At 43.8% G+C, this 288,358-nt stretch overlaps 1 protein-coding gene across 2 annotated transcripts; it reads right to left on the bottom strand.

Moving 5' to 3' along the window:
• Nucleotides 1-48,333: 48,333 nt before the first annotated feature.
• Nucleotides 48,334-286,582, bottom strand: ROR2 (receptor tyrosine kinase like orphan receptor 2). Of its 2 annotated transcripts, none has more exons than XM_040245952.1 (9): nt 286,264-286,556; nt 103,032-103,109; nt 84,745-85,032; nt 83,929-83,959; nt 60,846-60,973; nt 56,773-57,087; nt 55,379-55,624; nt 52,161-52,363; nt 48,334-50,787 (listed from the first exon to the last, which is right to left on the bottom strand). In XM_040245952.1, exons 1-9 carry the CDS (start codon nt 286,349-286,351, stop codon nt 49,342-49,344), a joined length of 2,823 nt encoding a protein of 940 aa, XP_040101886.1. In that variant the 5' UTR covers nt 286,352-286,556; the 3' UTR covers nt 48,334-49,341. The 2 variants fall into 2 exon arrangements, 1 of the variants encoding a protein (XP_040101886.1); XR_005721955.1 differs by having other exon boundaries at nt 50,702-50,787; nt 55,413-55,624; nt 286,264-286,582.
• Between the last annotated feature and the right edge of the window lie 1,776 nt (nt 286,583-288,358).

The raw sequence follows: 288,358 nt of genomic DNA, 5'->3' as shown, positions 1-288,358 counted from the left end.
GTTTCTTGAAGTGAAGCTCAAATTGTTAATCTGTGAATTTTCAGTATATTTGGGAAAATTTATAGCACTAAAGACCTCGATTTCCCCCCTTTCCGTCGTCAGTTTACCCCTTTTTATTTTTGATTTCCTCTTTGCAACATCAACTGCCCATTTCCATCTCAATTTCCAATTCCCCATCATCAATCTAACCAGCATCAATTTTCCTCTTTCAGGCATCAGTTTCTCTTTTTCCAATATCCAGTTCCTCTTCCCATCATCAGTTTTCTCTCCCTCACATCAGCATCCATCCCCCTTTCCAATATCAACTTTTCCTTCTTCCTGCCTGACAGAGACTCAGTTCTGGGTAGGAGTACTTTTCTCTCCCACATTCATGCTCTTTAGGGAACCTGGTACTGTTCCCAGCCACAAACCATTTGTCCCTGGAATCAGGGTCCTGTTCCACTTTTGTATACAGGGTCACTTCAGCCCTGTTTCAACTACCCTTCTCCTAAGGTTCCCAGTCAGATACTGTTTTAGTCACATTAACTTCCACAGTCCAGTAGTATGGGCTTGAGAACATCCTAAATGGACAGCTTCTGACTTACTTCTCTCAACTCATTCTCCTCTCTGAAATTTTGGTCCCAGGGCCCCCTTCTCTCCTCCATCTCTGTCTCTTTCTACAATCCTCCACCCTGGAAGGACTGGTTTTACCTCTTTCCTGTGATAACCCTCTGAGGTTTAGCTGCTATTGGCTTGTTTGGTTACCTGTCTTCTAGTGAATCTGGTATCATGGACAAGTCTGTGCATCAAAGCAGACTCGCACACCCAGGTTTAAATTCTTGTCTTCCCACTTATTTTGTACCTTGGGGACAACCTCTAATTTCTTTTCTCAATAAAAAACTGGGTTCAGTAATAATCAGTATTTCTTTAAGGAGTAAATGAATTACTAGACTGTGTAGACAGCTGTGAGTATTTCACAAATCTAGCTCCTTCACCTACTCCTTTGAATGCAAAACTTTTGAGATGATCAAAAGTTTCCCCATCCCAGGAGGGAACGTAATGTTGGAGTGTCAGGAACTACTGCACACTTATGGATGGGTGCACAGTTTTTGGTTGTCTTCATGTCTTAACATACACACATTCACTTGCTCAAACTCACTCTGAAGATTGTCTATCAGCAGGTAACTGTAAGTTGTGAAGTTCCAATGGGAAGCCTTTGAGAGTAGAAGAGAGCACTGTTAGTTATTACTCTAGGGTATCAGGCTCGAACTGGGACTGTGTAGATGACCATTCTAACAAAGTCTGTCAGCTTCAGCCTGCCTCTCATCTTGGGAAAAGCTGACTCGTGTTTCAGCTTTGGGAGACTAGGGCTGTGTTCTCCACACAAGAGATACACGCATCTGCACTGCTGCAGCTGTCAGCACCTGTGGAAAGAAGAGTAGTTTCCAATCCACCAAATCAATAAACAAACAGTGCCCACTGGATATGAAAGCAAAGTGAGACCACAGGGCCAACAGGTTGGATCACTCCACGAGCTGCTATCCTGGGCCACCTCCAGGTGGAGAGGCCTCCCTCCCTCCTTACATCACAGCAGAATGAGTATAATGAGCGTTTGGGAATAATTAGCAGATGACACACTGCCCTTGAGGGATGATGGGTTAACAGCAGCACAACAAAGCTCAAGAGAATTTCGAAACGTCAGTGACTTTATAAGACTCAAAAGGTAGGCAAGCCGTGCCAGAACCGATGTGCGAGGCTGATGCCCCAACCTGTGCCAGCTGCCAATGCTGTGAGAGAACACAGCAGGGACTTAGCTCTTTTTTCAGTGAGAGCCTGGTGCTGCCTGATTTGGAGGAAAATTAATTAGTAATAGAAAGAAAAGCCTCTAGATAATTAGGGAATCCTCCTTCTCTGTCTGTTTTGTCCTGACTCTCAACTATCAACAGTGCCCAGTCCACCCACTGGTCAGGCTCCATGCATGACTTCATTTCACCATCTTCCCCACCCCCACTTCCTCAGATGGACTGGTAAGAATGCAGGTGCCCATTTCCCAGAGGGTATCCAATGGCAGCAGCTCTCAACCACAGCACTGTCAACACTGGTTGGAAATAAGGATGTATTAGAAATGTAATAAGGATGTAACTAGATTTTCACAGCTAAAATTAAGATAGCATTGCCTCACAAGAGGCTAACACATTCCCTCCTTATGTTGATCGTATATATTATGGTCCAGCTGCAAAAAACCTGAGAGGGGCATTTTGGAAAACACTGTCTAAGGCATACCAAGGTGGAGTGGGAATGGTTCTTCCTGCCGGGGATGTTCTGTCAAGAAAAGCAAGGTGCCCAGATAAACATTTCCCAATGAAAGTTTTCTGACCCTGCATCTCTGTTAATAGGCAAATCTCTCATGCCACCATTGCATCACTAACCCAGTATGAATTCATGCCCTAAAATCAGCAGGTTTGTAAGGCGGGGGAGAGAAGGTAAGGAAGGGAGGTGAGTGAGTGAATAGGGACCGAAGGGAAATATCACCAATTTCTGTGATGGTGGTGGTCAGAGAGAGTGTGTGTAGACTGCCAGCCAAGCCTACCTGCATATTGAAGTAAAGTGAAGCAAAGTGAATTGAAGTGAAGTGCAGTGAAGTGAAGTGAAAGTTCTTCAGTCGTGTCCAACTCTTTGTGACCCCATGGACTATACAGTCCATGGAATTCTCCAGGCCAGAATACTGAAGTGGGTAGCCATTCCCCTCTCCAGGGAATCTTCCCAACCTAGGGATCAAATTGCAGTCTCCCTCATTGCAGTTGGATTCTTTACCAGCTGAGCCACCAGAGAAGCCCAAGAATACTGGAGTGGGTAGCCTATCCTTCTCCAGTGAATCTCCCCAACCTGGGAATCAAACCAGGGTCTCCTGCATTGCAGGCAGATTCTCTACCAGCTGAGTTAACAGGGTTTTAAGTTCCACTACCTGCACGCTAGTGCAACATAATCACTTCAGTTTAGCAGAGGTACACTAAGAAGTTTATTGTCTTTTTCAGATGAATGTTTCTTTGTGGACAATCCAAATAATAAATAAGAAGTGCTCAGTGTAGCAGATAAGTCCCTTATGGGGTAACAGATGCCTTTATAATTTAATTCCTGGGTATTCAATGAATATTCATATGCATCAGATGAGAATTGTTTGGCTCCAGTAAAACTATGCAACGTCTCTTTGTCAACAAACAGAAAGAGGTGTGCAGTTCTGCCAAGTTTATGTACTCTGTTCACGCATGTTAACCAAGGCTCTGCCTCAACCGCTTAGGTTAGAGCAAAACAGCCTTGTGAGACTTAGAAACAGCCAAGGCACACCTGTCCACTATAGTCTGAGGGTTAAAAAATAAAACCTATGCATGCAAGGAGGGTGCTACACAGGTAAATAACTCCATTTTATATGCCACCTTGTGGGATAAAATGTGCTTAATATCAACTCTACCCCAATACTTTGCAGTAAAGATGGCCAAAGAGCAAAACATAGACAACTTAAATGGGTCTGAGAAATGCACACAGTGAAAAAGCTCATACATCTGTTCAACACATTTGGACTTTTATACCATTTCCCTCAAAATTAGCTTTTGAATGCTCTAGACCCCAAAGCTGTTTTTCCGTCTGGGCCACAAAATTCAAATCTCCTGATTTCATGCCAATGTGTATGTTCTCTGAAAGGCTCCGAAAATCAATCATTCAACCCCAATTTGAACCATTGTCTTTGATGAGGCCCAGCCTCAGAAGTAACTCCATCTGTTAACGATTTATTTGGAAAACAGGAAAAAACCTCAACTAGAATTGTGTTTGTTAATTGCTGTATCAATCATTATTTTTGTGGAACAGTTTCTATATATTTTAACCAGTCCCAAGGGACAATTTCAGATTTTTCTAGCATGACAAACATTCGAAATTAGAAAAAGGCTTTAATGGTTTAATTGTGCAAACCACCAAATACCTTATTCTCAAATTTTAGACAAATATAATGATTACATATGACTTATGATCATATATATTGGCATGTATTGAATATTATATTAATATATACTATATGTGACATAGTCTATATTAGTACATCTTGTTATATATATTATATATTACTGGCTTGGGCAATATTTATCTTAAAGGGATAAAAAGTAAATATTTGGGGCTTGCAAGATGTAAGTTATGTTGTCATTACTTATCTCTGCTATTGTAGCAAAAGCAGCCATAAGCGATATATATATATAAAATGAATGTGGCTATGTTCAAATAAAACTTTACAAAAACAGGTGGCCAGCCCTTAAGTCATGTTTGCAGTCCTTGATATATTACATGTCATATATCACACTTTATTATATACTATATGTTATAAAATATGATTGTATATTAACTACTAGAAATAGTTTATATATGTGGATTGAATGATGGGGAAAATATATTCACCCCATATACAGTAGGGACTTCCAGGAAGCACTTGGTGAAGGTAATGATAATGATACAGGGATAAAATACATCCATGAAATGCCCCAACATCAACATTAAGTTTAAATCTATTTTAAAATGAATGTTGAAATGCTTATTAAGCTGCGTCACTGTTACATTGGAAGCTAGCAGGCATTTTATCCTGGGTCTTGGGTAAGCCACATTGTTTTCCTGGGATCCTTTATGGCAAGAGCTGCTATTCCCCATTAAAAGTAACAAATTCAAACAGAATTTGTCATATCATATATTGCCTCTTTGATTAGATTTCTCAGCAATGCAAATGATAAATGTTTTGCTAAATCTCACATCTAGCATCTTTGCCATTCAGTAGAAACTTTTCACTCTACATCTTTCTTGTCATATTCATGATATATTGACTTGGAACAGCCTTCCTTGATTTTGAGTTGCATTTTCACAGGATGGAGTCCCCAGGGCTTCCCTACTCTTGAGAGATTTGCCACAAGACTGGGTGTTAGAGGTCTGTGAACCTTGTTGGCTCTCCAGTGGGGCTCCATAATTTTCATCTAATAGCTGAATTTCTTGGTGAAACTTGACCAGGGCTAGTTACTCATGGTTCTCCTTTAGCATTGACTTATAAACCCCCAATAAATAAAATGTGTGTATATGTGTATCTGTATGCATGTAAGAGAAGTAAAATGTCACCATACATACTCTCATGATTATGTGAACAAGGGGAGGGGGAAATAAAAACTGATTTCAAAAAAGTTAAAGAGAAGAAGAAAGAAAGGATTGTGGTTAAATTTTAAAGTTAAATCCAGCTTAAGAAATGATTGGAAGTTTTGAAAAAAGTGAGCATTAAGGATGACAGGATTAGGGTGCAAGAATACCTTAAGCTGTAGGATGAAGAGTATACATTACAAAGGAAAATGCAGCAGGAGTAAATGTGCAGTCCTGTACTTGAATCCAAGAAATTAATAGCACAATACAAAACTGAATATGTGAAGGAAGACTGGGAGATGGGCTTAGTAGACAGTAAAAATTAACATCAATATCAACATCTCTTCAATAAAACTAACATGGTCATAGAGTATAATAAAGTTAGCATATCTGGAATAAAGAAGTCCATAGTTTCTCCATGGGTGCATTCTCCAGTTATCACTCCCTGGGATAGTCCTGTCTGCATTAAGGAGATGGTGGTGATGCTCAAACCCACTTACCAAGCAGAGGGAAAACAGATGGCCAAATATTAAGACAGAAAGTATAGGGTTTAGTGGACACTGAACCAAGAGTCAAAATTAATGAAAGCGATGGAGGTTGAGCAAAACTTAAGTAATGAGAGGAAGTGGAGATGATGTGACTGCCCCTACACACACAAGCTGGTATTGCTCAACATCTTCATTTTTCAGATCACTAGAGCCTGGGCGGAGGGTTCCAAAGACCACACATGTTCTACTCTGAAGATTAAGTCCCTTCCAGAACACTGTGGCTGTTGGCAGGATGCAGTCTACTAAGGAATTACTGAGGGGTGTCTCAAGCAAAGAAACTAGAATATGAGGGGTCAAAAACCCTTGGCAAGTGTGGGGGCACATAGAATTGAGGGTTGAATCCTGGAAAAGAGGAGTAGAAAGGAGAGCAAGCAGGTCATGTGGGAGCTGGCTTTAAATTTGCAAAGAGACATTCCTTGTTCCCAGTACAGGATTTAGTCCTGTTTTATGAGTTGCCAACAGAAGTTATACAAAGATATATTGATATTTCAAAGAAAAATTTACAGTCAGTGAAGAGAAATGAGTGAAACCAATGTCAACACAAGGGGATTTCTGTTATAATTTCTATATGAAATGTAGGTGTTCCCCACCCTGCCTCAGGAGGTTTGGAGGAGCTAGAAAGTTGAGCCTGTGTCCTAGCTCTTCTCTAAATAGTGGAAAGACCTTGAGCAAGTCACTTACACACCCCTGCTGTGATGTGTGTCCTGGTCTTTCCGAACACTATATCTGAAAATGGTTAACAAATTTCAAAACACAGTAATGTCAGGTATTGTATGTGGTTACAGAATTAAGCATGGTTGCCCTGGATTAACATCAAGATCTTTTTCAGTCCCCAGATTCTATGGTTAAGGAGACAGTACAAAGTTAGACTGCAGTCCCACACAAGTAGAATTATCAGAAATTCTAAGATATAGACTCGAAATACTCCTGTATCTCTTCCAATTTCCAGAAGTTTGCCACTCACAGACACTGAGTAATGTCAGTGCTCCCACTGCTAGTATGAAGAGGATTTACCATGTTCAGTAACCAGCTCTCAGATTCAGTCACAAAAACATTGGTGAGGAGAATTAAAGAGTTCTTCAACTACCTCACTAACTCTGCTCCCCCATTCCTCAAAGAATTTTGTGATTCAGACAGCAAAGAATCCGCCTGCAATGCAGGAGACCCAGGTTCGATCTCTGGGTCAGTTCCCTGAAGGAGGGTGTGGCCACCCACCCCAGTATTCTTGCCTGGAGGATTCCATGGACAGAGGAGCGTGGTGGGTTACAGTCCATGGGGTTGCGAAGAGTCGAACACGACTGAGTGACTAGCACTTTCAGAGTCTGAAGCACTCCACATCTGCTGCTGGCTTGGTGTGTGTGCCACTTTCCTACCCTCTTACTGACACTCCTAGTCTTTATATGCTTTGCTATGCACCTGCCCCATCCCAGCCCAAAGGCACAGGATTGGTATGTACTAGAAAACCCTGGCCAAGTAGTACAACTGACTGATGGCTTGATCTCCTCCTCTCTAGGAGCAGGTGAATAGCTCTGCCCCACCTATTTCCTCAGATTGTTAAGAAAGTCAAATGATCCAATGATCATGTATGATGATCCAATGATGTAAAACATTTTTTTATTTTGGCAGCCATTTATTAAGGACTTTCTAATCTCCATATTTCCATGTCCCTGTATTAAAGCATTTACCAAGCATTGACTTCTAGTTTTCAAAAGTCTCTGTGATTGTTAATTTTATGTGTTAAACTGACTAGATCACAGAGGCTCAGATATCTAGTCAAACATTATTCTGAGTGTGTCTGTGAGGCTGTTTTTGGATGAGTATAACATTTAAATTGGTAAACTGAGTAAAGTTGACTGCCCTTCTAGATGTGGGTGGGCCTCATCCAATCATTTGAAGGACTGAATAGAACAAAATAGAACCCTATCTAAGCTTTTCTGGTGGCTCAGATGGTAACGAATCCACCTGCAATGCAATGCAGCAGACCTGTGCTTGATCCTTGGGTCAGGAAGATCCCCTGGAGCAGGAAATGGCAACCCACTCCAGTATTCTTGTCTGGAGAATCCCACAGACAGAAGAATCTGATGGGCCACAGACCATGAGGTTGCAGGAGTTTTACACAATTGAACTGTAAGTGAAAGCTAACTCTCCTGCCTGACTGTCTTTGAACCAAGACATTGGCTTTCTCCTGCTTCGTGGGTCTTAAGACTGGCAGCCTTAATACTAGGACAAAACTATCAGTATCCAGGGTCTCCAGTTTGCTGACTCATTCTGCAGCTCATGGGACTTACCAACTTCCAAAATCAAGTGAGCCAATTTCTTTTATTAAATCTCTTTCTATATATCTACCTATACACATCATACTGGTTCTGTTTCTCTAGAGAACTCTTCTATCATTGTCTCCTGTTAAAATAATGTTTTACATACATATATATATATAAAGTATCACCTATTAAACACAGGAGGAAGCTGAGATCTATCACAGAACTTGTAAACAGCAGTTATTGTTTAGTTGCTAAGTCGTGTCCAACTCTCTTGCGACCCCATAGACTGTAGCCTCCCAGGCTCCTCAGTCCATGGGATTTCCCAGGTGAGAATACTGGGGAGGCTTGCCATTTCTCTCTCCAGGGGATCTTCCCAAGCCAGGAATCAAACTGGCACCTTCTACATTGGCAGGTAGATTCTTTACCACTGAGCCATCAGGGAAGCCGATAAATAGCAGTACCAGAATTTAAATGTGGCTCTAACTCCAAATACCGTGCCCTTCCCTTCTACTTCTTACACTACTACTTATTATGCCTACTATTTTCACCTTCACACAAAGCAGAGAAGAATTTTGGGGAAAGGAAGATGAAAAGAATAAACCCTGTATCCCTCAGAAATGAGGTTTCTGTATCTTTGTTGGGGAACCAAAAATACTGGGTATAGAGGGCTGAGTGTGAACATAGCACTTGAACTGCTGCAACACACACACACACACACACACACACACACACACACACACCTTCAAGCTAAAACAGACTAGGTGTCAGAATGGTAAAACATCACCCCCTGACAGTTGTAAAATGCTGGAAGAATTTAATTACACTGATGTGTATCTGCTGGAAGACTTCCCAGAGATTCACGCACTCCATCAGCATTCTGCAGCCAAATTAATCAACAGATTGTTATCAAGACACAAATCTGCTTGCAAAGATATTTTTGTGGAGTCTAATTCCACAAAGAAAACACTGATGCTTGTTAATGTAAAAGCAAGTTGTAAAACACTAAGTGAAAACTGTATGCTTGGACGTTCCCAGAACCATTTGAAAAGAAGATTAATAATTTGAACTCAGCAGAAAATCTTGAAGTTAGGGGATATGATCTATTCAGTATAAGCCTAGGAAATAGAGTCTATCTCACCATGTTGTTTTGGGGACCAAACATTCCACGTGCCACCAATTTGTATGGCAGGTTAGTGAAACCACAGAAACCAGAGGGAAGGTCTAGAGAGCCCTTGCTATCTTGGGGAAACTTTGGTGACTTCACAATCATACACTAAACTGTCCCCATCCAAGGAAGGGAGGATGAGTTACTCCTATTTACCAGAAGAGCTGAGAGAATGTACAGTCTGCTGCTGATTTCCTTTGTCCAACCAACTAAGGCCATTTATACACCAAGGGGATGATCTTGCCCGCTGTCATTTTTTGGCCTTGATACCTCTTAAATCAGTGCAGATGGTCAATTACTTTAGAAATATCAGTGAAGATTCTACAGAGTTGTGTTCATGAAAACCACAAAGTAGAAAAGTCTATCTATACATATATCTACACTTATGAGTGGGTTTATGAGTTGGTCTAATTCATGTTTTCTTCTCTTTAATTTTCAGTGTCATCTCTTTTCTCTCTTCATGATGATTCTTCCTTTACAAATTATTTTTATCAGAATCCTTTAATCCACACCTAAGATTGGTTTCATTATAAACCCTTTAGTAGTGCTTGACATTGTAAACAACATATCTATAGCACTTTGATATAAATTACAAGTACATTAAAAAAAAAAAAAGAATCCTTCCCAAATTCCTTACCCCATAGTTCTCTCTAGAAAGTTTTATCAATTTCCTGGGTATCCTTTTATAACTATTCTGTGAATATATAAATACATACATAATTGCCAATATTTTTGGTAGAAACTTAATTACTCCTCATTCGCTAAAATTCAAGTTTTGATTAAACTACAAGTTTTCTACATTTTAAGTATTTTTATTACAGATCATTCTGAGTCACCATTTAAAAAATTTGCTCAGTATCCTAGCATATGGATATACCACTTCTTATTTAATCAATTGACTATTGAACAAAAGATATTAAAGTGATTCTAACTTTGGACATCTGGAAGTTCACAGTTCACGTATTGCTGAAGCCTGGCTTGGAGAATTTTGAGCATTGCTTTACTACTGTGTGAGATGAGTGCAATTGTGTGGTAGTTTGAGCATTCTTTGGCATTGCCTTTCTTTGGGACTGGAATGAAAACTGACGTTTTCCAGTCCTGTGGCCACTGCTGACTTTTCCAAATTTGCTGGCATATTAAGGGCAGCACTTTCACAGCATCATCTTTCAGGATTTGAAATAGCTCAACTGGAATTCCATCACCTCCACTAGCTTTGTTTGCAGTGATACTTCCTAAGGCCCACCTGACTTCACATTCCAGGATGTCTGGCTCTAGGTGAGTGATCACACCATTGTGATTATCTGGGTCATGAAGATCTGTTTTGTACAGTTCTCCTGTGTATTCTTGCCACCTCTTCTTAATATCTTCTGCTTCTGTTAGGTCCATTTCTGTCCTTTATCGAGCCCATCTTTGCATGAAATGTTCCCTTGGTATCTCTAATTTTCTTGAGGAGATCTCTAGTCTTTCCCATTCTGTTGTTTTCCTCTATTTCTTTGCATTGATCGCTGAGGAAGGCTTTCTTATCTCTTCTTGCTATTCTTTGGAACTCTGCATTCAGATGCTTATATCTTTCCTTTTCTCCTTTGCTTTTCACTTCTCTTCTTTTCACAGCTATTTGTAAGGCCTCATCAGACAGCCATTTTGCTTTTCTGTGTTTCTTTTCCATGGGGATGGTCTTGATCCCTGTCTCCTGTACAATGTCAGGAACCTCCGTCCATAGTTCATCAGGCAGTCTGTCTATCAGATCTAGTCCCTTAAATCTATTTCTCACTTCCACTCTATAATCATAAGGGATTTGATTTAGATCATACCTGAATGGTCTAATGGTTTTCCCCACTTTCTTCAATTTCAGTCTGAATTTGAAAATAAGGGGTTCATGATCTGAGCCACAGTCAGCTCCCTGTCTTGTTTTTGCTGGCTGTATGCAGCTTCTCCATCTTTGGCTGCAAAGAATATAATCTATCTGATTTTGGTGTTGACCATCTGGTGATGTCCATGTGTAGAGTCTTCTCCTGTGTTGTTGGAAGAGGGTGTTTGCTATGACTAGTGTGTTTTCTTGGCAAAACTCTATTAGTCTTTGCCCTGCTTCAATTTGTACTCCAAGGCAAAATTTGCCTGTTACTCCAGGTGTTTCTTGACTTCCTACTTTTGCATTCCAGTCCCCTATAATGAAAAGGACATCTTTTTTGGGTTAGGTGAACTTCCAGATGTTCAAGCTGGTTTTAGAAAAGGCAGAGGAACCAGAGATCAAATTGCCAACATCTGCTGGGTCATGGAAAAAGCAAGAGAGTTCCAGAAAAACATCTATTTCTGCTTTATTGACTATGGCAAAGCCTTTGACTGTGTGGATCACAATAAACTGTGGAAAATTCTGAAAGAGATGGGAATACCAGACCACTTGGCCTGCCTCTTGAGAAACCTATATGCAGGTCAGGAAGCAACAGTTAGAACTGGACTTGGAACAACAGACTGGTTCCAAATAGGAAAAGGTGTACATCAAGGCTGTATATTGTCACCCTGCTTATTTAACTTATATACAGAGTACATCATGAGAAACGCTGGGCTGGAAGAAACACAAGCTGGGATCAAGACTGCCGGGAGAAATATCAATAACCTCAGACATGCAGATGATACCACCCTTATGGCAGAAATTGAAGAGGAACTAAAAAGCCTCTTGATGGAAGTGAAAGAGGAAAGTGAAAAAGTTGGCTTAAAGCTCAACATTCAGAAAACGAAGATCATGGCATCTAGTCCCATCACCTGGGATTTCTTTGGAATGACTGATGCTAAAGCTGAAACTCCAATACTTTGGCCACCTGATGTGAAGAGTTGACTCATTGAAACAGACCCTGATGCTGGGAGGGAATGGGGCAGGAGGAGAAGGAGATGACAGAGGAGATGGCTGGATGGCATCACCGACTCGATGGACATGAGTTTGAGTGAACTCCGGGAGTTGGTTGTGGACAGGGAGGCCTGGCGTGCTGTGATTCATGGGTTGCAAAAAGTCAGACACGACTGAGCAACTGAACTGAACTGAACTGATCTTTGGACAATTTCAAACAATGCTGCAAATAGCTTCCTCTTCATATACAGTAATACTACTGCCCAAGTAATTCTATAACATAAATGTCAGACATTTAAAGTGCTGAATCCAAGAGTCATCATAATAAGTTTTTATAGCTGTTGCCAAGTTGTAACCCAAATAATGACACTATCCAGGAACTTTCTGTGAGTGTTCATTTCCTCAGTCACATTTCCATATTTATTTATTTAAGTTTTTAGACTCTTTTCTGGTCCTTTGATCCTTTATCTTCTACAACACTGTTTTAATTAGTGTAACCTTATGTTTTGTTATTTTTAAATCTTTTAAAATATATAATTATAGATCATAAGAAGTAGCAAAGATAGTAGAAAGAAGGCACAGAAGCCTTCTCACTTCTCCCAGTTGTTACATCTTACATAATTATAGCACAATATCAGGAGAAGGAAGTTGATATTGTACAGTATGTGTATATATAGTTTGATGTCATTTTATCCGATGTGCAAATCTGTATAACTAAAACCACAATTAAGATACAAAAGTATTTCATCATCACAAAAATCTTCCTTGTGCAACCCTTTATAGTCACACCCATCTCGCACTCTTACCCCATCATCGCTAATCCTTGGCAACCACTAATCTGATTTCTACCTCTATAATTTTGTTATTTCAAGAATGCTATATAAATGGAATCATGTTACCTTCTGATAGTATTTTTTTGCTCAGCATAATGCCCTTGAGACCCATCCAAGCTGCCATGTGTATCAATAATCCACTCTATGTATGATGGATCACAGTTTGCTTAACCATACATCTGTTAAGGGACATTGTGGTTCTTTCCACATTTTGTTGTTGTTCTTCAGTTGCTCAGTCATGTCCCACTCTTTGTGACCCCATGGACTTCAGCATGCCAGGCTTCTCTGTACTTCACTGTTCATTAGATAGACTGATGCTGAAGCTGAAGCTCTAATACTTTGGCCACCTAATGCGAAGAGTCAACTCATTGGAAAAGATCCTAGTGCTGGGAAAGATAAAAGGCAGGAGGTGAAGGGGGTGACAAGGATGAGATGGTTGGATGGCATCACTGACTCAATGGACATGAGTTTGAACAAGCTCCAGGAGATGATGAAGGACAGGGAAGCCTGGTATGCTGCAGTCCATGGGGTTGCAAAGAGTCAGACAGGACTGAACAACATGAACAACAACAGCAACTGTGGGCTTAAGTTTTCATCAATCTGAGGTCAATGTTCAACAGTGCAACTGCTGGATTGTTTGGTGAGTATATGTCTAGTTTCTTAAGAAACTGCAAAACTATTTTCCAGAGTGGCTGTGGCATTTTACATTCCCACCAACAATGCATGAGAAATCCAGTTTCTCTGCTTCCTTACCAGAATTTATAGGTATCACTATTTTTCTGTTTTAGCTGGGGTAATGGATGCATAGTGATATCTCATTGAGGTCTTAATTTGTATTTCTTTAAAGAAAACTTTTTCCAAGTGCTGAATATCTTTTCAAGTGTTTGTTTGCCATCCACACATCCTCAAGTCTTTTGCTCACTTTCTAATCAGATTATTTTTTAAAGATTGATTTCTGATGATTCTTTATTATTCTAGATGAATTCTTTGTCAGAGAATTGGTTTGCCAATATTTCATCCAATTATCTTTTCACACTTTTAGCAGGGTCTTTTGCAAAACAAAAGTTTTAATTTTGATGAAGTCTAATTTATTCATTTTTTTCTTTTATAGAACATGCTTTTGATGTCATAACAAACTTCACCAAATCCTAGGTCTCAAAGGTTTTTTTTCATATTTTTTTTTCTGAAGGTGTTATGTTTTACTTTTTAAATCTATGATCCATTTTCAGTGAATTTTTGCATGAGATATGAGGGTTAGGCTCTCTTTTTAACTTTTTGTCTGTGGGTATACAATTGTTCCATACTGTCTGTTGAAAAGACCATCCTGCCATCAAATTGCTTTTGCAACTCTGTCAAAAATCAGTTGGCCATTTTTGTGGGACTGTTTATTGAAGAGTCCACTATTTTGTTCCACTGATTCATATGTTTATCCTTTGCCTTTCCATATAGATTTTAGAATAATCTTGTCTCCACAAAAATTTCTTTTTGGGATTTGGTATTAAATCTGTTTATCAATCTGGGGAGAATTAACCTCCTTACTATGTTGAGTCTTCCATTTGTTTATATATTCTATAAGCCCTTTGTCATTTTCAACATATAATTCCTATACATGTTTTCTCAGATTTACCCTCAAATGTTTCATTGTTCTTTAAGTGACTGCAAATTGTATAGTTTCTACATGTTCATTGCTAGTATGCAGAAATAAATCTGATTTTTTATGTTGATTTTCTACCCTGCAAATTTGCTGAGATCTCTAGTCTTTTGCATTCTACTGTTTTCCTCTGTTTCTTTACATTTTTCACATAAGAAGGCTTTTTTATTTCTCCTTGCTATTCTCTGGAACTCTGCATTCAGTTGGGTATATCTTTCCGTTTCTCCTTTGCCTCTTGCTTCTCTTTTTCCTCAGCTATTTGTAAGCCCTCATCAGATAACCACTTTGCTTTCTTGCATTTCTTTTTCTTTGGAATGGTTTTGGTCACCGCCTTCTGTACAGTGCTATATATCTCCATCCATAGTTCTTCAGGCACTCTATCTCTCAGATCTAACCAGTTGAATCTATGTCACTTCCACTGTACAACCATAAGGGATTTGATTTAGGTCATATCTGAATGGCCTAGGGGGTTTCCCTACTTTCTTCAATTTAAGCCTGAATTTTGCAATAAGGAGTTCATGATCTGAGTCACAGTCAGCTCCAGAAGAGCTGAGTCATTGGAAAAGATACTGATACTGGCAATAACAAAGGGCAGGAGAAGGGGCCAACAGAGAATAAGATAGCTGGATGGCGTCAATACAATGGACATGAGTTTGAACATACTCCAGGAATTAGTGAAAGACAGGCAAGACTGGTGTGCTGTAGTCCATGGGATAGCAAACAGGTGGACACCATTCAGCCACTGAACAACACAACCTTCCTGAACTCAATTATTAGTTCTAAAACTTGGGGACTTTGCTTCTTTGTATTTCCTCTGGGACTTTCTGCACAGATCATCAGATTATCTGCAAATAGAAATAGTTTTATATCTTTCTTTCTTGTCTTTAAGAATTTTATTTCTTTTTCTTGCCTTATTTCATTGCCTAGAACTTTCAGTACTACATTGAACAGAAGCAGTGAGATTGAATATCCTTGTCTTGTTCCTGGTCATAAAGGGAAAACATTCAGCTTTTCCTTGCTAGTTATGATTTTCAGCTAATTATACTGTTAGGTATAATTTTTATAATTCTTATACATGTTCCTTGTCAAGTTGAGAAAGTTTCCCTCTATTCTTAATTTTCTGAGAGTTTTTTTTCCATGAATGAGTGCCAAATTATTCAAATGCTTTTTTCTTCATTAATTGATCATGAATGACCATGTAGTTTTCTTTGCTTTAACCTGCAAATACAATAGATTATATTGATTGACTTTTGATTATTGAACCAGCCCTGTATACCTTGCACATGCCGTGTAATTCTTTTTATACATTGAATTCTATTTGCTAATATTTCATTAAAAATTTCAGCATCTTAATAAAACAAACTAGTGCATATAGCAAAAAAAAGAAAGAGATTTATAGATATGGAGAACAAACTAGTGGTTATCAGTTTAGAGAGGGAAAGGGGGAAGGGCAAGACATGGGTGGGAATTAAGAGGTACAAATTACTATGCACAAAATAAACTGTAAGGATACATTGTACAACACAGGGAAGAGAGCCAAATTTTTTATAATAATTATAAATGGAATATAATATTTAAAATTGTGAATCACTATGTGGTACACCTGAAACATAAGATACTGTACATCAACTATCAGTTCAGTCGCTCAGTCGTGTCCAACTCTTTGCGACCCCATGAATTGCAGCACGCCAGGCCTCCCTGTCCATCACCATCTCCTGGAGTTCACCCAGACTCATGTCCATTGAGTCCATGATGCCATCCAGCCATCTCATCCTCGGTCATCCCCTTCTTCTACTGCCCCCATTCCCTCCCAGCATCAGGGTCTTTTCCAATGAGTCAACTCTTTGCATGAGGCGGCCAAAGTATGGAGTTTCAGCTTCAGCATCATTCCCTCCAAAGAAATCCCAGGGCTGATCTCCTTCAGAATGGACGGGTTGGATCTCCTTGCAGTCCAAGGGACTCTCAAGAATCTTCTCCAACATCACAGTTCAAAAGCATCAATTCTTTGCCGCTCAGCCTTCTTCACAGTCCAACTCTCACATCCATACATGACCACTGGGAAAACCATAGCCTTGACTAGACGGACCTTAGTTGGCAAAGTAACATCCCTGCTTTTTAATATGCTGTCTAGGTTGGTCATCACTTTTCTTCCAAGGAGTAAGCGTCTTTTAATTTCATGGCTGCAGTCACCATCTGCAGTGATTTTGGAGCCCAAAAAAATAAAGTCTGCCACTGTTTCCACTGTTTCCCCATCTATTTCCCATGAAGTGATGGGACCGGATGCCATGATCTTCGTTTTCTGAATGTTGAGCTTTAAGCCAACTTTTTCACTCTCCTCTTTCACTTTCATCAAGAGGCTTTTTAGTTCCTCTTCACTTTCTGCCATAAGGGTGGTGTCATCTGCATATCTGAGGTGATTGATATTTCTCCCGGCAATCTTGATTCCAGCTTGTGTTTCTTCCAGTCCAGCGTTTCTCATGATGTACTCTGCATCTAAGTTAAATAAGCAGGATGACAATATACAGCCTTGACATACACCTTTTCCTATTTGGAACCAGTCTGTTGTTCCAAGTCCAGTTCTAACTGTTGCTTCCTGACCTGCATACAGATTTCTCAAGAGGCAGGTTAGTTGGTCTGGTGTTCCCATCTCTTTCAGAATTTTCCACAGTTTATTGTGATCCACACAGTCAAAGGCTTTGGCATAGTCAATAAAGCAGAAATAGATGTTTTTCTGGAACTCTCTTGCTTTTTCGATGATCCAGCAGATGTTGGCAATTTCATCTGTGGTTCCTCTGCCTTTTCTAAAACCAGCTTGAACATCAGGAAGTTCACGGTTCACGTATTGCTGAAGTCTGGCTTGGAGAATTTTGAGCATTACTTTACTAGCATGTGAGATGAGTGCAACTGTGCAGTAGTTTGAGCCTTCTTTGGCATTGCCTTTCTTTGGGATTGGAATGAAAACTGACCTTTTCCAGTCCTGTGGCCACTGCTGAGTTTTCCAAATTTGTTGTACATCAACTATACCTCAATAAAAAATAAATAAAAATAAAAGGTTAAATATATAAAAGAAAAAGAATTTCTGAATTCTTTTTTTTTGTGTGTGTGTACTATTCCTAATTTTGCCATTAAGATAATATTATTGGATGAGATGGAAGTGTTTCCTTCTTTTCTATCTTCTGGAAGATAATGTATAGCATTGCTGATAGTACATCTTGGTGAAATTTTCAGGGAAATCACCTAAGCCTGGATATTTGTTTCTCAGGAGCTTTCTAATTACAAACTCAGTTATCAACTGTTAACTGGCTATTCGATGATCTATTTCGTATTAGGTGAATTGTAGCACTTCACTTTTGGAGGAACTGGTCCATTGTTACATTTACATGTGTGCCCTTGTTCATGGGCTTCCCTGGCTGCTCAGACAGTACAGGATCTGCCTGCAGTGCAAGAGAGCCGGGTTCAGACCCTGGAGTGGGACGACCCCCTGGAGAAGGGAACCTGCTCCAGATTCCTGCCTGGAGAGTTTCATGGACAGAGAAGCCTGGCAGGCGGTTGCTCATAGTATTTCCGTGATCACTATCCGTCTAATGTCTGTAGGGTTTGTCATGAAACCCTGTTTTATCCCTGATAGCAATAATTTGTGTCTTTGTCAGCTTTGCTAGAGAATTGTCAATCTGATTATCTTTTCAAGGAACTAGTCTTTTGTTTCATTGATTTTCTCTATTGTTTTTTGTTCACAATTTTATTCCTTTCTGATCTTATCTTTATTGTTGCTTTCCTTCTGCTGGCTTTGGGTTTATTTTGCTTTCTTTTTTAGTTTCTTAAGGTAACAGCTTACATTATTCATCGGAGGATTTTACTCATTTCTTACATAAACATTCAGTGTTATAAGTTTCCCTTTCAGCATCATTCTAGTTATGTCCAACAAAAGTTGAGCTGTAACTTCAAATGCCTTCGGTGTATTTTTAAATTTCTCTGAGACTCCCTCTTTGATGCATGAATTATTTATAAGTGTATTGTTTATGTTTCAAATGTCTCTCCACACACTTGGAGAAAAGTACTTCCAAAAGATAATTTCCAGTTATCTGTCTGTTGCTTTTTCTACTTTAATCCTACAATGCTCAGAGAACACACTCTGCATGATTTCAATTCTTTTAAGTATGTTGAGTTTACTTTTTAGCCCAGGATGGGATCTATCTTGGTATATATTCTGTGGGATCTTGAAAAGAATATATGTATATCCTGCTGCTGTTCAGTGGAAGATTCTATAAATGTTGATTAGATCCTATTCATGGATGTTCTATATCTTTGCTGTTTTTATATCTATTTTTTTAGCTGTTGAGAGGGAAGTATTGAAGCCCTCAGCACTAAATATGAATTTGTGTTTCTCCTTTCAATTTTATCTGGTTTTGCTTTGTATGTTTTACAGCCCTTTTGTTTGGGTTATTCACACTTGAAATTGTTATGTTTCTATGTGGACTGACTCTTTTATCATATGTAAAATTTCTTTCTAGGTTCAGTAATTTTCTTGTTCTAAAATTCATTTTTATCTGATGTTAATATAGCCACTTCTGCTTTCTTTGACTGATATTTTATTGTATATTGTTTCTATCCTTTTACTTTCAACCTATGTATATCAATACTATGGATAGTATATAATTGGAACATCTTTTTTTAATCCTTTTTGTCAATCTACCTCTTTTAATTGGTGTTTAATTTAGAACATTTACATTTAATTTAATTATTGCCAGGTTAAGGCTTCAGTCTGCCATTTTGTTTTCCTACTTTTTTCTTTCTTTTTTGCATTCTCTGTTTTCCCATTTTTCTTGAGTTACTTGGCCATTTTTAGAATTTTATTTTTATTTATAGTAATTTTATATAACTTATAGTAAATAATAGTAATTTATCTGTGTCTCTTTTGTTGTTTGCTATTTTTTTCTTAAGTGTTTGTTCTTGGAGTTATATTTCATTTTCATGACTAATCAAAGTCTATCATTGACATTTTGCCAGTTCAGACAAAGTGAAGAAAAATTATTTCCCTTTATACCCCTTTAGCCCACAAGTTAGAATATAATTGCTTTCAATATTTTCTCAAAGGACTTCCCTAGTGGTCCAGTGGTTAAGAATCCACCTTGCAAGCAGGGGACATGGGTTCTATCCTTGATCAGGGAAGTAAGATCCTACATACTCCAGAGCAACTAAGCCTGCTCACCACAACTGAACCCATGTACTCTGGAGCTTATGTGCCAGAATTAGAGAGTCTGTGCAACACACCAAAAGATCCCTCATGACGCAATGAAGATCCTGCATGCTGCAACTAAGATTTGACACAGCCAAGTAAATAAATAAATATTTTAAAAATTTCCTCTCTATATATTGAGAACCACATACCTATTGCTTCAGCCATCAAACATAATTTAGAAAACTTAAGAAGAGAAGGAAAGTCTATTGTTTTTCCCTCTCCTCCCTGATTTTCCAAGATTCTTTTCTTTATTATTTCTTTTTAAATAACTTCCTTTATTGTTTTTCAGGTGACAGCAAATTCTCTCCATTTTCCTTCATCTAATAATATTTTTATTTCACCTTCATTCTTAAAGTATATTTTTGTTGGATATAGAATTCTTGGGTTGCAAAGGTTTTTTTCAGCATATTAAAAATGTTATACTATTTCCTTCTGGCCTCTCTGGTTCCTGATGAGAAATCCACTGTCATTTAAATCATTTTCCCACTATAGGTAATGTCATTTTTCCCTGGATACTTTTAAGACTTTTCCTTTGTTTTCAAGTTTTGTAAGTTTGACTGTGGTGTGTCCTTAAGTTAATTTCTTTGAGTTTATATGACTAGAGTTTACTTAATTTCATTAACCTGTAGCTTAATGGGTTTATTTATTTATTTTTTGGGTCAAATATGAGTGCTTTTTAGTCATTTAAAAATTCATTTATTTATTTATTTTTGGCTGCACTGGGTCTTTGTTGTCCCTTGACTGCTAGTGGGTAGTGAAAGTCTTGATTCTCCACTAGATCTCTTCCAACATCACCCCTGCAATATGAGGAGGTACACCTTGAGCGGGGTGCAGGTCCAACCTCCCATGTTATCTCCAGGAACACACAGAATATGGAAGAAAGGCTTGTTATGAATGAAGGTCCCAATTCCTCACTCTGCCTTCTTGGACACCACCGAAGTGGGAAGTTGGGGCACCTTGTTAGCCTGTCAGGAGTGGAAATCTAGGCTTCCCACTCAGCCAGCTTTGAGTGTGGACGGGGGGGCCACAGCTTTTTCTGTGGTGTTTGGATGAATCAGAGCAGTCATTATCTAAAAGCTTCCTGTCTTGTGAGACTGCTCCTTTCCTCAACCTGTGTCTGAAGGGAGCAGTCTTTGAGGGGAAGTTTTTTGTCCTGTGCATATTGGTATTTACAGATCACAGGTTGCTGGCCTCTCCAATGGACTTCACTGGTAGCTCAGTGGTAAAGAATCCACCTGCCAATGCAGGAGATGGGAGTTCAACCCCTGGGTCAGGAAGGCCCCCTGAAAAGGAAATGGCAACCCATGCCTGTATTCTTGCCTGGGAAATCCCATGGACAGAGAATCCTGGCAAGCTACAGTCCATGGGGTCACAAAAGAGTCAGACATGACTTAGTAACCAAACAACAACAACAAGGGCTTCTTCAATATTCAGTCTGAGCATATATGAGGCAAAAGGAAAACCCAGAAAACTCACTCTTGTGTCAATCCTTGGGTCAAAAGATCCCTATACAGTCTGCTATCTTCCCTCTGCCAATAGAATATTTTTATGTTTGTTTTACTTATAGTTTCTAGGGGTTTTAGTTGTACTAATAATGAAGAGTAAGAAAATGTACATCTACTCCATTTCACTAGGGGTCTCTCTATAGCATGTTTTGCTTATGGTAAATACAAGAAATCTCCATTTTTTTCCCTTATTTTTCAAAATTATATTGGCTATTATGCTTTGTTCTTTCAGAAAATATTTGGGATAAACATTGAATTCCTTCTCAAAATTCCTATTGGGGTTACATTAAATGAAAGGTGATTCTATGACCCAATCATTTATAATATTCAGTAACTAAAGCCTTTGACTGTGTGGATCACAATAAACTGTGGAAAATTCTGAAAGAGATGGGAATACCAGACCACCTAACCTGCCTCTTGAGAAATCTGTATGCAGGTCAGGAAGCAATAGTTAGAACTGGACATGGAACAACAGACTGGTTCCAAATAGGAAAAGGTGTATGTCAAGGCTGTATATTGTCACCCTGCTTATTTAACTTATATGCAGAGTACATCATGAGAAACGCTGGACTGGAAGAAACACAAGCTGGAATCAAGATTGCCGGGAGAAATCTCAGTCACCTCAGATATGCAGATGACACCACCCTTATGGCAGAAAGTGAAGAGGAGCTAAAAAGCCTCTTGATGAAAGTGAGTAAAGAGGAGAGTGAAAAAGTTGGCTTAAAGCTCAACATTCAGGAAACAAAGATCACGGCATCCGGTCCCATCACTTCATGGGAAATAGATGGGGAAACAGTGGAAACAGTGTCAGACTTTATTTTGGGGGGCTCCAAAATCACTGCAGATGGTGACTGCAGTCATGAAATTAAAAGACACTTACTCCTTGGAAGAAAAGTTATGACCAACCTAGATAGTATATTCAAAAGCAGAGACATTACTTTGCCGACTAAGGTCCGTCTAGTCAAGGCTATGGTTTTTCCTGTGGTCATGTGTGGATGTGAGAGTTGGACTGTGAAGAAGGCTGAGCACCGAAGAATTGATGCTTTTGAACTGTGGTGTTGGAGAAGACTCTTGAGAGTCCCTTGGACTGCAAGGAGATCCAACCAATCCATTCTGAAGGAGATCAGCCCTGGGATTTCTTTGGAAGGAATGATGCTAAAGCTGAAGCTTCAGTACTTTGGCCACCTTATGTGAAGAGTTGACTCACTGGAAAAGACTCTGATGCTGGGAGGGATTGAGGGCAGGAGAAGAAGGGGATGACCGAGGATGAGGTGGTTGGATGGCATCACGGACTTGATGGACGTGAGTCTGAGTGAACTCTGGGAGATGGTGATGGATAGGGAGGCCTGGCATGCTGCGATTCATGAGGTCGCAAAGAGTCGGACATGACTGAGCGACTGAACTGAATTGAACTGAACTGAACGTGTAAATAATCCATGGTCTCATTAAAACTATCAAAAATCTTAGGTTAACATATCAGTCTTGGATATTTAATATTCCAAGATCAGAAGCCTTCTACTTTGTACCTAACAGGTTAATCATTCCTCCTCAGTATCCTTCCTCATCATTGATTTTTTTTCCTACCACAACACACTATGATAGAAAATTCATTTTTTTCCCCCAATTTTCCACCATAGTGGTAGGGCTATGAACTTTAAAAGTATGTATTATGCTAACTGAGTAATTTGTTCTAATCTTCCTCATCCTGCATGGGATGTCTCTGTTGGTAACAAATCTATAAACTCTGGCCATAGCTATCTCTCCTTGAGAAAGCAGACCAAGATTCTAAAAACTAGAACGAACTGGAGTTTCTTGATTGTAGGACATGTCTTGTGTTTGTTTTCCATTGGTTACATAAATATAACAAATCACTCGACAGAGAATTCTACTGCATTTCCTGGGCTCCCAGGAGGAATGTTTTCTTTTCACTTGCCTTTTCTGAAGGAATGTGACAGCAGGAGGAAGGACATGGTGGTATTAAAACAAGTTGTATGACTGCAAGTTGCAGAAGAAACAGTTTTGGACAGATGTCAGAATGAAGAATTTCTGGTTTGGGGAGTAATTTTTATGTAAGAGCGTATGATGTAAATCAGAGTAAAATTGGAAAGAGGAGAAGTATTTAAGGCAAAGTGGAACTTTTAGATTCAACTATAAGCACTGAATGTTTCTAAAGTAAGGACAGGTTTATCATCACAAATATGTCATGATGTTAATGGGTCTCTCTTTTTCTTCTCTCACCATGCATTCTATCTCCGGGACATGGAGAATGCTGGGGATATGGGTACAGGTGGAGCAAAGTCTAGCCAGAGAAACTCTTCATTTCATGTTGATATGTAACACGGCCAGACTTTACAATGCTTAATTCCATTCCTTTTTGTTTAAAGGTAAAATGTAAACATGCCCAAAAAAGTTCTCTTTTTTCCTTACTGGAAAAGGATAAAAGAATTTGATGGGGAGGGTGAGGTGCTGGGGCAGGAGGAAGGAACCTTTTGTGATTCAGTTACACAGATTTGGTGATAATAGGCTTTCTTCTAGAGGAGTCTACTGTGTACAGATGCACTTACTTTACTGGTAAATGGATTTAATTGAATTTGACTGGTTACATTCCCAAAGTCTCAAGAGAAAATTTGTTGGCCACTTTGCTTAAAATTCTTTTGCAGTAATATCTTGGGGAAAGTGTTTTATTTAAGTGGGCATTATGAGCCGAGCTATGCACGCCCCTCCACCAACCCAATTCTTAGGTTGAAAATCCTTAGAGTGTGACTGACCAAAACTGCCAGACCTGGCCAGGTCACTTTCATGAATTATCTTAACAACAGGAGGTCCTGGTAAGGAATGCAGAACTAACAAGCTACCACCAACCAGAATAATTTGGGAAAGATCAAAAGGAGAGAGATGTGAAGCCAGAGGTCCTACCAACCTTCCAGAATCCTTCTCTTGGCTGGGTGATGCACACAACACCAGGAAGAACCCTAAGTCAGAACGATTGGCCAGAGACAACCCAGAAACTAAGCCCATCACCATAAAATCAGAAACTGCAGTCCTCCTGGGTTCCCTTACCCTTCTGCTGTCTACCTCTACTCTTCCTAATAAAGTCTCTTGCTTTGTCAGCACTTGTGTCTCCTTGGACAATTCATTTCTTTTTTTTTTTTTTAATTTTAAATTTAAGAATAATTACAGAATTTTGTTGGTTTCTGCCAAACATTGACATAAATCAGCCATAGGTGTACATATATCTCCTCCCTCTTGAACCTCCCTCTCATCTCCCTCCCCATCCCACCCATCTAGGTTGTTACAGAGCCCCAGTTTGAGTTCTTTGAGTCATACAGAAAATTCTCACTGGCTCTCTATTTTACATATGGTAAAGTAAGTTTCCATGTTACTCTCTCCAATCATCCCATTCTCTCCTTCCTCTCCCACCTCCTATGTTCATAAGTCTGTTCTCTACGTCTGTTTCCCCATTGCTGCCCCACAAATAATTTCATCAATACCATCTTTCTAGAGTCCATATATATGCATTAGTATATAATATTTGCTTTTCTCTTTCTGACTTACTTCACTATGTATAATGGACTCTAGGTTCATCCACCTCATTAGAACTCAGTGAAATGTGTTCCTTTTTATGGCTGAGTAATATGCCATTGTATATATATACCATAGTTTCTTTATTCATTCACCTGTTGATGGACAACTAGGTTGTTTCCATGTTCAAAAAACTAGGAATAAAACCACCATATGACCCAGCAATCCCACTTCTAGGCATATAGTCCAAGGAAATCAAAACTGAAAAAGACACATGTACTCCAATGTTCAGTTCTGTTCAGTTCAGTCACTCAGTCATGTCTGACTCTTTGCGACCCCATGAACCACAGCATGCCAGGCCTCCCTGTCCATCACCAACTCCCAGAGTCCACCCAAAGCCATGTCCATTGAGTCTGTGATGCCATCCAATGATCTCATGCTCTGTCGTCCCCTTCTCCTCCTGCCCTCAATCTTTCCCAGCATCAGGGTCTTTTCAAATGAGTCAGCTCCTCACATAAGGGGGCCAAAGTACCAGAGTTTCAGCTTCAACATCAGTCTTACCAATGAACACTCAGGACTGATTTCTTTTAGGATGGACTGGTTGGATCTCCTTGCAGTCCAAGGGACTCTCAAAGGTCTTCTCCAACACCACAGTTCAAAAGCATCTATTCTTCAGGGCTCAGCTTTCTTTATAGTGTCCAACTCTCACATATATACATGACTACTGGAAAAACCATAGCCTTGACTAGATGGACCTTTGTTGGCAAAGTAATGTTTCTGGTTTTCAATATGCTATCTAGGTTGGTCATACCTTTTCTTCCAAGGAGTAAGTGTCTTTTAATTTCATTGCTGCAGTCACCATCTGCAGTGATTTTGGAGCCCCACAAAATAAAGTCTGACACTGTTTCCACTGTTTCCCCATCTATTTCCCATGAAGTGATGGGACCAGATGCCATGATCTTCGTTTTCTGAATGTTGAGCTTTACGTCAACTTTTTCACTCTCCTCTTTCACTTTCATCAAGAGGCTCTTTAGTTCTTCACTTTCTGCCATAAGGGTGGTGTCATCTGCATATCTGAAGTGATTGATATTTCTCCCGGCAATCTTGATTCCAGCTTGTGCTTCCTCCAGCCCAGCGTTTCTCATGATGTACTCTGCATCTAAGTTAAATAAGCAGGGTGACAACATACAGCCTTGACATACTCCTATTCCTGTTGTTCCATGTCCAGTTCTAACTGTTGCTTCCTGACCTGCATACAGGTTTCTCAAGAGGCAGGTCAGGTGGTCTGGTATTCCCATCTCTTTCAGAATTTTCCACAGTTTACTGTGATCCACACAGTCAAAGACTTTGGCATAGTCAATAAAGCAGAGATAGATGTTTTTCTGGAACTCTCTTGTTTTTTCGATGATCCAGTGGATGTTGGCAATTTAATCTCTGATTCCTCTGCCTTTTCTAAAACCAGCTTGAACATCAGGAAGTTCACGGTTCATGTATTGCTGAAGCCTGGCTTGGAGAATTTTGAGCATTACTTTACTAACGTGTGAGATGAGTGCAATTGTGCGGTAGTTTGAGCATTCTTTGGCATTGCCATTCTTTGGGATTGGAATGAAAACTGACCTTTTCCAGTCCTGTGGCCACTGCTGTGAAAGTGAAAGTGAAGTTGCTCAGTCGTGTCTGACTCTTTGCGACCCCATGGACTGTAGCCTACTAGGCTCCTCCCTCCATGGGATTTTCCAGGCAAGAGTACTGGAGTGGGTTGCCATTTCCTTCTCCAGGGGATCTTCCAAACCCAGGGATCAAAACTGGGTCTCCCACATTCCAGGCAGACGCTTTAAGCTCTGAGCCACCAGGGAAGCCCGTGGCCACTGCTGAGTTTTCCAAATTTGCTGGAATATTGAGTGCAGCACTTTCCCAGCATCATCTTTCACAGTTTGAAATAGCTCAACTGGAATTCCATCACCTCCACTAGCATTGTTCATAGTGATCCTTCCTAAGGCTCACTTGACTTCACATTCCAGGATGTCTGGCTCTAGGTGAGTGATCACACAATTGTGATTATCTGGGTTGTGAAGATCTTTTTTGTACAGTGCTTCTGTGTATTCTTGCCACCTCTTCTTAATATCTTCTGCTTCTGTTAGGTCCATACCATTTCTGTCCTTTATCGAGCCCATCTTTGCATGAAATGTTCCCTGGGTATCTCTAATTTTCTTGAAGAGATCTCTAGTCTTCCTGTTCTGTTGTTTTCCTCTATTTCTTTGCATTGATTGCTGAGGAAGGCTTTCTTATCTCTCCTTGCTATTCTTTGGAACTCTGCATTCAGATGCTTATATCTTTCCTTTTCTCCTTTGCTTTTTGCTTCCCTTCTTTTCACAGCTATTTGCAAGGCCTTGTCAGACAGCCATTTTGCTTTTTTGTATTTCTTTTTCTCCAATATTCATTGCAGCTCTATTGACAATTTATTTCTGAGTGTTGGACAAGAGCCCACTCTCAGGCCGTAGAATGGGCGTCTCTTCCTGCAATAGAGACAGGGTCTTTTCTGAAATAATTAAGTTAAAATGAGGTCCTATGGATGGGCCCCTAATCCAGTATGACAGGTGTCCCTATAAGGAGAGGAAATTAGGACCCAAATAGGTACAGAGGGAAGACCATGAGAGACAGGAATAAAACATCCTCTACAAGCCAAGGAGATACCAGCCCTGCCCTAACACCTGAATCTCAGGTTCCCAGCCTCCAGGACTGTAAGAAATAAATGTCTGTTGTGTGAGCCAGCAGTCTGTTGCACTTTGTTATGACAACCTCAGTTGACCGACACATGGAGCTATACCACCTTAGTGATGATGAGGTAAATATTTTTTTCTATGAATTTAAGTTATAGTCAAAGAGCAAAATGTAAAGCAAGAGATAAAATATACCTGAGACATAGCAAGTATATATATATAGAAAATATACCTGGAGAATATATTCAGGAAAACCTCCTGGTTCCTCTTGGCGTAAGTGTGACCGGGTCATTCCTGTGCTTAAGAAGCCTCAGGGACTCTTTCCACTGCTGAGGGTCATGTCCAGCCACTGGCTCTCCTCTCTTGGCTGTGGTTTCCTTACCCACTTCTCCAGACTTGCCTTCTTGGCTGCTGCTTCCCAGCTGTGTTCACCTTCTTTCCCCCTCACACTTTGCAGTTTGCCTGGGCTGAACCAAAGCAGCAGCAGACTCTGTCACTCTTTCTGGATAATTCCTCCTCTTTCTGAGAAGCCCAATTCGAACTCTGGACTGTGTTTATTCAGTTGCTCAGTCATGTCTGACTCTTTGCAACCTTACAGACTGTAGCCCACCAGGCTCCTCCATCCGTGGGATTCTCCAGGCAAGTATACTGGAGTGGGTTGTCATGCCTCCTCCAGGGGATCTTCCTGACCCAGGGACTGAACCTGTACCTCCTACTTCTCTTGCATTTACAGGCAGATTTTTTTTTTTAACCACTGAGCCTCCTGGGAAGCCCCAGTTCTGGACTGCTGGTCTCTTTTTGTCCCTCAGACACCCAGAGTAGCTTCCATCATTAACTTTCCCCACCCTGTGCTTGCTGATGGACTGTCTCCTTGCAAGGCTGCAAGCTCCAGAAAATATGGTCCCTGTTTGGTTGCTGCATTCTAAGTATCTAGCAGAGATATCTGGCTCATTGTTAAATATACACCTACAAAATATCTGATGAGTTATTTAAAAAAATAGTTTGTACATCTCTGTATGCTTCCAGAAAATCAGTGGAATAAAGGGTTTTAAAACTTTTCCAGGTGGCACTAGTGGTAAAGAATGCAGGAGATGTAAGAGACGTGGGTTTGATCCCTGGGTTGGGAAGATCCCCTGGAGAAGGAAATGCAGAAGGTAATGGAGTAAGGAAATGCATTCCAGTATTCTTGCCTGGGAAACTCCATGAACAGGGAAACCTGGCGGGCTACAATTCATGGGGTCATAAAGAGTCGGACACGACTGAGCACACACACACACACACACACACACACACACACAGGGTTTTAAATTTCAACTATATTCCCACTGCCCCATTTGTGCATTTTAATAAGTCATTTCCTTTTATACCCCAATAAGCAAATAGGAAAGATCTCTTGAGGCAAAAGAATAGAAGGACATGAGGTCTCCTTACCTACCCTTTGGGCTATCTTATTAAACTGTCTCAAATTTTAATCCATCAGTATGGACTGGGCACTTTCTAAATTTGAACTAAATGCTGGTAACACAGTCCTTACCTTTAATATGCTACATAGAGATAGGTATTGTCACCCAATCAAATATCATTGAGACAAAATCATCTGGATAGTTTCCATGAGAAAGTGTACCAAGCCACTGATTCTGGAAAAGAAGTGGTTAAAAATCCATAAGTGATCAAATCCAGGAGCTGAAAAAGTGTTCTGAAGAAGTCATTCAGCTAAACAAGGGTTTAAAACTAACTCAACAACATCACTTAAACTCTTTAGTAACTGAAGTAACTACTCAGTTCACAGCCTCATACGAGACTGATTAAGAATCTGAGGGCAATATATCAGGCCCAGACACTTGATGAAGAGCTCATGGTCAGAGGCCTCTCACTTTACACCGAACAAATTAATTCTAAGGTTCTTCTTCCCCAATCCGAAGGACAACTTGTGGTTTTATTACAACTAAAATTAAAGTGTAGTTCGATTTGTACTGTTTGTCTCATCATTTTATTATGACCTCTGCTCGCTCTGGCAAGCATATGGATTTAATGAAAAAGAGATTCCATCTCCTGGTAAATTTCTAAATGTCCTAGAACTGACTAATTGTAGTTATGTGATGCCAAAAGAGGGAGTGGCTGGCTTTAGCCTTCCCGGCAGCCTGAAAAACTTACTGAGTTGGACGAATTAGGAAAGCCTCTCTCTTTAGCTTTGTAAGAAAGGTCTGTCTTTGGCGTTTCCCCCTACTAATTGCCCCTTGCTGGGAACCCTACAGAAACCAGAGTTCGGATCTATTTTGTCTAGATTGCTGTAAACTATAGAAACTTACATTTCAAATCCTATTGGCTTAAGCTGGATCCCAATTCATCTAATATTTCTAGGGTTGGTTCTTTAAAATGGCATAGAAATTATTTATGACTGCAGGAACCCCCATGACACCCTCTACCACCTAACTGCCTCATGTCCATCTAACTGACCAGGTAGTCGCCCAAAGGCACTGGCATCCACCTCTGGGGTGCCCCACTACTGCTCCCCGCCCATCTTCCTTCCACAGTAGGGGGAGATCTGACCACAGGGTGGACATCTGTGCCACAGAGGTCACAGGTCACATGGTTCCTTAGATCGTGCTGTCCAAAGTGAGCTTTGAGTTCATCTCTGTTGCTTTGTGGGTTTCCCTGGTGGCTCAGATGGTAAAGAATCTGCCTGCAATACAGAACACCTGGGTTTGATCCCTGGGTCAGGAAGATCCCCTGGAGGAGGGCATGGCAACCCCCTCTAGTATTCTTGCCTGGAGAATCCCTATGGACAGAGGAGCCTGGCGGGCAACAGTCCATGGGGTCACAAAGAGTTGTACACGACTGAGCAAGTAAGCACAAGACAAAACTGTTGCTTTGTGGTTCACTCTTGTTGACCTTTGTATAAAGGAAACAAGCTATAACAACAAAAGTTCTCCAAAGAGGTCTCTGCCCCCTTCTCTTCTTCCTAAGCTTATGTGGGGGACAAGGCTAGTCTAGGACTCTGGTGGGAGCAGCCTCTGGTGTTAATCTCCCCCAAGTACTTCCCTTTCTTTAGAATATTTTTACTCTTTGCATCTGTTACCCCTTCTTTGTGACAGTTATCAAAAAGTACCTCCCTCATAAGGATGTTATGAGATTAATGAAGCAAACTAAGTCATTTAAAGTCACAGAGTAAGCACTCCATAATGAGAAATCCCATCCCTGGTTACCTTCATTCACCAGAAAAATCTCAGATTCGTAAAAAGTCTATCAGTGTCTCCTATTTCTCGCCTAGTGGTTGGCACAGAGGTTTCTAAATTGCTATTAGAAGTTAAGCATGTGTGAGCACTTCACTTTACACTAGATAATTCACAGATAAAGAATTGGCCATAATGAGACCGCCCATCTGCATTAAGTGTGAGAAAATAAGCTCTCCAAAGAGCCCAGGGTGCCAGGAGTAAACACAGACATTTATTTCTAAGCAGCAGAGGAAAACCAGTTGATAAGAACTCAAGTGCCACCTACAGCTCACGGAGGGAGGTGCAGGGGAAGCAGGAAACGCGATAAACTGAAATTCCTGTTCAGTTCAGTCGCTCAGTCGTGTCTGACTCTTTGCGACCCCATGAATTGCAGCACGCCAGGCCTCCCTGTCCATCACCAACTCCCGGAGTTTACTCAGACTCACGTCCATCGAGTCAGTGATGCCATCCAGCCATCTCATCCTCTGTTGTCCCCTTCTCCTCCTGCCCCCAATCCCTCCCAGCATCAGAGTCTTTTCCAATGAGTCAACTCTTCACATGAGGTGGCCAAAGTACTGGAATTTCAGCTTTAGCATCATTCCTTCCAAAGAACATCCAGGGCTGATCTCCTTCAGAATGGACTGGTTGGATCTCCTTGCAGTCCAAGGGACTCTCAAGAGTCTTCTCCAACACCACAGTTCAAAAGCATCAATTCTTCGGTGCTCAGCCTTCTTCACAGTCCAACTCTCACATCCATACATGACCACAGGAAAAACCATAGCCTTGACTAGATGGACCTTTGTTGGCAAAGTAATGTTTCTGGTTTTCAATATGCTATCTAGGTTGGTCATAACTTTTCTTCCAAGGAGTAAGTGTCTTTTAATTTCATGGCTGCAATCACCATCTGCAGTGATTTTGGAGCCCAAAAAAATAAAGTCTGCCACTGTTTCCACTGTTTCCCCATCTATTTCCCATGAAGTGATGGGACCAGATGCCATGATCTTGTTTTCTGAATGTTGAGCTTTAAGTCAGCTTTTTCACTCTCCTCTTTCACTTTCATCCAGAGGCTTTTTAGTTCCTCTTCACTTTCTGCCATAAGGGTGGTGTCATCTGCATATCTGAGGTTATTGATATTTCCCCCAGCAATCTTGATTCCAGCTTGTGTTTCTTCCAGTCCAGCATTTCTCATGATGTACTCTGCATCTAAGTTAAATAAGCAGGGTGACAATATACAGCCTTGACGTACTCCTTTTCCTATTTGGAACCAGTCTGTTGTTCCATGTCCAGTTCTAACTGTTGCTTCCTGACCTGCATATAGGTTTCTCAAGAGGCAGGTCAGGTGGTCTGGTATTCCCATCTCTTTCAGAATTTTCCACAGTTTATTGTGATCCACACAGTCAAAGGCTTTGGCATAGTCATTAAAGCAGAGATAGATGTTTTTCTGGAACTCTCTTGCTTTTTCGATGATCCAGAGGATGTTGGCAATTTGATCTCTGGTTCCTCTGCCTTTTCTAAAACCAGCTTGAACATCAGGAAGTTCACGGTTCACGTATTGCTGAAGCCTGGCTTGGAGAATTTTGAGCATTACTTTACTAACGTGTGAGATGAGTGCAATTGTGCGGTAGTTTGAGCATTCTTTGGCACTGCCTTTCTTTGGGATTGGAGTGAAAACTGACCTTTTCCAGTCCTGTGGCTACTGCTGTGTTTTCCAAATTTGCTGGAAATTCCTGTAGAGGGAAGTGATTAGTATAGATAAAGGAAAACTTCAGTCGTTTTACTAAAAATTTACATCGATGATAAATAGATAGGGTGTGTGTGTCTTTGTTATTGTTCATTCGTTCAGTCATGTCCAACTCTCTGTGACCCCATGGACTGCAGCATGCCAGGCTTCCCTGTCCATTAGCATTTCCCGGAGCCTGCTCAAACTCATGTCCATTGAGTCGGTGATGCCATCCAACCATCTCGTCTTCTGTCATCCCCTTCTCCTCCTGCCTTCAATCTCTCCCAGCATCAGGGTCTTTTCCAAAAAGTTGGTTTTTGCATCAGATGGCCAAAGTATTAGAGCTTTAGCTTCAGCATCAGTCTTTCTAGTGAGTATTCAGGATTGATTTCCTTTAGGATTGATTTCCTTTAGGATTGACTTTGTGTGTATGCATTTAAAAATATGTTTCCAGTAGAGAAAACCTGTCCCCAGCACTGCCTTTCAGTCTTCCTCTGATCTTGGGCAATCACTAAATTCTCAGAACCTCAGCTTCCCCACTTGTAAAACACAAATGACACGACTTGCTTAACAAGGCTGTTTTAATGATTCAGGGAGATGACATAGATAAAATGCTTACCACAGAGCCCAAGACAGAGAGTGAGGTAACAGTAAGAAGAATACGATGACAAACATTTAGTCATTTGTTATTCATTTATTCAACAAATATGTATTGAGCCTGTCGTATGACAGACCCTCACTGGAAGCTGGGGACACAGCAATAATCTGGAAAGACCTGGCCCCTCCCTTCTCCAGCTGTTGGCTTGGCTCGGCTCAACTGTTCTGACTTTGAGAGCATGTAGAAAGCAGGCAGGAAAACTAGAAATGCTATATATTTTAGAACCACTTCTAAGCTGAGAGAGTGTTACTATAAACATTCTCATACCTGTTATCTGAAGAAATACAAACTCAATGGAATTGGTTGGAATATTCCAACCAACTTATGCATCAGCCAGAGAAGCAACTTTCAGAGAGAATTTGTAAGTTGATGCATTACTTTCTTACATTACGAAACATACCATATGGTGGTTGAAGACAACACACATTTATCTTTCACAGTTTTTTCTGGGTTAAGCGTCCAGGCACTCTGAGTTGAGTCTTTGCCTAGAGTCACAGGCTATAGTTAGGATAGTGACCTGGGATGAATTCTCATCAGATGCTTGCTTGGGGAAGCTTCCTTGCAGTTGTAGGACTCACAGCAGATCACTTCTTCAAAGCCAGCAATGGCGAGAGAGATTAGAGCAAGTCTTCAAGCAACAGGGTCTGGAACAATGTATCTCATCACAGAGCGGCATCTCACCACTTTGGCCAGACTGGATCAGCTGCAGCAAGCCTGAGGTCATGCCTACCCCCAGGTGGAGAATAGCATCAGGCTCCTCCACCCATGGGATTTTCCAGGCAAGAGTACTGGAGTGGGTCGCTATTGCCTTCTCCAATACAGAGGTGATTCCACCGGTAAATGGGATCATGGCGGGGGAGGGGAGTAGGGGGGTGGGCACGGGGAGAAGAGGGGAGAACTTAGACCTGTCTGTCACCGTGGTCATCATATCTCATTTCCAAGCTTAAAAAAAGGAAAAATGGTAATTATTTCTTCGTTCAGTTCAGTCACTCAGTCGTGTCCGACTCTTTGTGACCCCATGAATTGCAGCACGCCATTAAATACACCTTATTTCAGAAAATAAAGCTAGAACTAATTCAAGATGTCTCATCTACCTGATCACAGTGATTCCCCCACGACAGTTCTGAAGACTGGGTACACGGCGCACCAATTAAGAAGTTTGGGACGCTGCATTTCGTAACAAAGTTAAGAACTGTTGGGGAGTTCTGAAAGAATAAAAGATAAATGAATGACAGTATCCATGACACAGTTCCTTAAGATTGCATTACCCTGCCTTATGTATTAAGAAAAACAGACTCATTTTGTAGATAAAAGTAAGCTTCTTAGGAATTGAATATTTGCTGATGGATTGCCTAGGACTGTAACCCCCTGAGGGTCTAAATTCCTTTTGATATCTCTATCAGGAGTGAGGGAAAAGAGCACTGGTCGTGTGGCCTTACAAGCAACGCAGAGGTATTAACACAACAAAAAGATGGCATTCTTCTGTTTTATGCATGACAAGGAAGACAGTACTCTAGAAACTTCTTCAGATGTTGTCCGCACATATACATGTTACCCATACATATGTGTGTTATGAGTCTGGACATTAAAATACGGATCTGAACTTAATAATGCCATCAAGAACTTGTGTCTTTGGAGCTTTCAGCTCTGTTTTCATACTGCTGATTCAACCTAAAATGGCTTCTATCATGATCTCAAAATTCTTGCCAACAGTTCCTGGGGCTCCACATATTTTTGATCACATTCATTGGGGAGGGTGAGAGGAGAGTCTTTGTCCCAAGATTTCTGGCAAGCTGGTTGGTGTAGTTTAGAATATTTGTCCATTCCTGGACTAATCCCACTGTGACTGCTTAACCCAGGTCACTCACTCCACTCCTAAATCCAACGGTGGAGCCAGCTTCTCTAGAACCACATGGATTTCCCTTCTAGAACCACTGATGCTCTGGGATAGTGGGAAGGAGAGGTGGGTAATGGATGCTAGGGAGACTGTCAACAATTTTTCCCTAAAGTGTGGAAGCAGGGTGATAGGAAGCTGGCAGGTTGTGCTTGTATATCTGACATCTTCCTCCTAATTGCCTGTACAGTGGACATAAAAGAACAAAGAGTTAGTAGAATCTGAAGCCACAGGTTGGAGCAGGGTCTCCACAAGGAAATACAAAGTGGGATGGTTGCTGAAGAAGCAAGAGTGGAGGCATCTTTGCCTTGCCTTGAGAACTAGAGCAGAGACCAAGCATCCACCCTCCCTTGACTGATCAGCCAGCAGGGACCCACAAACCACTGTGGGAGAGGTCACTTCTTAGAAGCTGCCTAGTTTCAGAGGATCTCTGTGGGGTGCCCATCCAGCTGGGCAGTTGCCTGGAGACCCACATTGATCCTGTCTCTGTTTTGGGGATAGAGTTACTCTTTCCCCTGGGAAGAAAGGAGAGCTCAGTGGTTTGTCCCTGTGCATGACAGTTGGTTGACTGCCACTCAGAGAGACTAAAAACTTGTTTGCCTTTTACCTCACACAGGTTTGCTGTTGCTTAAGAGTTTCTTGCAGCTTTTCCTGATGGCCAGTGAGATGGAGTCACGAGGCATAGAAGAGGGAAGACAGAAGATACTCACTGCCAAGGTCTCAGTCACCAGAGAGAAGAAACCAAGGCAGCAGACACATTAAACTCGTGCCTCCCACTTGGGCAGACAGAACTGGAAGAGTCGGGTGAGAATGTTATCCACACACTGGTAAGAATTCTCAAGGAGCTTCACCAAAAGCATGAAATGAATTTGTAAAGACATGATTTTCAAAATTCAATACATGAGTGTTCATGTATTTGTTCAGATCTTCCATAAAAGACCAAGTGGAATGACTATCTCAGAACATAAAGCAAAAATACAAAGAGGGAAATCAGGAGGAGAAAGAGGAGACTTGGAGGATGGGACCAAGGAGATGGAACGTGTGACAAGAAAGTAATTTGACAAGAAACAGGCAATGTGGAGAAGAGCTATTGCAGCAAACAGGAAAGAATCCTCTCATCTGAATGAAGAGTCAGACCAGAAACTGGCAGGGCTGATTTGTCTTAAGCGATATTAATACTCTGCCATGTGCCCTACTTTTTAAAAGGCACGTGCTCAGTGTTATGGGCTAAGTTGGGTCCCCTCCAAGTTTGTATGTTAAAGTCCTGTCTCCAAGGACCTCAGAATGTGACTTTACTTGGAAATAGATTTGCTGCTTTTCTAATTAGTTAAGACGAGGTCACAGGGAGTAGGGTGGGCCAGTATGACTTGTGTCCTCACAAAACAGGAATATATGGACACAGATACAGACATGAATAGCGGGAAGATGGTGTGAACACACAGGAGGAAGGTGGCCACCTACAAGCCAAGGAGGCAGGCCTGGAACACACCCTTCCCTTGCATCCCTCAGAATGAACCAACCCTGTCATCATCACCATCTCAGACTTCCAGCCTCCAGAACTGTGAGGGAATGAATTCTTGGTGAAAACCAGCCCAGACTGTGGTTCTTTGTGTTGGCAGCTATAGCAAACCAATACATGTGGCTCTAGCCCGAGGAAATTGGTAAATTAGAAGAAAAAAAAATCTTAGAAGCATACAGAAAGAAAAAATAGATTATTAAAAGAAAAAAAATCAGAGTAGCATACAGCTTGTTTCCATCAACAGTCCTTTTTAAAGGATTAATTAATCACACCCGTGGCCCTTTACTCCTTCCAGTTTGTTCTGCCTCTCCACCCACGCATCCCTGGAGACCTCCTCTGGCAGCAGCCTCCTGGACTGCACGCAGTGAGAGATCTGGTGCGTGCGTGCTCAGGCGCTCAGGCGCATTCGCCTCCTTGACCCTATGGACTGTAGCCTGCCAGGCTCCTCTGTCCATGGGGATTCTCCAGGCAAGAATACTGGAACGGGTTGCCATCCCTTCTCCAGAGGATCTTCCCAACCCAGGGATCTAATCCAAGTCTCCTATGTTTCCTGCATTGCAGGCAGATTCTTTACCCACTGAACCACGTGGGAAACTGGGGAGATTGGGTAGGCTTCAGTAAAAAGTCTTGCATCTAATCCTTCTCCCACTTTCACAACAATCCTCCTCCTCTCTGGGACCCTTAACCAACACATCAGCCTCTTGCATTTTTGATCTACACTCACTCCTTTGGTGACATCTCCAGTGTCATAGCTTGGGGTGCATCTATGTGTTACTGGCTCCCAAATATATATTTTTAACCTAGACTCCTATTCTGAATTCCTTCCATGTTGTGGAAATGCCAATAAACAGTGAAATGGTGGTGCCAACGGACAAGGCAGGTATGGGCATTCTACCCACAGGACACATCAGTGATGTGTGGATGGTGGGATTCCAGGCCTCCATGAGTCTGATTTTCTCACCAGGGAAGAAACGAAGGAAGTCAGTTCTTAATGTCTGTGATATCAGAAGAAGATGGCCATCTTCAGTTTTCTGAGATGGTGATCAGATTGTCAGAGAATAGAGTCTGTCAGTCTCTACTTTGGGAACTGTATTCAGGTTGACTTTGTTCTGAATTACATTGATCATTGGAATGTGCCCTAAGATTACACCCCACATAAGGAACAAATTTTCAAGTCTGTTAGCTCAAGTTGGGATTGTGTTCCTAAGGTGCCTTGTGTTTGCTTATGTTTTTGACTTACTCTTTTAGGTTCTAAAAGATACATGTACTTTTCCCACAATGGCTATTTATTCCTGGAATTTGTTGCTCTGAGTATTTATCTGCCATGCTTGGTGTGTAAACATCTGTGGCTTTCCTGACTTTTTCATGAATCCTCACGTCTCTCTGAGTTCTTTTGCCTTAAATCCCACAGTGGCTCAGCGGTAAAGAATCTGCCCACAATATGCCAGATGCAGGAGATGCAGGTTCAGTTCTTGGGTTGGGAAGATCTTCTGGAGGAAGGCATGGCAACCCACTCCGGCATTCTTGCCTGGAGAATCCCATGGACAGAGAAGCCTGACAAGTTACAGTTCATGGGGTCGCAAAGAGTTGGACACAACTGAAGCGACTGAGCACATTTTGCATTCACAGTGACCTCCATCTATTTTTATTTTTAATCAATCTTTTTGACCTTGGACAAATCACTCCACCTTCCTGTGGGGAGGACTGAGTGGGCTGAGGATCCCTGCCCGAGGAGCAGAGCGGACACTCCTGGCTGTGTTTGGACAATCATCTGCCTTTTAGCAACATAAGTCACTGAGGAGTTAACCTCTCAAGGAATGCCAGTAATCAATAAGCACCCCATGTCTAGTGTCAATATAAACTTTTTATATCTATATATACTTTTTAACCAGAATGAAAACTAATACAGAGATTCTCCCTTAATGTGGGGAGGCCACCTTGAAAATTTTCTATACTTTAATTCCATGGCATTTATCCTAGGTTTGGTTCAATTTATGTGCATTTGAATTCACACAGACCTTGACCAAGACCCCTGGCCACAGAGCCTTGTGACACCTTTATTATTTGGCAGCACTTCAAGTCAAGAGGAGAGGGGCTTTTGGTGAAACTCTGTTCCCCCCAGTTTCCATCCAAGGGCATAGATATTGTGAGAAGTTAATCACTATGGGGTAGAGGAAAGTGGAAGGATATCAGAATAGACCAGATTGGAGAGGCTAACAAAAGTGGACCCTGAGAAAAGCGGGAGAGCAGACAGATGTGTAGCTCAGCAAGAGCCCTGTGGGGGATGGCGAGGCAGCCAATCACATAGGAGAGGTGGTCGGTCACAGTTTAATGCATGAGAGTGTTTACCGAAACATTTACACTTGCATTTGGGCTTTCCTGTAGGTCAGTTGGTAAAAAATCTGCCTGCAATGCAGGAGACACAGGTTTGATTCCTGGGTTGGGAAGATACCCCGGAGAAGGGAATGGGAACCCACTCCAGTATTCTTGCCTGGAGAATCCCATGGATAGAGGAGCCTGGCAGGCTAGTGTCCATGGGGTCGCAGGAGTCAGACACAACTTAGGCACTAAACCACCACTATACTTTCATTTAGAAAGAACTTAGTACTAGAAAAGTCTAGCGGTGGACAATCTCACTAGAAATTTGCCAGGAGGACTTTAAGAAAGAAAATCAGTTGCAAAGCAAAGAACTGCATTCCCAGAAGTGAACAGCGATGCATGTGAGTGTGTGTGCACACCCATGTGTGGTATCAAGCCATCCCCGAGACTCAAAGCTAATGGGAAGGGGAAAGAAGGGAGGGAGGACGCAGAGAGACAACAGCCTCTTTGAATTATGAAACTCGGGAAAGGAATTTTAGGAGGCCTTCCTACTACCTTCCCGGATCCCACATCATCTTTTCTCTTGATTTCCTCCTCCTTCTCTTGATTTCACATCCTTAAGTGACTTCTCAGCAAAGGTTAGAAATGAGATTAACACTCTGGATCCTCACTCCAGTCTGTCCTGACACGATGGGAATAGAAGTCCTTCAGTGCCTTACCAAGGACCACGCTGGGCATTGCAGGGGAAGTGTCATCTTCACCCCATTGTACGTAGCGATTCCCTTCTAGCACCAGATTTAATGATCCTGCCTAGCAAAGCCTAAAAGTCACCTAGTCCCCACCCCACTGTTGGGGACACAACAGTGAATAAAACGGGAGAAAACCCTGCCCTGGGTCTTTACCTCTTGTGATCCTACCTTTGCAGGTTTGGAATGAGGGCCCCTGGGGCACACTTCTCTCCATTGATTTATGTTTCTATTTATATCCTCGCTTTTTAAAATTGGGCTTCCCTGGTGGCTCAGACAGTAAAGAATCTGCCTGCAATGCAGGAGGCCAGGGTTCAATCCCTGAGTTGGGAAGATACCCTGGAGAAGGGAATGGCAACCCACTCCAGTATTCTTGCCTGGAGAATGCCATGGACAGAGGAGCCTGGGTGGGCTACAGTCCACGGGGTCACAAAGAATCAGACACGACCGAGTGACTGACTGAGTTTAAATTGGTGCATCAAACAGCAGTCCTGGCCTTTTTCTCTGTGAATTAAAATTAGAAAAAGAGAGACCTATATAAAGATCTCAATGGATTAACTAATTAGAATTCATTTTCTAGTGGCCCCTAGTGGCATTTGTTGGAGTTGCACCACTTCTGTTTTGGGGGCTGAGGTCTGAGAAACGCTGCGTGTTCCCGCAGCCTGGAACCTGCTCCCAGCTCAGCTGCCCTGGCCAGCGGCAGCAGCGGTGGTGGTGGTGTTATAGCTCTGCTTCAAGATCGTCAGGTCCCTGCACTAATCACGTTCCTAGCTAATCGCGTGGGGACTATGGCCTTCTTGTCCCCATAAAAATCAGAAGACTCGCCTCCAGGTTCTTTCTCCCACTCTCCATGATCCTGAGATCCTAACCTTGTGAACTGAAAATTCACACTGTTTATAGGGATGCAGTTTTTAATAGTGAGACAGGATTTCTCCAAGTTCTGTTATTTTCTCTTGCGTAAGGGGACTGTATGTGGCTCTGCTTGCGTGGTTTTGTTTCTAGTTAGTGAAAAAGCCATCACTGGCTACAAGAAAAGGAACTCTGAAGACAAACATTTTTAGATGATTCTTGGTCACAGTTTTCAGAGGCACAATTGGTGAGTAAAGACCGGATTACTTAAACTGCCCGCTCCTGCGGAGGAACCTTTACCCTGCTGCGTTTTCATCAGAGAACCGAGCATCGCAGACATTAGAGAATGTACTTTGTTGGCTGGGTTTGTACACCGGGTTCTCTGCAGCAGGCACACCGCAGGCTTCCATCAGCATTTGTCAATAAATTAATCCAATGATCTTGCCTTGGATCGGTTTGGAGAGTATCTCCTTGTGGCTCAATCAGTAACTTTGCATGCTTGCATTTGGAACAGAGCGTTTCGCCCACAATTAAATCCGTAACTGCTATTCTAAATAATTGTGTTAATTGCAGTATAGCAAAGGCAGAGCTTCTCTAATAAGCACTCTAGTTTTCTTGCGCATATCAGGTTTTTATGCTAGGTTATTTCAGCAAAAAATGCCCCAAGGTATAATCAAGTTAATAAAATATACTAAGAAAACACAACCTGTGCAATGAATATGCATATTTATAGGACCTACATAATCAATCCAGCTCTTATAAGATCACTGTACCTCGGATAAAGTGAACATGGTAGATTGTATTTTGTGGGGAATGCTGAGTATAAATTGGTACTTGCCATCTACCTTGACAAGGATTAAATCATGAGCCACTGCAGCTGCTAAACTTTATCACTCCCTGAAAGGAATTCAGAGTGGAGATCAGGAATGAAGCACTCTGTGCTCTGGGGAAAAAGAGAACAGGTCTTTCAATAGATGTTTTCAGGAGTCTTTATGAGCAGTTTTATGGCGCAGTTCTTGCATCGCCTTGTATCTAGAAAAGCACTAAAATCGTTAATGGTAACATCTGCCCCTCCTGACAAGCAGCAAGCCTCTGCCAAACTGTGTGCTCACTGCATGTACCCCTCTTTACTAAAATCGCATGTAACATTGACCTCCCCCCTACCCATTGGGAGCAGTTTCTTAGGGCTATCTGAGATGCTGCCTCCCAGGCTATAATCCTCATTTTGCCCCAAACAATAGTTAACTCCTAACTCTCATATGTTCTGCTCTTTTTTTCAGTTGATGGAAAGAAATGTGACATTTATTTATGCTAAGAAAATCCATACTGAAAAAACTGTTTTAAGGAACTAGAATTTTACCTTTATGGGATAATAATTAACTATTTTTCTGAAAGAAAAAGGGAACAGATAGGTTGTTCTCCCTGATGAGACCCTAGCCTGGCAGATGGATCCTGCAGGAGCCCAAGTCCCCTCTGTCCCCCCTGACGTGTGGGCACAGAGAGAACAGTTATTATGTGGCAGGAGCCTGTGAGCCCCTGTAGACTTGAAAAAGCAATAATATTGGTATTTACTCTGGAAAAAAAAAAAAAGTAAAACCAGTTTGTGCTCCTATTGGGCTAGTGAGACATTGTTTCTGCTTCTCTGCCTTGCTGTCTTCTCAATGTGCAGCTTTGACACAGATTGAGAAAGTAGGTTGGTGGCATAGCATCCGTCCACCTGCCACTCTATCTCATCTGGACCAAAGCAGACAGAGGGGCCCGGCTGCAGGTGTGAAAGACAGGTGTTGGTGAGTGAGTGTGGGTACCAAGGCCCAGTCTCCTGGCAGCATCCCTCCCCCGCCCGACCCCTGTGACTCCTGGGAAGAAGTGCATCCTGGGAGGAGTAGGGCACTGGTCCACGTGTGGGTGGTCTCAGAAGAGAAGCCACAAAGATGGGCTCCTTTCTGCACCATGGAAGGGACCTTTGCACTTCCGTCCCTCCTTCAAATGTAGGGTTTTAACACAGAAAATAAGGCACTCAAATTACAAAGAAAACATCTATATTGAAATTATCAAAATATTTTAAAAAAAACAAAATTGTAATATATGGGCTTCTCTATTAACTCAGTAGCAAGGTTTTGCAACAGGGTCCCATAATGGGTGTCACTTTGGAGTAGTGATGTGGCATTTGCAATGTGATGTGAAAAGAACCAGTTGGGTTTTTTTCCCTTACATTTACAATGAGAGGAAATGCTAGATTTCAGTTAGAGATGAGTGAAAATGAACATGTAGTTTTTCCCATCCACATTCACAAGCAGGACCAGGGAGTCTTGAGCACTAGGGTACAGTCCTGCCAACCTGTTTTGAGATCTAGGAAATGCAGTCTCCAAAGAAACACTCCAGTCACCCGTAGTCACAAGCTCTAGAAGACTGTGGGTAGCACCCCTGCCAGTGTGCCCATAACGGAGGGATTTCTGTCCACTGTCAGTTGCAAACCCTGGGACCCAATCTAATGATGCTTGTTTGATGCTCATCAGTTGGCTGTGACCAAGACATTGTACGAGTCTGCCTGGTAAGTCACTTCAGTCGTGTCTGACTCTAGGGACTGAAACCCGCCATGCTCCTCTGTCCATGGGATTCTTTAGGCAAGAATAAGGGAGTGGGTTGCCATGCCCTCCTTCATCATTGCACAGCAAATACTGCTACCCAAGGAATACTTTGCCTGTTATTACAGTTTTTCTTGTTTAATAAACTTTCTCCTGAAAAAGTGGGGACAGTGTTTCCTATCTTATTCAGTGCTGAATTCAGCTGACAGTACATGTTCCAGAAATACTTGTTGAATGACAATAAGAACAATGAAGTGAAGGGCATTTGTTGAGATTTGATGAACAACTCACAGAACTTGTCTGCAACCTTGATCTTTTCATGTAAGTAATGTTTTCTTCTGATAGTCTTGAAAGTGGATGGCTCCAATGAAAACAAATCAATGATAACAAGTGTTGGAGAGTATGTAGAGAAACTGGAGTCCTCACTCATTGCAGGAGGGAGTGTAAACCACTTTGGAAATTTCTTTAAAATATCAGTGACTTTTCCATATGACTCAGCAATTCCACTGCTAGGAGTCTACCCAAGAGAAATGAAAAAGCAGGGTATGTCCACATACAAACATACACAATGTTCATAGCAACATTATTCATAACAGCCCCAAACTAAAAAAATCCAAATATCCATCAATGGATGAGTGGATAAACAAAACATACCATGGAATACTATTCAGCAATAACATGCGCTTTGATGCATATATAACTTGGTTGAACCTTGAAAACATTCTGCTAAGTGAAAGAAGCCAGAAACAAAATGCTACATATTGTTTAATTCCACTTATATGAAATGTCCAGAAAAGGCAAATCCATTCAGACAGAAAACAGGCCAGACTGCCTGGGGCTGAGGAAGTGATGAAAATGTTCTAAGATTAGATTGGGGTGAAGGCTGCAATATTTACACATTTACTACAAATCACTGAATTGTATACTTTGGGTGAGTGAATTTCATGGAAGTAAGTTCCAAGATCTCTATCTTCCCAGGTTAGGAGCATGAGGGTGCAGCCTATAAGAGTCTGGAAACAAGATAATGGCCAGATGTGGAAGCACCCGTGGCTGGCCCTTCAGGTGGTCCATCTACAGGTTGGAAATTCCAGCTATTCCCATCCCCCATCCTGTAAGTCATTCAAACACCGGCTAACGTCTACCTTTGTGCCATGGCTGAAGTAGACCTTTGCATTATTTGTGGGAAAAGCTGTGTAGCAAATTGAGACTGGAAGTCATCTAGCAGGAGGATGCTTCTTGAACATGAAAACCACCTTGCAGGCAATCTGCCTGTTAGTCTCTTCAGTCTTTTCCTTGGGCTCCTGTAGCATAATTTGGATTATTCTGTGTATTTCAAGGGTTTCCCAGGTGGCACTAAAGAATCTGCCTGCCAATGCAGGCAATGCAAGAGACTCAGGTTTGATCCCTGGGTTAGGAAGACCCCCCCTGGAGGCAACCCACTCCAGTGTTCTTGCCTGGAAAATTCCATGGACAGAGGAGCCTGGCAGGCTACACTTCATGGGGCCACATATTTCAAAGTAATGGTGAATTTCCTTAACAAAATTCCATGATTCCACATTCTTATTAGTTTAGTTTTCCCTCAAAGAGATGGCTTTAGTTTTTCAGTAAGCCCCATGGTGAAGAGACAAGCAAAATATAAAATTCAGAAAAAAAACCTGATAAGATGATTATTTAAAACTGTTAAACATGGAATTGACATGAATGGGGGTGGCAGGAGCACAGAGAGGGGTGTGGCTGCCTCTCACCTGAATTCTCCTTTACCTGTTCGGACACTGTCTCCCTTCTCACTTTCCATCTAGATCTGAGAAATACCGTTAATATCACCTCAACTTAGCCATCTGGTGGATGTAGTCATGACCTGGGGGTGGGGGTGGGTGGGAGGGGTGTGCTGTCATCCCAGGGTGGGCAGTTTTCATTGCTATGGAGAGAAGTATTGTTGCCATCCTGAGCAGGGGTGTGTGTGTGTGTGTGTGTGTGTGTGTGTGTGTGTGTGTGTGTGTGTAAGTTGCCATCCTGGAACAGTGAGGATGAGGGAGTGTTGCCTTCTAGAGTTCCAAAAAAGTGGTCATTGTCCCCGTCTCTCCCTTGGTACTGGCATACTTCCCTGAGGCCTTCCAAAGCACAAAAGATGGTCTTGAGTCTATGTCTTTATGCCTGGGCAACATTTTTCACTAAAACCTCAGCACTTCAAACTGGGACAGAACAAATTAGTGAAAAAGCAATACTATTGAATTAAAAATGTTAACTTGTCCTGTCTTTTTAAAAAAACACACATTAGAGCTGAGCCAAGTGTGTCTGTCACAGTCCTTCTCTGTTCGCTCCACCCACACGCGCTCCAGAGCCTGTGTATGTATGTGGGGTGGGGGGCAGGGCGGGCGGTTGGTGGGGGGAACTGCAGTGACATCTGCCTCCTTATAACCCCTGCCCTTAGGGCCTCAGGGCAGGACAACTGCTAGGAACTCCTCCAGCAGACCAGCCACCATCCACTGACAAGCCAAGACCCCCGAGATGCAGTTACGCGAAAAAAGTAAACAGAAAACCATTTGTAGAGAAGGTACCTCTTATGTTTAAAAAATGGTATAAATATGAGAACACATTGTATACATTCTTATATATGCATTAAAAAACGGACAGAATTCACAATGAACCAACAGTAGTCATTACTTGGTGAGGGGGTAGCTGGGGATGGGAAAGGAAATTTCCACTGTGACTCTGAACTACAGGAACTAGCTGTGGCTACAATATTAGCTATTTGTTTTTGCTATTGAATAACTAAATGAATGAAATAAAACTGAGAAAGAAATAGATCTGACAGTCAGGCTCATGTTCTTCTCAGTGAGGGTGTCAGGTAGTCTAAATTCAGGTGTCCTCCATGAAAATAAAGCATTACTCTTATTTCAGAAGCTAATTTCTGAGCACCCATTAAGTCCCGGGCCAAGAAACACTTATAGTCTCTACTACTTTAGGGACTAAAGTCTCCACTCAAGTCTCTATTCTACTAAAGTCTCCACTCCACTAAAGTCTCCACTCAAGTCTTTACTACTACAGACTCCAGTAGTAGTGTCTACTACGATTTTAAGGACTGATGAAGGAAAAACAGGAGATGAGGGTGGAAACAGTTCTGACCTGGAAAGGCCACACTGATTTCCAGTGGCTAGGTATCAAGCTAGTCGTCTGATGCAAGTTTACTTTGATACAGCCTTCTCCTGAAAAGTTCATCTTAAAAAAGATTTTCAAAGTTCCCGTCAGAAAGTCATAAACTGTCTGAAAATAGCTATCAATACTGAACTGAGAGGTGGAATTCTTCCAAAGCAAACACTTTTAAACAAGTGCTTCCCTGTTGAGAGACCCAAGAGGTTTGTCTTGATTTAGTGGGAAGAGTTATATAACTGTAACATTGAGTAAAACACCCTAAAAGTAGCACAGAAAAGTTAGCCATTGCTCTGACAAACTGTTTCAATAAGTACTGTATACCAAAAAAAAAAAAGCATGTACAAAGTAATTGTTCCTTTGTAGGGCTTGGTGTTGGAGAACACTCTTGAGTCCCTTGGACTGCAAGGAGATCCAACCAGTCCATCCTAAAAGAGATCAGTCCTGGGTGTTCATTGGAAGGACTGATGCTGAAGCTGAAACTCCAATACTTTGGCCACCTCATGCGAAGAGTTGACTCACTGGAAAACACCCTGATGCTGGGAGGGATTGGGGGCAGGAGGAGAAGGGTACGACAGGATGAGATGGCTGGATGGCATCACTGACTTGATGGACATGAGTTTGAGTGAACTCCGGGAGTTGGTGATGGACAGGGAGGCCTGGCGTGCTGCAATTCATGGGGTCGCAAAGAGTCAGACACGACTGAGCGACTGAACTGAACACTTATGTAACCTTACTCAGTTGGTGTGGAAATCTCCCTCTTGTGGGTGTAAACAGGCATGGGGCTAGGTGGGCCAATACGAGTGACATATATCTGAATTATGCAGCTTAGCTCTAAACTCTGTTCTGGAACATCCCAATTAAGTCACTTTCGTTCAGCTGCACCAACTGTAAAAGCTCAGTAACCTTCCTAAAGATGCAGTAACAAACAAATTTTATTTCGAGCCAAAAATCCCCCAGATCAAAACCTCCCCGAATCTGCCAAAAAATCCTCCAAGTGTCTTTCTGCAGAATCTTGGCTGCTCGCTCTGTGGTCCCGGCCACGGCCCCGAGCACTGCCTTTACGTCTGGGTGCTGAGTGACGGGAAACTGAAGCAGCCGCTTGCCTCCCTGGCTAGGTCTGCGGACAGGGCAGCCAAAGGGCTATTTCCCATTTTTCACTCTTAGGTCTCAACGGAACAGTTAAACCATCAGGTGTACCAAATTAGAGACAAACTGAAGTTCCTCTTTCAGATCAGTGGAAATGAGAAGTAGCCCCCTGTAGCCTTGAGTTCTTTTAATATGCAATCCAGACCACACTGGCCAGGAGAGTGGCTCCAGGGGGCTCCCAGACAGTCACAGGATGTACACTCAGACATGTTATTTGTTTGTGTGCATGGCTATATTCCTCAGCAGCATCATGCTAACAGAGAGGAGCAAGGGGTGTACACGATGGCCTGAGGTGCCAGAGAGCCAGGGAGACCCAAGGTGCTGTACTTAAGGGGCTTTCAGCCTCAGGATCCTTTGGGCCCTTGTTAGAAATGCACTTTCTTGGTCCCACCCAGACTTGCCTGGGAGCAAGTAGGCCAGTGCTTGTTTTGTAACAAGCTCCATCAGATGTCCTGATGTATGATAAAGGGCCACTTTATCGGATGTGAAGTGAATTCCTATCTGAGCCTTGCTTAACCCAGGGTTGTGGACCCACTCCATTAAACATGGAAAACCACCCAGGCCGTGCCAGGGTAAAGGGGAGAGGGGCAGCAGGGGCCATTAGCTGGCCAGCAGAAGCATCTCCAGGCCTCATCCAACCCCTCCCCTGACTGGAGCCACTGACCCCACAGGTGTACCCTGGTCCAGGTATACCGGAACTCGGCTGGCTGCACTGCTGACCAACGACGGAATGCAGGCAGCTTCGGGCAGGTGGTGAAGGAGGCCTAGTCTCTTTCACTGTCTCTCCCTCCAGCCCTGCTCCAGGCCTTGGGAAGCGCCAGACTCCAGGTCTAAAAATGGCAGGGGCTTTGGGACCTCAGGAAGAGAAAGGTTTAAAACCCAAAACCATCTTCACCTCATCTGCAGTTACTCCCTGCTACAGACTTTACCAAGAAAAGCAATGTAACCTATTCCCATCATTTATCTGCCAATGTATAATATATTCACGTTCAAATGAAGTTGTTGCTCCTGGACAAGCCCCAACCACGGCCCAAATCATTACCATTCGGCGTCTCCATCATCCAGCAACCCCCACTGCCTCACATCCTCATGACCTGCAGAGCCGACTGAACCTTCTCTTTCGTTTTATTGGGTACACCAGGTGTGGGAGTTACAAGTGAACTCTATCCCGTGTGTCAGATGCAATGTACTTGTGGGCCTTCTGTCACAGGAGCTCTGAAATGAACGGACCTCGCTTACATATACAAACACAAGCAAACCAGAATACAATCAGGTGGTATCCCAACGTGGGTAACGTAAACAGTTAAATTACGAAGTCATTATTTTAAGCTCAAAATACTTCAATGAAAACGGCATACAAAAACCATATAAATTACATTTAAGGTCTGTACAGGATTCTAAAAAAAAATAATAATAACAATAATGTGCTCTGTACAATGTTGCCTCCTTTGTAACATTCCAAGGCCCCAAAACATTTTCCCTTGAATTCCAGTAAACTGGGCAAAATACACATGCAGGATAATTAAAAAATTATTTCACAAGAATACAAAATCATGTGGGCTTCTTTTAAGGCACATAACGTTTCAATACAGAACTCCCATGCCAGGAGCCCCTTCCTCATCAGACCCTGACAGGTGGCCACTTCTTGTTCCCATTCATCTTTGGTGGGTGAGGGGAGACTGTTACTGGCAGGTGAGGGGCAGCAGAGAGAAAAGCAGCCTCCTCCATCCTCAGCCTGCAGCCCAGCCACTGGGCATCACAAATCCCAAGGTCCCAACTTGTCACAGGCCGCTTTTCCCCAATGTTTGGACATACTCAATCCATAGGCAATACGGAGAGAAGATGTTACCTAATTTCCTTCAAAGCACAAACACTGCTCACTGATGTCGACCTCCGGGGAAATGTAGGTGGCCCTGGGAGTCACCACGTGTCCTGCTGGGTTACTACCCTAACCTGGTCAGGAGCCATTGGCCAAAAGACCCTCCTCCAACCAAACAAGTGGGCACAGCACGGCTCTGTGCACAAGAGGACTGCAGAGGAGGACTTGGCACAGGGAGGCTGCCCTCCACCCGAGGCTCGTGTCCATCCACTCAGTGCCCGATGGCCCCATGGCCCTCAGGCTTCCAGCTGGACCTCGGCCTCGCCCATCTGCAGAGTGTCGTTGTCTCCCAGCAGCTCGGTCTCAGGGACGGAGCCATCCTCCTCCTCCTCCGCTTCCTGCACGGGGCTCTGGGCCACGTCTTCCGGGACATTCTGCGCATCCTCAGTGCCCTCCGAGAGCAGGGCTGCCCTGTCTGCCACCGAGGTATTGGAAGGCGCGGTGGTGACATACCCCGTGCTGGTGGAGCCGCTGCCGCTGTGATGGGAGCCAGGCTTGGGGACCATCTGGGCGGGCACCTGCTGCGGGGCCATCTGCATTGGGATCTGGACCGGGTAAAAGTTGGGCAGGTATGCCCCATAGGCTGGCACCGGCTGGTACCCATTGACCGGGATGTAGAGCTGGGGAGGGGGCACCATGGGTCTGATCTGGCCTTTCATGGGGATAAACTGGGGCTGCGGGAAGGGCTGGGCCTTCTGCTTGGGTCCCCCGTAGCGCGCGTTGCTGACGTTGCTGACCGGGCTGGTGCTCAGCGAGCTGGTTTGCGTGGCGTTGCTGGCGCCCGAGGTCTGGGCTGAACTGTTGTAGGTGGACAGGTTGCCCCAGGCGCGCAGGCGACTGTGGATGTCCTTGAAGCGGGGCCGGCGGCTAGGGAACTCGTGCCAGCACTCGATCATCAGCGCGTACACCCAGGCAGGGCAGTCGTCCGGGCAGGGCAGCACCTGCCGGCTCCGGACCATCTCCACCACGTCCTGGTTGGAGTGGCCGCAGTACGGCTGCAGGCCGTAGCTGAACACCTCCCACAGGACCACGCCATAGGACCAGATGTCCGAGTCCACTGAAAACTTGCCGTACATGATGGCCTCGGGGGACATCCAGCGGATGGGGAGCAGTGCGCTGCCCGTCAGCTTGTAGTAGTCTGCCGAGTACACTTCGCGGAAGAGCCCCAAGTCCGAGATCTTCACGGTCAGCTTGTCATACACCAGGACGTTGCGGGTAGCCAGGTCTTTGTGGACCACGTGGTGGCTGGACAGGTACTCCATGCCTGCGGCGATCTGCGCCACCACATGCACGAAGTCTGGGGGCTCCAGGGCGGACTTCACCGTGCGGTCGTCGTCCGTGCTGCCCACGTCTGAATGCGGCGAGCGCATGACCAGGAACTCGTGCAGGTCACCGTGTGGGCAATAGCTGAAGATCATGCTCAGGGGTTGGTCCTTGGTCACCACACCCAGCAGGCAGACGATGTTGGGGTGCTGCAGCCGTGCCCGGAGCAGGGCCTCATGCCGGAACTCCTCCCGGAGCGGACCCTCCGCTTTGTCCTTCAGCGTCTTGATGGCCACGGCCTGGGTCTGCTCACCCGGCGCCGGGCCAAACAGATGGCCTTTGTAGACCTTCCCGAACCGGCCCTCCCCAAGCTCCTCCATGAACCTCACAGTGGACAAGCTGATCTCCTTGAGTTTGGCCTGCCAAGAAGAAAAACCCCAGTGAAACATTTCTGCCAAGACACCAGAAGGCAGAGCCAGACAGCTGGAGAAGGGGTTGGGTGGGGGCTCCTAAAGCCACTCCCTAGCCCCACCAGGCTCAGTTTTAGTCTGCACCACACACTGCTCTCTGCTCTTAAATGTGCTTCAATGCCATGGGACTGCCTGAAACCTTCAAATGGTCCCAACCAGGCTGCAAACAATGCCGCCACCCCAAGAAAGCATTGCAAAGTGTGTGGGTGAGGGTGGGTGTGTGCACACTGAGCTCCAGCTGTCCCAGGACACCACCCTCCCAGCCGTGTCCCCCACTGAGGGCCTCTGCTGCTGCTCCCTGCTATGTGCCCACCAACAGGCCCAGCCGCTTCTGCTCGTCAGCAAGGCCCTAATGTCTATTTCTCTTGAACCCTGAGGTGTGCTTCCCACGATCTGAGTCATTTTTAGAGTCCAGGCCAGCTGCTCTCCAGATGAACCTCAAAGGGCCTGTCTTGCTGCTTCCTCTTGACTAGACTTTTCATTAGATACCACGTGAGAGAGGCACCACACTGGTGAAATTGATTCGAGTCTTGCATCTCTCAGCCTCTACAACTTCCTGCCCCTTCTGTGTGCCCAGCCCTGTCCTCAGAGGCTATCTGAACCCAGGGGAATCTGTGTCCTCACCTGCTAAACCCCCTTCCACCCTGCCACCCCTTGCAAAAATTCAGTGATGCCTGGCTACAGAACCAAGTTCAGCCTCCTCCACTTCAAAGCCCAGATTGAAATGATTTTCCCCCAAAACCTGCAAGTAATGTAAATGCCCCTTCACTGAGGCTGGGTGAGCTTGGGGAGACCTTCTCCTGTGCTACACATTTCAGTTCGTTCTCACCATCCTAGGAACTCAGGTTAGGGGTGACCTGCCCCTACTACCACCTCTATAAGACTGTTGCTCTGTCCTTCCCTGAAAAACAAAACAAAGTCAGCCCAACCCCAAACTGACCAGAAAACAGGCCCTCATTCCTTAAAAATGCCATATTCGACCCTCGAGTTGTGGGGGCAATCTGAGCCCCTCTTTTGTGTGTCCTCCTGAGGGGACAGCTGAAGCACTGCTGAATGAGGAAAGCTCATTCCCAGCCCGTGATAATAGAGCAGGTTTCTGTCGAGGCAAAACAGTGAATTCCAAACTCACCTGCCATATATCCCCTAAGGAAGCAAATGTCCTAGTATATTTTAGAGAAGAAAGGGCAAAAAGAAAGCCAGTTTAAAAGAATCATGTGTTGTGAATCAAGCAAATTAAGAAAGTGAGTACTGGGGTAACCAATCTCCAGGTAAAGGTTAAGCCTGGGGGAGCAGCCTCTTTAAATAAATACTGGCACAGAGACCTGCTTGTGCTGGTTGATAAGAGGCATTTCCACATCCTGGCTAGGCGAGGCCATCAGCTGCCGCCGCTGTGGTGTAGAGGCAGAAGCCTTCTGTTTATTCCGGCACATGCAGACCAAGAAGAAAAGGCACGCGATGACAAGGGGAATGGCGATGCTTGGAACCAAGATGTACAGAATTCCCATCCTGCTGCTGTCTTGGGGACCTGTGAACAGCAAGGCATCCATGGTTTTTCTGAAAATACCCCCCTTTTCAACTCGGAGTTCTCCACCAGCCCACTCCCACCTCCAACTAAAATATTTAAGCACTAGTAGGTAGTTACGTAAGCTGCATGAAGGGACAAAATTACAACCGAAACCTCAAAAAACATTATGTACCCCAAAATGCACACCATGTGAGGCATGACCTAGAACTCCCTGCCAGGGGAGCAATTCAGAATATAGAGCACAAACAACAGACTCTAAAGGTCTTACAGTAGCAATCACCACCAACATGTTGCTTCCTAACCTGAATCCTGTTGGACATAGTGCTCTGACCTTTTCGTGTTGACTAAACTTGATGAGTTCACTAAACTTGATGAAACACAAGTTTCATGCTGATCCTCAGTGAAAGGAACTGGATATTGGGATTAGAAATGATCCTTGACTTCATCCAACATTTTAGGGTTTTCCTCATGTTTGTACAATGAACGTATTTTCTTAAAAGGCGATCATTAAAAAAGCACATGATTTAAGAGAGCACTGGCAGCCAACGGGTTTAACCCAACAATATGCAGCAGGGGCACACAAATTCTTGAAAAACAATGGTTAAGATGTATAAACACTGAGGCTTCAGGATGTTTTTCTTTCTTTCTTTCTTTTTCTCTTTCTCTCTTTTTTTTCTTCCCTCTCTCTTTTTTTCCCTCTATAGTGAGGAGGAACGCACTGTCTACCCCTACAGGATTCACAGGAAAGCACAGAGGGCGTTGGGCAGCAAGGTTGAAGCGCCTCGGTGCTGCCCTCTGAGGGAGAGTTAAGGCTTCTTCTCTGTGATGTGGAAAGCATGTTTTCCAAAGTCCCGCCCCCGACTGCCCCCAGCAGTTTTCATCTTAACCTTGTGAATAATTACACGGGAACTTGGGCTTCCCTATAACCAGTGGTAATGAGCTTTCCATCAGAAAGCAAACAAGTGATTTCTGGTCCATGTGGTCCCTTAAAGAGCTAATTCAGTTCTAAAAATTACCACTATCACCAGCATTGTCCCAAACCCAGTCTTGTTCCCTAGTCTCCAAAAGAAGATAAAAATCAAATACAACCACACACAAAACCCTCCTGGTCCCACTCTGGAGGCAGATGTTCTCAAAGCCTCAGGGGGAGTGGAGATTCTGGGTCATTTTTCCTGATTAAGGGCTAGGAGGGAAATTTCATGATTCTCAAGCCAAGATGAGATGTGGGCACTGTCCATAGTTTCGTATATCCATTTATTTTATCATATCTTTTAAAAATCATGAACAGAATAATGGTTATTAATAATTATAGTATTAGAGAAAATTGAATATTCTTCATAGGTAATTTGGAAATGGCAATCCACTCTAATATTCTTGACTGGAAAATTCCATGGGTAGCAGAGCCTGGCACTATGGTCCATTGGGTCATGTCAGACACAACTGGGCATGCACACTGTTCACTTTATACCATTGTTAACAGGTTGGTATTCACTTATTTTTTTGATGTATATATTTAAGTTGAACATGAAATAACCAATATTCAACTAATTTGACATGGAAGAAGCAGCTCATACAGTTTTTAAGAATAGAATTTAAAAAGAACTCATTTAAAATAGAATCATATCATCCATATTTTCCTGCTCCTGGTTTTGTGGCAGAATAATATACTAGACTATAAGGGCTTCCTGGGGGCTCAGTGGTAAAGAATCTGCCTGCCAATGCAGGAGATGCAAGTTTGTTCCCTGGGTTGGGAAGATACCCTGGAGGAGGAAATGGCAGCCCATTCCAGTATTTTTGCCTGGGAAATATCATGGACAGAGGAACATGGTGGGCTACAGTCCTGGGGTCACAAAAGAGTTGAACACAAATTAGCAACTAAACAACAACAACACAATATATCAGATTATGTTTGTTGAGGAACACACAGTGCCAGCCATTCATCAAGAACTGCACACTGTCCCACAGCACAGATGAACTTCCGTCTAATCCCTTGTTGGTAAACAACTGCCTGTTAATTTAGCTATCAGAAGTGACTCCGCAATAAATATCCTTGCATTTCTGCCCTTTTAAGTGCAAGTATTTCTGCAAAGTAAAATTCCTGTGGCATTGCCAGAGGAAAGAACCTACGTATTTATCTCTTGATTAAATTTTAATTACAAAAATAATAACTGCTCATTGTAAAAACACCTTGCAAGTGTGCTAAGTCACTTCAGTCATGTCCAACTCTTTGAGACTGTGGCCCGCCAGGCTCCTCTGTCCATGGGATTCTCCAGGCAAGGATACTGGAGTGGGTTGCCATTTCCTTCTCCAGGGGATCTTCCCAAACCAGAAACTGAACCCACATCCCCTGTGGCTCCTGAGTTGGCAGGCGGATTCTTTACCACTGAACCACCTGGAAAGTCCAGAGATAACGATGTCTGTAAAATTTGCAACCATGAACTACACACTTTTCTTCTAGTTATAATTTAAGAGAGAAACTTTAGGGAAAACAATTAAGAGATTGAAGTTCTATTTTCTCCTTTCTCTGCTAAGTCTACGTGTAACAGTTGAGCAGAGTGGGAGGTGAGGGAGGAGGAACAGGAGGCCTGCGCCCCAACCACAGACGCTGGTCTGAGAAGCTGGTTGTAATTGTAATGGGAAGCAGTTTCACTAATAGTGGGAAATGCTTGACAATGTTCACTGAGAAACAAGATGCAAATTGAATATCCCAGGACCACACATGGAAAGAGGGCTGGCAGAAGGGCCCCCAAATGTATACAACAGTCTCTGCTGAGTGATGAGATTAGAGGTGATTTGCACATTCTTCTTTAGTTTTTTTTTTTCCTTCTATAATTTAAATAGGCCTGTAATGACCAGGTATTACTTTTATAACCAGCCACGACTTTACATAAACCAAATAATCATGGTGGTGAAACACGGTGGGTGGGGGATCCCAGAGCTACCAGCCTCCTGGTACACTGTCATCACAAAGTACACCCCCCAGTCAACATTTTAAAAAAAAGAGAGAATACATACTACAAGAGGGTACGTCACACAGTTCCATGCGTACGTTTTTATTCTGCGTGAAGCACCAGGGGCCTTCCATCTGCCCTCCAGGGTTCCGGCAGTAGGCATGCCCCCCTCCGAGCTCCGGGAAGTCAGTGCTTGTCAGGTGGTGGCTGTGGGGGTGCTGCAGGGCCCACGGCTGGCACTGGTGCCCCGACTTGGTGGTGCTCGCCGTCCCTCTGTAATCCGTGCCTGAGCCATTGTAGCACTGATGGTCTGCGAGAGAAGGTTTGTCAGGAGGCCCGAAAATTAAGAGGAAGCAGCCCTCCTCTGTGGGTCCAGGGAGCACCTGTCTTCAACTGTTCCAAAAAGGAATAACCAAACCACCTCGCCAAATTAGAATTTCCAAAATACCAAGGGATTGGAGGTAACTTCCAAGAAAAGAAGTCCCCAAGCCCACAAATTAAATGGATGGGTGCACCAGGGACACATGTGGGGAAGAACCTGGTCAGAAGCTTACGACCCTGAAACAGCAGACGCCCCCACTCTATAATGACGATGTCAGCCCTAACCTCACGTTCACTTGCATTAGAAACAAAACCGAACTATACAGGAGGGATTAGAAACTTCCAGACCTGGCCCCCAAACTCAGTGAGGGCAGGGCTCAGCCTGCTGTGAGCAGAGCCCCAGGCTCACTCCACCCCCAGGGGCCTCTTTGAGCCACACCTGGGGTGCGTGTTTGTTGAGTACCAGTTACACTGTGCTTGTGTGCAGGCACTGTGTTAAGAACTTTCTAAATACTAACTCACTTAATCTGCATTCCAGCTCCGGAGGTTAGTAGTTATTATCATGGTGTAATATGAGGAAACTGATATTTAAGCAACTTGCCAGAAGTTCATGATGTCAGCTGAGTTGCCAGGCTTTGGATGGTGCAGTGGGTCTGGAGACCAGGCTCTGGCTACCCTGGTGAGGAGCCCTGCTGCTCTAGGGAACTCTGGCCTCACCAAGGAAGTGAATATTTCCCAAGCCTGGGAGGAAGTCGACCTCTTTTCTGGGTCGGCTCCCCTCAAGGAGCACCACCATCCTCAGTCAGCTGCTGAGAGATGCTTGTGCACCACAGGGAAGGCTTGGAAGGGGGCTCTGTCTTCCCCTAAGCTCCTTTCTTGGCGGTAGGCCCAGAGTCCTCCCGTCTTGGAGAAGCCAAGTGTGCGGCTCACTGGGGGTAGAGTGACTTATTGGGGATCCACAGACAGGCAGCGTCAGGAAGGCTATGCGCCCGGAACTAGATGACAGGGAGTCCGCACCCCGGGGCTGCCCTACCGGAATGGGGCGGGTCTGTGAGACTTTCCTGGACGGCTGGAATGGGGTCCCCAGGTTCTGAGAGGCAGGACCCAGGTCCTGGGGGAGGACGCGTGGGGACTCACAGCGGCCCAGCCTCTCGGCTGGGATGCCGATGCGCATGCAGTTGGCGGCGTCGGGGCTCTCGGGCATGGGCAGCGCCTCGCACTTGGGCAGCTGCAGCCGCATGAGGATGAGCGGGTTGGAGCGCGCGATCGTGTACTCCTGGCGGCACAGGTCGCTCTCCAGCACCTCGCACTCGTCCCGGCACAGTTCGCGCGGCTTGGGCGCCCGGGAGCGCGCGTCGCACAGCGGGAACACGAAGTGGCAGAAGGACGGGATGGCGAACTGCGAGCACTGGTCCGATAGGTGCGTGGAGGTGCCGATCATGGTGAAGGCGGCTGCAGAGGAGGCGAGGCCAGAGTTAGGGTGGGGTGGGCCCTGCTTTGGGGCAAACACCCTGCACGGCCACCCCTGCCCAGCGCCCCTGGTCCCATCTTCGGCCCAGGAGCAGTGCTCTGCCCGAGGCCCCTGGTCCCACCTCCTGTCCAGGCCCTCGACCCTGCCGGGCACCCTGGCCTCCATCTCTCGTCTGTGCCCACCCCCAGCCCGCTGGCTTGTCTTCTGCTGGCCCAGAGCGGCTCTCGGGAGAACAGCACCCTAGGGAGCACATGGGCCGCCCAGATTTGCATGTGACACAGAAAGGCCCTGGTCCTAGGGCTTCCCTAACGAACATCAAAAATGAAACAAGAAAGGAGGAAAACCAGGCCCCAGATCTCATCCACCTAGATACCACTTCCAAGGCAGAAAGACTCTGGTACCAGACCCAGAAGCACTTCCTGAGGTCCTGTTATGAACCGGCTCTGCCAGTTGGTGGTAGGTGAAGCCGCGGCTGAGTGGCTTCTAGAAGGAGAGGTTGGAGAAGAGGCACAAGGCTGGAGCTTTGGTCTTTCTGACATCTTGGAGCCTGTGTGCAGAAGGGAGGCCTGGCCAGGGAGTGGACGACCCAGGGTATGAACACAGTGAGCCAGAAAGATCAGCCCTGTGACCTGCGGCCCAAGGAGTCCATGACAATGGGAGTGGACGGTCCGGATTCCTTCCGGTGGAGTCTGGGGAGAGCCCAGAAACAACTAGAGGAGGTTCAAAGTGGGGAGAGGGGCAGGGCTTTGTGAAGGAGAGCAGAGAAGCAAGCCATCACAGGGGCGTCTGGAGCCCGGGTCGGCTGGCTTGCTTTTAGGGGCGAGACATCACAGGATGGGGCTTGATGGGAAGAACTGACACCTGCGTGGACAAAGGAAAGGGGTGGGAGCTGCAGAGACCAAGTCCGGGCAGGTGGATGGGAGCAGAGTTGCCAGTGGCAGGAGGGAAGGTGTGCACTCCAGGGCCCTCTCCTCCAGGTTGTGGCAGTCAGCGTTCAAAGGAAAGCATCAGCTGCCCCATCTATGCCCACCCCACTTTGACCTGTGGAGGACCTGACTATAAGGATCTGATCCTGGCCAGCTAGAGAAAGAGAGGTCCCTGTGCCTACCCTCCCTGCTGAGAGGAGGAGAGAGCACCTAGAAAGAGTGGAATTTAGTCCTCGGGACACTTCAGCTCCACCTATCACCTGTAGTGCCATGCCTAGTGTGGCCAGCAGGTGGCACTGCTGGCACCCATTTCCCTCCAAAGACCCAGCAAGGTACCCATGGCTGGCACTGGGTTAAGTGAGCTGGCATGGGAGCCTGGTTCTGGCCAGCCTTGTCATTTACCACAGGACTGGCAGTCACTCAGTCCTTTCTGTGCCTGGGTCTCTATCTGTCAAGTGATTTGTTGAGGCCACACTTTGGGAAATGGAAACCCACGTGGAGCCTATAAAATAGTGCAGGAGGTAAGCAGCCCCTTTGGTCCCCGGGGCTCTGGTAATAGGCTGTCTCCATGCGCTGCACACAGCACTGGGTGCTGGGAACTCTGCAGTGTGTTCGCCATGTCATCCTTAGCCTTCGGGCCCTTCTGGCCAATATGAAAATTGCAGAACAGAAAAGGAAGAGGTTGAGGTGCAGGGTCTCTTAGGGTTGGCTGGTGAACTGGGTGTGAATCCAGTTCAGTCTCATCATGTGAGCTGACAACTGTCTACCGGAAGACCTGTCACCAGTTTTGGCCTCTACCCCCCAGCAGCAAAAGGCCTAAGAAAGCCAGAGGTCGCATCGCTTTGGGGATATCAACTAAGAGGATGTGAAGGCCGCCCCTTACAGGATTGCCCCTCTCTCCCATCCCAGAACCTACCACGTGAGGACTTATTTCTGAAAGATGGTTCTAGGCATCACAGAGATCCAACAACTCATGTCCTTGTTTTCGTTTACATCACTTTGATGGTTCTGGGGCTCATTCCTGGGAAGCTTCCAGTGTCCCTGGAACTCGTTCTGACAAGCATTCTCTTCAAACAGACTGTCTCCACAACCAACACAGTTTCTAAACCATCAGTCAGTCAGTCTAGAGCAACTTCACACTTACATTTTCAAAAATACACAAATCTAGAGAACCCTCATTCTAAACTTTTATCTTTAAAAAATGCTATAACATGAGTCTGCTTAGATATCTGAGTTGTTATCCTATAAACTTCCTGAAGAAACAACTGAGAGACAGCACTGTGCCTTGAATCAGTGTTTGCCAATTAGTGGGACACACAATTAATTCTGGAGTCTGTGGCCAGTATTTTAAACGATGATTAGAATGGAACAGAGGATGTCAGAGTGCATGGTTTATATTAAGGCTGGAAACAAGTTTTCTCTCTAATGAAATAAAACTGAAGGGGAAAATTAGCTTGCACTGCCTTCCTTAAAGTGAATGCTGTTTCCTGTAACCCATTTCAGTTCTATGAAGCAGATATATATGTATACTAAGTCACGATGTAAAGTATACTTTATACTATGGGTTGTGATCAGAAAGTTCAAGAAGTTATGCTTTAAATGGCATAGGGAGCTTTTCCAGTGAGAGCTACAAACAAGTTCAAAACATGTGCCCACTGGACCATTACAGCACCTTCCAGGATCTCAGAGTCCCATTGCTGGCCTTCCAGGATCTCGGAGTCCCATTACTGCCCTTCCATTTCTCACTGGACACCTGACTGTGTCCTCAGGGGTCTCTGTAGCCATGGGCCAGGCAGGTTAGACCTTAGACCTTAGACCTTAGACCCTCCAGACTGAGGGTGAAAGACAAAGCCAGGGTCAAACTGGACTTAGAAGAACATTCAGTGACACCTGCGTGAGTTTCTACCTGGGGTCCTCTTTGAACTCTTACAGGGGAGTGCTTTGCCAGCCCCTCTGCAAATCCCTCCAGAATCTCCAGGGAGCCCACATCAGGGATCAGCCTGGGTCAAGAATCACTGTGCAGAGAACCTAGTTCAACTGGGACACCTGCCATCTTCATCCGATTCTCCTTGTTCCTTAAAGAGTCTAAGGAGAAAATGTGGGGGTTTGTGAGGAGAGCAGAGACAGGAGGCGGAGGGTTTTCAGGGCCTTGGTTTAATTCATTTTCTCACTTCTCAAGGGGTTTCCCCCAGGAAGTTCTTAACATCAACTTCTAAAATGACAGAAAACGAGCACATTCATGCCTAAAGGATCTGAACCACTTCTCATACAGTGGAGCAGGTAACCGAAAACCTGACTGCCCAGAAACCAAGGGCTGATGGGGGTCTGAGTTCACTGCAGTGTCCCTAGGGTACAGCTGTTGGCCTGGAACCTCTGTCCCCAGTAGCTGAAATCCGGCCCAGGTACTTTGTACCCAAGCCAGGTTCCTTGTAACTCTGTGAAGTCACAAGAGCTAGGAAAGGCAGAACCCAAGACTGAACATCACAGGTGCGGGCCTGGCCATGTCGGTAGTGGAGGGAAACAAGACAACGCAGAGCTTGGGAGCTGTTCAACCGACTGCAGTCAGTGTGTTGGTTACACTCCAAGCAGACTGCGCTTGCTAATTTGCATATACAAATAGGAATATTTTAGGATAAACTTCAACCACTTCTGATAAAGGCCTCTGATTTTCTCTTGCAGCAGACATGACACAAGGATTCACTGGCCATGGTTGTAAGGGACAGAATACACAAATGGGATTGAAAACACACCAGCGGGGTGACAGGTACCTGCATGCATGCTCAATGTCTCAGAACAAAAGACTGCACTCCTACCTGTGATTCGGTTTTCAATCTCCCCCTGCATCTGGAGAGAGTCCACGTAAATGGTCCGGTTCCCAATGAAACGTGCACAGGCAATTCCCCGGTAAGGCTGGCAGAATCCATCCTCATGGTAGTCGTCTCTGGGAAAAACACACGATCTGTGAGCACACTGAAATTACCCCCAATGATTTTTTTTCTCTTTTTAAATCCAGCATCTGGTGAGCTAGCCATCTTGTCCCTTGGCATCTACCTGAATAAACTGGAAACTTCTGTCCACACAAAAACCTATGTGTGCGAGCTCAGTCATGTCTGACTCTTTGCAACTCCATGGACTGTAGCCTGCCAGGCTCCTCTGTCCATGGGATTTCCAAGACTATTGGAATGGGCTGCCTTTCCTACTTCAGGGGAGCTTTCCAACCCAAGGAGTGAACCCATATCTCTTGTGTCTCCTGCATTGGCAGGTGGATTCTTTACCACTGCACCATCTGGGAAGCCCACAGAAACACACACACAGAGACATTTATAGCAGCTTAATCCATAATTGCCCAAACTTGGAAGCAACCAAAATGTCCGTAGTGAACAAAAAAACCGTGGCACATCCAGGCAATAGAATATTACTCAGCACTGAAAAGAAAAGAGCGATCAAGAAAAGATATGGGGAAAAAAAAACACGTGGAAGCAACTTAAATGCTTACTAAGTGAATGAAATCAATCTGAAATGGCTGCATGCATACTGTGTGATCCCAATTCTATGACATTCTAGAAGAAGCAAAATTATGGGGCAGTAAGAACATAGATGAATGCCAAAGGGTTGGTGCTGGGGGTTGGTGAATAGGAAAACAGGAGATTTTTAGGGCAGTGGATCTACTCTGTATGATACTTTAATGGTGGATACATGTTATTATACATTCGTGCAAACCAGAGAATATGCAACACCAAGAGTGAACGAGCCTTATCGTAAATCATGCTGCTATTGCTCAGCCACTTCAGCCATGTCCGACTCTTTGTGACCCCATGGACTATAGCCTGGCCAGGCTCCTCTGTCCATGGGATTCTCCAGGCAAGAATACTGGAGTGGGTTGCCATGCCCTCCTCCAGGGGATCCTCCTGACTTCAGCTAATAATAATGTATCAATACTGACTGGCTTATTGTTGTGGTGTTGGAGAAGACTCTTGAGAGTCCCTTGGACTGCAAGGAGATCCAACCAGTCCATCCTAAAGGAAATCAGTCCTGAATATTCACTGGATGGACTGATGTTGAAGCTGAAACTCCAATACTTTGGCCACCCGATGCGAAGAACTGATTCATTTGAAAAGACCCTGATGTGGGGAAAGATTGAAGGTGGGGGGAGAAGGGGACGACAGAGGATGAGATGGGTGGATGGCATCACTGTCTCAATGGACGTGAGTTTGAGTAAACTCCGGGAGGTGGTGATGGACAGGGAGGCTTTGGCATGCTGCAGTCCATGGGGTCGCAAAGAGCCAGACATGACTGAGCAACTGAAGTGAACTGAACTGGCTTCTAAACTGTAACAAATGCACCATACAAACACACATACAATAGCGAAAACTGTATGTGGAGATGGGGGAACGAGTACCTGAGCTTCCTCTATACTTTCTGTTCAATTTTTCTGTAAACTTAAAATTGACCTAAACTATAGAGCTTATCGGAGAAGGCAATGGCATCCCACTCCAGTACTCCTGCCTGGAGAATCCCAGGGTCGGGGGAGCCTGGTGGGCTGCCGTCTCTGGGGTCACACAGAGTCGGACACAACTGAAGCGATCAAGCAGCAGCAGCAGCATAGAGCCTATTAATTAAAAAAAAAATTCAGCATCTCTAAGGCAGAGTCGGGGGGTTGGGGGTGGGAATGGAACTAGTTGAGTATGAAAGATGGATTGAAAAACACGAAGCATACACATAGGTGTGTACATGTTCATGCCTATGTTCAAATACACACAGAATATTAACAGTCGATGTGTTCCATCTTGGTCTTAAACTACATTGGAAACATGGCACCTCTGTTAACTTCCATTGTTTGCAAGCAAGGCTTCTATGAAGATGATGATCATTTGGAAACTGTGTTCTACCATTAAGCGATAGGAGAGAATTCTTTCAAATGGAGAAAGGCAATGGAGAGGATGCCAAAGAGTCAGGCAGGACCTCAAAGAGTTTGTACAGTCAGAAGTGCTCATTACATGACAGAGGAGTGACCTCATCATTGCTCCACAGCACAGACCATGTGTACAAATATGGGGGGGCAGAGAAGGAGACTCTCACAAGCACAGCCCTCCCTCTTGCCCCCTAGTCCAACCTTCCCAGCCTGGAGGGAATAACCTACACACGCCCCTTTGGAGTCTGTGCTAAATTATTTTCAGTAAAACCTGTTAGTCCTGCCTTCGGCTGATGAGGTCAGTCATTCTAAGCAGATAGATGCTTTTTAAAGTGGCCCTGAGGATGCTCCAAGGAGACAGTAAAAGTGGGCTAAAGCACATATATCAGGGCTGCCATCCACTGTGGGGCAAATGGGGTATTGTGCTCCCACAACAAGCTTCAGCAAGTGCCTCAGGCCTGCAATCTGCTTGCTTTCCAGCAAATCTGCAACCTGCCATAAGCCCACCACCTGTCATCCACCCTACATTGATTTAAACCATCCCCCAGTGAACTCTGGGTTGTGTCCAAATTAACCAAATGGACTTAAGAATGCCTATCTTAGCTTTCTCACAAATGGAAATCGGGACGCTTGTGACAGTGGAGACAGTGGTCTGGCAGGACACAGTCTCTTCAGCCGCCTCTGGCTCTCTCCCTTGTTTGCTGTCTTCCTGGCCCCTGAAGAAAATCTCTTTTTCAAAGAAAAGAACCTGGAGCCATAAATAATCTGAAACAGGCAATTCTGGTGTCAGCGTGAGCCGGGTGCCCTTTCTCTCAAGCTCACGGGCCATTATTTCTTTGGGTCAAGAATTCCTTAAACATCGTTTAAATAGGCAAGCACATGTGCTAACAAAACACACCCAACCCACCTCTCTCTCTCTCTTTGTGAGCTGGTGTTAACTGCTGATTAAACTAAAACGAATGCCTACACTTGCCAAATACAGAAACACGAGTACAAGTCAACTTTGCCCTGGTGTTAGAGTTCCACATCACCGTTTGCAGAATGGGTTTAGGGTGCTTGCCTGCGATGCCAGGAGAAGCATAAGATATGCATTTTCTTACTATCGTCAGCTCCACAGAGGATACGAGATTTGATCCAGTTGGTCCCTTGGGCGACCCCACAAGGACGAGTCACTTCCTTTCTCTGCCTCAAGAGTCAGGGACTAGAAAGCCTGGTCTATCACTGTGGGCTTCTCTTTGGCTTCACGTGCCCACAGGATTGGGGAAGCAACAAGGATACAGGCAAGACACCCTGAGAAGGGGCTTAAGGGCATCACACTGTGTCCATAGCCCACTTATTTCCATGGGCTTCTAATCTGAATTTTAGAGAAGTGTCCAGAAACACAAACAGAAACGTCTGGACAATGACATCCTCCAGGCTTCTGAATTTTGAGAGAACAAGTGAGAATTACTTGTCAGTCTCAAACAGTTACGTCTTATCTTCACCTGGCATTGTTTGGGTCCTCTGAAGAGTGACAGTGCTGCAGAAAGTCTGTACAACCAGTCATTCAGAGACCAAAGAAAAATGCTGACACAGAAGCTGTCTTCTACAAAATCCCTTAAACCATACCAGTGAAACAAGCATGCTCATGAAATCTCAGAACATCAACGTGACAGAAACTCAGTTTTGGAAATCTCCTTCATTCCTGATGCCACCAGGCACTAATAGCACAGATAAAGTGGAAACCTTTATAGCAACAAGTTCATAGTAGAGGAGGAGAGAGACAGAAATAACTACAATCTTAGGTTAAAAAAAAAAAAAAGCTACGAGAAGAACGTTGGAGATTGGGAAGAAAAAGAAAAAGGAATCATTATACTGTGATAGAAAAATGTTTCCTCACAAAGGGGTTAGGAGATAGTGGGCCACATCAGCACCATCCCTGTAATGGTACCTGCTAGAAACAAAAACTGCTTTGAAGAAAAGCTTAGAAAAATTCCTTGTTATAAACAATGACTAATCTTTAAAGGAAAGCAGGCTCCTTTGAGGTTGAAAAGTAATCAATACCAAAACTCAAAGATAGTTACAAATTATGTAGGAAGGTAAATTTTTCCCCCAATGTTTTTGTTGAAACTGGTAAAATAATTTCATAATTGTTACTGTTATGGGAAGGTCTGTTTGTCTGTGATAAATAGGCTTCCTGCTTCCTGCTTCCAGAGGAAGCAGCATCCTTAACAAAAATGGATCCTAAACTCAGTAAGCTTCAGATGAGCTGCTAGTAATCTAGTGAGCTGATGTAACATAACACTTTTCAGAAGGAGATGACAAAATCTAGAGTATAAACCACAATGTCTGGGGTACAAAAAAAATCACCTGTGAACGCATGTGAAGAGACAAGAAAATATAACCTATGGTCAAGAGAAACAAACCCAGATGTTAGACTTAGAAAGACCAGGACTTTAAGGAACCATAAGTATGGGAAACAATGTACAAAAGAAAGTATAATGAAGATATTGGTAATCTCAGGAGAGACAGAAACTGTAAAAGAATCAACTAGAAGAACTAAAACATATAATCTCCAATAAAACATTTATGATATGATACTAACAACAGATTAGATAAAATTAGAAAAAAAATTGGTCTACTTGACAGGTCAATGGAAAATTTCCAAACTCAAACAAAGAGAGACCTAAAGATCTACAAAAAATTAAATAGAGCTTTAGTAAGTTATAAGGAAGTACAGGAGATCTAACACATACAGTCAAATTCCAGGAGGAAAAGGGAGATACTCAGAGTTGGGGGGAAAGGTTTGAAGAAATGATAGCCAAAATTTCTCCAAATTTGATTAAAATACAGTAATACCAATTAACGAATGTAAGTGAAAAGTGAGCAGAATAAATACAAAAGAAACCATGCCTGCTGATATCACAGTCAACTTGCTAAAAACTTAGGATAAACAGAAAAGGGAGGAAATAAAAAATAATGGCTGATTGCTCATCAGAAACAATGCAGAACAGAAGATGGGAGAATGGCGGCTTCAGTGCACTAGCAGAGAAAAATGAGATGTGAATCTGGAACTCTATACTCGGCAAAAATATCTTTCAAATAAAAGGGCCTATTAACCAAGAGACATAACATGAATGAATCTAATTATCAGAGTTTCAGAATATATGAACAAGAATTAACAGAACTAGAGGACAAAACAGAAAAATCCATAATTATAGTTGGAAATTTTAATACCTGTCTCTCAGCAATTAACTGAACTAGACACAATTTAGTGAAGAAACAACAGAAACACTAACCACACCCTTGACCCTTGGATAGCTGTAGAACAATATACCCAATAAGACAGCATGTATGTGTCAGCGTACATGGCAGTTCACCCAGACAGGCCATATGCTTTTCATAAAATAACTCACAATAAATTTTAAAAAGTGAAACCATAAATTTCTGATTACACAGAATTAAGTTAGAAACCAATAACAAAAATACATTTAGAACTTCTCCAACTGTTTGGAAATTAAGTAGCACACTTCTAAATAACCTTTGTGCTCAAAAAAGAAAATGTAAGAAAAATTAAATAGTATTTTAAGTGGAATGAGAAAACATAAAATATGAGAAATGAAAACAGGATACCCCAAATTGTGGAATGTAGCTAAAAGAATAATTAAGAGAGAACTTTATAGCTTTGAATGCTTAAATTAGATAAGATTTTACACCTTAAGAAGTTGGGAAAAGAATGTCAAGTTGAAGTAATTAGAAGCAAATACTAACGGTGAGAGAGGAAATCAATAAAATAGAAAACAAACAATAAAAAAATCAATAAAGCCAAAAGTTGATTCTTCAAAAATTAACAAAATTGCTGCTGCTGCTGCTGCTAAGTCACTTCAGTCATGTTCGATTCTGTGTGACCCCATAGACAGTAGCCCACCAGGCTCCCCCGTCCCTGGAATTCTCCAGGCAAGAACACTGGAGTGGGTTGCCATTTCCTTCTCCAATGCATGAAAGTGAAAAGTGAAAAGGCTAACACTGAGAAAAAACTGATTAAAAGAAAGCACACATTACCAACACCAAGAATGCACAAGGGGACTCACCAAAGACTTTGAAGATGTTAATGATAATAAGAAATTTATGAACAAATAAATGAACATACCCAACAACTTAGAAAAAAATGATAAATGACAATATACCAAAATAAGTACAAATAGGAATAAAAACTCAGATTAGCCCCAAATCTCTTGGAGAACTTGGAGTTGTAATCAGAAACGTTCCCATGATTAAAACTCCAGGCCAAAATAAAAGAAACTGGTGAATTCTATCTAGTATTTAAAGAAGAAACTTCAGGAATTTTAAATAAACTCTTTCAGAAGATAAAGAGTAAGATGTACTTTCTAGTTCATCTCACAAGGCAAACGTACCTAGATACAAACAGCTGACAAGTATGTTCTAAGGACATTATAGGCCAGTAGACCTCCTGATCAAAAGGGCAACAGGATCCTCTAAACACTAGCAAACTAGACTGAGTGACATAAAAAGACAATATAGAAATGGGTAGTGAGCCAAAATGGGTTAACCCAGGAGCACAAAGTTACTTCATTTAAAAAACATTTAAAAAACAATTACTGGAAACACAGACTCAAAGAGAGAAACCATGTATTAATTTCAGTTAATATAAAAAGTCTTAGTCGCTCAGTCCTGTCCGACTCTTTGTGACCCCATGGACTGTAGCCCGCCAGGCTCCTCCATCCATGGGATTTTCCAAGCAAGAATACTGGAGTGGGTTGCCATTTCCTTCTCCAGGGGATCTTCCCAACACAAGGATCGAACTCAGGGATCAAACCCCGGTCTCTCGCATTGCAGGCAGACTCTTTTCCATATGAGCCACCAGACAAGCCCTAATATAAAAAAGGCAGTTGACAAAACCAATATTCATTCATTTTCAAAACTTTCAACAAAGAAAATAACTTTGTCATTCTAATAAAAAGGCATCTATGAGAAAGCCGTAATGAATTTCTTACTTAATGGTGAAATAAGGAATATTTTCCCCATAGATATAAGACAAAGATACCTGCTCTTATATTTTCTACCCAACATCACCTTGAAAGTCCTAATCATTACAAAAAGGAGATAGATAGAAGAGAGATGGTAGATAGATAGATAAATAGCTGACAGATTAGAAATGAAGAAATAAAACTGTCTTCAGTCATAGATGACACAACAACATACATAGAAAATTCTAATGAATATACTTAAAAACTATAAAAATTAATACGGATTTCATAAAGTCACATGATAAGGTCAATATAATCAATTATATTTTTACATTTGAGCAACAATTAGCAAATGAAATTTTTTAAAACATCATTTACAATAACATTAAAAATATATGGAGGAGTAGTCAAACTATAGAAAGAAAACAGAATGGTGAGTGTAAAGGTCTGGGGAGGGTGGAAATGGGGGTGGTTATTGTTGAATGGATACAGAGTTTTAATTTGGAAAGATGAAAATGTTCAAGAGGGATGTGATGATGGTTGTATAACAATGCCTATGTGCTTAATGCCTCTGAATTATGCACTTAAAATGTTTAAATACTTAGAAATAAACCTAACAAAATATGTACAAAACTTCCACACATAAAACTTCAAAATATTGCAGAGAGAAAGGAAAGAAAATCTAAATAAATAGAAATACATACCATGTTCATAGACTGGAACACTCAGTAGTTTACAGAAATCAAGTCTCACAAAGTGCAATATCACTCCATGAAAATGCTAGCAGGCTTTCCTCACACATTTTCTTTTATTACAAAATAAAAACTAACTATATAATGAGAAAATGTATCTTAACCAAGCAAGAAAAATTAACATCACCAATAAGGGGAAAACTGATGTAATATACCTTTAGATATGATACCCTGAGAAGAAAACATCACTTAATTACATTCTTATAAATAGAATGTAATTGTGAGTAAACATCAGTCAAACTGAAATTTAGAGATATTCTACACAATAAGAGCTCTTCACTTAGCAAAAATCTTAGTGCCATGAAAGGTCTAGGAACTATTGCAAAGTAAACAGGACTAAGGGAACATGGTGAGGAGCCTGTATCCAGGAGTAGGGGATCTAAAGAGCATTACTGGGACAATGAAAGATATTGGAGGATGAATGGTAATCCAGACACCCTTAAGATGAAGCTGTTGTTCTGTAAGGAAACATTGTTGGTTTTAGGGAGTATCCACTGAATTGTTAAAGGGCAAAGCGGTATAATGAATGCAACCTACTCTCAGATGTTTCAAAAAACAATAGTGGCAGCTACAGAGGGTATGATAAGCCTACAGCAAAATGACAAAAATTGGTCAACCTGGGTAAAGACATATGGGATTACTTATTACTATTCTTGTAATGTTTTCATCAGTCTGCAGTTATTTCAAAATCAAAAGTTAAAAACATCCTAGTAGGCACTTCGGTAGAAATTGACAAACTAAATCTAGAATTTAAATGGAAATGTGAATTTACTAGGGCAGCCGAAAAAACAATCATGAAAGAGAGTAGGAATAATGGAAGATTTCACATATTAATTTTAAGACTTATATTTATCAAGACAATATAGTGTTAGAATATAAGGATAGATCAATAGACCATAACAGAGAATTCCAAATGTATCTTCATATGTAGTCAAGTGATTTTCAATAAATATACTAAGGTATTTGAAGAAGACAGGATAGTCTTTTCAAAAATGATGTCAGAACAACTGGATTTTTGTATGGAAAAAAACAAACTGAAATCCATTAACTCACACCATACACAAAAATTGCTTTGGAGATGGATCACAGACTTAAACATAAAAGCTAAAATTAAAAGCTAGTAGAAGGATACACAGGAAAGTATCTTTATCGTATTTAGGCAAAAGCAAAGATTTCTTAGACATGACACTTAAATGAAAAAATGATAAATTAGACTTACCAAAATTAAAATTTCCTGCTCATCAAAAGAAAGCATTAAGAAAATAAAAAAGATAAACCACAAGCTGGGAGAAAACACTTTATATATCTGACAAAAGAACTTCCATAACTCAATAGGCAGACATACAGCACAGTAAAAATTGGACAAAAGAACTAACAGATACTCCACAAGTATGTCCTTAGAAGATGGTCCCATTTTCAGTGATTGAGGAAATGTAACTGAACCATGATAAATGATTGCAACAAAAGGTACTAGAATGGCTACAATCAAATGACAGTATCAAACTTTGGTAAGGATGTGGAGCAACTGGAACTCTCATATACTGCTGATGGCAGTGTAAAATAGAATGATCACTTTGAGGAAGAGTTTGGTTACTTCTTATACAGTTTATATATACACATACCATCTGACTGAGCAATCTCATACCTTGGATTTATCCTAGAAAAATGAAAACATGTTCCCTAAAATTAAACATCCATAGCAGTTTATTTATATAACTGCTCCAAACTGGAAGCCCAAATGTCGATCAACAGGTAAGGAACATATTGTAATATCTCATACAATAGATACTTATGAATAAAAAAGAGTAAACCACAGAAAGTATCTTTCAGATGCTATATTTTGTGAAAAAAGCCAAACATAAGAGTCTCCCAGGAAAATGTAAGCAGAAGAAGGCAGGATATTTTAGTTTTTTGTCTGTTTTTTTTTAAATTCATTGGTGGGCCCCCAATAGCTTAAACAGGGCCTGGCACATAGCTGATCCTTAATATAAAATTGTTTAAAAAAAATGAATAAATGAATTAATGATTTTCTTGAAAATTAGGCATCATAACTTATTCCTCTCTACTTCTGAGATGAAACACTTACAGCATCCAATTATACTGATATCATGTTTGATATCAGTAAATGTGAACTGAGCACATTCATTCATAAAATCAATACCAACATTCATGTCATGAAATCAAAGTCAGCAGAACCTTTCAGAAACACTGGATTTTGCAATGTCTGTCCTTAACACTGGGATCACAGCAGGCAGGGACACAGTGGCTCTGACGCTAATAGTTCACTGGCAAGTAAACACTCTCTCCTACCATGACTTTCGGGTGAATCTAGAGGTTAGTATATAAAAAGTTCTCATCCATGCATAACAGGACATATTAGCTTATGTGCTGAGTTGCTGTGTCCAATTCTTTGTGACCCCATGAACTGTAGCCCACCAGGCTCCTATCAAGAATACTGGAGTGGGTTGCCATGTCCTCTTCCAGGGGATCTTCCTAACCCCGGGATCAAACCAGGTCTCCCACATTGCAGGCGGATTCTTTACCATCTGAGCCACCAGGAAAGCCCAAGAATACTGGAGTGGGTAGCCTATCCTTTCTCCAGGGGATCTTCCCAACCCAGAAGTTGAACCAAGGTCTTCTGCATTGCAGGCAGATTCTTTACCAGCTGAGCTACCAGAGAAGCTCATACATGGGTTCAAATGAAAACAAAGAGTTGCTGGGAACGTTCAATGTGCTGCTACCGTCAACTGCTAATATTATCATTACTGCTAAGGCACAAACACTTTCATTTGTGTCACTATGAGATCTGAATTAAGGAGAGTGTGTGTGTATTCTCTGATTACTTTACCTGTGATTGGGTTTAGCCACTTACCACTAACCTCAAAATGAATTGTTTCTAACTTTTATTTAAGTTCTGCACTATGGGATTGAAGGGGAGTTATATTTTCCAGAAAAAAAGAACCTATCACAAGAAGTCACAGAGAAAAAAATTAGGTTGCCTTCTCTCCTCCTTCCAGCTCAATTTGATTGCATGCTAAGTCACTTCAGTCATGTCCGACTCATGGACTATAGTGAGCCAGGCTGCTCTGTCCATAGAATTCTTTAGGCAAGAATACTGGAGTGGGTAGCCATTACCTTCTCCAGGGGATCTTGACCCAGGGATTGAACCCAGACCTCCTGCATTGCAGGCAAATTTTTTTTACCGTCTGAGCCACCAGGGAAGCCCTCAATTTGATTAGTTGGTGGTTTATGAATTTAACATCAAATGCTAAACATTAACCTTTTGTCTGAGTTAGTTTACTTTTACCAACTTGTTAGTAAGGCAGCTTGGTTTCTCCTCAAGTCATTTTTAAATTACTGGCTAGTCAGTTGGCAGTTTCAGGTTTTTTTAAATTACTGGCTAGTCAGTTGGCAGTTTCAGAGTTTTATTTGTTTTTTTTTTAATAGTGCTATTTTCCTGTAATTAGGATAAAGTTTGAACTAGGCTTATGACAACTTCCCCAAAATAGCAATGGAAGGACTCTGAGGTACAAAATGGCTGAGTTCTGTTTAGACAGGCAAATTGTGAGGTGCCTGTGAATCATCCCCCTGGAGATGCCCACGATGGGGCCAAACTGGGGAGCCTGAGATAAAGAGACAAATCAGATTTGGAAATGGAGACGCCAGGGTCATGAGCATATGAGCGGAGAATGGCTGAAGCCTTGGAATTATCTGCAGGTTATGAAGCAATAAGTGCTCAGGACATGGCCTCAAGGAGAATGATTTCCCAGCGGCCAGTAATTAACATAACATTTAATTGTTCAAAAAAAAACAACACACTTTCCTTTAAGCAGATGTTTAGTGAAGCACATTATGCATGCACATACTTGTGGGCCATCATCAGGGTGGCCCAGGACAACCAACACAGGAAACACGAAAGCCCCGGAGCTCAGGCTTTGGGGAGCACCCCTGGACCACTGTCCTGCTAGCCCATCAGCTGACTTCAGTATCACTAGGCTACCCCAGCACTGCATGTGTGCGTCTATCATCATGAAAACAAAGCACTTTTAAAAGAGCAGAGAGAACTGAAACCCACACATGAAATGTGAGACACGCAGCCTCACATTAATCCCCTTGCATTACCAAAACTGCTACCTGAGTAAGCTATAATCACCCGGTCTTTGAACCTACATCTGTGGAGAAACAGCCTGTTCTTAAAGCCTTTGTTCTCCATATACACACCCGCCTCACCCTCCCTTCAAATGGAATGGAAGGAAAACAATGTTTTGATGGTAATAAATCCCTTAACCTCTGAGGATTTCCACCTCACCCCGCACCTCCTTCAACACACACAGACTGATGTCCAGTCAATTGCTGGTGTCTGTGTGTGTGGATGTGTGAGGGCAGTGGCCCAGGGAAGAGAGTGTTGAGCCCGGAGGGGATCATCCTTGTTCACAGTTCAGAACCAGCGTGCCCCAATGGCGACATGCTATACACAGGGATCAACCAGGGCTATCTGATTATTCACCATCTCAGTTCTCCATTTGTTGGTACAGGATATGCCAGCCGACCAACAGCAGAAGAGCTCGAACTACTGTGCGTTTTCTCAGGAAAGGGCCCAAGAGAACAGTCACAGAAAAGCTACAGATATTCCAGAGACAAAAATGGAGAACATGGATAATTCTGTTTTAAGCCTACTGATGCTCCCTCTTTTTTGTCTTTGTTTTGGTTAAGTTGCAGAGATATTATAAAGAAGGTTAAACACAATCACAGTCAATGGGAAGAAAAGAATAGTGGCCACAAAAAGACAACTGCCTTCGACCATGACATATCCAAATAGAGGGTCATATGCCAGTACAAAGTGAGCAGATCAACTCAGTAGCATATTAAAAGAATATGTCATTCTGACCGAATGGATTTCAGTCTAGAACTGTAGTTACTCAATAATAGGAACTCTGTTATATAACATCATATTAATACGTTGAAAGCAGAAAACTACACGATCACCTCTGTATCTGTAAAAGTAACTGCCAAAATCAAACCGCCAAGCAATTCTGATAAAAATACAAACTGGTAAAATTGAGATGGAAGAATAAAAGTTAACAGTCAAGATAATTTAGAAGAATTGGTGTAGTAATAGTGGAAGTCACTCAGTCATGTCTGACTCTTTGCAACCCCATGTCACATGTCCATGGAATTCTCCAGGCCAGAATACTGGAGTGGGTAGCCATTCCCTTCTCCGGGGGAATCTTCCCAACCCAGGGATCGAACCCAGGTCTCCAGCATTGCAGGTGGATTCTTTACCAGCTGAGCCGAGGTAGCTAGATTAGCCAGCTCAGGCTGCCGTAACAAAATAGCACAGACTGGGACGCTTAAACAATACACACTGATTTCTCACAGTTCTAGAGACTGAGAAGTTCAATATCGGAGTGTCACCCTATTTACTTCCCAACTTTCAGATGGCTACCTTCTCACTGTGTCCCCACATGGCAGAGAAAAGAGACAGAGATCTCTAACGCTTCTTCCTCTTCCTGTAAGGACACAGGTCCTGTTAGGTCAGAGCCTCACCCTTATGACCTCATTTAACCTTAATAACATCCTTTAAGATGCTGTCTCCATTACAGTCACATGAAAGAGGATTAATGCTTCAATATCTGAATTTGGTAGAGGCGAGCACAATTTAATCCACAGCAATTAGTGAGAATATTTCTCTACATACGGAATGAAGATATAATGTTAGAATATTGTGGTATTTATTCCAGGCACAAAAGCTACTAGAACAGAATCTAGAAGCAGATCTACACGTATAGAAATTTCACAGATGACAGAAGTGATATTAAATTTAATGATTACAGATAGGGCTATTCATTATATGGTCCCAAGGCAGTAGATCATTAAGACAGGAAAACATTATGGTAGAACCCTGGCTTATACCAGCATAAAAATCAATTCTAGATGAAGTAGGAACTATGTAAAATTATAACTTTAAACTCTTACAAAGCAATAAGGAAAAACAAATATCCCAATGAAAATGGACAAAATACAGTTGATTCTGGTTATGGGGTTGCTAGGAGTCACACACAACTGAGAAACTTCACTTTCCCTTTTCCCTTTCATGCATTGGAGAAGGAAATGGCAGCCCACTCCAGTGTTCTTGCCTGGAGGATCCCAGGGACGGGGGAGCCTAGTGGGCTGCCGTCTATGGGGTCGCACAGAGTCGGACACGACTGAAGTGACTTAGCAGCAGCAGCTGGTTATCTATGATGGTTATTTCCTATAAAGTCACCACAAACACTGAACTAGTAAATACTGAGCCATTGTCCCTAAGGCAAATAGAGAGAGAGTTTTCCATAAGTCTGTGATCATAACATTTTCATCAACCAATCAATACATAATCTTGTTTTATGAGTGTTTCTGTTTAAAGACATCTTATTTAATGTGGTTAATGATTCAATAATAATGAGCTCTCAGCCAACAGCACTTAACTCATGCGTAAATGACGCTTATCTAATGTATTTCCTCCATAAGGCACATCACAGCCTTCTGGTGCTTAGGAAAACAAGAAAGCACTTCATGCTGCATTGGGGCCACTCTAAACAGCAAAATCATCAATAAAAAGCACAAAATGTAAACAGACTCAAAAAAGGACGTGTGTGCACAGTAGGACAGCTGAAACAAGATGGCAGGCCTCAGCTGCGAATACATGCATTGGGCAACTCAAAGTTTTCACTGCTCTGTACATATCCATGAGTGACCATGAAAACATCCTGATTATTAATTTAGGGGTTACAAAGAAATTTTACTGAGTAAGAAAATTTACTAGTATTGAATCCATAAATAAGGTAAATGGACTGTATTTAAATTGGCAATCCAGTGATTATTAAACCAATACAAATATGATCAACTTCAATATTTACTGGTGAAATCTAATGTAAAACTACTATAAATTACCACTGTGGCCCAAGACATTGGCACAGTTTTGAGTGATGATAATACCATGTGCTGGGAAACATAAGGAAATAAGAAAATAAAAGCTTATGCTTTGCCAGTGGGACTATGAAATTCTTTATTACTTTTGAAGACAATCTTGTCATACCTTGGAGAAGGAACTGGCAACCCACTCCAGTATGCTTGCCTGGAGAATCCTATGGACCGAGGAGCCTGGCAGGCTACAGTTCATGGGATTGCAAGAATCAGATACAACTTACCGAATAGAGAACAATCAGTTCAGTTGAGTTCAGTTCAGTCGCTCAGTCGTGTCCGACTCTTTGTGACCTCATGAATTGCAGCACACCAGGCCTCCCTGTCCATCACCAACTCCAGGAGTTCACCCAAACTCATGTCCATCAAGACGGTGATGCCATCCAGCCATCTCATCTCTCTCGTCCCCTTCTCCTCCTGCCCCCAATCCCTCCCAGCATCAGAATCTTTTCAAATGAGTCAACTCTTAGCATCAGGTGGCCAAAGTATGGGAGTTTCAGCTTTAGCACCAGTCTTTCCAAGAATACCCAGGACTGATCTCCTTTAGAAAGGACTGGTTGGATCTCCTTGAAGTCTAAGGGGCTCTCAAGAGTCTTCTCCAACACCACAGTTCAAAAGCATCAGTTCTTCGGTGCTCAGCTTTCTTTATAGTCCAACTCTCACATCCATACACGACTACTGTAAAAACCATAGCCTTGACTAGACGGACCTTTGTTCTCAAAGTAATGTCTCTGCTTTTTAGTATGCTATCTAGGTTGGTCATAACTTTTTTTCCACAGTGTAAGCATTTTTAATTTCATGGCTGCAATCACCTTCTGCAGTGATTTTGGAGCCCCCCAAAATAAAGTCTGACACTGTCTGCACTGAAGTGATGGGACCAGATGCCGTGATTTTCGATTTCTGAATGTTGAGCTTTAAGCCAGCTTTTTCACTCTCCTCTTTCATCAAGAGGCTTTTTAGTTCCTCTTCACTTTCTGCCATAAGGGTGGTGTCATCTGCATATCTAAGGTTATTGATATTTCTCCCAGCAATCTTGATTCCAGCTTGTGCTTCCTTCAGCCCAGCATTTCTCATGATGTACTCTGCATAGGAGTTAAATAAGCAGGGTGACAATATACAGCTGTGATGTACTCCTTTTCCTATTTGGAACCAGACTGTTGTTCCATGTCCAGTTCTAACTGTTGCTTCCTGACCTGCATACAGGCTTCTCAAGAGGCAGGTCACGTGGTCTGGTATCCCCATCTCTTTCAGAATTTTCCACAGTTTCTTGTGATCCACATAGTCAAAGGCTTTGGCATAGTGAATAAAGCAGAAATAGATGTTTTTCTGGAACTCTCTTGCTTTTTCCATGATCCAGTGGATGTTGGCAATTTGATCTCTGGTTCCTCTGCCTTTACCGGCTTGAACATCTGGAAGTTCATGGTTCACATATTGCTGAAGCCTGGCTCGGAGAATTTTGAGCATTACTTTACTAGCAATAGTTTACTACAAAGAAAGTCTTCACCAATACCAACTGTAAAATACATTGCAAATTCACTGATAATAATACAACAAAAATCAGAAGACAACAAAAAACAAAAGCTCATATACCTGGTGGGGAAAAAGACAGAGCCAAAATGATATTTAGAGGAAACTTCATTGTTTTAAATGCATTTGTTTGAAAATTTAAAATGACTAATAAAGAAATTACTTTTTCAAGAAGTCAGAATGACACAAAGATCACTGGAACCACTACATACACATAAAAATGGCTCAATTTATTACAGAAAGACCAACCAAATCAAATGCTGGCAAACATTGCAGCAAACAGAATTCTTCTACCTGGTGGTTTGAGTACAAAGTGGTACAACTACCTTAGGAATAGGTCTAGTATTTCTTACAAAGCTTAGCATATACATATCTAATAAGTCAGCACTTTGACTTCTGGAAATGTATCTAACAGAAATGAAAATACTCATCAACTTGACCTCTGGAAATTTATCTAAAATAAATTAAAATATTCATCAACATGAAAAGATGCAATCTTCTCAAGTGTCCATCAACAGGAAAATGGATAAATCAAATGAAATAGTCACACAAGGGAATGCCTTTCAGCAATAAAAAGCAGCTGTCTACCAAAACATGTACCGCATAGACAATTTTGAGAATATTACGTCAAGTGAAGGAGACCACTTGACATTTAACTCAGGTGACCATTATACCCACTAATGTGGGCAGGAATCCCTTAGAAGAAATGGAGTAGCCATCATAGTCAACAAAAGAGTCCAAAATGCAGTACTTAGATGCAATCTCCAAAATGACAGAATGATCTCTGTTCATTTCCAAGGCAAACCACTCAATATCACGGTAATCCAAGTCTATGCCCCAACCAGAAACACTGAAGAAGCTAAGGTTGAATGGTTCTATGAAGACCTACAAGACCTTTTAGAACTAACACCAAAAAAGATGTCATTTCACTATAGGGGACTGGAATACAAAAGTAGGAAGTCAAGAAACACGTGGAGGAACAGGCAAATTTTGCCTTGGAGTACAAATTGAAGCATGACAAAGGCTAATAGAGTTTGGCCAAGAGAACACACTGGTCATAGCAAACACCCTCTTCCAACAACACAAGAGAAGACTCTACACATGGACATCACCAGATGGTCAACACCAAAATCAGATTGATTATATTTTTTGCAGCCAAAGATGGAGAAGCTCTATACAGTCAGCAAAAACAAGACCAGGAGCTGACTGTGGCTCAGATGATGAACTCCTTATTGCCAAATTCAGACTGAAATTGAAGAAAGTGTGGACAACCACTGGACCATTCAGGTATGACCTAAATCAAATCCCTTATGATTATAGAGTGGAAGTGAGAAATAGATTTAAGGGACTAGATCTGATAGAGAGAGTGCCTGATGAACTATGGACGGAGGTTCATGACATTGTACAGGAAACAGGGAGCAAGACCATCCCCAAGAAAAAGAAATGCAAAAAAGCAAAATGGCTGTCTGAGGAGGCCTTACAAATCGCTGTGAAAAGAAAAGAAGCAAAAAAGCAAAGGAGAAAAGGAAAGGTATACCCATTTGAATGCAGAGTTCCAAAGAATAGCAAGAAGAGATAAGAAAGCCTTCCTCAGCGATCAATGCAAAGAAATAGAGGAAAACAACAGAATGGGAAAGACTAGAGATGTCTTCAAGAAAAATAGAGATACCAAGGGAACATTTCATGCAAAGATGGGCTTAATAAAGGACAGATGGTATAGACCTAACAGAAGCAGAAGATATTAAGAAGAAGTGGCAAGAATACACAGAAAAATTATACAAAAATGATCTTCACAACCCAGATAATCACAATGGTGTGATCACTCACCTAGAGTCAGACATCCTGGAATGTGAAGTCAAGTGGGCCTTAGGAAGCATCACTACGAACAAAGCTAGTGGAGGTGATGGAATTCCAGTTGAGCTATTTCAAATTCTGAAAGATGATGCTGTGAAAGTGCTGCACTCAATATGCCAGCAAATTTGAAAAACTCAGCAGTGGCCACAGGACTGGAAAAGGTCAGTTTTCATTCCAATCCCAAAGAAAGGCAATGCCAAAGAAGGCTCAAACTACCCCACAATGGCACTAGTCTCACAAGCTAGTAAAGTAATGCTCAACATTCTCCAAGCCAGGCTTCAGCAATATGTCAACTGTGAACTTCCAGATGTTCAAGCTGGTTTTAGAAAAGGCAGAGGAACCAGAGATCAAATTGCCAACATTCGCTGGATCATCAAAAAAGCAAGAGAGTTCCAGAAAAACATCTGCTTCTGCTTTATTGATTATGTCAAAGCCTTTGACTGTGTGGATCACAAGAAACTGTGGAAAATTCTGAAGGAGATGGGGATACCAGACCACCTGACCTGTCTCTTGAGAAACCTATATGCAGGTCAGGAAGCAACAGTTAGAACTGGACATGGAACAACACACTGCTTCCAAATAGGAGAAGGAGTCCATCAAGGCTGTATATTGTCACCCTGCTGATTTAACTCATATACAGAGTACATCATGAGAAACGCTGGACTGGAAGAAGCACAAGCTGGACTCAAGATTGCCGGGAGGAATATCAATCACCTCAGATATGCAGATGACACCACCCTTATGGCAGAAAGTGAAGAGGAACTAAAAAGCCTCTTGATGAAAGGGAAAGAGGAGAGTGAAAAAGTTGGCTTAAAGCTCAACATTCAGAAAATGAAGATCATGTCATCTAGTCCCATCACTTCATGGGAAATAGATGGGAAAACAGTGGAAACAGTGTCAGACTTTATTTTGGGGGCTCCAAAATCAATGCAGATGGTGACTGCAGTCATGAAATTAAAAGACGCTTACTCCTTGGAAGGAAAGTTATGACCAACCTAGATAGCATATTAAAAAGCAGAGATATTACTTTGCCAACAAAGGTTCATCTAGTCACAGCCATGGTTTTTCCGGTAGTCATGTATGGATGTGAGAGTTGGACTATAAAGAAAGCTGAGCGCCGAAGAATTGATGCTTTTGAACTGTGGTGTTGGAGAAGACTCCTGAGAGTCCCTTGGACTTCAAGGAGATCGAACCAGTCCATTCTAAAGGAGATCAGTCCTGGTTGTTCACTGGAAGGACTGAATTTGAACCTGAAATTCCAATATTTTGGCCACCTGATGCGAAGAGTTGACTCATTTGAAAAGACCCTGTTGTTGGGAAAGATTGAGGGCAGGAGGAGAAGGGGACGACAGAGGATGAGATGGCTGGATGGCATCACCGACTCGATGGACATGGGTTTGGGTGGACCCCGGGAGTTGGTGATGGACAGGGAGGCCTGGGGTGCTACAGTTCATGGGGTCGCAAAGAGTCAGACACTGCTGAGAGACTGAACTGAACTGAACTGAAGGAAATCAGGTTCAAGTGTCTATGTGCTATAGGATTTCATTTTTATGCAGTTCTAAAATATGTAAACTTAGCTCATGGTAGAAAAAAAGTCAGGACAATCATTGCCTGGGCTGGTTGAGTAGTGATTAAGACGTTGCATCATGGACTTTCTAGAATTATAGGAATGTTCTGTGCCTGCATAAGGGTTTAGAGTGCAGAGGTTTTCGCATTTTTGGAGCTTATTAATAGAATACATAAGATCTGTGCATTTCATTGTATGCAAGTTTAACTCAAAAAGAAGAGATGAGAATAGTAAGTACACAGATGTTGAACTCTTGTTAGTGATTCCCATAATATTTCTAAGTGATATCATAATCCATAATAGTATGTAAAATATTTCAGGATAAGTGTACAAATATCTGCAACTTATTGAAATGAATAAAAAAATTAGATGACTGATGAATGGAAACGTATGTAAAAATAGCCTAGCACAGTAAAATGTAAATGGCAGGATCTCATTGGCAGGTATATGGATTGGATGTCCACCATAAAATTCTTTCTACTTTTTCATGTGGTGAAGTTTTCATAATAAAATGTCTTGGAAAAGAATATCTTAAAACACAAAGAAAGTGGTCCTTGATAGGACAATTTGATTTAGATATTAATTTTCAACCAAATTTATCTAAAAATTCATTGCAATTCTAATCAAAATAACATTGGAATTCTTCAAGGAAATTAGTGTGTTCTTTAACAAGATAACATAAACACCCATATAATGACTGGCAATTATTAATAAATGACAAAAATATTAACTTCTACGTAATCAAGAAATAAGATATTAATTTTTGTCATCAATTTCTGTGATTTTTATTTTTTCAATGTTTTAATCACTTCTTTTTTATTGAAATATACTTAATTTACAATTTGTGTAAGTTTCAAGTGTACAGCAAAGCAATTCAGTTACACATATATATTATTTTTTCAGATTCTTTTCCCTTACAGGTTATTACAAAATATTGAGTATAGTTCCCTGTGCTATACATTAGGGCCTTGTTTACCTATTTTATATATAGTAGTGTATATCTTGGAGAAGGCAATTGCACCCCACTCCAGTACTCTTGCCTGGAAAATCCCATGGACAGAGGAGCCTGGTAGGCTGCAGTCCATGGGGTCGCTAAGCGTCGGACATGACTGAGCGACTTCACTTTCATGCATTGGAGAAGGAAATGACAACCCACTCCAGTGTTCTTGCCTGGAGAATCCCAGGGACAGGGGAGCTTGGTGGGATGCCATCTATGGGGTCGCAGAGAGTCGGACACGACTGAAGCGACTTAGCAGCAGCAGCAGCAGCAATGTATATCTGTTAATCTGAAACTCCTAATTTATCTCTCCCCTTTCTACCCCATTATCCACGTTGATAATCATAAGTCTATTCTTTATGTAAATAAGTTCATGTGTATCATCTTTTTAGGTCTCACATATAAATGATATCATTTGGTATTTGTCTTTTTCAGAATTACTTCACTGAATATGATAATCTCTAGGTTCATCCATGTTGCTGGAAATGACACTGTTTCACTTATTTTTACAGCCGAGTAATCCCATTGTAGATATACCACACATCTTCTTATCCATTCATCTATCAGTGGACATTTAGGCTCCTTCCATGTCTCGGCTATTGCAAATAGTGCTGCTATGAACACAGGGGTGCAGGTGTCTTTTTTAAATTATGGTTTTCTCTGAATACACATCCAGGAGTGGGATTGCAAAATGATATGGTAATTGTTCTTAGCTTTTTAAGGAACCTCCACACTGTTCTCCATAGTGGCTGTACCAATTTACATTCCCACCAGCAGTGTAGGAGGATTCCTTTTCCTCTACATCCTCTCCAGCAAGAAATAAGACATAATTATTAAAAATAATTAAGAAACAAACAATGTGAGGGTCATGGGCAAAGACTATGAAGAACTAGCTGAGAAAGAAGCACCATAAGCTAGGAAATGTCTATCACGGCCTCACTGGTGACAGAAAGGGAGAACAAAGCAGTCAGTGTGTTTTCCACCTTCCGAGCAGCAGAAATGAATGGATGTGAGAATCATCTTGGAAGATAAGAGACATGGGTCCTCACACTGTGGCAGGGACGTGACCTTTGTGCCCCCCCCAGCCACCCGCCACTCGCAGGTCTTCTCTTATGAGAGGTGCACCCTGTGTCCCTGCCTGTCCTACTCCCCAGACTCTCCCCTAGAGAAAGTGTCCCCCAGCGTAACAAAGTGGCCACTGTGGATGTGGGAAACAACAGGAATTCCCACAGACAGAGAGCAGGAGAAAGACCATCAGGGAAATGTCAAACACACTGACACTGTTAATTAAACATGTCAAGTTCAATATTAATTTATGTGAAAGAGTGAACAGAAGTGAGATGGTGTGTTTCCCTACCTCAGCGCAATGGCCAGTGTTTATGAGGCTGCAGGGGGACACGGATAAGCAGACACTGCTTGGCTGCCCAACAGTGTCTGTGCCACTGCTCAGAACTTTGGCAGATGAAGCAACGGCCTGTCCAGGAAATGAGGAATCCACAGCCACTGCCAACCTCAAACACAGGGGCTGAAAAGAGTGATTCTCATGGACCTGTGAGGTCCAGAGGAGAAAAGATGCTGCATCAGCAAAAGAGAGGCCTGAGTTCACAGCCAGAACTTGCCCACAGCTAGGTGAAGACCAGTGAGCCAGGTTCTGAGCCTCAGTCTCCTCATCTCTGAAGTGGGTCTGAGAACCCCCCCCACCCCCACCCTCCCAAGGCTCCCTGAGCATACATTTCATAGACTGTAGCTGGTGATGCAGTTATAGGTGGTGCTGAGATTTCAGGGTAACTACCTCCCTGTTTGGGCTTCCCAGGTGGCACTAGGTGGTAAAGAACCCACCTGTCAATGCAGGAGACATAGGAGACATGGGTTCGATCCCTGGGTTGGGAAGATCCCCTGGAGGAGGGCATGGCAATCCACTCCAGTAGTCTTGCCTGGAGAATCCCATGGAGAGAGGAGCCTGGCAGGCTATAGTCCATGGGGTTGCAAAGAGTTGGACATGACTGAAGTGACTTAGCATGCACGCACTCACTTCCGGGTTTCAAATGTTCTTGGGACATCAGGGTCCTGGCAGCCCCGGCAGAATGGTCTGTACACTTACTCTGCCTCCTGTTGTCCTGTAATGTCATAATCTCTGAAAGCAACTATCAATGTTTTTATGGCTTTTTCCCTCACATTCAACATGGAAAATACAACCATTTTCCAGCCCAAAGCAAGCACATTGCCATCCCTGTGTGAAGTCTAGCCAACTTCTAGCAAATTCAGCAAAGACATATGTTTGCCCAATTTATAGCCTGGATTCTTACATAACGGAAGCCCACAAAGAATGAGAAAATGGTTTGAGGAAAGCAGATACTTACTGAAAGTTATGATTTGGGCTGTGTGTTGGACCTAAAAGGGAAAAAAAAAAAGACAAGTTATTAATACTTCATGATTTGGAATAATTTTTTTTTCCAATCTGGCCCGTGGTAAAGGCAACCGCAGCCCAGGGTGCTCATTTGTGGTGAGCCATCTTCAGCCTCCAGCTCTGCCCCTGCCCAAGATTATATGCCAGGGATAGCAAAAACCACTGAGGATGGAAGGGGTGCTCTCTGTTGATGCAGAAACATCGGGAGATATTTTGGGGATTTTTGCTGTCTTTTCTTTCTTCTCATCCAACCTTGACTCACAAGATCTTACTCACTGGTGACAAAATGACTGGGGCATTGTAGGGACCTCCTCATAACTAGGATGAAAGGGATACATTTCTGTCTTCCAGTTGATTGCTTTGTGCCACCTGTGATAAGCACAAGAGTACAGAATCATCCTCACCTTCTGTTCCCCACCCATCCTCTGGGCTGGGTCGGGTTTCCGTGGGTGGGTGGGTGCCTGTCTGGATTGCCTGGGCCTCCCCCGTGGGGGTGACCTCCTGACACACAACATGTCTGGCATTATTTTCTGCACTCCAGGTTTATAGACCCCTCCATCTGTGTCTATTTTCTTTTATTACTAGTAAATGAGTAACAGGTTAAGCTGGGGACCTCATGCACAATGGGAAAGGCCTCAGGGAAGGGTTTTATTGATTTCCTCTCTGTTGCCTGTGTGTGTTCAGTTTCAAACTGCAAATTAATCTGTGCTCAGTGGCTGGGGACCTTCCTATTTGATAAGCAATGTGCCGGGGGGCCGTGCCCACTCACCGAGTCGCACAAACAGGACGCCGGTGGCAGTGATGGTCTTCACCCCGTTGGTGGCCACGCACTGGTAGTAGCCGGTGTCCGTCGTGTCCAGGTCCTGGATCCGCAGCCGGGACCCGTATTCCGTCTTGCGGATGATGACGCGCCGCGGCTCCTGCACCACTGGGGCATCGTTCTTCAGCCACCGCACACTGGGTGGCGGGTTTCCGGCCACCTTGCAGTGCAGAATCGCTGTCTGGCCTTGGACTATGGTGATATTGTTAACTGGCTCCAGAAAATTCAGAAAGTACCCTGCAAAGGAGAAGAATCAGAGAAGAGCAAATGTCAGTGAGAACAGGGAGAAATGGCTCCCTGGGGCACCTTCTAGGAACTGCTTGGGGGAGGTTCTAACTGTCACATACAAACTTTCCACTCTCCTTATTGGCTTAATGGGGGTAATTATATTCTAGAGTGTTGCCTCCAACACTGAAGGAGCAAATAGGGAAAGGACTGCTCCTGAAGAAACACACGGTAGGTTCCTGATGGCCTCTGCTCACAGCATTCTCACCAACTGATCAATAAAGAACCTGGTTTTAGTGCGCTTCAGTTAAAAGACACTTTATTTAATAAGTACTGTTGATTCATTAACATTGGGCTCACGACCAACAGCCCTATAACTTGGTCTGAAAGAAGCTTATCTAACACACATGCTTTCACCCTAAGGCACATCTTGTGTTTATGGCACCAGACAGCACCTCAGCACCATTATTGGGAGCATTTTAAATGGCCAATCACCAACACAAAGCACAACAATGCGAATACATGGGACTAAACAGACCATGGAAAGGACATTTGTTTACAGTATGAGCTGGGGCATTAGACAGAGTGTTGCTTTGTACAAGCTCATCAGGGAACGTGTGCATCAGCAATTCAAAATTTTGACTGTCTATGGATGCTGTGAGAATCGGTTTTGGGGTTACAAACACATTTTAGGTTATAAGTAAACTTGAAACTACAGAATCTGCAAATAATGAGGATCACATTCTCTCTGCAAGCATTCAATCTAATCTAACCTCACTAATTTACTAAGCAAATTCATGCTCAGAAAGTCCATCCTCTTTCCTACCATACCATCAAGCACAAACCACAATAAGGAAATAAGAAGAAGAAAGTGTGTGACAAAACAGAGATATCCTCACAAACAAGCGAGTCATTGGTCTGAACGGAACAAAAATAACAAGGCTGTTATTTTGAAGGCTCTGTCCCACTGCACCCAGGGCAGAAGCAGGAAGAACACATCCCAGGTTCGAATTCAAAAGGGAAAACAGACCCTAAAGATACCCGAAATACAGAGCAAGTGGGGCTGGAAATGCTGCCCTGGAATGTGGGGCCCCATTCAATCACAGTCAGGAGCTCTCAGCTAGTGACACAAACCATGGGGAACAAGAGGAAGTGAAACAGACAGCAGTTGGGAGGGATTTGTGCATGTGTGTGTGTGTGCACATGCTGTTAGTCAGGGGCTGGAGGGATACTCTCTGTTAAGATAAACATGCACACTAAAATTCCATAACACCAAAAAACCCACTAAGGCTAGAGAGACAAGACAATCAATCATCAGGAGATGAGATCACTGTGGACAAACTAAGACATCAGAGGAATCTGAAAAAGACTATAAAGGGTAGTGCTGTTCTAAATCTTTTCTCCTGATTTCTGGTTGGTCTCTTGTTTGTTTTATTTAATGAAGTAAAAGATGGAAAGATGGCACATATCTATATTACTAATTTAACTGGATGAAAAATTATAGGATTTCTAGTGGACCCTGGGGATAAGTTTCACAAGCTGGGTGAAGAAGATAGGAAGAAGCTGTAAGAGGCAGAGGCTGTGAATTTCAAGATGAAGACAGTTTTCCTTCACAAGAGAGAGTGGGTAGATATCTGTGTAGAGAGGTGTCACTAACTAGTGCTGATTCAGTTCAGTTCAGTTCACTCGCTCAGTTGTGTCCCACTCTTTGTGACCCCCATGAATTGCAGCACGCCAGGCCTCCCTGTCCATCACCAACTCCCGGAGTTCGCTCAAACTCATGTCCATTGAGTCCATGATGCCATCCAGCCATCTCATCCTCTGTCGTCCCCTTCTCCTCCTGCCCCCAATCCCTCCCAGCATCAGAGTCTTTGCCAATGAGTCAACTCTTCACATCAGGTGGCCAAAGTATTGGAGTTTCAGCTTTAGCATCAGTCCTTCCAGTGAATACCCAGGACTGATCTCCTTTAGAATGAACTGGTTGGATCTCCTTGCAGTCCAAGGGACTCTCAAGAGTCTTCTCCAACACCACAGTTCAAAAGCATCAATTCTTTGGCACTCAACTTTCTTCACAGTCCAACTGTCCCACATCCATATATGACTACTGGAAAAACCATAGCCTTGACTAGACGGACCTTTGTTCGCAAAGTAATGTCTCTGGTTTTGAATATGCTATCTAGGTTGGTCATAACTTTCCTTCCAAGGAGTAAGCGTCTTTTGGCTGCAATCACCATCTGCAGTGATTTTGGAGCCCCCCAAAATAAAGTTTGACACTGTTTCCATTGTTTCCCCATCTATTTGCCATGAAGTGATGGGACCAGACGCCATGATCTTAGTTTTCTGAATGTTGATTACTATTTGTGGTTATTACTGACAACATTATTAGGTTCAACCTTTATCTTCTGCTAGCCAACCCCCTTTTAATGCAATGAATTAAGTTGTACAAGAGAATTCTTGATGATGACACAAAGCCGGAAGGTAACTGAAATGTTAATGACAAAACCCTGGGAAGAGGCTAAATCAAGCAGGTAACATTCTGGATGTCATGGTTGTTCACTAACCACACAGGCTCAACTTGGGGAGACTTGCATTCCTGCTGAGCTCCTGCACTAGATCCTGCATTTTTGAAAACAAAATGAGATCTGACCTGACAGTCCGAAGCAGTTGCTATGGTATAATCTGGGCTGCCCAGATTATAGCAAACATGTTGTTTCACTGCATTCTGGCCAGAACCCAAGTAGTTACAAGTTGTTTAAGATTCAAATGTTTCATTAAGGTCTCATAACACTAAAAAGCACAGTAGGGCATATAAAATAGTCATCAAATCATAACTTAAAATAGCAAAAGACATATTAGATTAAAATCACCATGATCTCTTCTTTCTGGTACAAGTTTAATTATAATTCTCATCTCTACACTGATGACAGTTTTTCCAAAGGCCTTTGACACTTCATGGCCTCCTGGGAGACACAGACACAGGAGTGTAAGGATCTGTGTGTCCAAGCTGACTAGCAAAAATCTAAAAGGAGCAGGCCTAGGGTTCTGAGGGCTAAGACTGAGTCATCTATTTGGAGGACTGGCTTAAAAGCAATTTTGCCACCACCTTCCTCCATGTTTAGGGTATTTGCATACACCAACTCGCGACACCTCCACTGACCATCTAAATATCTTGAAAGATATAGGAGGATCTTCTTCAATGTGGAAAAAAAAATATTAGTCAAGAAAGAGAAGGAAGGGAGAGAACCACTCAGAGGAGAAAGTTAAGGAGAGGGTTCCTTTTGTACAACTTATAGAAGGAAACCTGGGGAGAGTTTGAGAGTATCCAGTTACTCTATATACAGACTCTCATGGTCTTCTTTTCAAGAATATCTTGTTTTTTCACATTGAAGGAGTACAAAAACCTGAAATCCTTCTCCGCTCCAGTGAACAGCTTCTCCTACACCCCTGATTGATAATTGATGGTGGTTTAGACCTAGTCTTTCTTCCAGGAAGGCTGTTTTTCTGAGAAATGCAGAATAGGGAAAATGACCTCCTTCCTGGTTTGCCTCTCATGTGGGCACAGAGAGTGTGATGTTAACCCTGACCCACCTGGTTGGGGCACTGTGAAACCATCTACAGTAAGTCCCCTACGTTGGAACCTTCAAGTTTCAAACTTTCAAAGATTTGAACGTGCATTCGCATGTCTAATCATGCAAGTTAGTTCACGTATCTGGCATACACTGTCACATGTGTGCATCCTCTACAAGTGGTTGCACTTTTGTGTACCTTACTGTGTAGAACTGTATAGAGTACAGTAGTATTATCTTTATTTTAAGTCCAGGATGTCTGGAAGCAAGTGCAAAAACAGTGGTGATGTAGCTGGTACTACTGTACTTTTCCAGGTACTGTACTGTAAGGTTGAAAATGTTTTCTTTATTTTTTGTGCTTATTTGTTTTTATGTATTATTTATATAGAAAATATTATAAACCTATTACAGTACAGTATTATACAGTATTATATAGCCGATTGTATTAGTTGGGTACCTAGGCTAACTTTTTTGGACTCATGAATGAATTGGACTTATGAGCATGCTCTAGGAACATAACTCATCTGTATGTAGGGGACTTACTGTACACGAGTCAGATGGCTTAACCAGGGATGGTGCCAGTATTTCCCTTTTTGATGTTTAATCAACTAGCTAACAAGGACTGGAGAAATCCATTTGTGCTGGAATCAAGCACCTTAGACAGTTGATTTAATCTTTAAAGCACTCTTGATTATTTCTGTTTAACTTATCAGTTTATAATTGATAAATTATATCAATTTATCTTGATTATATCTGTTATGAAATATCTATAATAGGTAAATCCAGAGATAGAAAACAGATTAGTAGTTGCCAGCAGCTGGGGAAGGGGAATTTAAGGAGTATAGGGTCTTCCTTTGGGGGTGATGAAAATGTCTGGAACTAGAAAGTAATGATGGCTGCATAACATTAAAAATGTAATCCCGTGAGACCAGGTGAACAAACCAGGTAAAAGCAGGTAGAGGGGAGGTGGAGATGTTAGGCATAGGGGAAGAGGGCCACACTCCTGGAAGCATCCTTTCAAAAGTACTAGCCATCACCCTCACCTTTGCTCAGACCTAGGGTAAGACTTCCTCTGACTTTCTTCCACCCTGAGGTGCCAAATTTATATGGATCCTCTTCACTCTCGACCACACGAACACTCACTCCTGAAGTCACAGCTTCCTCAATTTACAGAAAATGAAGGGGAAGCTAGCGAAGTGATGTAGTCCACATGTGGAGTTCTTAACAACTCTTCTCCATTCTATACCATCTAAACCAGTGGGGTTCAATGATGACTTCACATTGGGGTCACCTGGAAGCTGATAAAAATATCCACCTGTGCCTCATGCAACTAAGTGCCTAGGAATTTGTCTAAAGCTCTAAGTGTGCAGCCTAGACCAAGAATCCTGGTTTGAAGGACTGAGGGAAGTGAAAAACAAAACCCATCCAAGAACGAACTTAAAGCTGACCAGAAACAACACTGAAAGCGTCATTGGAAGGGACGCTAGGACTGGAAAGAATGCTCCTAAGTGACCAGCACCTACATCTGGGGAGTTCCGAGTACAACAGCATTTAAAAGGCCTGTCCAGCTGGGAGTGGACAAAAGGAAGGATCTCCACAGATATCATCCATGTCCCAACCCAGGCCTGAAATCAGCCTCCTTTATGCTCTATGGGAAACTCAGAGACCAAAACCATGGGTGGATAACACGGCAACTTCATACATTCATAGCTCCCTCCCTAGGCAGATGAATAATAATGAGCCCTCAGGAAGAAATCACAAAAACAAATAATGAAGAAAATCTAATTTATACCCATGGTATCAAGGCTTCTGGTTCTTGATTCTGGTTCAAGGTTCTCTCCCTACCTATACTTTCTCCTACTTTGAAGGGGGGTGTCCCTTGCTTTTCCTAAAACACATCCATCCAACTGATCCCTCATTGTGCAATCAGCCAAGAACCTCTTGTCCTCGGATCTTTTCTATTTCTCATGGGTCAATTCTGTGCCAGAAAGTTACCTCTGCAAAGGGTATTTCTCCCATCAAAACAGCCTCTATTCATTGCTAACCTTACCCCTAACACCACTGATCTTGGCATGCTGCTATGGCAACATCTTTTTGTTTTTACATTAAGATGATTGAAATACATTTTGACATCAAGAATAACAAATGTTACTTTGGGGGGCATATTTCTTAATTTCAAGGCTACTTCTCTTTCAGATTCAATTTAGAATCATCCTGATAACGTCCACTTAAAAATTGGGATGTTGATGGAGAGATAAGTGCATTTATTATGGGAAAACTATTATATTTCTGCATATTGTACAAATTTCCTACTTTTGCTGTAACACATTAGCACAAATTTAGTAGTGTAACATAACACAAATACACTGTCACACAGTTCTGCAGGTCAGAAGTCCAAAAATCAAGGTGTTGGCAGGATACTATTTCTTCTGCAGGCTCTGGGAGAGTCTTCTCCTTGCCTTTCCCAGCTTTTGGAGGCCACCTGCATGCCCTGGCTCATGGTGCCTTCCTTATATCACTCTAACTTCTGTTTCCATTATCAACATCTCCAACAAGTGGCTTTGACCTTCCTGTCTTTCTCTTACAAGGACCTCTGTGATTACATTGGGCCATATGGATCATCCAGGATCATTTCCATATCAAAATCCTGAACTGAGTTCCATCTGCACAGTCCCTGTCTTATGAAATAAGGTGACATATTTCCAGGTTCAGGGATTAGGACATGGACATCACGGATAGGCCATTATTCTGTCCCTCGTGTGTATTTTTCTTTTACCTTGCCACTTTACTGAACTACTTTAGTTATGATAGTTTCTGAGTTGATTGTCTTAGATTTTCTTTACAGATATCATTTTCTTCAAATCACAATAATACAGCCTTTTAGCTTCCAAAATTCATACTGCCCATATCTCCTCTTGCTTCCTATTCAATGTTAATGATTTCTGAGCTAACAGTTTTTAACACTGAAATGTTGCAGAGAAAAATACAGCTTTCAACACGCTAGCATGCATGTATACAACATCAAGATTTTATGCAAACATTTTACCATATTTGACTCTGTTGTTGTTGTTGTTCAGTCACTAAGTCGTGTCCGACTCTTTACAACCCATGAACTGCAGCATGCCAGGCTTCTCTGTTCACCACTATCTCCTGGAGTTTGCTCAAACTCATGTTCACTGAGTCAGTGATGCCATCCAACCACCTCATCCTCTGTCACCCCCTTCTCCTCTTGCCCTCAATTTTTCTCAGCATCGGGGTCTTTTCCAATGAGTCAGTTCTTCTCATCAGGTGGCCAAAGTATTGGAGCTTCAGCTTCAGCATCAGTCCTTCCAATGAATATTCAGGACTGATTTCCTTTAGGATTGACTGGCTTGATCTCTTTGCAGTCCAAGGGACTCTCAAGAGTCTTCTCCAGCATCACAGTTCAAAAGCATCAATTCTTCGGCGTTCAGCCTTCTTTATAGTCCAATTCCCACATCTATACATGACTACTGGAAAAACCATAGCTTTGACTATATGGACCTTTGTCAAAGTGATGTCTCTCCTTTTTGATACACTGTCTCGGTTTATCATAGCCATTCTTCCAAGGAGCAAGTGTCTTTTAATTTCATGGCTGCAGTCACCATCCGCATTGATTTTGGAGGCCAAGAAAATGAAATCTAACACTGTTTCCATATTTTCCCTCTCTATTTGCCATGAAGTGATACGACTGGATGCCATGATCTTAGTTTTTTTAATGTTGACTCACAGTAATTAAGAAAATAAGACATTCTGAAGTGTAACTAAAGCACACCCTTCCCTTATTTCTCCAGAGAATGAGTATGCACTATTCCAATGCATATTTATATCATTTTATATTTATAGAATTTCCCCTGAAAGACCTTCTTTGCTATTTTTTTTTTTCACTCAAAGTCAGCTTGCAAGTCAGCTTGGGGTTCCTCTGCTGATGCAGTTCATTTGTTTAATTACTTCATAATATTCTACTGTACAAAGAAACCACAATTTCTTTATCCATTTCCCAATTCAGGGGCAAGAATTTGTTTCTACATTTTTGCTAGTACAGACAGTGTATAATGACGACCTGTATATATCTCATTCTGTACATGTATGGGAGTAACCTTGCAAGCACCCAACTGCACGCATTAGTGATAAGACATAGGCCTTGAAATCTTTCATTTATCTATGTCTTAAAAGTGCTTGAGACCATTTGTACTTCACTAAAAGTGAGTTAAAGTGTTTCCCCTATAACTTTGCCAGCATTTGGTGTCTGCCAGGGTGGGGGCGGGACTTTAAAATGTTTGCCAATATGATGGACATGAAATAGTACTATTATTTTAGGTTGCACCTTAAGAATTCCTCATGAGCTCAAGAGTCCTTAGGAAGGTTTACTGGCCCTTGAGCCTCTCCTACTGTAATTATCTATTCAAATCTTTATATTTCTAACTTCTGCAGTTGATTAATTTTCTATCTTTTTCTTTTCTAATGTATGCATTAAATCAGAAATTTCCCAAGGGTTAGCAATCAAATAAGTTAATTTATTTAATCTCCATATGGTTGGTCAGATTCCACTTCTCTTATAATTTATAAATTTTGGCTATGAGTTATTAAAGCTATGCTTTAATTGCACTGCTGTCACAAAATATAGTCTAGTGTGATGATAATTCTTTGATACCACTGTGATTTGCTTTACAGCCTAGTACAGTCAGCTCCTGAAATGCTCCACACTGAATGGCAAGAATGTATTTTCTCTAATTGTTCAGTGCAGGGGTTTATATATGCCCAAAAGATTAAACTTGTCAATTTGTTGCTCAAATTTTTTAAAATACTTAGTTCCAATCAGAGTGTGACCATGCGTTTGTGTGTGGTCTGTCATGTTCGACTCTTTGTGACCCTAAGGACTGTAGCCCAGCAGTCTCTCTGTCTATTGGATTTCCCAGGCAAGAATACTGGAGTGTGTTGCTATTTCCTTCTCCAGCGGATCTGCCTAACCCAGGGATCCACCCTGTGTCTCTTGCATTTCCTGCATTGCAGGCAGATTCTTTGCTTGCTATGTCATCGGGAAACCTTCAGTTTCAATGAGATACATGCTAACTGATACTATATATGTCAAATAGCCATTATTAATTCTGTGAGGTTAAGTTTGTATATTGGAACCTAAGTTCCTGGGTACAATAAACTTCAAGTTTATTACATCATCTAGTCTTTATATCACTATTTAAGGCTTTTGTGTCTAAAAAACCATTTTGTCGGATGTTAATATAGTTACCTCAGAGTATTTTTGGTTAATGTAGTTCTACTCTGTATTTTTAACTTTTAATGATTTTTATGATTATATACTAGACATGAGGGCTTCCCAGGTGGCTCAATGGGTAAAGAATCCACCTGCAATGCAGGAGATGCTGGTTCAATCCCTGAGCCGGGAAGATCCTCTGGAGGAAGGCATGCGAACCCACCCGTCTTCTTGCCTGGAGAATCCCATGGACAAAGGAGTCTGGCGGGGTACAGTCTACAGGATTGCAGAGTCGGACATGACTGAGGCAACTGGGCATGCACTAGACAAGAATTTTGTAAATAACATATAATTTAACATGCTAATTTAAAAGTCTATATGTGTTAACCTACGAGATTGTTAACTGAGAGATTTTATTTTAAAAGTGTTAATTTTGCTTTTTAATTCTTCCTTCCTGTTTTCTTCTGTTTTTCTCCCTTTATTCTCCCTTTACTTATTCAAAAGTTACACTTAAGTAGTTAGCTTTATTACTTTTTATAAGCATACCTAATTTGGCAAAGTTTCCCATATACAACGAAATACAAGCACCTTGAAATGCTGTGAGCTGCAAACACCACCCCAACCACCAGAGCTTTGAATTATTGCTTCCCAGTGTTTAGTTACACTCCATTTGTAAGCTCCTAGTGGTCCTTATTACAGATGATTTTCAACTACAAAATTTATTTAGATTTGCCAACTTGGTTAACAAGTTCTTTCCTTGCCAACACTGCCTGCTTCTCATTCCTTTCTCCCCAGGTTCAACTGAGCTCTTCCTGATTCACATTTGCTTTTTGTGTTAAAAAAAAGGTTGTAAACACTCTTGGTCATGGTCTAAAATTATCTGTTGCTTTCAGACTTGAATGCCAGTTTAGCTGGGTACAGAATTCTAGACAATTACACCACTGTCCTCTGTTTTTTGTGGTTTTGTTACAAGTCTTACCATTCCTTTGTGGATAATCTGACCTCTCCCCTCTTTGGCTGCTTTTACTATTTCCCTTGTCTTTGCCAAAGTATCACTAGCTATGAACTTATTTTTATTTTAGCCTCAACAGGCCTCAGTGTTATACCCAACATCTGAAGATTGATGCCTTCCATGAATTCTGTAAAATCCTCCATCAGTATCTCATGAAATACTGTTTCTCCCTTCCCCCTTTATTTCTCCTTTGAAATCTCCTTCCAGATATATGCTGAACTTCCTTATAAGAGCCTTCCCTGCTCTTTTACTTTTACATTTCCTATCTTTTTATAATTGTTATCTCTGTGCCATCTACTATCCATCAAGTTTCTCATTTTATCTACTACACTTTTTGTTTCTAGAAGGTCTCTTTGGTTCCATTTCAAACCCACCACTGCTTTTTCTTCCTTTATCTTAATCCTTTCAGCTTCATTGTTTACTAACTCATCACTCATCTTGGGCCTCTCTGAGTGTACTTCGTAATTTTTCACTGCAGGACTGGTTTTTCTGTGGGAATCCCTTGAGGACTGGGTTCCTGAAATAGGCAGTGCCAAGTTTTTATGTTAATTCTTGGGCTCTTGATTCTTCTACAACATTCTGGTAATGTAAATTTAGTTTCCTGAGGTGCAGGTCCAAGTCTGATTTCTCATGGGAAAGCCTTCTGTTTGTCCCATCTGGAGCCAGGCTTGAGGCAAGCCCTCTCCTTGCCTTCCTGGGCTAATGAGTGAAAATCTCCTCTGTCCATGGAATTCTCCAGGCAAGAATACTGGAGTGGGTAGCCATTCCTTTCTCCAGGGGATCTTCCCAACCCAGGGACTGGGCCTGGGTCTCCCACATTGCAGCAGATTCTTTATCATCTGAGCCATCAAGGAAGCCCGTATTAAGATATAAGAAATGCAAATTCCTTCATTTCCTAAAACCAAACTTGATTTTTGTCTCGACCCCTTACTTTTCCTGATTGCAGGAAATGTAATCCATCCAATTCCAGTGAAATCAGTAACTTTAGCATATTTATTTCATGTAATCTCAAAATCAGGATTTTCTACTTCTGCGTATTTGCTCTAGTGTAAGCTCTTTCAGTATCAAAGCATGGAAGGATTTGATGTGTCTGCAGTTGTCCTTCGCCTGTACCAGCTTTTGCTAAGGTGTCCTCGTCATACTGGTACCCCTCTACTCCAGAGTCCATGGATGCATCCACATCTGCCCCACGGCCACATGGTGACTCTGCCTTTCATTACTGGAAAGCTCATGTCATAACAGCATGACGTCTGCAGAATCCAACTCTTTATCTCAGATAAACCTTTTCCCATGAAAAGTGGGCCATTCTCTAAGGCTGCAAACAGAATGGAACACCTCATTGGTTCCTTCCTCAGCAGCCCAGGACTGTCACAATTCTGTTTCCTTCCTAATGCTGGCTCCTGGGTGTTTCTCCAACTCTCTTGCAAATTCATCTAATCATTTACATCTTTGATGAATATTTTATTGAGCACTCATATGTAATGTAAGTGGGAGGGTGGCCAAATAAATTTGGTCCACCATTACAACCATCATTCATTCACTGCAGGCCAAAATGAAAATAGAATGAAAGTTCTCAGAAGACTAAGCACAATACTACTTTTTCTCTTGGTGGTTAACTCCTGGCCAGCCACTTCATCGCTCGGCTTCATTTCCTTCATGTGTGAAATACGGCATTGTCCTGGCCATTGCTAAGCTCTCCTCTAGTTCACAAAGGCTTCCTCAAGAGCTGCTCCAAACCTCTCCAGCTGCCACTGAACAGGCCGGGAGGAGCTAGGCACCTGTGGCTGAGAATCCAGCTAAGTTGGATCTGGTCAGTCCTCCACAGCATTAAGAGAGAAGTCTTCCCTTTTGATTATCCAAAAGGGTTTCCCCTTCCTCACAGTGGGGTCACTTCAACAACTGATGCTAGTGAATTCCATCTCCCTGGCGCCCCGGTCAGCTCTCTGCTCACCCCTAAACTCTGCACAGTGAGCTCAATCCAAGCATGAAAACACACTAAAGGCAGAGGTAACAGGAGAACTCATTTCTAGAGGACACCACTCCTGACCTCACAGTCAGATCAGTGATGAATGATTTTTTTACCCCAACTGACCATCCACATATTCACTAATGTGGTTAAATGACTAAAGTGTCTGAGGATCTGCCTGTTTACCAGGTCACACTGGCTGGCCTGGGGAGGAGATAAGGAAAGCCATGTGTACCAGGGTCACAAGGTCACAGGGCTTTGACTGGTGGGAAATAAAACAACCTGCTTAGAAGGGCAGGTGACGAGGGGACCCTAAGAGCTGCACAGAGAATATAAAGCTGCTTTTCCCAGAAGGAAGTATTTATAGGCCAATAAATCAGTCAGGGGCAGTGGCAGGGGCCACTCCCACTGAGTTGTCTAGTGGTCTACACAGAACCAGTTGCAGAAAGGGTGGGAGGAGGAGCTTACCAGGGTCAGAGGAGGGTGTGAGATTAGAAAGAATGAGAATCAGAGACAGTGAGAAAAATGGAGAAATGAAGTTTAAAGGATCTGAGAGATGGAGAAAAGTATGTAAGAGTCTTTGGAGGAGAAGAGAGTATCGTGGTGTGAACTGTGTTCCTCCAGTGAGATAGTAGGAACCTGTGAATGTGACCTTACTTGGAAATTGAGTCACTGCAGATATAATCAAATTGAGATGAGGACATAGGGATGGGCCTTAATCAAATGTCTAGCATTCTTTAAAGAGGGACATTTGAATACAGACCCAGAAAAGATCACATGAAAACAGGCAGATACTGGAATGCTGTGGCCCCAAGCCTGGGAACTGTATGGACTGCCAGCAAAACAGAAGCTCAGAGAGATGTGGATGGTTTCTCCCACAGAGCCGCCCGAAGGCACGAACCCTGCCAAAACCTTGACTTTGGACTTCTGGCCTCCATAACCATGAGGACAAATTTCTGTTGTTTACGGAACTCAGTTTGTGGTACTTTGTAATGACAGTCCTTGGAAACTGCTATCGTGGGTTTGAAGAAGAAAAGTAGGAGAGAGAAGGAGGGAGGCCATTGGACAAACAGGGTCATACTGGGTTGCTGTAGTCCATGGGGTCGCAAAGAGTCAGACACACTGAGCAGCTGAACAATAAACAGTAGCACATCCTTTTAAAAAGACAGGGACACAGACGCACGCGCACACACACACACACACACATACAGAGATGGTCGGGCACAAGAAGACAGACCTAGACCCAGAAAACCAGATGACATGGGCAGACTCGGAGAGAGAAGCATGCACAAAACAACAGGCAACTGGGAGTACACAAGAGCTGCTGAATTCTCGGTGGGGGGGCGTCATACAGACAGAAACACACAGATGCACACACCTGGGACAGACGTTAGACAAGCACACAAGGATAAGCCAGTGCAGTTTGGTGTTCAAACCCAGTGGGTTGAGAAAGGACGACTGCCTGTCTGTCACCTTCAGTAGGGACAACAATGGACAGTCCAGCCAGGCACTGGCCACCAGTTACCATGACTCCATCCCAGCTGAGGGGCAGGTTGCGGCAGTTATCCTGAAAGAGTGAGAGGGGGACACTGAGAAGGAGAAGGAGAAGAAAAGAGGAAGGCTTAGAGGCCCACACTGGCCTCACCACTCCGAGAAGCAGGCTGCATCCCTGCCCTCCCACAGAGAGGGCTCTTATATGTGTATATGAGGTCCTATGACCCGCAGTCCACCTTGCATAGGACTTGTTCACTTTGAAATCTCTCATCTGTAGGTTTGGGCTTTCTCCCAACAATGTTCAGTTTGTTCAGATATTGGGCAGCCCAATGGGCTCAGAAAATTCTGGCTGCAGGAGGATCAAGGGAGCTCAATGATCAGCCTTCACCTCAAGAGTGGCCAGGGCTCAGAACCCAGAAACTCACATTAGATTTGTCCAAGGAAGTGGTGCAACATTGGACACTCTCTGCTTACCATCTAGGGGGGCCCCAGATTTCCATGACCAGCCAGGGGCACTCAGAGGGGAGGTGCAGGGGCCCAGACTCACAGCTTGAGCTTGGCCCCAAGTTCCCAGCCACAGACCTAAGCTAACTGTGTGTGCAAGTAGAGTGCGCTTTTCAAGTTAACCCATCGGCCTTGGAGACCCTCACTCTCCATAAACTCCAGGAAACAATCACACACTTGCTCACACACACTCACACATACACCAAGAGTCCCAGAATAAACCAGAAATGCACCAATCACATATGCTAATCAATCCCTGCATCCTAGGTGGATCAGGCACCCAGGAAACAGACATCAGGCATGGTCTCCGTGCCAACAGGGTGAACTCTGCTGATGGCTTTGTTTTCTCTGTCCCAGGAAGTTTCAGTTCAGCACCACAACATAATATGTCACAAATAGCAGCGGGCAGCCTGGTGAGAAAGGCACCAACTCCTGCCTTGTGATTTAGAATGCCCTTGAGATCACCTCTAATTGTAACACAGCTTCAAGTGCAGAGAGTCAGGAATTCCCCTTCTGGTTTCAGCCAGGATGATGAGCACCCTTCTGCTAAGGCAGGAGACACAAGCAAGCGGGTCTATTTTTGGAGGATGCAAGACGAACAAGACGAGCACCACCAGCCCAGGCTCTCAGAAATGATCCACTGCCCACACACATTCCAAAGTACTGATTTTACAAAACTGGTTACATATGCATTTAAAATACAGCCTTGGAACAAAAGAGCAAATGGTTTCTAGGCCAAATGAACACTTTTGTAAGTATAATAATAGTAAATAGTGTATCTAATATAGCAAAGAATATAAAACTCCTGTGAAATGCTATTACCAGAGTCCTAAGGCCAGCTCCAGTCCTAACGATGACAGTACTCTGGCATACAGAAATTTCAGGCAAACGTTTCAGCCGCAAATCACAATGCCTTTTGCATTCTGTTTTTCCTTCTGTATCGGCTCTGGGATCTCCCTCTCTGAATACCAACCACTAATTATATGTTAAGTGCTCAATCCTGGCCCAGTACCTCTGAACTCAAATGCTTTTTACGCTTGTAACTAATTCTTAGATTCTGTTTGCTCAACGACAGACTGCCCGCTAGCCATTTTCACCTGCCTGCCGTTTTACAGATGCATGGGCATCATAAATGGTAACTGGATTAAAGAAATAGCTCATACAGTCCATTCAACTATTATTACTTTTTATATGTGATTTAAGCCAAATGTGGCCAAGTAGTAATGCTCCCTGAAGCTCTTTAAACAAAAAAAAAGTGCATGGATTAATAAGTCTGGCATTGCCAGGCCAGTTCCTTCCATCACTGAGGGTGTGAGGAGGAGGCCAGGGGAGCACAAAGGAAGAGTGGGGCAAGTCCCTTTTTGGGCAAGAGCCATAACCCATGAGGGTGGGAACCCCATGATGGATCTGAGTCTCTATAACACTAGATTGTGGGCTCAATCACCCTTGTGCAAAATGACTTCAGAATCTAGCCACCAAAAACTACCCTTCTTCCTAAGAAATCTATCCTAAGGCCCAGCATGGTACACAAATTTCCAGAGTCCAGACCTTGGTCGCCATGGAGATACATCCCTATCTAGCCAAAAGAGGCCCTCTCCTCCAAACATCCTGACTCTGTGCAAGGTCACAGTGACCACAGTAGGACTGCAAGGGGGTCAATGTGAGGAAACTAACCTATATATTTACTGCATAAGATATAAAAGGGGAAAATCATTATCAAGGAGCCTCCACACCCAAGGCACCACCAAGAGCAAGTAGATCCACACACCCTGTTTGTTCATTTGCTTTACAATTTTTCTTGGACCATAGTTGACTTACAATGTTGTGTTAGATTCTGCTATACAGCAAAGTGAATCAGTTATACATCTATTTGTATCCATTCTTTTTTAGATTCTTTCCTCATATAGGTCATTACAGAATATTGAGTGGAATTCCCTGTGCTATACAGTAGGCCCTTATTAGTTATCTATTTTACATTTAGTAGTGTGCATATATCAATCCCATTCTCCCAATGTATCCCTCCCGCCCTCTTCCTTCCTGAGAACCATACATTTGCTTTCTACATCTACGACTCTATTTCTGTGAATTTAAACAACTATTCTGAGGCCAGAATGCAGAAGTTTGTTGTGTGATCCCAGGAGGTTCTTTCAGGACACAGAGCAACATTTATTCCACTCAGCTGAGACTGGTGGACTTGAGTCATTTCTGCTCAGTCTCCAGGAGACCCAGCCTTGGACACGTGGAGGTGAACACATTCCTGAGAGGACACAGGGACCCTCAACATGCAGAGGGCTGAGAAATTTATGGATGTCTGGGCTCTGAATAATGCTTACAAAAAGCAGCTAAACAGAAATAAAGAAGCTGTTTTAACCGTTAATTATTATACACTGAACTGCGTGCCCACAAATTTACATGTTGAAGCCTTAAGCACTTGTGTAGTAGTGGTGCCTCATCTGAAGGTGAGGCCTTTGAGAAGTAATTAGGGTTAGATGAGGTCATGAGGGTGGGATCCCTATAATGGGATTCGAGTCTTTATAAGACAAGAAGAAACCAGAGCCCACTCTCTCGCTCCCTGAGAAGACACAGTAAAACTGCACTGTCTACTGTCTAGCATGCCACTAGGACCCAGCAAGGCCAGCGCCTTGACTTCAGACTTCCAGTCTTCAGGGCTGTGAGAAGTAAATGTCTCCTGATTAAGCCACCCAGCCTGCGGTGTTCTCTTGAGGCAGCCTGAGCTGACTGAGGCAATTCAGTGACAGGGGATAAAGGAAGCAAAGCACCGCTTCTTCAAGTGACTGGGCTGCATCACAAGAAATGGTGTCTACTGATTTTCAAATCTAAGATGCCTACAAAGTATGCCAAGTGAGCAGTGATCTTGGAAGTGACCTCTGGGAAAGACTGGAGCAATAAGACAAATAACCTGCTCTTTGGTGACCTGTGGAGGAGGGCCACTTGCCCACCTGAGGTGCTCCCTAGTCTGGACAATTACATCTGGAGAAGAGCCCAAGAAGACCTTGTCAGCAGGAGACTTCATGGCCAAGCCAGGAATCCAGGTCCTAAGGCTCTGTTCGGGCCCATAGGGCTCCCTTCAATTTACTTCTCCCTTCAGTGGCCATCTGTCTACCCCTGCCCTCTCATCTCCCACCCACCCACCAGCTTCTGACAAGCTCCACTCAGCTTTCAAAACTGCTTCAAGAGGCATGCCACTGCACCTGATACCAAGCAGGACCCTGTGGGACTCCTGGGCACAAAAGCCTTTCTGTATCCCCCCATTTCTTGATTACAGGAAACAGGTTTCATTTAGCCTTCATGATGGGGCTTCCCTTGTGGCTCAGCGGTAAAGAATCTGCCTGCCAATGCAAGAAACACAGGTTCAACCCCTGGGTTGGGAAGATCCTCTGGAGAAGGAAATGGCAACCCAGTCTAGTATTCTTGCCTGGGAAATCCCATGGACAGAGGAGCATGGTGGCTACAGTCCACGGGGTCACAAAACAGGTGGACGTGACTTAGCGACTAAACATCAACAGCAGCCTTCATAACCTTGCCTGAGTTCTAATGCGAAGGTTCAACCAGTTGCTAATCAGGGAAGTGAGGTGATGCAGAGACAAAGGAGGAGCTGTCAAAAAAAAAATAGTGCAACTTTGGAGTAGGGTCATTGTTCCTCCTCAAGTGGTACACATAATAATATCTTTGAGCTGTTATGCAGATACTGAAATCCTACCAGGTAGAAGTTGACAGAATGCTGCTCGCAATCATATAGATCTTGCTGCTCGCAATCATATAGATCTTAGATCAATTGGAACCAGATTGGTGGTGCTGACTCCTACTTACCTCACCACCAATCAATCAGAACAATGTCCACAAGCTGATCACTCCCTCTTTGAACCATGAAGTTCTTTGAACCAGAAATTCCTATAGAACTTCCCACTTCACACTCCAGGTTGGGACATGTAATCTGGAGGACATTAGCCTGCTGTGGCCCCCTTTGCCTGGCAAAGTGATAAAGTTATTCTTATCTACTTCACCCCAAATCCTGTCTCTGAGATACGATTCAGTGTTTGGGGTACAGAGGTGGAATTCAGCTTTATACCCACCCATGGGGCAGCAGTGGGTCACGGGAGACCCTGGCCATCCATTTCAGCAGCCAAGCCTTGAGTAGAGTGGCACAGTGAGTCACTCTGCATGCTACTTTGAATACACGTTCAAATGCTTGCATTCAAAGAACACTTCACAGTTTACCTTTCAGAGTTGGAACAGGGCTGTCATGTCCATCCAGTTGTCCCAAAGGGTCATTCGAGTCAGGAACTTCCACTTGCCCTGGGCAAAAGAGCACAGCATACGCATTAGTGAGATTTCCCTTCAGGGCCTTTATTCCATTTTTCATGCAAAGACAGTAGTGTTTTAGCAAAACTGCCCAGTGTTTAAGGAACACCTAGAGGGATAAGGTGTTTTGGTAACATTCACAGGGCTTTTGTAGCATCAGATTTGATCCAAAAGCAAAAGTGATTCCTGCAATTTTGCAATCCCAGGCAAAATGCAAATGCTTTACAGCAGGTATGGAGGAAGCAAACATGTGGCCCAAATTTCATTTTGGGAAAGAGAGAGAGATTAAAACACCAGCTGGCAAAATTAAACACTTCTGGAGCCAGAGTCAGCAGGTGGTCCTTCAGATATAGGCCCGTTATCATTCTGAATAAATTCAGAATTGGAGAGTTTCTTCAGCAGCTCGTTCCCCCTTGCCCACCCTAGCCCCCAGACTCATTAGCAGCCAACAGCCTAGAACTGATCTACCCAATAAGCATAAAGACAGAAGTTTCTCATCTTTATGGCAATAGTAACCTCAATCCCTCAGAGACTGTATCAGCGGAAGCAATCACCCCCAGAGTCATAAACACCAAGGGCAAGAGCAGGGCTGGTCTGCTCAAGTGAGCGTACGGCACAAAGTCATGGGTCCCCTTTCCTGAAATGCCAGGAGGGATGGGTAGGTGTGACTGATGACCTACAAACCGTTTGGGGCCTCATATAGTCCTTTCTCCATATCCCAGTGCAGTTTTCTTTGAAGACTTTCACCCCATACCTTGGCCTTGACTGGGGTCCCATTGGTTGGAGGTGGGGGGTGAGGGTAGAAATGGCAAAGCCATGTGTAGTCAGGGTGACTCTGACAACACATCTGGATGAATCTGGGTATCAAAGAGCGGGACACACATGTGATGGCAAATGACGCGGCTTAGAAAGAAGGAAACCCCGATACATACTGCAACATGGGTGGGTTATTCTGAGTGAAATAGACACAGAAAAACAAATACTGTGAATACTAGAGTAGTCAAATTCATAGACAGAACGTAGAATCGTGGGTGACAGGTTTCTGGAGGAGGCAGAATGGGCAGTTAAGTGTTTGATATGGACAGTTTCATTTTGGTAAGATGAGAAAATTTAAAGATGGATATTGGTGATGGTTATACAACAAGGTGAATGTACTTGATGCCACTGAATTGTGCATTTAATAATGGTTAAGATGATAAATTTTGTGTATTTACCGCAAAAAATTCAAAAAAATTATTATAAAAAAGGTAGTTTATAATTCAACATTGGGTCACCCTTAAATGAGAGGTGAGAATTAACAGAGCACCCAGACACTTCAGGAATCACTCCCAACCCTTACGATGAGGCCTTCCTCAAAAAACTGGAGAGCTAACAGTGGAGTACAAGTGATTTTCAGACAGAATTCAGGTACACAAGATGCTTTAAGTTATTTAGCTCAACAAACACTGGCCGGTTTACACTCAAGGTACCCATGTGTTTAAGTTGATCTTCTCTGCCCACTTGTTCCTAAATCCCAGGACATGCAAGGTGACAACATCAGCTTGCAACGCCCTTAGAATTCAGGCCCAATTCCAAGCAACCAAAAGAGGAGATTATTTCTGAAATGGGCCCATGGCTTTTCACATTCAGTTATGGAAGATTCTTTCTTTCTATCACTGCTAGTCCAAATTTACCCATGGGTCAGAAGTCACACATTCACACCATCTTTCTTTCATAAAACATCCTTGATCAACCTTTCAGAAGTAACAACTTTATTCTCTAAAACTATCCCCTGAACCATACACCTCTCCTATGGCAATCATATCATCCCCTGAATCAATAGCTGCATACATTTTAATTCTCAAGGGACTGTAAACAGCTGGAGGATATCAGCTGCTGCATCTCTAGTGAAGACTAAAACCTAGACAGAATTCGGGGCTGCTACAGGACAGAGACAAGCATAAGCTGTACAGGCCAATCAATGTGGTTCAGTTTGAGTTTGAAATTTTAAATTGGCATGTTACACATACCATCACTCAGTACTGTTTAAATGTAGAGAGACCACAGGAAATCAAACACACTTGTACTATATACACACATCTGAAAGAGGAATAAAAATTATTAACTGCTTAGAAATTGACAAATGGTGTGAAACAGTCAAATAAATACATACTCTGTAGAAAAATAAGCACATTAGCCCAATTCCACTGTGCAAAAGAGCCCCAGCTCTTCCAAGGCAGCTTTCAATTCGGAAGCATAAGTATTTCCATGTTCATCTGAGCTGGGGGTGTGGACATGCACACTCTTCTTGGGAGAAGAGCCGGAGGTGATACAAACAGTTCTGTTGACTCATGAGCAGATGTCACCCCCCCCCACCACCACCCACATACGCAGAGAGACATGCAAAGTCCCTTTTGACATTAGAAATGCTGAGATTCTCCCTGAATATGTTGCACTGATCAGTACCTCCCCTGGGAATTGATTTTTAGTTTCTTTCAGCCGTAAGCTTTACTCTAGGTAAAATTTAGTTTGGATATTTAAGCAAAAGAGTATCATCTACATATCTGGAAAAACAGGTAAGATTCACTAATTTTCAAGGCTAATATCAGGGACCCCAATCTTTGGGACTTAGATGTGAAAGTGTGCAGAGCCTGAGCTCTAGCACATTTCCTCTGCAAGTCAACTGTGTGAATAAATTCACAAAATCCAGTCATTGCAGTCCTTGGAATTGAAGCCTTAAGTTCCAGCAAAACTAGGCCCTGTTGTCACTTCCTAACTGAGACATAAGGGCACCATTTACAGTCTGAAGTAGACCTAGTTTATACATATATAAAAAAATCATCATTCTCCTACACTGTAGAATGGCTATCCTTATTCGAGATGCTGCACTTCCAACAAGTGAGAACAGGGTCTAGTGTCTCAGCAGATTCCAACAGGATTTTTCCTGGCCCTTTAGGGTGAAGAACAACTAAAGGGGAAAAAAAATGAGACAACACAAAAACGGAAACAACAAGAACTGTCACCCACTATTAGTTATATGAAATTATATAGGTAAAGTCCTCTTTTATTTTCTTTTTCAACATCTGTACAATGAACAAGCGCCACGTTTTTAATTGAAATAATTCACATATCACAAAATTTAGCATTTTAAAATCTGTAATAGAGTGGTTTTTAATATTGGGTTGTTCAACAATCTCCTCTATGTAATTCTGCAATATTTTATTACCTCCAAAAGAAAGCTTATTTCCATTAGCAGTCTCCCCCACCAATCTCACCTCTGCCAGACCCTGTAACCACTAACCTGCTTTTTTGTCTTTATGGATTTATGTATTTGGGCCATTTCATATAAATGGAATGATAGCATATGTGGCTCTTTGAACAAACATCAATTTTATTAGATTTTTTTAAAATGTCATGCCCGAAAAGAAAAAAAAAGAAGGCTGGAGAGAAGCACATTGCACTAGGTGATTAGCAAAGGCCTTTAAATGCTACATCAGCACATCAGACCAGTGCCCAGACCCTGTGGGGAAGTTTTGGCTGCCCAAGTAGACAGGATGTGGAGGATACATGGAGACACAGCAATGACTAATGGATAAAAGAGAACTAATGAAAAGCTAGAGAACCAGGACTACTGGTCCACAGATGTGATGGTTTAGGAGCTGAGAGTCTCACTGAGAAGCCAGCACACGTTCACATTCTTGCTGCAGAGACACGGCTCAGGACAAGGACAAAGGAAGCATTTCACCACCTTGCGTTTAGGGCCGCTGCTTCTCCCCAACTAGCACATTCTTCTCCAGGTCACCAAGACCGGACGAAGGACTTCTATTCTCCTTCTTCATCCCATGACCCACCTTGTGCTTGGCAATCACTGCCAGTCCAGTTCAGGCAGCGACTGGTCCAAGGTGGTGTGAGTCAAGTCACGCCTCCCACGTGGCTGTCCTGACAGCTTCATTATACAAAGTGCCCCTTGGATTTACCTGGTGCTGGTATGCTTTCCCCCAACTGGCTGACTGAAGACGGGGAAGACCTAAAGAGAGCAAAAGTTCTGGGAGGACTTGGCTGCCCTAACTCCTCAGGACTTAATTATTGTTTTCTGAAATGACTCCTCAAGGCAAATTACAGGTCCTTCGTTTTGGTAAATACTAAAAGCCACGCTATGAATGCCACACATGTCCATTAAGAATGTGGATGCTCTAACTTTTTCCACTGGACACGAGTGAACTTCATCTAAAAAAAATAAACAGCAAAACAATGTAAAGCTACTGGAAAACTCAAATCTTTGATCGCATCAATCAGGCAGTGGTGATTTATTAGCTCCTTATCGGTTTTTTGATGTTTGAAGAAAGGAGAATACTTAATATAAAAAAAAATTAACTGTGACTCATTGCCTTGCAATGATACATTAAGTGTATAGTTTGATCCAGGTCAAAATTATACTTTAGGGACTTCCTTGGTGGTCCAGTGGTTAAGACTCTGTGCTCCCAATACAGGAAGCACGGGTTCAGTCCCTGGTTGGGGAACTAAGATCCCACATGCCACAGAGCACAGCCTAAAAAAAGACAATTCATAAATAAATAAAATGTTTTTTAAAATTACACTTTGAAGCCTAGAGTAAAGACTAACTACAATGTGGTAACCAGGGTGGGATCCTAGAATAGAAAAAGGATTCCAGGTAAAGTTCAAAGAAAGATGAATAGTATGGATGTTAGTAAAGAATAATGTATGGACAGAGGAGCCTGGCAGGCTAAGTCTACGCTGTCACAAAAGAGTCAGACACGACTTAGTGACTAAAGGACAACAGTAACAGTGTGTTGATCTTGGCACATCTGCTGTGACAAATGTACCACACTGATATAAGATTTAATATTAAGAGGAGACAGAGTATGAGGAATATGTAAACTCTTGGTCTTTATCTTCACACAGTAAAAAGTTTTTTGAAGAACAATTACACATCCTATCCCATTGGTCAAGCTCTTAACTAAGGCTCACAAGTAAAGAAGAGCTGTGAGGGGGGGCTCTTCCCTGGTGGCTCAGTAGTTAAGGATCGACCTGCCAATGCAGGAGACACGAGTTCAATCCCTGATCCGGGAAGACCCCATACACCAAGGAGCAACTAAGCCCACGTGCCACAACTACCGAGCCTGTGCTCTCGAGCCCAGGAGCCACGACTACTGAAGGCTGTATGCCCTAGAGAACATCCTACACAACAAGAGAGGCCCACATTCGGCAACTAGAGGGTATCTCCCGCTCACTGCAACTGGAGAAAAGCCTGAGCAGCAATAAAGACCCAGCAAAAATAAAACAAAATAAATAAATAAATAAAATCATTAAAAACATTTTTTAAAAAGAAGAGCTGTAAGAAAGATCCTATTTCCAAGTGGCCTTAATGGTGCACGCCAGGCATAAGCACTAACCATGTGAACAAAATACAACACAGATTCATAGGATCTGATACAGGTTGTTCAAAGATTCAGCAGCATGCCAGGGAATGCTCAGCAATTAAATCACTTTTGAGAATGTAGGGTTTTGAGCTAAACTGTACGTAAATTGTCATGGCATGGTGATATCGGCTCCTAACCTAGTACTTCACCTGTGTTCTTAACAGCACTTATCAATGTCCGATATGTTCAGGGCTGAACCAACTGGTTTCCTCAGAAGGACCATATGAAAGGATGCATTGTTGATGTTGCTGGGCTTGTTAAGAAGTCAAGGTTTCCCACAGGCCTTCGACAGCTGGATATGCATACTAAGCCTCAAACATGTACAAATTCTGAGTAATCAGAAACTGCCCCAGACAAACAGGATCTTCTGCAGACCTCTCAACATGGTCCACAGAAATGACATCTTGATTTAAGGCATCAGTAAGATAAAAGAAATTCAGATCCACAAAGTACAAGTGGGTCTGTCCTGATTTCCAGGCTCCTTTCTGGTATTGTACCATGGCTACCTCATTAAGAGCAGACACACGATTAAGGGAGAATTTACTAACGACATTCAACTCACACTCTTGGATTTGAGTCCATGTGCTACTCTGCTTTTGATTTGTCTTTCTCTTTTAAAAAATGTTTTGTTATTCAGATTATTCATTCATTAATCTCTAACCTGTTCATCTGAATCAGACACTCATGATTTAATTAGACGCAGTCTCTGGCCTATTTGGATAACTTCAAAGCAGTCTCCTTTTAATTAGTGAGGGTATTTCATTCACCAAAGCTTGGCATTCTTGGATTTGGTCATCCTAAATGAAGGTATAATTCCCAGAATATGAGAACGAACAGCAGTCAAGGGCACATGGGCAAAGGACCACAGCCTGGAAGGGAGACTGTGGCATGCCGGGTGCCTCCGGAAGGGCAAGCATGCATTCTATGATGAGTTGTGCTGCGTGAGAAGTCAGTGTATCCACTGGCAACTGGAAATGTCCATCGTGTGTTCCAGAACAATCACTTAGCTCAGCAACACGTCAAATCAAAAACATCCGTGATGCTGGAAATGCAACAGTTAAGGAAAAAGAAGTAATAACTGGAACGGAGCAGAGTATAAAATCCTAAAAGGTGAGTCCATTAGCCTGGGAACTGGGCCAGAGAAAGTATGTCCATAGTAAAGAGACTCGATAATGTTTCTGGGAATGTGCTCAATAAAATCTTATACTGTGTGTCTCAACTGCCAGCTAGAAAACCACACAGCATTCAAGGTGAGCTGCCAGTACCTAATCGGCAATCATCTTAACAGTTTGTAATTTTTCATTTCATTATTTTGAACTTCAAATTGAATAAATATTAGCCTCTGTGTCTACATTCCTTAAAGGGCAGACCTAACTCTGCTGTGGAAATACAAACTTAAATCCAACAGCCTGAAAATGGAGTAAGCAGTGCCTCTCACCAATTTAACCTTTGCTGTGATTCTACTTCTACAGCAAAAATATCAACCCCCGCCAAATGATCCAGGCACAGACCCAATTCCCTCCAATATTGCTGTCATAATGCTTTTTCTACCTCTGTCACAGACAGCCCCCCAGAACCCTCAACAAAGGTCCCACTGTCAAGGGCCAAGTGAATAGCTGGTTGAAGTGGGGATGAAGCTGCTCAGGAGGCTGAATTGGGTCCTTTCATCGATCTTCTCTCTTTCCCAACACCTGCAACCCCTGGCCGTGGTGACACGGGGCTGGAGAGCCAGGAGCCTCCACCCACAACATATGTGACTGGGAGGGTGAGACCCCAACACCCTTCACTATGACACAAGCCCCTAATCCAGTGATATTCCCGCTTGTTACTGCAGCAAAACTTGCACAAAGGGAGCAAACAGAAATGCCAGGTAAGTACTCCAAGCTCATTGTTTCCATTTGGTTTTACAGAAGACTGTTTGGAGTATCAGTTATTCCCATGCACACAGGAATCTTTTTTTTTTTTTTTTTTTTTCATCTCGAACCTCTGCTGCTGCTGCTGAGTCACTTCAGTCGTGTCCGACTCTGTGCGACCCCATAGACAGCAGCCACCAGGCTCCCCCGTCCCTGGGATTCTCCAGGCAAGAACACTGGAGTGGGTTGCCATTTCCTTCTCCAATGCATGAAAGTGAAAAGTGAAAGTGAAGTCGCTCAGTCATGTTTGACTCTTAGCAACCCCATGGACCACAGCCTACCAGACTCCTCCATCCATGGGATTTTCCAGGCAAGAGTACTGGAGTGGGTTGCCATTGCCTTCTCAAACCTCTAGATGGTGTTTAATTAAAGGTAAGGAGGGAAAAGTTTTTTTAAAAAAAAAACACTTATAGAAAAAGAGACGGTGTATTATCCCATGATAATACTGGAGGTTACTTTCTGTTTGCTTCAGGGAGAGTTAAACTCCTGTGCTGCAGGTCTAGCAGCCTTGGAACCCATTGGATAAATCTCATGGTGCAGTGAATGAGACCCACAGGGAAAAGGTTCCAAAGGTTTGCAGCACCCTCTTTCAGCCAGGAATTTGTGTCCAGCATGTGTCCAGCATGTGTCCAGAGGGGCTTCCCTGGTGGCTCAGATGGTAAAGAATCTGCCTGTAATGAAGGAGGCCTAGGTTTGATCCCAGGATCAGGAAGATCCCCTGGAGAAAGCAACCCACTCCTATATTCTTGCCTGGAGAATTCCATGGAGAGAGGAGCCTGGTGGGCTACAGTCCATGGGGTTGCAAACAGGTGGACACTAACTAAGCACAAGCAAGCACAAGCAACTAACACTTCAATACCTTCAATACCTATGTGGCCAGAGGCTGTTCTCATCCCCAGAGCAAGTCGACCAGTTGGCATAATTGAAAGCAGAGGTTTTGTTGGCAGTGAACACTTTGAGATCATAGAAACAAACAAGGATACACATCTGTTATAATCAAAGATGACAGCAGTGAATTTTTTTAAAGGTAGCCCCTATATGAGTTTGTTAGGGCTACCCCAACAAAGTGTCACAGCTTGGGTGGCTCAGACAACCATTCTGGAGGCCAGAAGTCCAGGATCAAAGTGTTGGCAGGGTTGCTTCTCCTGCAGCCTCTCTCTTTGGCTTGTAGATGCCAGCTTCTCCCTGTTTCCTCACGTGGGCTTCCCTCTGTGTGCATACCCCAGTCACAGTGGGTGTGGGCCCACTCTAGTGACCTCATTTTAAATTGAATACCTCCATAAAGAACTATTTCCAAATAAGGTCACATTTTGAGATACTGGGAGTTAAGATTTCATTATATCTATTTTGAGGGGGATACAATTCAATCCATAACAGGCAGTGCTATTTATCTTCAATAATTAATAATATCTTTATAATTAAAGTTGACTTAAAGTGGTTTTTGCAATTGCATGGAGCAGAGAAAGCCTCAACAAGAAAGAATAAACAGGGGACCTGGACTAAGTACAGAGGGGCCGGGTGTGGGCTTACCCACACGCTGGAGGGACCTGCCAACAATCTGCTAATGATTCTAGCACCCCAACTCTTTCCTTTTGAAGGTGTCTCCCTGTGGCTGCCCTCAGACATCAGCTGAAGACACTGCTGTCCTCTGAGCTTCATCTCCCCAAGGTTTCCAGCAGCAGCTGTGGCATCTTACCAGACCCCTCCCTCTCAGGCTGGCATTCCTTCTTTCTCATAATATTTATACCACCATCACTCTTCCCAAAGAGTGGCATGGCAGGCCCAGAGGGAATGCCGTGGTAGGATGCAGAGCGGTTGTCTGACCATTTTTGGTAAGGACGCTGCACAGCTTTTACACAGGGCTGCCCACTTAACATGATGCACAGCATACTCACAACTCCCTTCACTTGACCTTCCACGTTTGGATCCTCGCCTGTCTCAGTCCCTCTGGCCCTGTAAATGCTGGAGTGCCCCCAGAGCTGGACCTGCAAAAGCTTCCCCCTCTTTCTGTATCTGTCCCCTTAGTGACCTGACTTCAAATGACAGCCAAATGCCCACAACTCCCCAGGGCACCTTTCCTGGCTGGACCTCTCCACGGAAAGCCAGCCTCAGAAACGGGATGGCTTGCTTGCATCTCCACTTACACATCTAATAGACACATCATGCTTAGCTTGTCAAAACACAAATGTGGCTTTCCTCCACAGACCACTCCCCTGCAGTCACCAGCCTCCCTAAACTCTGGCTCCACCCTTTCATGGGCTAAGGGCACACATCTTGGTTATCTCTGACTCCTTTCCCTCTCACTCCCTACATGCAATCCATCAAGAAACGCTGTTTATGCTCTGTCTTCAAAATGCATCAAATGTGATGCTCTCACCCTCCCTGGTCACACACAGTCCCAGCAGCTCTGATCCTGCTGAATCACAGACTGCCCTCCCCCAGACCTCCGTGGGTCCATTCTCCCCTCCCACTGCTGTCCATGCAGCAGAAACACTTGACCTCTAAATAGAGCATCCAACACCATTGCCTGCGATAGCAGGGGTGAATTTTAAAAGCAAAAGGGTAAATAGAAGAAGATACATATTCAAAATATCTTGCATTGTGAGACCCCCCTTATTCCACATTCATCAATGGGCAGACAGGCATCTGTAATGATGGAAGTGAGAAGACTGGTTACATTGGGGGTGATGGTCAGGAAGAAAGGGGACCTTATTCAACATGCCAACACTTCCTCCCACATTTATGCACACAATCCTGCTACTTAACCTGCTTCCCATTTTTCGTTCCCCCTTAGCACTTCCAAGGGATGATGATCTGTTCATTAGTTTGATTCCATTTCCTCATCCTGAGAGCAGGAGGTTCTGCCTGTCTGCTCACTGCTCTCTCCCCAGCGCCTGGAGCACACCCTAGTGGTTGGTCACGTGGTGACTGAATGAACACTTCCATGCTCAACAACTCCAGCACCTTCCACCTCCCCCAGAGGAGCAACCAGAGCCCCTTCTCCAGTCCCTCCACAGGGCACGTGTGTGCATGCACGCACGCATGCACACACACACACACACACACACACACACACACACTCTTGACCTCACCTCAACTCCTTTCCCCTTCACTCTCTCGCCAACAGTGCCAGCCCCTTCTCCCTCTGAGGTTTGTATTTATTTTTCCCTCTGCCTGGAAAACTCTTCCTCGGGCCTCTCTCTAACTCACCGATTACTTCCTCTGCTCCAAGGTTTGCTCCTAAACAAGGCCTCCCCTGGAAGCTCTTATTGAAAACATCTAGAGCCTCTATGTGGCCTGCCCTGTCCATGCATGTCTCATACCAGAAGAGGGTGGCCTCCACGATGGGAGGCTCTGGGTGACTGTCTGGTGTCCACCATCTGGAACTCTGGCCTGCACGAGGCTCTTGAGAAGTAAACAAACACTGCAGTGTCCTGGGACCATCATGCTCATGTGTGAGGAGAAGTCCTGAGTTTTACCTCACATTTTGAAGAATGGGGCTCATAGCTGCTCTGGCTGTGGGCAGTGCACACTGCACCAGAGCCTCTTCCTGCATCCTGTCAGCTCCTTTTCCCAGAGGCAGACAACGGTGCTGTAACTCTGCTCCCCCGGGACAGGCTGTAGGGTCTGGTCCTCCAAATCACTAATGAACACTGCCTTGTTCGGTGGACCCCAAGCCTGAGATTGCTGGCAATGCCCCAAGGAGCTCCACCAGGCCCATATTCCATCATCTCTCTGATGACACACTCTTTTGAATGTGCATATACATCTTTACGGAGAAGGCAATGGCAGCCCACTCCAGCACTCTTGCCTGGAAAACCCAAAGGATGGAGGAGCCTGGTGGGCTGCAGTCCATGGGGTCACAAAGAGTCGGACACAACTGAGCAACTTCACTCTCACTTTTCACTTTCATGCATTGAAGAAGGAATGGCAACCCACTCCAGTGTTCTTGCCTGGAGAATCCCAGGGACGGTGGAGCCTGGTGGGCTGCCGCTTATGGGGTTGCACAGAGTCAGACACGACTGAAGCGACTGAGCAGCAGCAGTAGGGTACATCTTTACATTCCAGATGAATTGAAAAGAATCTTTTACAATTTTAAAACCATACCAGGTGCTACTCAACCATAGAAAGGATCAACTGCTGATACACACCTCACAATGGCTACATCTCACATACATCCAGCTAAGTGAAGAGGCCAGACTCATGGGGGACATGCTAGAGAATAAACTTTCAGGATGGTGGTGTGAGGATATGGACAAACTCACCTTCCCTCTCAAAGAACAAAAATATAGGCAAACTGACTAAATCAACCATTTAAGAACTCAAGTAATGCACCAGAGTCACAGAACAAGCTGAAAAATCATCTATTCAAGAGAAATGGCAGATCCTTGCCAAGACAGCAGGGTTGTGCTGGTTTAATGTGGGATGTGACCATCTTCCTTCCCTCCCCAGCAGCCCTGCAGGTGGCCGGCAGATCTGAAGCTTTTGAAGCTCTGTTAAAAGTGCCATCCCATAGTCACTAATTTGTCTAGACTTGCAGCACCCTGGGAAATCTCTAGGTTTGACTCAGAGCTGGGCTGGGCTGGGGTCGTGGGGAGGGTGGCAGGTGGTGCTATCCCTGGGGCATTACCCAAACAACAACAAACTGCTGGCAACACCTTGGCTGCCTAGTGCTGTGACTACAACTGCAGTAAACTTTAGCCCAGCCCAGAATTTAAATGGAAATCCAGAAGTAGAGGGCCTCAGGGAACTTCAAACGTGCCAATGTACTTCCAGGATTGAAAAGGTCGTGCACGTATGGAAGGCTATGCACGTGCCCAAGGAAGACCTGGGAATGGAGAAGACACCAGTCTCTAGTCGCTGATGCAATCAAGAAGTGACAGCTAAGGCTGATGTTAGATGGCATGCCTTCTCACAGGACCCCCTTGGCAAAAGGTGCAAGAAAATCTTATGATCAATGAGTGGCTGATCACACAAATATACTTACTCAGATGTCATCCCTAGGAGTCAGGCCTTAAAGATGTAGGAGACCTTATGTTAAGTATTCTTACCACACACACAAAATAACAATAATTATAACCACAACAATAATAACAACAATATATAAAGAGAAAGAGAGGAAGCCTGTGGAGAAGATGGACATGTTTATGGCACGGATTGTGGTTATGGCACGGATTGTGGTTATGGTTTCATGGGCATATACTTATCTTCAAATTTATCAAGTCATACACATTAAATATCCACAGCTTTTTGAATGCCAATCATATCTCAATAAAATGGTTTTAAAAGTAACAAGGATGATAGATAATTCAGTGTATATACATCAAAGGAAATACAGAAACCTCAGAATCAAAGGAAAACCACTAAATAAAATGAATAGTAATAAAAAAAAACACTAAAAACATCCAATATGAAACCAAAACAAAATGACAGCAGCAACAAAAAAACTTTGACAGATTTGAGGAACTTGCTAACAGAGCTGTTGAAATATTATCTAAAATGACAAATTTAAAACAAAGAACTACAAAGACATGTGAGGAAATAGGAAAATATGCCACATACTTAGGAAAGAAAAAAAAACAGAAAATGGGGTCCCTGAGGGGTTAAGACAATTATAAATATATTCAAAGAAGTAAAGAAAAGAATAACTAAAGAATTAACAGAAATTACAACAACTTTATCTCAGTAAACAGAGAATATCAATAAAATGATGGAAATTAAAAGACTCAAAAATTAACTCTATAGCTTAACATACAATAACTGAAATTCACCAGGTGGGCTCAACAACAGATTTGAGCTGATAGAAGCAAAAAATCAGTGAACTGAAAGACAGTTTATTAGGAGAGAGACTATACAGTCTAAGAGGAATATAAAGCAAATGAACAAAAATAACAGTGGCTAAGAGACCTGTGGGACACTATCAAAAGTACCAACACATACATAATGAGAGTCCAGAAGGAGAAAAGAAAGTCAGAAAAAATATCTGAAGTAATAATAACCAAAAACCTACCAAATTTGATTAAAGGTATTAATTTAAACACTTAAAAAACTCAAGGAACTGTAGGTAGGTCTGCAATATCCACAACTAGACATATGATGACCAAACTGTTGAAAAAGAATATTGAAAACAGCAAGAGAAGTGTCTGATCATGTACATGGAATTCTCAAGAAGATTAACAGCTGATTTCTCATCAGAAATCCAGTGTGATAACATACTTAAAGTGACAGGGGAAAAAACCCAATCAACCAAGAATTCTATGTCTAGCTAAACTCTTCTTCAAAAATGAAGAAGTTAGGTGACTTCCAAATAATAACAACAAAAGAAAAAATCTGTTACAAGCAGACTGCTCTATAAGAAATACTAAAGGGAGTCATGGAAATGAAATAAAACAACATTGGAAGGAATTCTAATTTATACAAGGAAATAAAATAGTACCAGAAAGGTAACTACACAGATACTGTGAAAGACAATATAAACATGTCTTTTGTTTATAACTCTTCTTCTATTTGTTTTAAAAGATTACTGTATAAAACTATAATCATAAATCTATGTCAATGAACTTAAAACACATAAAGATGTAATTTGTATGAAATAATAGTTCAAAGAAGAGAGGCAAGAAGACTAATATGCTGGAGCAAAGTATTTACTTTTGAATTCAGTTCAGTCGCTCAGTCGTGTCCGACTCTTTGCAACCCCATGAACCACAGTATGCCAGGCCTCCCTGTCCATCACCAACTCCCAGAGTCTACACAAACCCATGTCCATCGAGTTGGTGATGCCATCCAACCACCTCATCCTCTGTTATCCCCTTCTCCTCCAGCCCTCAATCTTTCCCAGCATCAGGGTCTTTTCAAATGAGTCAGCCCTTCTCATCAGGTGGCCAAAGTATTGGAGTTTCAGCTTCAACATCAATCCTTCCAATGAACACCCAGGACTGATCTCCTTTAGGATGGACTGGTTGGATCTCTTTAGAGTCCAAGAGACACTTAAGAGTCTTCTCCAACACCACAGTTCAAAAGCATCAATTCTTCAGTGCTCAGCTTTCTTTATAGTCCAACTCTCACATCCATACATGATCACTGGAAAAACCATAGCCTTGACTAGATGGACCTTTGTTGGCAAAGTAATGTCTCTGCTTTTAAATATGCTGTCTAGGTTGGTCATAACTTTCCTTCCAAGGAGTAAGTGTCTTTTAATTTCATGGCTGCTGTCACCATCTGCAGTGATTTTGGAGCCCAGAAAAATAAACTCAGCCATTGTTTCCACTGTTTCCCCATTTATTTGCCATGAAGTGATGGGACCAGATGCCATGATCTTCGTTTTCTGAATGTTGAGCTTTCAGCCAACTTTTTCACAAGCAAAGCAAGATTAGGACTCTACACGGCCACTCCTGATCACACACAAGTCGGGCTATTTAGAATTGCTAAAGCTACATAAGAAACAGATCACTTTTAGTGGGGGACAAAGTAAACCTGTGTCTGAATTGTTTTAGAACATTCAGCTTTTTCCTTTTTGAAAAAAATAAAACCTAAAATTTTGTGTGTGTATGCTCAGTCACTCAGTCATGTCCAACTCTTTGCGACCCCATGGATTTGTGGTCCACCAGGCTCCTCTGTCCATGGGATTTTCCAGGCAAGAATATTGGAGTGGGTTACCATTTCCTCCTCCAGGGGATCTTCCTGACCCAGGGATTGAACTCATGTCTCCTGCATTGGCAGGAATGGTCTTTACCATTGAGCCACCTGGGGTTCCCTTGATTTTTTTCTTTAGAGTAAAACAAAATAATTCACTCTGGAAATTCTTTTTTTTTTTTTAAAGAATGTTAACAATTTAACAATGTATATAACAAAATACCTACTGCACAGAAAGAGATGAAGCTGTGTTTAGAATTTCCCTGCATGCCCTTCTCCCATGCATTTGAAACAATTTTAAGATAAGAGTCTTTATATTCTATTTCCTGAATATCTTCCACTGCAGTAGATACAACTGTATGATGTCTGATGTCTTCAATGAAAAAGCAAGGATTCTGCAACATCAACATAAACATTTATATTTTATAGTCACAGTATTGTATATTAATATTGAACAGATGAAAGCAATATAAACCATTGTGAGTAGTTATCATAAAAATGCACATAATTGCCAACTGTGATTCTTTTCAATAAATTAAAGTCCTTGTCTTTTCTAAGCTTCTCTTCTAAAGAAAGAAATTTACTGAAAGAATTAAGTTACAATCATATCACCAGACACTAGTTACTTCCCCTGCCCCTATAAAAAGGGACATTTTTCAATACTTTGCTTTACCTAATTGAGACTCTTAAACTCATAAATCATGGTTGTTTCAGGCTTTCCTTTGAGACTTTTTTATTTTCACAGCCAGAAGCCCTAAACTAATCAATCATGGAATACTGTCATGGGTAATTACCATGGGGGTGACTTGCCTTTTCTGTCTCTTGAGGCTGCAGGTGTGCCCTCAGTTTGGTATTTTAAAGCACTTTTGCTTTAACAACCAAACAACACCCGGGAACCTCTCTCTCTGTCAATTATCACAAAAACACATTTGAAAGTACACACACAGGACACCAAGGAAACAGACACACACAAGTGACTCTGGGGCTCAGGCGATCCCCGTGGCTCCGTCCTGACCTTGTTTACACTCTCAGTAATCTTAACCCATTGGATTCGGAGGAAAATGTGACCTGATGAAGAGTACAGTGTGGGCTGACACATCCCCAGCACATGGACAGGGGTTGACGTGCCTGGCTCTCATTCCTTGTCCAGGAAATGGTAGCGCAATATGCCTCCAATCAAATCTTCTAGTCCTATGTTCTACTTTCCTCTAGCATAACTCAGAGGAAATCCTATTTCTGCCTATAAAGTATCAAAGGTGGACTTTGGGATGCAGGAACGAGAGGTGACCCCCCAAAGAAAATAAAATCCCCTCCCTGCTTACCCACAGGTACACATGAACAAAACACCTTTTTTTTGTGGGAAATCTGCTTATGAAGAATTTTTCAAACACAACAACCAAGTTAAAAGGTTAATTCCACTCTCTCTCTTTCTCACATGCACACACACACACATTCTTCCCATCCTTCTTCTCCTTTCCCTGCTCTCACATTAATTTTGTATTTTTCCTTTTTGTTTGGTTCCAACATGTGAAGGTTACAGGAAGTTATAATGAACCCCTTTTCTGTTTCTTATCCCAATTCCCTTTCTACCCTTTCAAAGGGTATCTTTCATTTACTCTCTTTCTGCTCTGCTCAGGTGCTCAGTCATGTCCGACTCTTTGTGACCACATGGACTATAGCTGGCCAGGCTCCTTTGTCCACGGGATTCCCAGGCAAGAACACTGCAGTGGGCTGCTATTTCCTTCAGGGGATCTTCCCAACCCAGGGATCAAACCTGTATCTCTTTTACCTCAGGCACTGGTGGATTCTTTGCCACTAGAGCCACCTGGGAAGACGTTTCCTTTACTTTAATGGTTCTCAATGGATAAAAAGAATTTTTCCCCCAGGGGACATCTGGCAACAAGTGGAATCATTTTAGCCTGTCAGACTCCAGGTGGGGGCCACTCTTGGCATCTAGGGGATCAAGGTCAGGGTTCTGCTGAACATCTTCAATGCATAAAGTGACCCTCACGATGAAGAATTATTGAGCCCCAAATACCAACTGGGAGGAGAAGGGGACGACAGAGGACAAGATGGTTGGACAGCATCACCAACTCAATGGACATTAGTTTGAGCAAGGTCCAGGAGATGGTAAAGGACAGGGAAGCCTGGCGTGCTGCAGTCCATGGGCTCTCAAACACTCAGACAGGTCTGAGTGGCTGAACAATAACAACAACAAATACCACCTGTGTGATGTTGAGAAACTCTGCTTGACTCTAGACTACCTACCTTTCCTGCAGGTTCTCAGTTTCAAGTCAGCAAGCCTGAGAGTTGAAATAAAATTTAGATAAAACCTCATTCAGCCATGCTCATCCTTGTCCCAATTCCAGTATAGAAACTGAGCCCTCAAAAGGTGGTGCTGATTCAGAAAAGCCTGACCTTACAGTCAGATGCTCATGCAAATTCTTATGAACTCTGTACTGGGGGCATGAGACATGGCCCACAGGCATCTCCATCTCCCCAGATACAGGATGGCAGTAAGGAATCTTCACATCATGGGCTGATTTGATTTGATGAGATCCATGCCTTTCTTCTCTTTGCACGTCTTACACAGAGTTAATAAATGCTTTTTCTTTTTTTCCAACTGTCCCCTCTTTGCTAGTCCTTCCTCCTCTTCCAACTCAGTTGGGACATGCTCCTGATGCCAGCAAGGCCTGTGGGCCATTATGAATGCCTTCTAGGCCAAGGTCACAGCCCCCTCCTATGTGGAATGGCCCCATGGCCACTAGGGCCCACACAGGCACCAGTACCTAGCACCAACACCCAGTATCAGTATCCAGCACTAGCACTCAGCATCAGCACTCAGCACCAGCACTCAGTATAAGTAACCAGCACCCAGTACTTAGCATCAGCACCCAACACCAGCATCCAGTACACAGCACCAGTACCCAGCCCCAGGTGTTCCTGACTTGGGATCCATCAGGAGAAAGAGGTGGCAACTGAGAAGGGAAGGAGTGGGCAGGACGAGTCTTGGGCCCTCACTCTCCTTCTCAGTGACAGTAGCATATTTCTATTTGTTTCTCGTAACAATTTGGCTTCTCAGAGTGATATCATGGCAGACATTGTCATCATCAATGTGTTGTTCAGCACCCACAGGCCATCCCCCTCTTGGCACCCCAGCTAGATTTACAAAGAAAGGTGGGGAGAGTGTTGCTGGCTGGAGGGAGACAGAATTGAGTTACCTAGATATTTGAACTATTGGAGGAAACACATGCCCTGCCACAAGGGCAGGAGAAACTTCACAGTCTCACCTTCCTGTGTCTCCCCACTGTAGTAAAAATGCAACATGAAATAGAAGGAAGATCAGTGAGAATAAAACAAAGGCTGGACCCTGAAGCAGATGTGGAAGGAGGTCAAGGGCCAGAGGTCACAGTGTGGACACACCAACTCCAACACACACCCTCAAACCGGCAAACCTTTCCCAGCTGGTTTCACATTTAGTTACTAGGCCACAGTAAAGTTCACAGCTATATTTCCAAAGAGACTCATTATTTATGCAAACAAGCCTTTCTTCTATGTGCACTGGCTTGCCAACAGCAAGGAGCTCATAATGGGCCACAGCCCCATTTAAAATATGCACCAAAACAGACGCCAAATCTAACACCACATAAAAGTCAATGGGAGTAAGGCCTGGAAACTCTCCCTCCTGGAGGGTAAAGATTGGCAAAAATGGAAATGTCAGACCAGGGCATCCAATGAAGTGGCTCCTGGAACTCTGCACACCAGTAGCATAGGTGACTCTCACACAGAAAACTGCAAATTTAACCCCACCTGCCTCACCATTCCTCCCACCATTGCTTTCATGCATAAAGAATGTGAAGCATGGAAGAGTTTAGATAAACTGGGCCCTGGAATCTATGACAAGTCTACTGAGCACAGACGCATCCCATAGAGGAGGTCAGGGAGTCATGCGGTCCCCACGCAACCCTTCCCCCCAGTGTATGTTCCCTGAAGACGCTGAGGATGATTTGAACACAGAAACCAACCCACAGGTAAGATTCACAGGGCAGGGGGCTGGACGTGGCCTGAAAAGGTTTCAGGTTATCTTCTTTCCAAGCTCCTTTTGGACCTGACTGTCCCCACGGCCTCGTGCTAAAAGGGGAAGTGAAATAGGAGAGACCCTGAGAAAGTCTAGAAGGTAGTTTGCATGAGGGAAAACAAGAGCAACTCTCCTGGAGTGGATTCATTCTCCTTGTTGAGGACAGAAACAGTGCTTTCCCAAGCCACACTGCTCCCTCACACAGGGAAAAGAGGCCTTATCTGCTGGGGAAGGCACTGGAGGGGCAAACAGGCCAACCTAAAAACTGTCAGAGGTGAGGCCCCCTGTGAGATGCAGGAGGGTTAGAAAGATGAACTCGAAAGAGAAGGCTGAACTCCAAGCCTGCTGTGATTGGTCTAAAATCCCTGAAGCCATCTTACCTGTTGACAGGTAGACTATGGCCAAGCCCTAAGGGGCAGGGCCTTGGGACTCCACCACCAAGTCCTGAATGACAAGTACATGAGGAGGACAAAACTATGGCTGCTGAAGGGAGTTCTTTCTGGTGATATGAAGGTCGAGCGGAAAACACCCTTGCCATAGACACCATCCCAGCATATGACGGCCCACTTCTGTGTCACTGGCCTGCAAACACCTCACAAAACAAAGGTCACCTGACATTTAAAAACTATAGTTGTTTCTCCCATCATGGCAAAGACCATGAGGCTGGATCACACAATGACCAGGCCTGGCTCTGGGAGGGTGGAAATATGGTGGCAGGTGTGTAACTGTGACAAGCTCCACACAGGACCATGAGCTGGATCCATCCCACCTCTATGAAATGTGTCCTACAAAATGAACTCAGATATGCGTGAAATGATACGTGGACAGTTATTCACTGAAGCACTGGGTTTTCATGTTTTTGCATTGTCATTGACTTTTGTTTTATCTTTTGGTGTACAGACCTATGCGTTTTAACACAGGAAATAGACTAATTTCACCACAGTCATAACTAGTTTCACCATAATCCTAATCAACATATAGAAGAGTTTCATCACTCAAAAAATTCTTTTCATGCTCTCCTTCTACAGTCACACCCACACCACACACACACACACACACACACACACACACATGCAGATGCACCACTACACACACCACATACTGGCTTTTTTCTTCTTAACTGTAGCTTTATCTTTTTGAGATAAAATGGAATCACACAGTATGTCACTGGGGATTAGCACCTGTCACTCCCAAATGCACCACTCTGGCATAATTATTTTGAGCTGAAGATAATTGAGAAACAGCAGAGACAGGAATAGCTCTCTGCCCTCCTCCATCTGCCTAAAAGCAGGACATAAATTTTGCTTCGTAAAGGTGTCCCCATCTCTTAGACCAGGAAGGGAAGAACCCTTATTACCATAGATATAGGTAGCACCAAGATGAATCTGCATAAACAAAGCTTACTAAATAACCCTTACCTACCATTATTTTCCCACAACATATTTCCTAGTCACTTTCTCACAGTCTACTATCCTTATAAAGCCCCAACCTTCTTTCTTTGTCTAATCACGTATCCACAATTTATTGCTCTTTGTTTATATGGTACATAAGCACCCAAGCCAAATTACATCTTTCGATTTTCACTTTTCTTCTGTGATGCTGTCATGCATATAAAAATATCAACATCAATAAAGTCAGTATGACTTTTCTCTTGTTTCCTTTTGTCAGTTTGATTCCCAGGCCCCAGTCACAGAACCTAAGAGAGTATATATTTTTTTTCTTTCCTACATAACTTTTTGATACTGGCTCTTTCAGTCAACAGGATCCCTGTTAGAGTTATCTAATTTGATGCCTATAGAGAGTTGCTGATGGACAGGGAGGCCTGGCATGCTGCGATTCATGGGGTCACAAAGAGTCGGATACGACTGAGGGACTGAAGTGAACTGAACTGAATTGAGAGCTAATTATTTCTTCTTTATTGCAAAACAGTATTACATGGTATGCAGCTTACCAGATGGCGCAGTGGTAAAGAATTCACCTGCCAATGCAGGAGACTCAAAAGACATGGGTTTGATTTCTGGGTCAGAAAGATCCCCTAGAGTAGGAAATGGCAACCCTCTCCAGTACTCTTGCCTGGAAAAATGAACAGAGGAGCTTGGTGGGCTACAGTCCATGGGATCGCAAAGAGTCAGACACGACTGAGCACACATTCCATGGTATAAATGGACCACAGTTGGTTTATCCATTCATTCACTGAAGAACATCCGCTATTACCAATTCTGAACTATTTCAAATAATGCTGTGAAGAACAATTGTAGACAGGTTTTTGTGTGAACATAAGTTTCCATTCTCTGGGTAGCAGCCAGGAGCCGTGAGTGTCTACTCTAAGGTAATCCCTTTGGACCAGCCCTCTCACACTTTAACAAGCACACAAACCACCCAAAGAGCTTGTTAAGTGTAGATTCTGACTCTATGGGGTGGGGCCCACGATTCTGCATTCCTAACAGCTTCCAGGCAAAGTGATACTGCTGGTGTGTGGGCCACTGTGAGCAATGAGGTCTTGGCTTCCAGGCAGACAGGCTGTGGCCCAGGGCGCCCTTTTAGGTAAGCGAGGTTAAGACTAACAGCTGTCACCAGGTCCTTTGATTGGTCAGTGATGCCCATCACAAATACACCTTCCCTTAATTTGGAAGGTTTTAGGTGGAGCACCCAATTGGCATTTACATTATACTGGAGCCCCACAGACATTTTGAGTTTGAGACCCCTGCCTAGTCTCACTGGTGGGCAGAAGAAACCACTTTGAGAGGCACCACTGTTTTTAGCCTAAGGATTAGCCCAAGGGTGTGAGGGCAGCACTTTGGGCAGTAGAGCTTCTTCAATAGGCCATTAAAATAGAGTCAACTTCAACTACAGGGCTTGGCAAAGAAAGAGAAGGGAGAGGGGCCATAGAGACGGACGGGCACAGAACATTAAATAGCACCAGAAACACCTCTCCTTTTGCCCATGGGAAATGGGACTGAATCCAGCCCGAGTGGGCGATATGGGCCAGAAGAGCCCAGGTGGAAAGAATGTGAGGTTTTCTTGGTTTCCATGACCACCGGGGAGGCGAAGGAACCACCAGGAGCAATCACTCCAGGAAGAACGCACAGGGCATTCCAGGGCCATGTAGCGATGCTGACTCATGAAGTATTAAAGGAACTTACCAGAAAATCACAAAGAACAAAAATAGGCATTTCTCCAAAGAAGATATACACGTGGCCAACAAGCACATTCAAAGATCACTAATCATTACAGAAATGCAAGCAAAAACCATGAGAATACAGCAATATTATATTCTTAATAGAATATAACAATTTTTGGTAAGGATGTAAGAAATAGGCACTCTTGTGCACTGTTGGTGGGAATGTACAATGGTATTGCTGCTATGGAAAACAATAAGGTAGTTCCTCAAAAAACTGCCATACAACATTAAGATTGCCATACAAACCAGCAATTCCACTGCTGAAAGCAGGGTCTTGAAGAGACATTTGTACACTTGTGTTCACAGGAGCATTATTCACAATAGCCAAAGGTGGACATAACCCAAGTATCCACCAATGGATGAATGAATAAACAAAATGTAGTACACACAACATAATATCATTCAGCTTTAAAAATGAAATTCTGACACATGCTACTACATGGATAAACCTGAGGACACAGTGTTAAGTGAAATTAATCAGTCACAAAAAGACAAATACATGATTCATGTGAAGTATCTACAACAATCATCAAATCCATAGAAACAGAAAGCAGAAATGTGGTTCCCAGGGGCCAGGGAAGGGAGAAATGGAGAGATGTTGTTTAAGTGGTACAGAGTTTCAGTTTTGCAAAATGAGAAAGTTTTGGAAGTTGGTGGTACAACAATAATGTGAATATACTTAACACAACTGAATTGTACACTCAGAAATGGTTAAGATACTAAATTTTATGTTGTTGTTGTTTTTTTTAATCACAAGTAAAAAAGAAAAATCCACACAAGCCAGATGTGAACTCCAGAGAAGGACCCCGTGTGCTTCAGGAAGGACATCCATGTAGAAGGCTTCAGGTGGAGAAGTGCCCTACAGGCATGTCCTCCTAGGCCCACACACCACACCTGGGTGAATACGGATGTGCATCCACTCAGGACCGCCTGGAGCCCTGCACATCAGGCTAAGAACTCTGTACTCTCCATGGAGCCTCAGTGCTTTCAAGAATTCTGACTACAAAAGTTTAGCTTCACAATGGCCTTTAGAATCTTACTGAATCAGGAAGTGGGTTTCAAGGCCCAGGTCACTATCTAGGATCATTCCTTCTTTAAGTGAAAGCATTTTAGATTTTATTTCTAATTGACTGTGACCCCACAAAGGCTATTACCACCAGAAGCACACCTGTTTCTAAAGGTCTGACATCAGGAGAGCTCCTTGTGGCTAGTTTGCACATCTAGAAATGGGAACAACAGCAATAGCACCCACCTCTGACAGCATGAAGTGCAGCACTGGACACCAAGCCTTGCCTGATTCAGTGGCCACGGCGGAAGGCACTTAGTACCACCTTTGTCCTCTGAAAGAATTTCAACCTAAAATGGAGCTGCAGGATATAAACCGGAAAATCTCACACTTTGGCGCTCAGGAAAACAAAACTGAAGGACTGACTTCTTGGAAATCCCTGATTTATTTCTATATTTATATTCTGATACATAATTATTATATACATATATGTTGATATAGCCTATCTGTTTTCTAAATGATAGGGAGTTGGTCAGAGATTGCCTCCTATCATTAACCTTGGGAAGTTTCCAGAGGCATCAATAAGCAAATGACCCAGGTCAGGTTGGTCTTGAAAAATCAGCTGAACTGAGCCCTGTTTGTATGTTGGGACTGGTTTTATCTGCTCAAGGAACTTCCAAGTAGGTCTTGGTTTGTCTTTTATTTTAACTGACCCTACCTGAACTCTCCCCTCTTTACACTCCCTGCACTTAAATATGGCCTACCCCAAACCCTGGTCCATAGCTTGCTGCAGTTTCTGTCCCGAACTGCATTTCCTCTGCTGTTCCCAAATAAACTCGTCTTTTGGACAATTTGGAGCTGGTCTCAGTTTACCTCTTTGTTTAGGTCAACATTCCCTTTGCCCACTCTCTTCTCTGTCTTCCTACAGTCCCCTGAGTTGAAACACTGAGCCATCTTACACATCATTAGGACCCAGGAGCTGTTTTAGCAAAGCCCTGCCCCTCCAGCTGCAGAGTCCCCTAGCGGCGCTTGGAGGGGCCTGTTCTTAACCTGTGGCCCAACTGGGGACCTCCCAGGGTCCAGGGCCCCTACCCTGGTGGCTGGTCTTCAGGAGGTAACAGGCACAGAATACCAAGGCTCTGTCCTGTCCTGGCCTGGCACAGGGACGGAAAGGCCACCCACGAATTTCCAGTGCCTGTGCTCCTGGGCCTGCCTTTGAACTGCTGCTTTGCATTTTGGTTGGCTCTTGCCCAGGGCTGATTCCTGGAGACACCTCCAAAGTTCCCAGGCCATCTCATGGTCCTGGAATCTACCACCAAGAGCAAAAGAGTGATGAAACTGCAGCAGTGGGTTAAGAGTGGGGTTGCAGGCCTGAGCTCTGGAGATGAGACACATGAGTGAAAACAGCTGTTAAATTCCTTCAGCCCTTGACTTCTGAGTTGTTTTCCTCTATTTTAATGAACTGGATCACTTGAAAGCTTCATTTGTATTATCCAGCCCTCTCTATTAGTATTTTACCCACCTTGGGAAAATTCCTTTTTCTTTCTTTTATGATTTAAAAGCTTAAACGAAATGCTCTGCAGGAATAAGGTATGCGCCCTTAATCCTCCTTCTCCTCACAAAAGAGCTCTTACTTATCCAGAGTACTTCATGGTAATACTCGAATAGTGTTTAATCACTGCAACCTACTAAACAGCTTCTGGTCTTCAAAAGCCACATGACTGTTCTCCAGTGCCCTCAGAATCCTCCTCTCGGTATCCCTGGAGCACATGGTCACACACAGGCCCACTGCCACACACACAGTCACACAGCACAAACAGAGGACTCCCACACTCGACTGTGTAACATCCATGCTTGGCTGACAACAGTCATGGGATGACATGCTTTTGATCCACCTACTTCCCAGGCACTGAGCTGGGGAAGGAGGGGGGAGCCAAGCTGAGAGGCCCCTCATCTAGCATTAGTCCTCAGACCTGGGACCTAAGTTCACAGGTGAGGATCCAAAGACAGCCCAAGGCACATCTGAGGTCAGAGGAGCCCCTGAGGTCCACCTACTCCCATCTGCTCCTTCTCTTTCATCAGATTTAGCTCCCCTTCCTCTCTCTCTCTGCCCCTAAGTAACACTCCCCATCCTCAGCTGTAGCCAGAAGCCTAGAGAAGCTGCGGCTCCTAGCGTGAGAACTGGAAATTCAAAATGCAGACACTCAGAAGCAAAGGGGGCAGCAGAGGAAGAAATGCCTACATGCTCTGGGTGTGTCTTCAGGGAAAGCAGCACTCATGAGGACATGTGCACACACACAAACACTTCTCTTTCACCTCCAGAGCCAGCACCCTGTAAGGTGAATGAAGGAAAAAGGATGGGATGATGGAAACGCACTCAAACATTCAACTGAATCCCAGCCTATCATCAATACTGCCCACCCTGAAAGGATAAGGACATACATTATTTTCAGCTAACATTCTTCCCAGGATATAACCAAGCACAACACATAAGCACTGCAGAGGAGGACACATCACCCCACAAAACGTATACCGAGGCAGCTGAGAATCTGGTGGAATTCAGTATAAAGCTCAATTTTAATTTGAGGTTAAAAAGTAAAATTGCATATGATGTGCATTGCTGTGGTAGAACCAGATGCTCTGTGACTACACGTCTGGGTGTGCGGCGTTGAGAAAGGGCCCAGTGGTGACTGATGAACAGAATTAGAGAGAAGACGCAATAGTGGTTTGGCGAGGGAGAAGGACGGATTCCATTTAGACCTGTTGGGGAGGTCAGTGAGATCACTGTACATTATGATAATATGACAGAAGGATGTCTGTTTCCAAACAAGCCCAGGCTGATCTGCCAGAGGATCCTTTCCATTTTTTTTCTGAAAAGGCGCCAAGAGATGGATGCCCGCATTCCGCCCCAGACTGCTGCCTGTGTCCCTGCTTGCACCAATCAAGCTCTGTGCCACAAAAGGTCAGCTACTCTCCCAAACTGTTTTTTTTTTTTTTAAGTACAGTTGATTTACAATGTTGTGTTAATTTTTGCTGTACAGCAAAGTTATTCAGTTATATATATATTCTTTTTCATAATGGTTTATCACAGGATATTGAATATAGTTCCCTACACTATACAGTAGGACCTTGTTGTTTATCCATCCTATATGCAGCTAATCCCAAACTTCCAATCCATCCCCCACCCACACTGCCTCACTTTCTAGCATCCACAAGAATGTTCTTTATGTCTGGGAACCTGTTTCTGTTTCATAGACCCATTTCTTTGTGTTGTATTCTAGATCCCACATGTAATTGATATCATGTGGTATTTGATTTTCTCTTTCTGACTTGCTTTGCTCAGTATAATTTCTAAGTCTACCCATGCTGCTGCAAATGGCATTATTTCCTTATTTTTATGGCTGAGTAATATTTCATTTTGTATACATATATCAGTTCAGTTCAGTTCAGTCGCTCAGTCATGTCCGACTCTTTGCGACCCCCATGAATCGCAGCACGCCAGGCCTCCCTGTCCATCACCATCTCCCGGAGTTCACTCAGACTCACGTCCATCGAGTCCGTGATGCCATCCAGCCATCTCATCCTCGGTTGTCCCCTTCTCCTCCTGCCCCTAATCCCTCCCAGCATCAGAGTCTTTTCCAATGAGTCAACTCTTCGCATAAGGTGGCCAAAGTGCTGGAGCTTCAGCTTTAGCATCAGTCCTTTCAAAGAAATCCCAGGGTTGATCTCCTTCAGAATGGACTGGTTGGATCTCCTTGCAGTCCAAGGGACTCTCAAGAGTCTTCTCCAACACCACAGTTCAAAACCATCAATTCTTCGGCGCTCAGCCTTCTTCACAGCCCAACTCTCACATCCATACATGACCACAGGAAAAACCATAGCCTTGACTAGACGGACCTTAGTCAGCAAAGTAATGTCTCTGCTTTTGAATATGCTATCTAGGTTGGTCATAACTTTTCTTCCAAGGAGTAAGCGTCTTTTAATTTCATGGCTGCAGTCACCATCTGCAGTGATTTTGGAGCCCCCCAAAATAGTCTGACACTGTTTCTACTGTTTCCCCATCTATTTCCCATGAAGTGATGGGACCAGATGCCATGATCTTCGTTTTCTGAATGTTGAGCTTTAAGCCAACTTTTTCACTCTCCTCTTTCACTTTCATCAAGAGGCTTTTTAGCTCCTCTTCACTTTCTGCCATAAGGGTGGTGTCATCTGCATATCTGAGGTTATTTATATTTCTCCCGGCAATCTTGATTCCAGCTTGTGCTTCTTCCAGTCCAGCGTTTCTCATGATGTACTCTGTACATAAGTTAAATAAGCAGGGAGACAATATACAGCCTTGACATACTCCTTTTCCTATTTTGAACCAGTCTAATGGCAACCCACTCCAGTATTCTTGCCTGGAGAATCCCATGGACAGAGGAGCTTGGTGGGCTACTGTCCACGGGCTCGCAAAGAGTCAGACATGACTGAGCGACTTCACTTTATATACAATATATTATATATAATATATATAATAGATATATGTTAGATAATATATAATAGATATATAGATATATATGATAGATAAAGAAGATATGGTATATATATATGTATATATGTATATATGGTATATATATATATATGGTGTATATATATATATATACCATATCTTCTTTATCTATTCATCTGTCGATAAACATTCAGGTTTCCATGTCTTGGCTATTGTAAATAGTACTGCTATGAACAAAGGTGTGCATGTATCTTTTCAAGTTACGGTTTTGTCTGGATATATACCAGGAGTGGGATTGCTGGATCATATTGCAACTCTATTTTTAGTTTTCTTGAGGAATCTCCACACTGTTTTCCATAGTGGCTGCACCAATTTACATTCCCATCAAAAAAAATGTAAGAGGGTCCCACATCCTTTCCATGATTTATATTACTTGTAGCCTTTCTAGTACTGGCCATTCTGACCAGTGTGAGATGGTACTTCATTGCAGTTTTGATTTGCATTTCTCTAATAATTAGCAATGATGAACATCTTTTCATGTGCCTATTGACTATCTCTATGTCTCTTTGAACCAAACCTGTTTATGCCCACTGTAATGTTATTATACTATGCTACTTAGTTAATTATTACCAAATGTGATGACACAAAAGTGCTAACAAGAAGAAAGTCATTGTTAGAAAAACTAAGCTGAATACTTCAGGAGAAAAAGTATTTGCTTAAAAAATAATCAGGTACTTGTACACATGAGAACTATAAAATTTTGGCAGGGGGTAAAAATGTATTAGGATTCTACAAGTTCAAAATATCTAGGAGCTTTTAGTTCATTTTATAGAAATCAAAAGCCTGAAATCACTGAAATGCACTTTGGGTGTGGTTGATTTGAGAAGGATATGGCACTCATGAAGAGGTCCCCTCAATTAAAATATCAGTAAAGTAATGTACATTATGAGCTAACATTAAGTGTGTGAAGTATAGATCTTCTGAATGTTTCCTTATTTAATCTAATTTTTCAGCTGACAGCTCTCATCATATCATAACTAAAGAACCCTCCTCTAACTCCATCAGCAACCCCCACACTTCCCATTTGTTGACTACTTATCATGTGACAGAGAATGTATTATGAATTTTACAATATTATCCTTTATTCTTTCAATGACCATATGACATAGTCATTATTATATCCATGCTTCAGATAGGTAAACTGAGGCCAAAAGGAAGTAAGCAATTTAACCAAATCCAAGGGCTTCCCTTGTGACTCAGCTGGTAAAGAATCCACCTGCAATGCAGGAGACCTGGGTTCAATCCCTGGGTTGGGAAGATCCCCTGGAGAAGGGAAAGGCTACCCACTCCTATATTCTGGCCTGGAGAATTTCATGGACTGTATATTCCATGGGGTCACAAAGAGTAGGACACAACTGAGTGACTTTCACTTCACTTCACTTCACAGGAAGTCAAGCCAAGGCTTCACCGGGTCTTCCCATTGACAGCTGGTGTGAGAACAGCTATGCTAACAGGTGGGACCTCTGATCTTATGAGTTGGATTTATCTGCATACAAGACTCCACTGACTTCTACCTGAAACTGCTCAGATGATAACAAGACCACCAACAGAGAAAGTGTAAATGAAAATACACAGTAAGCTTCAGTAACATTTTAAAAGTAATTATCTTTTTAAAAAACTGCAGAGTTCTGCTCACCCCAACACATGAATTCAGACCACCAAATCTTCCAATCATTTGACATGCACTTCACCCCTGCAGCTAGCTAAGGGCCTGGCACAGAAAGCTGCAGCTTACTAAAACCTAAATCATAAACACCAGTTTCCCAATGAGAGGGAAAGCAGAAGAACAGAATTTGGGGTAAGACCTGTGCCATTTGACATCCACATTGTTTAGGGGGCAGTGCAACACAAACCAGACAAAACTCCACTCTAAAAATGAGGAGACAGGCTGTAGTCTGAGTGGCTAAGCAGAGGTATTGACCACGTTGGGGGATCCAGGAAGAATTCCGTTCCAGCAGTCCCCAACATGGTACGTTTCACACATGTCACACGCAAAAAGAGCTCCCTCAGGTCACGGAGCATGGGACAGCCTTGGTCTCAACTGCAGCCCAACCCCTCACATAACCAGCACGGGAAACATTTCAGTGTGCTGAATGGATGGGTGATGACACTTTCCAAGTTTCTGGAATATATGCTAACAAATGAGGCAGCTTCCCTGGAAAGACACGAGACGTGGTTTTGTATTTCAGAATGCCTAACTGGTGAGTCAGTCATCTGAACATCCATCGTCTGTCCTTCAGCATGTCACACAAAAAAAGTAGAGCTCAAGAAACAGCCAGGAAGACCACCTGCCCACAGCATGGAGCCAAGTCGCATTCTGACCCAAACTTATAGAAGGGCTCCTGATGGAGAAGTGCCCTGCACAACTGGGAACAGCTGGGTCTCAGCCCTCGGGGCACAGCAGATGCACAGATTTTTATATCCCATGCTCCGACTGAAGCCCAGGCCCGCCAAGCTCCCCAGGGCGGGTATCAGATTCACCTGGGCCCACCCCTGGGGTTCCCTGCTCAGCACATCTGGGACAGAGTGCAGGAATCTGCATTTCGAACAATTTTCAGTCCATGCTGATGCTGCAGGTCCAGGTACCACAGCTCAACTACAGCTGCTTTTGACATTCTGCCCACAGTCATGTCATTGGAACGATACCAGAGACAGGATCTGAGACCCAGATGTCAATTCAGGTCCACTTACAGAAATGACAGCTGTTTTTCAAGAATCCACAGGCTCAATCCTATTTCTTCACTTGAATCTCATGGTCCTCTCTCTCACTTAGAAACTGCCCCCATGCCCTGCACAGGGCTCCCAACCTGTCAAAACTTTCTTGCCATCTCAATGGCTGGCTTCCTTCAGGGGTTCTCAAATTGTCTACAAGGTCCTTCCTCCTCCCTCCTCCTTCCCTCCTGGGGAAGTATTCTTCTATGCCAACATTCTCTGAAAGAGATGCAGATAATCTGCCCAGTTGGAATGTCAGCACAAAATCTATCATTTTGCTCATAAACCAGCATGGAGCTTATGGTCCTTTAAAGGCCAGAATCTGTGGGGCTGTTCCCTGGCCCTCTGTGACTTATTAGCAATAACTGGGAACCAGTTTTTCTTGACTTCTTATTATTTCTGTTTCTTTATAAATGACCACATGCATTTTCAGGCACTCTTCAGGCAAAAGCAACAATTTTGCTTCACAGTTCTCTGAATTCCTTTTGATCAGACAGTGACTTCCATGCCAGAAACCCCAGACAGAAGAGAAGGGAGGAGGGGAAAGGGACGCGGTAGAAGGGGGAAGACTGGGGAAGGGTGGAGCGCTACAAAAGGGAGGAATCAGGCCTGCCTCATGGCTGTTTGAAGCCTGTACTAATGGGGTGTTGTGCTGTGCTAAGCTTAGTCACTCAGTCATGTCTGATTCTATGCGACCCTATGGACTGTAGCCCACCAGACTCCTCTGTCCATGGGATTTTCGAGGCAAGAATACTGGAGTGGGTTGCCATGCCCTCCTCCAGGGGATCTTCCCAACTCAGGGATCGAACCGGGGTCTCCTGCATTGCAGGTGGATTCTTTACCAGCTGAACTAACAGGGAAGTCCACTAATGGGGGTGGGTCCTGCACCAAATCAAATCCTGGTCCTCAGCCTGCTGGAGTGATTCACATCTAACAACTCACTGACACATGGCAACATCCCCTGTGGGTTTCTAGGGACTGGTGGAGAGCAAGGGAGGGCAAAAGTTATGGGCATCCTCACTACTGCATTTGTCTAAAAGCACACATGTCTGGGAGCTTCCTTGATCCCCACTGTGACATCCTGAGAGCTAACACTAACCTTTAACGGAATGTAAGTGACATCACTAGGAACTAGTTTTAACACATTCCTGACCTCAAAACAGTGTCTAAAGTAAGGAGAGCTGTAGCTGACAATGAGCACCTCTCTCAGACATATAATATGTGGCAATTTATGCTAAGATTGATAATATGAACCAAGAGGGAAAACACCAGCCAAGCTGTGCCATTAACTCTTAGCAACAGTCAGTCAAGGAAATAGCTGGGTTCCCCCCTTGACATGACTGAACGCAAGAGAGCGGCACGAGGTGACCCCCCCTCCTACCACGCAAGGGGGCTGTGCCCTCCACTCTGGGCGGAGGCAGTTTCCATCATCATTGCTGAGGCTGTCCCGATGACAGCCTCTGAAACAAGGCACAAAGATTTCCTGAAGTTCAAGAGTGTTTTGGCACCAGTTCCCACCTCTCTGGGAAGGTTTCACAGCCACCCCGATCTATTTCACAGTGAAAACCAAGCCCAAATCTCAAAGCATTCATGTACAAGGGTATCTGTCACAAACATGAGAACATGAAAAAGCAAATACCTTAGAGGCGACTGTCAAGACCTGAAGGGCCTGCTGGATTGACAGGTGTGGTTTTGCATTACGCTTAAGCAGATGTTTTCACAGGTATTACTTACCCGTGACACACAATTGTACAGCTCCATAGGAGGAGCCAAGACACACAGCCACACTGGGAGCCCCTCCCTGCTCTGAGCTCTGGCTGGTTCCAGGCGAAGGCTTGGCCTAGCCCCAGGCCACCATGTTCTTAACAGAAGCCCTGGTACAGCTACATGCAGAGGAGGAAGCCCTGACATGTAACATCCTGTAGTCCACGGACGGCTAACACGTGGGTAAATTCAACCTCCAACAGGGCGTTAACATTGGGACCTCCCAGACACTCCCATCAGAAGCCTGTGTGCCCAAGAATAAGGCCTGCTACTGGGTTGGTGTGATGCCCTATGGCCTGTGTCACAGGGGATGGCCTGGAAAGCAGAGACCACTCTTTGTGCTCATAGCTCAGGCTTCAAAGGTGACAGAGGGTACAGCAGAGCCAGAGTGTCCAGGAAGGCTGGAACCGCCTGAGCAGTACTGCTTGCCATGCAGAGCACACGCATGGAACAAGGCCTCTATGAGAACTAGACTTGAGATGACCTCACTTTTTTTGGGAAGACAGGGGGTGGGATTGCGGGTGGATAGTAGGTTCAAGGTAAACAGAGCTGCCAAAGCCCCATGAGGCCTGGCAACTTTGCACAGGGAGGAAAGTGCACTCACCTCAGCCAGAGCCCTCTCAAAAGAGCTAGTGAGTGACAGGGACAACAGGTGAGGCCAAAGGAGCCCAACCTGCATTTGCCGCCCTGAACCAGTGTTTGGTCTTCACAGGGAAGCCTGAGCCTACCCCTCCTGCTCTCTCAGGTTGGCATCTGTTATGGGCTGAACGGGGTCCCCAAACCCAAGTGTTGAAGTCCTAACCCAAAGCGCCCCAGAATGGAAGTGCATCTGGAGGCAGTCTTTAAAGAGGTGATTAAGGTAAAATGAGGTCGTTGGGGTGGGTCCTAATCCAACACGACTGGTGTCCCTATAAGAAGAGGTTAGGACATTGGCATACAGAGGGAAGACCACGTGAAGGCAGATGGAGAAGGTGGCTATCGACAAACTATCAAGAGAGGCCTCTCAGGAGGAGTCAGCCTGCCCACACCTTGATCTGGGACTTGTAGCCTCCAGGATTGTGAGAAGATAAACATCTGCATCTCCATCACTGCCCTGTTAATAGGGTCATCAGTACCATCCTTCTAGATTCCATATATGTGTGTGTGTGTGTGTGTGTGTGTGTGTGTGTGTGTGTGTGTGTGTGTGTTAATATATATTTGTTTTTCTCTTTCTGCCTTACTTAACTCTGTATAATAGGCTCTAGTTTCATCCACCTCACTAACACTGACTCAAATGTGTTCCTTTTTATGACAGAGTAATATTCCATTGTACATATGTAACACAGTTCCTTTATCCATTCATCTGATGATGGACATCTATGCTTCCATGTCCCAGCTATTGTAAATAGTGCTGCAATGAACATAAGGGTACGTGTGCCTTTTTCAATTTTGGTTTCCTCAGGATATATGCTTAGAAGTGGGATTGCTGGGTGATATGGTAGTTTCTACTCCCAGTTTTTTTTTTTTTCTTTTTTTTTTTTTTAGGAATCTCCATACTGTCTTCCATAGTGGATGTATCAATTTACATTCCTACCAACAATGCTAGAGGGTTTTCTTTTCTCCACACCCTCTCCAGCACTTGTTGCTTGTGGATTTTTTGATGATGGCCATTCTGACCAGTGTGAGGTGATACCTCATTGTAGTTTTGATTTGCATTTTTCTAGTAATGAGCATCTTCTCATGTGTTCATTAGCCATCTGTATGTCTTCTTTGGAGAAACGTCTCTTTAGGTCTTTTGCCCACATTTTGATTGGGTTGTTGCTTTTCTGTTATTGAGTTGCATAAGTTGCTTGTATATTTTGGAAATTAATCCTTTGACAGTTGTTTCATTTGCTATTATCTTCTCCCATTCTAAGAGTTGTCTTTTCACCTTGTTTATAGTTTCCTTTGCCAACACAGCGTTTTTTAAAAGAAGAGCAGTCAGTAAGTGCTAGCAGGGTGGAGGTGGAGGCAGGACCCCACTGCAGCTGCCTGGGGGATGGCACTTGTCTCCCGCAGGAGAGCAAAGAGCAGGTCAGCCCTCTCCCTCTGGGCAGCTCCTGCCCACTCTCACCTGGCTGTCACCCCTGTAACAATTTATAATATGCTTTTAGCCCTCACTCCACATGGAAAGAGGAGTGAGGAAGTAGTTTGGACTCGCTCTCAGGTTTCTTCTTGTTGACTTTAAAAAAGAAAACAACTATGGAGTGAGCAACCTTGAGGGCCTTTAAGGCCATGGCAGGGCTCGCAGCTCAACCCTAGCACCCCCTCCACCTTCTTGAAGTAGAGGAAGAATGCTAACTGGAGGTCCTCTTTCTTGTGGTACATGATGTCAGAGCCAGTCCTCCTCATATCTGCTGGGCAGAGGACTTGGCCACCTATGTAGGCAAGGGAAACTCACAGGTAACTCTGAGGACACACTCCAAACTGTTACAAGATCCACCCTCGATAAGGAGAACCTGGATTCCTTCGTTCCCTCAGCAAATTCAAAGTGTGACACAGTGTGGGCCTGCAGGGGCAGGATGTCCACAAGGAGCCCCGCCCTCCTGCAGCTCCCACCAGCACCAAGACCACAAGGACCAGGAAGGCACCTGGTCCTCTGCAGGGCAGTGGGGGAAGGGGGGGATAAGCCTGGGGACGCAGGTCAGGTGGCGCACGGGGGAACAGGAGGGCAGGCTGGCAGGGCTAAAGGTGAGGATGCTGCAGGGCAGCAGGCTGAGCAGGCAGGAGGGGTCAGTCTGCAGTAGAAAAGATGGCGAGGATGCAGCAAGGCCTGGACCAGGTCGGGGAAAAGTCCACAGTGAAGACAGGTGGAAGGTGGAGGGGGTGCTAGGGTTGAGCCGCGAGCCCTGCCATGGCCTTAAAGGCCCTCAAGGTTGCTCACTCCATAGTTGTTTTCTTTTTTAAAGTCAACAAGAAGAAACCTGAGAGTGAGTCCAAAGTCCTTCCTCACATAGAACCAATGGCCCCAACTTTCCACATTACACCCATCAGCTTCTTCTTAGGATGAGGGTGAGGGTGACCTTGGGGACAGTTCATGAACTCTGAGGCCCCACTAGGTAATACATTTCAGAGCTCCAATTAGAATTCTGAAATCAGAGCCTTTAATGACAACAGCATATAAACTATTTGCATAATGGAGTGTGAATGAAGAGCACATTTCCTGTAGAATTGTGTATTCAGTTCTCCTAGCCTGTGAGACTTCAAGGTGAGATTCATAGCAAACAAACAATATATCATGAGCAGGTCTCCCAAGCTGTCATCCTGTGTGCTGGATTCCAGCACATATAAATGTGAGACTAAGGCACCTCAAGTTCAAAAAAAGAGAAAGTACCACATCCCCAGATGGCGTGTTTGCCCAGAACAGTATTAGTGTAAAAGGTAGTGTGATGCGCTAAGATGCACAGACAAGCCATCACAATCTCCTAAGTACCTAGACCATCTCTCTGCCTTGTGTGTGTCAAGCTGGATGCATACAATTAGAGAGCATGCTGGCAATGTGTGGGTAGTTTTTTCTCACAGTGATGTTACCTGGTTTTCCTCCATATAAAATATCAGATATTTGTATAGTAAATAAACTCTGATGCTCAGTATGATTAAGACATGTCTGTGATCCAATTAAAACATCAAAAAAATCCAATAAATATATCCAAAAAAATCCATAAAATCCAAATAAAATGAATTTCTATTAATAGTACACACACACAGATACACACACACATACACAGATTCACACACACACACACACACACAAACACACACACACACACACTTGGGTTTCCCCAATGGCTCAGCAGGTAAAAAATTCGCCTGCAATGCAGGAGATACAGGAGATGTGGTTTGATCCCTAGGTCAGGAAGACGCCCTCGAAGAGGACATGGCAACCGACTCCAATATTCTTGCCAGGGAATTCCCATGGACGGGGAGCCTGGCGGGCTACAGTCCATGGGGTCACAAAGAGTTGGACATGACTGAAGCAACTGAGCAGCAGCATATAAATAGCTATATTTTCAAAGATAGCAACAAATCTATATATCTCGATTATATGTTATATATGTGTGTGTGTGTGTGTATGCATGAATACACACACACATATATCTCAGCATCTCCTTGGACCACATTTTCATTCCAAACAATCTGGTAACCACTGTTTGGTAAACATCCTTCCAAACATCCTCCAAAGGATGTTTGGTAAACATCCTTCCATACAATTCTCCAGAAGTATCAGATATTGACAGAGCTCTATGCCATTTTTTAGTAGCAACTGATGATCCATGGTATAAACATAGGTTCGTGGTATACATGCACCAGAATTCGTCCAGCTCGTCCCTTAGAACAATGCATTTACTTTGTTTCCACATGGCTGTTTTGTAACTACAAGCAAGGCTACAATAAACATCCTTGCACCCTCCTCCTTATGATCTGGTATTAATAATTTAACAGTTCACAGACTATGAATGAAGGGGCTAACTTCTCAAAGAGGAGAACATACACACAAATACTCAGGTAACAGAGCTTCCTGGGGAAGGTGAGGACCGCTGGTGTTACTTGTGTCACTTGGCTCTTTTCCTGGCAGAAATACAATGTGCAGGTTCACATCAAGAACTAAGGATTCGGTGAAGTTCAGCCGAGTGCAGTGACAAGCAGGACAGACGCATTCTCCTTCCCTTTCAGGGCCAAGGAGGGGTGGTTGGGAGGACTAGGGATGCTGGGGGGCAGTGGAAGTCGGTGTGGCATTCAGGGTGGAACAGGACACAGTCGCCCACACTGATCCACTTCATCCCACACTGCCACCCAAGGGCCTACAGAATCCCCTGCCCAGTACCACAATGACTCTAGCCCCTTCCCAGTCTCCTGTGGGGCAGCCACATGGACAACAGTAGAAATGCTGACCCCAGGGTGCTCTCAGGGTGCCAAGCCCATGCCAGACCAGGGTGTAGCTGTTGGGGCGGGGGGCAGTCTGCGTTTGGCCCCTGTGAAAATCTGTCCACTTCCTTCAGGTCCTCCCTCTAGCCCTGCTCTACACCTGGGATCTTCCTGAGAAAGTCGTTGTTCAGCTGCTAACTCATGTCCAACTCTCACATCTGTACACGACTACTGGAAAAACCATAGCTTTGACTAGATAGACCTTTATCGGCAAAGTTATGTCTCTGCTTTTTAATACACTGTCTAAGTTTATCATAACTTTTCTTCCAAGGAGCAAGGGTCTTTTAATTTCATGGCTGCAGTCAACATCTGCAGTGATTTTGGAGCCCAAGAAAATAAAACATGTTCTGTTTCCACTTTTTCCGCTTCTATTTGCCATGAAGTAAGGGGACCAGATACGATGATCTTCGCTTTTTGAATGCTGACTTTAAGCCAGCCTGAAGAAGGGGCTGTATTAATCACTCCTTAAAATTTTCTGTTTCTGACATCTGGGGCCATGATACCTGACCCTGAAGGAACTGCTCCCACTCCCATACTGTGAACTGGACAATATGCAAACCAACCAAGGCTCTCACACCCTGAACATCTGCTCTCACCACCCCAGGGCTAGATGAGGCACCTAGGGCAGCCCCTACACCTGCTTAGACTACTCACCCTGCCTTGCCCGTTTCTTCCTGCAAAAACCACAGTGAAAGCTCCCCTCTGCCTTCTGACTGGCCCTGGTATTTCCCTGTGTGGCCCTGCCTATCTCATCTCCTGTTTCCAGGTTCCATGAAGACAAAAACGTCTCTCTTCACAGCAATCGTTTCTATGTCCATGTATTTACCAGATGTGATTTAAACAAATCACAGGCACATTTTAAAACAGGGCCTTGCTGCCAGGGGAATTCCCCACACCTTTAAGCATTGCCTCCCTTGTACTCTAGACTATGGCCTGCCCTGGCATTCAGTTCACTCAATTCTCATTTCTACTAAAATCTAAACAATCCCTTTAGCTGTGTGTGTATGTGTATGCTCACACGCACACATGCACACATGTAGAATTAGTCGGTAGTTCATCTCCTGGAAGTGGAGACATGGAAGAATGGTAGCAGATTTAGCAAACAGCTGAGATCACCTAATCTGTACATCTTCCCAAGCAGGTGCACGCATGCACATTAAGTCGATTTGGTCATCTCCAGCTCTTTGCAACCGCACAGACTGCAGTCTAGCAGGCTCCTTTGTCCATAGGAGTCTCCAGGCAATAATACTGCAGTGGTATGCCATGCCCTCCTCCAGGGGATCTTCCCAACCCAGGGATCAAACCTATGTCTCTTATGTCTCCTGTACTGGTAGGCAGGTTTTTTACCACTAGAGCCACCTGGGAAGCCCCCAAGCAGGTGATCATAATACCAGGATGTCCTCAAGGTCCCATGCTGGGCTGAGCATCTGGGGCATCAGTGGTGGCCTCAGAGGCTAATCTGTGAATTCACAGTGACTGTGAAAATCAACACAAATGTTATTTCCAAACACAAGGCAGGATCAGCACCTCTGAGGGTCTGGCATGCACACGTGTGTGGCCAGTCACACACACACAGGCACCCACATGTGTGTGTGTGTGCCTGTCTCCCACACTGGGACCCTCTCAAACACACCCTGGCTTGGAGCTGGGCATGCATGAACTGTGCTGACAGTGAGGAGAAAGCCTAGTAATTCCTCACACCCAAGTGACTCTCTGCCTCATCTGTTTCTCCTTGTTTAAAAAAAAAAAAAAACTACTTAATTTTATAGCTAAGTTATAGTTCCCGCTTTGGCAAAAAAATAAAAAGAGGGAGTCTTCCTGCTACCCATTCACCAGTGAACCCTGGCCAATGCTGTGTTGACTTACAGAGACCAGTTTCCTGTGCTCCGAGAGCAGGGAAACGTTAGGCTGGGTACCTGGAGCCAACACTGCGGTCCCTTGTCACGTGCCCTTCTCCATGCCTTTGTGGTTTGCCTTTAATTATTTTTTCAGGACCAGGAAAAGAACAGCAAACCAACTGCAGTTCCCCATCCAAAGTTGGTCATGCCAGACCCAGCCCTGCCAGGACGCTCGTTAACACGAGCCACCTATAACGAATATTTAAGTTTACTTTTGGCTGAAAAATTTTTTTCTGGCAGGTGCTGCCCCCTCAAGATGAATTCACAGCAAAGGAAATATAACAAAGTTGGCCTCCTGGCACAATGACAAAATATACATAAACGAAACGTCGGCTTTCTTCAGTTTACATCACTCACGCCCCTCTCTCTAGAAGGGCCTACAAATTACAGCTGTTGATGTTTTCGCATAACCTAAACTTTCACTCTACAGAACTCTTACTTGTCTCAATGTATTTATACTCTCGGTAATGGAGGTGCTCATTATTTACACCGGTTGTTTAAACAGTAACCAGATTGTTTAGGGCTGGCGCGTCTGGGTTGGGGTGGGTTGGCCGTCTGTGGAGCACCTCTCAGAACCCACATGCTTAAAAGGGCCAAATAAATGGGGCAGTGGGGAACTTATGACGCGAGAAAGGGTCTTTGTGAATTGTAAATAGGCCTGCATTGTGGGGCCTGTGAACCACACAGTAAAGGGATGTCAAGAAACATTCCCCCACAGAAACCCAACTCTGTGGCCCCGCAGCCCAGAGCAGCCTTCCGGAAGGTTCTGTCCTGCCCCATGCCCTAGGCTGCACTGCACTCGTTACTCAGTAAAAGTTCAGGGCACACTCTAGAAAGCTCTCTGAATAGCCTCTCTGGATTTCCTGTCACACAGTTGTTCCATCATCGCCATGCAGTCCTCAGAAGAGAGCATCCATGACCCAGGAAGTGGGGAGGAGGTTTCCCCAAACCACAGTGAAGAGCAGGTGAGCACCAGAAATGAGCAGGATCTACCGGCAAAACTGAAAGATGTCAGAACAAGAGATCTGAGGACCCGCTGGACACTGTAGGCACTCAGTGACAGTTCTGAATGGGACTGCAATTTCTCCCCTCAGAAGAAAAGAAATCGCCAAATGAGATGTTCTGTCAAGAAGAAAAATGTTGAAGGGGAAAAACCCCCAGTGAAAGAAAGCCTTGCAGCATTTCTACTCTTGGAAGGCATCTTCCGCCTCCGGAGAGAAACAGCCTAGCTCTGTCAGTCACCTAGAGAACAGAAAACCACTCCTGACGCCTGCGTACTCCGGCCTCTAACACAGCCCTGGCACCTGCTCCGGTGAGGAGAGGGGACACCAGGCCTGCAGGTGCCATAGGCCCCGGGGGACCAGGTCACAGCCGAGGGGCCTTCTGCGGGCCACAGCGTGACAGTCATCCTAGACTCTAGTCACTTTCCTGGGTTCTCCCCCAGGGACTATGGCGCTGCCAAAAAGCTCACTTTTGGATACTAAAACAAAAAACACACTTTGGATCACATGTTTTCAGTTACTCTGTTCCCTCAAGATTTAGGGATTCCCTCTGTGCTCCTAACTCCTCTGTAAGATAAAAGCAACAGGGTTCCTTCCCGCCTTTCAAGGATCTCAACAGCAGTGGGAAAACAATTCAACTCCCAGAAAAGGCGAGTTTATTGATTAACACTCACCTAGTTGACTCACTGGAAAAGACTTTGATGCTAGGAGGGATTGGGGGCAGGAGGAGAAGGGGACGACAGAAGATGAGATAGATGGCTGGATGGCATCACTGACGTGATGGACGTGAATCTGAGTGAACTCCGGGAGTTGGTGATGCACAGGGAGGCCTGGCGTGCTGCGATTCATGGGGTCGCAAAGAGTTGGACACGACTGCGCAACTGAACTGAACTGAACTGAACAGCAGGCTGTAAAGTAAGAACTTAGGCTTTGGAATTTGAAAGACAAAACAAAACAGTTCAAATATAGGGTATGCTGGTTTCCACTCACTAAATTCACTAGGCAGCTCTTTTCTCATCAGCCCACACGGCCAACATCTTCAGTGACAAACCTCTGCTTCTCTTGGTCAGCCACAGGCGGCCCTGAGACATGAGCTGTTCCTGCAAAGGACCTTGTCAAATGTTTGCCACCTAGCAGAGCTCCCCCGACATCACCTCCTCAAAAACCAGAATGCAGAAAAGTGACAATGGTTCTAAGTCAAGATCACTAAACAAAAGCGATTTAATTCTTTCAGTGAATCATGAAGGTCTACTTATGTAATGGAGTTAAGAAAAAGTTCATGGTTACATAGATTATGTTTCAAGAAGGAAATCCAATAACGTCAATGATGCTTTCCATACTAAATGATATGCATTACATTTTTAAAATGATCTATGGCTTCCAACATGCCATATTACAGATTCATGGCATATATAAAATGATTTTTCTCTGATGAGCAGTTATTTCAGAGCAGTGTAAGCCCCCACTCAGTAGCAAAGAAACCACAGGCATTTTCATTCATAATAAAAGTTATCACATGGTTTGAAAAATAAACTTTAAGGCAATTAGAATACATGGGTCTGAAAAGGTGCTTAAAAGAGAACATTAAATATTTACAGGTAAAATGAGTGCATTTTGTTCAAGACTGAGGCATTAAATCAAGCTCCTCTTGCTTTGACAGGGTCATAGAGAATTACAGGATTTTCACTAATCCTCAAATAAACAGTGTAAATACTGTTCTTAGCTCAGAAATTGCCTGCTGGCTATTGAGGGGTATTCTTGACAGAAAACGTGACAGCACCTCAACTGTCAACGTTCGAGAAACTGATGGTCTTCCTGTAAATTCCCTGCAAACCAAAACTATTTGATATGATGCCAACAAAATTTTAAAAGACCACTTTGCAATACAGAGTAGGTCTGGAGGCCCTTTTTCATTGATTAGGAGGAAATCATCAACTCCCTAGGCAATATCCAGATGTCTGAAGATAGGTGGGTTTCAACAACCCACAACACAACTAGACAAAAGCAAGTCAGCAGTGGGGGAGAGGCTGCCCTTAAATCCACTTGCCGTGGCCATTAATCTAAGTGTGCTCAGGGTCACTGGAGGTGGATAATGGACAGCCTTGTAGAATTCCCAGTACCTGTGGCTTCCCTGGGCTTCTCTGGTAGCTCAACTGGTAAAGAATCCACCTGCAATGCAGGAGACCTAGGTTCAATCCCTGGGTTGGGAAGATCCCCTGGAGAAGGGAAAGGCTACCCACTTAAGTGTTCTGGCCTGGAGAATTCCACGGACTGTATAGGCCATGGGGTTGCAAAGAGTCAGACACAACTGAGTGGCTTCTCTCTCTTAGAAAACCCTCCTCAATAAACAGCCAACAGCCTCACCTTGGATCCAGCAGCTCAAGGCAAATGCCAAATTGCCATCTTGCTCCATCCTCCCCTAACCTCTGGTAGTCAGTTGGTCAGGGGTCAGTTTTATCCCTAGAACATGTCAGAAGTAAGTTCTTTCTCTCCTTCTCCTCTGCCCCCACCTCAACACCAGCCTCCACCATCCTTGGCCTGACCCTCCAACCTGGCCTTCACCCAGGTTCCCTACTTTCCCATTCAACCACAATGGCATGCCTATCTGTTGGCATGCAGCCAGAAGAGTCCCTTCAAAAGATAAACTCTATCACAACGTTACATCATTGCTTCAAACCCTCTATGCAGGCGCCCATCCCACTTCAACTAAAGCCCCATATTCTCACCATTCCCTGCAAAAGCCAGTCCTCACACTGCAGTGCCTTGGCTCCTCCTTTCAGAGTAGCCATTGACCTCCCTGATGGTTCTAGTCCACCCAAGCTCTTTCCTGCCCTAAGACACGGACACGTGTTTCATTGGCCTGGCTTCCATGCAGAATCCCCTTCTCAGACAGGCCTTCCATGCCCACCTCCTCTGGGCCTTTCCCTGCTCCCCACACCCAATCACTCTACCTCATTCCCTCACATTATTGTCTTCATTGCCATTACTTCTATCTGCCAGTCCTTTGCTTATTTTTTAGCTGTTAATTGTCTCTACTCCCCTCCAGCATTGGTGGGTTCTGTATGTTCCAAGGAAAATGACACAAGAATCCACAGAGGATTTAAACATGAGATCAAAAAGCAAGAGTAGGGACTTCCCTGGTGGCTCAGTGGTAGAGAATCCACCTGCCAAAGCAGGAGACACGGGTTCAGTCCCTGTCCTGGGAGGATCTCACGTGCCTCAGAGCACCTACGTCCATGTGTTCTAGAGCCTAACAGCTGAAACCACTGAGTCCATGTGCCCTGGAGGCTGTGCTCTCAACAAGAGAAGCCACTGCAATGAGAAGCCTGGGCACCACAATGAAGAGTAGGGTCCAGCTTCTGCAACTAGAGAAAGTCCGCACAGCAACGAAGACCCAGCACAGCCAAAAATAAGCAAATACAATTATATTAATAAAAGAAGTAAGGGCACCGGGGAGGAAGGCAAAGATAGTCATTTACCATTTGTTATTGGTTTTAAGCCCAGCTTTAAAAGGAAAAGATACTTATCAATGGGACTTGAGAAATACTGATCACCATTCACTAGCAAATTGTACTGTATTAAGTGGACATTACCTTAACTGTCCTGAAAATGTGACAAAGTGTATTTTAACTGACCACTGATGTTTCGGGACAACTTTGAGGCTGCCATGCACTTCTGAAGGAGAGATGAAGAATTCTCAGGAGGGAGGCCTTGGCCTCTGGCACCTGCTGCCTTCTGGGCAATTCCCTTTCTCAAGCAGTAGGGAGTGCTGACTCAACCCACACTTCAAACATGACAGACAGCACATCCTAGAAGCTTGGCGCTGGGGAGGACCTTGGCCTCAGTGGTGGCCAACGTGACATCTGAGGTGGAGGGGAAAGACGCTAAGACCGAGCTGAGGGGGCAGACCAGGGTGGGTTCCTTTCTCCACCTCCCCTGTTCAGTTACCCCAGGAGGTCTTCTGTGATTTCCAGGATCATGGTGGTAGCCCCGACCCACGCGGCCATGCCAGTCCAATGGTTAACTGAGGAGATCACATCATCAACATAAATGTGCAAAGCCATATCAGAACAAGCAAGATTGTGGCCTTGGCGTGTGTGGACACATCTGAAAAGGGATGGTACCAGAAGAAGCCAGAGAAAAGGGTTCAAGCCCTGGCAGCCCTGTACCTTTCTGCACACCAGCCAGGCACCAGCCCAAGAAGGGGCCTCCTTTGGTCTGGTCCCCAGGGTCCAAGTGCTGTCACCCAGGGAGACAGCGCCATGGCCCCTTTGGATCAGGCTGCCCCATGACCATCTTGCCAAGCCGAGGCTCCGTCTGGTATCCATGGGAACAAAAGGAAAGTCAAGGCCATGTTTAACTACCATGATGAAGATTTACTTAGGGAGTAAAAGCAGAAAGAAACCACAAGCCCAGCGGGTTGTTAATGGAGGGGGGAGAGAAAACAGGAGGAGGGGGGAGGGGAAGGGGGAGGGCCGCCAAGGCTCTTTCAGTGTCTCCAGCTTTTGTTTATAGCTGTTCCAGACGATCTTAAAATTATCAGGTGGGGGAGAGGGAGCCTGGGCGTGCGGGTCCATGGTGCAATTTATGAAGCATTTCCTTTTCTCGGGGGCCAGAGCTGTGATCACATGAGCCTTTGCTTTTCTAAACTCCATGTTTGTTTTTGTAGTTTCTGCCAAACTAAATCAATTCAGCTTGTGGCAACCTTTAAAGAGTCATGACTCGCTCAAACAGTCTCAAAGCTTGACTTCTTTCCAAGAACGTCGACCAACATTTGTATAGGTTTCACATGCTTGGTGATCAAATCCTCTAATTACTCAAATCTGTGTCAAATAACTATAAATTAGTGACTTTTAAGATGACAGATTTCTATTCTTTGATATGCACAGCTAAATGTCTTTCATTCACATCAGGCAGAAACACTCGATTTTTCTTAACAGTACTCCTTGGGCACTAGCATCTCTTGAAATATCTTCAATGGGAACAAAAGGCCACAAACCCCACAAGCCCCCTTCCTTCACGACAGCCACTCATCCCTCATGTGGTGTTGCCAGCCCTCCCCCACTGGGTCACCCCACTTGCCTGGACACCCACTGACTGCACTGAATCCTTTCTAACAGACCCCTCTGGGGTAGAAGGAGGAAGAATTTATTACAAAGGAAGCTCCTGTGACTCCCTGTGGAAGAATCTGGAACAACGGCCTGTGCTGGTTATAGATAAGCTTAACCCTTTTATACAGGAGAAAACAGAAAGAATGGGGCAGAACTTAGAGGCACTTAGCAACTCCTCCAGTAGACTTGCACTGGATGTAAGCGTCCTATCAAAATTCATGTGCTGAAACCTAATCCCCATGTGGAAGTATTAGAAGGTGGGGCCTTTGGGAGGTGCTTTGGTCATAAGGGTGGGGGCCCCCTGCAAGGCATTAGCGCCTTTAGGAAAGAGACCCCACAGAGCTGTGCCCTGGCTCCTTCCACCACTTGAGGACACAGCAAGAAGTTAGCAGTCTATAACCCTCATCAGAAGGCAGCCCTCATCAGAACCTGACCCTGCCAGTACCCTAGCCTTGGACTTCCAGCCCCCAGAAATGTGAGAAATAAATGACAGTTGTTTACAAGTCATTCAGCCTGTGGTATTTTGTTATAGCAGGTCGAATGTACCAAGACAGCTTAGAACCAAAAATACCAACCAACGTGGTGACCTGAAACACCCAGAACTCCAGAAGAATGAACTCTGGTCTCTCTCAGTGCCAATGGCTCATGAACTCAATGTAAGTCAACTCCAGCCAGCTCTGACCTGTGGAGCCCGTGTCACTTCCCTACTCTGAGCAGTATAGCATCCTGTTCTGGAAACAGAACCTCTCAGGTGTGCAGAATCTCCCATCTGCCTCTCTTTCTGCTCTTCTCTATGTGTTTATTCAAAGCTGTTCTTTAAGTATGGTACCTGTCTTTTGCTGCTCAATGAAGAAAACATATTCCCCACTGTTCCCACAGTTCCGCCCAAGCAGACACTGAAAAACCCACCCCTCCTTCCTTGCTTCAGCTCCAGAGAGGAGAAGCCTGGTGGTCCAGCTCTGGTGAAATGCCCACCGCTGAGTAGTCAGCTAGGTGAGCCTGGAGGATGAGATGACCAGCTTCTACTGCAGCCCCTTGAGGAGTACAGCGAGTGGGGAGCAAGGCACAGAGGGCTGGGGTGCTGGAGAGGTGAGGATGCAGTGGCCCAGGGCTTAGTTCCCCCATGAAGCACAGTTTATGCCTTTACTGGGGCAAGAATTTAAAAAGCACAGGAACAAAACAATTACAGAACTTGGCAACTCAACAACAATATCAGTCACTGCCCATCTTCTTCCATCTTATCATGAAGCTTCTGATTCCTTTACGCACAGGACCTTGCAGAGTTATCAATACAGAGAATGGCCATGCTTCTCAGTCTCCTCCCAGAGACACCCCAGGCAGTGAGTGCCGAAGTCTGTGTGTGAGTGTGTGCCTGTGTGCATATGTCTCTGTATATATCTCTTTGTGAGTGCTTATGTATGTGTATATATGCTTCTGTGTTAATATCTGTATATATTTGTGTACATGTCTATGTCTGTGTGTATGTATGTATTTCTTGAGTGTCTCTGTGTCTACATATATGTATATACATATGTATGTCTCTCTGTGTGAGCATGTGTGTGTGTGTATGTGTGTCTGTGTATCTGTGTGTGCTTGCATGTGTGACTGGAATGAGATGAATCAGGAGCCACATGGCAAACCAGTCCATCTTCCCAGAGAGTGGATTGTCTTTTTAACTCAAAATTTGGGGGAAAATGTTAAATATCAAAACAAACATAGAAACAAAATAGAGGAGAATACAAAATTCATATTAATTTGTATATAAAAAGAAGAGATCGCAAAGACAACACTCCTCCTTAGGCCTGCGTGCCTCATCTGGGTTCCACTATGAGAGGCACACCACCATCGCCCCACCTCTTGGAGGTTGGGAACCTCAATTCCAGCGCAGCTATTCCAAGCACTGAGGAGAGGTTGGCTCTAGACCGGCCTCTTGAGCCACGTAAGTTCCCGTTTCTTCATGTACAAGGCAGAGGAGTAGAGGAGATCAGAAGAGGGCTGCCTGCATGTTGCAATCAGCTGGGAAATTTGAGCAAGATCAACACCAGGGCCCCACAGAGAGCAGTGAAAGCAGAACCTCTGGGGCTGAGAACCCAGGAAATTCCAATACACGCAGCCAGGGTTGAAAAGAACAGACTTGAAAGAGCTCCATACAAATGGGATCACATTGGGCTATATAAACTATTACCATGATTCCCTCCACTCAGGATTTGTCTGCCAAGGTTCTTTCTCCCTGGATAGGGCAGTCAGTGTTTCAGCCAGGCTGCCTCTACATGTTCACATCTGGGCCATCTGTGGGACCTAGGGGTACCAGGGCTGGGATGTTTACTATTTTTCCCTTTGGGGGCTTTTACACAAATGCTCAAGGCTTCCAATTGGACCTTGGCTCTCCTGGCAACCCACCCCCAAACTTACATCCCCTTCCACACCGCTTCTTCCTTCCAGATAGAACCCGTGATGTTGAGGGTCTGTCCTCCTCTTCAAAAGGCCAAGCCTCTACAGTCCACAGGCTCAAGCTCCTGACACCGATAAGTGCCCTATAATCCCTCCTGAGCAGCAAAAGCAATTTTAGAAAAGTGGTCTGGAGACACCAAGAGGACCTGAAGGAGACTCTCACAAGGAAATGAGAAACTTCTGGTGACTAGGTCTGAACTAGAGCTGAGTATTTGGGAACTCTTAACTTCCAAAAGATGCTGAGGGTGACGGTCCCAAGGACATGAGCAGCGTGGGCCCTGGGCTTTGCCCTATAGAGGATGGACACAGAAAGAAAAGCCAGGAGGGAGATGTGGGGGTGGCAACAGTGAGAGGGGAAGGAGTGTGTTTCCAAGTGGTCATGGTGGTCTAGTAGCTAAGTCACGTACGACTCTTGCAACCCCATGGACTGTAGCCCATCAGACTCCTCTGTCCATGGAATTTCCCAGGCAAAAAATACTGAGTGGATTGCCATTTCCTTTTCCAGGAGATATTGCTGACCTATGGATTGAAACTGCACTCTCCTGCATCACAGGTGGATTCCTAACTGAGCCACCAGGAAAGCTTGGCGTTTCCAAGCAGAGATACCTGTAAAAGCAACACGCAGCAGATCCGCCTACTGAGAAGTGGAAAAGAAACAACTGTTGTTGATAAGGGGGTTGACCTCTAAATTTTAATTTTAAATTTAATTAAATTTTGTTACTTACTAATAGCTATGCAAGAAAATCTATCAATAAGAGAATAAAAAATAATAGTTCAGAAATTCCAACCATAGAAGGTACCCAAGCAGCCACATGGCTGTCTTCCTACTAATCCAAGAAAAGCAGAGTGTCTGCCTGCCCATTTGTTTGTGGCCACAGCAGGTGAAAACTGTTGGAAAAACCAAATTTGGATGTTTTCCCTGGAAATGAACTAACAAGCTACAGGTAAAGAGGAATGACCAGACCTCACTATAGGGAAGGGTCCTGGGTGGTCCAGAAAAGAGCCTGGTGGTCCTGTCCCCAACTCAGAGCAGAGAATGGGCATGGTGGCTTCAACAGGGTCCCAAGAGGGACAGTCACAGGAGCAGCTGCAATCCAGCCCTGGGGGGAGGGTCTGTCACCAAGCTCCTTTCCCCTCACCCCTCACACCCATGTAGGCACGATGTTATTATGTAGCCCGGTGCTTCACAATCTACGTATGTGTAGAATGAACTGTGTTCCCCAAACTCATACACTGAAGTCATCATCTCAGAGTATGATCTGCTTTGGAGAGAGGGCCTTTACAGAGGGCATCAAGTTAAGATGAGGTCATTAGAGTGGGCCCTAAGTCAATCTGAGCGGGGTCCTTATAGACAAGGGAATCTGGACACAGACACACACACAGGGAAGGTGATGTGAAGGTACAGCAGTACGGGAGCCGCCTGTAAGCCAAGGAGCAGGGCCTCGGAGGAAACAAACCCTGTGGACGTCTTAACCGGGGACATCTGGCCACCAGAGCTGAGACCACAAGTGTCTGGTGCTCAGGCCACCCAGTCTACGGCGCTTGGTGACAGTGCCCCAAACGACCTGCACAGCACGCAACAGGCCTTCACACTGCTTGTCATCATCACCCAACATCCCTGTCAGATAAGAAACGTTTCCTCTCCACCACGGACTGCTGCTCTGCTTTCAGCTCTGACCCAACGGCCTTTCCTCCCCCGCTGCATGGCCTCCCAGCAGCCTACTCATTCAGTGAGCCCGCAGCTCCAGCTGCCACCCCCTATGCAGCCCCTCTGGTCACAGCTCCCACCCTCCACGGTCCACTCACTTGATTCAGGCCAACTTGCCTAGATTCGAGAACTTCAGCCTATCAAGCACAAGCTTGTCTCAGCTATTCACTCTGGGACCCAAACATCTCTACTGGGGAGACCTTCACATCTTGATCTCCAGCAAGAACCCCAGTAGCTCTGGCCGCCTACACACTGGCATGGCTGGCATTGTTACTCAGCATCTCCCTTGCCAGCTCTGTGCTGAGCACCACACACATACACAAGCACTTGACCCTGAGAAAATATGGGGCTGGGGGGGCAGGCGCCACTGGATACCCACCATCACCCAAGAAGCCCTTTCCCACTCCACCCCAGCCACGTGATACAGGATCCTGTAGTCCTGTCCACAAAACAGAAGGCCCGAGAAATCAAAAAACAAAGTTCTCTTGCTCAGATACTTGTAGCTCAGTCCCTGGGAATGATCAAGGCAAGTGAGGCTGGAGCAGGGCCCCCTAAGGTATCCTCAAGAGCAGGATGGCACAAGCAGCCTTGGCTACCTGTGAGATCCTTCTGTGTCCTGGAGTGATCCATCAAAAAGGTGACAGGACTGAGACTCAGACCTCGGAAGCCATGCAGCCAACCCATTGCCTCCACACTGGAGACGGCAACCACTTGTCCATGCAGCCCAGGACAAGGGGAGACCCGGGCATGGCCACCTAAAGTCTGGCCTGGAGTTGTCCACGGGCATGTTCTCAATCAGGTCCCCAGCAGCTGCACCTGCTCTCTGGGTGCTCCTAGGACGGCCAGCCCAACTGAGCAGATTCAGGGACAGTGGGTTGAGGGCTGGGACTCAGGATGGCTCAAGATGAGACCAGCTTCCATCAGGGAAACCAAGGGGTACCTGGAGCTCAGGAGAACAGACACAGAAGTTGAAAGAAGTCTGAGAGGCAAAAAGAGCTGAAAAAGGCCCATGGGGAGGGTCAGACACACCCCTGCAAGCAATATTACAAAATGCCTGCATAGGGGTCAGAGAGAAACAGCAAGAAATCTGGTATAACATCACAGGCTGTTGAATCTGGGTAGAGGGTTTATGTGTGCCTGTTGTACTATTTTTCAACTTGATACATACTTGAAAGCTTTCAGCATCAAAGGTGAGGGAGAAGAAAGAGGCCCACAGCGACGGGGTGGTGGTGAGTTCTGATTCTGTTCACTTCAGTCAGGTTCTCAGGGAAAGCCCAGATACACAGCACCCTCAAAGTTCCCAATGCACGAGGCTTCTGGGTCTCCTAAATTCCTTGAAATTTCATACACTTGGATTCATGGCAGCTCTTTCAAGACCTTCACAGTTTGTGGTTGCTCCTTCTCCACTGCCTTCAGGTTCTCAAGTCCAAGGTCTTAGAAAGCAGGTCTCTCATAATGAGCCAGTAGCTCAAAGCAAACTCTACTTCACACCCTCCCTGCAATCATCCTGAATCCCTGCAGGAGATACTGACGCTGGCATTTTGCACTTCAAGATCAGACCTCAGGAAGGGGACCAGATGGCAGAGTCACAAGGAAGTGAGCACTGAAAGCAGGTGGGTCTGATCCGAGCCTGTGAGGTCCCCATAACACCTTGCTCTGCAGTGACAAGGATCCACCTCACCCTAAGCCAGGCCCCTGGGAACTCACGCGCAGTGGGAGGTGGGTCCTCGTCAGTCCCTAAGGGAAACCAAACTTGGCTGAAGCACAGGAACATGTGTGAGGGCAACTCTCTGCAGGATACAGTGTATTTAAGAAGTCTATTTATAACAGCAAATACGCTCATACGAGACAAAGGAAACAGGGAAAGTCTTCAAAATCATTCGCCAAAAATGTGAGAGGAAATAGAGGATAACTGACGTGACCAAATCCCAATGTTCACCAACTTACACCAAAAATGTTCGAATCAGTCACATTTGGGAGGGTCTACCCCACCCAAGGCAGCTATCTGCTGTCTCTGGTATGTGGCGCCCCAGTTTCCTTGACGAGAAACAGGGCATGGGGTGAAATACACAAGGCTCTCACCAGGCAGGACCTGAAATGTGTCCCCACTCTCTGGAACCAGCCCATGTGTTTGCAATTAGGCAGCAGCCCGCCCCGGCAGGAGGGGAGGGCCCCAAGGCCTCTTGCCAGCCACAATTTCTTCTCTGCCAAAACAAGGCCCCTTAACCCAGTGAAGACCACTGCCCACAAGGCAGCCCAGTCCTCCAGCCTCCAGGAAATGAAGTGAAGAGGGAGCTGCAGGCTCAGTTCTGTGCCCCAAGTCAGACAGGCCACATGGCTAAGCTGCTGAATGTTTCTTTGTGGCCTTATGGAAGCCAGTGACAAATAACATGTGTCTTTCAGACATGGGGACAATAAGAAAAACACACACATCTGTTTCCACCGCTGGCAACAAGTCTGTAATACACAGAAGCCCTTCAAACAAGCCTGCCTCCCCGGATGTGAAAGAAAGCCTTCAGTAATCCTGGAAGCCTGGGGACTGGCAATCAAGTAAAAACCAGTGTTCAGCCACTCGCCCCCAAACAAGAGAGGATGCTGTGAGGTATGAGACAGCAGCTAGGGACAGGCTGGGGCCCCACTCCCACCTTGGGTATCTGGTGTGGAGGGGTCAGACCTTTCAAACTCACTCTGCAACCCGCTCACCATTATCTTACCTCTTAGGACTCTGGGGTGAAAACGTGAAACAGAAAGCAAAGTATCCGAGAAACCATCCCTTAGAAGACCTGGAGAGCTGCCATGGGCCAGATTATTTACAGAGATTTCAACAAGGATATCCGGCTGGAGTCCTGGGAGGGGAGAAGTGGGGCTCTGAGGAAACAGCCCAACCCCCATGTTTTGGGACCCACCTCCCAAGAAATGGGGCCACCCATCACATGGCATATTTTTCTATAACACAGGACTTTTGGACTGTGAAAGGAGAAACATCAATTTAGCAAAGCCACAGAGAGAATCCTCAGATTTTCTCCATGGCCACAAACTGCTGACTTCGCCAAACACTCGATTTTTTAGCAGAAAAAAGAAAGAGAAGATCCCTTCTTTAGCAAACACACCAGCGAAAGGCATTATGGCTCTTTCAGCCAGCCGTGACCCACAGGAGTGAGGGACAGAGGCTCTCGGGACCTCTCCCTGTGCCGTCTATGAAAGTCTAACTGGGTGGGAAATCAGGGAAGATTCTGGGCCCCAGCTGCTGGGAAATAACCGCTTTTCAGGAGGGAATGCCGACGTTACTGTTGCAGATTTTCTTATGATTTTGCTCCCTGGGTTCAAATTCCTGATTAGCCAGTGTGAGCTAGGTGACAGACGCTCCCAGGGAGCATGCAGGCCTCAGGCCAACCATAAAAAGGTGAAGACATCTGCCAAGGTGAGATGCAGGACAGAGCACAGAATGGCAGTAAGCAGTCCTCCCACACTAACCTTAATATTTTGTTTTTATACAGATCTGTGTCCCCTGTATTCTACAGGTCCCATTTCTAATTTCACGATATTTTTAACCCTGATATACCCACATCTTTGTGTTATAACTGAAATGTTCCTAAATAAATAAACAAACAATCCAGAGAAAACCTCAGAATATATCATGGTTAAATTCCACAACCTTGCAACCATACTTGTTGGGCAGTTCATGGGTTCAGTGAAAGATCTTTTATAAATACAAAAAAGCAACAATTACTGTGTCTGCAAATTACTCTGTGTGTGGCACTTTGAGAAAGGGAGTCCAAGGGCAGGGGTGCTTTTTTTAACTTTGTTCTGATTACTAAAATCTAAATCAGCTTTTATTTTAAAAAATTGAAAAAGCAAGAACACAAAAATCATCTGTCATACTTTGACCCAGACAAACTCAGTGCTAAAATCTGGTTGCCTTTCTTTCCAGCTTCCCAAACTAGATATACTACTCTGCATACTGATACAAATACTTTGTTACAAGCTTAGAGTTCATTACTAAACTGACCTTTTTGTTATTATATCATTAATAGAATATTATCATTTCCATCCTTGGTCTCTATACCCTATAAGGAAGGGGATCCTTCTACATAATTCAGACAGATTCTGGGTGTTTAGGGCACTGCCTGGTGAATATCAAACATTCTATATGTCCCAGTTGAACACTTGAATATTCCATTGTAAATTTTTTTTCCATATCATTATAGATAACACTGTATCATGAAGATTTTGCTATATCCTTATGCTTTGAAATGTGATTTTTAAAAAACATCTACAAAATACTTTGCCATGTAACTCGCCAAGTTTATGTAACTCTTCTCCAGCTAGTGAACACTCAGATTGTTTCTCATTGTTAACTGGACCAAATAAAGCTATTCTAAACATCCCCATCAGTAAATCCTTGTTTATTTCTCTTCCCTTGTTCTCAGGAAGTATTTCTAGAACTGAAAGTACTGGGTCAAATACTGGTCCAATTTATATAGTTACCAGTAGTGAATTAAACTATAATGTTCTAAGACATTTTGCAATTTGATAGCCAAAAAGTAGCAGTCCATCATTAAGCTTATTATCTACTTCTGGATTCTTGAAGGATTCTGAAGATGTTGATATTTCTGATCATTGTTATTTTTTCTTGTGAGTTTACAAGTGTCCTTTGCCCACCCCTCCTACTAGAAGTTATCATTTGAGGGCAGCACTATATTGTTTTAGTATTTGCAGCTTTACAACATATTTTTAAACATAGTAAAGATTTTCTTTTATCACTTTTTATATTCAAAATTTTCTTGGCCATTTAACCATTTCTTTATTCTCCCAGATAATCCCTGGGGTCATTTTGTCCAATGTTCCCCCCACAAAGTCCCACTGGGATGTGGACTGAGATTAAACGTTTACTACTCTCAGAACTGACATCTTTTGAAAATGTAGTCTTCTAAACATGAATAAATTATTATGCTTTCTAAAATTTCACTATTCTAACATGATTTCATATCCTTTGGTAAAGTTTTTAGATTATTTCAGTGGAACCTACACACTTTCTGATGGTATTATGGTAAACCAATATGGTTTATCTGGTTTTGCTTTTCTCAGTAGAATTTTACCCCCATACAGCTTCTGATTTTCCAATACATTTTTTCCAACTATATATTCACTAATTCTAAAAAGTTTTTAGTCTATTTTAGCCTATTTACTAGGGCTTTTAAGATACACAGTCTTGTAAAAACAATAACTATATCTGGTACAATCCATTAAATCTCTCCTTGTTTCTGTTTTATGTCTTAGTACATTGGCAAGACTTACAAAGCGACGTCACCTAAGGCTTTCTTAACTGGCCTTGATATTAATGGGAATATCTAGGTTACACCACTAACGTTTGTTTTTAGTTTGGCATAGATATTAATTAACATTGTAAAAAGTTATCCTTCTATCTCTAGTTTCCTATGGTTTTGTAAAATGAGAAATGTGTGATTAATTTTCTTAAAAGCCTTTTGGGTATCTCATAATCTCCCTATTTATACTGTCTAAATGATTACAGACATCAGAAAGTAAACACAAGCTGAGAAAGAGGGAGAATTCCATTTTCAAATGACCTCAAGGTATATCGCTTTAATATACAGTAACTAACCATCATCACACTGTCCCACCTCTAAATAAACTATACTACGTGTGCAGTCACTTTCCTGAAGTGCATTCAGAGGAAGACAAATGAATTACCACTCTGGCCCATCCTTGTAAACACAGCGCCACACTGACATGCACATCCGTAATCAAACACAGGCATCTCCTAGCAGGCAGCAAGCTCAGGCGTAATCTTGTGAGTATTTCCATGTACCAGGAACCATGTGGAAGAAAAACTTAAATAATTATAGCTGAGAGTGATGAAATGAAGGCACACCCACATTCTGGAATACAGATCAGGTGACACTTTCTTATCAACACAATCAGGATTTGAAGATGATTGACTAACAGAAGCCAGGGACATAAAGTTGAAAATTATAAAAGTGATGTATTCCTACAACAAATATTTCAATTGAACCTAAAACAGGAAGATGAACCACCATTAACCAACCTATTGATGCAGAGCCCAGTCCCTTTCTGTTTCTACTGATTTTTGTTTACATGAATTTTTTCATAAATATATCATCTGTTTCCTGGTTTGGTTTTCTTAAAGTGATGTGTTTGCATACACCTATGAAACAATACAAAACCCTAATCAATTTTCACTATGACTTACATTTAAATCAACAGCGAGGTTTTAACAGGTTTTTCTCATTCTGTATTTTTAGAGCATTCATTTGGAGTTTTCATTTCTTTGCATTCTGTATCCCTTAGGACTTATGGGTAATGTAATTAAGTTATGTATGTGTGATAACAAACACGGCTCCCATAGCAGGCTTCAGAAGACGCTTGGCTAACAATACACAGTCCCACTGTGGAAGCAAATACGGGAATACTTAGGGAAGAGGAACCCAGCAGCCTTCAGCGCTGCTGCGCCGTGGGCAACTATCAGTTTATTTACAAAGGAAATGGAGCTTCTAGTTTATTTTGCAGCCACTAAAAAGAATAAGAAGGAATTATACAACCAATCTTTGAAGCAAATGATATCTATATTTCAATATTAAGAAAAGAAAGAAGATATCCCCCACCAAAATTAATACGAACATTTTTTAAACATACACAGTTTGTATATAGAGAAGAAAAGTTTGGAAAAATAGACACTGAACCATTACCAGTAACTACATTTGGTCTTTGAGAAATGGAAAGGTAAGAATGAACATGATACATGTTTTATTATATGCTTTTTATATGAATTTTTAATAATTTCATATGATTACTTTTATAACATAAATTCATTTATAAGGAAAAGAATGCAAGCAGGAAGTCTGACTGGAGGATAGATGAATCAAATGATTTCCTGAAAGAAGCCAGTAGAATTTCACTGGTGTCAAGGATTTTATGCTGGGGCTTTCCTGGTGGCTCAGACAGTAAAGAATCCGCCTGCAATGCCGGAGACCCAAGTTCAAGCCCTGGGTCAGGAAGAACCCCGGGGGAAAGAAATGGCTACCCACTCCAGTATTCTTGCCTAGAAAATCCCATGAACAGAGGAGCCTGGTGGACTATAATCCATGGAGTCACAGAGTCAGACATGACTGAGTGACTAAGCACACACACACAAAAGGATTTTATGCTACTATTTCTTAGAGGCAACTGTCCCCATAGGATGGCTCCCTTTAGCAGACAAAGCAGACCAGGCTTGCACCACCAGAGAGGACAGTCCCATCTTCCATCCATATAAAAGGATGCTCTGTGTGAGGTCAAGTTCAAACCCATCACGTCCCTGACTCAAGTCTTTCCCCAAACACAGGGCTCCCTCAGGGCTTCCATGCTATTTGGACCTTTGAGCTAACCACTTGGTGATCTTGACCAGTCACTGCAAGGCTGACCTTGCAAAATTCAGGTGAAGAATGGAGCAAGCCCACGAGAGGCTTGCACAGTGCCCAGGACACAGCAGGCTGCCAGTCCATGTCATTCCAGGAGGGGGCATCTTTCTTTAGACTGTCATTGGTACCGCTTTCTACTTTAAAAGTTAAACATTGAGTTAGCTACAAAGAAAGCACTGGTAATTTTTTTCAAGAAAAAGCATCAGAGAGGTGTTAAACGAAACATTAAGATGGCAGAGAAAAGATGGTGTGATCCCCTCTCATCACCCTCTGCCCCTGCGATGGCCGGGTCCAGCCAGTCCATCAGTGAGAAAGGTATGTGGGTCACCCTAGAAGAGCTGGGTGAGCCTGAATGATCAGCTGACCAGCCTCCAGGCAGGGCAGGGTGTCCCCCAAGGAATAAGGAGATGTGCAATGCCAGGCCTTGGGGCCCGGCTGTTCACAGCTCTCCCATTAGGAGACCCCAGCACGTCCAGACTTGAAAAGCACAGGCAGGGCCACAGGCGCAGGTGGGATCTCCCCCAGACCCCACAATAGCTCACAAGTGGAAACACAGGGCCATATTTACATGCACATCTATAATTAAACACAGGCATCTCATAGCAGGCAGCAAGCTCAGGTGAAATCTGTGAGTATTTCCATGTACCAGGAACCATGTGGAAGAAAACCAAGCCCATATCACAGCCCGGTGGCCAGCTACCACACCTCCTCCCCCGGCCCCCTCACCAACACCCACTCATCTGCTCTGGGATAGCTCTTGGTGCCTCCCCTTCACCAGGAGAACAGCCCAAGTCCACTCCAGCCTGGGGACCCTATGTGACCTGACCACCACCCTCAAGGACTCCAGTCCGGCCAATCTCCCCCAGGGCCACTCTGCTGGGCCCCATGGAGGGAGAAAAGGCTCAAGTTCCCTCCTCCCCATGAGCTGAGAGTGAGCTCCTTGAGCCCTGCTGGGTAGGCTCAAATACCCTGATTAGAACTGCTTTTTCCCAGCCCAGGTTTTGGAAAATCCAAGGCAGCTGTGAACACAATTTTCCCCCGTGGTCTCACCCCCAGCCTCAGGCACTGCTTGCTGAGTTCAGGAACTGTCCAGGAGGCTGAGGAGAGGGGCTGGCTCGTCCTCCTGGACTGCAGGGCTGTAAATTTCATCCAAGTTCCATTGCAGCTGATGAATGGAAAGTAAAAAAAAAAAAAAAAAAAAAATCCATCTCAGGTTGCAAATTAATCTCCATGACAAAGACCAGTAAATCTTGTTACTCAGAGAGAAAGGCACAGCCCTGGCTCAGGGGACAGGACGAGGAGCAGCGGGTGTAGGAGCCAGAGCAGGCATGCCTCCCCTGGGACACCTATGTGACACCTGTAAATCCCGCTTCACCAGCAGCTCTGCCCCCGCCAGGACCGTCATCCCCAACCTCCTCAATTAGGATCTACCACTCACAGCTCACATGACAGCTGCTAGCTCCTAAAGCCACCCTGTTTGAAAGGCCATTGTGTTTTGTGCTACATTTTTAATTCAGACACCGAGCAAATATGAATCCTGACTTAGTCTTAGTGTGTGCTCTGTCTGAATTTTTGTTGCATCTAACTCTAGCCGGAAGTGGAAGCCCTTTCAGCCAAGACTCACATGTGGAGTAATGGGGAGAAAATGTCCCCCAGCACACGTCAACAGGGCTGCTCTTTAAAGCTGAGCAGCATAAATGTCAGCGAGATTTATGTTCCAGCCCCCAAAAACCCCACAACCCTGGGAAATGGACCCATCTATCCAAACACTTAAAATTCCAAACTGAAAACCTGAAGTGGAATTGAATTTTTAAAACCTTCTCAAAAACTATGGGTCCCAAGTGAAAACCCCTATGATTTTAAGACGGAGAAAAACTTTTGTGAGTCCTGAAAGGAGGGAAGGTGTGGTCCATCAGATGCAGCCTGAAGGTTTACCTAAAAGTTCCGTTGGAGTAACGGCTCTGACTCCCACGGGGCTCAAGATAAACACAGCCCTAATAAAACCCGATAGCATGGGCTCTGCTCAAGGGAGGCCACTTTATAACTGGACCAAGCCCTCTGCCAGGAAATGATTGCTTTTTCAGTACAGCCCAAGAATGCGTTCTGCATTATGTCTGAGCACAAGCATCAGGCAAATGGGTGGGCTAGAGGCCTGCACAGGTCTGAACACACAGCAACAGAATTTAAGATGCCCAAGGCCCTCCAAAAACATGGCCCCTTCAGTCTTCACGCAGCCCTGCTGCTGGAAGCAGCCGACAAGTCTCACTCTGCCAACGCCTTCCACTTCTCCAATCGTTTGTTACCAACCCAGCTAATGTGGCTGGTTCAGAGAGAGCTGCTTGCTAACGAAAGCAAAGATGTGCTTCGTTTATTTGTGTGGAACAGCCTGGTCTCACCTTGGTAAAATACTCCGATTTCAATGGCTTCTTTAAGACATCTGCAATTTCACTGGATTGTGACATCAGTTTAAGGGTTCCATCAATACTTTGCCTACGTGATGTAAAGATCCAACTCATTGGAAAAGACCCTGATGCTGGGAAAGATTGAAGGCGGGAGGAGAAGGGGACAACAGAGGATGAGATGGTTGGATGGCATCACCGACTCCATGGACATTAGTTTGAATAAACTCCGGGAGTTGGTGATAGACAGGGAGGCCTGGCGTGCTGCAGTCCATGGGGTTGCAAAGAGTTGGACACAACTGAGCGACTGAACTGAACCGAACTAAACTGAAGACTGTGGCCTGCCAGGCTTCTCTGTCAGGGAGAGGGATTCTCTGGGCAAGAATACTGGAGTGTATTGGCCAATACTGGTTGCCAAACCCTTCTAGAGTATTATATTTCCTGCTGCCCTGGCCGCCAACTCCTCTGAGTACTTGGTGCTGCCAGAACCCCTGCAACCCAAGAAGCTGCACCACCTCCACACCTGGCCCTCACAGGGGCAAACCTAAGCCCTCCAGGGCAGCCTCAGGAGCAAACCCCAGTGGACAACGCACATGCAGAGGTCGAAATAAAACCACAACTGAAACCCAGGGGCAGTGTGACTAATGAAGAAGACCTAAAACCTTCCCACTAACTGTACGAGCTGCAGATTAAATCCACACAATCAACTAGGCAGACTCTGTGTATATGGAATATATAAAAGGTCATTGAGAGCTCCCGCAAAAGAAAACGCACGAGTCCTAATAGCTGTGGACACTGGAGGCAAGAATACAGAGGAGGAGGATCAGATAAGAATCTGAGCTGCCCCCACAGCAGGTCCAGAGATCAGCACAGTGCTGGAGGGCATCCTAGGGAGGTGAGGTGGACTGTGACTCCCAGGGAGGGAAAGGACTCTGACATCAGTGACTCAAGAAAAACATTTATTATTCTTATGTTTTGACTTATTCTGTAGATTCATTTGCATTTTTTCTTTTTTTTTCCCCCTTTTTCCCCCTCTGTGGTAGTTGTTTTTATTGGCATTATGAAATCTAATTAAGCTTTTAATTTTTCTCTTTTTTCCCTCAGTCACATTTTTTATTGTTATTATAAACCCCTGCCTCTACAATGGGCTTTTACAGTTCTGTAGAATTTTGGGGGTTTTTTTCCTCTTTTTTAATTTTAATTTTTTTAACCTAATTATTATTTTTCCTACACTTATTCCTTTGTTTGCTTTTCCTACCATTCTTTTCCCCTTGCAGTTAATCTTTAATGTATATAAATCTTCTTTAACTACCTCTATTTAACTTTGCATATCTATTCTTCTTTCTTTTCTTTATTTCCTTTCCTCTCAACATATTTGTTAGTTTTATTTCCATTCCATTATTCCCCAGTTGGCACCTTGCTTTAGTTTTGTTTTCCAGTTTGTGCTTTAGGTAGTTTTGTTCTAGTAGACATAATTTTTGGTTTCCTTTGTTTGCCAGATCAATCTATTGTACTATATTTTTGTTGGACTGTTTTAATTTTGCTTATGCATGTATATGTATATGTGTATATTCAATCACACTTTTTATTGTTATAAACCTCTGCATCTATGTTGGGCTTCTGCAGTTCTGTGGAGTTTTCCTTTTTCTTTTTTTTTTTCCTTTTCTCTTTTCTATAATTTTAACTTTTAATTTCTTTAAACCTATTATACTTTATCTACACTTATTCCTTTGTTTGCCTTTCCTACTGTTCTTTTCCCCTTGAAGTTAATCTTTAATGTATATAAACCTTCTTCATCTACCTCTATTTAACTTTGCGTATCTATTCTTTCTTTTCTTTCTTTCCTTTCCTCTCAACATATTTCTTAGTTTTGTTTTCATTGCTTTATTCCCCAGCTGGCACTTTGCTTTAGTTTTGTTTTCCACTTTGTGCTTTAGTTAGTTTTGTTCTTAACTGGTAAATATAATTTTTTATTTCCTTTGTTCTCTGGGTCAATCTATTGTACTTTATTTTTGTTGGACTATTTGACTTTGCTCTTGGGTGTATACATATATGGTTTCTTGGTTTTGGATATTTGTTTTCATCTCACTTACTGTCATAACAAACCACTTGTAGAATCTTCATTCCTGACCAGAAATCAAGCCCTGAGCCTTTGGAGTGGGAGCACTGATTCCAAGATCCTAGACTACCAGAGAACTAACCCAAGCAAGTATCAAATAGTGAGAACTCACACAAAGGAAACCACCTGAATACAAGACCTGGCATCACCCAACCACCAGTAGCACCCTGTGCAGAATGCCTCATCTAAACAACAACAAAACAAAAATACAAACCAAATCATAAGCAGGCAGGATTACCACCTCACTCAGCCTTGCCCATCAGAGGAAAAACAAACAAACAATCAAACAAAAACTCAGCATAAATATCACCCTATATGAAGCTTACACAAACCACTGTAACCAACCTTAGCAGGGCAGAAACCAAAAGGAAGAGAGAATTCAACCCTGAAACCTGGGTAAAGGAGACCTCAAACACAATAAGTTTAAAAAAAAAAAAATGAGGAGGCAGAGAAATACTATACCAATGAAGGAACAAACTGGAAACACAGAAGTCTAAATAAATGAAGAGAAAATAGACAAACTACCTGAAAAAAAATTCAGAATAATGTTAGTAAAGATGATCAAAAACCTTGAAAACAAAATGGAGAAAATGCAAGAATCAATTAACAAAGACCTAGAAGAATTAAGGAATAAACATACAGAGACAAACAACACAATTACAGAAATTAAAAATACTCTAGAAGGAATCAATAGCAGAATATCTGAAACAGAAGAATGAATCAGTGGCTGGAAGATAAAATGGTGGAAATAACTTCTGAAGAAAAGAATAAAGTAAAAGAATGTAAAGAACTGAGGACAGTCTCAGAGATCTCTGGGATAATATCAAGTGCACTATCATTCATATAGGGGATCCAGAAGAAGAAGAGAAAAAGAAAGGCTATGAGAAAATTTTTGAAGAGATTATAGTTGACAGTTTCCCCAACATGGAAAAGAAAATAGTCAATCAAGTTCAAGGGGCACAAAAAGTCCCATACAGGATAAACCCAAGGAGAAACACACCAAGATATATACTAATGAAACTAACAAAGACTAAACACAAAGAAAGAATATGAAAAGCATCATGGGCATCACGGAAGAAGCAACAAGTAACATACAAGGGAAACCCCATATGCTTAACAGCTAATCTTTCAGCAGAAACTCTGCAGGCCAGAAGGTAATGGCAGGATATATTTAAAGTACTGCAAGAAAAAACTACAACCAAGATTACTGTACCTGGCAAGGATCTCATTCAATATTGATGGAGAAATAAAAAGCTTTTCTGACAAGCAAAAGTTAGGAGAATTCAGTACCACCAAACCAGCTCTAAAACAAATGTTAAAGGGACTTATATAGTTAAGAAATAAAAGAGAAGAAAACATATTTACAAAAGCAACCCCAAATAATTAAGAAAATGTCAATAAGAATAACATATATACATATATATATATATCAATAATTACTTTAAATGTAAATGGATTAAATGTTCCAACCAAAAGACACAGACTGGCTGAATGGTTACAATAACAAGACTCACATATATGCTGTCTTCAAGAAACCCACTTCAGACCTAAAGACATATATAGACTGAAAGTGAGAGGATGAAAAAATATATTCCATGAAAATGGGACACAAAAGAAAGCTGGAGTCGCAATCCTTATATAAGACAAAATAGACCTTAAAATAAAGAAGATTACAAGAGATAAGGAAGGACACTACATAATGATCAAGGGATCAATCCAAGAGGAAGACATAACAATTGTAAAGATCTATGCACCCCACATAGGAGCACCTCAACACACAAGACAAACGCTAACAGACATAAAAGGAGAAACTGACAGTAACAGAATAATAGTCGGAGACTTTAACGCCCCACTCACACCAATGGACAGATCATCAAAACAGAAAATTAATAAGGAAACACAAGTCTTAAATGATACATTAGATGAGATGCATCTCATTGATATCTTAGGACATTCCATCCAAATGCAGAAGAATACACCTTCATCTCAAGTGCTCATGGAACCTTCTCCAAGATAGACCACATCTTGGGTCACAAATCAAACCTCAGTAAATTTAAGAAAATTGAAATCATATCAAGCATCTTCTCTGACCACAATGCTATGAGACTAGATATCAATTCCAGGGAAAAAAACTGTAAGAAACACAAATACATGGAGATTAAACAACATGTGTCTAAATAACCAACAGGTTACTGAAGAAATCAAAAGGGAAATAAAAAAATTTCTAGAAACAAATGACAATAAAAATATGACAACTCTAAACCTATGGGATGCAACAAAAGCAGTTCTAAGAACGAAGTTTATAGCAATAATAGACAGCCTAAGTTTACACCTAAAACAACTGTAAAAAGTAGAACAACAACAACAACAAAAAACAAAATTAGTAGAAGGAAAGGAAAGAAATCATAAAGATCCAAGCAGAAATACATGAAAAAAAAAAAAAAGAAAGAAACAATAGCAAACACTAAAAAAACTAAAAGCTGGTTCTTTGAGAAGCTAAACAAAATTGACAAACCTCTAGTGAGACTCATCAAGAAAAAACAAAAGAAGAATCAAATCAACAAAATTAGGAATGAAAAAGGAGAAGTTACAACAGACAATGCAGAAATACAGAAGATTATAATAGACTATTATGAACAACTATATGGCAATAAAATGGATAACCTGGAAGAAATGGCAGAGTCTTGGAAAAGTTCAATCTCCCAAGACTGAACTAGGAAGAAATAGAAATTATGAACCACCCAATTCCAAGCACTGAAATTAAAGCTGTAATCAAAAATCTCCCAAAAAACAAAAGCCCAGGACCAGATGGCTTCACAGGAGAATTCTATCAAACATTTAGAGAAGAGCTAATGCCTATCCTTCTAAAACTCTTTCAAAACACTGCAGAGGAAGGAACACCTCCAAACTCATTCTACAAGGCCACCATCACCCTGATACCAAAACCAGACAAAGACAACACACACACACACAAAAAACTACAGGCCAATATCACTGATGAACATAGATGCAAAAATCCTCAATGAAATTTTAGTAAACAGAATTCAGCAACACATCAAAAAGCTCATACACCATGATCAAGTTGGGTTTACTCCAAGGATACAAGGATTCTTCAATATATGCAAAATCAATCAATGTGATACACCATATTAACAAATTGAAAGATAAAAACCATATGATAATCTCAATAGATGCAGAAAAAGCCTCTGACAAAATTCAGCACCCATTTACAATTAAAACTCTTCAAAAAACGGGCATAGAAGGAACCTATCTCAACATAGTAAAGGCCATATATGATATGCCTACAGCAAACATTATTCTCAATGGTGAAAAACTGAAAGCATTCCCTCTAAGATCAGAAACAAGACAAGGGTGTCCACTTTCACCACTATTATTCAACATAGTTCTGGAAGTCCTAACTACAGCAATCAGAGAAGAAAAAGAATTAAAACAAATCCAGATCAGAAAAAAAGAAGTAAAGTTCTCACTGTTTGCAGATGACATGATACTGCACATAGAAAACCCTAAAGATACTATCAAAAAATTACTAGAGCTAATCAGTGAATTTAGCAATGTTGTAGGACACAAAATCAATACACAGAAATCACTTGCATTTCTAAATACTAACAATGAAAAATCAGAAAGAGAAATTAAGGAATCAATCCCATTCACCACTGCAACAAAAACAACTAAATATCTAGGAATAAATTTAACTAAGGAGACAAAATATCGAGGAATAAACTTAACTAAGGAGACATTTTCTGTACACAGAAAATTATAAGATACTAATGAAAGAAATCAAAGACAACATAAACAGATGGAGAGGTATTCCATGTTCCTGAATAGGAAGACTCAATATTGTAAAAATGACTATACTACCAAATTCAATCTACAGATTCAGTGCAATCCCTATCAAATTACCAATGGCATCTGTCACAGAACTAGAACAAAAAAAATTCACAAATTCATATGGAAACACAGAAGACCCGAAATAGCCAAAGCAGTCTTGAGAAAGAAGAATGGAGCTAGAGGAATCAACTTTCCTGACTTCAGATTATACTACAAAGCAACAGTCATCAAGACGGTATGGTATTGGCACAAAAACAGAAATATAGACCAATGGAACAAGATAGAAAGCCCAGAAATAAACCCATGCATCTATGGGTACCTTATTTTTGACAAAGGAGGCAAGAATATACAATGGGGCAAAGACAGCCTCTTCAATAAATGGTGCTGGGAAAACTGGACAGCTACATGTAAAAGAATGAAATTAGAACACTTCTTAACACCATACACAAAGATAAACTCAGAATGGATTAAAGACCTAAATGTAAGACCAGAAACTATAAAACTCTTAGAGGAAAACATAGGCAGAATACTCAATGTCATAAATCAAAGCAAGATCCTCTGTGACCCACCTCCTAGAGCAATGGAAATAAAAACAAAAGTAAACAAGTGGGACCTGACTAAACTTAAAAGCTTTTGCACAGTAAAGGAAACTATAAGCAAGGTGAAAAGACAACAGGAGAAAATAATAGCAAATGAACAACTGACAAAGGATTAATTTCCAAAATATACAAGCAGCTCATACAACTCAATGCCAGAAAAACAAACAACCCAGTGAAAAAGTGGAAAAAAAACCTAAACAGATATTTTTCCAAAAAAGACATACAGATGGCTAACAAACACACGAAAAGATGCTCAACATTGCTCATTATTAGAGAAATGCAAATCAAAACCACAGTGAGATATCACCTCACACCAGTCAGGATGGCTATCATCAAAAAGTCTACAAACAATAAATGCTGGCGAGGGTGTGAGAAAAGGGTATATTCTTGCACTGTTGGTGAGAATGTAAATTGATAAAGCCACTGTGGAAGACGGTATGGAGATTCCTTTAAAAAGTAGGAATAAAACCACCATATGACCCAGCAATCCCACTCCTAGGCATATACCCTGAGGAAACCAAAATTGAAAAAGACACATGTATCCCATTGTTTATTGCAGCACTATTTACAATAGCTAGAACGTGGAAGCAACCTAGATGTCCATCGACAGATGAATGGATAAAGTTGTGGTACATACACAATGGAATATTACTCAGCCATAAAAAGGAATGCACTTGAGTCAGTTCTGATGAGGTGGATAAACCTAGAACATATTATACAGAGTGAAGTGAGTCATAAAGAGAAAGATAAATATCGTATTCTAACGCACATATACAGAATCTAGAAAAATGGTACTTAAGAATTTATTTACAGGGCAGCAATGGAGAAACAGACATAGAGAATAGACTTATGGACATGGGGAGAGGGGAGGAGAGGGTGAGATGTAGGGAGAGAGTAACATGGAAACTTACATTACTGTATGTAAAATAGATAGCCAATGGGAGTTTGCTGTATGGCTCAGGAAACAAACATGGGCTCTGTATCAACCTAGAGGGGCAGGATGGGGAGGAAGATGGGAGGGAGGTTTAAAAGGGAGGGGTTATATGTATACCTATGGCTGATTCATGTTGAGGTTTGACAGAAAACAACAAAATTTTGTAAAGCAATTATCCTTCAATAAAAAAATAAATTAAAAAGAAAAAAAAGGAAAAAAACCCTGGCTATATTGCAATAAACCCCTCCACCCTTGCATATTTTATGAATACTGTCCAAAGGTGAGAGATCTTGAGGGGTTTGGGGAGGGGCTGATCAATTAAAGGGTCAGCAGTTATTCTCAAAGGCTCCTCATAAATTGCTCATTTCCCAGCTGTCTCATTTTCAAGATGTTTAAACTGTTTTAAAAAGAGAGGAAAGATTCCAATTGTGCACAAGAAATTTTCTTAAGGGTTATTATATTGATTTATACACATTTGGCAAGTAGAAAAAAATAATTTTTAAGCACTGTTGTAGGTTAATTCCTTTTCCCCATACTCTGATTTTGAACTACAAAGCAGAAGAATAAGAGATGTGAAGGGCCACTTGCTCACACATTCTAACTGGAACACGTAAAAAAAATTTTTAATCTCAAAGGATAGTTTTCATTGTCAAACTGCCACATTAAATACACATTTAGGAAAAATAGAAATGATCCATATACTCAGTGCCCTCACAAGACAGGTTTCAGGTACGCATGCTGACCTGGAGCTTTTCCTGTCTTGTTCACGAGTTTATGTTGAGATTTATAGTTTATTAGGCAGTTAACATCTTTAGCATATTCCTTAACCTGGGCACACCTGGTGTGCATAATTCTCCCTTTGGACTCTGAAAGATATATCCACTGCAACTCATAATTCAGAAAGAGTATCCCTTTGAAAAGCTCAGCTATGTCTGAGAGCTCATAAAGACAAACTCAACCAGGCAGTACAAGGCCATTTTGGGACAGAGCAAGCCACCCAAACCACAAGTCTCAGACTGGATTAGGCTGAAGGCCCAGAAAGGAGGTGTGAGAGTGAGTGCTTTAGGAGCCCCCACCAGTTGGGAGGCCCAAGGTGTGCAGAGGTGGGCTTCCAGGGCTTTCCGCTAACCCCCCCGGAGTGGTCCCCCTGTTCCCGAGTGTGCCTCCTGGCCATGGGGTGGACTACAACCACTCCCAATTTCATGGCACCCAGAATATACCAGAACCACCTAGTCCCGCCTGTTCTGCAACCCTCGACCTTGTCTCCCTTCATCATAAATCACCTTTATACAAAACAAGACACAAAAATACTGACAGATCAAAACCCAGGGGGCGTTTCACTCTGACGTAAGACCTCTAATTAAAAAATTATCTGCAACCCAGGGCCTGTTCCCCAACTGGGTGCACAGGGGGAAGCCCATAGCATGGCTCCATCCTCTCCAGAAGGCGGTGGGGGGGAGTTGGAGGGGTGGGAATCCTCTGAGGACAGAGGACCCGAGCTGTCAGAAAATGTGATAGATCTTACCAAGGCCTTTTAAAAGAGCAAAACAGGCATTGCGTGTTTACGCACTTAACCATTACAGATGTTATGAATTTTCGTGAAACCCAGCATTCATAAAAGCAAATGCTCCACTCCAGAGTTTTCAATAAAAAGAGCACAAGGAACAAGAAAATCGTTTTTCAACATACAGTGGAAGTCTGCTTCAGCAGAAACCAGAGAGAAGGTTTCTTTGTGAGCTCTGCAGGAAAAGTGGACATGTTTCACTTTGGTTGAGAGGAAAATCTCATAACTGATCCTGGGCAAAGAGTCAGAAGGACCTTAAAATAAAGATACTTGGAGCTCATACTGCACAGGCCCAAGGCCCTCTGCGGTGCAGGGCACAGGCTGATGATGGGAGACTAGGGGAGCCCGAGTGATTTGATAAGAAAAGAGCCTCATGGGGAGCACGTATCATTTTTAATTAGAGGGTAATTGTTTTACAATGTTGTGTTGGTTTCTGCTGTACAACAATGTGATCAGCCATATGTATACGTATCAGTTCAGTTCAGTTCAGCTGCTCAGTCGTGTCCGACTCTTTTAAGACCCCATGGACTGTAGCACGCCAGGCTTCCCTGTCCATATGCACATATATATCCCCTCCCTTTATAGCCTCCCTCCCACCCCACCGCCCATCCCTCCCATCTAGGTCATCACAGAGCATGGGGCTGAGTTTTCTGTGTTATATAGCCACTATGGAGAATAGTATGGAGATTCCTTAAAAAACTAGGAATAAAACTACCATATGACCCAGCAATTCCACTACTGGGCGTATACCCAGAGAAAACCATAATTCAAAAAGATACACGTACCCCAATGTTCATTGCAACACTATTTACAATAGCCAGGACATTCTGGGTTTACTTTTCCTTTACCACAACACCTCCTCCAATAGCCTGTGTGCATCTGTGTCTGTGTATCTGTGCCTATTGTGTCTGAGTGTGTCTGCCTACGTATCTGGGTATGTCTGTGTCAGTATGTGTGTCTATGAGTGTTTAATATGTGTCTGCCTACATTACTGTGACAGTGTCAATATGTGTATTGCACGTGTGTGTGTGTCTATCTGTGACTATGTCTATGTCTATCTGTCTGTGTTCCTATATGTGTATATGTGTCTATCTGTGTGTCTCTCTCTGTGTATCTCTGTCTTTCTGTCTGTATGCATCTGTGTCTGGGGAAGGTGATGTATTCACGTGGCGTCAGGGACCTACAGCCATTTTTCTCACTTTTTCTACAATGTTTTGGTAGATGCCACACATGGGTTTAATAAAATTTCCCATTCCCCACTACCTTTTATTTTAGGATGCAACATGAACCATACTCCTTTTTCTTCACAAGCACATTTCTTTCTATTGCTCACAAAAGGCTTCGGTGCCTAAAGCAATCTTCTAAGCTACAAGTTTCTCTCTGTGGCATGAATGCTTCTGAAGGAAGTTCTTCCACTGAACAAACATAATAAATAAACAGTGTGGGCCCAACTTTGGAATCTGGTAACGGGCCCAAAGACAGCCCTATCAGGACTGGCTGAGGCCAGAAGTTCTTCATGAACATTACTTTTAAAAGACTGTGTCAATTGGTTTATTTAAAGTGTTATGATTTTAATTCCAGCCAGTAGGTGATCTACAAAAGAAAGTGGATGCGGGCCTGTAGGGACGTCTGCAAACATCCCTATTTATTTCCACACAAGAACATTGGGTGGGGGCTCCTAAGTAGCCTCCCTCCTCCCTTCTGCCCCCAGGTCACCTCCTGAGCTCTTCTGATGGACCGTGGCTCCTCCACTGTTCAGCTTCCAAAGCTGTCCCCACTGCTCTTGGAACTGACTTCATTCCTGGCCGGTGTTCAAGACCCTCAGTGTTCCAGCCCCTCGGCAGCACCTCCAGGCCCAGGAGAGGCCCTGATGCCTCCCCCACTTGGCTCTCTCTTCTTGATCTTCCTCCTCTTACATTAAGAGCACCTCAACTGCAAGAGGGCTTCCCAGGTGGCACTAGTGGTAAAGAACCCACCTGCCAATGCAGGAGATGCAGGTTCGATCCTTGGGTCGGGAAGATCCCCTGGAGAAGGAAATGGCAACCCACTCCAGTATTCTTGGGTGGAAAATCCCATGGACAGAGGAGCTGGCATGCTACAGTCCAAGGGGTCGCAGACAGTCAGACACGACTGACTAAGCACAAACAACTAAGCACAATCACAAGAAACCTGTGCACTTTCCTCCACCTTCTGTCCAGGACCTGGCTGGACTCATCTGAGAGCATCTCTATCTGTGCTTCCCAAAGAGAAGACAAGGACACCTTCTCCAAAGCCTGGGCCAGGTCCCTCGCCCTATGCTCTCCAATAGGCCACAAATCCACCCTTCCAGTGCAGTTGGACTCTGCTTAGCCAGTGCTGAACTGGCTAAGAAGACAGACAGTAGGCAGTAACAAAAGAAAAGGCAAGGAAAAGCACAAAGAGGAAAAACTGTCAAAAACTAGATTTTTTTCCCCCAAGATGGAAAGTCAGTGTTGGAAAGGATTTCTTAATCTTCCTCCTCCAATTTCTCAAACACACTCCTTGTTCTCAGCCCTCTCGAATATTTGCTGTATTATTATTCTTGCTGCTACATGTCTCAGAAATGACCAGCACATATGGCCTGTGTGCCAGACACCAGCCCCATGTCATCCCATTTAATTCTCATGACCCCACTGTCACTCCGCTGGTCAGCTGTGGACACTGAGGCTCCTCCCAACCCTGCACACGAGCACCCCTTGCAGGAAAAACCCACCCAGGACCGTGCTGTACTAGCTAAGTCACACAGCCCCCATTTCCCACCAGAGGACAGTAGAGTCAGTTCTAATTGCAGACAGCTTCATCAAATCCAAGACAACGAGGAGAAACAGCCCATGGTGCCCAGAGAGTCACTTCTGGACATTTCAACATTTTTTTTTCCCCATCACATGACCCAGTACAGAGCTGGGTGGGAAAGCAGACCCAGACCCCAGCAGGGCATCAGGTGAGGAGACAGCAGTGCCAGTGCCTCGAGGGAGGGCAGAAGTGTCCAGCTCTCACTGCCACTGCAGCCCCAGGACCCAGGGCCCTGGGCTGCCCAGCCATTCGTCTCCTCAATCTATAGGTCCCTGAGCCACCCACACAAGGCTGGTGGAGGAGAAAGGTGTAGTAGACACTGAGAGTTACCTCAGGCTCCTGGCCCCTGATTCACAGGGCAGCATCCTCTCATGGCCCGTTCCTTCCTGTCCCTTGGACCGAGGTGCCCACCTGCCCACCAGTGGAGCCCACCCTCCCTTCTGAAAAGGATTTCTGGATGGACTTTTCTGACTGACACTCAGGAGCATTTGCTGGGAGAATATGAATTCAAATGAGAACAACCTGCGGAAAGAATGGGACCATGGTGAGTGTGTTTAGGTGAACACAAGCGTGTCAGAACTGAAGGGAGCAGCATCAGTTACCCAGGGAATTGGGCAACACACAGAGGGTGGCTGGAGCCTGGGAAGGAGCTAGGGGGCTGGTGGACTGTGACCACAGGCCCGTGGACACACAGGGCTCCCATCCTAGGGGGCAGTGCACACTCCCAGGGAGAGGCTGGGGTGCAGGAACGAGTCAGAGACCCACATGGCCCCACCAAGACATCCTATTTATCCTAACCTCATTGATTGTTCTTAATGTCCTAAATAATACACCCTGACAGCCACAGCCCCTGTAAGAAATGCTGATCTAGACTGGGTAGAGGCGGTGTTACCACAGCAATTTCCTACTTTCTTGGGAGGAAATGGACTTCCCCTACCGGGCTCTGCCCCATTCCCATAAGCTTGCTCCCACTTAGCCATACTGTGTCTACAGACCCTGCCCCAAGGCTGGGTTCAGTGTTTTACATAATAGACGTACAGAACAGATGGAAGCCTGGAACACCCATTGCACCCTCCTGCCCCTCTTCCTGGAAGCTCCAGCCTCCCCCAGACACCTGGCAGAGTCAACCTGTCCAGGGAGGGCATCCCTGCCCATCAACAGAGCTGTTCAAAAGAAAGTACCAGATCAGACTCACCCAGAACACAGTCTGCATGGACAAACGCCAAAACCGAGGGACTAGACCCCACCTGAGGGAAGAGGGTGGAAAGCTCGCACTAGACCAGGGATGAGCAGGACGAGATGGGAGCCCAGCAGGTCTGGGCATAGGGCCCCGGGCCCCAATCAGCCCCTGCACCCGCTCCATGTGGTACTCGCCCACCTGCCACCATGAGGAGAAAAATCGGCTTCCAGCCCCAAATCCACATCTGCTTGATGGAAGAAATTCAAAACAACCTCATCACCTGTGGAGAAAAGCCACATTACACCATGACATCACCCCCAGAACTGGACATGGGGGTGGGGACACGGGGTGCAGAGCCACCCTTACCGCGAAGCCTGAACTGGCATGCCCCGAGCGAGGCTAGTGCTGCCCCTTGCTTCTAAGAAAGGAGAACCTCCACCATCAAATTCAAGGGACCCTGTCAAGTTAAAGAGGCAGAGCACAGCTTCCTAAAACTCTCAATTCAGAAGAAAACGAAGCCAGCCTCAGCGCGCACTTCCCAGCTGGCTGGCCACACATCTCGCCCCATCGCCACCTCCCTGCAGACCCAAGTCCTTTCAACAGCCACTCGCTGGCACTAAAGGCCTTCCGCAACCTCTCCTCCTGAAATGTTTTTCATCCCGGAGTGGGGGAAGAAGAGGGGAGGGGTTAGCATTACTCTGGATGTTTTACCGAGCTGCCCAGAGCTAACAGCATAAATCAGAATGTGTTTTTAGCATTTCGGGGCAGAGGAAATGGTTCTCCAGCTAAGCTCCCTACCGTTTCTTAAAGTGATTATTTTGATTTAAACCGCTGCCTGGTGGCTAGACTTCTAGCTACCAGCTTCAGGCCGTTAGTCCCCGGAGCCCAGAGCACAAAGGAACACTGTTGGAGGGTCACAGGCCTCCTCCGGGAAGGCGCGTTGCGCTCTGGACTGCACTCCTTCCACAGACGAGCACTTGTTTCTTGCCCAGGGCGCTGCCACCGCTTCCCTCTCTGCCAATCGCTATCACATACACTGTGGTTTTTACTCAAGATCCTCGGGCTGTCTGCAGCATTACAGCTTCTCTCGTGTCTGGACTACACCTCGTTGCCACCAGAACCTGCTGGGTTGGGAAGACTGAAAGGAATATCAGAACCCGGGGGGAAAGCCCTGGGGCCCCAGAGGCCACACTTAGTAGTTCTTTTCCATAACCTACCTCAGCCTTCTCACCGGAGTGTCAGGGCTGGAGGAAGAAGGGGGAAGGAATAATTTCTGCATTTTCCACACATGTGTCCTGACTTAAAGCATCCATTTCATGGTTTGCAAAATATTGCTACACAAAGCAAGATGCATTTGTGACACACTTTGAAATTACAAATCCAATCAGAACTAGGGGATGTTCCCATGGTCTGCTGTAAAGGACGAGGCCTGAGTCTTTGCCCTCTCAAGACCAGGTAGCTGCCCTTCCCACTTCCAAGGTGCTCAAGGCCAGATTGCTTTCTCCTCCATCACCCTCTGTCAAAAAACATGAGGACACAGTGGGGATGGAGTGGGCCCTGGACTCTGTCCTCCCAGCACCCCTCACCTTTAATGTCCAACCTGGAAGCTCAGAGTCAGAGCTACTCTGGAGGAGCCAGGCCCTAACTCAACTGGGACCCCCTTCTGGGCAGCAACCCAAAAGGGCTGCAAGGCCAGGCCTTCCCTGAAATCAGAGACTCTAGGGCCAACTCTGCTCAAAGCAGCATTCAAGTCAGAGGACGTTGGTGGACACATCCTCCTGGATAACCATCTTTCTTTTCCTCACCATTTAATTCTTACTCAAAACTTACCCATTTGACAAAACATATGGGATTTCCTGATGCACGTACTTCACTTCCAGTGCAGCTCATCATCCTGATGGGGCAGATTCAAATGCACGTGCAACCGTGCTGTTCACCCCAGAGAAGGATTCTTACGTGTTAACAGAGTAAAGCAAATGCTTTTTAAAAATATTTATTTTGGGCGGCTTCAATCTCAGTCGCAGCACACAGGCTCTTCATTGCAATACACAGGCTTCTCTCTAGTTGAGGTGCTGGAGCTCAGTAGTTGTGGCCTGGCTCAGTAGCCTTGCAGCATGTGGGATCTTAGTTCCCTGACCAGGGATCGAACCCAGCGGTCCTTCCACTGGAAGGCAGATTCTCAACCACTGGACCAAAGCAAATGCTTTTAATTCAAAGCACAAAGTATAAGGATTTCATACATCAGATTTTTTACAACACACAACTTCTTCTATTTTAGATGCCTCCAAATAATGTGATAGGGCATTGTATCTGTAGCTGGCTCTTGGGAGAGTAAGAGGGAATAAAAATGCTTCATTTCATTCTTATAACTCTTCTGAAGGTTTTACTCTCATTCAAAATTTTAAAAATTAGTTCACGTATGAATATTTTATCCTAAAATCAAACACAAAATAATGTCACAAAGAAGGACTCTTAGTCAACTATACTGGGTTATATAGTTCACACACAAGAAAACACATTTCAGGAGCACATCTTGGCCAACAAGTACAAACACTGATGTAAGCAGCACCACAAGCAGCCTTAAGAAGCAGATGGCAAAAGAAGTGACCACAATGAGCTGGCATGGTCAGCCTCTTAAGAACTGCTCCAGGCTGGGCGATTATGGCAACAGTCTCCCTGGGTGGTAGGGGTGACAGGAGGTGGAGGTGGTAGGCCTGGGCCCCCTGGTCACACCTAGAATAGCTGGATCAAGTTGAGCCTCAGACTCTTCATCTTAAAACTAAGAGTGCTGTATAGTGGGTTTAGACTTTGCTATAAATGGGCTGTGTAACCCATGTGTATGTTGAAGCCCTAGCCTCTTATGTGCCTATATCTGGAGATGGGGCCTGTGAGGAGGTGATTAAGGTTAAATGAGGTCATAGGGTGGGGGCCTCACCCCACAGGATCCCTTATAAGAAGAGGAAGACACCCAAGAGCTTATCTCTCTGTCATGTGTGGACACAGTGAGAAGGGGGACATCTGCAAACCAGGAAGAGGGCAAACCAGAATACTGTGCTTGCACCTTGATCTTGGGCTTCCAGCCTTCAGAACTATGAGGAATAAATGTCAATCCTTTAAGCTGCCCAGTCTGTGGTACTTTATTAGAGTAGCCCAGGCTGACTGAGACAGACTTTCCCTCAGCAGTAAAACCCTCTCTTTACAGGAAATCTCAGGTCAACCCTCATTATTTAACATAAGACAGATCTGGAGCCTGCCTACACTATTAGTGGGACTGTAAGCTGGTGCAGTCACCAAGCAGAACAGTACAGGGTTCATTTAAAAACTGAAAATAGAGCTACCATATGACCCAGCAATCCCTCTCCTGAGCATATATCCAGAGAAAACTAATTTGAAAAGATGCGTGCACCCCAATATTCACAGCAACACTATTCACAATAGCCGAAACATGGGAACGACCTAAATGCCCATCTGTAGATAAATGGATAAAAAAGATGTGATGCTGCATGTATACAACGGAATATTACTCAGCCACAGAAAAGGATGAAATAATCCCATTTGCAGCAATACGGCTAGATAGAGATTATTGTACTAATTAAAATAAATCAAACTGAAAGACAAATATCAGATGGTATCATTTATATGTAGAATCTAACAAAGATACAAACTTGTTTACAAAATGAAAGAGACTCACAGACAGAAAACAAACTTATGGTTACCAAAGGAGAACGTGATGAGAGAGTAAACTAGAAGGATGGGATTAAAATAGTCACACTACTATATACAAAATAGATAAACAACAAGGACCTACTGTACAGCACAGGGAACTATGCACAATATTGTAATAACCTATAAGGAAAAGAATCTAAAAAATACACATACATATATATAACTGAATCACTGGGCTGAACACCTAAAGCTAGCATAACTCTGTAATTGCTAAGTTACTTCAGTTGTGTCTGACCCTTTGTGACACTATGGACTGTAGCCTGCCAGGCTCCCCTGTCCATGGGATTCTCCAGGCAAGAATACTGAAGATCTTGCCATTTCCTCCTCCAGGGTATCTTCCCGACCCAAGGATTGAACCCACATCTCGTGTCTCATGTTCTTTACTGCTAGCGCCACTTGGAAAGCCCCTTAACACTGTAAATCAACTATATTTCAATAAATTGTTTTTAAAAAGAACAATATGCTGGAGCTACTCTATGCATAAGGATGTGGGGCTTCGGTTTTGACTCTTGCTGTCCCCTCTGTGGCTGAAGCTCCTTTGAAACCAGAGCTGCTGAGAACACCGTGGGAAGGCTGCTGGGCAGGGAGTGTCTTTGCATTTTTTTGCTCCCCTGCCTTCTAAGGAAGAAGAGACACAATCTCCTGGAAACACCATGATCCATATATGAACTAGCCTGGGGACAGAACTAATGTGTCAGAAACTATAGGTCAAAGAGCACAAGGATCTGCTAAAGAAAAAGTACCCAGCAAATGTGGCTAACCACAGCACATGGCATGCAGGTGCCTTGGGGCAGAGGCAAGTGGACGTCCCAGGCAGAGGAAAGGGCTGCACAGCTGAAGGGACGGCACATGCAAAGGCGCAAAGACCCAAAACAGCCTGGTGGGGGTGGGGAACAGAGAGGGGAGGGGGTGAGTCCAAGGAGAGGGGCAGCACTCATGTAAAGGGTCTGGGCTTGAAGTGGGCATGACCTCCCATCCTTCTCAAAAGTATCCTGGGGCTACTGCAGCCCAGTGAGTCCCATGAGCCCAGTCCCCACAACACAGGAATGAGATGAGACTCAAGTTGTCAGCGTGAGCAAACAGCAGGGGTAGGCTGGGCCCTGGAAGGGACCATTGTCCCACTCAGACAGGCTCCCTGCCAAGGGCTGCAGTGGTGGGGGCACTGCACCTGACCCCTGGGGGAAGCCACCGTGCCTCCCTCCTGGGCCCTGGGCAGGGATTCTGTCTCTCTCAGCACCAGGAGGTCCTTTCAGGGCCCAATCTATTGCTAAGTACTTGTGTATATGTGTATACACAGACACATATACGTATATGTATGTATACACTCTACGTCACGTACGACTCTGTGCAACCCCATGGACTATAGCCCACCAAGTTCTTCTGTCCATGAGATCTTCCCAGCAAGAACACTGGGATGGGTTGCCATTTCCGTCTCCAAGGAATCTTCTCAACCCAGGGACTGAACCTGCATCTCCGGCATTTCCTGCACTGGCAGGCGATTCTTTACAACTGAGCCACCTGGGAAACAGTCAGCCAAGCACTTAGTATTTGCTAAGTACCTGTGCCCGTACTCCTCTGTACAACACATCCCAAAACAGAAGGCTGTGCTCCACACCACACAGAGGCCCAGATGTGCCCCTGGAAAGGGCTCCCAGACCTATCTGCCCTCTCTCAGCCAGCTCAGGCTGCTGTAACGGAACACCACAGACAGGTGGCTTGCACAGCAAACGTTTTGCCTCTCACAGCTGTGGAGGCCTGGAGTCTAAGACCCAGTGCTGGCAGATTCAGTGCTGGTGAGAGAACACTCTTTCTGGCTTGCAGACAGCTGTCTTCTCATGATGGGGCGAGAGAGGGCTCTGTTGTCTCTTCTTTTTAAAAGGGCACTAATCCCATTGCTGGGACCACATTCACATGGCCTCAACTAAACCTAAGCACCTCCCAAAGGCCCCATCTCCAAATACCATCACACTGGAGGGGGGGCTTCAACATGTGGGCTTGGGGACCACATTCCATCCACAGCTCCCCCTTGCAGGCAGGCTCCATGGATGCTGGAGGAGACAATGTGAGAGGCACACAAAGCGACAATTCCGGTCTTTAAACATAAGTCTGAACAGACAAGACCCAGCTCTGCTAAATCACATCTCTCCTCCAGACCTGCATTTCTTATCTCCTGGTCGGGTGTGTGGAGGGTAGGGGAGGAAGATCAGGTGAGAAACCCCCGGCCCAGAGCAGACCCTGCTCCTTCCATCCGAGGGGCTCTTGTTGAGCAGGAAGACATCCTTCACATCTTTGCTGCCACCAAAACTACACTCCCCGGAGCTCAAGTTCCGCTCAGCTGGACGCGAGTCTGTCTTTGATCTTGAAAGCAGCACACAGACTCACTCTGCAACATGGGAAGTACATAGGCACTGGCTTCGGCAGAACTCCTAGGCCAGCATCCCCCACCCGGCAGTGTCGAAACAGCCTCAAAATGTAAAACAGATGAGGCTTTTAAAGAAAAAGTTATTTATATTGTGGAATCTTTCAGAGCAAGCAGAAACTTGAGGTTTATCACCTGGGGCACAAAATCAATGATACTCCAGTCTTCTCACAGAGAAGGGGCAGATGTGTTTTATGGAAAATAAAACAAGGGAATGTGTTGGTTTGATTCTATTTCTTGATTTCTTTTTCCAATTACGGATGCATGGCGGGTGCTTGCAATCAAGGGGAAACGCCATTAAAGGACCTGAGAGGAAGGTTCTTTCCTGAGAATCCCGTGGAAGGTCAAGGTTAAGAGGGAGGTGTCTCAGGTAATTAAACCAGGGGCGGGAGGTTGTATCTAAACTCCGCCTGCTTTTCCGAAAGGGGTGGAGATCTGTGTTTCTGCCCACCCCCAGACTCCAGGGGGTGTGGACTTGGATATTCTGCTGCTCAGGACCATCCACTCTCCTCACCAGTCTCCTTAAAGAGTTTTTATTTTCTCAATAACAGCAGGACATAAAGTCCATAATATCCTGGACTCACGCTGGCCTACAGTTAGAAATATTTTTCTAATAATCTTCAAATAATACATGAAGGAAAGAAATGCATTATGTCATAGTTTTGTGTTCCAAGACTTCTAAAGCAGTTACAACTCTAAGAAGTATTCTTATCCAGGAATACCAGTATTTTTAACACTCTACCCTTGAGGACGGAGAATTCAAGTCCACAGCCACCACTGTCCACAAGCCCATCCATGTGTCCACATTCAAAGTGACATGCATGATGACAGGAAAGTTGCTCACTGTGTGAGATCACCTAGGTAAAGCCTGACTGTGGATCACGGTAATTTTATGTGATTTCAGGAGCATTAGAGAAACTGTGCCCATGAACTCCACTTCACATCTCAACCACAGTCACGCAGCACTCCCAGGCTTCGCTTGATATCAACACTGAGAATCACAGGGCAGGGAAAGGGAATAAGAGGTCAGTTGCAGGGGTCCAGAAGGTGCAGATAAAACTTCGACATGAGAACTATTTCCTTCTGACTTATTTCACTCGTATGACAGTTCCTAGGTCCATCCACATCTCTGCAAATTGTACAATTTGATTCCTTTTTATGGCTGAGTAATATTCCATTGCATATAAGTATCACATGTTCTTTATCTGTTCTTCTGTTGATGGACATTTAGTTTCTTTCCATGTCCTAGCTATTGTAAATACTGCTGCAATGAACACTGGGTTACATGTGTCTTTTTGAATTATGGTTTTCTCCTGTCATTCAGGGTAAAGTGAGCCAGAAATAGAAAAAATAAATATCATATAATATCACACATATGTGAAATCTAGAAAAATGATACAGATGAACTTATTTGCAAAGCAGAAATAGAAACATAGATGTAGAGAATGAACATATGAATAACAGGGAGGAAAGTGGGAGTGAGATGAACATGGTAATGGGGATTGACATATATATACTACTATCTTTAAAACAGATAATTAATGTGACCCTAATGTATAACTCAGGGAACTCTACTGCTCTAAATGGGAAGGAAACCTGAAAAAGAGTCAGATACATATAGTTGATCCACTTTGCAGTACAGCAGAAACTAATACAACATTATAAAGCAACTATACTCCAATAAAAATTAATTAAAAATAAAAATACAGCTTGTAGGGGAAAAAAAAGAAAGGAATATTTTAACAGACAAGCCAGCTGTTCTAGGTGGTGAGAAAACACAATTTCTGAGGGAGAGCAAGTGCTTCCCGGCTCTGCGCCCTGGGGTTAAGGCTGACACTTACAAGGACAGCCGCTACAAGGAGCCCCAGCTCCAGCCTGAGACCCCTCCCCAGCCACACGGCCAACTTCACACAGAACCTGTAGCCCAAGAACCAAGTTCACTGTCTTCAAGAGTTCACACTTCTGGGTGGTCACTGTAGAATATTTGACCTTTTGCTTTTCAACCTTCTGCTTTTTCAATGTTTCTTTTACACCATGCAAGTAGTATGTGAATACACTGCCCACCCCAAGTCACACTCGTAAATATAGCTGAAGTCCACTCACCCCATCTCCCCAACCACAGTCAGCTTGTACTTTGTCCTTTATGCTTGCATATTTTTCTATAGCTATATAAATGTTTATTGAGTCTTGTTTTCCCCCTAAAGAGCAACACTGTACACATTGTTGTTGTTTAGTTGCTAAGTTGTGTCCGATTCTTTGCAACCCCATGGACTGTAGCCTGTCAGGCTCCTCTGTCCATGGGATTTTCCAGGCAAGAATATTGGAGTGGGTTGCCATTTCCTTCTCCAGGGGATCTTCCTGATCCAGGGGGTCAAACCCGTGTCTCCTGCATTGGCAGGCAGATTCTTTACCACTGAGCCACGTGGGAAGCCCATCACTGTACACATGCTACTTTGCAAATTACTTTTATTCACTGAGTCATGATCTTTGAGGTTAGAGTCACCTCAAATTTTCCATTTCATTCCTGTATAATGAACACATAATATTCCTTAGGATGAATATACCATGTCTGTGAGTTTTTTTCTTGCCTTTTCACCATGTCCAAAACAATAAATAGTTAATGTTTCTTTTTATCTCTCCCAAACATGCAAAAAAGCAAAATGGCTGCCTGGGGAGGCCTTACAAATAGCTGTGAAAAGAAGAGAGGCGAAAAGCAAAGGAGAAAAGGAAAGACAGAAGCAGCTGAATGCAGAGTTCCAAAGAATAGCAAGAAGAGATAAGAAAGCCTTCTTCAGCGATCAATGCAAAGAAATAGAGGAAAACAACAGAATGGGAAAGACTAGAGATCTCTTCAAGAAAATTAGAGATACCAAGGGAACATTTCATGCAAAGATGGGCTCAATAAAGGACAGAAATGGTATGGACCTAACAGAAGCAGAAGATATTAAGAAGAGGTGGCAAGAATACATGGAAGAACTGTACAAAAAAGATCTTCATGACCCAGATAATCATGATGATGTGATCACTAATCTAGAACCAGATATCTTGGAATGTGAAGTCAAGTGGGCCTTAGAAAGCATCACTACGAACAAAGCTAGTGGAGGTGATGGAATTCCAGTTGAGCTATTTCAAATCCTGAAAGATGATGCTGTGAAAGTGCTGCACTCAATATGCCAGCAAGTTTGGAAAACTCAGCAGTGGCCACAGGACTGGCAACGGTCAGTTTTCATTCCAATTCCAAGGAAAGGCAATGCAAAAGAATGCTCAAACTACCACACAATTGCACTCATCTCACATGCTAGTAAAGTAATGCTCAAAATTCTCCAAGCCAGACTTCAGCAATATGTGAACTGTGAACTCCCTGATGTTCAAGCTGGTTTTAGAAAAAGCAGAGGAACCAGAGATCAAATTGCCAACATCCGCTGGATCATGGAAAAAGCAAGAGAGTTCCAGAAAAACATCTATTTCTGCTTTATTGACTATGCCAAAGCCTTTCAATGTGTGGATCACAATAAACTGTGGAAAATTCTGAAAGAGATGGGAATACCAGACCACCTGACCTGCCTCTTGAGAAATCTGTATGCAGGTCAGGAAGCAACAGTTAGAACTGGACATGGAACAACAGACTGGTTCCAAATAGGAAAAGGAGTCCGTCAAGGCTGTATACTGTCACCCTGCTTATTTAACTTCTATGCAGAGTACATCATGAGAAATGCTGGGCTGGAGAAAGCACAAGCTGGAATCAAGACTGCCGGGAGAAATATCAATAACCTCAGATATGCAGATGACACCATCTTTATGGCAGAAAGTGAAGAGGAGCTAAAAAGCCTCTTGATGAAAGTGGAAGAGGAGAGTGAAAAAGTTGGCTTAAAGCTCAACATTCAGAAAACAAAGATCATGGCATCCAATCCCATCACTTCATGGGAAATAGATGGGGAAACAGTAGAAACAGTGTCAGACTTTATTTTGGGGGGCTCCAAAATCACTGCAGATGGTGACTGCAGCCATGAAATTAGAAGATGCTTACTCCTTGGAAGAAAAGTTATGACCAACCTAGATAGTATATTCAAAAGCAGAGACATTACTTTGCCACCTAAGGTCCGTCTAGTCAAGATATGGTTTTTCCTGCGGTCATGTATGGATGTGAGAGTTGGACTGTGAAGAAGGCTGAGCACCAAAGAATTGATGCTTTTGAACTGTGGTGTTGGAGAAGACTCTTGAGAGCCCCTTGGACTGCAAGGAGATCCAACCAGTCCATTCTGAAGGAGATCAGCCCTGGGATTTCTTTGGAGGGAATGATGCTAAAGCTGAAGCTCCAGTACTTTGGCCACCTCATGCGAACAATTGACTTATTGGAAAAGACTCTGATGCTGGGAGAGATTGGGGGCAGGAGGAGAAATGGACGACCGAGGATGAGATGGCTGGATGGCATCACGGACTCGATGGACGTGAGTCTGAGTGAACTCCGGGAGATGGTGATGGACAGGGAGGCCTGGCATGCTGCGACTCATGGGGTCGCAAAGAGTCAGACACGACTGAGCGACTGAACTGAACATCACTGCTGGCTTCCCTGGTGGCACGGTGGTAAAGAATCTGTCTGGCAATGCAAGAGGTGCAGGTTCAAACACTGGGTCGGAAAGATCCCCTAGAGAAGGAAATGGCAACTCACTGCAGTATTCTTCCCAGGGGAATGCTATGGACAGAAGAGCCTGGAGGGCTATAGTCCAAGGGGTAGCAAAGAGTCAGACATGACTTAGTGACTAAACAGCAACAGCCTTACTATCATGAATATCTTGTACATGCTCCTCTGTGCCCCACACTCAGTGAGTCTGCAAGGCAAGCCCTGGCCCCTGGGGATACAGCATGTTAATTTTAGGAAATATAGCTAACTGTCCTTCAAAATGTGAGATGTGAGAGTTAGTCTAGAAAGAAAACTGAGCACCAAAAGACTGATGCTTTTGAACTGTGGTGTTGCAGAAGACTCTTGAGAGTCCCTTGGAATGCAAGGAGACCAAACCAGTCAATCCTAAAGGAAATTAGTCCTGAATATTCATTGGAAGGACTGATGATGAAGCTGAAGCTCCAATACTTTGGCCACATGATGCGAAGAGCCGACTCATTAGAAAAGACCCTGATGCTGGGAAAGATTGAAGCCGGGAGGAGAAGCAGACGACAGAGGATGAGATGGTTGGATGGCATCACTGACTCAATGGACATGAGTTTGAGCAAGCTGTGGGAGATGGTGGACAGGGAAGCCTGGCATGCTGCAGTCCATGGGGTTGCAAAGAGTCAGACGTGACTGACTGAACTGCTGTCCTTCAAAATGGAGGTACCAATCTATATAGTTTATCAAAAAGCCCATTTCCCCACACCCTTACCAGCCCTTAATAAATTTCTTAAACCTTGCCAAAATGAGGGCTGAAAAGCATAACTTATTGTATGTACATTTCCTAGTACTAGGAATACTGGTCCACCAAAGATGTCCACAGCCTATTCCTCAGAACCTATGAATATGTTACCTTATGCAGTAAAAGTGATTACGTTAAGAATCTTGAGATGGGAAGACAATCCTGAATTATCGGGGAGAGTTCAATGTTATCACCAGAGTCCTGATAAGATTAAGACAGGAGGGTTAAAAAAAAAAATAATGTGCTGATGAAGCAGAAGGGGAGAGAGACTGGAAGATGCCCTGCTGCTGACTTTGAAGATGGAGGCAGGGACCACAAGCCAAGGAATGTGGGCAGCCTCTAGAAGAAGAAAAGGCAAAGAAACAGAGTCTCCCCTGGAGCCTCCAGCAGGAGCATAGCACACACCAATTCATTTTAATATCAGACCTCCAGAATTATTTGTTACAGCAGCAATGAGAAACTAATACAACTACTGAGGTAAGGATTTTTTCTAAATTTACTGGCTACTTTTTATATTCCTTTCTATAAGTTCCTTTTAAAATATCCTTTGCCCAACAGAGTTTCTATTAAGATTTCTCAATCATTTCTATTATTGTTTTCCCTGACTTATTCAAGAATAAATTCCCTAAGTCAAGGTCATAAATAAATACTTGTATTTTTTTTGGTGACTAGTATAAAGCAAATCTCTAATATGACTTTCTCCCAAAGGCTACTTTCAATTATTTCAACACTATTTATTGAAAACTTTATTACTGTTCCCACTCGTTTGAAAAGGCATGTTTATCATTTAATAAGTTCCCAAATATTTCATGGGTCTATTAATTGATTACTCTATTCCTGTGACCTATTTGTCACACTATTTAATCACTGTAACACGTTTTGATTTCAGATAGAGAAAGGATCCCATTAGCTTTTCTTTTGCAAAACTACCCTGGATCTTCTTGCTGATTTTCAGCTCTACATAGATTTTAGAAATAGCAAGCCAAATCCAGTAACATAACTTAATAGGCCACTAAATGGAACTGTATAAATTAACATGTCAATTTAAAGAGAACTGATTATCTTTATAATATTGCTTTCCCATTCAAACAACAGGGTTTCCCTCTCCAGTTATTTTAATTTTTTATATCCTTCATTGAAGTCACAGAGCTGCTGCACATTTCTTACTAAGGTGATTTCTGCTTATCTGATTGGTTTCGTTGCTATTGTGAACAGGATTATTTCCCATCCCATGTTCTCATAGTTTTCCACAAGTAAATAAAATGATACTGATGTTTCTAAGTTGATCCTAAATCTAGCCAACTTGCCATATCTCCTTATTAGTTCTAAGATACTCAACCAAATTCCTTTGGACTTTCTATACATAGAAAACTGAACCAACTACAATTAATTTCAGCTTTATCACTTTAAAAAATGTATACTATTTATTGTTAGGTTCATTTAACTTTGTCTCAAAGAAATTAGGCTCTTTAAAACCTTCTAGTGTTCTTGACACTCGCTTCACCTCTCACAATAGTGGATATGACTACCATACAACCATCCCATGTGCAATGGGAAGTAAAGTAACAAATTCCATCCCACATGGTGAAGGGGGAGTACATTCAAGATATAACATGGGATCACCTCCTTGAAGAGGTGTAGCAGGCAGAATTTATCCTCAAATGCAGGAAATGTGATCTCATCTAAAAGGTGGTGAGAGGAATTCAGATGAAAGGGCAGGATTATAAATAAATGAAATCAATGCAAGACCACTGGAGAGTCTGTGAGAAGATGTGAAGGAATGGGGGCCACAAAGTAAGTGGAACTGTCCTTCAAAAAAGAAAAAAAGAAATAGCTCCTGATAGGAAGAGCGAGGACAGGATGCTGAGAGGGTGAAGATCAAGAATTTGAGGGGTTTCCCATCTGAAGCCTTCTTTAGTGTCTCTGAATTAAAAGGAAGAAATGTCTGAAGAGGTGAAGGGAAAGGAAGATTTCTACCATACAAGAGAAGCTGGTCTCAGTCACCCATCACAAGAGGCTGTTTGATCTGCAGCACATTCATTTCACACCACCTATTATTTGTCTACCTGCTTACTGCCTTTCTCACTCCCTCTTGAGTACAAGCTCCTTGGGAGCACTTGAGAAATGCTGGCTGAGTGAATGGATAAAAATAATCTGTGGGGAGTACAGGAGGATGAGCCATCAAGGGAGGAATGAGCCTGCCAAGCAATGAGAGCCCAGTTAGGAACACCAGTCATCAGTGAACAGGACCGACCACTCTAACCTGTGGGATGCCCTCCAGCTGTGCACTGCTGCCCAGACCCAGACTCAGAGAGCATGCCAGCTGGATTTCCCCAGCGCTGGGTCTCACCAGATGACCCCAGAACTTAATGACCAGGGGGTACACATGCAGAGACCTGGAAAGAAGAGTACTGAAAGGTGACCACAGCATAAACAGGTAGGGTAGTGGTCACTCGGTGAACGGGTAAGTGGTGACAAGGCCGTGAACAGGTAGGGTGGATCAGAAGCTCCTGTAAGGTAGCAGAGGAGGTTTTCCCCAAATAAAGAGCTTTTAAGAGTGGCAGCACCCAGTGCAGGTGAAGGACAGGCCCTGGAGATGAGGCAGTCCAGACCCCAGACATCCCAGTATCAGATGAGCCATCCCATGGATGAAATTTGCAGACAAGTGACATTGTGACAAAACCAAGGATACTGTGGTCCAACTTCCTTCCTGCCACTACCCTCTAGTCATCAGGAGCAAGAGACTCAGGGGGGCACAGCGTTGGAGGTGGCTGGGCCCCTTCAGGAGCTCTGCAGAGGCCCTCACCCACCTGATGAATGGGGTCTTGGCTGCTAATTCAAGACGACAGGATGCATTCCACTCAACATTCTGCTATGTGAATTAATTTCACATGGGCTGATATTGTGAGTAAAATGTGAACCACCAAGTTCTGTCAAATTCCACATATTAATATGTGTTGAGGTATGTAGCGCCATGGCACCCACATTGCCAGCATAAAGCTACAGAGACAGAGAAGATAATAGAAAGGGTAAATGTGAGTAAAACAGGGATACTTGAGATGCAGATGGACAAGATATCCCTGAGCCAAAATCTGCCAATCCTATCACAGGTTGAGTTCCTCAAGAAGTCAACTCAGAGACAAGAATTTGAGAGCAAACAGTGTATTTGGGAAGTTACCCCAGGTGGCCCTGTAAGGGTAAACTGTTTATTCACAATACTTCTGGCAGGCAATATGTGGGGTATCTTTCCCCTACCAGCCACTTCTCCAGCTTTCTAGACACCAGATGGTTGTCCCATATTTAGTTCAATTCTCACATCAGTTACACAGAGTTAGGGTCAGGATCCATAAGACATCCTTATTTCAGATACCAGTCTCAAGTATTAGGTCACCAGGGTACCCACACTTCTGTCCAACTTAGCTACAAAGTCAGGGATTCCACAACCCTCTTCTCAGACTTGATAATATGCTAGAACCACAGGAAACTCAGGGAAATGTTTATTTATATTTACCAAGCTATTATAAAGGATATAGATCAACAGTCATATGAAGAGAGGCACCTAGGTGAAGTCAAAAAGTGTCTCAAGCACAGAAGCTTCTGTCCCTGTGGAACTGGGGAGTGCAACCCTCAAAGAACATGGATTTGTTCATCAGCCTGGATGCTCTCCAAACCCTGTAGTTCACAGATTTTTATGGAGGCTTCACCATACCAGTAGGATAAATCACTCACTCAATCTCCAGCCCCTGTCCTCTCCCCAGGGTGGGGGTAAGCCTGCAAGTTCCAAGCTTGTCATCATGGCTTGATCTGCCTGGTGACCAGCCCTCATCCTGAAGCGAGGGTGTTCATGACAAGCCACCACATTGGAACAAAAGATGCCCAGATCACCCAGGAAATCCCAAGGGACTTAGGAGCTCTGAGTCAGGAATTGGGATCAAAGACCACATAGTGACCCGAAAGATGCTCCTTGAATCCATCACTCAACAAATGACCCAGGTTTTAGGAGGCCTGTGTCAGGAACCAGGTGCAGAGACCAGATCTCTATTGGTTATGTCACACCAATGGAGGAGTGTGGAGAAGGAAAGGGGCAGGGTGGAACCCCAGCCAGGTGAAATGATGAGCAGGGTGCACCTCTGGAAGGTCGTGCAATCACACATCATGGAGCTGATCCACCCAGTGGCCAAGGAAGCTGGCTTATTTCTTTACCAGGTCCTGGTCATTGCTCATGGAGGACTGATGGAGGCAGAGGGTATATAGGCTAGCTCCCCACACTTCCAGTGTATCTTATCTGTGGGTCAAGGATGATCTTGGCCAGGAAAGACTTGGGGCAGAGTCTCAGAAGCTTAGAGTCAGCAGACTGCAAGACATGGCAGGGGGTCACAGCAGGTACCAACTGGCGACACCGGTCCACTACATAATTACTGGCCTTGCACCTTCCTTGTCACACATATGCTCTATGGCCACTGACATTCTATATGAAGACATTACTCATTTGCAAAATCTTGACTGCAGAGTAATAAAGCAATTATTTTTTTTTAACTCTAATTTCTCAGTGAAGGTGATCTGACTCCATATAACTTCCCAATGATTTAAATCAAGAAATTACGATCAAGCATTCTCTTTAAAAGAACCCAAGTAACGAGAGAGGATTGCAAGATTCATAATCTAAAGTCATTTGATCCTCTGTGGTCTCCAAGAACGTAGCACAGTGGGAGATGCCTAGTAAGCCGAGGGTCCCACTTTTAGAATAAGCTCCTCCTAACTTTGACTCCAGGGCTTCCCTGGCAGCTCAGTGGCAAAGAATCTACCTGCCAATGCATGAGACTTGGGTTCAATTCCTGGGTCAGGAAGACCCTCTGGAGAAGGAAATGGCACCTCTACTCCAGAATTCTTCCCTGAAGAATCCCATGGACAGAGGACCCTGGGGAGCTACAGTCCATAGAGTTGCAAAAGAGTAGGACATGACTTAGTGACTAAACAACAACAACTTTGACTCCAGTTAGAAGTGAAGTTTGAATTGCAGAGTGTCATGAAAGCAACATTGTCACCAGCCATTTGGCTTGGATAAGCCAACAGAGAACTAGCAAAGGCTTTATTTTAAAAACTGTATTTAGTAGCAATGCCTCAAATATTTTAGAAGAGGCAAATGAAAACCCCTATCAATAGGTTATAACCACAACTGATATTTCTAAAATGCTAAAGAGCAGTATTTTCAGGAAATCAGAATTATCAAGTTAACGTTCCATATTTAAGAATATCAAATTTAACTCAATTGCTCTTAAAAATATTTTGACCATAAGTTAAGTAAGTTATCACCTACTCCCAGAGGAGGCCTTATCTTTCCAGGTAGGACCAGGTAGGATGAGCTGGGCCCTCATTGACGCTCACCCCACTGAAGATCTGGTGCTTTCCAAGTGTGGTGCTGGGGAAGACTCTTGAGAGTCCCTTGGATAGTAAGGAGATCAAATCAGTCCATCCTAATGGAAACCAACCCTGAATATTCACTGCAAGTACTGATACTGAAGCTGAAGCTCCAATACTCTGGCTACCTCATGTAAAGAGCCCAATTCACTGCAAAGACCCCAGTGCTGGGAAAGATTGAGGGCAGGAGAAGAAAGGAGAAACAGAGGATGAGGTGGTTGGATGGCATCACCAACTCAATGGACACAAGCTTGAGCAAACTCCAGGAGATGGTGAAGGACAGGGAAGCCTGGCGTGCTGCAGTGCATGGGGTCGCAAAGAGTTGAACATGACATAGCGGCTAAACAACAACTCAGTTCTGAAGTGCTTTCAGATGTCCTCTGGGCCCAGGAAGCTCTTGTGTGCGTGCTCAGTCACTTCAGTTGTGTCCGACTCTCTGCGACCTCATGGACCATGGCCCACCAGGCTCCTCTGCCCATAGGATTCTCCAGGCAAGAATACTGGAGTGGGTCGCCAGTTCCTTCCCCAGTGATAAAGTATGAAGGGAGTGAAGTGAAGTCACTCAGTCGTGTCCGACTCTTTGCAACCCCAGGGACTGTAGCCTACCATGCTCCTCTGTCTATGGGAGTTTCCAGGCAAGAGTACTGGAATGGGTTGCCATTTCCTTCTCCCCAGGAAGCTCTTAGATTACTAAAAATTTACCTTAAAGTCAACCTCATTCTCACATGTGCAAGAAAGCAATGTTCCCAGAAGGCTCAATAAAAACTCTGGGCCATTTTTCCCTCTGAGGCTTCTGGGCCAGGACACGGAGGATGTCCCTGTAGGTGGAGATGAGCTGTTGGACAAGGAGGGATGTCATGCAGATTCTGAAGCCCAAACTTCCAGGCAGGCATGAATTCCCTCTTTGAGAAAAGAAGGGGAGAAGTTTCGTCTCCCACAGCACTGGAATAGGCAGCAGCAATAACTGTACCCCCATGAGTTTCTGGCAACCAGATAGCAAAAGGGCAAGTCTGAGAAGTGGACAGGGCTCAGGCTAAGAGGTGGACAGGACCTTAGAACTGCCAGCTGCATCAGGGCAGGGGTGCTGGGTGCCCAGGGCCAGCACATGCAGAGCACAGTGAGCATCAGCTGAGTAAGTGACAAACCCAACATCCTTCCCCGCTTCCTGCATCCCCTTCCCTGGAGGCTGATGCAGGCCTCCTCCCTGGTCCAGGAGGCATTGTTTATTTTCACAGACACTCACAGAGGGACAACCAGGTGAAGATGCAGGGAGAAGGGTCTTCAAGCCAAGGAGAGAAGCCTCAGAAGGAACCCAGCCTTGCCAATAATTTGATCTCCAGCCTCCAGAACTGAGACAACAAATGCCTGTTGCTTAAGCTTCCCAGTCTGTGGTCCCCGTTGTGGTAACCAGAGCTGACTGATAACAGTGCCATGGTCTGAGGCCTCACAGCCCCAGAGAGACATCCCCTAACCATCGCAATCATTCCCAACCCTTGACAGGCGCCTGCTGTTCTGAGCACCCCACTCATCCAATCACCACAACACCTTCACATGAGATATCATTTTCTGTATCCACAGTGGAGAGAGGATCAAATCCAGCCACTCTGTGCTGAAGTCACTCACCAGGCTCAGCCTGCTGGCAAGCATCAGCACCAGGATGGGGGCCCGGGCTATTAGGCTCCAGAACCCATGTCACACCCACCCCCCCAAAAGGGTCCCTTGGTCAGGGGGCCAGTGCACCCTGTGTGTGGTTGTGGCAGAATGGGGACTGGACCACAGCCCCTGCCTCTGCTCCTGATTTCACTGGCGACTGTTGTCCCTTCTCAAGCACCATCTCCCCCTCCCTGTTTGGCTCTTCAGGTCTGGGACTCTGGGGCTCTAACCGCCCCAAGCATCCACGTGGATCACAGAAGCCATCCCATCAGCATCAGCAAGTTCATCTTCCCTTCTGCTGCGAGACCATCCCACCTGCCAGCGTCAACCTCACTTAGTAACTGAGTCCTTGGGGGACGCTTACCACCCTGGTCCTGGCAAGATGGAAGGCTTTGTGACTTCCCAGGTGGCACTGCAACCCTTGCAATGTCACCTCTATAAGTAAGCCTGACCAGCTCTGAGTCAGCTACAAGCACATTCCTCACAGACATCCGCATGCACACTGAAGATGGCTGGCAGGCCCACAAGAAAGGGTCTTTATGAGCTGAGCTGGGCACCCGGGCAGCTCACTTCGCCTGAGTTAGCACCAAGGGTGCAGCGCCTTAGGGCAGGGCCAGGGCCGGCAGGTCAACAGGCCACTCTGCCCTTGGCCTTGGGTCATCTGGGCAGTGCCGGGTGGGCATATCCCCTTCAAGGCCTATTGGTGCCCCTGAAGGCTGGTTCTCCACTGGGCGCCGGGTGCACAGGGCAGCCCTTGTTTCCCTGCAGGTTCAACAATCTGGTTTTCATTGAGTGGAGTTTGGAGGGCTCTCCCACCACATTTTTCTTTAATTACGATAAAAGAGAGTAACTTAATCAAGCATAAATCCTGTTGAAATGAACATGAGAAAATAAAGGGGTGAATGTGCAGAATGAGAGTAGATGCTATGCCATGGATCCTCTGGATTTCGGAAGAAGCCAGTGTGCAGCCGCCAAACCCTGTAACACAAACGAGTCTGGTTCCCACTCAGAATCCGGCCCTAATCCTGTGCGGGAAGAGAAGAACAAAGACAACCCTGGGCCACTTGAAGGCGGCACCTTGGAACAAAGACTATGTCCTTCCAGTCTGTTCCTATGGGGATGACCCCTGTTCCCTTAGTCCCCAACCTGGGCTCCTGTACCCACCCTCAGGGCTGACCCAGGGAGGATGGTGACCATCAGCAACTCGGCTGGGCACTGGAAAAGGACACACAGACACTCATGTGCACACACATGTAAACGCATGTGCATACACATATGCTCATGCACACACATTCACACAATAGGCTTACAGATGCATGCACACATATACATACATGTGCGCACACATATACATACATGTGCACACACATGCACATAGGCTCACACATGCATACACACCTACATGTACACATATGTGTACACATACAAACTTGCTTATTCATGCACAATCATGTATCTGTGCTTCCCAGATGGTTCAGTAGTAAAGAATCCACCTGCCAATGTAGGAGACACAGCAAACACAGGTTCAATGCCTTTGGTTGGGAAGATCCTCTGGAGGAGGAAATTGCAACCCACTCCAGTACTCTTGCCTGGAGAGTCCCAGGGACAGGGGAGCATGGAGGGCTACAGTCCACGAGGGGCAAAAGAGTGGGACACACGCACACACACCCTCCACAGAGCACTGCCTCCCGAAGTGCCCGCCACCAGCGGCAGCCCCAGGAAACGCTTAGAAAGGCAGACTCTCAGCCCCCAGCCCAGACCTACAGAATCCAACACACTGAGGGTGCAAAAGGACAATCTGTATTTAACAAGCTACAGTCCACAGGGTCACAAAGAGTCAAACACAACTGAAGTGACTGGACACGCACCCAAGGCTAAAGGTTGAGAGCCACCACTTTGTGGAGCAGATCTTAGTCACACAGAGGCAAAGTATTGGTTTAAAAAACAATAAACCATTCATAAAATTGATATTAACCAACATAAAAAGAAATGAACTATCCAGCCATGACAACACAAGAAGGAAACGAAAACATATATTACTAAGGGAAAGAAGCTGATCTGCAAAGGCTACATACTGTGTGATTGCAACTATATGACATTCTGGAAAAGGTAGAATTAGAGGGAGAGTAAAACATCAGTGATTAACAGGGGTTGTGAGGTTGAGGGTGAATAAGCAAGGCAGAGAGGATTTTTAGGGCAGTGAAACTACTCTGTATGATATCATAATGATATGAAACCACTATGATACCATAATACATATATTGATACATTTATTCAAACCCACAGAATGCACACCACCAACAGTGAATCCTAATGTAAACTATAGATTTTGAGCGATGACATGTCAATGTAGGTTCATCAACTTATAAGGTGCCACCCAAGTGGGGATATTGATGGGGGAGGAGAGACTGTGGGGGTGGCCAGGAGGTATGTGGGAAATCTTTGAACCTTCACAAAAAGTACCTGTAAACCCAAAACTGCTCTAAAAATAAAGTCCATTTACATTAAAAACAAATAGAGTGATTTTATGACTTCACTTGAAAACACTCTTTATGCTCAGAGGCAGTAACAGCTAAGAGCACTTAGCGTTTCCACACAGCCTCCCCACACCACACTTGTCCTAAATATTGACATGGACCAATTCATCTTCACAATGACCCTCTAAGGCTAGTGCCAGCGTCTCTGACTTACAAGTAAGGAAAATGTAGCACAGAAAGGTTGAGAAGCAACAAGAGAAACCACCTCAATAAGAAGCGCGTACACCACAGCTAGAGAGGAGCCCCCACTCTCCGCAACTAGAGAAAGCCCGCCCAGCAACAAAGACCCAGAGAAGCCAAAGTAATTAATTAATTAATTTAAAAATAAAAAAACTCAACTTGAAAATCTTGACACTTGTGTCATATTATCAGTTGACTGTTCTGGGAAAAGGGTCCTCTTGTTTCTGACACACATCTCAGTGATTCGGCCAGAATCAAACAATGCAGAAAAATCTACATTTCGTTCTGTCAAAGAACCACTCTGGGTCCCCTCTGCCTCTCCCCTGGGAGCTAAGAACCAGGACTACAGACGTGCAGGACTAGAGGGCGTGTGGGAATAAGGAAGCATTGCCAATTGCAAAGGGGTCAGGGCTACTCCTGTCGTACAATCTTAAATATGACTTAGAGACATTGTGATTCTCGTGCCAAAGTTTGCAGGGAAATACCACTGGAGATCAAAGCATGTGGAAGGCGCCCCTGCAGGACTTGAGAAAGTCACATGAATCAAGAAGGTCTGCCGTAAGTTGGCCCCCTTGACAGCACAGTCACTCTCACATAGCTGCTCCTTTCAAGCAGAAGTCCCAAGCATCTGACTCCTATTCCATGAGGACATGCCAAAGGAGTCACTGAGACTAGGATGAACTCAGGATGTACTCATTTTACACAACTTACTAAAAGATAAATCCTTTTCACCATAACTGAACAAAGGAAAAGAAATAGATAAACTAAAACCTGATAAACAGAAATGTACTGTTCATCTTATTTCTGCTGATGATACACGGAGCCCATTTTATCTTCCTTCTGTCTGCTCTAAAGGGGAGGGCAGTGGTTTCTAAAGATAAGTTCATTTACATTGCCTTAGCCACAGCATTCCTGCCAAGGGAAAGTCAAATGGCCACAATATTTCTCTGAGCCAGGAATCTGTGTGCTTTGCAAAATACTCTCCCCAACGGCGAAGTCTTTGACTCAGTTCTCTGTGATCTACAACATTCCCAAAGTAAGAGCTAAGGCAAAAGCTTTTTTTCAGTATAGTTTTCAAATACAGTAATTCTAGATGGCAATAAAAAGCTTAAAAGATCTCCACCAGCTCTTTCATAGGACAACAAAGGGAAAAACCACATGAAGGCACTCACTGTTCTTAAGCCCATCACTCGCAGTAAATAGGCAGTTTGCACACTTCCAACCAGCAGGCTCTTCCTGCAACTGGCAGCAACACCTCGCTGTAAGTGACACCTCAGCTTAGGAGAACATTCCCCAGATGAGAGACTTGTAGAATCAAATGAATCAACTGTGAAACCTTTTTTTTTTTTTAACTGAAAAATGTGACTTTAATCACATTAACTTTCTTCCTCTTTATCTCTTTCCAAATCAGAATACCAAAACCCTGACATTGCAAGCAAAAAATTAGGGAGAGTTAAGAGTATTCATTTTTAAAAGCACACAAAGCAACCAAAAAGCAATTTATTAAATAAAAGCACTAAGCTAGAAAGAAATAGCTTTTTGGAGATAAGCCTTTGTCATTCCTTAAAAAAGTTTCGGCAAAGGCATGATAATATTTCAAAATACAGGCCTAAAGTGTGAGTCTATTTTAAATGCACAATTATAAGGTCATTCATTGACTAAGTTCCACTTTGGCTTTCAGTTGGAAGCATGGGTAGGGATAATAGAGTGAAAACTGTTGGCTTGTCCCAAGGCCAGGTCAACCGGCCTCAGGTGACTTTTAAAGGAAGGGGAACAGCTGAATCAGAGTTGTCAGAGCTGTTCAATAGAGCCCCACACCCTAAAATGTAATACAGAAGATGTTTTCTTTAAACGGCTTCACAGGATATACCTCCAACACAGACACTATCCAAAGTCAGCAACCTATGTTGAAAAACGGGCACTTCCCAAATTACCTAAATCAAAACACTCCAGCTAGGTGTTGTGTTACAACAGTGGAATCACTGCAAAAGAAGCTTTCATGTGAACTGGCAAAGCAAGAAACAGAGACGTCCCTTCCCTGGATGCAAACCCAGGCCTGCCAGCTGCATGTTTGAGAGTGGCAACTATACAGCAAAGGAGCCACTCTGCAGCTCCTTCAGTAGCCATAGGGGACTACTGAAATTTAAATTAACTGAAATTAAAGAAGATTGAAAATTCAGTTAGCCTCACCAGTCACATCCCAAGTGCTTGAGAGCCACATGACATGAATGGCTACCACACACGACTGTGGAATATTCCCATCATCCCCCAAAATTCTATGAGATAGAACTGAGAGAATCTAACAGATACTGCCTGTAGACGTTTTTGGTTGGAACAGAAAAAGCGGATAAAATCTCGAAACGACCTGAAGTCTGTAAATCCTCCTCAAAATGAAGTTGGTGCTAGTGTGTTTTAAGGGAAAATAAAAAATAAAAACTGTAAATTGTTTATCATGATCAAAATACCTTAAGAGCGGTGGTTCTGGACAAGATGCTGTAAGCACACTGTGCCTGTCTTTCCCACTTAATAAGTGAAGGAAGCGGCTACTTGGCACTTCTGCACTCTGCAGACCTGAAATTAACCCAGCCTGAGATTCACATATGGTTATCAACACAGAATAAAGTGCCAGAAGAACTCCTCTGGCTCTTCTTGAGGAGTATAAAGATAAATACAGATCTTCCTCAACTTATGATGGGTTTATATCCCTACAGTGTAAAGTGAGTGTTAGTCACTCAGTCATGTCTGATTCTTTGTGACCATGCAGACAGTAGCCTGGCAGGATCCTCTGTCCATGGAATTCTCCAGGCAAGAACACTGGAGTTAGTTCCCATTCCTTCCTCCAGGGGATCTTCCTGACCCAGGGATCAAAGCCGCATCTCCTAGCCGCATCTCCTGTCTCTCCTGCATTGAAGGTGGATTCTTTACCGGCTGAACCATCAGGGAAACCCTGTATCCCTATAAACCTACCTTAAATCCACCCTAAGTTGAAAATACTATAGAAATTGAATGCATTTAACACACCTAACCAACTGAACATCCTAGCTTAGCCTAGCCTACCTTAAACATGCCCAGAACACTTATATTAGCCTAAAGTTGGGCAAAATCATCTAACACAGAGCCTATTTTTATAATAAAGTTTTGAATATCTCATGTAATTTATTGAATACTGTACTGAAAGTGAAAAACAGAATGGTCATACAGGTGCTGAATGGTCATAAATGTATCAGCTGTTTACCTTCCTGACTGCATGACTGATCGGGAGCTCTGGCTCATTGCTACTGCCCAGCATCATAAGAGATTATCATATTGCATATTGCTGGCCCAGGAAAAAAATCAAAGTTGAAAATTCGAAGTATGGTGATTATTAGTGAATAAGTATCATTTTTGAAACATCATAAAGTCAAAAACCATGTAAGTCAAGCCATCAGGAATTGGGCATCTGTATATCTTTCCTTACTAGAAGACCACAGAGAGCATCCCCAGTTGTTTTGATCATTTTCTTACTTTTTTCACTCTTGCATCCCCAGCCCCATGGAGTGCTATGGAGGTAGTATTGGAGGTAGCAACAGGTGACTAAAGTAGCCTAAAATTCAGAAGGAAAAGGATCTACTTCCACAGTTAGAGGAGTTGGGGTCCCAGGCAGTGGTCAAATTCATTGCCTTTTCTCTTTCTGTCTTCCAACTGCTTAGTCTTGGATACAGGCACAGCCAAGGTAGGTATGCAACTGAACATGTAACTAAAGCCCAAGGCTTTGTGCAAGGGGATTGAAAATGAGAGTTCCAAGGAACCAGAAAGTATAAGGGAGGCCATGGTAGGGGAAAATTCAGAAAAGTGATCCCTTAAAATTGTTTATAAACTCCTGAGACCACCCATGAGCTGTGCATGTGTGGATTTGACCCTAAACAGATGTTGAGAATAGAATCAAAAAATAGAACACCACTCAGGTCCCAGACTGGCCACAGCTTGGCACACACAAGAGACAGATCTCATTGTCTCTACAAAGCACTGTCTCTCCAAATAGCACTACACAAGCTTTGAAAGCAGATGACACCAGAATCACAAATACAGAAGGCTGTTGGGAGCTTAGAGACTGAACCAAATGGATGGACTGCCTGCTAAAACAATATTAACACTCCCCATAGGAGTTAAACAACACTCAGTCTTGTAGACAAAATATAATATGCTAGGTCTCCATGATGCAATCCAAAAGTACTCAACATACAGAGTACCAGGAAAATTCAATTAACAGACACTAAAACAGGATGACGGAGATATTGGAATTACCTCACAGAATCTACAACTACTATAAAAATTCTCCCACAAGCAATAAGCACTTTGGAAACCAAAGGAAAGGTGGAATGTCTCAGCAAAGAAATTGAAGCTATTTAAAAAAATGGAAATTTTAGAGTAAAAGTCATACAATCAGTGGAATAAAACCTTGTGAGATGAGACTGACACTAATATGGAAATGAGAGAGAGGTTTCAATAAAATTTATAGAATCTGGACAAAAAAAGAAAAAGATTGAGAAATAAATGAACAAATCTGCATAGAATTGTGGGACAAAATAGTCTAACATTTGTATCATCAGAGTCCCAGAAGGAGAGGGAAAAAACTGAAAAAATAATGACTAGAAGAAACCTAAATGTGGCAAAAATAAAAACCCAATGAACTCAGTAAATCCTCAGAAAGTAAACTCAAAGACATCTACACCCAAATATAAAACAATCAAACCGCTAAAAAAAAAAAAAAAGAACCCTAAAGACATGGACAAAGAGAAAAAAATCTTAAAAGCAACCACAGAAAAACAACAAATTATTTTAAAGGAAAAACTACCTTAATGACTGCAGATTTCTCATTAAAAATAACAGAGGTCAGAAGGATATTGAATAGATATTAAAATGTTTAAAGAAACAAACTATCAACCCAGAATTCTATACCCACTCAGCAAAAACATCTTTAAGGAATGAAGGTGATATTTTTAAATACAGGAAAACTAATAGAATCCATCGTCAGCAGACTGACAGTAAAAGAACTGCAAAAGGAAGTATTTCATATTGCGCATCTCTGATGGTTCAGACAGGAAAGAATCTGTGTGCAGTGCTGGAGATCCTGGTTCAGTCCCTGGGTCAGGAAGATCCCCTAGAGAAGGAAATGGCAACCCACTCCAGTATTCTTGCCTGGAGAATCCCATGGACAGAGGCACCTATCGGACCACGGTCCATGGGGTTGCAAAGAGTCTGACACGACAGAGTGACTAACTTATTAATACTTCACACAGAAGGGAATTAATATCAGAAGAAAACCTCGGATAATCAAGAATGAAAGAAGAAGAATAAAACTGGTAAACTGAAACCTTCCTACATTGATGGTGAAAACGCAAAGTGGTACACTGGAAAACAGTTCAGCAGGCTTTATACAACTGAATATACACATCATACAACACAGCAATCCCACTCTTACAATTTACCATAAGAGAAATAAAAACTTATGTTCTCACATAAACCAGGATATGAATAGCAAAGCAACTCTATTTACAGCCACCAAAACTAAAAATAATGCAAATGCCCTTTGACAGGTAAATGCACAAGAAAATTGTGCTTCATCCATACAATGGACTACTGCCCAGCAATAAAAAGCAATAAACTACTGATACTTGGAACAACATGGTGAATCCCAAAGGCATTATGCTAATTCTGAGGGTTAAATATTTTATAATTCTACTACGTGACATTCTTGAAAAGAGAAAATATAAGACAGAGAACAAAGAAATCAATGGTTGCCAATGCTTTTGGGTGGTGGAGGGGCAACTATAAAGGGGTACCTCAAGGAAATTTGGGAAGTTGCTGGAACTGCTCTGTACCCTGATTTTGGTGGTGATTACACAAATATATCTCTCCTTGTGATGCTGAAAGCAACTCAGCATCAAAAGTGATTTTTTAATGTTGAAGAAAATATTAAATGCTGAAACTGAAGATGGCATTTAGTATTTAAGTAAAAAAAAAAAAAAACGCCCTCACATTTTAACCAATCTGGACTGCATTATTTCATGCAGCCTGTAAATGGCCCTAAGCCACATATTTGGAACTGATTTTTAAGGAGAGTCTGGCTAAGTATGTATAATATTTTTATATACCTAGGGAAAATATTTATTTTAATGACACTCACAGGAGTACAAAAACTAGAGGCATGATCATCCTTTAGTTTTCAGAATTCTATCAGCAGAGTTCATATTAAGTAAAAATACAATCATAAAGATTGCTAATACCTGCATTAAAAATAGTATTGTTCTACAGCTCAATCAAATTACTCTTTAAAGTGGCACCTTCTAGAGAGAGGCACGAACATCCAGATTTAAGGACTCTCCAGATCACATAAACCCCTGGTTGTTTAAACATGGCTCACAAGGTGAGAGTCCAGAGGAGAGAAAGTACAACTTGAGACGGTCTATCCTATGCTGTCCTTCCTACAGCTCTAGTATGCAGCTCTCCCCTCTGGAGAGCCTCATTTTCTCTGTTTATGCATTGGGTTCTCTCCATGTGTAAAGCAGCTGTCTGATTGATATATCACTGTTTGTCTTTCTCTATCCAAACAATTAACTGCGTCTTTTACTCTCTCTTTCTATCATTCTTTCATCTTGTCATTTACTGGCCATGATACACTGCACAGTATGCACTAGATAAATGTTTGTTGAATGAATGAAAGAATCAGCCTGCAGACTGGAAAAATGTGTTCATGTACTGTAGTAATACAAATGTGTATATGGCTATTTTAAAAGAACTGTATATACAATGTTGATTTTAAAATCTTGTGAGAGGTTATATTTTTCCAAAGAAAACTGGAGAAACGTCTCCCATTTTATATGCTTTTCTCCAAGATGACCCTGACACTTCTTCACTCATTCCCCACCCTCCAAAATCTGGGTGGGCCTTGACATTGACTGCAAGGAGATCAAACCAGTCAATCCTAAAGGAATTCAGTCCTGAATATTCATTGGAGGGACTGATGCTGAAACTGAAACTGAAGCTCCAATACCTTGACCACATAATGCAAAGAACTGACTCTTTGGAAAAGACCCTGATGTTGGGAAAGACTGAAGGTGCGAGGAGAAGGGGACAACAGAGGATGAGATGGTTGGATGGCATCACCAAGTCAATAGACATGAGTTGGAGTAAGCTCCAGGAGTCGGTGATGGACAGGGAAGCCAGGCATGGTGCAGTCCATGGAGTCACAAAGTGTCAGACGTGACTGAGCAACTGAACTGAACTGAACTGAAGTCTCATCAGAAGGCTCGATTGGGCTGATCATCTGAGATGGTGCACTGACATGGCAGATGGTTGAGGCCAATTATTGACCTAGAGCTCAGGGGGGGTCTCTTGGCCTCAGATCCCATATGTGACCTCTCCTTGTGGTTTGGCCTCATCATGTGCAGCTGCTGTCCAAGAATGAGTGTTCTAAAGGCAGAAAGTGGAATCTGGCCAGATTTGGGCTTCATTCAGACTGGCACATGGTCACTTCCTCTCTATTGTATGGGTCAAAGTGACTCTCAAGAGTCTTCTCCAATACCACAGTTCACACGCAACAATTCTTCGGCACTCAGGTTACTTTGTAGTCCAACTCTCATATCCATACATGACTACTGGAAAAACCATAGCTTTGACTAGATGGACCTTTGTCAGCAAAGTAATGTCTCTGCTTTTTAATAGGCTGTCTAGGTTGGTCATAGCTTTTTTCCCAAGGAGCAAACGTCATTTTAACTTCATGGCTGCAGTCACCATCTGCAGTGATTTTTGGAGTCCAAGAAAATAAAGTCTGTCACCGTTTCCATTATTTACCCATCTATTTGCCATGAAGTAACAGGACCAGATACCATGATCTTCATTTTTTGAATGTTGAGTTTTAAGCCAGCTTTTTCACTCTCCTCTTTCACTTTCATTAAGAGGCTCCTCAGTTTCTATTCACTTTCTGCCATAAAGGTGGTATTATATGCATATCTGAGGTTATTGATATTTCTCCCAGCAATCTTGATTCCAGCTTGTGCTTCATCCAGCCTGGCATTTTACATGACATACTCTGTATATAAGTTAAATAAGCAGTGTGACAATATACAGCCTTGATGTACTCCTTTCCCAATTTGGAACCAGTCCATTGTTCCACGTCCAGTTCTAACTGTTGCTTCTTGACCTACATACAGATTTCTCAGGAGGCAGGTAAGGTGGTGTGATATTCCCATATCTTTAAGAATGGGGTCTAAGTCTATGGAAGGTGGAAAGTTTTCTGATCTAGGTTCCGCATGTAAACATAGTCTCATATTGGCACTATTCACCCTTTGATCCATCTGGTTCTTTTCAGTTCAGTTCAGTCGCTCAGTCGTGTCCAACTCTTTGCGACCCCATGAATCGCAGCACGCCAGGCCTCCCTGTCCATCACCATCTCCCAGAATTCACTCAGACTCATGTCCATCGGGTCCGTGATGCCATCCAGCCATCTCATCCTGGGTCGTCCCCTTCTCCTCCTGCCCCCAATCCCTCCCAGCATCAGAGTCTGGTTCTTTTAATTATGAATAATTGTATCACTCAAGGAAGTCTCCTTTACTTTTTCAGCAGATGTTAGATTTCCAACAGGCGCAACAACTCTTCCTCCTTTTCCTGCTCAGCCTTGAGGTAGGATCAGGCAGCATTTACACATGACCAGAATCAACTCCATTTTTGTCAAGACAGACTTTTGTAAGGTTGCTAGTAAGTTAACTCTTCTTTCATTTCAGTATTTCTGAGCTCTTCCCCTTCAGCTGCTGTGCAATATATTCTATGGACCCCCTCATTTGGTGCTCAATAGGCAGCACTGTCGACTATCAAAACACAGGGCCTGCATTTTAATATGTAACCCGGGAGGCTGGGCTAGAAATATAAAAATACACAGAATAAGAACTCCTTTAGCAGTCCCTCAGTATAAATTAGGGAGGCATGGCTCACAGCCAAAGTAACAGCACATGCTGGGGGACAGAGAAGGACCTGGACACTGTGGTCCTGTTCACAGTGAGAAAAACTAAAGCACCGTGAGTTACTTTGCCTAAAACTAAGGAACTACACCCAGGTAGGTCCACAGACCCGGTGTCCCCTTATCTCACATTTTAATGGCAACCCACTCCAGTATTCTTGCCTGGAGAATCCCATGGACTGAGGAGCCTGGTGGGCTCCAGTCCAGGGGGTCACAAAGAGTTGGACACGACTGAGTGACTTTACTTACTTACTTACTTAGGAGAACCTGAGTACTATTCTTCGAAATCTTTTCTTTAACATAATTTTATTTATTAACCTCTTTTTGGATCTTCGTTGCTGCATAGGCTTTTCCTCTAGTTGAGGTGAGCACAGGTTACTCTCCAGCTGCGCCGCGCAGGTTTCTCACTGTGGTGGCTTCCCTTGTTGAGGAGCTCGGCCTCTGGGGCATGTAGGCTTCAGTAAGTTGAGGCTCCCGGGCTCTAGAGCACAGGCTCGGTAGTTACGGCACATGGGCTTAGTTGCCCCTCAGCATGTGGGATCTTCCCGGATCAGGGATCGAACATGTCTCCTGCATTGGCAGGTGGATTCATTACCACTGAGCCACCAGGGAAGCCCTGAAAATGCTTAAAGTCGACAGAGACTTAACCATTTTCACGTTATCATCAGCATCCTATTTCCCTCCAGCTCTTGTTAGCAATGGGATAAGGCCTGTCCCCATGACTCCTGGCCCTATGGGTCTGGTTTCTTCCTCTGGATGAAATAGCATAAAGGTTGGTTTTTACTCCCTCCTGGATCCCATCATTCTGCATCTAAGAAAACTGCACATTGACTCATTTACTACTGCTTGTGTGCATCTGGCCCCAACCCCCTTGTCAACCAGTGGAAGTGTTTGGCAAGAACACCAAAATGCCACCAAGGGAACACAGGGTGCAATAAGGCCTCTTTGTTACAGTCCCAGGGACATCTGAAGTGCATTTTAACCAGGGCAGATGCACACACCACCTCCACAGTAACATACTGTACCCAACCCAGCAATAAATATTGCTGCATTGACAGCACTGTAATTTATCCAGAGCAGAGCAGCTGAATCCCAGAGTCCAACGTCTCATTCTACATCCAAATTCTTTCATAAAGAGATGCCTTCAGGGAAACTTTTTCTCCCCTGAAAATTCAGGTTGTAAATTACCTTTGACAAATTAACTTTCACTTCTCCTTGGAGACAGATTTTAAAAGGAGAGTGTCTAGGAGAGTACATTAAAGGCTTTGCTGTTTGGTGGTCTGTTGGATGGGCTAGGGCAGTTGGGCTTCTTTTGTTTCGACAAAGACTTACAGCCATAATTCAGTGTCTATCCCTAAAAATCAAGTCAGGACATGAAGGAAAGGTAGCAGACACCTGGAAGGGGGCTGCCAAAGCCCCACTCCCAGAAAGACTCTCCAGAAGCCAATACATTTGGGCTTACACTCAGAGAAAGAGAGAAGACTTCATTTCCACTCCAGTGGTGGAAATTTGATCTGCTTCACAGCAGGACCATTCCAGCAAAATGCTCTTAACCAACTTCTTCCAAGCCAGCTCCTCTGGGAGTTACAGGAGGCTCTACCTGGCCCCTGGAAAACACACTGACACTTTGCTCCAGGAAGTGACATACACACTCGCCAGAACTCAGTCACATCTGTTTCCAAACCTGCTTATGCCAATGGCACTTATTATGGTCACTAAAGTACATAATTTAGCATTATTTAAATATATAATATTTAGAGGAAATATGAAAGTAAAAAGAGTTCTTTCTAGGAAAGCTACATTGGCTTCAAAAGGACTCAATACAATGAATAAAACCTATTTTAGAATGAGGTGTGAAAGATAAAACTATAAATGATATTATATATAATATCATATATAAGAAGATATTATAAACATCTGACTTTTGGATGTAATTTACTCAGGAAGACAATTGGGGACTCCTATATGGAAACTTGATCTGCTTCACATCAGGACCATACCAGCAAAACGCTGGAATGGCCAATTAAGAGGGCAATTGAGGGTCATTTTGATGACTGTCACCAAAAGACCTTGGCTTTCATTAAAAGATTGGTGACTTCCTGGATATTTATATGATTTAAGTTTAATAAATGCTTACTATATTGCATTTACTAAAGCATAATATATTTTCTTATGCTTCACTAACTTTAAAAGACTTTTTGGTTAGCCCATCCAATTACAGGTCCTAGCAGCAGAGAGTAAGCAGACCTCTCTATAGTTTACAACGTGCAATGCTATCAGTGAAATGCTTAAAAGATATTCTCCAAGGGATTCATGGTTTTGTTGATACTGAGTTTTTAAATGAATAAGATTTTGATTCAATCATAAGTAACAAACATCTGGCAATAAGAAGTATATGTAGAAATCCCAATAGATCACTCAATCCACTTGAGAAAGGTGTAGAAATGTAAAGTCTTTTCAAGGAATCTCCAAGTGTCCCTAAGAAAATAACAGGTTAATTTTCTTATTTTTAAGAGCCAGAAGAAAATAGAAGTCTATTGCAATACTCCTTAAATTATATATCCAGAAGTGAAGAAATGCTGGATCGATCTCATGCTTTTCTCTGTTTTCCTTTCCAAAAGCACCACAAAGTAATAATATTAAATAAAATATGGTATAAACCCATACCAAAAAGAAAACAAGGGAAAGATCACAGGAAATGGGAGCTCCATAAGTTTATAGAAGAAAGTCAACAGACTCATGGTACAATAAGCAGGAAGACCCACAGCCGATGGGATCTAGGAAGGGTGCAACTGAAAAATGAAATAGTATAAAGGGGTCCAAGTGGCTAGAAAAGGTATAGAAAGAGTCAGAACTCAGTTCTGACTGAGTTCATCTGAAAGCAAGGAAAAGGCGAAAAATGGTGAGACTGTAAATCTATAGATGGGCAAGTAGAAATCCAAGCCATCAATTCTCATCCCCACTGGGCCCAAAACCCTTTCCCATCTGAGGCTGGCACAAGCCTGGTGCTCAGGCATCCATTTCTTATATTTCTCCTAACCCCTGCAGAGACCAAAGAAAAACAGTATGTCAGGCATACAAGATTAAAGTGAACTAGAGCCAGACATCCTGGAATGCGAAGTCAAGGGGGCCTTAAGAAACATAAGTATGAACAAAGCTAGTGGAGGTGATGGAATTCCCGTTGAGCTATTTCAAATTCTAAACAATGATGCTGTGAAGTGCTGCACTCAATATGCCAGCAACTTTGAAAACTCAGCAGTGGCCACAGGACTGGAAAAGGTCAGTTTTCATTCCAATTCTAAAGAAAGGCAATGCCAAAGAATGCTCAAACTACCACACAATTGCCCTCATCTCACACGCTAGTGAAGTATTGCTCAAAATTCTCCAAGCCAGGCTTCAACAGTACATAAACCATGAACTTCCAAATGTTCAAGCTGGTTTTAGAAAAGGCAGAGGAACCAGAGATCAAATTGCCAACATCTGCTGGATCATCAAGAAAGCAAGAGAGTTCCAGAAAAACATCTATTTCTGCTTTATTGACTATGCCAAAGCCTTTGACTGAGTGGATCACAGTAAACTGTGGAAAATTCTGAGAGAGATGAGAATACCAGACCACCTGACCTGCCTCTTGAGAAATCTGTATGCAGGTCAGGAAGCAACAGTTAGAACTGGACGTGGAACAACAGACTGGTTCCAAATAGGAAAAGGAGTAAGTCAAGGCTATATATTGTCACCCTGCTTATTTAACTTATATGCAGAGTACACCCTGAGAAACGCTGGGCTGGAAGAAGCACAAGTTGGAATCAAGATTGCCGGGAGAAATATCAATCACCTCAGATATGCAGATGACACCACCCTTATGGCAGAAAGTGAAGAAGAAATAAAGAGCCTCTTGATGAAAGTGAAAGAGGACAGTGAAAATATTGGCTTAAAGCTCAAAATTCAGAAAACTGAGATCATGGCATCTGGTCCTATCACTTCATGGCAAATAGATGGGGAAATAATGGAAACAATGGCAGACTTTATTTTGGGGGACTCTAAAATCACTGTAGATGGTGACTTCAGCCATGAAATTAAAAGATGCTTACTCCTTGGAAGGAAAGTTATGACCAACCTAGAGAGTGTATTAAAAAGCAGAGACATTACTTTGTCAACAAAGGTCCGTCTAGTCAAGGCTATGGTTTCTCCAGTAGTCATGTATGGATGTGAGAGTTGGACTATAATGAAAGCTGAGTGCTGAAGAATCAATGCTTTTGAATGGTGGTATTGGAGAAGACTCTTGAGAGTCCCTTGGACTGCAAGGAGATCCAACCAGTCCATCCTAAAGGAGATTAGTCCTGAGTGTGCATTGGAAGGACAGATGTTGAAGTTGAAACTCCAATACTTTGGCCATCTGATGTGAAGAGCTGACTCATTTGAAAAGAACCTGATGCTGGGAAAGATTGAAGGCGGGAGGAGAAAGGGACAACAGAGGATGAAATGGTTGAATGGCATCACCGACTCAATGAACATGAGTTTGAGTAAACTCTGGGAGTTGGTGATGGACAGGGAGGCCTGGCGTGCTGTAGTCCATGGAGTTGCAAAGGGTCAGACATGACTGAGTGACTGAACTGAACTGAACTGAACTGAGACTACTTAGGAACAGACTTATATATCTTGTAACGTACCAAGTCCCCAACACTGAATCTAAAGTGAATTCACCTGTCCACACAGGTAAATTGGTCTCATGGTCATATGCTATTGTCTCAATGAAGAATCAACCAAGAACTACCACATATCTGAAGCGCCCAATATAAAGAGAGGTACCAAGATAAGAACACAAGCAAATTACTCCAGAGAAGTCAAAAGAAAGAACACTAAACCTTTGGAGACACAAGAGATGGTATCAAATTCTTTAAAAATTACCAGAATGTAATGAAACAGAGATAGAGAAGGAGGAGCTATTGGAAATTAAAATATGATGCCCACATTAAAAACAAAATTCAATAGAAGGACAGAGTGATAAAGCTGGAATTCCACAAGGAAGAAAAAAAGGAAGAGGAAAGTTTTAGAAAGGTAACATAGAAAAAAAAAATGGAGGGGTTAAAAAAGGATACAAAGAACATTCCCAAGCTGAAAGACTCAAGTGTTTTATTAACGGAGCCAAGCGAGCACTCAGAACAACAAACCAAAAAACACGTACACCTAATATACCATCATGAAATTTTAGAATGCTAAGGATAAATAGAAGATCGTCAAATCTCTGCAAGGGAAAATGAGTCACCAGAGAAGAAATGAGGCTGCAAATGGCAGTGGACCTCTCAGAAGGCAGCACAGGGTGCCAGGCAACTGTAGGGTGATGTTCCAGGGAATGATACCCAGCCAAACTATCGTGTGTGTGTGTGTGTGTGTGTGTGTGTGTATGTGTGTGTGTGTGTGTGTGTGTGTGTGATTTACAAAGATTCAGAAAACTTACCATTTATTTAAACAATATTTCTTAGAAAGTACCTATCTTACTTCCCATGACTCCTTTCACTCTCCTTCCAACCTCACTCACCACACTCAAGGTTTCATCCACCCTTCCTGAAAGGAGAATATCAGCAAGTCCCATGGATGCCTGGTGTAGGGAGCATGCCCATCCCTAAGTCAGGTATCCAGCCTAGACTGTTGGGAGGCAGGAAAAAACAGAACAAGCTTCCCAGGGAATTGACTGATGGGTTTTGTGGCCAGAAAGTACCAAGAAGGTCAAAGACTACAGTGTCAGAAAAAGAAGAGGGATACCGTAAGGGCAAAATTATCATTCAGAAGCACCAAAACCCCTGGATTTCCAGGAAACAGATTAAGGGTTGCCAGATTACTACTATATTCACTCAATTCTTGTTCAGTAGCTAATAATTCTGAAGAAACATAGCAAATGATGTTATCAAGTCATTTCGCAGCCAGAGTTTTTATATAACAGTTATTTTTGTTATGTCCATTGACAGACTACATTATATTTAAGCAAGTCTCTTCATCTCCCAGGGTCAGATTTAAGCTAAAAACAGGAGGAGAAAGGGACCAAAAGGGTAATAATACTTGCCTCCTATCACTGTAGGAGGTTTCAAGATTTATAATTAGATTGCATTTTCAAACTATTCCAGTGCTCCCTGGGGAGAAGGACTATAAAAGATAATCAATTATTTTCTCATCAAAAGGAGGCTAACAAAGAAAGACTTTAAGGATAGGGACCCCTTAATTTGTTTAAGCCTCTAGCTTTAACAAGATTTCCAGAGTGTTTAGAACTTCCTAGGGCCCAGTACCAACTCTGGCTTCCTCCAACAAATGGAATATTTATGGTATCTGAGAAATCCCTTTCTTGCTTGAAAAATATCACAGTAGCACTGTAACTGTTCCCATTCATCCAATTCGCTTAGTCTACTGATACCAATGGAGGACAGGGCCAGGTGGGCAGCAGTAAGAATGAATAGAAATTGCCTCAACAGACCATGGTAGCTCCTTCCACTCCCAGGGTCCAAGGTCCTGTGCTCACACCTCCACAGCTCTTCTTATCCTCCACCTGTGAAGATGACTTGTCCCTCAAGGTCAGCTCCAGAGGCCACATCTTCTCCACAAAGCTTCCCTGGCCTCACCCGCAGAGGATCATCAATTGGTATTTCATACAGACCTATCTATCTCAGTATGTATCAAGATGAATGATTATTCCCTTGTTCAGCTCCTCATATAAAACATAAGGACAGACTGTGTTTATTCATTGTCAGAACTCTCTTGGGCTCAACACATTTTTTGGGATGAATGTGACAAATCAGACTCTTTGCAACACTTCTCAGAGGCTTAGCCTCTGCAACAGCACTCAAAGGCTCCAAGCAAACTGTGGCCCATCATCTTCTTAGGAGCATGAATGTGAGAAGGGCCTTCATTCTCTGCTGCCAAGTCGCTTTGGTCGTGTCAGACTCTGTGCGACCCCATAGACGGCAGCCCACCAGGCTCCCCCGTCCCTGGCATTCTCCAGGCAAGAACACTGGAGTGGGTTGCCATTTCCTTCCCCAATGCATGAAAGTGAAACGTGAAAGGGAAGTCACTCAGTTGTATCTGACTCTTAGCGACCCCATGGACGGCAGCCTACCAGGCTCCTCCATCCATGGGATTTTCCAGGCAAGAGTACTGGAGTGGGGTGCCACTGCCTTCTCCTTCATTCTCTAGAGGCCAAAATTAAAAGCCAACCATATTTCTAGAAAGAAATTCTGCAAAGAACTCAGTACATAAAATTCCAGTTTTTTAAAAAGACAAATCCAAAAGAAAGGCATCCCAAAAAGCCTTGCAAATTGACCATAAAGGAGCTCTTCTTTTAATTTTATTTATTTTTAATTGAAGGATAATCGCTTTACACTATTGTATTGATTTCCGCCATACATCAACATGAATCAGCCATAGTTATACATATGTCTTCTCCCTCTTGGACCTCCCTCCCACCTGCCTCCCTATCAGATCCCTCTAGGCTGTCTCAGAGCACTGGTTTGAGCTCCCTCAGCCATACAGCAAATTCCCACTGGCTATCTACTTTACATATGATAGTGTATATGTTTCCATGCTACTTTCTCCATTTGTCCTACACTCTCCTTCCCCCCAACCCCCACCCATGTCCACAAGTCTGTTTCCTATGCCTGTGTCTCCGCTGCTGACCTACACAGAGGTTCATTGGCACCATCTTTCTAGATTTCATATATATGTGTTAATACACAATATTTCTTTTTCTCTTTCTGACTTACTTCATTCTGCATAATAGGCCTAAGTTCATCCAACTCATTACAACTGACTCAAATGCATTCCTTTTATGGCTGAGTAATACTCCATTGTATATATGTACCAGAGCTTCTTTACTCATTCATCTGTCAATGGATGTCTAGGTTGCTTCCATGTCCTGGCTATTGTAAATAGTGCCACAGTGATCAGTGAGGTACACAGGTCTTTTTCAATTCTGGTTTCCTCAGGGTATATGCCCAGTAGTGGGACTGCTGGGTCATATGTAGATTTATTCCTAGTTTTTCAGGAAATCTCCATACTGTTCTCCATAGTGACTATATCAATTGACATTCCCACCAGCAGTGTGAGAGGGTCCCCTTTTTCTCCATACCCTCTTCAGCATTTATTGTTTATACATTTTTTGATGATGACCATTCTGACCAGCGTGAGATGATAGTTCATTGCAGTTTTGATTTCCATGAAAGGAACTCTCAATACATAGCATCAGTTCAGTTCAGTCGCTCAGTTGTGTCCAACTCTTTGTGACCCCATGAATCGCAGCATGCCAGGCCTCCCTGTCCATCACCAACTCCCAAAGTTCACTCAAACTCATATCCATCGAGCTGGTGATGTCATTCAGCCATCTTATCCTCTGTCATCCCCTTCTCCCCCTGCCCCCAATCCCTCCCAGCATCAGGGTCTTTTCCAATGAGTCAACTCTTCACACGAGGTGGCCAAAGTATTGGAGTTTCAGCTTTAGCATCAGTCCTTCCAATGAACACCCAGGACTGATCTCCTTTAGGATGCACTGGTTGGATCTCCTTGCAGTCTAAGGGACTCTTAAGAGTCTTCTCCAACACCACAGTTCAAAAGCATCAATTCTTTGGTGCTCAGCTTTCTTTATAGTCCAACTCTTACATCCATACATGACTACTGGAAAAACCATAGCTTTGACTAGATAGACTTTTGTTGGCAAAGTAATGCCTCTGCTTTTTAATATGCTGTCTAGGTTAGTCATAACTTTTCATCCAAGGAGCAAGTGTCTTTCAACTTCATGGCAACAGTCACCATCTGCAGTGATTTTGGAGCCCCAAAAAATAAAGTCTGTCACTGTTTCCATTATTTCCCCATCTATTTGCCATGAAGTGATGGGACCAGATGCCATGATCTTCGTTTTCTGAATGTTGAGCTTTAAGCCAACTTTTTCACTCACCTCTTTCACCTTCATCAAGAGGCTCTTTATTTCTTCTTCATTTTCTGCCATAAAGGTGGTGTCATCTGCTTACCTAAGTTATTGATATTTCTCCCAGAAATCTTGATTTCAGCTTGTGCTTCATCCAGCCTGGCATTTCACATGAGGTACTCTGCATATAAATTAAATAAGCAGGGTGACAATGTACAGCCTTGACATACTCCTTTTCCTATTTGGAACCAGTCTGTTGTTCCATGTCCAGTTCTAATGGTTGCTTCCTGACCTGCATACAGATTTCTCAGGAGACAGGTAAGGTGGTTTGGTATTCCCATCCCTTTCAGAATTTTCCGTAGTTTGTTGTGATCTATACAGACAAAGGCTTTGGGGTAGTCAATAATGCAGTAGACATTTTTCTGGAACTCTCATGCTTTTTCGATGATCCAACAGATGTCGGCAATTTGATCTCTGGTTCCTCTGCTTTTTATAAATCCAGCTTGAACATCAGGAAGTTCACGGTTCACGTACTTGAAGCCTGGCTTGGAGAATTTTGAGCATTACTTTACTAGCGTGTGAGATGAGTGCCATTGTGCGGTAGTTTGAGCATTCTTTGGACTTGCCTTTCTTTAGAATTGGAATGAAAACTGACCTTTTCCAGTCCTGTGGCCACTGCTGAGTTTTCCAAATTTGTTGGCATATTGAGTGCAGCACTTTCACACCATCATCTTTTAGAATTTGAAATAGATCAACTGGAATTCCATCACCTCTACTAGCTTTGTTCATAGTGATGATTCCTAAGGCCCACTTGACTTCGCATTCCAGGATGTCTGGCTCTAGATGATCTGGGTCGTGAAGATCTCTTTTGCACAGTTCTTCTGTGTATTCTTGCCACCTCTTCTTAATATCTTCTGCTTCTGTTAGGTCCAGACCATTTCTGTCCTTAACTGTGCCCATCTTTGCATGAAATGTTCCTTTGGTATCTCCAATTTTCTCGAAGAGATTTCTAGTCTTTCCCATTCTATTGTTTCCCCCCTATTTCTTTGCACTGATCACTGAGGAAGACTTGTACATAGAACCACTGAGCCACTGAACCCAAAGGAATCTAGAGGAGTCTCCAGCCGAATCTCAGTCTGGGAAGTCAAGGTACTTGAGTTCTAATCTCTTTCTTCTTTCATCCTTCCTTTCACTGCTCTGTCTGTCAGTCCTGTTCAATTCAGTTCCATCATTCCTCATTCAACACCATCCAATAAAGCTCACCTCACCTGTCCACATGTCAGTTTCTGCCCAACTAAATCCAAATAAACACAGGCAGTAACACACACCAGTCAAGGCCCTTTGCACTAGCATTCTGGATTCTACTTTGCAGTGATGTGTGTATGACAGTCACCACTCCGGGAATCATGGGGGAGAACTCAGGTGCAATTTACCTAATTGATCTACAAAGAGGATTACTCACTCTCCATTTATTCTTGATCACCTTTAAGGGGAGAAAAAAAAAAAAAAGGCCTTCTAGGTACACACAATTTCTACATTCTACATTCTCCGTTCCTCATGACTATTTTCCTGACAGTATTTAACACTATCAGAATATTAATGCTGCAGGGCTCTATCTCAATCTTCTCACTGATCTGATAATTATCTAACTAACTCTCTCCTCTACTGGAGCATCCCTCAGGCTGCCAAGCACATCCAAGACTGTTCCATCCATAGCGTGTGATTCCACTTCCAGTTTGGCAAAACTTTTAAGTCTTTTTTTTTTTTAATTAAATGAATGTCAGGATATAATCTGGAGAGATATTAACATGCACTAAATCCAAAGAGTCTTTGGACCAACTTTTCTAAATCATATTTTCTAAATGAAGTCATCGACTTCCTGTGCTGGGAAGGTGATTAATTGGTGGGGGAGATGATGTAGAAAGTACTTTGTTGCCTTAACTCAGCATTTTCTGTTACCCAGCAGAGCTCACTAAGCCTTCTACCGAGAATGCTAACAAGCCTTCGAGCTCAGCAGTCAGTGGAGACCTGGCAGTTCCCTGAAACTGGGATGACTGAACAGGCAGCCCTCTCCACCCCAACTTTCCTCCAAACCGGTCAGTGAAAGGCGGGAGTCTCTGCACCCCAGCTCTCTCCCATTTGTTAGACAGACCCAGAGAGACAGCCTGGCTTCCAAATGGCGGCATGGCCTGCAGCTGGCCGGAACACAAAGGGGCTGAGGAGAAGCAGCGGAGGGTCTTGGAGAGATTAAAAACAAAACAAAAAAAGACAGCCTCTGTACAAGTTTTTTTTGGGGGGTGGGGGGGTGGGGGTGGGGGTTTGTCTATGGTTCTGGAGGCCCATTCCCAGACCTCCTCCACAGGAATGAACCAGCTTCCACAGACTCCCTGTGTCATCGGGCCCAGCAACAGCTGTCATGTCAGGGTGACCACCTGTCCTCCTTAAACTGCTTCACGATCCCTTCATCCCACCCTTGCAGTGGCAGGGGTGGGGCTTCACGGTGGCCAGAAGTGTGACCCCCATGCCTAGATTGCTGCACCAGGTGAGTATGACACAGAATGGACTGAAAGCACAGGGACAGATGTCTCAGTGAAGCTTGGATCCTAAACGGGAGAGGTACCATAATGTAATTCCAACATGAAACCTCCAACAACACCCGCCTACCACAAGCTTGTGATCATCTCCAGTGGTGAGATTTAATTTAAATTAATGTGCTTAAGTCAATCAACCATTTGCAGTGTGTAAGACCTTATTTCAATCCTAGTTAAAGGATGAAAAATAAGATAATCATGAAACAGTGAAAGGTGGACCCCAACTGCATATTTTATATTATGAAATAATTGTCCACTGTTTTAAGTGTGATAATGGCAGCATGTGGCTCCTTTGTCATAGAGACCTTATCTTTTGGGGACACATAATAAGATGTTTATGTACAAAGGGGAGAGAATAGAGGTGTGACTAGACGATTATTGTTGGAGCCAGTGGGGAGGGTGGGGTCCACAGGGGAAGGGGCTGATGCTACTCCCTCTTCTTCTGTAGGAGTCGGAAATTTTCTCGTAGTGAAAACTCTGATTACTCTTATTAATCCTTCCCCCTCTCCATTTTGAGGGTGCGACACAAGTCCAAGCACACCTGGGCTGGAACGACAATTCAGTCTACACCTCAGACTGTCTACACTGCAGCATCTGAGCAGAGGAGCCAGAATTGGGATCAGCTGCCCTCCTGCACTGAGACAAAGGCCTGACGCTTCCCGCTCTGGGTCTGCGGGTCAGGAAGTGATCCCTGACCACCCCATGCTTCTCTGGAAACACAAACCAAATTCCGTTCCCCGGATGAGGTTTCTTTTCTTTTCTTTTCTCCTTAAGAAAATCAGGTTTTCCAGCTAGGGCAGGGGGCGGGGGTGGGGGATGGGGGGTGTCAAAGGGTGTAATTGCAGGGTTCTGGCTGGCAAGCACACAGACCCAGTGCTCTGGGGTGTTTGGCCGGCAGCAAGGAGATTAGCAGATGAAAGGAAAAGATAATATTACCTGCTGGGGTTATCTTTCTTCGCACCAAGGGTCATGAACCCATTACTCACCATTTAAAAGCCCTGCAGGAGAGGGTCCTATGAATATATAAATACAGACCCAAGAGGGGCTCCCCTGACAGAAGGAGAGACAGCCTGCCTTTCTTTTGTCCAGGATCCCAGGATCTTAAGAAACTGCAAACTCTTCAAGCATCTGGAGCAAAACAGTTTTTAACGTATCTGGCTCCCCAGAAGGGACCCACAAAGGCAGGGCAAGGCCAGGCAGGATGTGCCACGTGAGGGTTTTGCTTCAGGCGACAATCTTCTATCCTAGGCAACAGGGTACATTATGGGAAGAAAAAAGCCTTCCAGGGTTCCATTCCTAACCTTCAACTGTTCAAAGACTTCAAATTCATTTGTTTTTCAGGTTTGGAAATAATTTATCTTTCAGACATATCTGGGAAAAGTGAGTGAATAATACAATAGGCAAAAATACAGCCCTATTCCTTTCTTGGTCCCACTGCAAAGGCCCCCACTATCCTATCCTGAATTTATATTAATTTAGTATTCCCATAAATAGCTTCCAGCTTCTGCCACATACACCTTTATCCCAAGGCAACATATAAGATTGCTCTGTACAGATTTAACCTTTTCGTAAACAGAATCAGGTCATGTGCATCCTCCTACAGCTGGCTTTTCCTGCTCAAGCTATGTTGTGAGAGCCGTGCGTGTTAGAACCTGTGGCTCCGCTCAGTAAGTAGATCACAGTTCGTCACCATCTGAGTTGTATCCTGTGGACATCTGGATTGTCTGCAGTTTCTGTGAATACCCCCGCTGTGGTTCCCTTCTGACCTGTGTGATGGTTTCTCTGGTACCTTCCTCATTGTGGCAGGATCCAACTTCTCCAGCTGGGGCTTAGCTACCCAGTAATGCAGGTATATCATTGTGGCAGGATCCAACTTCTCCAGCTGGGGCTTAGCTACCCAGTAATGCACGTATATCAGTCTCAACTCTGGATATAAAATAGACAACAAGGACCTACTGTATAGCATAGAGAATTATACTCAATAGTTTGTAATAACCTATAGTGGAAAAGAATATTAAAAATTATATTTATATGAAAGAAAGAGTATATATATGTATGTATAACTGAATCACTTTGCTGTACACCTGGAACTAACACAACCACGTGTAAATCAACTATACGTCAATAATTTTTTTAATGCAAATAATAAATTAAAAAGCAGAGGGCTAAAATCAGGACAATTAAAACTAAAGGGAGATTGAGAATAAGATACAGTAATCAAATATGCACATTCATTTAATGAAGTGAGTAAAATAACCCAATTATAATTTGTAATTTATCCACATAATTATTCACATAATTCAATAACAACATAATACAGAAAATGGGAGGTTTTGATCTGAACAGAAAATACTTTGTATTTACAGATTGTTATTAAGTTACCAATTCTGTTTATTTAGAAGCTTAAAATCAAGAACACTCATCTTACACAAGGAATCAGTAAAAGAAAAGAATATAGACATAAACATTTTACCTACACCAGATTAGGTCAAGGGTAACACTAAATCAATAGAGATCTTAACATCAGAATATGCTGCATACTATTTTAAATAAAAAATATCCTCTAGTCGGTAATCTCCTTCTGCCAGTTTCCTCTCTCAGCATATTTTTGCCTACACTTGGAATTGTCAGACTTTAAAATTTTGGGGTCCCTTACAGAGGCAAAGTGGTCCCTCTGCGGTTTTAACTTGTATTTTCAGATTCATGAGTCTTTAAAAGGCTTCCTTACAGGTGAGTTGCCTATTTATATTTTTTAGTTCCATTTATTTAGCTAGAGGGCAATATGGATATTTATGAAGATTTAAAGGTACAAACAGTGGACTACAAACCACACTGACCCATGGGGAGGAAGCGCATTATATCCAGGGAAATACCTGAGCAGTAATCTACCTCCTTCTCCTCCCACCACCCACCTCCCTCCTCTGTCATGCTGACATCCCTTCAGGAGATGAGACGTGATGAAACACCAGTTCACACTAGCTCTGTAGCCAGCTAACCACAGACACTCCTAAGGCTCCTTCTTTGTTTCACGTCTCTGTCTATGGGGTCACAAGGGTGGTGGTGTTGGCATGGAGTGCTGCTGCGGCTGCTGCTAAGTCGTTTCAGTCATGTCCGACTCTGTGCGACCCCATAGACGGCAGCCCACCAGGCTCCCCGTCCCTGGGATTCTCCAGGCAAGAACACTGGAGTGGGTTGCCATTTCCTTCTCCAAGGCATGAAAGTGAAAAGTGAAAGTGAAGTCGCTCAGTTGTGTCAGACTCTTAGCGACGCCATGGACTGCAGCCCACCAGGCTCCTCCATCCATGGGATTCTCCAGGCAAGAGTACTGAAGTGGGGTGCCAGATGGAGTGGAACAGAAGTAAATGTTTCTTGCTTCCTACCCAGATGTCCTAGACTGCTCTCTGATGCGGGTTAAGCCCAAGGCCACTGGTCAGAAGTAGCAAGACAACAGGAGTGTCTGGCCATGAAAATAAAGGCTAAATTAGCAAGGAGAACCCAGTGGCCACCAGGAGAGGAGTTGTTGCAGACCAAAGACAGAAAAGGGCCTCCTCGAGGCCAACGACTCTGGCTCCCAGCATTGATAGGGAAGAGACCCTCCCCACTATCTCTTGCCCACAGTCCGTCACCAAGTGGCTTGCTGAGTTTCTTTTGCCACTTTTTAACATTTTACATTAGCTGTCCATTTTTCTTTGCTCTTCACTGAGTCTGAACGACCCCTTGGAAAAACAACCCATCACAGGATAACTCTATTTGGAAAAGAGATCATGTAACAAAAGAGAGATTGGCACTTCACTCCCCAACACCTAGCTAATACTAAACCTTGAACCCTCTCCAGCGAGACTGGTGGAATGACTCAACAGGCCCAGGGCCCTTCCTGAGCCTGTTAACACCTGAGGCTGAATACACAGAGTTGAGGCTGAATACACAGAGTTGAGGCTGGCAACATGGGCCCAAGCCCAAGCCTTAGGAGGCCAGATAACTACGGGACCACCCAGCACATCAGGCCCGCAAGTGGACACATTGTGAAGGTCACATCATGCAAGTCACCCCATAGAGAGGTGAAGAAAATTCTAATATGCAGCTGATGTGCTTGCTGTGGCCAGGTCAGGGGACCTGAGCAGTGGATCTGCGGCTCCAAGAATTTTGGACAGACATCCCGCCTCTCTGACCAGAAGACAGGCTTACTAAAAACATCAAGGCCAACGTCAGACTTGAAAACTGCACGAAACACGCTGATTCCCTGAAACTGGGCCCAAAGACTGTCTTCAGAAAGGCTGACTCAGAAGTTTCTTGAAGTCTGAAAACTTAGCACTGAAATTTAAACTCTACTTTCATGCACCTCGCCTCTTTAAGGGGCTGTCAGAGTGAGAAATGGGTGTTTTATGGCTGACCCACACAGGAAACCCCCGTGTACCGGACACGTTCCAGAATCAGTCTGGCCTGAGCCCCTGAGAATACTGGATGGATGCTGGGGTGGGAGTCACTGTTACTGCGGCCAAGGCTCCAAGCCAGCCAGCCCCAGGCAGAGCAGACAGGACTGGCTGGCTCTGCTTCCTTCATGGCCCCGCCAGGCTACACCCCAGGGGGGCAGTGACTTCAGCTGCGTGAGCAATAAAAGCCCAGGATGAGTGTGTCAGTCTTTTCTCAGATTGTTCTTTTCTTAGAGAATCAAAATACTCTTTTCCTCAGTATCCTGGAAGAAAAGCCAGGAAAGAAAATCAGGGGCCAGAGAACAATTCAAAGGCCACTTCTGGGGATGAGGACAGGATGGGCAAGGCCACATCTGTAAACAGAGACCCTCTCCACCTGGGAGCCGTGCTCGGGCTCAAGTAGGGACTCTGTCCTTTGGGACAACAGAGCCACATCACTCTTAGGGGCAGTGTGCCCCCCACCCTTTCAGACTTCTCTCATGACAAGCCGTTAGAACCAGCACCAGTTTCTCCATACTTCCATCCAGAGAGCAAACCCAAGTGCTCCAGCCTCCCAGGGTTCCATCAGGGGTTTCCCGGAAACCCTGCCTGTGCTCACCCTCGGTCCAGATCTTCTGCACCGACTTTGTAACTACAACTCACAGAACACAGTTGAGCTTCACAAACCGAAAAAGACCACTGACCACAAGTGAATGTCGGTCAGAGACGGATGCTCACACATGTTGAGTCCATTAATATGATGCCACGGCTCTTCCAACAGAAACAGGATCCCCTCTATCCAAAGAGCCATTTTCCTTGTATGTTTTGGGGTAAACACCACGATTCTATGCCTGACACACACGGTTTACAGTGAGGGCTTATGAAGAAACGCTGACGCTGGCTGTGCCATGACTGTGACCTGGCAGAACGGACCGGGATTTCAGCGGTTCTCAAACAAAGCACATCACCCCTCACAGCACTGCGCGAGCCCTCGACCCTCCCAAACAGGGTCTTACCAGTCCCCTCCTCCTTAGCCTGGATTCCTTTCCCCACAACAAGCACCCAATACGACAGATTTCAAAGTGCAAGATTTTATCAGAAAAATAAAAGAAGAAATCACTCACTTAAAGATATCTACACTGTGGAATGATAATGCTACATATAAAGAATGTAGGAATCTTCTCCCACGCAGCTTTTTTTTTCCCCCCACCGAGAAGATGTTTCAGGGCAAGGTTACAAAGTTAACCTCTTATATGCCCTTCTTTAATCTTTTGGGTCAATACTCCATCTTAAATTCATTTTTGTGAATGGTGAGGGTAGAGCTATTCTCCCCAAATGAATACCCAGCAGCCTAGCATCTTTATATTAAATTTAGTTCACACAGATACGGCTCAGTTTTCTGGATCTTCAGTGTTCTTACTAGGTTATTGTATTAGCACTCCAGGACTATTGTAACGAAGTCCCAGAGTCTGGTGGGCTTCAATAACAGGAACTCATTTTTTCCTGGCCAGAAGTCTGAGCTGAAGGTGTGAGCAGGGTTGATTTCTCCTGAGACCCGTCTCCTTGGCTTACAGACAGTCTTCTCCCTATGTCTTCACATGGCTTCTCTTTGCCAGTATCCTGATTTCCTCTCCTTATAAGGACATCAGTCGACTTGGTTTAGGGCTCAGCCCTAACGACCTCATTTTAACTGTGTCACCTCTTTGAAGACCCTACCTCTAAATACAGTCACACTCCGGTCCCGGGGGTTAGAACTTCAGCATACAAACTTCAGAGGGAACATAATTCAGCTCACAGCACTTGTCTATTCCTGTCAATATCACACAACTCCAATTATTAGAGCCTTGGATTAGGTTTTGATATCTAGTAAGATAACCTCCCCACTTTCATTGTTAACTTTCAGTAGTCATAATCGCTTTTAGGTTTTGCATGTCCACGTGAATTTTAGAATCAGCTTGTTGAGTTTGATGAAAAAGCCTTTGGGGGAGGCAATGCACTGAATTGAGACAGTATTTGGGCGGGGCTGGGGGTGGGGACTGACATTTGAACAGAACTGAGATTTCTTAGATGATAACAGTTTCTCCTTTCATTTGGATCTTCTTTGGGGATCTGTTAAGAACGTTTATGGTTTCCCTTTCATGGATGTCGCACATTTTTTTTACCTGATGTATTTCTAGGTGTTTTACAGTTTTTGGTTTTGTTCTAATAGGGTCATTCATGATGTATCAGGAAGTGGATGAATTTCTATGTTAACTCATTCAGTCATCTTGTTTTCCTTAGTTTTTTTTTTCTGGTTTTCATAACAGAGTTACTATTTTTTAATATTTACTTATCTATTCGGCTGCACAGGTCTTGATTGCAGCTCGCGAAAATTTTGATCTTTGCTGTGGCCGTCTATGGGGTCACACAGAGTCGGACATGACTGAAGCGACTTAGCAGCAGCAGCAGCAGCAGGATCTTTTAGTTGCAGTATGTGAACTCTTAGCTGCAGCAGCAGCAGCAGCAGCAGCAGCAGGATCTTTTAGTTGCAGTATGTGAACTCTTAGCTGCAGCATGTGGGACCTACTTCCTTGACCAAGGATTGAACCCAGGCTCCCTGCATTGGGAGTGCAGAGTCCTAGCCACTGGACCACTTGGGAAGTCCCAAAATACTTTAATGCTTTAATTTTTTAATGTCCTTTTTTTTGGCCATACCAAGTGGCATGTACAATCTTGGTTCCTCAACCAGGCATCAAACCTTGACCCCTTGCATTGGAAGCAAGGAGTCTTAACCACTGGACCACCAGGGGAAGTCCCTTTCTTAGCTTGTCTCCTTGGTATTAATACTTGTCAGTAGATTCTCTTGAATTTTCCAGGTGAACATGTATATAACCTACAAATGACAGCTTTCTCCCATTTTTCTCTCAGTCATCATGTTGGTTGGGATTTCCTGAACAGCACTGCAGCATCCATTTCTTGTGCCTGACTTTCAAATGTTGTACTCGAAATATAATACTCATGTATGGTTTCTAAAAGATTCCTTTTATTGAATTATCTAAGCCTATTTTTTCATTGTTTCATCAGCAAAGAATTCTGAAATTTAGCACAAGCATTTGTAGCATCGACTGAGATTACTTTCCCCCTCTACTCTGTAAAGGGCTCCCCTGAGAGCTCAGCTGGTAAAGAATCCACCTGCAATGCAGGAGATCCCAGTTTGATCCCTGGGTCAGAAAGATCCACTGGAGAAGGGACAGGCTATGCACTCCAGTATTCTTTGGCTTCCCTTGTGGCTCAGCTGGTAAAGAATCCACCTGCAATGTGGGAGACCTGGGTTCGATCCCTGGGTTGGGAAGATCCCCTGGAGGAGGGAAAGGCTACCCACCCCAGTATTCTGGGCTGGAGAAGTCCATGGAGTTGCAAAGAGTTGAACACGACTGAGTGACTTTCACTTAGCTTAACTTAGCCTTTCTGTAAATGTGGATTTTTTAAATGAAAAATCATCCTAAAATTCCTAGGAAAAACTATTTTTATTACTGCTCATTTAACATAATGAGCAGGTCTTATTTGCTAAATTCTACACAGAATTTTTGCATCTTTGCTTTCAAATGCTGAGAAGGCATCTGGATTCAGGATATTTCTCCTGCTTGCACAACAAATTTTCCATACATTTAGAGGCTTAAAACACCACTCTCTGATGAGCTTACAATTTGGTAGATGAGAGGTCCAAGCATGGCGTGGCAGGTTCTCAGCTCAGGGTCTTACAAAGCTGAAAACAAGATGCTAACAAGATCCGCGTTCCTTTCTAGTGACTCTGGGCTACTTGAGTTGTCCTCTGGCTTCATTCCTTGCATCTGTAGAACAGAAGCATCCATTCCCTTGCTGGCTGTGGGCTGGGTTCGCTCTCAGCTTCTAGAAGCTGTCCACATTCCTCGCCACGTGGTCCCCTCCATCTTCAAAGCCAGACACACACACCAAGTTCTCCTCACAGTTTGAATCCTGATTTCCTCTCTGTCCTCTAGACTTAGTGGGTCTCACGTGACATGGCCAGGCCAGACAGATAACCTAATGATGAAAGAGAGCTCATCACAGTCACAGGCTGGAAGCTGGAGCGGGAAGCTTGGGGGTACCTAAGCATCCTGCCCACCACCTGCAGAAAGGCAGAACTGAGCTCCATCTCCTGTTCCTTCTCACTCTGACTTTGGGGAGGGTGTTTTTTTTAATATAAAACCAGATAACAACTTTCCTCTGCTCAAAGCTTCCCAGTACACACAGAATAAAATGTAAATTCCCACTATGGCCTGCAAGGCCCTATGAACCCCAGCCCTACTCCTCTGACACCCACCTCCAGCCACACTGCTCACTCCTCAGATACGCCACGCTTGTTCCAGCTGCGGGGCCTTTGCACCATTCCCCCCTCTACCACAAAAGGTCTTTCTTACACATTCCAGGGTTCTGTCCCACATTTCCTATCTTCATTTCACTTTCACAATGTGCGTCAGGCTAATCTGATCTTCACTCACATCATAACATGTACATTTACTAACTGGCTAACACTGATTTTAGATGAGATTGTCACTGAACAGAAAAGCACAAAACTTGAAAATTCTCATAGAGAACTTATAGGTGCCCAAAATATGCCCAAGACCTTGGTTAGAAACACTGGATGTCCTGGGCATTTCCAATGTTATTTCTGGGGGGTGAAAGGAAAGTCTGTCCTTTCCATTCCCTTTAAGGATACTCAGCCTTCACTGAAAATTCTTCCTGTTCAGAACACTGTGGCAGGGGGTATAGCTCAGGCGTACAGCATTTGAAAAACACTGACAGCAGCAAATGCTACAATGCTGTGCTACAGTAGGAACAGGCATTCATTGCTGGTGGGAATGCAAAATGGTACCCCATTTTGCAAGGCTGTCTGACAGTTTTTTTATTAAATGTACTCTTACCATTTGATCCTGCAATCATGTTCCTTGATGTCTTACCAAATGAACCGAAAACATGTCCACACAAAAACCTGCACAAAGTTTATAGCAGCTTTATAATTGCCCAAACTCAGAAGCAACTAAAATGTCCTCTAATAGGTAAATGGATAAACAAACTGTGGTACATCCAGAAAATGGAATATCATTCAGCACTAAAAAAGAAATGAGCTTTCAAGCCAAGAAAAGACATGGAGAAAACTGAAACGCATATTACTAAGTGAAAATAGCCAATTTGAGAAGGCTACGTACTGTATGATTTCAACACTATGACAATTCTGGAAGAACCAAACTATGGATACAGTTAAAAGATCAGTAGTTGCCAGGTGTTAGGGATGAGGGAGGGATGAACAGATAGCATACAGAGGGTTTTTAGGGCAGAACTATTCTATATGATACTATAATAATGGTTACATATCATTATTCATCTTCCTAAACCATAGAATATGCCACATCAAGAGCAAACCCTAATATAAACAATGGACTCTGTGATGTATCAATGCAGGTTCATCAAACATAACAAATACACCACTCTGATAAGGTGAGAGGCTATGTATAAGTGGGGGCAGGAGGAATATGAGAAATCTCTGTATCTTCTCTTCAGTTTTGCTGTGAACCTAAAACTGCTCTAAAATATAAAATCACCTAAACAAAACAAACAAACAAAACCACTCCTCCTGTACTCGGTCATTCAAGAACATGGTGATGCAGAGAAGCCCTGTCCGTCGACAATAGCACTGTGCCAGTATTTCTTATCAGGGAAGAGCTGAGGCTGCTGGCGTATCAGTCAAGCATTAACCCTTTTCAAGTCATTTGGGCTTCCCTGATAGCTCAGCTGGTAAAGAACCTGCCTGCAATGCAGGAGACCCTGTTTTGATTCCTGGGTCAGGAAGATCCCCTGGAGAAGGGATGGGCTACCCACTCCAGTATTCTTGGGCTTCCCTGGTGGCTCAGACAGTAAAGAATTTGCCTGTAATGCAGGAGCCCTGGGTTTGATCCCTGAGTTGGGAAGATCCCCTAGAGGAGGGCATAGCAACCCACTCTAGTATTCTTGCCTAGAGAATCCTCATGGACAGAGGAACCTGGTGGGCTACAGTCCATGGGGTTGCAAAAAGTCAGACACGACTGAGCGACTAAGTACACACGGCACAAGTCATTTAAGAATATTCAAGCAAGCTTCCATTTTTCACAAATGTCATAGTGTTGCAAACAACAGTAAAAGTCAGAGAGTCCAAGTGAAATTAGGACTCATTATTAAAGAGGTTTCCCTAAATCTGTCTGCCTTCCTCCCTCCAGAAAGGCCCTTCAAGCAGTCTATATCCTATAGTCTATACCAAAAAGCAGCCTCAGGCTACTCTGCTGGGCTCCGACAGTGCTGCTCCATCGGGCATATTCGTAGTCCTCGACTTTGTCTCAGACCGAACCTTGGATCCCCTGTTCCTCCACAATTCTGTCTCCATCAGGTTTATCTTCAGGGACAACACTGCTTTAAAACCAACAGGATTCACTCTCCTTCAGTTCTCATTTCTCCTTGCAAGATGATCAAACTCCAGGTTTCTCCCTCGGCTTCCGGGACAATCTGACCCAAGTGGATTATGTGCAGCAGACAAAACTGCGAGCACCAGGCGACATTTTCTGCTCACACCAGTCTGCTTCTCACTCACCCTCTGCTTCCAGTTCCCATTATAGACACGGCCTCCTCTGACTGAAGAAAGAGGAACACAACCAGGAACAGAGACTTGTCTGGCCCCTTCCCTCGAAAGTTTAAACCTGTAAGCTAGGTGGAAAAACATTCACGTGCATGTTGTAATCTCTTTTTAAATGACTTCTAAGGGTCCTTTTTCATTTTCCTTTTGGACTTAGAACTGATTAAACAAAACAATGTTCTGTCCAAACCTGCATTTTTCTTATTACTTCCTAATCATTTTACCCCTAACATAAAGGCTTGTTCTTTTCTAACACTGGGCTCTTTAATCACTCCTGACAGGCCTGCTTTCCGCTTGGCCAGCCCCCAGCAAACACCGCTGGGCTCCACCACCCTCCACTGCTCTCTTCAGACCCTCTCTTGGGGTAACACAGCTCATTTAAAGAGGAAGAAGGTAATCGAGATCTCCTGGCATACCCTACTCTAAGGCACTGCAGAGGTCTTAGGGCCAATAAATGGTATAAATAGTCCCATGGCTGGACCCCCCCACCTCCACTAAAAAGTAGTGCAAAATTCCATCACTTCAGGAAATTTTGAAGAGATAAATGCAGGAAGCCATGTGGAGCAGTACTCAGACCCACGAGCAGGATTTTGGACGAATTCCAGGTAGAGGGAACTACCTTGTCAATAGCGCAGAGTCCCGGATGTGGGGTGAGCTTGAGGAGCCCACTGTGGGTAGACAACAGGCTTCCCCAGAGCCCAGAGATAGGAGCATCTGGGCTGGACAGTTGTTGGGTCCTGCCTGGGAGCAACTCTGGGAGGATCAGCTCACTCAGAACCTTATGACTCTTTCTAGATGAGAACTCTCAAGGCCTAGGACTTCCACTCCAAGGCTCCAAGACAGGGGTCAGGAGGAAGCCTGGAGGTGGACCCAGCTGACACACCGAGAGTTCCCACCCTGAAGATACCACGTGTCCTGGTCTGCATCACTGTATCCACACATGCATTTGTGGTTACAGAGGGAGCAGCCCTGATGCCTGGAGGCCACAAAGGGCAAGGTGGAGATGCTTGAAGATGGAGGGAACATGACAGACAGGCCACATGGACACCCTACCACAGCTGGGCCCCCAGACCCTTGGATCCCTTAGGCCTCACCATCATGCTCACTACTTCTGGAAAGGATGTCCCAAATGGCTGTCTATGCGCGTCTGGTGATGTATCCCGTGTCAGTTTCTTCTCTATAAATGGCCCATTACAAACTGCCCTCAGAGGAAAAGTGACCGTGGCCCACTCAAAGACCCCAGTGATGACAGCAGTCAACACCAAGGAGCTGTCAGTGTGCTGGGACTCGACCCAGTCACTATCCTTTCAGGGAAAAAGTGGTTTACCTTTCACAGATGGACAGTGAGACCCAGGATATTAAACCTGAATGATTAAACTTTATACGAAACATGAAGGAAGAGCTAGGATCCAAAGCCCGAAAGGTCCCAAAGAGCCCATGCTTAAGTTCACTTCAACTTTCCTAAAGCGTAAATTACATGTGACAATGTGGACCCCTGGTTGGATATGGCAAACCCGCTCACCTGTGTAAGAGAGCCCCCTTTCACCAGGGGGCCTGGACCAGGGACCTACCAGCAAGAGGGCCGTTTACTCAGGTGCCCTTAACTCATGAATTCTTCAGCAGTTTCCAAGGACACAGTCCTGTTTACAAAGCTGAATTTATCTCCCCTTTCAGGAAACAGCTTCTACCTCCACAGCAGACTAGCAGAGACCAAGTGCCAAGCCACACGGGGAGTGGCACCTACTCGCCCCGCCGTGGGACCCTGCCTCCACCTGAGGCCTCTGGAAAGGCTGGGAGAGACCTGGGACCCCTGCAGGCCATGTGTCCCAAGGCTCTTCTCCCTAGTCTTGCCCCTGGTCATTTTGTGCTGCTCAAGAAGCAGTAGCAGGAGCAGCTTTCTGAACAAGGAGGGCAACTGAGAAGGCAGAGCTGCCCCTTGCTCCCCAAGTGTCCAGGCCACACAGCCACCAGGAGCGATCCTCATCGTGAGGCCAAGTCCCTTACAGCTCCCTCAGGGGTTTGTGGGCAGGATACTCGCAGCCCCCCAGAATCAGCCCATGAGGGCACACTGCTGTGAGAGAGGACCCGAGCGATAAATCCCACCAGAAAGGCCTGGGAGCAGCGATGGCGGGGAAGGAGCCACGAGAATTAATCAGGGAGATGAGTGGGCACGTGTGCTGACAGCCTCTGCTAGGGGGCTGCAGGCACCGCAGGGGAGACAGACCTGGGGGTCTGTAAACATCTGGGTGCGGGGGGAAGAGCAGGGTCTTGGGATGAGGTGTTCACTGCACGTGTGACCAGAGGCTGGGACACTTCCTCCTCCACGTGCCCAGGTGCGACTGGTCAGGGGCACATGAGCATAAACAGCAAATAGGTTACGCCTGGGAAATGGGCCTGCTTAGAAGCAAAGAAGTCAGCAGGGCTGAGGGGGTGGGGCAGCTGGGAAGACCCTTCCCCGTTCATGGATAGAAGGGCACAGCGGCTGAGGTATCCATCTGAGACTAGGCCCCCCAAAAGCCACCCCCAAACTCTGCCTTTAACCAGTGACACCTTGACCCCAACATACTTACATGCCAGGAAACTACACACACCCCCATGGACACACTCACACACAAACTCCAGGAAAACTACCCAAACACACACACACACTTTCTCCAGGAAACTATACCCACAAACACACACACTCCAGGAAACTATAAACACACACACTCCAGGAAACTACACACATACACACATACACTCACAGCCACACATATGCCACACACACACCAGGAAACCACGCAAACACTCGTGCACACAGACATACAATACAGGCATGCAGTACACACACACACACCAGGAAACCAACAGTGAGAGAACTAAGCTTATAGAAGTATAAAATCTATGGTGACCTGTGAATGCAGCCTTGATAACCTAGTGAAACATTAATCTCTAAGTACCTAGAGACCAGAAGCATCCAGCCCCTAAGCCGGTGGCTCTCCCACCAGGGAGATTAGTCAGCCTGAGCGACAGCTGGAGAGGAGGGAATCGGCCCCAGCACTTTATCGGCCAGGGCTCCAGATAAGCCAGAGACACGGAGTTGAGATGAGGACACATGTGTGACAGGGGTACAGGGTCTGGAGAGCCCCGTACCACTATAAGAAGGAAGTGTATAAGGCGGCCGCAGCAACAAACAGGTCCCTGAGACACCTGTGTCCCCTAGAAGATGGTAAGTTGGAAGGACTGAGCGCCACCATCGGGCCTGGCCACAGACCCCTGAAGAGAGCTCGTGTAGCCCTGCTGCACCCCACTTCCCTGCAGACTTCCAGCTCCACGCAGGCTGGGGCACCCTGTGGCCAGAAGGCACAGCTGCTTTGAGATCTGGGGTCCATTTTGCCCTCAGAGCTTGAGGGGCTGGGGAGGGGCAGAGATGGGGAGATCCTTCTTGTCACCCCTCACCTCTATCATAAAATGCAGCCTGAGAGTCACTACATAAAATGCAACCAGTCACTACAACTACACCCACATTGCACCTCGATCCTATAAAAACAGAGGGACATTTTGGAGGCAAAAAAAAAAAAAAAAAAAAAACCCTTTCAAGTCAAGAATGCACATGTATTTTTAAAGAAGGGAATCTGTTATTAAAGAGCAACTAAGAAGCAAGACTCTTGAAATTACAAAACACATCATTTAATCAAGTACTGTACTGTAAATCCATTTTCCACGTAGATGAAAAAGAAAAGCTATAGGTCCTGTATAAGTTAGGAAACTGTACCACGCACAAGCCCTTTTGCTTTACTGATCACACACTGGCTAATCACAGGGGCACAAAGGCTCTCAAGGCATCACCTGTGACTTCTCTAATTTTTCTCTTATTCAATTAAAGAAACAAGAACTGTCACATCTAATTGTTTTTCTTGAGCCCAACTAAACCCATCTGAAATGCCGACTATACTATAAATAGGGATGGTATAAATTACATGGTATATATAAATAGATAAATTACATAGTATATCCAGTATAAATTAAACTATACCCATTGGAAATGTAACCCTGCATGCTGTTTGTGGGAGTGTTTCAGATACCTCCTGAAAGTCAAAAAAACTCATGCAACTAAGGAGAGACAGTTTCAAATGTAACCAAACCTACAATGACCTCATTGGCTTAATTTCCCTCCAACTTAGAACAATATTCTAGGTTCTCCAACAGGCAGAAAAGCTCTGTGTGATTTCAAATGTTGGCTGAGTATATTATCTATGTCTGCAGAGAGTTAAAAATAAAAGTGCTCTGACATTTCTCAACCTGGGGCATAGGAAGAGCTTGATTCCTCCACCGCTCCTGTGTAAAAGAGGCCATCTGTAGCGTGCTAGGTGCCACCAGCTGAGTCTAGAACACCAGGCCAGGAGTGCTAAAGGCACCTGAAAAGAGACCTTCTGCACAGAGTCCCTCCCTCAATTCCTTCAACAAGTCCCAACACTTGATCTCACATGATGGGGTTGTCATGCCCATTTTGCAGACACAGAACCTGCGGCTCAGGGAGATGAACTAACTCACAAGGGCTCCACCCAGCTCAAGATGCCAGCTCTGGGGCCATCTGCACTTTCTCCTCCACAACAAATGATAATGCCAAGGCCTGAACAGAACAGGATCTCCTCCAAACTGGCGAGGCTACCTCCAACGGTCATGGCAGAAAACAATCCCAAAATGGTTGATTGGCATTCTGTGTACTCTGAAATAACTAAGAGACTGGGATGTACAAAAATACAGAGAATGGTGAAGAAGCAATCTTTCCAAAAGTTTTCCTAGTGTTTTCTTTATCTAATTCTTTCCTACATGGGAGAAAACACTTCCAAGCCAAAGCAGAATGTTCAGTGTTCTATCCTTACTTATCCCTAAGGGAAGTAAACCTCTCGCTCCCTCTCAGAGCCCTTCACTTCCCTGCTTTCCTTCTTTCCAGAATCAACCATCCAGGGGGCTCATCGGATTGACCCCAGCCACAAAGCCAGGCCTTACCAAGCCCCTAGCTTCTTCCTCAGCCTACAGCAGCCCCCCCGCCCCCGCCCCGACTAAAAGCAGATCTCAAAAAGCAGTTCCTGACGGATGCCACATGTGGGAGGGCTTCCTAACTGCTTGTAGGTCAGGCCATGAGGCCCAGGCCTCTCCCCCACCAGACCCCAGGGTGGTGGCCCTCACTAACACACCAGCCCATTGGTAACAACAAAAGAACATGTTAGAACTCCTTTTAATATGAGTTTCTGGTTCTTCAGAGCAGAATTAATATATGAACATTTATCTGCACTGGGAAAACAAAATAACCATTGTAAACCTGCATTATCAGGAATGAAATTTTGACACAGGCTACAACATAGATGAGCCCAGTAGGCATTATGCTTGAATGAAATAAGCCAGTCACAAAGAGACACAGACTGTTTGAGTCCATTCAAACAGGCAAATTCATAGAGACAGAAAGCAGGATGGTGGGGGCCAGGGACTGGGCAGTGGGAACAGGGAGCTGGTGTTTAATGGGTACAGTTTTTCGGTTTTGCAAGATGACAAGTGTTCTGGAGAGGTTCCCTGGTGGCTCTGATGGTAAAGCGTCTGTCTGCAATGCAGGCGACCCGAGTTCGGTCCCTGGGTTGGGAAGATCCCCTGGAGAAGGAAACGGCCACCCACTCCAGTAGTCTTGCCTGGAGAATCCCATGGACGGCAGAGCCTGGTAGGCTACTGTCCATGGGGTTGCAAAGAGTCAGACATGACTGAGCAATTTCAATTTCATTCAATGACCATGCAAAATGTGAATGTACTTAATGCCACCACACTGGACACTTAACATGATTTAAATGGTTAACTATGTGGTGTGTCATTTTACTGTAACTTTTTTTTTAAGGCCATATGCTCAAAAATGAAAAAAAGAAAAAAAATCTCCCCTAAACTGTGAGTTCAAAGAATAGAAAAACTTCCACTTCAAAGAACAATCGGATCTTTCTGTGCTCCTGCCTGGGAGGACCCACGAGCAGGCCTGACCCCCGCTGGCTGGGAAGAGCCTGCATGGACGCCAGGCTGTGTGGATCCTACCCCAGCCCGGAAAGCCAAGGAAACGCCACCACCATGTACCCTCTTACTTCTGCAATACAAGCCCCCAAATAAACGTACCCCATGGGGTCAATCCAAAAATATCAAGTCAGAAATGAAGCCCAGTTCCACACTTCCAAATTCTTCCCTGGCATTAGTCAGTTCAGTTCAGTCACTCAGTCCATGTCCGACTCTTTGCGACCCCATGGACTGCAGCACACCAGGCTTCCCTGTCCATCACCAGCTCCTGGAGCTTACTCAAACTCACGTCCATTGGGTCAGTGATGTCATCCAACCATCTCATCCTCTGTCATCCCCTTCTCCTCCCACCTTCAATCTTTCCCAGCATCAGGGTCTTTTCCAGTGAGTCAGTTCTTCACATCAGGTGGCCAAAGTATTGGAGTTTCAGCCTCAGCATCAGTCCTTCCAATGAATATTCAGGACTGATTTCCTTTAGGATGGACTGGTTGGATCTCCTTGCAGTCCATGGGACTCTCAAGAGTCTTCTCCAACACCACAATTCAAAAGCATCAATTCTTCGGCACTCAGCTTTCTTTATAGTCCAACTCTCCATTCCATACATGACCACTGGAAAAGCCATATCTTTGACTAGATGGATATTTGTTGGCAAAGTAATCTCTGCTTTTTAATATGCAGTCTAGGTTGGTTATAACTTTTCTTTCAAGGAGCAAGTGTCTTTCAATTTCATGGCTGTAGTCACCATCTGCAGTGATTTTGGAGCCCAAAACTATAAAGTCTGTCACTGTTTCCATTGTTTCCCTATCTATTTGCCATGAAGTGATGGGACCAGATGCCATGATCTTAGTCTTCTGAATGTTGAGACTTAAGCCAAATTTTCACTTTCATCAAAAGGCTCTTTAGTTCTTCAATTTCTGCCATAAGGACAGTGTCACCTGCGTATCTGAGGTTATTGATATTTGATTCCAACTTGTGCTTCATCCATCCCTGGCATAGGTCAGAACAAACAACATCAACCTAAGTGTCCTCCATAAGGACGACAGCTTTCTCCCTGCAGCCAGCAAATTGGCTCCTTCCCTGGAAGTGGGTTTTCCTTCTCACACTCTCAGTGTCCAGGAAGGCAGCACGCATCTATCTACCTGGCACAGTCGCCCAGTCCCCTGGTCAGCCAGGCCCCCCTGGGCTCAATGAGAATGCAAGGAGCCCTGCAGACAAAGGGGACTCACAACAGACTCTTCCAGAGCAGGCTGCCTCCAGAGAAGGCTCACCAGGAGCTCATAAAAATACCTGAGACTCAGGGTGACTAGGAATTATATGGCAATAAAAGCCCACACTTGTTTTATGCATTTAAAGGGATACTGCTACAGTATCCCTTTGTTTTCTGGAACAAAATCCCAAAGAGGGGATGATGGGCAGGAAATGAGGGTTGGGGCAAATATGATCATGAGCGTCAAGAGGATTAAGCATGAAAACACCTGGGCTGGTGAGTTGTGTGGTGGCCACCAGACCTGACTTCCTTCCATCTTAGGTCCCTTCTTCAGTCGACCATGGGGCTTGACAAGGGTCCCAAGAGGAAGGTGACCATCTATTCTCTTCTGAACATGGCCCAGTGTCTGCGAGCACTGCCTGGTGGGACCAAGGTGAGGCCATCAGCAGGGTAGCTGGGCAGGGCAAGGGGTGGGCAGGCAGTGTTGGCTGATCCTTGAAGGGCCTGGCACTGTCATGAACGCATCACGAGGGCAAGAACTTGGCTTATTTTGTCCGCTGCTATACCCCAGGTCTTAAGATAGAGTCTCGTACAATAAAAATTTATTTTATCGAATTTCTTTTTATTGAATTATAGTTGATTTGCAATGGTGTTCCTAGTTCCTGGTGTACAACAAAATGATTCAGATATAGATAGAGGTATTCTTTTTCACATTCTTTTCCATTATAGTTTATTACAAGATACTGAACATAGTTCCCTCTGCTGTACAATAGAACCTTGTTGTTTACCTATTTTATTTTTTTAAAAATAATTTTACTTATTTATTTTGGGCTATGCTGGGTCCTTGTTGCTGTGCCTGCTCTTCCCTAGCTGTGGAGAGCAGGGGTTACTCTTTAGTTGCAGTGCACAGGCTTCCCATTGTGATGTGATGGCTTCCTTTGTTGCCAAAGAGCCAGCTCATTGGAAAAGACCTTGATGTTGGGAAAGACTGAGGGCAGGAGGAGAAGGGGGTGACAGAGGACAAGATGGTTGGATGGCATCATTCATCCATCACGTAGACATGAGTCTGAACAAGCTCCAGGAGATGGTGAAGGACAGGAAAGCCTGGCATGCAGCAGTCCGTGGAGTCTCAAAGTCAGACAGAACTGAGCAACTGAACAATAACAAATGGTGTTAGGAGACCCTGCTTCCAAGCTAACAAGGCAGAGCCCCCGAAAGGGAAAAATCAAACTGATCACTGCTCAATGCCTTCAGTACCACCCGCTGCCTGGGACTGCAGTGAGCTCACAACCACAGAATGCACGTCCGCATATGCAGATACACACATGCACGTGTGCGTGTGGACACACACTTGTCCAATATTTTTCTTTATTAAAAGATGACAAGTCCTTGTTCCACATGGACGATGGACAGGAGAGAAGGGGAGGGAGCAAAACAGCACATTGTTCAGAAGAGAACATGGAAACGAAAGTGAATATGAAGAAATGGGGGAAGACAGTCCCAGAACTAAGAAAGGGAGCCAATCAGTATATTATTCTTTTTGTTAAAAGAAAAAAAGAACAACAACAAAAAAAAAACGCAAGAGTACAACCATTCCTGGGAAACTCTAGATCCCAGTAGAAGATTGCATATTAAAGAAAATGTAGAAAATTACAGGCTAGATTTATGCAAAACACTGAATTGCTGGTTTTGAGAAACTATTATTAATGAAGAGGCAAAAACACTGCTCATTTGAAGAGAATTCTTTAAAAAAAAAAAAAACAGTAATAACTGCTGAGCAGGCATAATGAAGCTAAACTCAGGGGAGGGTTTTTAAACCACACCAACCCGAGAGGCATCGACTGTTCCCGAAGTTCCTGCTGTCCCAGCAGTGACCTGGCTGCAGGAGGTGAGCGCAGGGCCCAGGGACCAATTGATGGGTGTTATACACACAGATGGCAGCCTCCCTGTGGGCCCCTCCAGTCTGGCCTGCAGGGGCTCAGGTCAGGGGAACTGTATGTCCCCAGGCTGAAAGTGGCTCTTAGGAGCGGGGCACAGACTGATATTCCAAGTACTGGAATGTCAGCCACAGCAAATTTTCAGGGCATAAGGTAAATTCTTCCTTGACCAACAGAACAAGGTCTATGCATTGCAACCTTTAAGCGTCTGGGCATCTGGAGGAAAAGAACCCCTCAAGGATGGCTCAACATCTGCACACGCACCAAACTCTGAGCAGCCTCCCCACCGGCACAAGGTGGCAAGATGCCAAGGAACTCACCAAGTCAAGATCACATGTATAGTCCCAGCTCTGGCCAAGGGGCCCTCTCACTGCAGCCAGAGCTGCCCCTTGGTGTCTGACCTCCTGAGAGTCAGTGGAGTGGAGCTCCTGACAATCAGACCCACTGTGCATGGGCCCTTCCTTCACAGAGTTTAAGAAAATCTCTTAGATTTTGTTTATTTTACTGTTTTTATTCTTTCAGTTAAGGTCATATGATCTTCACATTATTAAATGGACTTCACCTAATTGTTTTATCTTTCTTTTTATATTAATTCTTTTTGCTATACTTTAGAAAAGCACTGATTTGCCATGATTGGGAAAAAACCCTGACCAGTTCTTTCCCTGATAGTCTGAGAAGCATAGAGGAATGTTAACAAACTGTCCAGGCTTCAATTGTACCCATTTTCCATACGGCCCAGGGCATTCAAGCCTCCAGGCTTTTTTTTAAAGAGATTTTTTTTTTAATTGTGGAAAACACATAGCATAAAATGTACCATCTTAACCATTTCTCAGTGCATAGTTCAGTGTGGCATTAAGTGCCTTAACATAAGTGTGCAGCCATTACAATCATCCATCTCCAGAAGTTTTGCATCTTACAGAACCAAAACTGTCCCACTCACAACAACTCCCCATTGGATCTCATCCATTTTTAAAATCAAGGGAGATAAAACTGCAGGGGCTGAATCACAGCAGCAAATAAAACCTCATTAAGGGAGAAATCTGCATAATTATCTTAAAACCCAAGACAGGAAGCCATTTATTTACAAACTCCCTTACAAGGGGGTCAAGCCTACATTCCCAGGAGCCAGCATGCATTTTTTCCTCCCAACTGAGAGCCCAGGCTCCTGGTGCCGATGTCATGGAAGATGACACACATAGGAAGGCCCATCCCAAACACAAATAGATGCAAAGAATTTCTCCAAAATCCACAAGGAAAGGAAGGGAAGAACAGACTTCTCCTGCACTTCTTGGGCACAAAGATTTAGGCGGCCACCCAGCCCAAGTTCTTTCAGGGCATCAACTTGTTAATCCCTAAGTGAGCTGAGATTCTGCAGATGGAAAAAAACAAAAAAATATAGGACTGGGAAAGGGGATGTGAAAACAGAAGTGATAAAAAATGAATCAATTAAGAAATCTTTGAGAAAACCACACTCTGAACAGCTGTACTAAAAGCCTCCTCGGCCAACACACCACGTGTTTCCACTCACTTTAATGTCTGAAGGGTCAGCTTCCATTCCTTAAATAGAAGTCATCTTCTCATGTTCTAAATGGACCTGCATATGGAGTGAAATGAACTGTGAGCCTCCTACCTCCTACCAGCCTCTTCAGTACAGGGGGCCACCCCGTCCCCAGGCTCAGGATGCAGCCGGGAGCCCTCCACGCCCCACATATGCTGCCTCCAGTGGGGGTGCAGCATAGGCTCCGAGTAAAGGGAAAGAGAGTCTGGTTTTCGGGAAACAACTGGGGTTTGTGACGCAATGAACTGTAATGGAAAATAACTTTCTTAGAGACTGCAAATGCCACGATGCAATAACTCCATAATGAAAAATTAAAAATAGGATTAGCCAACAATGCAGCAATTCCACTTCTGGGTATTGAAAAGAATCTAGAGCAAAAGAACTGAAAGCAGAGACTCAGAGAATCATTTGCACACCCTTGTCCACAGGCACATTATTTACAACAGTCAAAAGCTGGAAGCAACCCAAGCGTCCATGGACAGATGAATGACTAAACGGAATGAGGTTTATGCATATAGTGGAACACCAAGGCTTAAGAAGGAAAGAAAGTCTGACATATATTGCATCATGGATGGTTTTTGAAAATGTTATGCTGAGTGAAATAAGCCCATCTTTAATGGACAAATACTACCTGATTTCATTCACATGAAATATAAACACAACACTGCAAATCAACTGTGTGTGTGTACTCAGTCTTTCAGTCATGTTGGACTCTGCCCCTCATGGACTGTAGCCCGCCAAGCTCCTCAGTCCACGGGATTCTCCAGGCAAGAATATTGGAGTGGGTTGCCATGCCCTTCTCCAGAGGATCTTCCTGATCAAGGGATCAAACCCACGACTCCTGCACTGCAGCAGATTCTCTACGGCTGAGCCACCAGAGAAGCCCAAATCAACTATTCTTTAATTGTTTAAAATGAAGTATAGAGAGTAGACAAATTCAAAGTAGAATGGTGGTTGCCAAGGGGCTGGGAAGAGGGGGATTGGGGAATTATTTAATGGGTGCAATGTTTCAATTTGGGAATATAAAAAAGTTCTATGGGTGGATGGTGGTGATAGCTGCAAAAGTACGTGAGTGTGCTCAGTACCACTGAACTGTTTAACTGCTTGAACTAAATGGTGAAAATGGTCAATTTTATGTTACATATAATTTACCACAATTTAAAATTTTTTTTAAAACCCAAGAAGAGTTATTGTCTTCCATGCATATAGGCATTTGCGATACTCTGGTGAAGTAGGTCCAAGGTCTCCTCCCCCTTCCAGGTTATTAAACTGGGAATCAAGTTGTTCAAACTGGGAATCAAGTTGTTCATTACCACAGACATGTGTCAGGTAATGTACATGAAAAACACAGACTCTAGGTGTCAGAAGTACCAGGATTCATGCGTGGCCTTAGTTTTGTTCCCTTGACAAGTTTCTGATTTCCACCCCTAAATTGGTTGTTTTCCCAGAAACTTGCCTCTTCTGATCAATGCCAGTCTCAGAGGGCTGCCTCCAAATGCATGCAGTGAAGACAAAGTCAAGAGGGGGTTCAGAATGAAGAGATCACCAAGCTGAAGAGAGCAGAAGCAAGCATGGAGAGTCATCCATCCCAAAACAAAGCCAGCCACCATTTGAAAAGCTCCTGTGCACTGCTTCTGAGGCATTGAAGGTAAAAGATCTCATCAGACCAGCTGCCAGGAGTGCAGCCTGGAAGAGAGGGCATGATAAAGGAGCCTGGTTACCCTCACAGCTTCTAGAAGCCACTCCTGAATTCTGCAGCAGCTTGAGTGTCATTGAGGTTCTGTTGAAAGACATCTCAAAGTGTCTGTGGAGGGGGCAGCATCTCTGCCCACATCTTTATAGCCATGTGAGGCACCCCAACATCCCAGGCAGAGCTTGAAGGGTATCTTACAGCTTATAGCAAGAACATAATGAGATAAATCTGAGGAGCCTACACAGATTTTAGTGGGACCCACAGCAGAGCTGGCAGGCAGGGGACAGACTGGGTGAGAGAGAAAGAGAGGGGAATCTAAAATTAGTCTATAGCTGAAACCGACACAGGACTGTATTATCCGCTGGAGAGGAAGAGGATTGATGTAAGGAGAGGGATGAGTCAGGAGCAATTCCCTGGCTTCTGTCTTGATCACAAGAGGAGGGGAGGGGACACTCTGTGCCTCAAAGGACAGGCTGGCAGACCCCAAAGGAGGCTGATGACAAGTTGGCTTTTGGAGCTGTAGCTTCTGAGGCACCATCAGCACTCCAGTGCAAGATCCGTGGTAGCAACTGATCTATGGAAAATACCCACCAAAACATCTCCCAACTATGGGAGATTTTTCCAATAGAATATTTAGCTAGGGAAAATGTAAGTTTTAAGGACTTTTTAACAAGGAACACAAACAGGCTCTATAGAAGTTATCTTAGCAAACATCAGTCTCACACTCTCTACAAGCCAAGTATGGTCCCAAGGACTTTATAACTATTAAATCATTTAATCCCCAAAACAAGGACCTTGTGAGGTAGCTGGGCACTGGTACTTAAGCTACGGAAGGGATGTTTATATAGGAAGCCAGAGGACATCATAATAAACATTAGTCCCAATGAAAGATGATTAAAATAAATTCAACATCCCTCTACTGTTTCTTCAAAATTGATTATTAATTGATACAAATAGCAAATAAAATTAATGTCATTAAGAGATTATCCAAAATTAGCCCCACTGAGATTTTAAAACACTCAATAGAGCCAAAGGAAACAGCACTGAGTGTTCAAGTGGAAGGTGCCAATTAAGAAAAATGACTCAAATTCCTAGAAATCAAATGCTTTACAATTTCATTATGGGAACCCATAAAGCTGACACCTTGGGCAGTTGGAGTCTGCTGACCAAGAGGGGAAGTTTCCCTTCCATCCCTCCAAATTAGCACATCATGGTGGATCCGGCTGCTAGAGGCATCAAGCCAACAAGAGGAATTTAAGAAGAAACCACAATGACCCCAAACCTCTTTAATTTACAGAGCACCGGAGTCCATGGAGCCTAACGCAACACACCACTTTGCCAAAAACAACCTATAGAATTTCGTTCAGATGAGGAAATTTAAATTGCTTTTAATTGCTTTTCCTATCCAGCGATCTGTCTTCAAATCTCAGCCTGGGTGCGCACCCTCAGCCCCAGGGGTGGGGTCCAGCCCCTCCACACAGCTGCTGCTTCCTCGACCAGGGCTCCCAGGGCAGTGATTGAGACAAGCAGATGACAACAGTACGCAAGAGGCTGTGCCCACTGGTTCCCGGTTCAGAAACCAGGAAAGCGTCTCTTCTCTGGAGAATGAAGAGGTTTATCCCCACTGACTGGGAAACCAAGAATGAAGACCAAACCCTCGACGGGCACCCCCACCTACTTCTGTTGCTCAGACACACATGATGAACTGTGCCTCAGATCTGGATTTCCCCTCCTGTTCCATCTGTGGATTTTGATCCCTTGAAAAACTTTAATTCTTTCAAAAGAAAATAAATACTGTGTTTTTACTTCAAATCATCTGCCTTTTTTACGCTTTATGATGCTTATTATTTTTGACCTGTAAACTTAGTGGAAAAGAAACTTAAGTGGTATTCCCACTGAAACGACAAACCCTCGGTGGCACACTGGTAAAGAATCCTCCTGCCAGCGCAGGAGAAGCAAGAGACTCAGGTTCAATTCCTCGGTTGGGAAGATCCCCTGGAGAAGGGAATGGCTACCCACTCCAGTATTCTTGCCTGGAGAATTCCATGGACAGAGGAGCCTGATGGACTGTCCATGGGGTCACAGTGTTAGACACAATTGAGTGACTCACACACAAATATGTACATATACATGCATGTGTGTGTGTATAAACATTTGTCTTTATCCATTCACCCATCAGTGGATATTTAGGTTGTCTCCATATCTTGGCTATCATAAGTAATACTGCAAGGATAATGGGGGTGCATATATCTTTTCAAATCAGTGTTTTCATCTTTGGATAAATACCCAGATGTGGAATTATGAACCATATGGTAGTTCTAGTTTAATTTTTTTGAGGAATCTCCATATTGTTTTCCATAGTGGCTGTACCAATTTACATTCCCACCAGCAATGCACATGGTTCCCTTTTCTCCAAATACCCGCCAATGGCAACCCACTCCAGTACTCTTGCCTGGAAAATGCCATGGATGGAGGAGCCTGGTGGCCTATAGTCCATGGAGTCGCAAAGAGTTGGACACGACTGAGCGACTTCACTTCACTTTCACTTGTTATTTGTTCTTTGATAACAGCTATTCTGAAATGTGTGAGGTGATATATCCCCTTGTGATTTGCATTCTCCTCATGATTAATGATGTAGAGTATCTTCTCATGTGCCTGTCGGCCATCTTATATCTTCTTTGGACAAATGTCTACTCAGATCTTCTGTTCATTTTTTGATAGAACTGTTTGGTTTTTTGTTATTGAGTCATATGGGTTCTTTACATATTTTAGGCATTAGCCCCTTATCAGATATATGATTTGGAAATATTTTTTCTATTCAGTGGGTTTCCTTTTCATTTTGCTGACAGTCTCATGTAGCCTTATTGTTTATTTTGGTTTTGTTGCTTCTGCTTTTGATATCAGATTCAAAAACATCATTGCCAAGGTTTGTGTCAAAGAGTTCACCACTTTTGTCTTTGTCTAGGAGTTTTATGGTTTCAGGTTTTACATTCAAGTATTTATTCCATTTTCTGTTAATTTGGGAGTATGGTGTAAGTTAGAGGCCCAAATTTATTCTTTTGACTGAGGCTGTACAATTTTCCCAATACCATTTACTAATAAGACTGTTTTTTCCCCATTGTATATTCTTAGCTCTTTTGCTGTCAGCTAATTGATGATATATGCATGGGTTTATTTCTGGCTCTCTATTGATGATCTATGTCTGTGTTTTTATGCCAATACCACACTATTTTAATTACTATAGCTTTGTAATATGGTTTGAAATGAAAGCATGTATTCATGCTTTATTCTTCCTTATCAAAATTTCTTTGACTATTCAAGGTCTTTTACGATTCCATACAAATTTTATAACTGTTCTATTTCTGTGAAAAATGTCATTTAAATTTTGACAGTAATTGACTTGAATCTGTAGGTCACTTTTGGTAGTATGGACATTTTAATAATATTACTTCTTCCAATCCATGAACATGGACTATCTATTTGTGTCTTCTTCTTCATTAACATTTTTAATAAATGGATCTTTCACCTCCTTGGTTAAAGTTTTCTCTAGGGATTTTATTCTTTTGATCCAATTGTAAATGGAATTGTTTCCTTAATTTCTCTTTCTGAGACTTTGTTAGTAGCGTATAGAAAGGTAACCAACTTTTATATGCTGATTTTGTATCCTGCAACTTTACCGAATTTATTAGTTCTAACAGTTTTTGGTAGAGTCTTCAGGGTTTTCTACATATAATATCATGTCATCTGCAAACAGTGAGTTTTACTTCTCCCTTTCCAGTGTGGATGCTTTTTATTTCTTTTTCTTGCTTAACTGCTCTATATCTTTCCATACTATACTGAATAAAAGTGGAGAGAGTGGGCATCCTTTTCTTATTCCTGATCTTAAAGGAAAAGCTTTCAGTTTTTCACTGTCAAGCATGTATGCTACCTGTGGGCTTGTCATACATGGCCTTTATAATGTTGATATATGCTCCCTTTATACTCACTTTGTTAAAAGTTATTATCATAACCAAATATTGAATTTTTTCAAATGCTTTTTCTGTATCCATTGAGATGATCATATGATTTTTTCTATCCTTCACTTTCATTAATATTTAAGAACACTGTTATGCATTCACTATGGGGCTTCCCTGGTGGCTCAGTGAGTAAAGAATCTGCCTGCAAAGCAGGAGACTGCATGAAATACAGGAGACCGCCTGCAATACAGGAGACCTGGTTTTGATCCCTGGTTCAGGAAGTCTCCCTAGATAAGGAAATGGCAACTCACTTCAGTATTCTTGCCTGGGAAAATCCCATGGACAGAGGAGCTTGGCAGGCTACAGTCCATAGGGTCACAAAGAATCGAACATGACTGAGCAACTAAACCACCAACCAGCACCATGCATTCACTATAGATGTTTCTTCAAATAAATATCTGGGACAAAGGAGGGAACAAGCCCTTTCTGGTCTCCTCACTATGACTCCAACCAACTCTGTCACCTGCCCCTTTTAAAAATAGATAAAACTCAGTGTTCTAAACACAGGCTCTCTTTGAAAGTACATATTCCAATTGCTAAATGTAGACAGGATGATGGAAGTACAAAGCCACTTGATCAAAAATCACAGAATTACTTTGGTTGGTAAGATCATTGGACAAACCAAGACAAGAAACAGGATTTTATTGTACTCACAAAGTATCTCCCTGCAAGAGAAAGAGAGACTAATCAAAAAGGAAAAAAATTAGAAACTGTCCAGTGGAGAGAGCTGGCATATATGACCTTAAGCAAGTGACCCCACTAACCTCTCCAGCAGAGGGACATGTGGACATAATGCACCTATGGATATATAGTACCTCATCAATTCTGTTCTCTTCCTGCCAAAAATACATCACCTGAATCTAAGCATAAGAAAACAAACAAACCCAAATTGAAAGACATTGTACAAAAGTACTGACCAGTGCTCTTCAAAGGTGTTAAGGTCAACAAGAACAAGGCAGTACCAAGGAACTGTCACAGATTTTAAAAGAAGAAGGAAATGTGTGAATCAAATGAAATGGGGAATCCTGGGTTGGATCCCAGACGAAAAGCAGACATTCATGAAAAAACTGGCAAGATTTATTAAGGCCTATGGCTCAATTACAGTTATATGCCAAGTTAATTTCCTGTTTGGGGCATTTGAGGGGGTGCACTGAGTCTTTGTTGAGGCACGAAGGCTTTCTCTAGTTGAGGCTCATGGGCTTAGTTGTCCAGCAGCACGTGGGATGTTAGTTCCCCAACCAGGAATCAAACCCTCACACCCTGCATTGGAAGGCAATTCTTAACCACTAGACCACCAGAGAAATTCCTTAATTTCCTAGTTTTGATAAATGTGCACCTCAACATATGATATTAATATTGGAAAGCTGGGTGAAAGGTTAAGGGAACTACCCTATTTTTGCAACTTTTCTATACATCTAGACCTATTTCAAAATTAAAGTGTTTGTGTGTGTGTACATGTGCACACATGTGTACATGTACATTCTTCTGCCAAGATGAATTTTTTTGAAGTCAAACAAAAATAAATATATTTGAAAGAATATAAAGAATAAATTTTTCAGAAAATGATTATTAAATCCATCAAACATGCAATAGGTTAAAATTTAGGATCTTTTTGATTTTTTTGTTTTGATTTATAACTCTATTCTTTAACCAATGTTTACATATATTAATATTCTATTTCTAATACTGCATTATCATTAATAGAGTAATTAGATCTTTAGTTAATATTTTCTTGAGATAGAAATAATTAAGCAAAAAGGCAGCAAAGAGTATAAAATGGTACATCTTTTTAAAGGGAAAAACTAATAATATTTATTAAAATTAAAGTGACCGCAAAAGTCCATCAGTTGACAATACATGATAGAAAGCCTTCAAATACATTGTTAACAAGGATCCACACTTGATACAGGCCGATCAGACTTTTATCCTTTGGAATGAATCATACTGAAAGGATTAGTCCCTTTTCTCTCTACAAAAAGATCCCAGCCTTGGGAGTCAATGAAAAGGGCACGGAATTCTCTGTTGCGTGAGCTGAGAGAATTCACTAGAATGTTTCAGCTGCCCCCAGAGACTCAACGGCCAAAGCTGACCAAAGGGAAGACAATTACCAACAGTGGCCCCAGGACCCACTATTAATTAGAAAGATGACATCAACTGAGAGGAAGCTAGTTACCTCCAGTTGGCAATGGCCAGGCAAGAATTAAAACGCCCAAGGACGGTTCTGAATAACAGTGAGGGGCAGAGATTCAACTCAGAATGACTATATCAGGCAAACACAATGCCAACTTCCTGCTCTATAAAGAACTCCTTCAAGGGCATGAACTCCGCTTCCCAGGAAGCTAACTGCCATGGATTTCTTTTCTAAGCTATTTCCAAACCCTACTCTGTCCTGGCCAGTCAATGCTTTCACAAGCCCTGAGAGTTTAAGAAATCTGATTTTTGTAAAGCTTTCATACATTAGATAACATAAACATTACAAGACAGAAGGTAGAATAATGGGTGCCAGGAGCTAGGCGGGGTGAGGGGAATGGGAAATTAGTGTTTAATTCATAGAGTTTCAGTTTACAACTGAAAAGAGCTCTTGAGATGGACGATGGTGATGCTGACACAACAATGTGACTATACTTAACACCACAGCTGCCACCACCCAGGTGCCTACCTGTGTGTTTACCACAACCTGGCCTAGGAAAGAGGGAAGCTGCAGACATAGAGCTCTGTAAAATTAAGTCAACTTCAAGTTCAAAAGCTAAGAACTCAGGCACAAACTAGCCTCATTTTAACTCATTAGGTCTGCTTGTAGCTTGATACGGAGAAGGCAATGGCACCCCACTCCAGTACTCTTGCCTGGAAACTCCCATGGAAGGAGGAGCCTGGTGGGCTGCAGTCCATGGGGTCGCTGAGGGTCGGACACGACTGAGCGACTTCCCTTTCACTTTTCACTTTCATGCATTGGAGAAGGAAACGGCAACCCACTCCAGTGTTCTTTCCTGGAGAATCCCAGGGACGGGGGACCCTAGTGGGCTGCCGTTTATGGGGTCACACAGAGTCGGACATGACTGAAGTGACTTAGCAGTAGCAGCAGTAGTTTGATAAATTTTATTTTTCCTAACAAACATAATACAACAATATCTCAAAGTATCTACAGAGAGGTTAAGGCTCCAATAAAGTTCAATTTTGTTCAGCAAATCAGTCACTAGAATGAGTCTAAATTCCTGAGAGCTGTGCATACAGTACAACTCTATTCTTGTCCAGCAGTTAGGATGTTTAGGGCTCTAAATATGACCAAAAAAAAATCTTAACCATAAGGGTCTTTAGGAAGAAGTCTGCCTAAGGGAGGGGTCCAGGGACATCATTGAAGCCTAAGGTTCTATCTGTTCATCCCATCATGTTTAGCAATGAGCTTTCTATGCCCCTGTTGGTCACTTCACAGTTATAGATGGTAGCTCTAGGGATCACACCAGCTACCAGTAGTAAAGGAGGGACAGTGGCCAAAGGCCTTCTCTAATAGTTTCTCCCTATTCCTTCCCTCACATCTCATTGGCCAGAACCAGGAGATGGACTGGTCCCCAACCAATTACTGGTTCTGTCCCCAACCAAGCACAGACGAATGTGCTTGCCGTGACAGGTCCTGGCCAAGCATGACTAGTGGTTAGGTGGGCCAAAGGCTGTGGTTGAAGCCAGAGCCCCACTCAGCTCCAGGACACCTAAACACTGGCTGCAAGAAGGAGGATAAGGCAGGCAAGAAAAGGCAGGAGAAGCCCTCCCACAGGACTTAATCTTCCTATTTCTATCATTGGTTTCTGGATTAAAACATCACAAGTCTATTCAACTCCCCCACTTAAGAGCCAATCGGCCACCATATTTTATATCCACAGGTGGCTCCATCATCCATGTCAGAACATCCCCATCCCCCTACAGTACCATCTGACCTCAGGACTGCTTCTAGGATAAACAGCTGGCCATTCAAACACAGGGGCCACCATCCTGGGAATAGTGGCAGTGGCTTTCCACACCTGGTATTTCCAGGCTCTGACATCTCAATGCCAGCTCAGCAGCCAGCCTGTGTCAGCCCCTTTGTGACAGAGAAGGATGAAACCAAAGTTTCCCGGCCTCTTCCTCACACAGGGTCATAAAGTTGATACAAGACTCTGACCACCACTTGTGGCCCCCAACTGACATCCTGTACACGTGGCCTGCCAAAAGTGATTCCTTCTAACTGGAATCTGTTCTCTCTCTCTGGCACCCTTGGGGAGAAGGTCAATACATTTCCCTACCTTTGGGGAAGTGAGGCAGGGGATGCAAAGGGTAGGCTCCTAGCCTAGAACTTAGTGTCTGGCAACTCTTTACAACTCTTCCTCAGTCATATCACAGCATCTGTTAACAGAGGCTCTAAGAGCTCAGTCTCACAATGGACTGTGTCCAGGGGGCCTGAAGTCATGTCTTGGCTACAACTGGCTCCACTCAGGACAGCAATGAGAAGGAGGGCAGGGAGCCTCTTCCCAGGAGCCACTGCTGATTTGATAAAATCATGGAAAGTTGTTTCCTCAGCCAGTAATCATCTCGGCATCTGGAACTCTTCCATGGTCTTGCCAGATGTCCATAACTCTGGAATGAAATTAGAAACTTGAAGTCATGAATAATCTCACATGATTTTTAAGTCCCATTATTTTTGCTCAGGGGAAGCTTCCATGACTTTTCTGTCGGTGAATCCTGTCAACCAGCCAAGTATTTCCTGTGTGCAATGCCCAGCCTGTGAATGCTCGGTCAGCAACCAGCCCATCTCACCACTCCCCTGCTCCTTCCCCAAAGCCTCAGCTGGGCACCTCCCTCCTGCAGAGTAACCCTGAGGAACTCTGGCCTCCAGCCACTCCTGCCCCTCACCTCACAAGCCCTCTTTCACGCAACTGCCAACATCTTCTAGACTTCAAAACCAAAAACCCACCTTTAAATTCAGACTTGTAACCGTCAGCCATCCTATCTCATCTGTCTGCATTAAAATGCACAGTCATGATTTTCCTTACGGTTCAGATGCCTCAGTCAGTAAAGAATCCCCCTGCAATGCAAGAGACTGCCTGTGATGCTGGAGACGTGGGTTCTATCCCCGGGTCAGGAAGATCCCCTGGAGAAGGAAATGACGACCCATCCCAGTATTCTTACCTGGGAAACCCCACAGACAGAGGAGCCTGGTGGGCTACAGTCCATGGGGCTGCAAGAGTCAGACACGACTGAACGACTAAACCACCACCACCATAATACTTCAGATCTCCAGCAAAGAGCCAAATACATGATAATCACTGTGCTTGGGGGCCTTTCCCAAGCCCTGATAACAGGTATTTCATAAAGTCTTTAATAAACATTTTTAAGAAGAGAAACTTAGCAACACTGTTTAGAATGCAAAACCTCATTACATAAATGACAGAGAACTATGGCTTTCTCTGAAGAAACAAAGGAGAAAATAAACCACAGGTGGCCACCAGCACGGTAGGAAGACCCTCTCAAGTTCTTTAAAAAGGACAAGCTTCACTTGGTTCCAGGTTTTCCCATTCTCAGATGGAAAATAACTGCCGCCTCTGAGTCTCAGCAAACAAATAAAACCACAAGACACTGTGTCTTCCATAATTCTTTAGTTTTTTACTCCTTCCCAGTGGCTCCAAAATTAATTCCAGTGTTTATTCAACTGTTGCTTATCTGTTTCATCACCAACCATCCGTTGACGGTCATTAATTTCCTCCTGACCCCACTGCATGCCTCCCACTTTCTTGAACAGTTAAGAGCAACACTTCAGCTCAGCCATTTTGGGTCTGCCGTGGATTTCAAATTCCCTCTGAAAATGGGATCTGTGTGCTGCCTTTCATGCTGTCACGTTCCCCCCACCCCCCACCTCCACTGGTCTGTGTAGGTTTCTAAACTCTTGAGCCACTATGATCTAAAAATCAACTCAGGAAAAAGACTCCAAAACCCAGATACTTGGGGGTTGGGGGAAGACATCTGGGGAGAAGCTATCAAGAAAGATGACCTGTGCTCCAGAATTGTGAGAACTAAATATGTGTTGTTTATGAGCAGCCTGACTTAACGGTATTCTTTTATAGAAGCTTGTATGGACTAAGACAGAGGTGTAATGCCAAATTTGGTTTCTGAGCCATAGTTTGCTGACCTCAAACTATTTCGACTGATTCACATTAATAAATACATTTTACTCCTGGCCCAGTATATATTTACATGTATGTATTTAAAACAAAGTTTAGCAAAGACAAAATTTTCCTGACTGTGTGCAATGTACCCCAATATCTTCCATCTGCATCAATTTTATTTCTTTAAATAAAACAAGATGTGTTGTGAGGAAGTATAATTAATGCCACGGCTCGGGACACTGCTCCTTATTGCCAGGTGGCAAAGCCCTGTGCCCTCACTGTTAGAGGTAGTACTGTGCCAAGCTCCTGAACCTCTGATTAAAAGAGCCCTCTGTGCTGAAAGAGACAGATGAGCTAGAAACACTAGAAAACTGCCCAAGAGGGCCTGGGTACCCAACACCTGCCCACTCGCCCCACCCCCAACCCCATCTTCCTCCACAGCAGGCAAGACCCCACTGAACTGCAAGATAGATGGGCCAGCTAACCTCGGCACCACAAAGGACTCGTGTGAAATGAGTCCTCAGAAAATGCCCAGAGGTAGTTTCAGAAAGTTGGACTGGGTCTCTTAAACAACAAGAGAATCCAGCCAAAAGACAGGAAATAACAAGTGCTGATGAGGATGTAGGGGAATTGGACCCTCAGACACTGCTGGGAGGGGGGATGTCAAATGCTGTGGACAGTGCATAAAATCTGGAGGTTCCTCAAAATGTTCAACACAGAATAACTATATGACCCTGTAATTCTACCCCCAGGGAGATACCCAGAAGAGTGGAAAATGTGTGTTCACACAAAAACGGGTACATAAATGTTCATAGTGGCATGATTCCCCATAGCCAAAAAGTGGAAATACATCGAATGTCCATCAGCTGATAAATAAATAAAACATGGTATTTCCAAACAATGGAATATATCTGGCAGTAACAAGGAATGAGTGGTGACCCAGGTGGAATAGCATCAGTGATGAGTCATGATGATACCATGGTCCCTCAATAGGATGTGTGCACCTAACCTCGATGGTCTCCCTCCGAAAACCCACAAGCCCAGACTAATTATAAGAAAAACATTGGACACACCCTAATTGAGGGACACTACCTGACCACTACTCCTCAAAATTGTCATGGTCATCCAAAACAAATCTGAGAAACCGTCACGGTCAAGAGGAGCCTAAGGAGATCTGACAACTAAAAGGAATGTGGGATATCCTGGAACAGAAAAAGGTTATTAAGTACAAACTAAGAAATATGAATACAGCATGATCTTCAGTCTGATTCACTAGTTTTGAGAAATGCACTGTCCTCACACAAGATGTTAATAATTAGGGAAATGACGTGTGCAGTATTTGAAAACTCTCTGGACTATATTTGCATTTTTTTCTATAAATTTAAAATTGCTCTTAAATAAAAACTTTATTTTAATTTAGAAAAGGAACCAAGTACTGATACGACGTATGACATGGGCAAGCCTTGAAAACATAATGCCGAATGAAAGCAGATGTCAGAAAAGGCCACCTACTCTACTATTCCATTTATATAAAATATCCCAAACAGGTAAATCCATAGAGACAGAAAGCAGATGGCTGGTTGCCAGGACCTGAGATGCAGGGTTTCTTTTTAGGGTAATGAAAATGTTCTAAAATTGGCTGTGGTGATGAAGACACAATTCTGTGAATTTACTAAAAAACACTGAATTGTATACTTAAATTTTTTATGATATGTGACTCACATCAAGCCATTAAAAAGAATCTAACAAAGGGAAAGATGAATCATAAAAAACTGCTCTTATTTAACCATTTTATAAACGAATGGACCTTATTTTTTGGAGTAGTTTAAGTTTGCAGAAAAAAGGAGCAGCAAGCACCATATTTGCTTGTAGTTCCCCTCCCACTGGACACCCTCAACTGATTCCTGTATTATTAACATCTTGCATTGCTGTGTTACACTTGTTGCAATTAATGAAACCATCCTGATACAATATAATTACCTAAAGTCCATAGTTACACTAGGGTTCATTCTCTGTGTTATTAATAGAAAGTTATAGGGGTTTTAACCAATGCCTAATTCCCAGGTGGCACTAGTGGTAAAGAACCCTCTTGCCAATGCAGGGAAAGTAGGTTCAATCCCTGGGTCCCAGGAAAATCCCCTGGAAAAGGCAATGGAACCCACTTCTATACTCTTGCCTGGGAAATCCCATGGTCAGAGGAGGCTGTCGTGTACCTGCCATTATAGTATCAGTTCAGCCAGTTCAGTTCAGTCGCTCAGTCATGTCTGACTCTCTGCGACCCCATGGACTGCAGCACACCAGGCTTCCCTGTCCATCACCAACTCCTGAAGATTATTCAAACTAATATCCATTGAGTCAGTGATGCCATCCAATCATCTCATCCTCTGTCGTCCCCTTCTCCTCCTGCCTTCAATCTTTCCCAGCATCAGAGTCTTTTCCAATGAGTCAGTTCTTTGCATCAGGTGGCCAAAGTATTGGAGTTTCAGCTTCAGCATCAGTCCTTTCAATGAATATTCAAGACTTATTTCCTTTGGGATTGACTGGTTTGATCTCCTTGCAGTCTTTGCAAGGAGATTATAGTATCATACAAAGTAATTTCACTGCCCTAAAAATTCATCCCTCCCTTCCTCCCTAACCCCTAACAACCACTGATGTTTTTCCTGTTTCCATATTTTTGCCTTTTCCAGAACATCATATGGTTAGAATGAGTGTGTAGCCTTTTCAGATTGGCTGCTTTCACTCAATGGTCACCCATGTTCAATCCACAAAGACAGCAACTCCATACCGTTCATTGTAACCTAAGAGAATTATCTTCCTTTGGGTATTCACAAAGTTACACACACACACAAATATCTGTGCACACACACTCAAAACTGCTTACAAAGCAAGTCCCATCATTTCTTCTGACACTGACTGAGAAGCTAGGGGGCTGAAGCCTACCGCAGAGGGGGCTTGGGGTACAGCAATGAGCAAGCTGGGTCACAGTCCTGTCCTCAAGGAGCTTCTGATTCAGAATGGGAGCCAGGGCCCAGAGAGAGGTCACACTATCCTTGGCCTGGGAGACCCCAAACAAGGATACAGACACAGTGAAACTGGCATCTTCTGGGAGCAGCGCTGACCAGGCAAATGTGGGGGACTTCTCAGATAGACGAGGCAGCCCCTGCAGGATGAGGATGTTGAGGGCAATCCCCATGTGGGGTGCTCAAGAAAGCATCTGGTCAGGTGAGAAGAAGCCAAAGAGGCCAGTGGGAGGCACCTCCCAATTGTGCCCCAGCCCAGGGTCCCTCATCTCAGCTCAAATTCACCCAGTGATAACTGGAAACAGCACAGAGCTTGTTGGTCAGGCAGCTTTACATCTAGAAATCTCAGTGCTGTATCAAACTGAAATCTGTTCCTCAATACTTCCTCGAAGCTACCTCACTGTTCACTTCCTACTGTTTCCCTCAGAGGCCAAAGGACACGGAGAAATGGCCAAGTTCTCACATGTGACAGATTTCAGGGGCCAAGAGTGCGCTGTCCGTAAATCTCCTTTAACTCTTCTCCATACATGGGGTTCCTGACCTCCAAACACTTTTCAGATGGTTTAAGATAAGATGCAGGAAAAAAGTCTTCTACTAGCTTTCAGGAGAAGCTCTTTTAAAACATTATGTGAAAGCTAGAACATAGAACACGGCCACGTTTGCAGGGTAAGATGACCAGGGACAGTCAATCTTATGTGGTACAACCTCCTGTCTTGTCAAAACAGGCACACATGATGGGCTGCTCCTCAGTCCAATAGTTGTGATGGCTGGATGATATTGTAACTCCAAAAAAACAGTGACTTCCCATGCAGAAAAGGAATTTTATGGTATGTATACTCTATCTCAATAATTCTGTCATTAAAATAAAAAGGGCAAGAAATGCCAGAAAATGTCCTGAGCACATAATTTGTGGGCAAATCTAACAGGTTTACTTGAATATAGCAGAAGCTGCTTTCATTACAGATGAACAAAGTTGAAAGAACAAACTGGGAAGAATTTGCAGTCAGCCTCTTCTGTCCCTGTCAGGCCTATACACTGAGCTCAGTTGATTCCCAGATCTTTCCTCGATCCCATCCCCAGATCTTCCCTGGATCCCATTCCCAGATCTTCCCTTGATCCCCATCCTCAGATCTTCCCTGGATCCCATCTCCAGAGCTTCCCTATAATCCACAGCAGTCACTCTCTGGAGTCTACATCCCCTGTTGACCTGATTTTACAGGCCCTTCCTCTCAACATAACCACTGTTTTCAATTTTACATTATTTTAAAATGTATGTAGGCCAGCTTCCCAAACACACAGGAAAATCTCTAAGGACAAATCATGAATGAACTTCTTCATGTGGCCAGGACAGCACTTTGCTCTTAAATGGGCATTCAATAAATGTTCCTTATAGCTACTGACACAATTAGGGTTTTTACACAAGATCCCTTACTTCTAAACCGCTGATTTCTCAGACAACCAGAATTCCTTGGCCCAACTATACAACATGATGTGCTCTGGATTAGTACATGAGCCTATTTTCCTTGAGTCCATTCTTTCTTTAAATACCAAATTCATCCTGTTTAAATTCATATTAAAGCAAAGGCCAACTTATAAAAATAACAGTTCAATAAACCCACAGATCCCTCTCTGTCTCTGAGAACAGGACCATCTGAACAACTAACCCGAGATTTATAACCTTCCAAATATTATTCCACCATCTCACTTCCAGTATTAACATTACTCAAAAATCTCAGAGGATCATTTCACATGTTTAACAGCCTTGTTTAATTCTTTTTCTTCTTACCAAACATGAACCTGGGTTCCTACAATACTAATTTAGCTAAGTCTCCAGATGAATTTATTCCCGTTTACAGCTGGCAGTGCAAATTCCTATTCCAGCTGCTTCTTCCAGTGTGCTCAGGTCTCTAAGCCCACCAGGTGGAGGTAGGGAGGTAGAAGAGGTGGATCCAGGCCCCCTGGGTCTTGGATTCTTCTTCTTCTAACCTCACTGGAAAGGCTTCTCTGTACCCATTAGTCTGTTGTGCATTACTGGGTGGAACTGAGGGAGAGAAGAACGGACTGTCGGTTTCAACATTACAGAACAAGGATTTCCTGAAACATTTTTGGCAAGCTGGTTGGGACTGCTCTGAGCAGACCTAGCCCCCACCCTACATCTGCCCCACTGAGACCACCTACCCTGAATATCCAAAAGTGACCAAAGGCTCCCCGCTGCAGCTCCCATAAACCCAATTCAACTCCTAATATTAAACAGGACACTTGTATGTTAGATGAAAGTTTTGAGAGATATTTCTCTTTTTTTAGTAACTCATAAAACACTGAAAAGAATCTAACCCTTAGTGAATTACACATGAGATTATATGGTGTTATTGTTAGGACCCAAATATTGATATAGAGCATACCATCTGATTCAAAAATTCTCTAACTACGATGTCCATTTTTTTTCCTTTAACTTTAGGCCTTTGTTTGTTTTAAGAATAAGAGCTGTGCTTTATCCTCCCATGTGAGAATGCAGAGAGGGGAGAAGGGTGCAGAGGCCAGTGGAGGAGGCTGGCATCGCACTCACTCAGCAGTGAACATCTGCTGCATTTCAGGTGCCCTTCCGGGAGCCTGTGGGATACAGCCACAAAGGGAAGGAGGATCTCTGCCCTCGGGCTGGGAAACAGACAAAAAACTAACACATCATTAATAGATCAAGTAGATGGTATATTCAAACGGGACAGAGCCATAGACAAAATGGGAAATGGAACCCAGTAAGAGCACCGAGGAGAGATGCGAAGCGAACATAATTCAGTCACCGTGGCTGCAATCATATAAGAGCCAAGGGATGTGCCTCATTGGTCTGTATCAAAACCAAAGTTTGAATCTAGTTGCAAAATAAATGTGTCATGGGTATGAAAAGTACAGAATAGAGTAAAAAACTATGTAATATCTTTGTATGGTGACATATCACAAGTAGACTTGGATCATTTTGAAATGTATATGTTGTAGGTCAATTATATTTCAAAAACAAATCCACAGTAAACCAGGTCAGATTTGAGGTTACCAGTGGTGGGGGAAGTGGATGTAGGTGGTCAAAAGGTCTAAACGTCCAGTTATAAGATAAATAAGCAGTAGGGATGTAACTTACCACATAATAAATATAATTAACAGTGCTGTATCTTATATGAAAAAGTAAAGAGATTAAATCTTAAGCATGCTTATCACCAGGCTTCCTTGGTGGCTCAGAGGTTAAAGCGTCTGCCTGCAACGCAGGAGACCTGGGTTTGATCCCTGGGTCAGGAAGATCCCCTGGAGAAGGAAATGGCAACCCACTCCAGTATTCTTGCCTGGAGAATCCCATGGACGGAGGAGCCTGGAAGGCTACACTCTACGGGGTCCCAAAGAGTTGGACACGACTGAGCGACTTCATTTTCACTTTCCTTTCATGCTCATCACAAGAAAAAATATCCTTTTGTATGTCTTTAATTTTGTATCTATATGAGATGATGGATATCTGCTAAATGTATGAAGTGATTATCAAATCATTACCCTATATACGTTAAATTTATACAGTGTTGTATGTCAATTATAGCTCAATAAAAAAGGAAGAAAAAATGCTTTGAAAACTGGAATAAATAGGCTTTGACATTTGTTAAAGTATAATGGCCTAAACTGAAATGTGTAAGTTAAAATTAAAATGTATTCTCAGGGAAATATAAGTTTGAGGTTTTCTATAAAGTACTTCCTCAGTTACTAAAATATAGAACAAGCTAAGACTGACGTTGGCCAGGTGCTGCAGACATTAGCCAGCATCAGATGGCTCTTGGACCTACACCACAATCCCACTTCTAGGTATACCCAAGAGAGATGAAAACTGTCCGTGTGAAGGAAACGTGTCTGTGGGAATCCACCCCAACTTCTCCAATCTTCTTCTTTGCAATCCTGTGAGTAACAGTTTCAATTAGTAACTGTATGATGTCCACACTAAATGTTTCATGTTAAGGACTCACTGGAAAAGACTCTGATGCTGGGAGGGATTGAGAGCAGGAGAAGGGAACGGCAGAGGATGAGATGGCTGGATGGCATCACTGACTCGATGGACGTGAGTTTGAGTGAACTCCAGGAGTTGGTGAGGGACAGGGAGGCCTGGCATGCTGCAATTCATGGGCTCGCAAAGAGTCAGACACGACTGAGCGACTGAACTAAACTGAACTGAACACTTAAATAAGGGCTTCCCTCATAGCTCAGTTGGTAAATCATCTGCCTGCAATGCAGGAGACACGGTTCGAGTCCTGGGTCAGGAAGATCCCCTGGAGAAGGAAATGGCAACCCACTCCAGTATTCTTGCCTGGAGAATCCCATGGACAGAGGAGCCTGGAGGGCTCCATGGGTCCATGGGATCACAGGAGTTGGACACGACTTAGCAACTAAACCACCACCACCACACTTAAATAATGCTTTAAGAACCACTGGATGGAAATTTTTTCCAAAGCCTGTTGACTCATCCGTGGTAGCATTTTCTCTCCCAGCAAGCTGGGCAAGTCAGCCCTGTGGCTGAGCAAAGCAGCATGGTCCCAGCCCTCCTTCCTGGGTGCACAGCCCTCAGCTCCTCCAAGCATGGTCCCCCACATATGCACTCCTCCAAGGCTCTGTAGGACATGGCCTCCCTTAGCCCCACCAAGCACCCTTGCCCAAGACATCTCCACTTTCACATAAAGTCACTCCTTCACATCAGAGGTTTCTTCCCAATTGGGAAAAAAAAAAAAAACCCATTAATAATAACATTAAAGGGGATGTTGTTACATAGAGATGCCTGATGCATGTTATTAAATAAACTGACAAATTAGCATCTCCCAGGCATACAGCAGGTGCTCAAAAACTGACTGGCTGAAATGACGGGCACAAGAGAACACAGTACAGAGCAGCGCTGCCCAGCAGAAATCTTCCTGGTGACAACAATGCTCTGTATTTGCACGCGTACAACGGTAGCCACCAGCCACCTGTAGCTGTCGAGCACTTAGGCTTGGCTGACGAGCTCCATCTGTAATCTTAATTTTAATGAATTTAAACCAAGTAGCCACATGCAATTAGTGGCTACCCAGGGCAGCTACAGAACAATGCATACCCCAGGCATCCTGAAATTATATTTCAGGAATGTCCAAGATAACAAAATTTGCCACTAGTGAATTTAGGTCTTGAGGAAAGAAACGGTTATGGAGACCACAGCCTGGGGAAAAGATCTGAACACTTTCTTTCTAAAATTCATATTAAAAGCATTGAAGACAGCCCATGGGAGGATGACAAACATTGTATTTTTCCTAAGTAACCAATGTCTTATAATTAATTTCAGACTGACAGCAGTGACTTTAATACTTTAATCCTGACCTAGCTTTACCAAAGAATGTATAAATTTGTGACTTAGTAACAATAACATACAGGGACTTCCCTGGTGGCCCAGTGGTTAATGATCCACCTTGCAATGCAGGGGATATCAATTCAATTCCTACTCTGGGAACTAAGATCCCATATGCAGAGGAGCAACTAAGCCTGGGCATTGCAACTACTGAGCCCCCACTCTCCGGAGCACACAAGATGCAACTAGAGAGTCATGAGCTGCACTGAAAGGTCCCACATGATGAACGAAGATCCTGCATGCCACAACTAAGATTCAATGCAGCCAAATAAACAAATAAACATTGTTTAAAACAACAATAACGTACATACAAAAGAGCACATTTTCTGGACAGTAAGGCTATTCAACAGACATATCTTTGCAATTTGTGAGTCCAAAAATGGAGGCCACCAGGATTCTGTAGGTGGCAAAAGTGTCAGATGAACTGCCTTATATGATGCCTACTGAGAGAACTGAAGATGGTCTCAGAGTATGTGAGTGCCTTTCTCTCCCCCAAAGTTTCCAGGAGGCTCTGCTTTCACACATTTCCATCGCATACCACACTTTGACCCATGTGCTGCTGACACCCTTGATTTTCCTCTGCAACTTATCTTGGCCACACCACTGACCACTAATCCTTCCCAGTTCTTCTCCGACCACTGTCCCGCCACCCGTCTGCACTGTGGACAAATGGCCCAGCATTCCACACAGCTGGGGCTTTGGTCCTCTGTGGTAGCTGACCACAGCGCCTCCCTTCCTTTCTTCTTCGTCCCATCCCCAACACCAGGACTCCTGCAGTCAGGCTAGAGACTGCCTGGTGGTCCCTGTGGAAGAGAAGGAAGAAAGGGCAGAAGGAAAGTGACTTCAGTTTTAATCCCTTCGTGATGAGTGACACCCTCGAGGCTAGGGGCCTCTGCCAGGCTCTTTCTGTCCCCAGTGCACTACGAGAATCACAACTGCTGTTTCTCAAACTTCTCTACACCTCAGACTCTCCAGGAAGGCTTCTTAACACAGAGTGTGGAGCCCACACCCAGAGTTTCTGATCAGGGAGGTTCTAGGGCGAGTCCAAGAACTCACACTTCTAACGTGCTCCTGGGTGCTGCTGGTGCTGCTGGCCCGAGGACCACGCTGAGACAATCCCTGCCTTTTCCTGGAAAAGGACACCCTCGCAGCATCTTGCATTTGTTCACCTTGCAGACATTAACAGAAACAGCCCTCGGGAGCACATTTTCCCAAGATACAGCCTTCCACTAATGAGACCAAAGCCCCCCCCCCCCAGGTGTGCTGCACCCTCACCCAGGTGGGCTCACTGAGCCAGGTCTTCAGAGATGCTTTTGGCTTCTGGTCTGTGTACACACACACTTGCTTGCTTTTGGTGCCTGGCATAAACACCCACTTCCGCTCAAACTTACGACTCTTTTCCACATGAGCATCAATTCCCAGTTCCCTCTCCGTGACTGTTCCCTGACCCCAAATGCATGCATAAACCTAAGTTTCTTGGATGGCAGCAAATCTACAGACACATGCAGCCAGGCAGTACACAGGAACTCAAACTTGGAATAATCGCAATCCTATATTAGGAGTGCCGGTCAGAGATGAAACCTGGCTCGCTGAACCTACTCATCCCATGGAAAGCAGGGAGAAGACTCCAACATGGACACTACTCTGGGTTCAACAGTGATGGAGGCCTGGGCAGAAAAGCCAGCAATAGGACCTTGAAGAAAGACTTTGTGAGAAACAAGTAACTTGGCTTCCAGGCACCCTGCCTAATTTCTCCTGCAACTAACTTGCTACACCTAAGATATCCTGTATCTATCCTTCCAAGAAGAATTTAAAACATATCAATAGGGGGTGAAATTTCAAACTTATAAAGTCTTTATCATGACCACTGGTCATCACTGCCATGAGATGTAGAAATCCAGACTCTGCCTGCAGTGCAGGAGACCCAGGTTCGATCCCTGGGACCCACTCCAGTATTCTTGCCTGGAGAATCCCATGGACAGAGGAGCCTGGCAGGCTACAGTCCATTGGGTTGCAGAGAGTCAACAAACCTGGTACCAAAGGACATGTACTGTATGACTTTACTTTACTATTTGCCCAGAAGGCAAATTCCTAGAGAAAGAGAGTAGAATGGTGCGTGCCCAGGACAAGGGGAGAGAGCAGTCAGTGTTTGATTGAGGACAGAGTTTCAGCTGTGCAAGATGAAAACGTTGTGGAGATGGACGATGATGATGTTCACATAACAATGTGAATGTACTTAATGCCACTGGACTGTGCACTTGAAAATGGTGTCAAGTTGGCAAACTTTATGTTATGGGTATTTTACCACAATTTTAAAACGTGAAAAATAATCAGTTTTTCTTAAAAAGAGTAATATGCCACTGAAGTTGGTGAAATGGCTCTATTTTCCTTCATCTTACAGGGCAGACTTAGCCTAACAGAGCAAAGTAATCCTTTTCAGACTACACCTACTGCATCAACACTCACTGCGTGCGTGCTTAGTCACTCAGTCATGTGTGACTCTTTGAGAAGCCATGGACTGTAGCCCGCCATGCTCCTCTGTCCACGGGATTATCCCAGGCAAGAATACTAGAGTGGGTTGCCATTCCCTCCTCCAGGGGATCTTCCCGACCCAGGGATCAAACCCAGGTTTCCCGCATTGCAGGCAGATTCTTTACCATCTGAGCCACCAGAAAGGTAGGTGGTAAATTCTTCTTTCCATAAAATCCCACAGGTACAATCACTGACACACTCATGACCCATCTCTGGCTGCCCACTGATCCATGGTGGGCAGAGGAAAAGAGGTCAGTGGGTTTCCCTCAAGCATAGTCCAGTCATGAAGAGCACATCTCCAGAAAGCAGGATCCTGACCCTGCCACCCCACAGGCATGTCTCTGGACAAGCCATGCTGCCTTACTCTGCCTCAGTTTTCTCATCTGTAAAAGGGACTAATAATAGTACCTGTCCTAGTGATTGTCCTAGTGAAGGTTATCATTACTCATGGGACAATTCTGAAGTGCACAGAGCTGCCCTTGACTCAAAACATGCACTGAAGAATGATTCTGACAGCAAGAGGAGTCATACAATGGTTTGCACTGCAAGTAGACAGACTTCCTGAGCAATCCCATCAAAGCATAAGGTTTAACTGGAAGCCTTACAAACAATCTGGATACCCTAGCCACACTCCATCCAGTTTAACTAGAACCTTAAGCATGGAGGAAGAAACCCAAATGCCGTATGTTAAGGCTCCCCAGAAAAGCAGAGATTCTCATTAGAGTCACTGGAGACATTTGTACATGACATAGATCCAACTATAGACGAATGAAGAGCTCCATCAGTGAGTCCACCTCACAGGCAAGGTTGAAAATCACACAGAGGGAGTTGAAGAGACAAAAGAGGGGCCTGCAGACCACAGAAGCTGGGACACAACATACCAGGAGTGGTGCCCCAGAGAATACAGCAAATAAACAGCAACAAAAAACACACCCATTCAAAAGTATGACAGGTGAAAATGAACTGAAATAAAGGAAGAGTTAATTAAGCCCCAAGAAAAATGGCAACAGATTATTGGGTACATTTTGGGGGTACAAGCTGATAAATTTACTCAATTTCAAGAATTCATAATATTTTCCTAGTAAATCTTTGACCTGCTTTTTTACCTTCTAGTTACTTGGAATTAGATATGTTGTTACATAAAGGGCTTCCCAGGTGGCTCAGTGGTAAAGAATCTGCCTGCAGTGCAAGAGATAAAGGTTCCCTGAGTCAGGAAGACCCCCTTGGAGAAGGGCATGGCAAGCCACTCCAGTATTCTGGCCTGGAGAATCCCATGGACAGAGCACCCTGGGGGGCTACAGTCCACAGGGTCTCAAAGAGTCAGACCCAACTGAAACAACGTTAGCATGCACACATGCACTATACATAAAAGCCAAAGAAAACAGATCAAACAAAGGGGAGAGAAAAAGGAAGCACTGAAAATAAAAAATATAACCCCACAAGATAACAGATTTAAGGGCGTATTTCAATAAACATAACAGAGGAAAACTTGTTATCTAGAAGAAAAGGACAATCAGGATCAAAACCTAAATAAAGCTATTCATTATCATTAAAATAGCTATCTAAACCAAACAGCTAGGAAGGAGAAAAATCTTTAGGAACAAAGACTTACTAGACAACTAAGAACAAAAAAAATCATATAATATTAACATATATGATTTAGTAAGAAGCAAAAAACAAGGAAGACACTTTTAAATTATTAAGGGTACAATCCTCAGTGAGGAACTTTCATTAATATATGTAGCAAATACCGCAGTGCCCAAAAGACTGAAATAAAATCAGAGGTATAGAAGGAAATAACATCATAGGATACCAAATCTACCTCTCTGCCTTAGGCAAATAAAGAAAACAAAAAGTAAAAACAAGTCACTAATCAATTAGGTTGCTCAGCAACCCACTCCAGTACCATTGCCTAGAAAATCTCGTGGACGGAGGAGCCTGATAGGCTGCAGTCCATGGGGTCGCTAAGAGTCAGACACGACCGAGTGACTTCACTTTCACTTTTCACTTTCATGCACTGGAGAAGGAAATGGCAACCCACTCCAGTGTTCTTGCCTGGAGAATCCCAGGGACGGGCGAGCCTGGTGGGCTGCCGTCTATGGGGTCGCACAGAGTCGGACACGACTGAAGCGACATAGCAGCAGCAGCAGCAAACCAAGATTATATCTAAGTTCCCACTCTACATAACAAATAATAACCATATTTTTAAGCCATTAAAAACATCAAATTCCCCAACACCAAAATACAGCAGACCACACTCTCTATGAACAAAATGCAATGAAACTAGAAAATAACTCCCTGGAGGTATTAAATGTTCTTCTTTACTCTTGAATTGCAGAGAAAATAAAAACTGAGATTAAAGACTACCTGGAAAATAACAACTTGTAACAAAATCTAAAAGCAGTAGCCAAAGCTACATGCATAGGATAATTTATAACCTTAAAAAGCTGCCTTCCTTATAATAAAATTGTTCTAAGGTTCGTGTAGAAAACTAAATGTGACTAGCCAGGAAAATTCTGGGGAAAATGTGCAAAGGGACAGATTAACCCTACCAAACATTAAAATTTATAAAGCTATGATAATTAATTAAAAACAGAAAGACATTGAATGATCTGGAAATAAGACCAAACAAACATGGAATTTTTAATACCAAAAAAAAAAAAGGCTGTTTTTCAACAACTGAAAAGGAACACGTTATTCAATAAAAGAATTCAGGGCAACTCACTTCTCTGAGGAGAATAACTAAAGTTGGATCCAAATTCCATGTGAATGAAAGACTTAACCATAAAAAGTGTCATAAAACTTCTGCAAAAAAGGTTAATTTTTTAAAATAATCTTGGAATGGAAAAGAGATTCCAATGTCTGACTCAAAACTCAAAATACATAAAATAAAAGCTAGCTTAGCCTGACTCCATAAAACTTTCTGCATGGAAACAATCATAAGCAACGTCAAAGGATAACCTGAGAAGGAAATATTTTCACACACTCTGGAATAGACCTCAATAGTTTTAGAAGTCAGTGAAACAATTGAGAACAACTAGTTGAAAATTAGTAGAGAAAGCAAACATTTATTTCCCCCCAAAAAATAAATAAAGGACTTATGAAAACATTCAGCCCCATGGACAATTTTTTTAAATGGCAGTACAAAGAATTAACATGCCATTTCTCTGTTGCAGACTTACTAGTGTTAAGATGCTTGACAATTTCCAGTGTTGGTCAGGACTTGGAAAAACCAGAGAGGCTCACACACCCTCGCTGCCACATAAATCACTGCCACCTTTGGGAAGTGCAACCTTGTAGAATCTATTTGAAAAATCTGTATCATTACCTTGGACAAAGAGATTCACTTCTGGGAACTGACTCTACAGATACATAGTGTAGAGGAAGTAAAAACGTATGTACAGATGTACCTGCAGCACTCTTTCCTCCAACAGTTAAAAATCACAAGTATCCGTCCATAGACCAGTGAAATAAATGATGTGTATCCAAATGGCAGGTATTAGCAAGGGTTTTTTAAAAATGAGGTGCGCAGCATGCACTAAGATGGAAAGATTTGCAAGAACTACTGTTATAGCAAACCTCAGTTCACTATGCAAGGTATAATCTCATTGTATACAAAAACAACTCAAGGATGCTACAACACGGATGAGCCTTGGATACATTACGCTCAGTTAAAGAAGCTAAATACAAAGGCCACATAATGTATGATTCTATTTATATGTCATTTCCAGTATAGGCAAATCCAGAGAGACTGTAAGTAGCTTAGCGGTTGCAAGAGGCTGGGGATGGGAGTGAGAAGTCACTGCTAATGTAGGAGGTTTCCTTTGGGAGCGATGGAAATGTTCTAAAACCAACAGAGGTGATGGCTGCAACACAGTGAATGTATGAAATGCCACTGAATTGTACACTTTCGGTTAATTTTATGTTATGTGCATTTTACCACAATTTTTAAAAATAAAAGAGATGCACAGACAAGCACAGGAACCCAGGAAATGTCTGGAATGAAGTACAAAGACTGTAGGCCAAGTTCACCTGGGACCGTCACAGGTCTTCCCTGGTGATTCAGAAGGTAAAGAATCTGTCTGCCAAGCAGGAGACCTGAATTTGATTCCCAGGTTGGGAAGACCTCCTGGAGAAGGGAATGGTTACCCACTCTAGTATTCTTGCCTAGAGAATTCCATGGACAGAGAAGCCTGGTGGTCTACAGTCCATGGGGTTGCAAAGACTCGAACATGACTGAGTGACTAACACTTCTGCAAGGGAGGTGGAGGGTGGTTGAGAAGTGAGAAGGGCTTTTCATTTTACACCCTTCTCAGTTTTATTTTTTAAGTCATCACCATTTGTTACTGGGGGTTTTTTGTTGTTGTTTTTCTTGATCATTACTCAATTGAGGAATAAATGCATAACCCTGATTTAAAATGAAAACAGGAAATTCCCTGGCTGACCAGTGGTTTAGACTTTGTGCTTCCACTAAAGGCGACCTGGGTTCAATTCCTGGTCAGGGTACTGAGACACCCCAAGTTGTGCAACATGGCCAAAAAAAGATAAAAATTAAAAGATAAAAAAATTATAAAGTAAATGAAAACAATCCAGAGGAAACTATGTGAAGTTCCTCTAAATAACACCCCGATGCTAGGAGGGCCCTCTAGTAAATATTTGCCTGCAGAAAAGACAGAAAGCATTGTTTTGAGGGAGTTTTCATACAGTGATTAAAAAAAAAAAAAAAAACTTGCAATCATAAGTAGATAATTGGGCCCAAGCCAAGGTTCCCTCAGTATCATGAGGACATCCCATGCCCCCCACACACACACCCAAAACTCAGGGCAGGACCCGTTCCACCGCTGGGGAAAAAAGTAATTATAAAGAACATTTTTAAAAACTTAATCCCAGGCAGATCAACTTATACCCATACTTGGCTTTCCTTCTTTCATTTTGTTTTGAATCAGTTTGGCTTTTAGATGCCATAGAAATCTGTGGTTAGTCAACTAGAAGAAACGTGATTATCTTGGGTTTTTTCCTTAATTATTATTTTTTTTAAATAAGAAAATAAATGGGCTCAAAGTTTAGAGTAGCAAAAAAAAAAAAAAAAAGTGAACCTTATCTGAACTCCGAAAAGGCTTCTCTAATTAGAGGTAATTGTGGCTGGGCCCTGCCTTGCAAAACAAAGGATTTTCCTTCTTCCAAAATAAAAAGAAAGACACATCAAATTTAGCAAATAATGAAGAAAAACTGGGATGTGTATAGCAGAAAAGCAGCTGAATTTCAACAATGAAACATACGTGCTTGACCATTACTGAAACAGTCAGAAGGTTGTATCAGAATTACACCTCTTGTTGCCATTGAAGAAAGCATCCTCTGGGCTCCTCCTTATAAAGCTGCCTTCCAGTCAAAGCCCCAGCAGCCACTTGGTGGAGGCTGACACCCCTACACATGCTCATCCTTAAAACTCATCCTCTGCAGGACTCCATGCTTACCTCCCTCTCTAGCATCCAAGGGTGCCTACATCAGATGCCTCTCCAGGAAGGAGCTGGCCTCATCTCCCCGAATCCCTGCCCAGAGTCTCCAAAAAGCTACAGGGAAGCCCTCTGAGAGTCCTGCTTGGCAAACTCAGGGCCAGGCCAGTCAATGCCTTTTTCTGTCCACAGGACCTTCCTGTGGCCTCCAGAGCTACCCCTGCATTTTGGAACAGGACAAAGTTGAAGAAAGGAGCTGCTGACCCGAAGGACAGAGGAACGCACTTCCAAGAGCTCCCTCCCTCACCACCCCTCTCAACCTGCTTTCTCTTTCCTCTCCATTTGGCACTTCCAGCGACTCCCTGCAGGGCTAGCCTTCAAGGACTCAACAGCCTCCTGCTTCAAAGGCTCCCAGGCCCAGATAAATCACACAGGCTGACAGCCGCACCGTCCCAGCACCCAAGGATGTGTGCTTTTCTTGGATTTTTTTGTTGTTGTTACCCAGGCTCTCTCAAGGGAAACAAAGGCTGGGATGGGTGCCTGACATCTTGGGGCCTCAACAGCCCACATCTCTCTACTCTGAGCTCCAGGGAACTCCCATCAAAGCCTCTCTTAAGAGCCAGGCAAACAGCTGGAGGAAGGGAAAGGGGACAGATGGGCGACTGCCCAAAAACATCCAGGCCCGGACACAGGGCTGGTCCCACAGAGGTGCTCAGGAGGCCACCTGGAGCTGGCCGAAGCATCGACCAGGGACGCAATCCCAAACAGCAAGCTTTCCAGGGAGTGGGCTTGTCCTCTGATGCCAAGGGACTGGCCTGAGTCAGGCCACAGACACACAGAGAGAGCCTGACCATGCCCGCGCTGGGCCTGGTGACGCTGACTCCTAACTGCAACACTAACCAATCATGGGGCCAGTCCAGTTCGCGGCCACCCCAGGTGTGATGGGTTCAGCCACAGAAGTGTCCATTAGCAGTGGAACATTTCTGTCAATTGAATTCCTATGCAGGTCCTCTGAAAAGAAAATCGATAGAAAGCAATTCTTGATTAGCCTGCAGGTAAGTGCAGATGTGTCTGTATGAGTCAGCTTCAGCTGCCTTGACAAAGCACCGCAAACTGGGGCGTTTCAACTACAGGCCTCCATCCCCTCACTGTTCTGGAGGCTGGAAGTCTGAGATGAAGGTGTGGGCAGAGCTGCTTCTCCTGAGGGCTCTCTCCTCGACTTGCAGACAACCATCTTCTCCCTGTGTCTGCATGTGGCCTCTTCCCTCTGTGCCCAAATTTCCCCTTTCTATAAGGACTCCAGCCATACTGGATTAGGGCCCACCCCTGATGACCTCAATTTAACTTGGGTACCTCTGTAAACCCCTCTCTCCAAATAAGATCACATTCTAAAGTACTGGGAATTAGGACTCCAATACTATATCTTTGGAAGAAAACACTATTCAACCTGTAACAGTGTAATATTCTCTTTATGACAAAAGGAATGAACTTCACCTTGCATGCATGCATACTCAGTCGCTCAGTTGTGTCCAACTCTTTGCAACCCCACGGACTGTAGCCATAAAACCTTGAAACGGTACATTTTGAAAGACAGCTCCAATGATATTTCCACCTCAATGTCCTTTTAGATTTCCTGTATTTTGCTTCAGTTTCAGAATACAAGATAATTCTGATTCTTTGTGGCCATTTTCACAAAGGAAAAGTATTGCAAGAGTGCTCAGAACAAACTTGGGGTTCTAGGCTTAAACAGAGATGGCTGCTTCCATCTACACCAAAACAAGCTGACCCAAAGCTGTCTGCTGAGACACCACGGGGCCAGCATGAAGCAACCCTGAGGGCATTCTTCATGATGCTCTAAAAACATTAAATATGTTCAGAATCTAATTTGTTTTTTCTTAGTATTTATTTGGCTGCCTTGGGTCTTGGTTGTGGCACACGGGATCTTTGCTGTGGCATGCAGGGTCTTTTGTTGGGGTACACCAACTCAGTTGCTCCGAGGCATGTGGGATCTTAGTTCCCCGACCAGGGATCAAACCTGTGTCCCCTGTAACTGCAAGGTGAACTCACACTGGACCACCATGGAAGTCATCAAAATGGAATTTAGATTGAATGTTTGAAAAGCCCAGAGAATTCAACAGCCCAGAGGACTAGCTGAACTAGTTTTCTACATCCCCAAGAACTAGTTTTCTGCATCCTCAAACTTCCATTTTTTTGCCCATCCATGTGCTGCGCTGTGCCTAGTCACTCAGTCGTGTCTGACTCTCTGCAACCCCGTGGACTGTAGCCCACCAGGCTCCTCTGTCCATGGGGATTCTTTAAGAATACTGGAGTGGGTTGCCATGTCCTCCTCCAGGGGATCTTACCAACCCAGGGATCGAACCCAGGTCTCGTGCATTGCAGGCGGATTCTTTACTGACTGAGCCACCAGGAAGCCCAAGAACACTGTAGTGGGTAGCCTATCTCTTCTCCAAGGGATCGTCCTGACCCAGGAATTGAACCAGGGTCTCCAGCAATGCAGGCAGATTCTTTACTAGCTAGGCTACCCCAGAAGCACTTACCACCCATAGATCAACCCAAAGATCAAGAAGCACCCCTGAAGAGCTTATGAATCGCTTAAAAACTTCCACATCTCCTCCTCAACAAATTGACTTGCCACATTTTCCCTTCACCTTCCCCTCTGGCCAGAGCTGGACAAGAATTTGTTACAAAGCAAAGAGCCAGATGATTGGAGAGAGGAAGTAACTGTGTAACAGTTCCTGCTAATTTATCTAAATGTGTAGACATAAATGTTGTCCCAGAGGCTTATAGACAGGATCGAGTAAAGTAATCCCTAGCACAAGAGGTATGATGGAATCAAAGATCGTGAAGATTCCTATGATGCCTTCCCATCTCCACCAGGGTAACCACTGTTGTCAATCTGACTTGTAGATTGGAGGCCTTATTTTAGAGACAGCTTTATCCACAGAGAGAGGAGAGGGGCGTGGGATTTTTTTAGATCAATCCCATGCAGAAGGATATCTTCTTCAACTTGATTTTGTCCCTAGCCACAATTTCACTTTGAAATCTCCCTCCGTGGGCATCTACAGAGTTTCATCTTCATTTTAGCCAGTGTACAGTAATCCATAGTAGAGACATGGAACCACTTCAGTTATTCGGCTTCCATTAAAAGACATGTTGATATCTCCAACTTCTCACTATTAGAAATGCTGCAGCAGTGAATAGCATCTTTTCCAGGTGTGCACAGACTTTTGTGGAGCAGGCCACAGAATATGTGTATTGTAAATGTCACATGGCCCTCAAAGCGGTAGCTTACACATCACCATGCCACCCTCTTCGTATCACTACTGACATGCTCTTTATGACCCATTTCTGACCTCAGGCAAATCTCAGTCAGAAGTACCTTGGGATAACTGCCTCATAACTTGCATTTTCTTGAACCCTACTAACACCAAACTCTTTTTCTTAAGTTTTGGGTCTTTTGTATTTTTTTGCTAACCGCTTCCTGTCCATTGTGTCCCTTTTAATTGGAACTTTTCTTTTTTACAAGTTCTTTACGTATTCTGGTTACAGATCTGCTCATCTGTCATATATTTGGTAAAACACAGTCTTTCCAGCAAACAGTCTGAATTTTCAAGTGGGATGTCAAACCATCCACCAGGAAACACAAAACTGAGTCTTGTGATATGTTGTTGTTGAAAAGGGGAGGAGGGTACAATACACACCAGAAAGCTAAAATGCCTTCCTCGCTCCCTTTCTACACCTTAACAGTCTTTGTGTTAATGAGTCCAGGGCTCTGAGAGGGTGTGGGCTGGCCACTCTGTGCAAGGCTCTGCAGGGGCATTTCTCCTGGAGACAGTCACAGGAGCACCCCGCCAAAAGAAGATGAATGAAGGGCTGCCCTGGACACAGCTCAGTGGGGCCTTCCCTGTGCCCCCTACACACACCACGCACTTTGCTGCTCCAAGGCGGGGAATCCAGGCTTCTGCATCAGGACCCAGCTCTGTACAGGTCCCTACCACACTGAGGGCAGCCTTGGGAATGCAGAGAAGCAATGCCTATACCTGCGGGAATTCGGAACCTCAGACCCAATGGGACTCCCTCTGGCCGAAGGCCGTTCTGATGGGGAAAGCCAGGGTTTATGGGCACACCTTGCCTGGGTCCCGCTGCAAACAAACCAAGTGTGAAAGGCCATTTTCCAGGAAGCTGGGAAAGCTGGGCAGGGCCTGGGTATCAAGGATCACTTGCTTGTGATAACAGTACAGAGATTATGTGGAAAACAGGTCTTACCATTCATGCTGAAGTATTTACAAGAGAAAAATTAAAGCTGTCCAGGACCCATTAAGTGGGCAGGAAGAAATGAAATGAAATGAACAGAACATGTTAACTGTTGAAGCTGGGTAAAAAATATATAGGGGTTCCCTGTACTAGTCTAATTTTATATATACTTCAAGTTTTCTATAGTAAAAGGCTAAGGTAAAAGATGTTAGAAGTTCTGGGGATCCAGAAACTGGACTAAGACTTGGTGATTTTCGTTCTTTGACAAACACAGTGTAGGTGAAAGGCTACTGCCCCACCCCATCCCTAGGTGAGGTGTGACGCCATTTCCCATAAAATTATAACTACTTGAGTCTCTCTAAGCAAATCTGTTCAACCCCATTATAGATTCCACTGGCCACAGTCACACATGTGTATCAATTAACATAGTTTTCATGCCTTATTTTGAGATAATTTCAAATTTACTCAAAAGTTGGAAGATTCATGCATGAAACCCCCCCCCACTTGTTACCCAGATTCACTAATTTTTCATGTCCCACCCCACATATTTCATCATTCTCTCTCCTTACTCACACTGCTTTTTATTCTGAATTAAGAATTGGTTGCAGACATTAGGCTCTTACACTGAGTACACACTTCCTAAGACCAAAAATATTGTCTCACAGAACCTCAGTACAATTAACAAATTCAGGAAACTGAACTCAGACCACACTTTCATATAATTGACCTCCATAGTCCAATTTCATCAAAGTTTCCACTGATACGCAGGTCAGTTTTCACTCTAAACCAGTCCTCTTCAGAAACATGCTGCATTTTCTTTTCTCGTCCTGTAGTCTCCTTTAAGTTGGACCCATTTCTGGGCTCTTTCTGTCTGTCACAACATTGACATTTTCTACTACAGGCCAGTTTTTAATAAAACGACCCTCCATTTGGGCTTGCTGAATTCAGTACCATCAGACTCAGGTTCTACATCACAGCTTGAATGCAGGCTAATCTGTGTCTTTCTTGAAAGGACAACGGCCACCTGCCCACAATAGTGACATGAGTCTTGGTCACCCAGGTAGGTGACGTTGGCTTTCTCCATCTGTGGTCACTAATTGTCCCTTTGCAAATAAGGGCTTCGTGGAGAAATACTTTGAGCCATGAACATTCCCTGCTCCCCAACAAACACAGCCTCATTTAATTGCATTTAATTGCACTGGAGACTCTTGCCCAAATCAATCTGCACAATTACTGTTTGCAAAACATAATTTTTTTCAAGTCACCTCACTTTTATTAGTCGGCATTTTACTGTATGGAAACGCCCTCTCTTCACTTTCTCTTCTATCACTTTCTCTTCTATTCATTTATGTAATGTAGTATGTTAAATAGTGTTCCCCAAAATTCATATCCGCTCATAACTTCAAATGTGACCTTACTTGAAAACAGTTTTTGAAGAAGTAATGAGTTAAGAATCCCAAGATGAAATCACCCTGGATTTAAAGTGAGCCTAAACCCAATGACTTCTGTTCTTATAAGAAGAGGAAGAGGCACAGAGAGACATCTAGGGAGGAAGGGCATGTAAAGATGGAGCAGAGACTGAAGTGATGCTGCCACAAGCCAAGGAAATGCCAGAGCCCCAGGAAACAAAAGGGGCAAAAAGGATTCTCCCTTGGGGCCTTTGGAGGGATCATGGACTGCCGACACCTTGACTTTGGACTTCCAGCCTCCAAAATGGTTGGGAAATCATTTTCTGTTGTTTTAAGTCACCCAATTTGTGGTACTTTGTTACAGCAGCCCTGGGAAAATAATACATGAATTTACCTATAGTTGTCCCTTGGTATTCCCTTCTCCCCCTACCCCCTGAAGATCAAGGTCCAAGGCTGCTCAAGTCTCTTATATAAAATGACTACTGTTCACATATAACCCACACACATCCTCCTGTACACTTTAAATCATCTCTGCTGCTGCTGCTACTGCTAAGTCACGTCAGTCATGTCCGATTCTGTGCGACCCCATAGATGGCAGCATAAATACAATGCAAATACAATTCTTCTCTAATGCATGAAAGTGAAACGTGAAAGTGAAGTCGCTTAGTCGTGTCTGACTCTTCGCGACCCCATGGACTGCAGCCCACCAGGCTCCTCCGTCCATGGGATTTTCCAGGCAAGAGTACTGGAGCGGGTTGCCATTGTCATCTCTAGATGACTTATAACACTTGTTGTTGTTGTTGTTTAGTTGCTAAGTTATGTCCCACTCTTTTGTAACTCCATGGACTGTAGCCCATCAGGCTCTAGTCCATGGAGTAGGTTGTCACTTCCTTCTCCAGGGGAATCTTCCAAATCCAGGGATCAAACCTGAGTCTCCTGCACTGGCAGGCAGATTCTTTACTCCTGAGTCACCAGGGAAGCCTCCTATAATACCTAATACAATGCAAATATTATACAAATAATCATAAATACAATGCAAATGCTATGTAAATAGTTTCTGGTGTGCAGCAAATTCAAGTTCTGCTTTTTGAAACTTTGTGGAATTTTTTAAATATTTCTGACCCATGGTTGGTTGAATCTGAAGATATGGAACCCACAGAGAGGCAACTGTACTTATTTACTTATTATTAATGTTGAATAATAGATTCCTATTTTGTTCCATGTATAATACATGTGTGTGCTAAGTCGCTTCGGATGTACCCATTCTTTGCAACCCTATGAACTGTAGCCCACCAGGCTCCTCTGTCCATGAGGATTCTCCAGGCAAGAATACTGGAGTGGGTTGCCATGCCTCCTAAGGGGATCTTCCCCACCCAGGGATTGAACCAGAGTTTTTTACATTTCCTGCATCAGCAGGAGGGTTCTTTATGACTAGCGCCACCTGGGAATCCCTGCTTGTCTTTATTTGATGCATTATGGCCCCAAATGTGACCACTGGAATGCCTCCAAATTGGCACCTGTACCTCTGATATGTTCTCATTACTTCTGACCACTTACTTTATATCATAAGAATATGCTCCTGGTTAATCTTCTATTTTTCCCTTTCCTGGCCCCATAGTCAGTCATTTCCCCAAGGTATTCTAGTTCCTGTATTGTGTAATAGTATTTAGAAACCTAGATCTGGGCACTGAGAGTGCTTATTGCTAATGAGATGCTAGAAATAATTATTATATACAGAAAAAAAAGCTATTTTATGAATTATGCATTTCTAATCTTAACATACATGAAACTCCAGTACTTTGGCCACCTCATTCGAAGAGTTGACTCATTGGAAAAGACTCTGATGCTGGGAGGGATTGGGGGCAGGAGAAGAAGGGGTCGACAGAGGATGAGATGGCTGGATGGCATCACTGACTCGATGGACGTGAGTCTGAGTGAACTCCGGGAGTTGGTGATGGACAGGGTGGCCTGGCATGCTGCGATTCATGGGGTCGCAGAGTCGGACATGACTGAGCGACTGAATTGAACTGAACTGAATGTAAATGTATATATATATACACATCCATACTGCTATGAAAAACAAGACTGCTAAAAGTGCAAGCTGCATTCTTGTGTTTGGTTTTGCTTTGTTTTCCATCTAGACTGAGGATATATCGTCAAAGTGCTGGGTCCACACTCACTTGAACTAGGTTTCTTTTTTCCTGTCAGTGCAGTTACATTGTTCATGTACAATATATTTAGACTTATTTACTTGTTTGCATTCAGTTTTAGTTTCCTGCCATTTTCAGTGATTTATTTTTTTAATTTAAATTTATTTATTTAAATTGGAGGCTAATTACTTTATAATATTATATTGGTTTTGCCATACATCAACATGAATCCACAACGGGTGTACACGTGTTCCCAATCCTGAACACCCCTCCCGCTTCCCTCCCCATACCATCCCTCTGGGTCATCTCAGTGCACCAGCCCCACGCATCCTGTATCCTGCATCGAACCTGGACTGGCGATTCGTTTCACATATGATATCATACATGTTTCAATGCCATTCTCCCAAATCATCCCACCCTTGCCCTCTCCCACAGAGTCCAAAAGACTCTTCTATACATCTGTGTCTCTTTTGCTGTCTTGCATACAGGGTTATTGTTACCATCTTTCTAAATTCCATATATATGCGTTAGTATACTGTATTGGTGTTTTTCTTTCTGGCTTACTTCACTCTGTATAATCGGCTCCAGTTTCATCCACCTCATTAGAACTGATTCAAATGTATTCTTTTTAATGGCTGAGTAATACTCCATTGTGTATATGTACCACAGCTTTCTTATCCATTTGTCTGCTGATGGACATCTAGGTTGCTTCCATGTCCTGGCTATTATAAACAGTGCTGCGATGAACACTGGGGTACATGTGTCTCTTTCAATTCTGGTTTCCTCAGAATGTGTGTATGCCCAGCAGTGGGATTGCTGGGTCATAAGGCAGTTCTATTTCCAGTTTTTTAAGGAATCTCCACACTGTTCTCCACAGTGGCTGTACTAGTTTGCATTCCCACCAACAGTGTAAGAGGGTTCCCTTTTCTCCACACCCTCTCCAGCATTTATTGCTTGTAGACTTCTGGATCGCAGCCATTCTGACTGGCGTGAAATGGTACCTCACTGTGGTTTTGATTTGCATTTCTCTGATAATGAGTGATGTTGAGCATCTTTGCATGTGTTTGTTAGCCATCTGCATGTTTCTTTGGAGAAATGTCTATTTAGTTCTTTGGCCCATTTTTTGATTGGGTCGTTTATTTTTCTAGAATTGAGCTGCAGGAGTTGCTTGTATATTTTTGAGATTAGTTGTTTGTTAGCTGCTTCATTTGCTATTATTTTCTCCCATTCTGAAGGCTGTCTTTTCACCTTGCTTATAGTTTCCTTTGTTGTGCAGAAGCTTTTAATTTTTGAACATGCAAAACATTAACTTATTCCAAAGGTCAGAGCTATACAAAAATATATGAAAATGAACTAAGAACAGAAGGAAATTATCTTAACATAGTAAAGGCCATATATGACAAGCTCACAGCTAACATCATGCTCTATGGTGAAAAACTGGAAACTTTTCCACTAAGATCAGGAACAAGACAAGGATGTCCATTTTCACCACTTCTATTAAACATAATATTGGAAGTTCTGGACAGAGCAATTAGGCAAAAATTTTAAAAAGGAATAAATGGGATCCAGAATTGGAAAGAAGTAAATTATCTCTGTTCACAGATGGCATGATCTTACATATAAATACAAAAAAAATCTATATGAGCTAATAAACAGATTAAACAAACTTGCAGGATACAAAATTAACAGGTAAAATCAGCTGCATGTCTATATAGTAACAGAAATTAATCCAAAAAAGGAAATTGAGAAAGTAATCCATTCACAAAAGTATCAAAAAGAATAAAATATTAATACCAGTAATAAATTTAATGAAGTGGGTGAAAGACTTGTTCACTGAAAACTACAAAACACAGTTGAGAGAAATTAAAGAATATCTAAATAAATAGAAAGAAAATCTGTGTTTGTGAACTATAAGATTTGTTAAGGTGTCTAAAAAGCAGAGACATTACTTTGCCAACAAAGGTCCATCTAGTCAAGACTGTGGTTTTTCCAGTAGTCATGTATGGATGTGAGAGTTAGACTATAAAGAAAGCTGAGTGCCGAAGAATTGATGCCTTTGAACTGTGGTGTTGGAAAAGACTCTTGAGAGTCCCTTGGACTGCAAGAAGATCCAACCAGTCCATCCTAAAGGATATCAGTCCTGGGTGTTCATTAGGACTGAAGTTGAAGCTGAAACTCCAATACTTTGGCCACCTGATGGGAAGGACTGACTCATCTGAAAAGACCCTGATGCTGGGAAGGATTGGGGGCAGGAGGAGAAGGGGACAAGAGAGGATGAGATGGTTGGATGGCATCACCGACTCGATGGACATGGGTTTGGGTGGACTCCAGGAGTTGGTGATGGACAGGGAGGCCTGCCGTACTGCGGTTCATAGGATCGAAAAGAGTCAGACACAACTGAATGACTGAACTGAACTGAACTGACCATCCAAAGCAATGCACAGATTCAGTGCAATCTTTATCAAAATCTCAGACACTTCTGTCAAAAGAGAAAATCCATCCTAAAATTCATATGTAATTTCAAGGGATCCCAAATAGCCAAAACAATCTAGAAAAAGTTGGAGCACCCATACTTCCTGATCTCAAAACATACTACACAGAATTGTAAAGTAAAAAAAAAAAAAAAACATACTACAAAGCTGCAATAATCAAAACACTGACAAAAGGACAGACAGAGACCAATGGAATAACATAGAGAATCCAGAATTGCCCCACTCTACATGTGGAGCAAATGACAAGGATACCAAGACTATTCAACGAATAAAGAAAAGTCTTTTCAACAAAGGGTACTGGGAAAACTATATTTCCACATTAAAAATAATGAAGTCAAACCCCTACCTTACTCAATCGACAAAAACTAACTGAAAATGGATCAAGGACCTAAACAAAAGCTAAAACTATAAACTTTTAGAAAAAAACAAAGTGGAGAAGCTTCAGGACATTGGACTTAGCAACAATTTCTTGGATGTGATACCAAAAGCACAGGTTTAAAAAAAATAGATAAATTGATTTTTTTTATTAAAAATTTTTGAGCATCAAAGGATATTATCAACAGTGTGGAAAAGCAACCCACAGAATGGGAGAAAATAAATGCAATCATATATCTGATAAAGAGTCAATATCTAGAATATATAGAACTCCTACAACTCAACCAAGACAACCCAAACAATCTGATTTAAAAATGGACAAAGGATTTGAATAGTACATGCTAAGTCACTTAAGTTGTGTCAACTCTTTGCGACCCTATGGACTGTAGCCCACCAGGCTTCTCTGTCCTTGGGATTCTCCAAGCAAGAATACTGGAGCGGGCTGCCATGCCCTCCTCCAGGGAACGTTCCTGACCCAGGGCATCAAAACCACGTCTCTTACATCTCCTGCACTGGCAAGCAGGTTCATTACCATCAGGGTCACCTAGGACGTATTTCCAAAACAGATACACTAATGGCCATGAAATATATACAAATGACATGAAAAAATGCTCAACATCACTAATCATTAGAAAAATGCAAGTCAAAGCCACAATGAGATCAAAGCCACTTCACACTCATTATGAAGGCTGTTATCAATAAAGCAGAAAATAACTAATGTTGACAGAATGGTGGTTACTCAATAAAGTAAACTTAGATGACCATGCTGCTGCTAAGTCGCTTCAGTCATGTCCGACCCTGTGCGACCCATAGACGGCAGCCCACCAGGCTCCCCCGTCCCTGGGATTCTCCAGGCAAGAACACTGGAGTGGGCTGCCATTTCCTTCTCCAACGCATGAAAGTGAAAAGTGAAAGTGAAGTCACTCAGTCGTGTCCAACTCTTAGCGACCCCATGGACTGCAGCCCACCAGGCTCCTCCATCCGTGGGATTTTCCAGGCAAGAGTACTGGAGTGGATTGCCATTGCCTTCTCCAATCCAGCAATTCCACTTCTGGGTATATATCCTAAAAGACTGAAACCTGTACAACTATGTTCATAACAGCACTATTCACAGTGGCCAAAAGGTGGAAACAACCCAAATGTCTGCCAACAGACAGAAAAAGCGGTAAAGCAAAATGTGGTATATGCACGGGGTGTAGGTACATGTGTGCATAATTGAGTATTACTCAGTCTTAAAAAGAAGTATTAATATATATTATGAGATGGATGAACACTTGAAAAGACTATGTTAAGTGAAAGAAGCCATTTACAAGAGGACAAATACCATACACTTCCATTTATTTGAGATATCTATGGTAGTCAGATTCATAAGTAGAATGGGGACTGTCATCACTGGCAGGAGGAATGGGCCATTGGGGTTTAACAGGGACAAGTCTCCATCTGGGGGATAAAGACAATTCTGGAGATGGACAGTGGTGACGGTGGAACAAGGTGGAGATACTTAACACTGGGGTATTGTACACTTAAAATGGGTTCAAAGGTCTATTTTATGCATATTTTACCTTTATTTTTGGCTTTCCTGGTGGCTTGGATAGTAAAGAATCTGCAGGCAATGCAGGAGATCCAGGTTCAATCCCTGGGTGGGGAAGATTCCCTGGAGAAGGGATTATATCCTTGTCTGGGAAATCCCATGGACAGAGAAGCCTGGTGGACTATAGTCCATGGGGTTGCAAAGAGTTGGACATGACTGAACGACTAACACTTGCCTTTATTGTTAAAAAGATCTGAGTTAACTGATGTCACTTTCTAGACCCGTCCCTCCATGTCTCGTGTTCACTTAAGACAGAGCTCCCCCTCGTCACCATCTCCTCCAGTAGCCTTTAAGCTGCTCTAGAAATGTTTTCAGTGTTATACAAAGACTATAGTGACCTGGTGGTTGTTTCACTGTCTGGAGAAAAATTCCCAATTTCTAAATGTTATTTCCAAATGTTCGCTAACAGTTGAAAACATAAGGCAAAATCCTGCAACAGGACATCAAGGTGGGCACTTAACCAAGTGTGACCCAGAGGTTGCGCCTGAAGCCTTCTCAACCTTGGCCCTCACTCCCTTTCTACACCCCTCTTACCATCCGCTAGAATTGGCTCACTTTCTAGATGGAACTCTTACGCCCCCCCTCAATTCCTCACCATCCCCCCAATCCTACTCACTCTCCTTCCCAGTGCCCACTGTCTGCCAGAAGCCAAACTGTTGTGTGTGTCCCTCCTCCAGACCCCTAAGGAATAACTGGACATTTTCTTCTGCCTCAGTTTCCTCCCAGGATGCTCCTCGACCAAGACCTTCCCTGGGAAGTCCCCCAGCAAATCCAAGGCCAAGCCCCTTGATTTTCAAGCACCTCCTATGTGGGGTGCAACTACTGCCCACTTAGCTCCCCTACCACTACCCCTGGCTGCTGCCAAATTATCCTCTGAAAACATGGCTGTAGCTCACCATATCTTGCCCTGCTTATCGCATCACACCCTGCATCTGCCTGAGAGCTAAGATCCTCACCCTCTTGACTCCACACCATTTCCCCTTCTCTGAGGACAGTGCTCTGGCTGCTCTTGGTTCTGCCTCTTTCCATGCCTGCCCTTCTCTCTCGGCCCTTTCCCATCTGCAAACACATTCCACAAACACATTCCACCACATCCCACGTGGTGGCTCTGAGGTAAATGAGAAGATCCCAGGAAGGTTGGCCGCTATCAGGCGTTATCACAGAGCTGTTTGCTGCAAGAAATCTTTGGCAAATCCTAGCTGAAGCATATTAAGGCTCAGTTCAGACTGGACTGAGAATTGGTCCATGAACATGTTCTCAGATCATCTCCCCAGCTCCCTGTCTCACCCTTACTGTGATTGTCTTCCCCAAGTGGGAAACTGCTTTTGCACGCCCCAAATATGCCTGGCATTGTGCGGGGGAATCCAACCAGTAATCAGGCAACTATCTTCATCCTTTCTTGTGCTGGATTTTTTTGCATCTGCGCTTTAAACCTTGATGTGATATGTGTTTCCTTTCAACACTTGAAGATTCCTCCGTTACATCAGACTCAGTCTAATCTGAATCAACAGTCATCACTATGACCATTTCATGTGCTTTTTTAACGGCAATGAAGCCATGATGTGGCCCTCCCACACTCATGCACACACACAACATGTTCATATAATTTTGTCTAGCCCTTAATATGTGAATTCTTTAGAACTAACATTTTCCCCAAATCAGCACTATATGGTATGTAAGTGTATACGTGTCACCTTGGTCATCACACCCCTGCTAAGCCCCTCTTGGGGAAGCCTCAATAATCTAATTCTACAGATTAGAGTCAGTCAATCCAGTTCATTTTTGCCATCAAATCTCCCACAGTCAACAAACAGAACTCTAAGCAAACAAGGTAAGCCCCTCCCTGACTCTGGACGCCACAAGACATTCCTGAAACAACAGCGACTAACACAGAGACGCTCGGCAAAGCGGAGTGGTGGTGGACAGAGCTTCCTGGAGTGCTGGAAATGTCCTCTATGTTCCTGGACCATTCGAGCACCCGTCACTTTTGTGTGCTAAATCATTTTAGTCGTGTCCGACTCTCTGCAACCCTAAGGACTGTAGCCCTCCAGGCTCCTCTGTTCATGGGACTCTCCAGGCAAGGATACTGGAGTGGGTAGCCATGCCCTCCTCCCCGGGGATCTTCCCAACACAAGGATCAAACCCACATCTCTTGTGTCTCCTGCATTGGCAGGCAGGTTCTTTACCACTAGCACCACAAACACGAGGCCCCTGAAATGCAGCTAGTGCAGTGGAGGGCTGAATCTTTCATTTCAGTTCAGTTCAGTTTAATTTTAACCTAAATAGTTACATGTACCTATACTCCACAGCACAAGCCTACAGTGAGGATTTTTGTCATTTAAATGCACATTGAGTTAACTAGCCCTCCAGGAGGGCACCGAGGTGTGGAAACCCTGAGGCTGGAAGCATCTGAGACTTGGGGGAAACCCTCCCCCACTCCAGGAGGATTTGAAGAAGCTGCCACATTCTCCCCAGATAACATCTCAAAAGTGACAGAGCGCTTACTGAAGCTCATTCCAATGACAATTAAAGACACACACACCACATCTCACTGGAACTTAAGACTTTCTAGAGGACAAGCCACTTAGTCTAATCAGGCTAGATTTTTCTGTAATTATTTCCTTCCCTTTGGCTTTTGACTTTTTATTTTTTGGTTCTTTCAGTAGAACTTGGGGGGTGGGGGGCGGAAAACAGAAATCCCCAAAATGGTACAAATAACACCAACAAAATTCCTTATTTTTGAAAAGTTTTCCCAACACTGTTCAACAATTCCTTGGCCACTCTGTTAATATGATTTTAAACAGATCACACCCCAGACATAGTTTATGACAACAGTACATGCAAGCAGAGCTGTCCCGCCCTTATTTCCAACTTGGCAAGCTCCTCGGCAAAACCAAATAAATACATACTAGAAGAAGGCTGGTACAAACCCCAGCCAGTTGCAGCCATAATTAGTGGGCCAGAACTGGTCTTGTTGCTTAGATTTTTGTTTCAAAACTCAAGAAGACTGCACTACCCACCAAAATCGTAGCAATTCTTTTACAGTGATAGAATTCTTCAATACAAACCAAAGAACTCAAAGAGTCACTGAGAAGCAATGTTTTCAAAACCAGTTCTTTCAGCCCAGCTGTCCTTTCATGAAATTGCTATCGGACATGTAAAATCCAGACTTAATCAGCAACACTTCTCTGCAAAGCAAAGCCCCCTGGTTACTTTGCTTTGACACCTTCCAGGCATGGTATTCATAGGGTCCACCTGGCAGTCACCACAGGGTCCCCAAAGAAAGAAATATCTTAATGGCAACTTTCTTTACCAGGAACATATCACAGCACATAAGGGGATCCCCATGGGGGACAGCAGAGTAAACCCAAAGCTTCACAGCCCAGCCCTTCTCCAGGTGGTAACCACAGGATGCTGCCGGTCCCCCTCCAGGTTCCCAGGGAATGGACCAGATAAACACCAAAAGGCCCCTGACATCAATGAATGTTTTAGAAGATGGTTATAAACATTGGGTGCAGATAACAGTTAGTTACCCACTTTCTCTTCCCTGACTACAATTTGGAAGTATATAATTACACCTCTCCCTGAGAAAAGAGTTAGCGTGCACAAATTTCCTATACCGAATCAGAGTGGCCAGGGCTCTGCAGATTAGGGGGGTGCTAAGCCTTTCACACCCAGTTCTCATTTCAATGATAATGATAACTTTCCACATCCTGGCCTCCCGTGGAATGCATTTTAAAGGAGTGCCACTTCTCCAGCTGCAACCTTGCTTTAGAAATCCCTCTTTAGGGGATTAATCTTCCCTACCTGTCAGACAGACTGTTCCCCTGCCCCTGCATTTCTATCCCATTGATCTCAGGAAAAGATTCCAGAGGGTAGAGCGTGAAACCCAAATTCTTCCAGGCTTCAATGTCTCAAAGGTTAAACCAAGGGTAGAAAGACAAAACGTTCACAGGGAACAAGTAATTCAGAACAAATCACACCATAACAGAGAGTGACACACACACAACAATTACAGCGGTATTTTGACCAAACAACAAGAAAACGGTTTAACAATAAAAATAGAAATGGTATTTCACATTGCCTTGTAAATCTGCAGATCGCTGTCACCCAAAACCCCTGGTCAATGTACCTTTTTAAACCCATGTTGCTTTTCTGAAGGCAAAATGTTAAGCAGATTTCTTGTAAGTTTTCTAACTATGACTTGCTTTACTAATCAAGAGTTCAGCATCGTTGACTAGAGCCCCTCAGTCACCTATCGCCATTTTTATAAACAGTTCAGTACAGCAGCTCACACTGAATGCCGCATAGTGGTGGTCACTGTCCAGATGGCATTTTTGTCAAGTAGACATGAGGGTTAAACTTGCTTTTGCTATTAAATACTGAAAATTTTCAAATGTGTGCTTCTTTTCTTGGTACACAGCCATAATAAGAAAAACATGTTGCCTTACTATAGAGTATATAAAAACTTGTCTTTTTCCACAAAGTCTTCTTTTTCAAGATGTTTTCATTTACTTACTTTCAAATGGATCACTATCATTATTTATTACCACCATCACTCCAGGGATCTGGGCCAGAAGTAAACATTGCACTGTCAAAATCAGGGGTGAGGAGACCCCAAAACTCCCAGCCTGTCAAACCCAGGCAGAGCACACAGTCCAAAATTAAGCATTTGTCTCCCTAAGGAACAGAGCCTTCTATAAAAACATGGAACTTATAAATCCTTTTTAGAATAACGTTTCCTTGTTTTTACATAGTAACGTATGTTTTGCGTATAAAATACACTCAGATTGCAGGGATTCCTCTTTACAGCAGAAAAGATGCCAAATACTTGAATCTCCTGTAATCATAAAATTGTATTCATAGTTTGAATATGATCTTATTCTTTGCATTTCCACCTCACCTAACATTCCAGAAGAAAGAATTATAAACAGCTTCCTTACTCCCTCCCCTAGAGAAATTACTATTCTTTTACTGGAGAAAGAAAATTACCTCCACACAGGGTTCAGAAATTAAAGACAGTGATATTGGATTGCTTTGTTCCTCAGAGATTTCTTTAACTCTACTGGAAACTATGGCAATGTTTAAACTCCACTGCCCAAAATGCGAGCAACTTTCCAGTCTGCTGCAATCTTGATTTAAGGAACAGACCCATCACCTTTTCTCACATCACCCACTTCTAACTCTCGCCTAGCAAATGCAACTAAAACCGCTGGGCCACAGGTTTGCGCGGTAGGGTTTTGCAGAGCAATTAACCCCCACATGGCCACCCAGCAAACGCTGTTCAATGGCACGTCGAGTCCCCGCGGTTAAGCCCCTTCTTTCCCCTCCCGCAGCGCAGCAAATGCACCGCTTGACTCGAAACGGGAGAGGGATTCTAGCGGGATAAGGGGTGCAGAAATCCAGAGGGATGCTGTTTATAACGCACAGACTAACTTAGGTCTGGTTTACTTACCTTTGCACCGTGCACCTTGAGCGGCTTACGCTTTAAGGGACAGCGACAGAAACACAAACCCCTTTCCCAAATCAAGTAACCAAGTATGTGTGACGTAATTGGCTCTTGTATTAAACCCAAACGCCCCCCAGGAAAGGCTGCCCAGCATTCCTGAATCGTTGGATGGATCCCTGGAGCGCGCAGTTGGCAGCAGAAGACGAAAACCACGGAGCCCCCTTCTTGTGCCTTTTGTCTAATTCTCACCTACGTGCAGAAATGCCGGGGGGAGGGGGCACAGTACATTGAGTGGGGGACACCGAGACCCACTTAGGTGTAAGGGGAGGCTCACACACTTCTGGGTCACGAGGTGAACCCCCTTAGCTTTCAAACCTAGAGGTTCCGCCGCCCTCCCTCGCCGCAGCAGGGTGCGGGAAACTGGCTGGGGCGGGCGGTCGGGGTGGAGGCGGGCAGGCGGGTGCGCGGGTATCGGGACAGCGTGGCACCCTAGGCCGATCCCCCTAGCTTCCACCGAAAGCGATGGCACCTCTTGCTCGCCCCGGGGTCCACGCAGCCCAATAGCGTGCGACCCTCGAGGGGAATGCCACCCGGGAGCCTGGCCCACCCTCCAGCCAGCCCGAAAAAGGCTAGGTCTCCAGCAGCGGAAAGGCGGCCCGGGGACCCCGGACCCCAGGCACAGGAAACTCCGCTTTGGCCACTTCTCGGCGGTGGCGGAGGAGGTGAGGGGCCAACAAAAGGGAAGCCAAATTCCCTTCCAACCAAGGGGCGGGGATCGGGAGCGCCCTTCCCTGAGCCTCGTCCCACCGCGGCGCCGACCCTGGGGAGATGTCGGCGCAGACCCGGGCGCCTCGGACCTGGAGCTCTGGAAAGAACCTCGGAGAGCAGGGCCGAGATAAGGTCCTGAGAACCTCGGACACGTCTGAGGACCCAGGCGCCGGCCGCATTCACACTCACGACCCTCAGAAACCCCCGGCTAGGGGCTCCTCGCGGGCGCCGGCGCCGCCCGCCCTAGCCTCTGGAAACACTTAGGCGTCCCAGGAGCGCGCCTTATTGAAAGCAGCCCCGGGCGGCGGGGCGCAGATGCGGAGCCGGGCTGAGGTGGGCACGGGAGGGGGGGCCCCCGCCAGGCGCCCCTCGCCCAGGAGCACCGGCGCCGGCGCGGCGGCCGGAGCAGCAGCATCGCGAGGGAAGGGACGGGCGCGCGAGTGGCAAGCCCTCTGCCCGCGCTTGGAGGAGGTGCGCCCGGGTGGACGCGGGCTGGTGAGTCCTACCTGAGGCCCTGGACACGCAGAGCAAGAGCGCGGCGACCGGCCAGACGGCCGGGACGCACAGCCACCGCAGCGCCGAGCCCCGGGCCATGCCGCGGGCCGTAGGGGCCTGGGCGCGGGGATCCGGCGCCACCACCCCTGTCGGCCACGCGTCCGCTGCCCTTTCTCCTGGGCGCTTGGCGAGTTGGTCCCTTTCGAGGAACTCGCGGTCCTCTTCCTCTCTCGGCCCGGATGCGCCGCTCGGCTCGGGCCGGCCGGACGCGCGCGGGGGGCGGACCGCGGGCAAGCAGGGAGGCAGGGTCCCAGGCTCGCCCGCCCCGATGGGCAGAGCGAGAGGCCAGCGCTGGCGCCCCCTGCTGGACGGACACGCCTGTAGCGGGCGGGGCGCGCGGGCAGCGCGGGGCCAGAACCGGGGGGCAGCCGCTCCGTCCCCGGACGCGCCTCCCGTGCCCGCCCTCCGGCCTGCTCCTCGGAACGCTTGGACGCAAAACTGGAGCCTTGGGGACGTCCAGCCAGACCTCGCGGGGACTGCCCCCGCCACAGAGACTCCTGGCGCAGTTGGCACCCACCTTTAAGGGCGGGACCCCCGGGAGCCTAACGGTAAATCTGTAACTCAGGACGACTTGGTGCCCCGCCGGCCTCCACCGGGCACATCAGAGAGACACCCAATCCCAGAAACCGGTGGCGCGGGAGGAAGAGAAGCAAAACTTTCAAGGAAAAGGGCAGCGTCCCCGCCGGCGCCCTCCCGGCCTCTGCTCGCTACGCTGCGAGCAGTGGGGACAACTGCGTGCCTCCAAAGTGCTTGGAAACTGCTGGGAGTGGAGCTGCATGGAAGGAATCCTCGGGAGCGCGATGCTATCTGAAGCCACCGTGGCTTCGGGTTTACTGTTAAAAGCAAATTGTGTAATTTTACCCATTAAACGCAGAACACTGTTCTCTGCAGAGCCCCAGAAACATGCAGAAGTAATTTGCTTCACTTGTAAAAGACGTTTTGAACGCAATTCAAATAGCATATTTTCTTGCTTATTCTTGGTTTTGCTTAACACATGCAAAGGTCTGGAATTGGAAGGCCTGACCCTCCTGTTGGTAACTTAGGAATTTTCTTTGTTTTTGCTCTCTAGGAGAAAGGGACTCGGAACATCCAGGGACTCAGTTGTTTGCTTTGTGAGATTTATCTTTTAACTGATTATGGAGCAGTTTGTTTGGCTCTTTTGCTCAAACACCATTTCCTGCTAGTTGGGTGAATTCGAGAGAGTCCCGGCCTTGGTTGCCAGACCCAGAGACCCCTGAGCTTGTCCCCACCTGGAATTGCCCCTCCACAGCCTCAGACATGGAAGGAAATAAAAGTCCCCTTGCTGTGGTCTCCTGACAACGTGGCTGAGCTGCCCCGCCTGTTACCCCTGTTCAAATTATTTAGGCCTCTGTCTCTGCTTAATCTGTTTGGGTGAACAGATTCCTAAAGCAGAAGAGGGACTGTGACTGAGACTGGTCAGGGACGGCCAGGGATCCGGGGCAGAATGGGAAATGGTAAAAGCATTATCCAACTGCAGCGGCCCCGCAGCTGCTCCTCGTGCCGCTGGTGTGAACCCAGGACTACTCTCCAAGGCGTTCTGTGAGCCCTGCCAGGTGTTTATCTTTGGGTTTTTCCTCCCTTTTCTTCCCCTGGGGTCCCTCAAGGATGTTTTAAGAGTAAATAAGCCTTTAAAAGTTGGTCTTGAAGTACTAGTTCCAGATCCTCCATTCTGGTTTTGGCAAAAAAGACAGACGGGGTTGGGGAGGGCAGGGGGAGCCAGGGGCAGAGAAATCTCTTATAAAGACTCGCCCTCAAAACCCAGTTAATCGGCAAAGCATTGTCCTTTCTGTAGACATGCACTCCTTTGGTTTCCACTCCGAATGCTTGAGGTTGTCCTTCCGGAACCATTCTCTGAGCAGCTCTGCCACTTACTATACACTTACACTTCTTGGTGGGAACTTTGGGGAAATGACCTAATTATGCTTCACCCGTTGTCTGTGTGCAATTTTCACACGACTGGATTCCCCACAAACCTGACCCGAGAGTGTAGACAGCAACATGTATTTTTGCTGACAGTTTCTTGGG

This window comes from Oryx dammah, unplaced genomic scaffold (assembly GCF_014754425.2).
Source record: "Oryx dammah isolate SB20612 unplaced genomic scaffold, SCBI_Odam_1.1 HiC_scaffold_1, whole genome shotgun sequence".
Lineage (NCBI taxonomy): Eukaryota > Metazoa > Chordata > Mammalia > Artiodactyla > Bovidae > Oryx > Oryx dammah.
This window is presented reverse-complemented; position numbering and strand designations above follow the sequence as displayed.

Bases quoted from the DNA above. Each gene is read 5' to 3' on its own strand.
- ROR2 (XM_040245952.1), bottom strand. From the start codon at position 286,351: ATGGCCCGGGGCTCGGCGCTGCGGTGGCTGTGCGTCCCGGCCGTCTGG. The intron at 85,033-103,031 runs GTAAACTGTGAA...TCTCCTTTGCAG, and splicing joins CCCTGTTCCAACTCTGAAAG to GGTACTTTCTGAATTTTCTG. The intron at 52,364-55,378 runs GTATGTATTCTC...TGCTGTTCACAG, and splicing joins GTGTGACGTACCCTCTTGTA to GTCCCCAAGACAGCAGCAGG.